At 37.0% G+C, this 288,358-nt stretch overlaps 8 protein-coding genes, 2 long non-coding RNA genes and 2 other non-coding genes across 22 annotated transcripts; 6 read left to right on the top strand and 6 right to left on the bottom strand.

Moving 5' to 3' along the window:
* Positions 1 to 4,106: 4,106 nt before the first annotated feature.
* Positions 4,107 to 6,224, bottom strand: sox14 (SRY-box transcription factor 14). Its single transcript, XM_052559459.1, has one exon. The coding sequence runs from the start codon at positions 5,835 to 5,837 to the stop codon at positions 5,121 to 5,123; it is 717 nt and encodes a 238-aa protein (XP_052415419.1). The 5' UTR covers positions 5,838 to 6,224; the 3' UTR covers positions 4,107 to 5,120.
* Positions 6,225 to 123,816: 117,592 nt separating this feature from the next.
* Positions 123,817 to 127,185, bottom strand: LOC127959457 (uncharacterized). Its single transcript, XR_008154267.1, has 3 exons — positions 127,118 to 127,185; positions 124,267 to 124,336; positions 123,817 to 123,951 (listed from the first exon to the last, which is right to left on the bottom strand). It is a non-coding gene; the product is annotated as an uncharacterized LOC127959457 (long non-coding RNA).
* Positions 127,186 to 161,012: 33,827 nt separating this feature from the next.
* On the bottom strand, positions 161,013 to 161,084 carry trnap-ugg (transfer RNA proline (anticodon UGG)). Its single transcript has one exon. It is a non-coding gene; the product is annotated as a tRNA-Pro (tRNA).
* A 197-nt stretch (positions 161,085 to 161,281) lies between these two features.
* Positions 161,282 to 161,355, top strand: trnai-aau (transfer RNA isoleucine (anticodon AAU)). The gene has a single exon. It is a non-coding gene; the product is annotated as a tRNA-Ile (tRNA).
* Positions 161,356 to 162,351: 996 nt separating this feature from the next.
* On the bottom strand, positions 162,352 to 182,679 carry hdlbpa (high density lipoprotein binding protein a). 2 transcript variants are annotated; one of them, XM_052559152.1, is made up of 28 exons: positions 182,567 to 182,679; positions 181,299 to 181,370; positions 179,662 to 179,776; positions 179,406 to 179,569; positions 179,039 to 179,254; positions 178,679 to 178,885; positions 178,330 to 178,545; positions 177,991 to 178,197; positions 177,702 to 177,809; positions 176,948 to 177,052; positions 176,755 to 176,833; positions 176,524 to 176,663; positions 176,104 to 176,208; positions 175,897 to 176,010; positions 173,619 to 173,705; positions 173,392 to 173,523; positions 172,227 to 172,445; positions 171,782 to 172,003; positions 171,417 to 171,635; positions 171,169 to 171,307; positions 165,140 to 165,288; positions 164,945 to 165,049; positions 164,646 to 164,780; positions 164,398 to 164,541; positions 164,135 to 164,314; positions 163,886 to 164,002; positions 163,658 to 163,798; positions 162,352 to 163,530 (listed from the first exon to the last, which is right to left on the bottom strand). In XM_052559152.1, exons 3-28 carry the CDS (start codon positions 179,735 to 179,737, stop codon positions 163,438 to 163,440), a joined length of 3,819 nt encoding a protein of 1,272 aa, XP_052415112.1. In that variant the 5' UTR covers positions 179,738 to 179,776; positions 181,299 to 181,370; positions 182,567 to 182,679; the 3' UTR covers positions 162,352 to 163,437. The 2 variants fall into 2 exon arrangements, with proteins under 2 accessions (XP_052415112.1, XP_052415113.1); XM_052559153.1 differs by lacking the exon at positions 182,567 to 182,679 and adding an exon at positions 182,054 to 182,151.
* Positions 182,680 to 188,458: 5,779 nt separating this feature from the next.
* Positions 188,459 to 191,733, top strand: LOC127959360 (uncharacterized). Its single transcript, XR_008154248.1, has 3 exons — positions 188,459 to 188,600; positions 191,082 to 191,449; positions 191,609 to 191,733. It is a non-coding gene; the product is annotated as an uncharacterized LOC127959360 (long non-coding RNA).
* A 470-nt stretch (positions 191,734 to 192,203) lies between these two features.
* Positions 192,204 to 198,271, top strand: LOC127960154 (rho guanine nucleotide exchange factor 5). The gene is made up of 11 exons (XM_052559742.1): positions 192,204 to 192,931; positions 193,076 to 193,236; positions 194,016 to 194,168; positions 194,284 to 194,413; positions 194,512 to 194,586; positions 194,688 to 194,777; positions 194,895 to 195,046; positions 196,536 to 196,709; positions 196,831 to 196,904; positions 197,479 to 197,583; positions 197,688 to 198,271. Exons 1-11 carry the CDS (start codon positions 192,263 to 192,265, stop codon positions 197,879 to 197,881), a joined length of 1,977 nt encoding a protein of 658 aa, XP_052415702.1. The 5' UTR covers positions 192,204 to 192,262; the 3' UTR covers positions 197,882 to 198,271.
* Positions 198,272 to 199,421: 1,150 nt separating this feature from the next.
* Positions 199,422 to 252,615, top strand: farp2 (FERM, RhoGEF and pleckstrin domain protein 2). 5 transcript variants are annotated; one of them, XM_052558530.1, is made up of 28 exons: positions 199,432 to 199,531; positions 201,475 to 201,732; positions 221,803 to 221,907; positions 224,597 to 224,639; positions 224,729 to 224,807; positions 224,892 to 224,989; positions 226,349 to 226,463; positions 229,064 to 229,211; positions 229,397 to 229,492; positions 229,927 to 230,090; positions 230,938 to 231,006; positions 231,127 to 231,184; positions 231,291 to 231,504; positions 238,776 to 238,912; positions 241,080 to 241,169; positions 241,323 to 241,456; positions 241,802 to 241,883; positions 241,977 to 242,214; positions 242,302 to 242,432; positions 243,035 to 243,103; positions 243,183 to 243,272; positions 244,966 to 244,986; positions 245,222 to 245,304; positions 246,203 to 246,321; positions 246,499 to 246,662; positions 248,516 to 248,623; positions 248,710 to 248,861; positions 250,412 to 252,615. In XM_052558530.1, exons 2-28 carry the CDS (start codon positions 201,529 to 201,531, stop codon positions 250,503 to 250,505), a joined length of 3,105 nt encoding a protein of 1,034 aa, XP_052414490.1. In that variant the 5' UTR covers positions 199,432 to 199,531; positions 201,475 to 201,528; the 3' UTR covers positions 250,506 to 252,615. The 5 variants fall into 5 exon arrangements, with proteins under 5 accessions (XP_052414488.1, XP_052414490.1, XP_052414489.1 ...); XM_052558529.1 differs by lacking the exon at positions 246,499 to 246,662 and adding an exon at positions 247,821 to 247,960 and having other exon boundaries at positions 238,776 to 238,957; XM_052558527.1 differs by having other exon boundaries at positions 238,776 to 238,957.
* A 1,098-nt stretch (positions 252,616 to 253,713) lies between these two features.
* On the bottom strand, positions 253,714 to 261,431 carry stk25a (serine/threonine kinase 25a). Of its 5 annotated transcripts, none has more exons than XM_052558534.1 (12): positions 261,109 to 261,430; positions 259,148 to 259,378; positions 258,059 to 258,115; positions 257,806 to 257,914; positions 257,564 to 257,721; positions 257,195 to 257,380; positions 256,121 to 256,266; positions 255,926 to 256,034; positions 254,616 to 254,687; positions 254,386 to 254,522; positions 254,275 to 254,301; positions 253,714 to 254,182 (listed from the first exon to the last, which is right to left on the bottom strand). In XM_052558534.1, the coding sequence occupies exons 1-12, from the start codon at positions 261,136 to 261,138 to the stop codon at positions 254,143 to 254,145; spliced, it is 1,302 nt and encodes a 433-aa protein (XP_052414494.1). In that variant the 5' UTR covers positions 261,139 to 261,430; the 3' UTR covers positions 253,714 to 254,142. The 5 variants fall into 5 exon arrangements, with proteins under 5 accessions (XP_052414494.1, XP_052414492.1, XP_052414496.1 ...); XM_052558532.1 differs by lacking the exon at positions 261,109 to 261,430 and adding an exon at positions 259,514 to 259,677; XM_052558536.1 differs by lacking the exon at positions 254,275 to 254,301 and having other exon boundaries at positions 253,714 to 254,206; positions 261,109 to 261,431.
* Positions 261,432 to 265,716: 4,285 nt separating this feature from the next.
* boka (BCL2 family apoptosis regulator BOK a) lies at positions 265,717 to 273,606 on the top strand. Its single transcript, XM_052559178.1, has 5 exons — positions 265,717 to 265,986; positions 266,099 to 266,435; positions 267,931 to 268,059; positions 270,292 to 270,455; positions 272,610 to 273,606. Exons 2-5 carry the CDS (start codon positions 266,213 to 266,215, stop codon positions 272,733 to 272,735), a joined length of 642 nt encoding a protein of 213 aa, XP_052415138.1. The 5' UTR covers positions 265,717 to 265,986; positions 266,099 to 266,212; the 3' UTR covers positions 272,736 to 273,606.
* Positions 273,607 to 275,312: 1,706 nt separating this feature from the next.
* Positions 275,313 to 284,614, top strand: atg4b (autophagy related 4B, cysteine peptidase). 2 transcript variants are annotated; one of them, XM_052559177.1, is made up of 13 exons: positions 275,313 to 275,418; positions 276,541 to 276,642; positions 276,723 to 276,794; positions 276,909 to 277,007; positions 277,083 to 277,184; positions 277,290 to 277,362; positions 277,557 to 277,636; positions 278,621 to 278,820; positions 278,985 to 279,063; positions 283,204 to 283,349; positions 283,619 to 283,675; positions 283,771 to 283,861; positions 283,964 to 284,614. In XM_052559177.1, the coding sequence occupies exons 1-13, from the start codon at positions 275,409 to 275,411 to the stop codon at positions 284,035 to 284,037; spliced, it is 1,185 nt and encodes a 394-aa protein (XP_052415137.1). In that variant the 5' UTR covers positions 275,313 to 275,408; the 3' UTR covers positions 284,038 to 284,614. The 2 variants fall into 2 exon arrangements, with proteins under 2 accessions (XP_052415137.1, XP_052415136.1); XM_052559176.1 differs by lacking the exon at positions 275,313 to 275,418 and adding an exon at positions 275,426 to 275,574.
* Positions 284,563 to 286,475, bottom strand: dtymk (deoxythymidylate kinase (thymidylate kinase)). The gene is made up of 5 exons (XM_052559179.1): positions 286,161 to 286,475; positions 285,545 to 285,653; positions 285,334 to 285,424; positions 284,879 to 285,076; positions 284,563 to 284,789 (listed from the first exon to the last, which is right to left on the bottom strand). Exons 1-5 carry the CDS (start codon positions 286,288 to 286,290, stop codon positions 284,679 to 284,681), a joined length of 639 nt encoding a protein of 212 aa, XP_052415139.1. The 5' UTR covers positions 286,291 to 286,475; the 3' UTR covers positions 284,563 to 284,678.
* Positions 286,476 to 288,358: the final 1,883 nt, after the last annotated feature.

Genomic DNA, 288,358 nt, shown 5'->3' with positions numbered 1-288,358 from the left:
CGGTCTATACATTATGTTTTGTAAAGCCTATGGTTTTTATGGACCCCGCACTGCAAATGTTTCAAAGTATTATTGTTATAGCAGTATCATTGTTTCCGTTAGAGATTGTTCTAATCTCTTCTTATTTTGAAGTTTCAGATTTCTACTAAAAAGGTGCCATGAACTTATAATAAACTGGGCAGCAATTTTAAATTTACATTTGAATTGGTTTACTATCGTTGTTGCTGTTTTTATTGTATTATTATTATTATTATTATTATTATTATTATTATTATTATTATTAGGTAATTATGTGTTACTTGTAACGAGACACTGTCACTGCAGTTGTTACCGGACCAGATGTGTTAGAAATGCTCTACAGGTAATCGCAGCAAAGCATCATGAAAGCATCACTTGAAGTCTATAGACTAATCCAATAAAAATTAAGCATCTGGTTCTTAATAGACTGCATTTTCACTTTTCTCCGGCCTTGACAGTCACTCCAGCGTTGTATGACCCATGCTGACGACGTGACCGTTATAGCAAACTTTCCGTTACAGAGGAAAATTATTATTTCATAATACTGCCATATTTGTTCTAGTAACTATAGCGTACGCAACGTTTTATAGCCACATACAGAGAGACCAACGCACATTTGATGCTGTGATATTTTAAATTGTTAATGGATCTATGCGTTATAGCATGATTTGCTGTTTCATATAGATTTGAGCGTTGCGTATACATTAAGCTGTGTGTTTGTGTGTGTGTGTGTGTGTGTGTGTGTGTGTGTGTGTGTAAGAGAGAGAAAGAGAGGAGAGAGAGCGATGTATCCTACACCTCTCTTTGAATCAGTCGGAGGGGTAAAGTCTCAGTGTAGGCTATATCACATTCCCGACTGGACCCGCACATTAAACCACCGAGGCATGATTCCTTTTCTCTTCCATATTTCCTTATCAGCTCCTTCACCGTTTCATTTCTTTCACATGAGAATTCAGGGACCTCCAAATTCAAGGCCGGCGCTTCAAACAACAGCACTGCGGTTTACTTTTCTTCTGTCCAAATGCTATCCCAGATCCAATTTTAGATAGACGAGGCTTCAGCAATGATGCTTTTAGGAGTTTGCGAGAGAGAGAGACAATAGTTAAAATTTTAAAATGAGATCAGCGTTACACCAAACCCAATATACTGCAGTATTAAAATGTAATATTGTATGTCTCACTAAATTTGAATTGAGATAAGCATGTGTCTCACTTCTGTAACACAGCAATTATAAAACAACAATCATAAAATATATTGTCATTATGATATGTGTTATTTATTCGAAAATATATTTTTATCAAAAATAAATGCTTTATGAATTTTCATAATAAACACATCTCAGGGAATGGTTTCACGATATAAAATAAATAAATTAATAAAAATAAAAATGGATCGTTTTTGTTGTCTCCCTCAGCGCGCAGAGCTGATTTTAGTTTTCAATGAAATAGGCCTAGAAAATGAGCGTGGAGAGATTCAGCACAAGATATTTCGAAGCTACATATTAAACTGAATACTGCGCCCATGATTTCAGGGTGACTTTAGGAGACAATAATGCAAATGACCCATGGCATTCAATTAAAAGTGTCATGTCCCCTCACTTTTGTTTCATGTGGTTTATATTTTCCACTAAAGTGTTTGAGAAAGAAAGCGCCTTGTGTCCCCCTCCTCATTGAATTTTATCACTAAATGAAGCATATAAATGATCTGAAAGCACAGCCTGTCGCATTAAATTAAATAAAATAAAGAACAATTATCCTCTCTTTTTCTCTGATCTCCTGCTGAAAGGAGTCTTGGCGAGATAAGGCAGATTGAATTCGGGCTCTCCGTTGAGCTCAAATAAAAACGTCTCGGAGAAGAGCTACAGATTTAGGGCTCTATAATTTCAAATCATAATTTTACCTCTCTTATTTTTACCCCCAGTTGGGTTTTGTTTGCTAAGTTTTATTTCCACAGAATGCTTGAGAAAATAGTTCAAAATGGCTGCAGTGATCACAGTTGATTAATAGCTATGAAGGGCTCATAAATTAACATCTAATTACACCCACATGCTATGAACTAATCATAAAGCCCTGGTTTGTCGTTCATATTCAGGTCTTGTGGTTGATCATCTTGTTCAGTTTGTCATTTTGTTTAGCATGTTATGTTGCCTGGTTCAATCTGGCAATATATTAAATGATTTTAGACACATCAGTGCTGACCTACGATGGGCTGAATTGTCATTCTCAGTAAAAAAGAAAAAAAAAAAAGAAAAGAAAAGTAAGATGTGAAAGGTTTTAATTTAATTTCAGATCTTGTTGTTTTAATAATCTAAAATAACACGTTTCCCGTATTTCTTTTAGAAGTGTTCCTTAAAGTTCCCTAATTATCATCGTCCAATTTCAAAGTTGAATCTGCATGCTTTAGGGGGCTGATGTAAAACTTGCTATTCGGTTCAATGGAGTATCACCCTAATTTACAGCGGCAGATAAGAGCACAGTCTGTCATAAAAATCTGAGCCCCCTCCCTCCCTTATATTGAATTGCACCTTGGGCAATAGTGCAGAATCGTGAATCTTAACTTCTTCCAGCATATGTTCCTGGCAGATAAGTAAACAATCTGGATGTGAAATGAAAATTTTAATTAATACAGTAATGCTATTACACCTCGGTGTGCAAATCCCATTCCCCATCCCTGCGACAATAGACAAAAGTACAGGCCAATTCCAATCCTCTGTTTGCAGCCCAAACCCAATTGTTCTGCGAGCTTGTTTCCTTTGAGTGAATCCCATTCACACAGTTTCACCAACACTTTTTTTTTTTTTTTTGTAATACAAGAGGAGAACTTGTTCCAACTGTGTTGAATTACAGTAGTAAATGAATCTAGACAAATTGGGATAGAAATATAGACAAGCAGTTATTCTGAACGAGTTGCAGCATGTTTGCTGGTCACATCAGAAGTCAAATCATTTAACAGAAAATAGCAATTAAGCTGAAGTAACAGCACACCGGCATTTAAAAACATTGCACATATTAGGCTAAATGCAACATTGAATTCTACTATAATAATTGTTGTTGTTGCTGCTGTTATTATTATTATCTAGAGAGTATTAAAAAATAAAAGATGTATAGGGTAGACATTAATTTTGCGAAAGTAGATGAGAATGTACGGGCTAGTAAAATCCATAAGCAATGTAATAAATCACATTTTCGATATAGACTTACTGAAGAAGAAGATTTTAATTCATTGGTTTGGAGAAACTTGTAGCAGCGTTTTTCTGTCCGTGGTGTTGGAATGATCTAAGCGGTGGAACAGGTGGAACGAGCAGAGTCCCTGAAGGGTGAGACGTCTCATACACAAGCAAGCACACATTCAAAGAGTGTGATCGCCTTATTTCAGAGACATGACACACACCTGAACGCAGAAAGTTTTACACCCTGAACACAGCAACACGCGCGTATTTACAGAAAAAAATACCACTTGACAATATACGAAAGAAAGAAAGAAAGAAAGAAAGAAAGAAAGAAAGAAAGAAAGAAAGAAAGAAAGAAAGAGGTCAACGAGCCGAATGGAAAATTAAGATGGTAATGAAAACTGGCAGTCTCTACAACTGCAGTCTTCTCCAATGTGTCACAGCGCGTCTGTAGGCGAAAATCAGCACAGATTTTGAAGCACCTGACGCTTTGTTCAATTGTTTTTATTGTAAATTGTTTTGTAATAGTAAATGACATGGTTCACACTCGTACCTCCCCTCCTTCATTGAAATTTCCATCCTATTGTGGGTCTCGGGGTAAATCACAATTCATGTTCGCCCTCAGTTTCCCTAAGCGTCCCTGTACAGTAATTGTTTTGCCATTTAATTTGGACCGGCGGTCCCTATAGAGCAGTCGGGAACGCCACGCGCTGACAGAGTTCATCTCAAATCTATGCCGAAAAGCCAGATGGTTATTAGACAGCGGTCGCCGAAACGTTTGACTATTTAAGCAGCGCTGATTGAGAAGAAATTTTTTTTAGAGATCTACTCGGTTGTAAGATCAATTTCAGTTTTTATGTTTAGCAGTTAAGGCCTGTGCTGTTCTCTCGGCCCGACACAACTCATTATATTTGAATGCACAAATAAAACTATACAGCTGGGAGAGTAAACATTATAAAACGCATGTTTGGGATCACCGTACTTACTACTGACATGCTTGTTACCTTTTGGCACGACTGTATAAGAGCATTGCAAAAAGAAGATTCATAAATAGTTTAAACAGGCAATGCAACAAGGATTATGATTTTTTAAGACAGATTGTCTTTATTCAAAATGTCTTTGCTCGACAAATGAACAAAGAATCGAGGTATCACCCTTTTAGATACATTTTCCTTTCCGTTACATGACAGGATTTAAGTTACCATCGCAGATTAAAAATACAACATGAACTGCTTCGCTTCAGACTTTATGTTCTTTCTGAAATCAAATGAACGAGTGACTATCACTGAACCACAGAAGAAAAAAAAAAAAAGAAATGTCCAAATAAAAAAATATATATATTGAAGGACCAGAGTTTTTTTTCTTTTTCATTTGATATTTTAAATAGGCCGTCTACTTTTAGGTGCCGGTTTGTCTCAATATCATTATAAACAACAGAATAACCCGTAAAATCTATTAAACGCTGAATTTCGCACTTTGAAATCCCTGAAGTCTTATCATTTCAGAATTTCAGAGTGCCAAAAAGAATGGTAAATACAACAGGCTGTACAAGAAACATGGATCCTAACCGTTAGCTGTGCAAATCAAAGTCATTCAAATAATAATAATATGATGATAATAACAGTTATATTAAGTGTTCAAACTAAAGTAGCATTATTATAGCATCAAATTGTACATAATAAATAAAATTAAAGGCATCCAAATCCGGTAGCCATAATAATAAACGTTTGAACATTTACATTTCTTACAGTTCTGGGCACCTGCCTTACATCTATTCCAAGATCCAAGCTGGGATCGAAGGAACCTCTCGTAGATGGTGAAAAGTTCATGTCCACACGGCCTCAGTATAAATGTCTTGATCATTCCTCTCTTCTTATGTACATGCATTGCTGTATTCAAGTTTTCAACGAGGAGACTGTTTTTAGTGATGGAGTCACATAGCAGTGGCATGTGCTGATGAGTACGGGTCAATCCCACTCTTGGTCATACCTGGGAACAGTATGTAGGCAACAGGCGGCTGTAAACTCGATGCCGACCATGCGGTGCAGTTACACGGCACCACGTACCCAGGGTTTGTGGGCGACGGGTGGGTGTGGGTGTGCTGGCTGGGGCAACCCAGGCTCCCGAATGCGCCGTTCTGGTATCCCAGAGATGATGCGTAAGGTAAAGTGCTGGTGGCCAACGTGTGGGGCATCTCTGTCATCTTCTGGATAGCGCTGGAGCTGAACTGGCTCGGGTCGAAGAAGGAGTAAGGGGCTGATGTGGGCGGCAGGAACGCACGGGCTTTTTCCGAGGAACCTAAGAGCGAGTCCGTGGCTGAGACCGGAAGTCCTTTCAGGTGATCCGTGTCGCCCAGGTAGGGCAGAGGAAACACGTACCTGTCCTTCTTGAGGAGGTTCTTGGGCTTGCGCCTGGGTCTGTATTTGTAGTCTGGGTGTTCTTTCATGTGTTGAGCCCTCAGTCTCTTGGCCTCGTCGATGTACGGCCGCTTCTCGGATTCAGACAGCAGCTTCCATTCGGCGCCAAGTCTTTTGCTTATTTCTGAATTGTGCATTTTGGGATTCTCTTGAGCCATTTTCCTCCTCTGGCCTCTTGACCAGACCATGAAGGCGTTCATGGGTCTCTTGATGTGATCTACCGGCTTTGACATTTTTACGGTTCCCTGTTAAAATAACAACAAAAAAAGTTCTTCTACCGACCGAGAGAAAATTGTATTCACCTGCTCAGCAGACAGACACGGATCATGCCACTTCTAGAGAGCCGGAGAAATTGGAAAACGGCATCAATGGGGAAAAAATCCACTAATTCTTCCGTGTTTGTGGTAAAGTTGAAAGATTTCTCTTCTTCAGAAACGACACTATTCGGCTGAGAGAAGAACAGCCACGCGCGCCACAAAATCCAGCGCGGCAAGCGAAGTTTCCGCGATCTGTTTGTGCGCTTTTTTTCTCGGAGGATTCTCGCCCCGTGAAGCACCTGGCTGGGAAATGAGGAGAAGCGCGTGAATGAGAGCCAAAAGCGGTGAAGTTCAAAGGCTGGGCTGGTTCGCTCTGCACGCGATCTGACATAATCGCAGGGCGTTCACGCGCCAACCTGAGCGCCCAATCAGCTCTGAGAAAGCCACATAATACCTACCAAAATATGTATATTACAACACAAACAAAGATCGGGGAGGAAAAGGAGGTGACTCTCTTCCCTCCCCAAATCCATTTAGTTGAAGGTCTACAAACACAGACCTTCAACCTTTTTGTAATAAAACCTGACATCTACCAGCGTCAATCCTTCAGAGACGACAGATGCCTGAAGAATAGACAAATTCTGATTTTAAACATCGCTGTCCTTAAACGAACACGGTTCTACGTGTCCATTTAAAAGTTTAGCTTTATTTAAGCTACTTAAGGTATTTTGAAAATGTATCTTCTTTTTGTTTTTATTACTTATGAATCCTTTTACAACCGATTTTTTTTTTATTTTTATTTTTTTATTATGAGCGCATATGGCAAGTTTAATCATTAAAAAAAAAAAACTAAATGCACGGATGCTGCAGTGTCTAAACGAGATAAATAATGAAAAGACAAACGGTATAAAAGAGCCCGGATATAAGCGGTCTGTCTGAGGCAGTGGCCCCCAGGCCAATATTTCCTAAAATGAGAACAATTGTCCAAAGCTCTCCTGGGACAGGCTGGGTTGGGGCTTGCACCTGTTTTGCTGCTGTAATCTCACATGTGTCGAACATGCCCATGGACCCTTTCTGAATGGTAACATACCCACGCAAATTTGGCATTGTCAAAACAATGCCAGTTGCTCATAGAATCATTACATGCCACAAATAATGAAACGCAAATGAAAACCTTGCGCTGGGTGATGTGTTTTGTGTTCATGTTAATATTTTGATATTTGCACGAGGTCTGGCTTTGGCAGACATTATTTATTAAATGATTCAGATTTCATGTAATTGCTTTAAATATTAGATTCATGGTCACAGTAAAGTTGCTTAATTCCTTTCAGTAGAGAATATTTTACATTGGAAACTGCGGTTAATTATCCCTGTCTTTCTCATGATCTCTGTCTCCTTTTTTCTTTTCTATATGACAGATACACTTCCGAATTCATTTATAATGGTCAAAATCCACCCCAGATGTGTAAACAGAAGTATTAGGCTACTAATTCAAGGTAATGTTTTGTGTTGAGGTTCGCACACCAAAACCTTTAACATGCAAATTTGAGTGTTTAAAAAAGATCAGGGTCTTAATGAGCCTGAGGCAAGGAGCTTGATATATGAGAGGCACGGGTGTAATTATTAAGTGAAATGTATAAGATATGTGATATCTCGTGGAGAGGCCTTCAAGCGTGACATGAAGAGGGATCTGTCTGTAATTTAGCACACGAACATATATTGTTTCTATCGTATTACACGATACAGCGTTATTTCAAAACATGCAGGTATTAATCTAAATGTTGAGAGATAAATGTCGTATGTAGCCTACGCACTCCAATAAGCATTATTTTCTTTCTTTTTACTAATGTATCGGTGTATCTGCTATTGTTGTGTGTTTGGGATTTTTTTTTCACCCCAAAAAATAGAATTTCTGTCAAACTTATTCATTTATTCTGACCAGTGAGGGGTATTTTTAAATATTATATATATATATATATATATATATATATATATATATATATATATATATATATATATATATATATATATATATATATATATATATATATATAATTGTTATTATTTCTTATTCGCACAGTCTTGCTCTTCCAAGGTCACATTATAGCTGAATATTAGCATACGTTTTTATTTGTAAATGTGTGATCACACGTTTAATTAGATTTTTAGTCTTGTAGATTGTAGGTAATTTTTTTTTAGCCTTAAAAATTATTTCAAAATTGTTTAATATTTCTGCTACTCTTGTTGTAACTTTATTTTAAATAATATATGCATATTTAAAGCAAACTTAGCTGGACTTTAATTATCTATGCCATATCTTCTGACAAAAAATATAAACAGTCGTTGTCTTTTAATATAATTTAGTGTTCATAAACCATAAACTTATATATAACTTTTTTTTTCAATTAAAAATAAATCCTCAATGAGGCGCTGATGGTAAATGCATCCGGAGAGCATGAAGTGTGTTTCTTAGTGATGCCGGCTCGATATCCATCAAGCTTTACCGTTCCACCGCCTCTCAGCCTCCCTCTCCATTTCAGAGCACAGCCGAGAGCAGTGCAGCTTGAAATCCGGAGAACAGCAGCCTGATAGAAACAGAAATTACAACGGGAATTAACAAATTATTGGGGCACACAGCATTTGACATAGAGATGATGTACTCAAAGCCAAATGAAGTGAGATTTGTGTATTCAAGCATGCTGAGGCGCGCGCGTCATTAAATGGGAGCTCGTCAGAATGGAGGAGATATTCCGCGCGCATACTATGGAGTGTTTGCGCCTCTTTCATGCGCTTACCGAGGAGTTTAGCATTCCACCAACGCATGCAAAGGTGTTATGTATATTCGTTTTTTTTATGTTTGAGATATTGAGATATTGGATCTCAGTGTATGCAAAGTACGTGAACAAACTCAGGTTTGAAGTGTTTTTTTTTTTTTTTTTGTACTTTTGTTCACTGAAATCACTTGGCTTTTCAAGCTTCTTTAACTACCTTTGCGACAGTAGTAATATTTCGATGTATATATATAAAAATTCCATTATAGTCTAAAGTTGAGATGAAAAGTATTTTTTGGTATGATCGACCTACATAATACCACCTCATGTATTTTACTTCTTCCTCGTCTTCTTCTTCTTCTTTTTCTTCTTCTTCTTCTTCTTCTTCTTCTTCTTCTTCTTCTTCTTCTTCTTCTTCTTTTTTGTGAATATTACCTCTGTTGAAAAGTCGTAATGTAAACCTCTTGGAAGACAACAGAAATACCGCATCATTAACTTTATTTGACTAAATTACGTGTAAATCTATAAAGTAATTTATGATATATATATATATATATATATATATATATATATATATATATATATATATATATATATATATATATATATATATATATATATATATATATATATAATACTTATTTATCTATTTATTTTTTACATTATTACTATATTGTTATCAGCCGATTTTATTTTTAAAAACCTAAGATAACCAGTCTTCTATTTTTCTAACTGCACATGAAACGTTTGACTATCTTGACACTGAAATGATGGCACGTATTTTAGTGGCTGTGACCCATCAAGCGTCTTGAAAAATGGATGAATGGATATTTCAGTGGTATTGAATGAAAAGAGGTCAACTCAATAACAACAATTTCATGAAATACAGCAAAACAATTCGGTTTCATCTCAGTTGCTTTGAGTGTCTCTGGTTTTCTCAGAATCTGCGGTAACACTGTGTAAATCCCACGTGTTCCGACCCTCATGTTTCACACGGGGTTCATGAGATGGATACGGTGGTACAGTAGCTGTCCATGGTCCTGATGCGCTAAGTGGCTTTTTCCACTGCTAACTCGCGGTCCCACTCAGGACTTCTCACAAACCCGTGTTGACATTTCAATGCTTTTTATTCTTTTTACATCCCATTTGCTGCTGTGATTCTGCTCGCATGATGCTGCAATAGATGTTTTCCCTCTGAGAATTTGGAAGCGTGCTCTGCCAAAAAACCTCTGTGACTATGTTACATGTTGTTTTGTAAGCCAATATTCACCCCTTAGGAATTATCTTGGTAAGTTAAGTTCTGTGCGTATTGAATCGCAGATTCAACAGCGGAATTGGGAGTGTGTTTACAACGAAAATGCTCTCATATATACAAAGCACATGAAGAGCATTTCAAATGTCTGACCTAGTGGGAATGCAGACATTTTTCAAGAGCAGACTTGAGTCCCCTTTTTTGCCTGGGCGTCACCTCATATGCAGCTGAGAAATTTAATTCCAAAGAAGTCTTAAAGAAGACTGTATATGATAAAACTACTTTAAAGGTTTACCAACAGGTTTAAAGGTTAGGTTACTACAGTATTTACTACCATAGCTCAAAAAAAAAGCTCTCTCTCTCTCTCTCTATATATATATATATATATATATATGCATTTTATTATTAATGACAAAGATTGCCTACTCTAATTGACTGCTAAATAGCAGCAGTGAAGAGACAATGAAATAACCCCCATTTAAAATGAACTTTACATTGGCAAATTATATACATAAAGACCACTGGTACTTACTAAAAATGAACTGAATTATAATGTTCCCTCCCCTAAGGGCTGCTATGTCAGCCAATTATATAGACAGACTGTAATGGAAGTTAAAAGTTATTTTGGCATGTTTTGAGTCAACACTGAGCAAACCCCTGATGACCTCCAGCAACTGTTCACTCCGGCTGCCAGTCTGAAAGGTAAAATTCAGAAAATTCTATCCATTATGAGACAGTGGGTTGAAAAGTGGAGTATTGCCTCAACCACATCCCCCCATTCCATCTCCCTCCCCCAGCCTGCTTCCTCCTCACAGACTGACATTATTTCGCATATTCAAATTGCTAGTGTTTGTTCTGGCCGTGGCTCTTGGCTCCCATTTCTCTCCAGTGTGGAAATTGATTTTAGTCAGCTGTCACAGCCAGCATTTTTCTGGAACCTCTGCAAAATATATATTTACAAAAAAAATCTGTTTGGTTTGGAGAAATTTCATTAGCCCACGCTACATCCTGGGCCCCTTTTTGGAGCGGCCATAGGAGTGATGAGCATAATGCTATTTTGGGAAAATGGTGAAAGACAAGCCATCGATGCCTCAAGATTGGGCCACATGTCTGGGAAAGTGTCCAGTCATATCCAGGCCCAGTCCATCTTCGGCTGTTTACATATCTGTTTCCTCTTCTTCATTCTTTCCCCATATCAATCTGTACTTATCAATAGCTGGGACCAAGCCCTAATCAAAACCGAAATGAGCATCGGGCAGAAACGTATGACCAACGGGAGACGTATAAAATTGACAATTATCATGGTCAAATATTTTACAATATAATATTTTATGAAGGAGCCCAATAAGGGCCCCTTAGAGAATCATATGCCTTGTGCAAAGGGCAGAGTTAATGAAAAAGGAAAGACAGAGCCAATGATTGAATGAAATAAAACAGAATGGAAATTAAAAGAGGTTCAAGGCATTGGTTGATAATGAAAGGAGGAGGGTAATGCTTCAGAGACACAGAAGCAAGCATCGCACAATCATACAATACAATTAGGATTAAAGGGGCCAGGCACAGATAACAGGAGATAGGGATGAATTATCACCCAAAAAGAGAAATGGGGCCTCTTCTCTGACCTTCATTAAGAGGAAGAAAGGCTCGCTCATGGCTGGGATGACTTGCGGCACACTTTCAGCTTCATGATTGGTAATTGTGACTGGAAGAGTTCCTGCTAGATCGGCCTCTTGAGGAAGGATATGGAAAATAAAGAGGGAGATAAATATATAAAAATACATAAAAACACAATCCAAAACCAGGGACACCGGTGTCACCACTTTAATCAGCATAATTTGTATTTGTCCTCATTAAGCCATATTTGCATTGATAATTAAAGGGATAGATCAGCCAAAAATGAATTTATTAACCCTCATAACCCATAAACTCTATAAATAATATATAATATAAAATATATTTAATATATAAAAATAATAAATAAAATACTTATTGATTTCGGTGCATCAAGCAAGCTTCGGTGTTTATCATATTTTATGAGCTCTATGCAAGTTGACCGATGTTTATTTATCTATAAAAACCTGCAATAAATCTGTTCCTCATATAAAGCAATCATGTTTCTTCAAAAGACTTGGGCTGAATTGCCCAATTTATTTGAACTACTGTATTTACAACGTAAAAGTATGGATTCTTTAATGCATGAAGATGTTTTCATGCATTCTTTAATGCATGAAAATGTTGGTTGCATAGACTTTCAAAGGACAGACAAAAATGAAGAGAGAACATGACAACTATTTTCATTTGTGTTCCAAAGAGAACTAAAGGTCTACTGGGATTTCAAAAATGTGTATTGTGGCTACGCTCTCCATTAAAGTGGCAGTGAAGGAGATCAAGGGCATTTTGGAAAAATTACATGAACTGAATGTAAAACAAGCTGCAAAACCAGTAACACTGGTGTAAAATGCATTTCAGTTCCACTGTTTAATGAACACTGAATGCAACACTGAAGGAATGAATAACCCTAATGCTAACAAACTCAGATGACCTATAATTTCTATGATCCTTTCAATACAAATCAGCTTCACGCAAACCCTATAGCATTCTGCTTTTATTTTAAAGGTTGACACTGGTAGTGACATGCACGATTTAAAGGAAGAAAACAATACAATAATGCATCTCGCAACCATGCTCAGAACCAAGGTACACACAGAGAGAGAGAGAGAGAGAGAGAGAGAGAGGGAAAGCAAAGTAAAAAGAAAGCCAAAAGGGCAATGATAAAAGAGAGTCAATTAAAAGATCTGAATGCCTTTGAATGCAGAAAAATTGATTTAGATGAAACTGGAATAATAAACATTGGTACTGGGTGTTGATTGATTCTTTTTATTGGGAGGGGGATCTGTTATTGCATTGTGAGATATCAGTTCTCCGTTTCCTTTACACTTTGTGGTTCTCAATGGAGCAGCAGTTCAAAAGACAATTCTATTAGAGCTGCTCTGAAGCGCTTTTCTGATCGTCCGCTTTTGAATCAGTTTAAAGTGCTCATGTGTGTTTGTTGGAGATGAAAAAATGTGCTTTCTTCTAAAAGCCTGTTTATTAACTTTTTCAGTGCATTAATAAGAGGCAGCCAGATTGTTGTTCTAAGAGTAGTTACAGTCATGGTTTTACCACATCCACATCTTGAAAATATACAGTATATTGTTGACCAACAATTTAGCAAGCCCATATAGATGCAGTTTCTAGCAAGATGCACTTTTTGAACATTCTTTTGCACTCAACTTTGCGAGATGTGTTTATTTGACAACAAACAAAAGTTCTAAGTGCCGCAAGTTATTCCAGGTGTGAATGCAGCTCAGGGATTCTGCATCCTCTGAATGTTCAAATCTATTTGAAATCACTACGCGCCTCTCGTCCTCTCTTCTTCACTTTTGAATATAATAGCTATAGTATGCTCTCAAACAAAAGGGCTTTATCACAGACTCCTAATGTCACCCCCACAGCCCCTCTCTCATGGCCACCAACTCCTTCCTCTCTATTCTCATTCATTTATTCCACTGTATGTGGAAATAGGCTGGCCAACAATTAATTTCAGAGTGAATTCAGGCAGGATCTATTACCCCCTCACTGCCTCCATTGCTCTAATGGAAATCTATTTCACTTCTCTTTTGTGTCCAATATAATTTAATGCCCATTTTATTAATGGCCTGAAATAATTATGGAAGCCTTTTGTGATTTTTGAGTATGTTTCATTTAATTGTGCAATAAATGTCTAATCAGGCCTCCCATCTGAAGCCATTATGGCATTAAAATTAACAATTACGCCATGAATGTCTTGGTGAATGCGTCAGGGTCTATAGAAATCGCTGTTGATAACAAGACACACATACATCATTCATGAGAGTTTTTTTTTTTTTCACCCGCTTAGGAAAGTGAGAGATATGGGTATGGGTGGGAGAGAAAAAGAAAGAGAGAAAAGTGGAAGAAGAAAAGGAAGAGAAGAAAGAGGCACAGGCTCTTTATTCCTTTCAAAAGAGGGGATGGCCAAAAGATAGGGCATTCTAAAAGTGTCACCCACTCAAGTTCTTTTCTTCACTGGTCTCTCTCCCTTTAATCTCCCTTTAATTTGCCTCACTCTTTATTTTTTCGAGTGACAGATTTCACTGGGAATGGAAATATATTAACCGTTAACTTGAGCGATAAAATATCTATCAACTCTTTGTGCCTCCTGCCCAGTCTGCGGTTCTGAGCCGTGCGGCACCCGTTTTGCCTGTGTGGGTGACCAAAGGCAATTAAGAAGACATTGGCCCTCTTTCTGTGACTCTATCCCTTTCTGTCCCACAGTCGCTCTCTCTCAACTCAAATGGGGCAGCTACTCAACGCACCAGCAAGAATTGTTTTCTTAGTTGCCAAGTATTCAAATTTCACGGTTTGGAGGAACTCCATCCTGCAGTAAAAAGCCTTGTCAGTTTCTCCTCGTCACTTCCCAGCTAATATTCTACAATTGGTTTTGGTGAATCTACTTTAATGGCGGCCGGGTTTGTTTCCCGCTCCTGCAGCGATCTGCATGTGGCCTCAAAAGACTGTAGATTGTTTTGAAGTGACTGGTGTCTGCCAATCTGGGCAGTGATGGATGCCACTGGATGCTGAAAGAAGTGTTTGGCCTCTGCATATTCAAACTACTTGCTTATACTGGAAGCCTTACACTCTGAGGGACTTATTGACTGTGCACAACTTGATTAATTTAACAGATGATTAAAAAAATAAACAAGTGAGAACTTGAATGTAAAAAAAATAAATGCATTTACAAATGAAAATGAAAGGGTGACAAAGATTTTGATCTTCTTGTATCGCGGAGAATCCTGACATCTGTTGAGGTGACTGGCATACAAAATAAGCATTGTTAACTTTACATATTATTCTTATTATTTTATATATCAGCTATGAGATTGGTTCGCCTTTGAACTTCGCTGAGCTGAGAGGAAACGCTGTTCCTCACAACCCGCGCAGATTTCATCAATCTAACACTGAATGATATCTATCAGGCCATTACGGTTTGCTTTCTTTAAACTTATCCTCTCAAATTTAATAATCCATTTAACTGATGTGCAAATTAACCTTGGCATTCACACAAAACCACTTTTATAAGTCACACCCCGCACCTTTTCTCCCTTTTTTCATCTCTTCTTCCAGCCAATTTAATTCCAGGCTCCAGATTTCATGGTCAATTTTATTTTGCTCACTCTCAAGGAGTCCGTCATCAATTCTTCACAACTTTTCATGTCCCCCTTTCTCTCCAGATTCGCTGCGAAATTGCCTATTCAGGCCGCTAAATAAGTGTGACCGCTGTAAATTTGCTGCGACGCCCCGCACTTTTGAATATGCATTTGGAGTGCTGACCTCCAGCGGTAATTAGTTTTAGTCTTTGTTTATCCTTTACACAAATCACACGGCCTCCTTTCTTACATCCCTTCATGTGCATCCTTCCTTCTCCTGTCGCTCCTCACAGAACTCAATCTAAACACAGAGAGAAATCCTTGGGTGAGTCTCAAAGAAATCACAAGAGATTGGCCTCTGCCATCAGATCATGCCAAGCAGTGTATAAGCCGTACAGTGAAGACATATAGACTTCAAAATCTATATGAATGAACACATCCCAATGAAAGTGTATAGAATGCAAAGAAAACACCCAATGCTTAGAAAAAGACTACAATGCTCAATGCAGTGACCCTCATCTTTACATAGGAGGAGACCTCTACAGAGACTCAAGCTAACTTAAAGGGTTAGTTCACCCAAAAAGGAAAATTATGTCATTTATTTATCACCCTCATGTCGTTACAAACCTGTTAGACCTCCGTTCATCTTCGGAACACAGTTTAAGATATTTTTGATTTAGTCCGAGAGCCTTCTGTCCCTCCATTGAAACTGTGTGTATGGTATACTGTCCATGTCCAGAAAGGTAATAAAGACATCTTCAAAGTAGTCTATGTTACATCAGATGGTCCATTAGAATTTTTTGAAGCATCGAAAATACATTTTGGTCCAAAAAAAGCAAAAACTACGACTTTATTCAGCATTGTCTTCTCTTCCAGGTCTGTTGTGAGCACGTTCACTGCAGTTTGTGATATCCGGTTCACGAACGAATCACTCGATGTAACCGGATCTTTTTGAACCAGTTCACCAAATCGAACTGAATCGTTTGAATCTCCAATAAGCATTAATCCACAAATGACTTAAGCTGTTAACATTTTTAATGTGGCTGCCACTCCCTCTGAGTTCAAACAAACCAATATCCCGGAATTACTCATTTACTCAAACAGTACACTGACTGAACTGCTGTGAAGAGAGAACTGAAGATGAACACCGAGCCGAGTCAGATAACGAACAAAAGATTGACTCGTTCTCAGGTCAAGAACCGTTATTGTCAGACGCGTCCGATTCGTGAACCGAGGAGCAGATGATACTGCGCATGTGTGATTCAGCGTGAAGCAGACTGACACACAGAGCATCTGAACCGAACTGATTCTTTTAGTTATAGATTCTGAACTGATTCTGTGCTAATGTTATGAGCGCGGGTAAACCGAAGGCTTGACAATCATCGCCAATGACGTCATTATGTCGAGCGCAAAAGAACCGGTGAACCGTTTTCTTCAACCGGTTTATTGAATCGAACTGTTCGAAAGAACTGGTTTGCGCAAAAGAACCCAACATCCCATGACTACTGGTGATCCGAAAACTGATGCAACCGGTTCTTGACTCAAGAACGAGTCAATCTTTTGTTCGTTATCTGGCTCGGCTAGGTGTTCATCTTCAGTTCTCATTGAAGAGAAGACAATGCTGAATAAAATCTTAGTTTTTGCTATTTTTGGACCAAAATGTATTTTCGATGCTTCAACAAATTCTAACTGACCCTCTGATGTCACATGAACTACTTTGAAGATGTTTTTATTACCTTTCGGGACATGGACAGTATACCGTACATACATTTTTTTTTTAATGGAGGGACAGAAAGCTCTCGGACTAAATCTAAAATATCTTAAACTGTGTTCCGAAGATGAATAGAGGTCTTACGGGTTTGGAACGACATGAGGGTGAGTCATTAATTACATAATTTTCCTTGAAAAGGAAAACTTTCCCTTTAAAGACAGAGGGTAGATGTCCAAGGATGTTCAACCCTGCTCCTGCAACTCCAGTTAATCAAACACACCTTAACTAATAAAGGTGTTCAGGATTGCTTGGAAATGTGTGCACTTTGCTTTAGGGCTTCATCCAACATTCTCGAGTATCTATATCCTATAGTGTTTATTGATAAAGCCAGTCAGTGGGTTATTGTATAGTTGAGCTATACAGTAATCTACCCAGGTATACACTACATGTGTAACTGGATATTTGAAGGACTGAATACACGTCAGTTCTGTCTTTTAGAGCATGCTCACAATACTGATGCAACTTGTGGTCCGGTTAACAATTATATTGTGCATGCTGGATAAAGGCTGAGCTAAAATCACTGATCTGCAGTTATACTTAAAGTCAAACTAAAGGTTTAGATCGGCCAACATTGCCATAGAGTGCCTTTCAAAAATGCTGGTTTTAAATTCCCATTCGCTTTATGTCATGTCATAAATAGAAGACACTCAAGTACTATAGAAACATAGTAGCTGAGCTCATGCACATTTATTTATTTATTTTATTATTATTATTATTATTTTTTATAATTATGGGCCATTATTCAAAGCATAAACCATAAGATATTTCAACCCTGTCATGGATATATATTACTATTAAATACATATTAGCTGAGTTAGTACGTTTTTATTGCAAAATTAAGATGCTAAATTTTCTGAAATTTTCTGAAAGTTTTGATTTCCCTTTCCTAAACATGATTATTTGTTTGCTTTCAAATTATAAATACATGCACATTTTTATGGAAACCATGAGTTTTTAAAAGAAACTCTCTTTTTTTTTTTTTTTTTTTGGAGAATAATATTTGAACGCAGTTTTTTGATTGCATGTTATTGCCTCCACACCTAGCTATTGAACACACTGGATTATATAGACACGATTTAATTATTATTTAAAATATTATTGTCGAATATCAAGATGACAGGGTGGACCAGCACATGACGGGGGGAACACATGATGCAGTACACACAAAACATTTATTCAACTTTGAAAAAAATAATATAATAATAATAAATAACAAAATTACATCCTCAGTCACACTGATATGTATTCATTTTATTTTCTTAGCAATATTAATTATGAATGCTATGTCCTGACAGGGGGGACATTTTGAGCTTCAGTTAGCATATTAGCTTACAACAAACTGTGACTAGATATATTTTTAATCCGGTTGTTGAAAATAATTTGGTGTATCTACTTATTTTGATAATATTGTATTCTATTCTCTTCTAGCATATTTTATGCCGACAGGGTGGACATGTTAAGCTTTGGCAAAGCAAGTAAGCAAACTCAGACACAGAAAATTTGTCAAGTGAAAAATCACCAACTGACTCACTTCAGCCTTTGAAATTCTCACCAAGAAGACAAAAAATCTGTTGAACTGATGTCACTAAAGTAGATGGCCTTTTCTTAAAGGGGCGGATTCCCCAATATGACAGGGTGGACAACAATTCAAGGGACATGGACAAACTATAAAAATGTAAAAAATAAAAAATAATAATAATACTAAAAAAAATTTTAATCTCTTATGTTACAAAACATTAATAGGAGAACAACAACAACAAATATGTTTATATAAATATATGACAATATACTATCATTCAAATTTAATGAAGAGTGCATGGGACATAGCAAAATAACATGCATCCTCTTACTCAAAAATAAACTGTATCAAAAGAGCCAAATAATGCTTTTGTTATGATAAAAATTTTTAAGATATTGTAATAAAAACTTAGCCTTATATAGCACATCTTTTCATAGTCTTTTTTATGTTAAGTTATCATAGCTAATGAGTTATTTATTTAAAGGATGCCAAAAGGTAGCCTACAGAGATATTGACCAGATGACATTTTAAAAAGTCTATTTAGATTTTATTATTTAGTCTCAAGCTACACTAAAAGCCTAGATCACTCTGCCAACAGGTAAAACATACTGATCCCGCAAAACCTGGCAATACCTGTCTTTGTAAAAGGTGTAAAAATAGCCCATTTGCATTTGAATTCTCACTCACTATAGTATTTTTGTGAAAACAAATTGTTATAAAATAATTTCATTATTTGACGTTCAATCAAAAAAATTTTTTCGTCATTTCAATTATTTGTTTAAAAAAACGTTTTATTTATTTATTGATTTTGCACATTCTTTTATCTTCGTAAAATAAAATTAATTTAATACTTAAATGTAAAGTTTCTTTTGAATCAAAAGATTGTGATGATGCATCCAAATGTCAGGAGAAAGATTTTTACTTGTAACTTTTTTTCTTTTATTCAGCAAGGATGCATTGAATTGTAAGGACAGTTATAAGATAATTATAGTTTTAATATATTTTTCTATTTTTAATAAACACTTTTTTCTGTTAAGATAGGATTGGAGTAATGACTGTTGAAAATTCAGCTTTAAAATTAACAAGAATAAATTAAAGTTTAAAGTATGGAAATACAAAGCACTTATTATTATTTCACAATATTACTGATTTAAAGTATTTTTGATCAAATGCCCTGGTCAGCATTAGAGATTTGTTTCCAAAAAAGAAATCCTACTGACTTTTGAATGGTAGCATACATTGAAGGTGAACAAGTAAATATATATATTTTTTAAATAAACCATTTGGATATTCTTAAATGACTTTATTATAATGAAAAGGGAAGCTTTTGTCTGTGAATAAAACCAATGAATCCAAAATGGGTTATTTTGGCATCTTTATGCATTCATGTAGGGTGTTTGAAGTCATGTACCTCTAACATTTTGAATGTAATATTACCAGTTATTTATAATTAACTGTTTAATACAGAAGCCCTAGAGCACAACATCATGTCCTGTTGCCACAGTCTGTGCAGTTCAGCAATAACTCTTAAGTCAAGTTTAACTCTGGGCTAAAATAACCAACAACTCATCATCTCCACTACAATCCCCTCCCCTCTTGCTTTCTATAGCATGAAGATCATAGAACACAAAAGACAACAGTATGTGTTTCCTTTTAGGTAAGAAGAAGAAGAAGGGATCCCCTGGCTCTGGGATTACCCTATTATAAGGAAGAGATGTTCTTCCAAACACATCCGCACACACATACTTGCTCTATGGGCCATTTGCTTTCAAACATTTCTTGTCAGCAGGGCTTACCAAAATCTACATAATCCCCTCTCCCATCACAATTAAAGATATCAGTGAACAATGAAATTGTTTCCTCTCTGGCCTGCTTCATCTTCCTTCTGAGGGGTTATGAGTACATGGCAGTTCTCCATTTAGAGGAAGGTGTCTTGCAACAGGATAAGGTGAGAATGGGCAACACTACGGCCAACACAACAAACCTCCTGCCTGAACACGGAGACGTGTACTTCGGGTGATCAGAGGTCGGGTATTGTGCTATACAGAGAATCCAGCACTCGAATAATTCTTCCAACTGTCTGGTAATGATAATTTGCCTGTCACCGCTGTAGTTTAAGCTTCATCTTATCAGTTAGGCTGTCAGATTAGTGATTTGTATCGTGGTGTAGCTCACACCGAGTTCCTGAACAGAGGTCAGATGAATTTAAGGGGAAATGACAAACCATTCCTGCCCGGTAACCTCAGTGATTAGCAGACTGTGAAGTCAAACGACACTGACTGATGACTTGTGACCTTGATAAGGCAAGGGGCGCTAAACCCCACAGGTCTCCTATAAGCTTGCATTTTCTCCAGTTTGGAGCGAACGCTGGCTTAACATATAATTAATGCCTAATAAAGCCCTGATTGTTTGTCAACACTCTTTTTTTTCTCCCCCCTCTTGTTTTCCTGACCTAGTAATCTGCAGTCAGCCTGCAGGCAGTGTGTACTGTGATATCATCTTAAGCTACTTGTTCTAATACCCCGGTCTGGCCGGGCCAATGCTAAATGCTTTCTCATTTACACATACTGATAAATGTGCAGGGTTTAATCTACTGCCAGTTAGGCCTGGTTGAGGACTGTCCACCCCTGGAGTTAGTACTAGTGTCTCACGTTGTATTAGGTGTCTTTAAGTACTATGTACTATGTACTAAGTACTATGGTCAAAATAAATAAATAAATAAATAAATAAATGATTAGAAAAATGTTACTTATTGTGGTCATGTTGTATTGCAACATAAAAGTATTTTCAAGTTTAGGGCCAGGTTCTGTGGTATGGTTGGATTTAAGGGTGTAATTAGAGATGTAATTACAGAAATTAATTATTCATGTAATTACAGGTATGCAGGTATTTTTGGTAAGACTCTATTTTAAAGGGTCCTTGTTAAACATTACATGTACATACAATTATAATAACAATAAATTATGCATAATTATATGCAAAGAAAACCCTAAACCAAACCTTAATCCTAACCATACAGTAAGTACATGTCGTTAATTAACATAACCCAGTACTTAAATGTATAATTACAACACAACAAACTTATTTTAACAACCTTAAAATAAAGTGTACAATTTCTATACATTATGTGAAAACATGTAAGTAAAGAAGTGGGTGGCATTTTATTTTACAGTATGTGCATATACATGTACTTACCTAGAAAGTGCTACGTAATAAGTAACGGTTAAGGTTAGGTTTAGAAGCAGGTTCAGAATTAGTACCTAGTTATTACCCAGTTATTGTAATTTATATAATAATTACATAGTATGTACATGCAGAACAGAACTTTAAAATAAAGTGCTACCAAGTGCATAGTTCAACAAATTATCACATTTCAATGTTAGTCGGAATGGCAATGCTAATCCTAATTCAGGCATTTCATCTATATATATATATATATATATATATATATATATATATATATATATATATATATATATATATATATATATATATATATATATATATATATATATATATATATATTTAGGATAAGTTAATCAATGCTGTTTTGAGGTTAACTTATCTAATTTTGTCTCTATAGAAAAAAGTGACCTGTGGCAATCTTATAGTTGTTACTAGTGTTGTCATTATTAAAAATAATAATATTTATCGTAATTCATTAGGTTATTATTCGAAAATAGGAAGACTTTAATGTATATGTCAGACATTTCTGCTATTGAGATCATTCAAATTTCTGCAATGACATTAAAATATGGGCATGGCACACAGTGTGTGTGTATATACAGCATACAACTTCCAGATTAATCTATTTTAGTGGAATGCTGCTTTGTCTTTCCTTTTTTTTATTCAGTCATTCAACTAAGCTGACAAAACTTCATTTTAAATAGAATAGTTGATTTAGTATTTTACTGTGGGTCCAGTACTGCTGTCCTTGTTAGTCACCTTTCAAACATTCAGCATATGAAGAAGTGGCGTAAAGTATTTCACTGGACAATAAATGCTCTTATTGTGAATGACAGCACAAGGCCTGTCATTAAAGAGTTTATAGAAGCCTATTGAACTGTAAGAAAGCTATTTGTGTGGTGTTGTACGCAGTCAAAATCATATGCAACTGGAACAGGATAATGAACACAACTCAAGGGGCTGTGTATAGTCCAAGAGAGAGAGAGAGAGAGAGAGAGAGAGAGAGAGACAACAAAAGTCAAGACTGAAATCATTAATTACTAAGAGACAGGAAAAATAATAAATCAAGTGAATCGCTTACACAAGCTCATTAAAGCTAATGCTATCCACTCCATTTTCCTTTTAGCTCGAGAAAGACAAAGGAGGGACGATATCCCATTAAATGCTGTTTTCTCATGCTATTCATATGAACTAGTACAAGCATGTCAGTGTTTCCTGGATTAAAGTGCGATAGCACTCCAACAGACTCTCTTTGAAGGCTTGAGAAAGCACATTTGGAGAAATGAGGGTGTGAAATAGCGAGGGAAATGGCTGAAGCAATAGCAATTGTCAGAGAGAGAAGAGAGTGTCTCTAGGTTTATAATGGGCCGTCTAGAGTGTGTTTGGATGTGCGAGGATGATTTAGAAGGCAAATGGTGTGTCTGCTTGTTGTGTGGTAGTGATGGGCTCCCCATAACCCCAGAATGCAGATAGAAACCACCAGGGGTAGTTGCGGGGAGCAAGCGTTGTGATTTATGGCTAGCACTGGGCTGATAAGAAGACTGCCTTCATTTAAACCTTATCGCTCACACTAAAGAAAGGCCACAATTTGCCACGTTCTGTAAAGCCCCAGATGCAACTAATCTCTTCAACCTTGCAGACAATCTGCCTTGGTAAAAACTATAGATCATTCACATGTCTAAATGATCTGGGACGTCCCTCTGCACAAAACCTGCACCACCGGGGAAGAGGAGAAGAAACAAACTCGAACACACACACACATATGCACAGGAAACTGAAAAATGAGCACAAACACAAGTGTACAGCATGATTAAAACCGAAGATATCCAAACTATTGCTAAATGATGTAGCTAAGCAGCAGTTTTATCATGGTAATGAATCATGCGCTTTGCTGTCATATGGGCTAGTTAATCATAGAAAGACATTGGTAAATCAAGCAATTGGTGAGCTAATTACAGATTTTTGTTCGCATCCATTTTCTTTATACTACTTATATTTAACTTATTCTGCAAAATTAACGACTGGTGTGATGACTGCCACAAATTAAACATTTTCAATTAATTTGGAATAAATTAAATTTTAAAATGCACATTAAAATTAAGATGTTATTAATTATATTAAATTGCAATGATATTTCACAATATTACTGTTTTTTAACAAATAAATGATTTAAAAGTTTTCAAACCAACTAACAGGCTTTCAAATGTATGCTTTGCAATAGTACTTTTCTATTGTATATATCTAATTCTTCGATCTTTTATCCAACCAACAAGTGCAAAATAAAACAGATAAACATGAAAACCACAGAATACAAGACAAACAAGTTTGGCACAATGCAAATAATCTTATCTATGATATTAAATATATATATATATATATATATAGGCCACTTGTGTGACTCATAATCAATACTAATCACGAATGTAATTACATGTTGATGCTTAGCAGCTCAATTGATTTTTCCTTTTCTTTTTTTTTCCTGTTTATATTCAGTCCATATCTGTTTCTTTTTAAGTTGGAACAACAACAGCCTAATGCATAAAAATGCACAAATGTCACCGCAGAGCTCATATGACCTATAGAGATACAGTACATTGAGTGGTCAATAGTATACAATTTTCACACTTCACATTTTTAAATTGTTATTAAAGATCTCCTAAAACCCATGAGTCTTTATCCCATCTCCGAAGAACAAAATATCCATTTGATTGCTCAGGACAACTCACAACCAGGTTTTACTTTTAAAACACAGTAACAAGGTTTGAAGGACTCTAGTCTAGGACAAAGTCGCCAGTACTGCAAACTCTCAGCTTCACTGTTAATGCAGTATTTAGTCCCATACCAATGCACATTAAGATGCTAAAATCTTGTATAAGGCCCATGTATAGACTGGATAAGGACCATGTCTGGTCAGGTTGACTGCTGGTCAGTATCAGAATACAGAAATTAGATGGAAGCAAAAACAAAACATTCATTTGCTCCCACTCAAAATACTCATAGCAAAAATACAATCGGTGACACTTTATTTTAAGGTCCAATTCTTGCGATTTACAAACCATTAACTACAACTTTTTGCCTCAATTAACTCCTAATTTCTTGCTTATTAATAGTTAATTATGTAGTTGTTAAATTTAGGTATTGGGTATAGGATTAGGAATGTAGAAAATGGTCATGCAGAATATGTGATTAATAAAGTCAAGTGAAGTCACGTCACCTTTATTTATATAGCGCTTTAAACTAAATACATTGCGTCAAAGCAAATGAACAACATTAATTAGGAAACTAATTATGTCAATTATGTGTCAATTATGCAAAATGACAGTTAAAGGCAGTTCATCATTGAATTCAGTGATGTCTTCTCTGTTCAGTTTAAATAGTGAACATTAATTTGCAATCAAGTCAACGATATCGCTGTAGATGAAGTGTCACCAACTAAGCAAGTCAGAGGCGACGGCGGCATGGAACCAAAACTCCATCGGTGACAGAATGGAGAAAAAAAAAACTTGTGAGAAACCAGGCTCAGTTGGGGGGGCAGTTCTCCTCTGACCAGATGAATTCAGCAGTTCAATTCCAGGCTGCAGCAAAGTCAGATTGTGCAGAAGAATCATCTGTTTCCTGTGGTTTTGTCCTGGTGGTCGTCTGAGACAGGGTCTTTACAGGGGATCTGTATCTGGGGCTCCAGTTGTCCTGTTCTCCGCTGTCTTTCAGGGCTGTAGAGGTCCTTTCTAGGTGCTGATCCACCATCTGGTCTGGATACGTACTGGATCCGGGTGGCTGCAGTGATCCTCTGATCTGGATACAGACTGGATCTGGTGGCTACAGTGACCTCGGAATAAGAGAGAAACAGACTAATATTAGCGTAGATGCCATTCTTCTAATGTTGTAGCAAGTACATCGGGTGTTATGGGAAGTGTTCCCGGTTATGGTTTACCTAATTAATGAAGCTTAAAAGTCCTTTAACAGATTTAGATATTAGAAGCATATTAGTATGGGTAAGCCAGGTTAAAGAGATGGCTCTTTAATCTAGATTTAAACTGCAAGAGTGTGTCTGCCTCCCAAACAATGTTAGGTAGGTTATTCCAGAGTTTAGGCGCCAAATAGGAAAAGGATCTGCCGCCCGAAGTTGATTTTGATATTCTAGGTATTATCAAATTGCCTGAGTTTTGAGAACGCAGCGGACGTGGAGGATTATAATTTAACAGGAGCTCTTTCAAATACTGAGATGCTAAACCATTCAGGGCTTTATAAGTAATAAAAAAGCAAAATTTTAAAATCTATACGATACTTGATAGGGAGCCAGTCCAGTGTTGACAGGACCGGGCTAATATGGTCATACTTCCTGGTTCTAGTAAGAACTCTTGCTGCTGCATTTTGGACTAGCTGTAGTTTGTTTACTAAGCGTGCAGAACAACCACCCAATAAAGCATTACAATAATATATCCTTGAGGTCATAAATGCATTGAGAGTATAGGCCCTAATTTAGATATATTTTTGAGTTGAAAAAATTACTGAGTACTGAGCCTTGAGGTACTCCATGCTGCAGTTGCGATCGATATGATGCAGAACCTGATTTTACCAAGTGAGACATGTTCCTGGGACAACATCGTTGTTGACCCTGGAACAACATTGTGATTAACCAATCAGATTTTTAGAACCAGTTTATAGATTTTGTGAAGTTTACGCTTAAAATCAGTGTTTGGTGCTTGTACATCAGTGTCATTCATCTATCATTTCCTCTGATTTTAGGGATTACTCATGGTGAAGGTTAGGTTTAGGTGTAGGGATATGGTTAAGAATATATTTTTGGAGTAAAATGTTGTTCCAGGGTCAACAAAATATGTTGACCTAGGAACACATCGAACTTGGCAAAATCAGGACGTGCTCAATATGATACCTCTTCATTCACTGCTACAAATTGATGGCGGTCATATAAGTATGATTTAAACCATGCTAATGCACTTCCATTAGTGCCAACAAAGTGTTCAAGTCTATGCAAAAGAATGTTGTGGTCAGTAGTGTCAAATGCAGCACTAAGATCCAATAGAACTAATAGAGAGATACAACCATGATCAGACGATAAGAGCAGGTCATTTGTAACTCTAAGGAGAGCAGTCTTAGTACTATGATACGGTCTAAATTCTGACTGGAAATCCTCACAGATACCATTTTTCTCTAAGAAGAAATTAAATTGTGAGGATACTACCTTTTCTAGTATCTTGGACAGAAAAGGAAGATTCGAGATAGGTCTATAATTAAATAGTTCTTTGGGGTCAAGTTGTTGTTTTTTGATGAGAGGCTAAATAACAGTCAGTTTGAAGGTTTTGGGGACATATCCTAATGACCAGGGTGCGATTTGTGAAAAATTTGTGGGGGGGGGGGGGGGGGGTTTGAAACATTTTAATTCATAAAAATAAATCATGAGAACAAGAACTTCATCACTGCATTTGCAAGAATTGTAAAATCTGGTTTCTTATTAACTCATGCACAATGAAAAAACACGCAATAATTAAATCAGTGAAATGATAGAAAAGACAGATATATTATTTGTGTTAGTCAGTTCGCCTCATTTGCATGAACTAGACGTGCCCGCGCTGCGCTAAATACCTAAATACACGCTGCAGGACCTTTACATTGACTTAACATTGAAGTCACTCGCGGCAGATGCTCAAGAATGAGCGAGTAATCAAAAAACATTTGCTTTAGCCTCAATTGAGTGAAACACTGTGTGTGTAACTTATGGCCATTCTCATTGGTGTGACTGGGACACTGACTATGCTTGTCATCATAGAAACAGATAATCAGATTGTGATGTTTATTCCCGCTTGAGTAATATGCTTAATATGCTGCCTTCCTTTTTTTCGACCATGTTTTCGACACACAGCTCCACTGCAGTGTTGCCAACTTCTTTCAGTGGAAAGTAGCTAAACCCTGCCTGAAAAGTCACTAAATGTCGCTAGATGACGTCATGTGCTAATTAGCATATTTATGAGTAAGTGCATCGTATTGTATTGCCTACCTATGCTCACATACTGCATTTTAATTCAGCCAAATTCTCAAAAAAAAAGTTTTATTACTATATTTCAATGTTTCTGTTGTCAGATAACAGGATGAATATTATAATGACTGAAACGCTATCCATTAAGACTACATAACCACCTCTCAAACATTAATCTGCACTATAATCCTATTCACGACATTGTCTAATGAAATTAAATACACATACGATAAAGTCAGTGGTTGTGCTGAGACTGATGTCGGCTATACTTGCTTGTAAAATAGAGTTAGAAGCAACAGAATTTTTTTTTTAACTGAAAGTGCTGCTCCTCTCTGCGCTCGATGAACACCCCAGATGCAGAGAGAGAGGCTTGCGCTGGGAAAGAGAGACCTCGAGCTCGTGCGGCAGCAGAGTCCCAGAGACTAAATAATGATTGTCCAAAAAGTTTTTTGTCCAATACATTTTTCCCTAGTCGCTTTTTGGAAAAAAGTCGCTAAATCTAGCGACAACTTGCCAAGTTGGCAACTCCAACCGTCTCGCAAGTGTTGATAGACTATTACTCGGTGAGGTGTAACCAATCAGATAGCACCGTGGGCAGGACAATGAGCAAGTTTGCGGAGTGGTGAATACAGAGAGGCTGCCAAAGCCAGCCAAAGCAGCGCATTTAAAAAAAATTGACTTTAATCAAACCACAGATCCGTGATAAGGTATATGACACGTTTCGCCAATAGTGTAGTAGCACTGATCACTTTGAGGGGGGGGGGGGGGGGGGGTTATTTTATCCCCACCGGAGATAAAAATAATTAAGCAGAGGCAGACATACATTGACCAGAAAGGGGGAAATCCCATGCACCAACCACAATTTTTGTAAGATTGGTTACTTTCCTGCCAAGCAATACGAAATACCTCTAGTTTTGTTTTCCTCCAGCTGTGCTCCATTTTTCAGGCTGCTCTCTTTAGGGTGCGAGTGTGCTCATTATACCATGGTGTCAGACTGGTTTCCTTTTCCTTCCTAAACCACAAATAAATTAATAAACAGCCAATATGTTAATAATAGACATGCTAATAAGCAAGTAGTTAACAGTGTGAATTGGTCCCTATACTAAATTGTTTCCATGCATTTATTTGGCCACACTGCGGTTTTGCATCAGAGTTTGTCTTTCCAGTTTTAATTCTGCAAGCTACTAATATAATCATTATAAAACCTTGCAAACTTTGTCAAATTCAGTGATTAGGTCTCAGAAGATCATAATTGTATGAATATTATAAATCCACTACCTTTAAAAGAGAACTTTGTATCTCTGTAGACTTACAGAGAACACCCTGATTCTCAATAGTTGTGTAGAAGTATCATCTGACTGCTTGTGATTTCCATTTTTTGTGTACCAAATGCATACAATGGTGAGTGAACAGGTAGTGCTCGCTGTCATATCATTCCATTCCATTAGCTTGTTTGCATACTTTATACATCAGTATTTAAGTGACACATCACTTCAGAGTATAACTATTTAGTATCACATTGATGTCATAATGATGAGCATGATTAAGAAGATCTAGTTTAAAAAATCTTGTTTATATTTTAAATCATACTCATAAACACAACCATAAAGCAACTCACACTTAGGTTTTTTATGAATGGAAATTTGTCTGAACACTCAGTCCTCAAAAGATGATTATAGCCACTTCATTGTTCAAAAAGGAAGAAAAATCCACATGTAATGTTTATATAGTGGATATTCTAGTCATGTGGGGTCCATGTCTTAACAAGTCTAATTAGTCTATGATAGGCAGCAGTGTATTTTCCCTTTCTTAAGTATTCATGGAAGCCAGTGATCTGACAAATGGAATTTTTCAGCTCCGCAGAACCTTGAATCGCACACACATACACACACCTTCCTCTTGCTGATAATCCTGTTTATGTCTGCCTTATGGAGTCCAAGTGCAAGACACCACAGTAACTAAAGACTTTCCAACACACATATTTGCACACACAAAGACAGAAAACACAAGACATATTTTACATTTGTGGGGCATTCTAGAGTCATGGATCTAAACTGGTGGGTCAAGTTCCAAATGTGGATCACAGTATATTCAGAGGGAAAAAAAACAAGGAGAAAAATAAATGAATAAATAAATTAAATAAAGCTATATAAAAATAAGATACAACTACATAATCATGTCTTCCATAGTGTACCAACATCTACACTTCCCATATATCTTCTTGTTTATGTCAAAGATTAAGCTGTACTCTATTTTTGCCAAATTTATCTGTCAGTAGCCACACTAAGCTACATTAAATGCAGATTCACTTGCAGCCGTCAAAATTTAAAAACTATATATCACATCTTGCTGTTGTTTATACCAAGGGGCTGCAATGGGATGCCATGGAAGGTCTGCAAAATCTTAGAGAGAATAATCACAAAATATTTTTTTACTTAAAAATATATTTTAAATCCCCTAAATTTGATAAAAATGACCATTTAATTAGACTTGTTTTGAACAGTATGAAAAAACAATATGCATAGATAGATAGTTGTTGTTTTTTTACGTTTCTACACAAACAGTTTTGAGATGACATTCGGTCATCACTCGACGTCCAATGTTGTGAAGTAAAGCCAGCTGAGGACCACAGCTCTAAAGGACACACAGATGCTTACAACAAGTTATTGTACAGCAGGAACCCTGATTCTCTCTCACACAGGGATTCATGTTTTGTAGTGGGGTCATGGTTGGGCTGAGGTGTCTGCGGGTCATCTCGTCTGAATCTCTCAGCCTTGGCTCCTACAAAAGGCCTCTCTACCTGGCAATTCATCAGGTGCTGGAAGTGTAACGACGCGGCCACTTCCATAAAAAGAAGGTCAGCTCAATAAAGGCACAGCCTATGGTGAAGCAAAGACAATTCGACATCATTCAACATTGCCCCCTGCCCATTATACTCCATCTTTGTGACTATGCTCCCTTGATCCACGCTCGAATCCCTTCTGTATGTAGACAGCCACTCTGGGAGCAACACGCAACCAGCATTGGACGCTGTTCCTTCGGGAGAACCCAGGCCCCCTGCTCTTGCCTGCGAGGGGTGAGGCAGTTCCTTCTATCAGTCTCAGGGGGGCAGAACCTTAGAGGAGGCTTTCCATATTCACTTGAACTAGACACTTCCTCTTCCTTTCACATGTTTTCTCTCTATCAATTTCTCCTTTTTCATTGCATTTTTCTCTCTCGTTCTCTTTCTTTCTTTCTTTCCCACTCTCTCTCTCTTCTGTCACCCCCTGCCTCAGAGGCTGACAGACAGACAGACTGATGTTATCAGCCGAGCATCTCCAGCTCTGGGGCCCCAATCATTCTCCACAAACAGCCCAGCGCTCCCACCCATGCTCCCCGAGCCCGCCTCTGCCTCTCTCTCCTCTGATAAGGCCCAATATCAGTGACAGAACATATTTTATGTATGAAATGCATCCCACAACAAGCAGTCAAGCATTAGGTTTGTTTAAATAGATGATGTTTATCAGGTATTCTCTTTTTAACAGATAGTTTGACATTGTTCTCTCTCTCTCACTCACTTTCTCTTCCTTGCTTACCATCTTAATATACTGTTTAGTCGTTGGGTTTTTGGAGGGGCTCCAGGGGTAGATACTCCAGTACTCCATTATTTTAATTGTGGGTCAGGGATTAGCAGTCTTGCTGTTTGCATCACTGAATCAGACTTTAAAACCATCTCAGTCAGGAAAGCCTCCATTTTTTCTCTATTTACAAATCTATTTTTCTGAGCACACCCGTCACAAGATTACGTGCCTCGGATTTTCGCTCGTCAAGCAGATGACACTTTTTTTCCCCCTCTGCAGGTTGTTGATCGCATCAGATATTGGATGACTTCCCATTTAGGACTGAGGCAATGGTTGTCAGTCTGTGGCCAACATTTCTGTGACGAATAAAATAAGATCTTAGAAATGCCATAAGACCGTCTGACATAATAGTTTGTGTGCGGATGAAATTCAAATTCCTTCTTTCACTTGAACAGTTGACGGTGCAAGGACCAGATTACTTGAAAAAGTGAAACACTTTCAATTCTAAGCACGTTGATTTACTAGTTTATTTAATTTGTCTTTCGACAAATGTATAATAATGTACATAAATGCTTCACAGAATATTTTTGTCTTTTCCCCCTGGAAAATCAAAAAAAGAATAATAATAAATAAATAAAATCTGTAGGTGTTCCATTGCATTGTTCTTCTTCCTTTTCCATCAGATAGACAAGTGCAAAAAGGTCACGCTTCATACTGCTAGCTTTGTTAGCATGTTTAGCGCTGTCCCTTTGAGCCATACAGATTTTCAGTGTGTACATCACATGGGACCAGGCTCCCAAAATACTCTGGGGGGTAGATCACAAACCCATATGAACCCAACGCATACAAAAAGCATACACACTGGTCATTACCATAACAAGCCAGTGTGTTTCTGCAGATACACTTGTTTGGGTTAGATGGGGGGTACAGAGAGGCGACGGGTCCCCAGCTTTATTTCAATAACAACAGACAGACACAAGGGCCACCTCGTCAGGCTTTAAATCACATAGCAGCGTCCTGATCTACTGATAAGAAGCAGATGCTAGTGAGAAGCCAACGGCATGGATGCCCAGTGCTCTTCATTTTGTTCGCATTCGTTTTCGAAAGAAGACACTTGCAACTCCACAAACTGCATTATAGACTAACTACTTTATTGCTGAAAAAAGCTTGTATTTATAGGGGGAAAGAATGTGGGAAAGGGAGAATAAGAGGAAAAAGAAAGCTCTAGTAATTAAGAGTGTCTGTAAACTCAACATATTGCATTACAACATCTAATGTTTCTTATATCAGTGAAACCCATTAAAAAAAAATACTCCTTTACTACGATGAGTATGCTTACATTTTTTGATGAGCACAGTGTTAGTGTGACACAACTTTCCTGTAAACAACCTAAGAATAAACATTCATCTTATTTAAAGAATAACATTTCTTAAAAAGACTCATTTCAATATCAACAACAACAAAAAGACTGTCTGTAAACATATATATATATATATATATATATATATATATATATATATATATATATATATATATATATATATATATATAAATAATGATTAATGTGTCAAGACATAAGGAAGATGTTACTTTTGGGTTACACCACATAACATTTTTAGAATATTTCAACTTTTCTTGAAAATTTGTAAAACCATATGACACCCAAATGAACACAAAAATTAATTTTAATATTTTAATAATATGTTATTTAGTACTGACTATTAAAAGCAGAAGACACATTTTAAAAAATCTAAGCCACACTGCTACACATGTTGGGCAATTCAGCAGTCAAGCGCTGCGATCAGCACTCCATCCCATGAGATCCCCCTGAGAGGTACAAATTACACAAATACACAAAGCAAACACACTCATCTTTAGTTTACACAGGTAATCCAGTGTTTCCAGCAAATCAGTATTTAAACTGGCAGGTCAAACAGTGCTCATCTCTTTGAGACTAAATACACACACATATATAGTTGTTTAAATGGCCTTGATTACATATGCTAAACGTGGCTTAGCCCCGGTGGCTGGGCTCCTTCAACAGGAGAGGCTGTTGTGAGTTTACTGGAGAAGTTGTAAATATGCGCTAACACTTTTAGCGGTAATCCCTCCACACAAAGCCTGGCAGAGATTAGGAGCCGGTCGCCTGACAGAGAGAGAATCCTCCACCACAATCACATTTTAGCCTCTGCTGAGAGCTGGAGAGGGCATACAGCCCACGCCACTGATATCGCCAATCGTGTGAGGACGAGAGCGAAGAAAAGCAACAATCCCAAAACCGCTTAGAAGAAAAAAGGAAGGAAAAAAAAATAAGCCATTGCCATCAAACTGTTTGTGTACTGGCTGCCATCTTTCAACAGAGCACAATCGGTCACATTCGCACCCCCCCGACTGCTTTCTTTTACAGTAATGCCTCGTTTTGATGAGGGAAGCAACTGTTTTGCCCAATTAAAACACTGCTACTGGTAGAGCACACTGCGCTGTGACCTTTTGAACCGAATGTCGACCTCATCCCTGAAATGCAATGCTATATGATCAAGCTGCTTGACGCCAGGCCCAGATGACAATTTTGAGGGGACTTGAGCAAGAGCAAGAAGCATACACAGCCCTGGAGCCCTCCGCATGAATAAAGCAAAGCCGTTTCATTTGAAAAATCTTCTGCTCTGCACTTGGCTGAACCTACAATAAAAGTTGATAATTGAGAAGCAAGAGGGAAGGATCACTATAACTGTGAAAAAAAGAAGGGGGTGGAATAGAGGCCCTGGCTTATGTTTAATACAGTTTAACTGATATTTAATATTTTGTGCTTTCTCTCTCTTTCTCTCCCTTTGTCCACATTAAAATACTTCAAAAAGAATTCTAATGAAGTGGAAATTAAAGGGAGCGTAGATTGGGGTTGGAAAGAGAGGCTCCTAATCCCGCTATCTCATAATAATTCAAAGTCTCTTTTATTTTCTGAATAAAAAAGCGGAATTAATCTGGCACTGTGAAGCTGTCCTCTCTTCTCACTGTTTAAATAAATCCCCGCTCGTACATTAAACGCAAGGAGGCCGGCGCTGGCGTGTAGCCAAGCTCTGTGTCAATTCCCTCCTGCCTCTTTTTCATTCTCTCCCAACCCTTTTTATTCCCTTTCTTTAGCTTTTTGCCAGAGAGAGACCTGGGAGAGGAGCTGTGCCACCGGAGAGTCCCTATCTCAAGAACCTGCTCTGCACACAGCCCTATCGCAGCCGGCTAAGACCACTTAGTAACGGCTGGCGGAAGGCACCCGTAGGAAACTTTGTGGAGATATTAGGACACTGGGAAGCCTAATGATATATTACAAAGGCATTGTAAGAGAAAAAGAGATGGCCAATAATAGCCTGACTGAAAGTGGCTACACCAGCTGTTTGAAAAGGAGAGGAGGAACTTCAGGAAACTCCACTCATTATGTGTCGTCATGGGCTGGAAATTAATTCTTCGGTTTTTGAGGCAGGTTAATAGACAGTTTGAAGATAATGGTACAAACTCGACTTTTGCTACTTTTCATCTTCAGAAAAGACCTGAAAATAAAAGTACAGAAATATTGTTGGCTACTAGGTAGTAGTATCGTGCCATAGATGGGAACATGGTCATATTTAAGTTTACACAAGTTCACTTTTGTGATGGGAGGTGAACATGACATCCCTGTTTCTTAGCACTGAGATGTTGCTGCATCCTTGGTTAGGCCTGTCTATGCTGTGACGTGGCCTTGAAGAATCCAGAATATCAGAGATTCCTCTGTCTGATCCAGGATCACCAGCAGCATTCCCAGATCTTCCCTTTGTGATGAGAGATTTACAAAATTATTTACTTTTCCTTATTTTACATACTCATTGGCTCTGAATTTGTAGTCTTGAGCCACGTTAAGACAGTCTCCTTGGAGGAAGCTGCTTTGGCACAAACGAAAGCAGAGAAATATGTATCCGCTCCTCTGCTGAGACTTCTCTTGCCGGATAAAGAATGTAGGAAATGGGATCTTCCTGAAATTAAATTTTACAAACAAATCAGAGTCAATATTTAATCAAATCCCAAGATCTAGTGCTTTTTTTTCACCACATTATATATTGTGGCTCTATGAGATAAATGTGGAAGAAAAATCTTCTCCTTATTCATTTCTCTATTTTTTGGAGGAAATAAGCATCTTGATCTGTTGAACCAGACTGAAATGAGATTGACATGGCAGGCAGGAGGTTAGGTCTGTTTAAACCCCACCACTCTCTCTTTTCATCAGCTTGTATTGCTCCTCACAGAAATATCTACTTTGTGCCTTATCAAATGAAAAAAAAAATCATACAGAGAGAGGGGGATAGAAGGAGGAATAGACAGGGCCTACAGGGAAAGTACAAAGGTGTGTCTGAAGACCCCCAAAGGCAAAATAAAGTCATTTTCTGTGAAGGTGTGCTATTTTTATTTATATCTTTCCCTCGCTCTGTTTCATCATACATACTGTTTGGAGGGCTATCATTATGCCAGACAGAGAGCTGGGGTGAAAACCATTTGCATTACTACCCTGACTGTCTGACTCCAGGCACTTTGCCATGATACTTTATTCCAAACCATTCAGCCAACCATTATCACTTTGCCCCCACTCTGTTGTACCTCCCTAACACACACACACACACACACACACATAGACAAACACACGTATGCATCCAGCCTTATCGGAAGCATCTCCTGCAACACTGGCACAGAGGTACAGAAGGGACAAGTCTGTGATGAGTGGAGGGAGGTGCAGGGGGGTCCAGGGTGGGGGGAAGGGGGGGTCCCATGCGTGTAATTGTCCTGGTGAGCACTCAATACCATCTTAAAGCAAACAGGCAATCTCCAAAGCTGTGCAGACAGGGAGGGAAAGACCCTGAGGCTGTGGGGACCCTAATAGGAACTCCTTTCTGCAAGAGATAAATGGGTAAAGTTCCTTTTATTTATCCTGGCCGGCTGTTTGGGACTGGGGCTATTAAAGCACAGCAATGCTATTTATCCCTCCAAAAAGGATTGGTCCCACACAGGGCTGAGGGCAAGAAAGCAGAGGAGAGGGGCGAGAAGGAACGGCGGCCAGTAGAAATTGGCAAAATTGCGAGGTCAAACTGTTTATCTTTTTTTATTCCCATGTCTCTTCTTTTCTCTCACACTCTTCTTGAACCGTCCTCTCCATCGGCATTCTCCTCCCTTGCTGTCCATTTACCCGTTGTGGACCATCTCTTGACTCTTTTCAGCATCTTTTCTTTCCATTGGGGGAACTTTCGAGATGCTGACGTGTGTGATTATGTAGCACCTGGCATAAATGCAGCGGATCTCGCAGAGGAAGAGTTGTCCACTCTGTATTTGTCATTGTTGGATAAAGGTGAGCTGATGGCGAGTTTCACAGGCAGATAAAGCACCCACAGCCGCGTACGTTAATCTCCCAATGCTCACCTAACAATAGATCATCCCCGGCCAGCTTCCCCTCGCTTAGCATATCTCCTGCTCTTGTCTTATCCTCTGTGTAAGGGTGCTTCCTAAAGCATGCCATGTCAGCTTATCTGAAGAGCATGCTGCTCCCTGAAAAGAGACCCTGTAAGCACTCCTCACCCCAATCATTAAAACAACACACGGGGAAATGTCAGTGCCCAACTCAACCAGACTTTCAACACATTGCTCAGACAGACTAGAACAATTCAAGTGCAATTGCAGGGGACGTGGGAGCCAAAGGTCTCTTGTTAAATGCAGGGCTCTGTCTGTCTCTCCGTTGGAGAAGGGAGTGAAGCCCTGCTTTCAGATAAGGCCAGACAGAAGTTGTGGTTGGAGGGCGATTGGAGTGTTTATACTCTCTTGTGCATACCTGTGGTCGCTGAATGTCCTGATGTAAAGAACAGAGGCTGCACGCGCATTGCTGCATCCCGCCGCAGAGATAACACTGTTACCTTGTGCTAGAGAAACATTTTCCTGCATTAACGGTCCAACTGTGGCCAGCAGTGTTTGGAATTGAACAAATGGTTCCCTTTCAATTCACAGAAATCGAATTTAGGTAGTCACACCTCTCAGGAAGTTGACTTTGAACTGGAATATAAAGGACATTTCTGAACTAAAATTCAAACATATGTATCTACTCCAAAATGCCTATAGTTTTTTAAAACTCAAAACGTTCAAAATACAATTCTGCTTCTGAGTATAAGATTCTGATGAATCTTATACTCAGAACTGGGCTTACGTAACAAGAAACAGCTCAAACTAATTGTGTGTTTGTCTAAAAACATTGCATTAACATGGACGACTTGCTTATCTTTCACCGTTCAGTTGCAGCGTGAGCAGGAACTCTAGTGTCTATCTTTGAATCCCTCACCGGTGGCAGAGGTGAAGGAGGATTGGTCTAGTAGAGTAGCCATGATGAATGACTGTACTGATCTGATGCCATCTATTTCTGTGTTACCATCCAAGTGGGAATGGCCATATCAAAGAAAGCCTGTTCTTTCTCATCCCCTGTGGAGGAATTTCTTCTGTACTCTGGCATGATAATGAGCTGGGCCTCCTTCAGGCCTCAAACACCTGATTGAGTTGAGCCCTGGTAGTGCCAAACATACTCAGGGAATTACATACTAGGGGATGTCGTCCAATTGGGCCAGACTCTCCTTCAGTAGGAGGCATTTCCTTGGCTTGCCTACTTTGGCAGGGGATGGCGATGCCTCTTTGCTCGCACAGTCTCGCAGCAAGAACCCTGGCTGGCCCCGCGTTGGACGACTCACAGTAGACAACGAGTGGATGGCGGCTGGGGGAAGGGAGTGCAGTAGTTGAGTTCACAAAAGAACACAACATGGAACCGTTTCAGCAAGTCTGCTCAGAGGTTAGCGGTAAATGGCCCAGATTTTGTCATGTTTTTGTACAGATGCTCCTACCACACAGTATTCTAGTCTCTGCCACCTTTCCTCCTTCCTCTGCTATGATCCCATTTGTAGATGAAGGAGAAAGAGACAGAGAAAGACACAATGCAAGCTCCAACTTCCCTTTGCCAAGCAAGTCTTTAACTCCTCAGAAACAAAGACACAACATGGCAGTGATTACCTAAAGCGAGGAATATAGTGATAATTAAAGCCTAATTGAAAATACAGAGAGGATCACTTAATTAAGTAGATTTTCTATTAACCCTTAATCACTAAACTATAGGCTATACAAAGACAATTTAGACCTCAGTTTATCTTTCATTTTATTCTGTATATAACTGTTACATTCATGTCCCTTTGTCAAATTTACAATACAATATTTTATCAAAGCAATACTGCAAACCAAATCATTATTTATTCACCTTTATGACAAAATTCAAGTGACCCAATTTTTCAAGCTCCATAAAGCACTGGTTTACCATATTCAAAGTCTTCTGAAACCATATATGAATAGCTTTGATCAGCCCCGTCATATTAATTACTATAAAAATTGATATTAAATGGCTTCAAAAAACTTAAGTAAACTTATTATATGAACAACTTTTATGGAAGATTTGTGTGAAGGACTATTTTTGGTCTGTGAAAGTGATATAACCAGCTATCTTTCATTATCACCGATTATAAAAATTCAGGTTAAAGCATCATTTTGCCATTTGACTCTAAGCTATTTGAGTAACAGAGGGACTGAAGAAATAACGGAGATAAAGAGAGTGAAGAAAAACCAAGAGCAGTATAGAAAAGGCCAAGTAAGAGTCAGGGTCGATAAAACAGCACGAGGATAATAGAAGTTTCCTGGGGCAATTGTAGAGAGAGAAAGGGAATATATGCACATGTAAATGAGAGAAAAAAGAAAAGCAGGTCACACTGCCATCCGTCCATCCGTTTCATATAGAGCAGGTAGAGCTGCCAGAGAGAGCAGGCAGATCGGTAATTTCTGTTCGCCCAAGCATTCACTTGAATACCAATTCAGAGTGAGGGGATAAAGAAATCTCTCTGTCTCTCTAGGTCACAGTGAGAGTTTCCGCTTTATTGCAGATAATGAGATAAAAAAGCAGGGGAAATGGCAAAGTATCAAGCTTGGAGAAATTAACTCTCACACCTCTTCCTTAATTAATACATCTTAATATGCCTGCTGCCCCAGTTGGTCTCCAAACATTATTTTGCTTTTCCTCCACTGGTTTGGAACAGTTTACAGGACGTCCTCTATGGGCTGGTCAGGGGACCGCATTTGTGCTGAATGTACAGAGGCCCTTTTGTGTTAACATTAAATTATAAATCAACACTACTTTTGTGCAGAAGTAAAGTTTCAAAATGAGTCAACAACATTCAGTCAACATCAGTAAACATCATCTGTCATTTGACACAAGTTGCATGAAGTTCATGGTCTTATTTCTTTTTTGCATCTATTTCTTCATTGTCAATTAACCAGTTTTTATATATTTTTTTTAATATAGCCTGTTCATACAGAATTCACTCACATGACAGCATAGATAAATATACTTGACAGTTTTTTTTTTCTCCAATGTTTTTGATGGATATAATAACAGTGATATTATAAAATAGTCTTAAAATTTAAAGTATTTGTTTTCTATTTTAATATATATATATATATATTTAAAAAGCTGATTTTTGATTTTGAATTAGAAGTCTTGTGTAATACATTATATCTGCCCTTACTTTTACTTTGACCAATTCTTGCTTAAAAAATTATAATAATCTAATGTAATTTATATAAAATAAAATAAAAATCTGAGACCAAGCTTTTGAATAGCAGTGTAAAGTAATTTATGAATAAATAAATCAAATTTATATATACATTTTATATACATTAATTTTATTACATTGCAAACAAATTATAAAGTTATTTTATTTAAAGCTATAATTATGTAAATAATATAATATAATTCATGAATTGTGAGTTTTTTGTCATGGTACAAACTTTCCTTTGACTGCCATTTATCATTTACAAAATTAAATGATATTTTTAATCCTCCAAAACTACTTTATCTTAAACTTAACCCTGACAAAAACCTTTCTACATCCGTAGATTTTTATACAGACTATTTTTTTTTTTTTTTTTTTGGTATAAAATCCATTTTCCTCATGGGGAGCATTCATTAGTCTTCGCAATGTATGTGATTACAGGTTTTAGTATCCTTGTGGGGACACTTGGTCCAGGCAAAACCTAACCCACACACACACGCACACTGAGCCCGTTGTGTTTAAGTATTAGGAGAAGGTGTTTTTTGAGCTGTTTTGCTGTGTGATGCGTGTTCGGTGTGGGCTGAAAGGTTGGGCAGTCCTTCCCTGTTGCCCCAGGACCTGTCCAAATTGTAATCCTATTCCAGTGTTTATCAAAGAGAGGAAGAGAGCAGGGAGAGAGAAGCATTGAGCTGACGGCTTGATTGTGATGTTTCTGTCTGATAGCTCAGCTAACCTTATCCATCAATTCCACCTCAGCCTCCCAGCCTCAGTCAACCCCCACCGACACAAACACACACACACACACACACACACACATCTGCCCGACCATCAGTCCCTACTACTGACCCTCTCTTACCAGAATGAAACACAGTCCCACACACTCACAGTTTAGACAAACCAGATATTTCAGATCCACTACTGACAAGTTAATGGCTATTAGCAAAGAATAGAAATGACACATTCTCTCAGATATCAAAATATGTTACTCCATTTTGAAATTATTCACACAGACACACACACACACACACATATTTCCTTTGACCTCAAGTTTTAAAAGTTTGTGTTAATAAGGCAAGACAGACAGATACAGATCAAACAAAAAAGTCCTGCCATTATATTGCTAATTGTTGAAAGAGATAATAAAATGAAGAGTTATACACTTACATAAATATATTTTATTTATTCTTTTATTATTTTTTTATGCACACTGTAAGGCTTATGTTTTAGAGTTCTCTCATTTTTTTTTTATTATTCTGGGTTCAACAATTTGTGATATAATGTTGATTTTCTCAAATAATATACATACTGTACATACACACTTAAAAAAAAATACTAAATAAATAATAATAATAATTACATTTGAGGTTACAGTGAAACACTTACAATGGAAGCAAATCGGGTCATTTTCGAGGATTTAAAAGCAGAAATGTTAATGTATTTTATAAAAGAACTTCCATTAATTGTTATTACTGTTATCCTTATTACTAAAAATGTGTACTATTTGAGCTGTAAAGTTTGTTCACATCATTTTTAAGGTCATTTTAGGGTTTTAGACATTATGTTGTTAGTAACACTTTAGTATAGGGACCGATTCTCACTATTGACTACTTGCTTATTAGCATACCTATTATTAACATATTGGCTGTGTTTTAGTATTTTTAAATCACATATTCTGCATGACCATTTTCTACATCCCTTATCCTACCCGATACCTAAAATTAACAACAATCTTACTTACTATTAATGAGCATCAAATTAGCAGTTTATAGAGACAAAAGTTGTAGTTAATGGTTTGTTAATAGCGAGAACTGGACCTTAAAATAAAGTGTGAGCATGTTGTCAAAGAAGACGTACCCTACATTTTTTATTTTTTATATTAATGGCACAAATGCTGTTGCTCGAGCTTAACTTGTATGGAATGCAGGATAAGTTCAAAAACACCAAGATAAGTACTTGGCTTTTTAACATACAAACATTTATAACACCATGTTTGCTTTCTTCTTTCTCCTAAAATACTTCGATGAATCAACCTAAACTACCACTGACAACTGCTGCTCCACTGACATGCACAGCTTAAGCTAAATTTATGGAAGTTAACTAAACTGACTCTTGGCCATTAATATCTCCTAATTATAATGTCGTGAAAAATTAGACTGCTGCACACACATTAAAGAAATAATGAACAGGGTTCTTAAATGAAGTACTGCGCCCATGCGATAACATAGACATCATACATTCAAAGGAGCATTATTTGTAGATTTTATTTATATAGGGAGTCACAGTGCAAGTGGCATTAATCAGAAAGTACTGAGGCCATAAAGGTAATCATAGAAATTCGACGTCCCCTAAAAGAATCGTCCTCTGAGACCTGTACGCACACACTTATATGCCGTCAGTCAGATATATGTGCACAGAGGAGATAAATACCTCCTGACACAGTGGCCCGGGGCAGCGTTTAGCACGCGGAGAGGAGAGATGAAGATGACTCTGACAAAGCCACTGACTGTGAGCCAAAAAAGCCCTATTCCTGGAAAAGCTGAACCCGTTTCAGTGTCTCATACACCTCGAGGTCCTCATGTCACTTCACTACTGTCACAGACACCCTGATCCTGTCTAAAACACAGCACTACCTGCGCATTCACACTCCAAACCTGATATTTGTAGAACAATAGAGTTTAATGCCTTGATCTCTCTGTCTATTACGGTCTAATCTGACATTCAGACATGTGTGCTGCTATTTTTCTTTTTTTTTCTTTTTTTCGCACCACACTGATCAAGCAAGTGAAATAGAGCATGGAGCAGAGCATAGAAGCTTCTTGAATGTTTAACACTGAGGCCTGTTTATCTTTTTCATTGTTGTAAGCGGTTTAATTAAGCAAGTCGTTTCTTTTTTTTATTAACCGAGTATGACTAATATGAGTCCAGGAAGATATGCAGCACTTCTGATGTGATTTGTTGCTTTTGTGTTAGGACACAATGGCAGCCCGGGCCCAGCGGCCCTTTAGATGCTCAAAGAAAAGAGGGAGGTGAGATGGAAAGAGTGCTTGAAAGTATATAGTATATATAAATACATTTTAACTTTTTACATTATCCTTTCATAGTGCTTTATAAATTTTATCATTTTTTACAATGGTTGTTATTACATGGTAAATAACAGTACTTTGAATAGTACAGCATCTCTAGCAGTGCTATTAGGTTAACATTTTATAATAGCTGGTTAAGGCATTAGAACTGAGCTAACTCTTAAAAACTGTTTTTACAGCATTTCTGTTAATGATCATTTATAAATACTCTACTGTCTGTTGTTTATTAATCATTCTTTTGTTTTTAAAAAGGATGTTTTAAATTGTTCAAAAGTGACAGCAAAGACTTTTACATTTTACTTTTAAAAATTGTTTTCAAAGAAATGTTGTTCTTTTGAACTTTGTTCATCAAAAAATCCTGGTGAAAAAAAAAATAGTTTCCACAAAAATATTAAGCAGCACAATTTTTTAAAACTGATAATAGTAAGAAATATTACCTGAGCACCAAAGTATGATCAGTAATGGTGAATGAAAAATTCAGTTTGGCCATCACAAGAATAAAAAAAATTAAAAACATGAAAACAGAACAAAGTTATTTAAAATTAGAATGGTATTTCACAATATTACTAATTAAAATATAATTGCAGTCTTTGTAAGCACAATAGACTTTATTATTAAAAATATATTAACTTTTTAACAGTTTAGTAGTTTTAGTTCAAGAATTAAACTTTGCTGTAAAGTGTTACAGTTTAATTTCACAGGTGGTAGAATCACACCTTTTAAAAATAACATGGATTTGCAGTAATAAAGCAATTTTACTGCAATGATTCAGCAAACAAGTCATGCATACCGTATGTTCAGCAGACTGTTTAGAAATTAGACCTGAAATGTCCTTTCAGTGAATCATTTGGCAAAATTGTCTGAATCAATTAATGATTCAGTCTCATTCAGACAACTGATTCACTGAATGAATAGTTTGGATCATTTTTTCACTCAGTAAAACAGTACAGTACACTGAATACAGGAATACTTTACTACCCAGGGAACAAAAAAGCGAACATTTAAATGCATTCCATCTTTAGTCAATAATATGAAAAATGGTATTAATTCCAAACATTAAATGAGCAGCTCATAAATAGATTTACCAAACAAAAAAATTAATCGAGAAAACTAACAGCACATAAAAACAGTACCTTTAACTCTAAACCTTCACCTTTATATGCTAATGATATGTGCAAGAAAGAAAGAAAGAAAGAAAAAGAAAGAACGCAAACCTAGAGAAGGAAAACTGTCCTCTAAAAAAATATTAGCAGAGGGAGGGATGGATGGCAGAGAAAGATGAGAGAGCAAGACGAGAAGAAGGGAAGAGAGAAAGAGGAATTGGCCCTTTGAGGACTTTAAAGAGAAAGCCACCATGAGGAGAAGGGAAAGAAAATGTTTACTCAGGGAATTAGTTCAGGATCATTGTGTGCGCGCGAGGGCATTAGTTCCCTGGCTTGATTTCAGGGCCCAAGTGGCTCAAGCAGAGCTCCCTCTAGGCCAGGCCTAATTACCACAGGACTAGGGCCATTAAAATGCTTAACTAACCTCGTTTCTCCAAAACGCACAGATTAGCAGCAGCCTCCAGCAAAGTGGCGGGGATAACCCTGCTGCCTAATACCCCCTTTGATTTATTTTTGAAAAAGAGAGGGGCGAGGGAGCGAAGTGTTAACCGTAGAGAACTGGCACTGCGTACGCACTCAAACTTTAGGTGCAATGAAAAGATTCAAACTTCTGTGTCCACACACTGAGGAGGATTTAGGGTTGAAACCACAGCTATTCACAATGCCACCATACACACAAACCTGAGTTAAAACAAAAACTAGAGCTCCTGATCGGTTCAAAATTGTAATCAAATTAACTACATGATATACTTATTAATTATTTAAAATAATTAAATTTAATGGCACATATAGCAATGTTTACTATTAATAAATACCCCCAAATAAACATAATTCAAAGGCATTACATAATTACGACAGATGACCAAAAGACCAAAAAAGTGACTTCAGATGTCAGAAATTAATATTTCTGTTGAGCAAGAATTAATTAAATTGATTTAAAAAATGATAAGATTTTAAGAAACAAGTTTTGAACCTTCTATTTATCAAAACATTTAAATAATAATTACTTGAAAAAAAAAAATCTGATTATGTAACTCGCGTTACCCCCATACTGTTAATGATCTGAAATGAGGTGTCATTTTCTTTAAATAAAACACACAACTGTTACTTTTAAGGGAGGAAGGGCAAAATCCAAAGTCTGGTCATAATTACTAACACTCTCATCAACTGGTTAAGATAAAATGGTGCACATTCAGGCTTTTTTTTTAACAGATATTTCACAAACCAAGTTTTGTGATCTTGTCAATATTTATTACTGGACAGATGCTTGTGAAAACTGATGACGATGATGATGTCAAGGTAACATGTTGGTAAACAGTGTCCCTGTGACACCCGCACACCGCAGTTTCCATTGTCACATCTTTTCGGAAAATATGTTTTCCCTCTGGATTCGTTCATTATCATGTTTCATAAATGACTCAGATGTTTGCATTTTGACGATCATTGTTGTTCCTTGTCGTTTGTCATGTGTGACGGGAGACAAAAGATGAATATTTTAGAATCAATTTGCATAATTCAATAAATAGACATACTTAAACTAGGATGCAAAATAATGTTGTGTGCAGCACAATGTTTATGTAAATGATTGGTGTCAAGATGCCTGTAGACTATGCAAGTGTCGATCATGCTTTGGCAATCCTTAAAATGCATTTGCTGTGCTACCCACTTTTTTGTTCACAGGACTGAAAGGAAGAGAATATGGCACCTTAGAGCAATACTGTCAGCTTTGTCCAACACACTAAGAGTGGGATTTGCTTTATTTTGACAATTGTGTGTGATTACTGCAGCCAAATATGACAGTAACTGTATTTTGTTCATCATGATAATACCCTTATTGTCAGTCATCACTTTATTTTATGCATGTTTTTTCCTGCATCTCACCATTTGATTTAATCCTCTCTGTGCCTACAATGATAAAAAGGATTAGTTCATCCAAAAATGACAATTTTGTCATCATTTACTCACCCTCATGTCTTTCCAAACCTGTCTGACTTTTTCTGAAACATTAAAAGAGAAGTTCTGAATTACGCTGCAATCATGTTGGATAGAAACTGATTGACGTTCAAGCTTCCGAAATGTCGCCAATGCGTCATAAAAGTATAAAATATACAAAAGCTCATATCTTCAATATTCCAGAGTCTTCACAATAATTCTTCACTCTTAATCTTCTCCTTCAATGAGCTGTTAACTGTTGCGACTGGACCAATGAGTCAGTAAGTTGGACTAGTGATCTGATTTGTAAACAAATCATTCAGACCCGTTGTATAAACTGAATCAACCAATTCTTTGAAAAGACAGACCTGAAAAGAATAATTCATCCTCATATCAGACATCGCTACTTCTCACATGAACACATGGGCAGATGTCAAGATTATCAATGAATAACTTACACTCTAAGAAAATACTTACACTCAATGTACAATGTTTTTTATATATATATAGTTTTAAATAAAGATTATCAGTGAAATATTTGATTTAATGTGTTATACAGTACGCCTTTTCTTTGAAACTACTTTTAATTATTATTTATTTATTTTACAGAGAACAGTGCTAATGAAGAGGTTTTTTTCTTAGTGTTTACCCATATTTTTAATTATGCTTTGCATTGTATTGTGTTTTAGGATTGTACAAAAAAAATGTCTGTACACTTAAAGGAAAATGTTTGGTAATTATCTTAGATATTTTAGTAGATACGGGCCTGTTCCTAACACTATAAAGCTCAGAAGACTTGAAATACAGTGCACAAGTCATATCTACTACTTGTGTGATGCTTTAGTGGTGCTATTTTGACATTTTGGAGCTTTTCATTTCCAGTTTTCATTCATTATTTTAGAAGTTGTATGAGTTTGGAAAGACATGACGAGGAAACAATGCTTTGTGAACTGTCCCTTTAACTCAGTTTGGTAAGCGAACACTGAGATGAACAGTCACCTTTATATTATCCTGTTTGAAAAGCATTATCTGCTGGATGATATCCAACAAGCCTTTCTATTTCCAAAAATGCAGTTTAATAATACGGTATACGTTTGAGCAAAAGAGAGTGCACGGCTAATCAGAAGGGAATAAGCATTGATAATTATTTAACTTCTACCGAACAACATAATCCCTTTAAGGGTGTGTTTTCCTTAGAAAAGGCAGAAAAAGGGAACGCAACAAAAATAAATAAATATATAGAAGCGTAGAAATGCAGGCCTGACTGGAGTGTGCGGTGTCATGGGAGGTGTAGTGTGGAGAGAAGATAGTGCCTAAGCTAGCTAATAGCATCTTTGTTTCCAGTCAATGCAGTGCTGTGTTCTCCAGGGCATTGCGAGACGTCTTTGGCAAAGCCAGTATTCCACAGTTTTTCTCTTGGTTTATTTATCGTTCAATCAAGCTCCAGCGGTCACAGCCGAGTGGTCAGCAGCTGCCAGACGAGAAGCCATTTCCCCGAGGACATGTATCTAAGTCACACTTACCTGAGGACGGCAGATTCCTAGACAAAGGAACTTCGACACAAACCCTTTCAAGCGGAATTTGTTCCACGTCTTAAGTCTTTGAAAAGGAATCTGGATGTCTTGGATTTTCCTCATGCTGCCGCACGAACAAACAAACAGCGAGCGTCGTGGTAGGACACCGAGAGAAGTTATTGTCACTTATTTATGTCCGCCGAGGATTTATTATTGTTACCCGGAATTTCATTCTGGCTCTCTTTTGACAAAAATAAATGACTCAGAGACCTTGAAAGTTGAATTCAAAACAGGAGCTTGTCTTGCAGTCAAGACTTTAAAATAAAACAATCGCTTGACTGTTGCTGCTGCGGTGACATAAAGGAAAGAAGTCTGGAACTGATATTTATTCCTCTGCCCTTGGAGATGGAATCCGCAATGCCAATTCATCGGCATGTCTGCGTCGCAGACGGACACACAGGCCGCCAAAGTCCTTTTTCATTAGAACACCTCAGATCGTTTATCTTGACACTGGAAAAAAATAACATGACAAACGTTTCGGTTAATCTGTTGCTCTAGAGCAACAATTAACTTGTAGTTCCCTGTAAAAAAAGCAGACAGTGTGAAAGGACACATCATAGGAACATTGAATAATGGCTTTAGGCCCGGCTTTTGGGCCTATCGGCATTTGAGTAATGAAAAGGCTGAAAAGGAAGAAAATGTTTAGTACTCCAAGATACTTTTATTGCGAGAGAAAAGGCATCATATACTTTTACAGCATGTCTTAAGTGCTTATCTATCAGGCGGCTGAAACCCTATTCTGGATGTGCCTAAAACTAACATGAGCCCAGTCTTGCCTTTAATTTCCTGTTAAACTCAATCAGATTACCTTTGTGGAACTGTGAAGCGGACTGCTCCTCCTCTATTGAATTATGCTATTAGCACAGCTGGGCTCTTAAAACAGATAAGCACTGCTAGGCTTGTTCAGGAAGAGTTTTTTTTTTTTTTTTTTTTTCTCCTGCAACCACATGGTCTTCGTCAAAGCCCTACATCAGGCTGAGCTTACAACCTGTACGGCCCAATGAGTTTGTGGTTATCACAAGGTGCTCAGCCAACACGAGTCAGGTTCTAAGCTGAAGTATTTTGAAAGTATGCAAAATGAAAGTTTAGCAAAAGTTAATTGCATACTTGAGTATTTACCTATTAATATTTTGGTAATAACTCTTTATTGTGATTGTCTTCCAGACATTCTACTGACTATAAGTAACTTTGCCAGTAGATGTCAACTTATTCTAACTCTAATAGGCAATTTAAAGTAAACTTACACTTAAAGCGCCAATGCCAGCATTTAAAGTTAGGGGTCCCATTAGGTAACCTTAACTATGTACTTACATTTAAATTAATCATTTGATACAGTGCATCATTGTGTACAAACATGTTTTTACATTGTAAAAAATTAATGCATGTGATTGAATCTGTAATTAATTTCTGTAATTACATTTACAGTTACACTGTTAACCCGTGCTTAAACCTACCCACACTACAAAACTTATCCCTAACCTTACCCATATCCCACCTCAATAGCAGCAGAAGTGTTTGCAATACAATAGAAACGCATTAAGTACACTGTTATTTGTTGATGTAAGTATATAGTAGTTAAGGCCACCCAAGTGGGACCAAGTTAAGTTTATTTATTCAGTGCATGTGCTTCAGTTGCATTTTGTGGACATACTGTAACTGTGCTTTAAAGTAAGAAGAATTCTGATTGGCTAATCTAAAAGTAATTCCAACAATATTGTTCCTCTGTGAAGTTGTTGTTATAGCTGTGGTGTGGAGTCTACTACTCTTTTAGAGTGAGAGCAGTTTTTTTTTTTTTCATCTTATTTAATGTATTTTTCAGTGTTGCACAGTTTAATATGAAAATTAATACGATTTGGTTACTTTATAACATAATAAATGTTAATATAATTTATAACATCAAAACTGCCATTATGATCCATGATGATGTCATTGTAAGGTAACATCTCATATTTTTATATAAACTGTCATTATAAACCAGATCAGAAAATTGCAGCTGTGAGTAAAGTAAACTGAACTGAATAAAAACACTCAACACTCAGCTGCTGTATTTTATCTGTGTGCAAATTTCCCTTCGTACTGGATATACATATATGCTCCATATGATTTGGAATCTCACTTAAGGCGGCAAAATATTTCAAAGCATTTCTTTAGAGAGAATTATTTGTTTATTTAATGGATTATAAAGATTACAGACTATTTAGATGATGGGAAATCAAACCAAATGTCATATTCATGTCATCAAACAAATAAATAGCCAGAGACAAGCACATATGTGCAATTTCATCTCAGCATTGACTGCAGCGCCACACACATGAAGGAAAGTAAAAGATAGCAGCCTGAGCACTGTCACGAGTTCTCACTTTACAGCGGATTTCCATTTTCAGACGTTTTCTGGGATACAGGTGGACCACGTTCAGAGAAATCCTCGTCTGTCTTCGTCTACTTAATATTCTGACCATGAAAGTGTTTAACCCCCCAAAAGATATCAGATAACTTTTTCTTCCTCTCCACAGATGATATTAAGTGCCTGCCATTATCTCAGTAGGTCTGTATCATATTAGAATCTGCAATCGGGTCAGAAAGTATACAGGGCTCTTGTCTCGCCCACTGCTGCAGAATTACTTTCTGCCACACAATGCCGGCTGAATGGGTGGAAGCTTTGTCATTTAAACTGCATAAAGAGGCCAGAAATTGATTTTTATTGTAGATCTTCATATCTAATAAAGCTCAGAGGATCTCTTTTCTTCAGTGTCTGAATGGCCACTGAATGCTTTCAATCTACTTCTGTGTTTCATGCATAAAAGTGGAGGCCTGGACGAATTAGAGAGGGAGGGGGGCCGCAATGCCAATGAAAAAAGAACCCCCCACCTCCGGCTGCTTTCTTTCTCCGAGGGAGGCAGATATGGGGAGGCGGGAGAAGGGGAAGAAGATGGGGGTAATTGAAAAAGGAACTGATTTTTCCCTCTTCTTTTTCAGAAGAATATGTTCTTTTCAATGAGGAAAAAACAGAACCAGAACTGGATTTTGCTCAATTAAAAGAGGGCCCATGGAGAAGTCCAGCATGAATGTGAAAAGAATAAAAAAGATTCTTCATATTTTTCATTTCAGTCAAAGGCAGCTCACCTGGTTCACTGCCCAGGTTTTCGGAAGAAAGTGCATCTCGAAACCCTGAGGCGGCTTCAATGAGCCATTTAGAATTTTATTTTCCTTCAACATTTCTGCCTGTGCGATCATCCTTTGCGGCTAAACGCTTTACCTTGCTTACAGAGCTCCTTGCAGAATTTTACTCATTTCCCCTCATTGCGCGTAATCCTAAACATGTAAACAAAATTTGTTTTCATGCGACTGAATATGATTAATTATCTCGGAGTAATCCAGCTCCACTCGCAAAGACTTTTCAGAGGAGATTACAATTTCCAAACTGACAACCATGATAGTTGGGAGCGCTCTGTACATCTTAGATTAAAGGTCACAGAGAGAGAGCGAGCACAACTCAGGAAACATTAAGTTAGGTTAGGGCAGATGCAATCGTAGCCACTTCACACACTAAAGGAAGCCTCGAACGAGAAAAAGAAAATGAACATGGATATCTACATATTTGCCACCAAAACATATGGCTGTGCCTAATGCCATTTAACACTTGGGGCTGGGCTTAATCAAACTTCTGCAATTAAAAACACAAATTAGATGCAAACAGCTGAAAGTTGGGTTATGATACACTGAGGGATGGCAGACTTAGATAGAGGGAAAGCTGTACACTCCCCAGTAATCCTGACAAAGACATCTCAATACACGCTCTGCGTATCAACATCAACGCATACAGACACACACCCTTGCTTGGCATTTATATCATAACATCCATTATGAATAAAAATGATGAAATATTGACAAAAGCATATGCATTATGGGGATAGTCTTATTTCCATGCCTCAATTAAAAGCAAATGTAATGCATTTCAGGGTCCTAAAATCAAATATGTAAAAAATAAATCTATAACTACTGACTGAGCTGTATCAACATCAATGTGAGGTAAAAAATTAATAATAATAATAATAATAATAATAATAATAATAATTAAGTAATGACTACTTGCTGAAACCTTCCTTTGCACAGTGAGCTGTGAGTAATATATAGTGTAATAGTGTAAAGGTGATAGTACTGACCATAATAACATTAGCACAGCCTGCTCATCCAGTGATGATCGTCTCACTCAGTCACAACACAAAGTTGTTTTCCATATAGGACATGTACTGTATGTGTATGTGAGATCCTATCAACAGCACATAATAACACCAGCCTCTAATATATATATATATATATATATATATATATATATATATATATGTGTGTGTGTGTGTGTGTGTGTGTGTGTGTGCGTGTGTATGTATGTATGTATGTATGTATGTAGGAGCTGCTGTTCTGACGAAGAACCCTGAATGCACATACATGCATCGCAGTACTCTCATGAATGCACGTCGAAGACCGACACAGAAGAGAAGAAATTATGGAATATTCTTTTTACTCTCTCTCTTTGTGCGCAAAAAGTATTCTCATTGCTTCATAAATGAAGGCTGGACTACCGTTGTCACTTGGAATATTTTGTCTCCAAACTACCTTCCTTTCAGGGCTGTGATCGTGGTAGTTTCATTGGAGGGTCAGAAAGCTTTTGGATTCCATAAAAATATCTTAATTTGTGTTCCGAAGATGAACAATGTGTCTTGCAGGTTTGGAACAAATGTATGTAATATAATGTGCTGTAATAACAAAGTTACGCAAAAACATAGTAATCACACAGAAAACACAAACATCAAAATGATTTAATAGGAATTTTAATCAGGCCCTGAAGAGAGTATCCATTAAATGTTCTATCATTTTTTTTGTAGTAAAAATAATAATTATTTATAATAATGACAAATATCTAAAGATTATTTTGAAAAAAAAAATTTTGTGAACATATGTCACATTTGATTAAAAACCGGACACGATTTTTAAGATTTAACTAAATACTTTAAGATTTTGAATGGTAAAAATGGGATTGATTGCAATGATGAGTAGACAGAATAATGGTAAAAATTTGAGCTCATGGTGACAAATGAAAGTTTAACTGGGAGACCCCCAAATGGGACAATAAGGGACTATTCAGACCCATCCCAATAAGTGTGCCACAAATTCATCAAATCAGATTCCAATGGAATGAGGATGCAGGATAATAGTAGGAAAATGTACAACTTCGCTCACAGAAAGATACAAATTGCTTTCATGCACCAACCTTGGATGTTGTAAATTATAAATATAAGGTACTATAAAGCCAGAAATTTCATAGGAAACATTTCATATCCAATGTGTCAGTTGACCATCTAAAATAAAGAGTTAGCAACATAAGATTTATGCATTGGTGCACCAGCCTCAAGTTAGATGCTCACGGTTACAGCCAGCATTTATGTGTCACATTCAAATATGAGATGTCACAAAGTTCATTTTTCTTTCTCCACTTGCCGAGCGCTGAAGGACAATAGCGTCTGCTGAAACCTCGGCTCTATAAGAGCCATGTAAATCACACCGTTCACAACACAGCTGCAGCTGGCCCAGGCCAAGGTGAGCCTGCGTAGACACCGTGGGCCCGACACAGGTCTCCCCCTCCACGTTACCGAGGAGAGAGGGGGAGAAGAGGGAGGTGGAGGAAGGGAGGAGGCTTTGAGAGGATTCTTTATGCAGCTCTGTGTATTTCTTTCATGTTGTCCAGCCGGTAACTGAGTTGGCTTGCCGGAGGTGATGGCTAATTCACACCCTCAGATCAGGAGCATGAAATGAGAGAGGAGAGCAGAGGGGGAAAGCCCTGGGGTTAATGATAGCTCTCCCTGCGCATATATCCAACACCATTTCATATAAATCTGCCCAAATGGTTTCATTTGAGATGATCCCTGGCATCTCCCGAGCGCACACACATGCACATAATCTCATATGACATAGCATATGCACTCTCACAGCCATCTACTGTACACTAAACACACGACGAAGGACGATAAGTTAATAAATAAGGAATTTAATGATAAACTATCTATCTAAATTTGATTCCGATAATTGTATGTTATTATGATTAACCACACATTCGTTTGGCTACGATGGAGATATTCTGAAGCCACACGATCAACAAAACGAACAAACGGTTACACTGTATTACATTGCTAGCTCAAAAAAAAAGAACACAACATTAACTTCACAAATCTTTGACTTCTCAGTTGAACAAGCTTGCGGATAAAGAATTCCTGCCCGCTTTCTCCACCAAAAACCCCTCTTTAAAGTTATTTCAAATTTTCCAGCAAGGCTTTGAGAAATCTGTTTGTTTGAGGGCAGCATTAGATGTGACCAGCGTTTTATTGTGACATAAAACCGCATTTCTTCCTCGGCAGATTAAAAATAAAATCGGTTAATAAGAAAAGCTGTCAGCGGTAGAAAACGGCTGACATAATCCGTTTATCCTCCAAGCAATAAAGATATTGGTCCTTGGGAGTCTATCTTCCCTCTTATGTTATTTCGCCCAAAACATTATCTTCTATGCATTCAGATGGATTAAGAAGTCATATGGTAGATAGAAGGAAAATGACAGATACAATAAAATATAATATCCTTTCAGTTCTCCTCACATCCTCTCACAGAAGGCTACACGTATGTGCACACACATAGGCGAAAAAGGGAAGGAGAGATAGAGAACGAAGGAGAGAAGAGTAAACAGAGATGGAGCACGAGCCGAAGAAAAGAGCAGCCGGGGCAGGCAACAGTGTTTTGAAATGCTGATATGATGAGAAAGCGATTGGACTGGCTTCTAGAGAGGTCACAGCATCCCTCTCCTGTTACTCTCCTCCATACCTGCTTTTAAATGGTCACAATTCTACTTCCTGCAGGCCTGCCAGCTCCCTGGCTAGTGTAAAACCAATGTCGCCAATGTCGCTATATACAAGGATGACAATAAAGCTTACTGTGTGATGCTTTGCACAACACTGTTATACAGCAGATATCTGTTGTGCAGGAAATGTCATTGTGTCTACATTTGAATTGAAATACAGAAAACAAAAAAACAAATTAGTAAAAAAAAAAAATAATTGAATGCTCAGGTAGTTAGCATGTCCCCTGCTGGAAGATGTCGCAATTACACCTCCTAAACACATTTATCTCTCCACTGACTGGCAATCAAAAATAGTGTAACCTTTATTTTTTTCATTTTTTTCTGGCGAAGAACATGTTAATTTCTATTGTTTTGACAAAAGATATATAAAACTCTTTTGCCTTAATTATTTTGGCTATTGTCCCACTAAGCGAAACATAAACGTTTTAAATAAGAAATAAACAAAGAATAACAATTAAATAACAAATAAGAAAGAAAGAAATAAAGGCTGGGCTAGTTATCGTGGCCCAGTTAGCCCCTGCTGGTAGATGTCATAATTACACCTTCTGAACACAAAAAAGCATCTTCCTCCATTCACTGGCTTTTCAAATTAATGCAAACATCTTATTATCTTTATGTGATATTATTATTAATATTGTTGTTGTTGTTATGCTATCAAAATATTTATTTCTAATTTATTCTGATGAACTCTTTTGTTCCACTAAGAGCAAAAGTAAATGCGCTATATATATATATATATATATATATATAGTGTGTGTTTGTGTGTGTGTCAAACGATTAATCGCGATTAACTGCATCTGAAAACAAAAGTTTTAGTTAACATAACACATCTGTGTGTGCTGTGTATATTTATTTTGTATATATAAATACAAACACATGCATATATGTTTAAGAAAAATAGGCTTATATATTAAATATATTTATATATAATCTAAATTATATGAATATAAATATAGGTATATATATATATATATATATATATATATACATATATATATATATATATATATATATATATATATATGTAAATACACGTAAATATTTTCAGAATATATACTGTATGTGTGTTTCTTTATATATAGCCTACATAAAAAAATATACAAGGTATACACATAAACATACATAGTACATATATATTTTGGCCTTGATTAATTATTTGACTGCACTAATATATATATATATATATATATATATATATATATATATATATATATATATATATATATATATAGTGCTCTCAAAATATGCTCTCATAAAACATAAAATATATATTTTGTGTTTTATTTTAGTAATCATTTATTTTATAATTAGTTCTACTTTTAGTTAATTTTAAAAACCTGGCTCAAAAATGAGTGGTTACATCTTAGACATTATACTTTACATCTTAGATATTGCAGATTTCACCAGCCAAGCAACCTCCATTAAAATGAACAGAAATGCTAATGGATAGCTCTCTCCAGGAATTAGAAAAGCTCCTGGGTCAAAACAAACAAATTAATTAATTTATATTAATGCACGAGTACACATTATCTCCCACCCCTGACAATGATAAATACGCTGATTTTTATCCTGTAGAGCACTTTGGTATCTCCGTGGCTCCACTTGAATCTGATGAGCATTTAATATGTTTGCTTAATGGCGATAATAGTCCATTTCTCAAAGAGGTCTTGTCCACTCTGGTTTCTGAGGGTCTGGATAGATTGAGGATGGGGGTGAGTGGAGTCTGAGCGCAGTGTCTGTCTGTGAACTGAGTCTGTTATGTTTAATCAGGCCGGTTTGGCTGGTAATGAATTTTGATTACGCCTGTTAACGGCAGCAGAGTGTAGAGTCGGGAGATGGGGGGAGGTCAGGAAAGAGAGGGGGTGAAATATTAATATCTTCTAAAATGATGCATGAATCCCTTGTGTGTAATTTCCTTCACTCGCCTTGTCCGCTATTAAACAGTTAGCACTTCATCATTAGAGAGGGAACTTTTTGCTTTTCCATTCATCTCTCTGTAATGGCCACTCGTTGATTAATGCAGATCTTGATTCATTAGTTTATCATCACTGTGGTTTTAAGTGATCATTGCATATCCATCATGTGGCAGCAAGAAGTGTGTGCGAGCAGAGCGGCGCGCTTAGACAGCATAGGCTCTCCACAGGGCCTGCCGCACCGACCCGTGAATTTAAGGGAGTGTTTTTGCAGAGGGTGGGGAGGAGTAATAACTCACGTTGTCTCCAGCCTGTCCCCCTGCACTCAATGAGAGGCGATTGTCTCCTCGTGTCTGCACACACCCACCTATTAAAATGCCATCACTTTCATTTATAAAAAGCAAAAAGAGCTGAAAATGCACAAAACATTATTTGATTAAGAGTGGTTGCCTGCGGAGGATCTTATTAAATGCTAAAGAGCTCACAGAGAGTAAATGGATATAAAGTCCAAGTAGCCAGGGACATTTTTGGAGATTCATTTAAAAGGCCACAGTGTAAAAGGTCACTTTGTGGACTGGACAGGTGTGTAAAAATATACAGACTGATAAAGCTATTATTGGCAACGCTAACAAGGGGAAAGGAAAAGGAGAGAAAACCTCTTCAAAATATAATACATTAAACCTATTAAATTGTTGTAAATACTCACGGCAGAGGGAAATGTACAGTATTAGTGTATTCAAAGTCAGCACACTATGTGGAGCTCTTCGTGATATAAAATTCCCTTTGTGTTTATTAAATATTTGTTGATCACGCTTTCAGCTACAAAGTCCCCATAGTGCAGTCCTTGTAGATTTGGAACTGTATTTTCCTTAAACTGTGAACAAACAAATCATATTTTGTTATTTTTAGTGCTGTCAAACGATTAATTGGCATCAAATGCATCCGAAATAAACGTTTTGGTTTACATAATATATGTATGTGTACAATGTATATTTATTATGTACATACAGTATATATTTTGAAAATGTTTACATGTATATAAATGTATATATTCATATTCTTATATTTTATATTATATACAGTATACATATATTTCATATATAAACATAACAGATTTTTCTTAAATATATACATGCATGTGTTTGTATTTATATATACAAAATAAATATACACAGCACACACGCACATACACGTAAAATAAAATTTTAGTTTGGATGTGATTAATCACGATTAATCATTTGAGCGTGCTGGTTATTTTCTGTGTTTAAATTACAATACTTATTAAAACAAGTCACATTTTTTAAATATTGGTTAAAAATAATCATGAAATACATTAACAATAAAATATTTATAATAAGCTTTACAATTATTTACAAATATTGTTTATAATAATCATCATCATCACAAACCACAAAAATAATAGTACTTACCTTTTCAGAGTCCAGATCTTTGTGAACTGTACAAATAATAGTGGCACATGTAAAACTTCATTTTTAGAGTGTTTGATACAACAAACACACACACACAAACACACACACAACAAGTCACGATAATTAAAGTTAAAATATATTAAGATTAAACAGAAAGTGACAATGTCGCAGTGGGTCCATTTATATTCAGGCTTTTTTGAGAGGACCACTTGTTAACATTATGGTGTTGAAAGAACAATCAACCAATCACAGCGACATGCAGGCACCACCTCCTCTCAAGTTAGTTTTAGCCTGTATCTTGTTGTTAACACCGCTCATGTTCACACTACACTTCAGGATCTCAATGACAGTTCAGTCACTTCAATCAGTTCAAGGGAGGCGACTGAGACAAGGCCTTCCTCTAAAACCTTATCCAATCTGCTGTCGCTGCTGGGACATTGTTACCTTCCAACAAGTGATTTTCTGTATTATTTTGATTTATTTGTGCACAGTCAAATATTTTCTAAAACTTGAGAATTCAGAAGAGAATCCTGCAGAATGACACACATTTCCCCCACTAAATCAACTGACAATGTATGGGAGGAAAAAAAAAAGCACTTCTTATATTTTCACAGGCAAAATTAGAGCTTGTTCAGGCTGGATACTTTTGATCTATTTTAAATACAGACAGAGTAAACATATTTAAGAAGTAGTTTACATTTCATACTAATATGACTAAGTTGAACTAAGTATCTTGACTAATCAGTCACTCAGCCTTGCATAAAAGACACTGAGTGATGACTTTAACAAGATCAGTGAATTCAACTGTGGGTTCATGATTTAAAAAAAAAAAATTAATTTCTCTGATGTAGAACAAAGGAGGAACTTCCACTAAATTCAAAAGAGAAAAGATCAACCTCCAACCGTAGACCCACTTAAATTAATTGGCTGATGATGTCTGCAAAGAATTAGTTCAGAGTTTCATAATTGTCCATTACTTTTTCAAGCCAGATTGAACTCATGACTCCGAAGAGAGACTGTGAGAAATCTGAAGGTGCCCCTAGCGTCTAAAACCCAGCATGAAAAAAAGAAAAAACAGAGATCTATAAATTCACACCGTAATCACACTTAACATCAGACCTCAGGTCTTTTGTCTTGCCCAAAGCTGTACAGTTCTCTGCTTTGAGCACTTTTTCTTCTTCCTATCAGTCCCCGACTCTTCTATCAACTACTCACCTCGGTAAATGTAAGTAACGAGTCTCAGGAACACAAAGTTCATTCAAATAGCTTGAAAAAAATTTTAACATTGAAGCGTCAAGTTACTTTTTCCAATCATGAGAACTTTTTATAAACTGCATTTTAAATCAATCAAACAATCAATCAACAAACAAACACACAAACAAATCCCTTTTGGTTATTGTTATTTTTATTTTGTGTATGCATGTACAAAAATATGCTTTTTATTATTATTATTATTATTATTATTATTATTATTATCTCTGTTATATTGTGCTTTTGTTTTATGTTTGTTTGCTTGTTTACTTATTTATTCATTTTCCCTTTCTCTGAGGATTTTATTCAATTATTCAATAAATCAATCAACCAATCAGTAAAACTGATTCTCGGAGATGTTTTCTACAGTATTTTTTTAATATGATTTTAGTTCGTCCGGGGTCAAAATGAAAATATCCTGATTTATACCCATTATCATGTATGAAAAGTGTATGGCTAACAAAAGCAAACAAAAAGTGTATGAAAAGCCTCAGAGGCTATGTATTTATGCGTGAATTGAATGTCTAGTTAAATGTTAACTTTGAAATTACTATTATTATTTTAGGGTCTCGGGAATCCCACACACCAAAACAGTAAGGGTAAATGACTTTAAATTAATGCCAAAACAGGTTTTGTTAACCTCCAAACCTAGACCATCTTGACTTCCACATTTATCTTGTCTTTGTCCTGTTTACTTAACAGCACAGCTTGTAAAAGGCTGTGGGCACCGAGGTGCGTCTTGTGGAGGCGGCCTGCGGAACAGAAGTTGACACACAAGTGATGGCAACACAAAGCGGCCATGACACCCGGGCTAACGTGTGGAAAGTCAGGTATGTCTCAACATCCTCCTCCACTGGCTGAGTGGCGGTTCCACACCAGAAAACGTGCAGCCGACTGGGGCTTAATGGAAAAATTCAAATAGCGTCCATCTTTTTGCGTACGCAGCCACAACAGTGTCACCTCAGTCCCGGTATTACAGACAGGATCCGATAACAGAGCCCTGGACAAAAAAAAAAAAAAAAATCCTCTGATGTGGATTTGCAGTGACCTGAAGTGCAGGGCGTATCAGCCAAAGCTCAAGCGGACATGAACTTACGGCTCCAGCAAACCTAATGAGCGCTCAGTCCCACTTAACACCAAGTGTGACCAGATAGACTCCCCTAATATTCTCACTGCGAGTCTGGTGTCCGTCCCATAGTACTGCCATTTCATTTTCGTAATCCTAGCTATTAATATGATATGTAAGGGGGATGGTTGCAAGGCTACAAGTGTAAAAGAGCGCAGTCAGGGATCTTCGGTCAAATAAGTTCGCTGGGTTATGATAATGAAGGATGGACTCATATTTTCCTCGTATGGCTGACAAAACCCTCCATTTCGTACACGGCCGTTTTCCCCCCATTAAAAACCAATACAATTCAGAAATTGTTGCGAGATTATATGTCATATATTTAGGTTTACAGAACACTAAAGCAGCATAAATTGGATATCAATGATGCAAGGCAGTTCATTTTTCTCAGTATCATTACCTCTAAAGATTATCGAGCTCAAAAGTCTTTTGAACGGCTTCTTTTTAAACCAATGTAACGTGCATAAAATGGTGCCAGAGCTGTCACCCACTGTCTGTTGGATGTCTTTACAAACAAATGTATTCTAAAGATATGATGAAAGATCAAGCTCTAAACCTCAAAAAGAATCTAATTTCATCTGTTCTTTTCATTTGAAAAATCTGCGATTCATTTCGCCGCTTGACAGAGGAAAAGATAAAACGTTGCCCACCCTCTCTTCACGGCCGTTCCATAGAAAAACCCCCCAAACAGAAGGAGGACCCCTTTCAGTCACTCTCTTGCTTTCTTTTTCTCTCCCTCCATCTATCCCCTCTTCTTCAGCTCTCCTCTAATGCACCCTAATCCCAGCTGAAGACAGACGTACGCGCTGTGTATGTGTGTGTGAGTGAGAGACTGAGTGTGTGTAAGAAATATCTCTTTGCTTTTTCTGCCTCAGTTCATTATTTTTCTTTCTTGTCACTTAGTGTGATAGGTTGGACAGAGGCGCACAGATGAGCGCTGAAGACACAGTCACAGGGCCTTAATCTAGTCTTTAATGCGTGACTTCAGAGATGTCATTTATCTTGTGACTGCAGCAGGCGTCCACAAAACTTTATCTCTAATAATATATTGATGGATTAAAGGGGTCAGGCTGGAGACCAGGCAAGAAAAATTGCTTATTGACATCAAAATACAGTGCCCCCAAAACCTGATAAACATAGGGACAGGAGAGTGGAAGTCAGAAAGAGGGGAGTGACAGAGAGAGAGAGATGAGAGCGGGGAGGCATTGTGACTGTTTGTGACCGCTGATTTTCCTCCATCACAGGAGCCTCCGGTGGTCTAGGCCCTCGGCTTGATAAAAACACCCGCGGTTCAGTCCTCTCGAAGTGCAGCCGTTACGCGCGGCATACCGACATGCCACCGTTCGCCAGAGGAAATGCTGCGGAGTTTCTGCAGGACTCCACCGTATCTATCAGAGGTTGCTTGTCCTCGAACGCATTTGTCGCCGCGCACCTTATTAAACCCCCTTAAGTAGAGGCTGGAGTACTTGTGTAGGGGCCACAGCCAGAGCAGGGGAGCTTCAACAAACATCAAATACACACTACCTACTATACGTGCAAAGCAAAATAGCATGCAAAGGGATGAACCAAGAACATTTACAAATTATTCTTAGATGTATGGGTAAATGTAGTGGCTCCCAGGGGTCCGATTTACTGGCTTCTTAAAAATACAAAGTACAATTTAATGTGTGTCTTTGGCCCTGAGAGCCTAAGATCATAATAGTCCAAGTTAATGTTTAACAATTCATTCAGTCATTCATAAATTGATAAATAAATACTTTAGGTTTTCTTTTAAGGATTTAAAGATCAGGACAAATGTATCTCCTTGCTATTTTTGACTTTATTCCCACCATTAAAAAATAAATGAATAAAATTAAATACTTTTTGTTCTCAATGTGTATTCAAGACATTCTATTTATTTATTTGTGTATTCATGGATCGATGGAAAAAAGAACCCCCCAAAAAACCTGGATGTGTGGCTCTTTTTGTGTCTAATGGTCAAAAACTTTCTTAAAATATCTGATAATTTAACCTTTTTATCACAAGGCTGTGAAATTTCACTTGGTGCGTACATATAAGAATAATTATATTTATGAATTAATATTTAAAGTACATTTAAAATATATATATATATTATTAATAATTGGTATGCACAATATGTGTGTTTGTCATTGACGGCTAAACTTTGATGGTTAAAACACTACATTTCCTATTACGTCAAAACTTTTCTTGAAAATAGTATGAAAGTTTTTCAAACCTACAGTACATGAAACCAACATGAATGCAAAATGCATTTCTGAAAATTTGGCACATGTATATTAAACTGGATTTTTAAAAGACTTTTCTTTACCGTGGACACTCATACAATGCTTGCATCATGAAGGCAAAGATGGGGGAAGTGTAAAAATGAAGAACATATACAATCTTGAAGAGAAGCATTTAACATCAACTGGAAAAATATTTCAGAAAATGCTTTTGAAGTGTGTTTTTAAGCTTTACTTGAAGAGGGAGGTAATAATAAATTCTGTATTCCTGTATTTAGAAACTCCTGATACAAGTATTCTTGCACATAATCCTCTCTTGTGCAGCCGACCAACAGCAAAGGGCCATTTAACAAAGCCTCACTTTTGGTGCACTTTTCGGAAAGTAGTTATTACCGAGATATACCTTTTCTCCAGATAGATTTTGATAAATCTGTGCTTAGGGTATCTAAGAAATGCATGAGGGTCTTCAGCTGTCTCGCACCTCGCCGGCTCCCCGCGTGAAAAATGTGTTTGAAGAGTGTGTCGAGCGGCCCCAATCCCAAACGGTGTCAAACCCGTCCCTTCGTGCTCTCTCTCTCGCACACTCTCTGAAAGTCCACTAAAATTAATACACTTTTACCATTACAAGATAAAGCTGGGGACATATTACAGCAGGCATATCTGCAAGCCTTGTAATACCACAGAGTCAGCATTCAAAAAAAGACATTTGCAACCAGGCGTTTCTCACGACAACGACGGCAAAAGATTTAAAGGCTGCCAAATTAGGTGCGGCTTGCCGAGCGAAAGGTGCCTGGTAAGCAGGCCCACGCTTACTTAAAATGACAGAGTTGTTTACGAGGGGGGCGCCTCCGTCTCACGCTACTGCCACGCGAGAGGAACAGTTTACGATGCGCTCACAGGGTTATTTAGACTCAAACAGTGTGCATAATGTTAGCTAACAATCAAACGCCGTTTCTCACACCGCTCTTCAACAGATGCCGCTTCCACGTGGCTGCTCATTTATATATTTATTTATTTCACTTTATGCGTCATTTTAGCTCCTCTTAAAAAACCTTCCTTTTCGCAGAAGATTAAACTCGTAGGGCACGTATGGTCACGAAACGGACTCAGACTAAATGTTTGACGGTTTTCTCTAAGAGGAAGAACACATATGCGTTTCCAATAACCTTTTCTTGGGTTATTGCAGCACTTTTTTATGACCCGGGACAACTACCAATGGAGCCATTAAAAATTTAATCCTGCTGCTGCACGTACATAAAACATTCCGGCTATTATACTACAGCAGTCAGCGGACAGCATGAAAGTCGAAGGGGGAAAAAAATGGCGAAAAAGAGGAGAAATTAGAGAAAGAGGCGATTCTTTATCCTTTACACAACGAGATTGAAAGAACAAATCCACTGGCCATTTCTCATCCGTCAATCTCGTAGTTTCAAAATCTTCGACAACACAACACAAAAACATCCCCAATGCTTTGACCAACTGCAATATGGTGTTAAAAATGTGATAAATTTACAATCAGTTTTATAATATTCCACAGCTGTGAATTATCATCAGGTGGTGATTCACAACCTAAAAGCACCGTGTATTTTGTCCCCATTAAGTTTCTGGCATATCAAATGCTTATTTAGTGTTTACACGGTATCACTTGATTGAAACAGAACAACGGCGTGTCACTTGAAGGACAACGGCTGCTGAACCCTGAGGTTAACAGGGTTACGACCATCTAAAATCAGACCCTCTGAACATCTAGTCATGGCGATAAATCAGCCATTGAAAAGAGCAGATCACGATTGTTGATGGGTGACAAATTCAAGCGACGACACTGTCTCCTCCAGTCTTTCAAAATAAGGCCTGCAACCAAACCCCCCACCCTCCTCCTCCCATTTTGATGGGCAGTTTATCTGGTGGAGAGTAAATGGAACCAAATCGGAAGAATAATACTCATGGACATTCACTGGGGACCAATAAAAAAAAAACAGAGCAATTTCCTCAATAAATATTTCGCTCTGTGTTGTTGGTGGACCTAAACATCGAGCGTTCAGGCCACTGGGGTTGACGCACTGTAATCTAGCTTTGGGCGTGGGGTCTATTAATGCCATTTCCATATTCAGCGCCCTCTGTACACTCCCGGCCCCCCTCACCCCCTTCAGAGGAAAGAAAGGGCTACTCCGAGGCTCGGAAATACCCCTGGGTCCCCTAGCTGGCGCTCTGTAATACTAGCATGGCTCATTATTTAGTATGTCACCGCTATTTTACATGTTAAAGCACCTCTGTTGCAATCTAATTTATTGCAGGAATATCAAACGGGCTGGACTGGAATGGGGTCACCCACGTTTTTATGACACAGGAAATAAATATATATACAGTCAGTCAAGTCAAGGTGAAAACTTGATGTCTGCTTTTTTCAAAGAGGGGGGCCTTAAAACTAAAAAAAAAAAAAAAAAAAAAAAAAACATGAAACCCTACAACAGAAAAGAAATTAGAACAGCTTGTTTTCATAGGAAGATACTTTTTGTGCTATGATCGGTTGTTTCCACAAAAGCAAATTCAGGTTACTTTTCTTCCCTTACTCTCCCACATTTATTTATTAATTTTTTTCGGATGAAATAGGGCAGCAACTCTGAGAAGGCTGTTCTTGCTTTGATGAGATTCGGCAGTAATTATATTTTTCTGACAATAACAATAGGAACAACAACAGCGGCAGGGCTAATCCGTCAGTGAGAAGGCCCACTTCTGCATCCTGCTGACAATGATTAGCTCTAATCTAGACTGCTGCTCTGTTCACAAGAGAAATGCACTTCTGAACACAACTGCATCTGTTTTGTATGCTTTTCTTTTTCTTTTATGCACTCATTTTTGTATACTGTCCCTTTTTATGCATTCAGGATGAACCAATATTTGATTAAATCAGCTGAAAAGATACATTTGATGGTGCTCAGTTGCAAATGGTCCACAGTATTTTTGAGTGCATTACTGGAACTGATCATACAGACATTGCCCTTGATTGCCCTGAATGAACAGAAGCAATACCAGCATGAAATTAAAGACTGCTAAACACAAAAACATAAAGAAACTAAATTGGGATGTTGGTTTGAATTCAGGTAGAATTATGTCCCATTTCTTTTGTCTTTTCTTTTTGAAGAAAAATGGTAATTTAGTAGTTGCCATAAAAATTAAAATAACAACTGGCTTTTAAACCTTTATTTCCATCTTTTAACCTAAACTCAATCTATAATGGGTCGATCTTGACTAATTTTAGCAAATACAATAGATCTCAAAGAGCTGGTTATCATTGCCTTGTACAGTATTCTACATCCAAAATAAATCAGAGTTTGTCATCTATCTGCTCCTCAAGCTACAAAATCACCAGAAATCCTCACTGCACTATCATAAGGACAGAGAGAGGGGGTGAAAGGTCACGCATCAGGCCTCCGATGGTAAATGGATTGTCGAGCACCTTGAATGTGGCTGAAGAAAAGCAACGTTTTGTGCCTCAAACATCCTGCTTACAGCAGCAAGGTCTGATCTTGGCATTACGTGTAAATACATCAGTCACTCCGGACCCCCTCTTTACACAGAAAGACAGATGCACACACACCTCAACACCCCCCACCCCCCACCCTGGGTTCTGTACCCTCCTCCCGCTTCCTCTACAGAAGTAAATTATCAAAACTGTGTTTGAAAGTGAATGAAGGGTGACTTGCTCTACCCCCTCTCTCTCTCTCTCTCTCTCTCTCTCTCTCTCTCTCTCTCTCTCTCTCTCTCTCTCTCTCCCCCCTTTTCCTCTTTGACATCTCAGTTTTTTTTTCCTTACTTGCCACCGTTTCTGGGCTAGGTGATAACTGCCGGTAATAGGATTAACATTGATTTCTTTTTGCAAGAACAGAGATGTGCCGGTTCCAGCTATTTATTGAACTGCCGGCTTTGAACTATCAAAACTGACTGGTGGAAAAGACCTAATGCAGCATTTTGAAGAGAAGAAAAGCCTCTGTGCATTTCTTTCTCTCTTTTTGTTATTCTTCCTTTCTGTCTCTCTCTCCCTCTCTCTTTTGTGTCACCAGGGGATAAAAGAGAACATACTGGTGCCACTGTTCTAAGCCCTGTTAATGACTTTATTCATTTCCATTGTTTTCTCCACCATCCCGTCATACAGTCCGGAGACATCCTAGTATGGTCCAGATTGGATTTAAGATTGTTGGTGTCTTCTTTACCTTGAAATGTGAGATTCATAAACACCTCGTCCTTAAAAGAATATTCTGGGGTCAATCCACAGCACTTGTGGCATAATTTTTACAAATTAATATCAAATTGTGTCTCCTCTTTATTAAAAAAGGGTAAAATCTGGGTTATAAAGAGGTGCTTAATAATGGAGGTGAATGAGCAAGCTTCAGTTTCACAAATACTCTCCTATGATGTAAACAATGTAAACAAGTTAACAATTTTACTGTATTGTGGGGGGCAAATTGTCAAGGTATATTTTACAGCTGTGTTTTCATGAAAAAGTAGCAACTAAAACCCTAAGATAACCATTAAAATGACAAGAACCGCATTGCAGCTCAAATAACTCTGGGGTTTAATATAAAAATGCATGCAAGCATTTTTCTAAATTTACAAATGTAATATTTCTTCTTTTAAAGTGCCTCACTGTAACCTAGATTTTTCTTTTCTTTACAAACAAATGAATGAATTAATCAAGCAATAGATAAATATATGCATACATAAAGGATGAGTCAAAATGATGCAACAAATGAATCTATTGAGGGCAGAATATTCCTTAAATCTGCTTTTGCATTTTGTTTTTCTGTCTTATGCATTTCAAAACACACAGTATTGAGAAAACTATTACAGGCACATGTATGTACACATTTAAAAACATTAATCATTGTGATGTATAGCTGTGTGACAAATGCTTGTTTAAATTCAGTCTACTTATCAGATAGTGACAGCATTTATTGTTAAGGCTGTTATATCTGTTCATATTCCATTCTTCAAGAGGTGAATAAAAATAAACAAGGTATGATAAGAGATCATGACATCATATGAATAAGGACAAGCTATAACATACCAGATCATTTTGGGATGACATGTAATAAGTTTTTTTTTCTTTTTTCTATGAGTTCTCCTTTTTTTGTGCATGTGCATGAGTTCAGTAGCAAGCTCCTTTTTCTATAAAGTCCTCCTGCTAATTGCTCTTGAGTGAGAGTATTGATCATTGATACTAATCAATTCGACACACTAATTACAGTTAAAGCCTGCTAATTGCTAGCCATTTTGAAACATTCACCACCCCTTAACAGGACTGTGACATATTGGGTCATTCATTAAGTTTGACATCATAATACAGATGCCAGCATCTGCTTAGCACTCACAGAATTTAATGGAGGGAAAATACATTAAACTATCTTGGAGCAGTGTAGTGTTAGATCAAGAACAGTGTGAAACACTTCTGTTGTATTTTAACATAAAACACATAAATATGAATTAAAAAATCATGTTGAACTTTTTCTGAAAACTTCCAATAATTTTGATTATCAGACCCTGTCTCTTTAATATATTAAAATTGTATGTTACATCTCTTAGTGTATTCAAAGAAAGTGTGCTAAATATATATATATATATATATATATATATATATATATATATATATATATATATATATATATATATATATATATATATATATATATATATATATATATAAAACAGTTTTACGCATGTACTTTTATAAATAGGAAATTGATTTAAATGCTATAACATTTAATAAGTCTGATATGCAGAATCAAACGTTTTTGTCTTTCCAACACTACACTGCACCAATGATAATGATAGTTTGATGTATTTTCCCTGCATTAAATTCTGTGAGTAATAAAAAATAAAAAATAATACATACAGTAAAAGTATTGCTCAGTCTAGGTTAATATAATACAATTCTACATGCACTAATAAATTAAAACATTGATATTAATATATTATGATAAATAATTATAACTTATATAAATGATAACAAGTTAGTTGCTATATAAGGTGTGTATCCTCGCATGTACTTTCAATTGCACCGCTATTAGATAGATAGATAGATAGATAGATAGATAGATAGATAGATAGATAGATAGATAGATAGATAGATAGATAGATAGATAGATAGATAGATAGATAGATAGATAGATAGATAGATAGATAGACAGATAGATAGCCAAGACGGGCTGCCATTGGTAACTTCACAAAAAATGATGCCCCTGTCCTGTCCACTGGTCTACTTAGTGTATCCACAGTCAGCCCATCTGAAGAGACATAACTGTCACTTAGAATGAACCCTTTAGGCAAACATATAAACCCCAATCAACTGGAATGTCTCCATAAGGACTCAAAATCAATTACGGTGAAAGAGACAAAGAGAGAGAGAGAGAAAGAGAGAGAGAGAGAAACCAATCCCCCCCTGCCTCCCCCTTCAGCAATCAACGGCAAAGCACAGCCAAAGCACATAAGAAAAAAATGCAATCATTAGCAACTGGTGGTGCTAGCTGCTGCAAATGGGCACGCGGGAGAAGATTTATGCCCACTCTGGACTGGAAGTGATTTATTTATTCCTGCTTGGCCGTGCAGATCATTAACCTCCGCAGTGTCTCAAGGGAACGGCACCTGTGGTCGCTGCACCATTGCTCAGACAAAAGAGCGCACACACAGACGCGTGGGCTGCACACGCCTCTCCCTGGCCCCCGAGTGTGGGGGTCATGACCACTGGTGTGTTTCTAATGTGCTTGAGGAAAGGTCATGGAGGAGGGTTCAGGTCAGTGAGCTTGACTTGTTGCATTATTTGAGAACCGGGACACGGGTTGCGCGTCTGGTGGGTGGGAACGATCGGTAGGCCTAAAGATAATTATCACAAGAGTGGACCGTGTGGCCTGTATTTCATATAATGGTCGATGAGTTAGGTCATGCTGGTTTACTGGTCAATTGCTTAAAAGTAATTAAAGGATTAAGCATTTTCATAGTAATCATTCTCGTAAAAAAAGAGATGATGATGCCGTTAACTTTCAGTTAACGAAAAGTTACTGCCGACTTTATTTCAGTGTAGTGATTTATTTCCAGCTGAAACGGAATACTGAATAGAGGGCATGGTTTTATGTTTGCGCTCCTCCTCTATGTCGCTCACTCATAGCAATCTAACGGTTGGAGGGGTGTGTTTAAGGATGTTCTGCCCAAGCCGTCAAACTGACATCGTCAGAAAAGGAATCCCATTCCAGAGCGGAAGTGAATGTTCAGATTTTGATTAAAGATTACGAAGACAAACATTTTTTTTTTTTCAGCAGATTAACTTGCACAGATTAATTGTTTACGTCAAGACTCGCAAAGATCGCTAGTAAAGTAAATAAAGTGCTGACTTCAAATGCTAGATAGGCCTAATTCAATTTATGAAAATAAAGCTAAAGACAAAAATAAGTGGTAAAGTGAATTTAGGCATCATCACATCATTATAATGTACATTATGATAAATTCAGTGTGATAGCTAGTAAAAATGTCATTTAACAGTTTTTCTAAATTATTAGTATTCTTACATGTAAACTGGTGATTGTTAAATGGCATCACAAGTAATGTAAAATAATTATAAAAATGGTAAATGAGCATGCACAATTAAGTAATAAAAAAAAAATCTAATATTGTAGGTACAACTCTGTAAAATTGTCCAATACTATAAATGACACATTGTGCATCTCTAGTTCACCCATCGTTCAAGTCTGTTATCATTTAATAACCCTTATATCTTTATAAATCTGTATGATCTTATTTCTACCATGGAACCAAAAAAAAAGTGGGTGATTTTTTTTTTTTGAGAATATCCAGATTTTTTTTTTTTTTTTTAAGAATATTCTGATTTTTTTTTTTTTTTTTTTTTTTTATATATATTGAAATGGAATTAATCATTTAAAAAAAATGATAAAAAATATAATAATCCTGAATGTGCACTATATTACAAATCTTTAAATGTTATGACATTTTTATGATACTTCTATGGTCCTTTTTCATAGTCATTATAAACAATTTCTTTTTTCGATTTTTTAAGGAATAGTTCACACATCTGTTCCTTCCCCTATTTTCGTTCCAAACCGATTTGACATCCATTCTTCAGTGGAACATAAAATAAGATATTCTGAGAAATGTGCCATATAATTAAGTCGTTAAAACAGCATTCTTCCAAATATCGTTTGTGCAGAATCAAGTCAGTCATAATGCATTTGGAGCGACATGAGGTGGGAGTAAATAACAGAATTTTCATTTTTGGGTAAACTATCTCTTTAATTAAAGAAATAAATACATGCAGGTTTGGAACAGCGTGAAGGTCAGCAAATAATGAAAGAAAACTCATTTACAGGTGAACCGTCATTTGAACATTTGGAACTGATGAATATCGGATGAATCTTCAAGGCTGGGGTCACTTTTCAACATCTCAAAGTTAGCGGTCGCTCGACGGCATAGAAAAACACCGAAAAATTAAATGTTCGCTTCAAGGAAATGAAAGAAACCTCACATAAGTGCCACTGCCTCCTCGGAAAACAGGCCCGTTTGCACATGAAGGCTCATTTATCATTACAGCCCCTTAGAGACACAGATACCGTGTCAGAAATATTACAAAAAGGTATTTGTGAGTGTGATTCTGCAAGCTTGTGCATGAATGTATGTGTGCATCTGTGTAAAATTTCGATATGGGCCTTAATAAGATAAGTGAGCCACACAGACCCCAGTCTGCTGTGCATTTCTGTTAACAGTTGTCAACAACGATTATCACACACTTAGATTATCCCATTTAAGGGGAGCAGCTATGACATTCCTAGCTTCATGATACGTTAGTCATACACCATTATAACAAAACCCTCTTCGCGGTTCAAACATAAAACAGAAATGTAGCCGCTTTGATAAATGTGGGGGTCTGACGTTTATGCCAGTCAGAAGCCTCACAGCAATCTCCCAGCTGAATTACATCAGCCATCATTACAGACAAACCCACTGCAGCAGGAGCGAGCACAGAGCACACTTCCATTCTCACACTGTTTACAATCTCTTTAATCTTTGCTCCTTTTCAGTGTTTGTCAATGAAATTGAAAAGCAAAAAAAAAAAAAGTTAATTTGTACCCTTTTGTAAATAAATGAGATTTCAACTGTCCTGGTCTTTAGTGTTAGTATGAAACGCCTTACACTTCTTTTCCTCTGTTTGTCAGGATTTTTGACCCATATGCAAACTTTTATTTGGCTGTAATCACTGTTGCAATCTGATGCATACAAATTGTTACCATTTATTCTAAAACTAAAATAATGAGACAAGATGACTGTTCAATAATGTTTTATTTATTTTTGTTTATTGTATTCATTTAAATCAAATTAATAAAAATTAGAGCAAAAGGCGTTTTTTTATAAATAACTGAAGTTCTTTTGAACTTTCTATGCACCAAAGCATCACAAACGTATCACAGTTTCCACAAAAATTTTAAGCAACACAACTGTTTTCAACATTGATAATAATAAGTAATGTTGCTTGAGCACCAAATCATGTGATCATATGTCATAAGGGTCAATGTTTTGAAGTTATTGAGATCTGAATAAATAAGCTTTTCACTGATGTATGGTTTGTACAATATTTGGCTGATATACAACTATTTAAAAATCTGGAATCTGAGGGTGCAAAAAAATCTTAATATTGATAAAATTGCCTTTAAAGCTGTCCAAATGAAGCTCTTAGAAATACAAATGAGTCATCAAAAATGGTGTTTTGATATATTTTACGGTAATAAATTGACTTAATATATTTATGGAACATTACTTTATCTTAAATGTCCTAATGATTTTTGACATGATTTTTTCAATAATTTTGACCCATACAATGTATTTTTGTCTATTACTACAAACATATCCAAGCTACTTATGACTGGTTTTGTGCTCCAGGGTCTCATATTAAGATTTTTTTTACACATTTTAAATTGTAATATTTTATAATATTTTTTTTTTCCACTTTAATATTCTTAATTTTATACTGTTTATATATGCATTTGTTATATTAACAGTAAAAATATATTAAAACAGTATCAATCCTAAAATACATTCTGTAAAATGTCTGTATTAATATGGATTTTTACTAAGAACTAAGATTTAGAGCATCAGGGTGGCCCAGACCTCTAAAAAAATCTCTAGAAATTAAACGGCAGATTTAATTTAAATGAAACCATCTCGATGCATCATATTTAAGAATAGTCTGCTAATGATCCGTACAAAGGTATTCATTTCAGTCCAATTAGAAATATTAAGTTCCCAAAAGGAGTCTTACCTGGCAAGAGGAATCAGACAGATAAAGCAAAAGTTTATGTTAATCAGAAATTAATCAGGATTTGAACTTTATGAGGGTGAAGCTGCGGCCCTTGTGTCTTTAAAATCTGTGCAACAGAACATTTACAGCAGCGCATACATCTGCTTTCAGAGCATCTGCTGTTACCAGTGCACCTGAAGTAATACAAGGCCAGAATAATTACAAAGTGATTTTATTTCAGTTTAATTCACTTTTTTTTTCTATCATAAAAATATATACACCTAAATAGGTTTGTGTTTAGAGAAAGAAAGGCAGGAGGTGAGAGGTTTGTCACTCAGTGTCTGGTGATGATTCTGTTCCAACCTTATCAAACCAGCCCTTGAGAGGCCTACAAATCAGCATTTTACTGGTGGTAATAAACTCAAGCATCTGACTGAAGCTGCAGCGTTCTCAAATTTATAGGGAATTTAAATAGGGGAATAATTTCCTCCTTCAGCAGGTTAAATGATAAGGACTCAAAGTAATTTAATTAGGATATAGGTTTAAATATTTATGTCCTAGATAAACATAAATGCTAAATAAATGAATACATTCATCCATTTAAATGTAAAAATTATTTAAACACATATTTCTGACCGAGTCACAGTTGAAGTCATTGTAAAATCATTATAAACACACGGCACATTTTTTTTGTGCACATCATGTTGCCGCTGCAAATAGCATAGTTAAGATGTTTATATATTACAAATCAATAAAAGTTTCACAAAAGTTCCAGCACTACAGCAATTTTAGTTTTTATATATATATATATATATATATATATATATATATATATATATAAAATGCTGAGATTCTTAAATTATATGACAAAATTACCAAAATTACCATTACCACAACCGCATACACCAACAACAACAACAACAAAAATATCGTTATCAAAGGCACAGAAAGTCTGCATAATACATGAAATGGCTAAATTTATGCAGTGGACACAACAGATGCCCAATTTAATACATCAAGTTTGGAAAAATCTGCCGGATAAAAGAGGAGGGTAGAGTAATTATTTTGGCAGGGGTGAGGAAAACAATGTGGCGTGGCAGCGAGCTAGAAAGTGAATGATTGAGGGGGGAGGGGGAGAGAGGAGCAACCAAGGGGTAAACAAAACAAACCTCGGCGAGGGCAGCGGAGGAAGGAGCGGGGAGGTCTGGGGGGTCACGCGATGTGTTTGGGGGGCTGCAGAGTGTGCCAGGAGCGTGGCAATGTGGCGCAGGCAGGCTGCTGCCAAGCGGAAGGCAGGCTGATTTATCAGGAGGGCCGCACCAGACACCGCCTCACACTCCCCAGTGCCCCCTGCCTTTATGGAAGGCCTCCCTGACGGCTCTGATAGCACAATCAGGGCCATGGCAGAGCCCAGGCAATTTCTCCTTCACTGTTTGATAACCCTGCATGCCCGTGCTGAAAGCCAATGGCTATGGCAGCCTCACCAACACAACAACAACAACTCAATTGTAATGAATGACTGTGTATTCTGGAGCAGAGGGGAAAAATAAGGTTATGCCCGGGCACAATGCTACACAGAAGTTAAACTGGTATAACTAGCTCAAATTCTCTACCTTTTCCTATAGATTCAGAGATTCCTGTTGAAGGCCAAGATCCTTGAAGTGACGGATTTTTGTTCTACCTATTTATTTAACTAAACAACCGTTAGGCACAATTTTTCCCCTTTTTTAATATCAGGTTGATACAACAGCAGATATAATGAAGACAAATTTCTTGTGGTAGCTGTAATCTTGGTGAAGAAAAAGACACAGAGAGAGAGAGATGCAAGAAAGAAACACAATGCACTACTAAATTACTTTTATTCAGCAAGGACACATTTAATTGATTAAAAAAATGACAATAAGGACATTTATACAAAAATGCATTTATGACAACATATGATTTTATTTTGCACTTTCTATTGAAGGAATCCTGAAAAAGCTTCACTGTTTCCACAAAAATATCACACAGCACAAAGTTTTCAATTTCCTATGACAAGAGAAAGAAGAGGAAGAACTTGAAAGCTGATGAAGATATGGTTCTTGAGCAACAAATCAACATTGAATGATTTCTAAAGTTTAACTGAATGAATGTGATACAGAAGACTGGAATAATGGCTGGTGAAAAACATATTTAAATAGAAAGGAGTAACTAGAAATTGTCAATATTACTTCACAATATTACTGTCTTTACGGATTACTTTTGATCACATAAATGCAGCCTTGGTGAAAACAAGAGACTTTGTAACATTGAGAAAGAAAGAAAGAAAGAAAGAAAGAAAGAAAGAAAGAAAGAAAGAAAGAAAGAAAGAAAGAAAGAAAGAAAGAAAGAAAGTAGACAGACAAGAGAAGAGAAAACAAAATCAAGGTCATTACATCAGCTTTTTTGGAAAATACATTTTGATATAGTTCATCTTTGAAATGAAACCATGGAAAAGATAATAAGTCATTTTAGTTTGTCATCAACTGTAGTCCACCACTTTTCCCAAAAGAGACAGGATGTTCTAGCAAACACGCAAAGTCATTAAAACAGAATTGCCAAGAAAATGTTCTGGCCGAATGAGAGGGCATCTTGACATTTTTTTGCATCTTGTTTCAGAACTGGTATTTAATCAAACATGAATGAATCACATGATTTTCAACAAAAACAAGCCGTCAACAGATATAAAACTGGAACTTGTGATCTAGTCAACACAGGAAACAAAGTTTACCACGGCTGACCTACACTTCTGCCAATTCATAGTTAGACCAGAAAACTTTCCCGGGTAGTTCTGGTTCCTGTAGTTTAGGGTCAATATTTGTCATTTGTGATCTGTTTTCAGGTTCGACAGAATAGCGCAGTGATTATGATAGGATCTTCCAACCACAAACTGGGAGGGAAGATGGCTCTCTGTCTCCACCGGGCTCCCCGCTTTGCAGGAATTGGATTTTTACTAGGCTGCGGCAGCTCTTATCGTCCTATCAGGCTCTCCTATTGTGCAGCCAGGCTCTGGAAGAAAAGCCTCCCAGACGCTCTGACTTTGCGTCTTATTTTTCATTTATTTTACCCTTTAAGACCCTGGGCCTCTTGTGGTTCTTAATATTTACCCCCACCAAGAGAGGGAAGGTTTTGTGGGTTTGTCTGCTTTTTGTCCAGCAGATCAAAAAGGTGTGGGTCAGGCTGGGTCCTGCACCGCACACACTGAGCCTCATGGCAGACATGAGAGAGCTAGTGAGCGCAAGCTGAATTCGTAACTCGCAGAAACCTGGAAAGAAATCTAGGCATGAACGCCGGGCCGTGCACCGTATTCCATATGCTCGAGGGACCTTTTTCCCCTTTCTCATTACTAACTCAATTGTGCAGACTGAATAGAAATAGGCATACTGATCGGTCCACTCACTTTGCATATGTGCTTGATATGTGACATTCTGAAAAAAAAACAATTATAAATAGACAGATAGCAATATAGAGAACAAACACCTGTCATTTATGGTTAGTATAGTATGACATTGAATATGCTACATACAGCATACCCTGTTAAATTAATTCTCTATTTTTACTTCCAGGGGTTGTGTTTTGTTCTTTCAAGTATCGAATTACAATGAAAAGGAAAATTGATAGCTTAAATTGCATAGTAATGATCAAAACCGTTCATAAGGGCTGTGCAAAGATTATGACAAAATGTGCAAATGTTCAGGATTTAAAAGGGAATTTAGAGAATAAAGAAAAATAGTAAATGAATGAGAATTTATTGCCACGCATTTCAGTTATTTACAAATAATATTTTTATTTAGGAAAATGCACACATTCACTCTAATCATAGTTCTAATATTGCCAAAAGGGCTCTGTTAAGGTTTCTTGTCTCCTCACATTCAAACAAAAGACATGAACCAGAGTTTTTTTTTTATTATTATAATTATTACAAAAAAACACAGACTTAAGAAAACTGTGCTACAAATTTTTAAATAGGCATTATATTCCAGAAGGAAGTAAAATTAAAGCAGCAAACATAACGGAGCAGCTGAACACCAACAAGCCTCTGAAAACATAAACAGGATAACTTTATCTTTACTGAGCTGCAATTTTATACAGTCTTATAGACAATATCCAGACAAACTTCATTCTTTACATGATCGAGGGGCATAAAAAATGACATGGTGGCATCCTTACTGACTCAATTCCATTACTATCTGCTCTTTGCCTGTTACTGAAATAATCACTAATATTTCATTTATTTGGAAATTTAAATACCCAATCTGTAATGTAATTTGTCACCTTTTTCATCACTACTTTCCTACATTTTTGCTTTAGGGCATTTAACTACCTCTTGCCATCCTTTTTTTTTTTTTTTCTTTGCATAGTGCACAGATTATTTTGTAGGCCCATATGCCTGCCATACTCTAAATATTATGTAAAATAAATCTAAAGGGATTATATAAAGGGGTGGAAATATTTGTGTAATGCCGCCCAGATGTTCACACAAAGAGAGAAGCCATGGTTTCAGTAAACACAGTTAGTGTTGAAGCAGCTATGTCAGGGTGATGCTGTGTGTTTCTTGGTGAAAGCAAAAGTACTTTGGCCTTTCAAAAGTAGATGCATTTAGGAATCTTTAAGATTACTTACAACAGAACAGCAACACATTTTATGGCCCATTTCGTGAACTTATGAGAGGAGGTAATTCTGACTTTGCTATGACAATCTGGCGCTTCTGAATCAGCTACTTGTAAGCATGTTTTGTAATTATTTTAAGTATTTGCTATTGAATGTTCAAATGTGGAGTTTTGCGCTTCGTGTATGTGTGTGTGTGTGAGAGAGAGAGAGCGAGAGAGACCGTCACATCACAGAATCAGCAGTCTTAACCTTCCGGGCTTGTGTACTGCAAACACATACGAGTTTCATCACTGTGTGTGTCACGCCACTCTGTTCCCCTTTCGGGATTGAACTGATGGTAAAACTAAGGACATTATTAACTGTCTTTACTTTTATTTTGAAAGATGAAGCTTGCGATTATGCAAAGGGGTGTTACATTTCCAATAACTGCTTGCGGTGATTGGCCAGTTACAAGTTTATGGGTCCAAATACACCAAATAATGATCTTTAAAAAAAAAAAAGAATCAAATAACCCCTTTAATTCCAGCTGTTGTTTTACATAAAATCATATATATCAGCTTTATATTGACCATCAGCCATACTTATCTCAACCACGAATAAAGCAACTCACAACCAGGTTAACCATAAAGTTCTAACTGCTCCACACTGATTAAAGTCAGACACAGTTCCTGAACAGTTCTTTTATATGCTTCTATCAAGAAAACAACATTAGAATAATGCGGCCAAATTCATTTAGACTCCCGTCAGATTTCAATTAACTCAGCAGGGGAATCAGATCTTTCTCTGAAAATGGTATCAACGGATTTTTCTTTTTTGCAGACTTGTGCAGAACTGAGAGCCTGAACAGTTCTGCAAATCCTATCTTGCTGTCATACTGCCTTCAAAGACTTGCACTATTCTGTTAAATGTAAAAGCGATCACCAAAATGTCAGGAGAGACTGTCCTGCCGATGTACATCAACTGTGAACAGCAGGCCTCATCCCAATCCTGACCTTCAGGGCAGCAAGGTCACAATACAAAAGAGTTTTTGGGGTTGGAGAGCCTGAACCTCAGCTTGTGTCTTATCAGGAGGACCTTCAGACCTGCTGATGCCTTCGAATCCTTACAGCCCTTTCTGTTTAGTTCTCAGCAGAACCTGAGCTCTTTACTCCTGCATTCTACATTCTACAATATCCTGCCTTAAGGAGCATATCTTGTAAAAATATAGTGGTTAATTTCCCAAATCATAGAACACCAGGTATATCTCTAACAGTGATATATTGAAACAATGATGTATGAAAGGCAAACTGCATTGTGATTACATAACTTAACAGTTTAGCAGACTAAACACATAGCAGAGAGCAACCCTACAGTACCTTTACAATTTTGTATGATATACAAATATGTACATTTATAACTATATTTACAAATGGAGCACAGAGTCTATTGCCTTGATTTTTTTATAATGCATATACTATATAATAATATTATTATATCGATCCAACTATCCATTTTTAATCAACAATATGGGACAATATACATTCCTTAAATAATTGTATCATTTATATATAATATAATGTGTAATTAAAATGCTATTTGCTTTTCCAGTTCAAGTAAACATGGAGTTTATCCTACGTCATTCAAAGTAATGAACTGCAAGCTCAGATTAAATGAAGGACTTATATCAGCTTTTTTTTCAGATCTCAGAAAGAAGCAAGGTTCTCCGCTGAAGCATCTGTTTTATTTGTGCACCAGTGGATTGATTGGTGTGCTTTTCCCTGACAGATCAGTGTGCAACTGAGTTAATTAAACAGAAATATGTCCAAAAGCCATTACAGACATTAAACATGACATTAGCATAATAACTAAAACTGCAGCTCAACTTTGTTTCAGTCTTGACCAGCTTTACTTCATAAGTGCAGTATTTTTCCCACCTTAAAAAACACAAGTGAATCAAAATTAATCTTACATTTTGTAGATATATTTTAACTGCTGTACATTTTAAACCGATAAACCTTTTATTGTAAGTGGAGTGGGTCCCTCATGGGGACCGCTGAACGCAGACTGCGTATGCCGCTTGCATTCAGCGGATATTCTCCAGAATGGTGCTACGGCGATGCGGAGAGACACAGAGGATATGGATTGTTCAGTAAAGACATTATTTTTATTTATTTTTTCACGTACAAAAAGTATTTTCATGAATTTATAACATTACGGTTGAAACACTGATGGCAGATGGAGTATTCTGACAATGTCTTTCATATTTTTCTGGAATCTGGACGGTGTAACTTACTTGGCAGTGAATGTGACAGTCACAAGGCTCCCTGTTTTCATCCAAAATATATTAAATTGTGTTCCGAAGATGAACTGAACTTTTACGGGATTGGAACGACATGGGGATAAGTGATTAATTAAATGCTTGGGTCGAGTATCCCTTCAATAATTTAAATTAACAATTTAACACTAGAATTGGGTATCGTTTGAATTGTATCGATTCTGATTCCGATTCTGCTTATCGATTCTTAGCAATTCCTAGTTTCGATCCCAATAAAGTAAAAAATCCAATATAAAAAAAAGTCAAACATTCAGATGTCAAACATGTATTCTGTCTTTTTACAAAGCATTCTGTTGCAGCTGAAAAACATGAGCAAAAATCAGCAGCCCACAAAACACTGCAAGAGGAATTTTGCCTGTGCTTTAAAAAAAATACCATAGCAAAAACAACTAGATTAATAAAAATGTCAAATATTAAAGTGTTAAAGACAAGTAAACAGTCAGTAATACGATAGGAACAAACAACTCAATTAGCAATATCATAAATAAATACACTAAACTTTCAGGTATAGAAACTGTCAATAAAAGTTTAAAAACACTGCATAGTTTTCTTTTTATAAATAAAATAAAGATTAATCAATTAAAGTTATTAAATATATTCAGTCAAGATCAGTGAATGATTTTCTTTAGTTCTTTGATTAACATTTATGACAGGCAGCTTGTTTATTTCCTGTTATCTCTAAGCAAAAATACTGTACATGTGTGTTATCTGTTTACATTCACGTAAGACAAAAACGGCTGTGTTTATGATGATATACTGATGTAGTTTTCTGTATATTGGTCGACAAACATGAAAGAAGTCAGTTTCGTCTCGGAACAACCTTTTCTACAGTGGAAATACACAGAAGGTTCCCTGCGAGAACGGGAACCCGCAGTGTGACCACCGACCAGGGGGGCAGGGTTTCATATTTTATTGAAGCGTGCCCGGGCGCCGCCATTGATTAGCGGAACCCCACCTGCTGTCATCATTCCATTGACTCCCATTCATTTTGGCGTCACTTTGACAGCGAATAACTTTACATCTGAGGTGTTTAAAGACTCCATTTGTCCATTAATTATTTGTAAAGAAACAAGAAAATGTATAAAAGGCCCCATTACCTTGTATCTTGCCTTATGGCCCCGTAGAAGCAGTTTTTGTAAAAATAGGCGATAACGATTGCGTCACAACCTGCGACTCTCTGTCGCACAGTCGAGAAATTACCATGATTCAGATTTCAGATTCACTTGTCTCCGTTGAATCCAATGGTGTCGCTGTGTCCATTTCTTTTACTGTCTAAGCCACCGACTGCAGCTCTCGGTGCACGCGCTTGCGCTTCATGTGCGCTGCACACAAACAGGGTGCAAATTCTTTCCATTCCTGCACTTAACAGTTTTTAATCTAAATGAAATGCGAACGCAGGAATTGTTAAGCAGAATCTAAATGTATGCGTCTTATCGAATACCCGGTTCTTGGAAATTTGGAACCGGTTCTAAAATGGAACCGCTTTTCGATACCCAACCCTATTTAACACAATTCCAAAAATGAAGAGAAACAACCCCAAATGCAAGAGATGAATTATTTATTTTTCCCTAGCCTTTCTATTCATAGCAGGTGAGCATAGGTAAGAGTGAAGAGACTACTCAAGATCTTCCTGTGCTCCCCTTCTCTCTGTTTTGCTTTGAATCATTAGTAAAGCAAAGGAGTCGTGAATCACTCCTTACTTCAGCCCTGCCCTCTCTCTCTCCCTCTCTCTCTCTGTCTTTCTGTCTCTCTCCCTCCTCCTCCTCCTCAGCGGTGCTAAACGGCTTGACAGAAGGGTGCCCAGACCGTTGGCAGTAGCGATCGACTGGAAGGGGGAAGCTGCCAGGAGTCCTTGATGGATAGGCTCATTTTCCAGCCGGCAGCAAGTCTCGGCGAAGCATCCGTGTCATTTGTAATGTCAGCCAACAAAATGTAATCAAACATTCCAGCGGTTTAATCACAGAGGGCTGCTCGAGAGATGATTGTAGTGTCAATATAATGCTATTTCATTATCTGTTTGTATTTTATATTGACAGTGTCAGATAAACAGTGTGGAAAATTAAGATTAAAAATATGGTAATTTCATTTCAATCACCCAGGCTACAGTTGCAGGCCCATTATGCGATTGATTACTTCTGAATTAAATTTGGGGCTGAATGTAAAGTTTAATCTTCTTTCTTCTCTGCAATTCAGCTCCCCAAAGGCCTCTTAGTAAGTAAGTACCCATTTCATTTGATCTTTAATGAAAAGTAATGGCCTAAATGAATTGTATAAATCAGCCCACGTGTATACCTAGCTGACATTAGTTTTTTTTTTTTTTTTTCTACAGCCATTTATTCTTCATTGTGCTTACACATACCACTGCCCTCCAGAACAGTAACCACACAACATTCTTTTCCTTTTCCTTTGATTCTTTCAAATCAAGGACTTTCCAAAAAAAAAAAAAAAAAAGTCTTTCAAAAAATCTTGCAATGCTGTGTAATCAAGCACTGAAGTGGGAGCCACTTTTTTGCCTCCAATGCTGATCTCTTCCCCTCACACCACACACACACACGCACTCAGCAAAGTTTTTACTAACTGGATAAGGAAAGTGGCATTTATATTATATAAACTTAAAAAAAAAGAAGCTTGGATTGATGTACTCTGCAAGGTGCTTAGCAGTCAAATTAAATGGAGTGTTTTATAGCCTGGAGTGCCATTTGGAGAAGACGTATGCAGGCTCTAAACCATGAGCTCAGTGATAGACGTTTTAATTACATGGCAAATTTTTGATATTTTTCAGCCTCTCTAAAAATGCAGCTACTGTCGCGGGCCCCGCATTTGCCGAGCGTCCAATTTTTTTCCACCGCTTCTTTTCTCAAAAGTGACACGGCCGTTAACGAGGACTGCGCAAAAAGGAAGGCGAAGAAAAAAGGGCCTCCTCTTTGTGAGACCCATTCACAGTGATTTGTCCTCCTTTGTAGTCCTAATTATGTGCCAAAGTAGGATAACAGAAGTTCTCAACTCGACCATTATGCCAGCACAAAAAAGGAGACGCATACAAGAAGCTGATCACTTTGGAATTAGCAAACATGATACTATGCGAGGAAAAAAAAAATCATTAATACCGACAGGGATTAGAGGTTCTGATTAAAGGGTAGCTTTTACCGTATGCAAATTAGTGATAGGCATTTATCAGTGCCTGGCCAAGCTGTCTTAGCAGCAAAGCCACATATGTTTTTTAGCTGATTAAAAAACTGCTTGAAGTTGCAGGCCTTTTTTTTAATGGAGGAGTGCAACGGCAAGAGAGGCAGACAAACCGAGTAAAGGAGTATGTGGCAATCAACTCGTTTCCTTTTGGCCAAATTCCCGTGATTGTTCAAAGCGTTTGCCGTAATTCCCTCTTTTATTAAGAACGTTCTTTTGTACATAATTAAAACATTTCTCAAGTGACTACGTGTGCGCGTGTTTGCGCGCCCCTCCCCCCCCCCCGCCAAAGCACCTCCGTAAGCGTGCGCTCGTATCTTTTTCTCCTGAAACAACCGGCACGGCTGGAGCCCTTATTTGCCTCTTGTCTGAACTGCAAAACAAGCCGAAAGTAATGAATAGAGGGGCAGGACGAAGGGGGAGAGTTTATCGCCTGACCGCCATTGTCTGAGGGCCTCCCATTTACTTCACTCACCTTCCTATGGAGGTGACCCGCTTTGTGTTAACAAAGAAAAGCTGGATGAAACTGAGCTCTCTTTGCCTCTCGCCTACCACTGATAATACCTTCGTTACCCGGCGCCCCCCTCTTCTCCTTGAGGGAGTGCTTTAATTTATGCTTTTTCATCTCTCAGGGGCTCGGGAGTGTTAACCTGCTCTCGGCACAAACCGGCTCACATGAGAGGAAACTGCTGTGTCAAGCTTCTCGGCGCACCGCGGCCATGCTTAAACAAATAAAGCGTTCCCCGCAGAACGCAAAATTCAATTAAGATATAATTACAAACACAAGCCGCTGACCATATGCCATAAATCACCTTCGCGTTCACAATGCTTTATCGGTTTTAATATCATCGCTGTCTGAGCTTCGAACAATTATGTAATAATGAAGTCACCATTTCTGTTTCAAAAATTTAACTCTAGCGTTCTCCCTTCTGTGCCCCCATGTCAAAGCATCGGGATTCTATTAAGGATAAAGTTAATAAATCAATTGGCTCGAGCAAAATCTCTATAAATGAATAGGTATATGAATATATGAACAAATAAACAGTAAACAAAACCCCTTTTTGTTTGAATTTTGTTAGGGGTGAACTTTTTTTGTCTTATCTCTTTCAATTTAATTTAATTTAATTAATTCAAGCATACATAAAAAATACAATGACACGTTTTCTATAATGAACATGGTTTCAATATCTGTATTAATATTCATTTGAATATTTTTGGGGAGGGATATAAAGACTATAAACACTCATTAAAACAATGACATTTTTGAAAATAACATTTTTAGTAGTTTGGAATAACCTTTTAACATTATTTCTTATATTTATAAACCTTTAAACCATTATAAATATACAGTATGTATATACATATATTATTATAAATGTAAACCGTTCTTGGAAATATCAGATTTTCTTTAACTATTTGAAACCGCAGAGGAATACAGACAGACAGTATATTACAAATAAATTGTCACACGTTTTAAAATATATAGTAAAATATATATATATATATATATATATATATATATATATATATATATATATATATATATATATATATATATATATATATAAATAAAAGAAAGAAATTCTAATGGACACTCATCATTCACCCTTATACCTCAGCAAACATCCGATTAAATATAAAAGTCAAAAGCTAATCTTCAATGAGCAGAATATTATCACTCTAAATGCAGGTTTATTTAGCATGTTAATGTAAAACAGGTTTAGGAAATGTGCTGCAATTTAATTATACTTCAATGTGCAGACAATATTTTTCCCCCCAAATACAAGCTCAATAGAGCCCACATAGGGACTCACACACACTCCTGCTCCACTCCAGATGAAAACTGCACATAAAGAAAAGGTTCACAATTTTACATCATGGAATTAAAATAGCATTTTCTACCCCAGCTGAATAGTTTGACTTCTAAGCAGGTGTGGGACTAGATTAAGAAATGGAAGATATTTGCTTCAGATGAAATGAGTGGTGGGATAGAGCACTGGAGAAATTCAGTTAGGATGTGAGGTGAACCAAATAAGAGGTTATTTAAAATGGTCGAGCAGTGTCCAAAAGGATGATAAGATTTCAAATAAACAGAGAAATAAAGCTAGTATTTGCACAAGCAAGATAAACATGTGACTTCTTTTCCCTCCCCGCTTTTGCTATAGCATGGAAATTCAAGAGAGTAAGAGGAAGGGAGGGAATCTACAGCCTTAAAGCCTTTTTAAATTCCAATTTGTGCTTAGGCTGCTGTTTTCCAGCATAAATATGTGTGTACGAGGAACAGAGATAGGTCCTCTGCATGGACCCACAGAAAAGTAGGGTTATAATAGAGAGGTGGCAGTCAGACCCCCTCTGACATCCTCTATCTGGCAGAACTTGCTGATCAACTCGTTTTATAATACACAGTATATATATATATATATATATATATATATATATATATATATATATATATATATATATATATATATATATATATATATATATTCGTCTTTTAAGCAGCATAGATCCATAAATTAAGCCGAATAAACATCGCCTGCTTGAAAAGACTGGCATGAAGCAATGATCAATGTTCTTAAATCTGTAAAATATAAAGTAATAAAAAAAAAAAAAAAGAAAAAAAAAAAACAGGTACCGCATTTGTTTTCTTCAGCAGTAATCAGAAGAAATGTTTAAAAGTAACATCCTAATAATATTTTACTAAACATGTTGGGTCACTTCATACTTAACATTTAACCCAAAGATCATAAATCTGCAAAGAACGTGTTGACCTGACCTGGCACAGAGATTAAATTTGTATATATTGAACCTTTCATTTCATAAAAATATTAATTAAAACTTTAAATTTGATTAAAATCTGAAACAAGTCAGGGCGCAATAAATGAACGACCCACTCCTGAAGCTCAAGGTAGAATAGGCAACGATGAGTGAGAAATTTGGAAGGAGTTTGAAAAGGAAGACACTGGAGCATCAGTTTGACTTCTTCAGATATCAGTGGGTCTAAATGGCGCAAGCACACAAACTCTCAATGCCAAGGCCACATCGCATTCTCCCACTGCCACCAAATTCATAATCATTCAGACCAAAAACAGGTTCAAGCCTAAAGAAAATGTAAGTCTGCCTGGCTGCCAGCCTATTCAGCTCCCAGTTTCATAAACTAAATAAATGACATGGAAATTTGTGGAAATTAATGTTCATAGAGAATTGTCCTATTGATTTTCTAGGTATGGATCAAGGACCTCTATGATTACTGCTCTAAAAAAGTAATTGACTTTGTGATTGAGGGAGCTTAATGTGTTGTGTGCCATACAGGTGCATAATTCACATGATTCGTCAATGTACCGCGACAGTCTGAAAGTGCTTTCTATCCCAACTACGACATCACTGAACTTTTTAAAAACACAAATAAACACATTTTAATAAGATCACAGAGTGAGAAATGAAGTTGCAACTAAACAGACACAAATACGCAATCCAGGATCATTAGGGAGGCGGGGGGAATATGTCTGCAGAATGAGATCTCTTCTTACAAGTTTAACACTTTCAAAGTGAAACATCAAGCAAGTGTGTCCGTTCTGGTAATGTTTTACTATGTTGGTTGCTGTATGTTTTGCGGCAGTTCAGAAATTTAATGTCAAGATTTATTAGTTTACAAATCATGCACTATAGTAAAATATATTCAAATCATGACATACTATTGTGCATGGAATCACATGTAAATAAGTCTTTATTAATTGATAACCTTTCCCTTATCTTAATTTGTGTGAAGGAATAAAAATAAATTAAATTTTGAAACAGTATGAATTGGTACTTTTTTTATTTTTTTGTTTTTTTGCAAAAGTGTACACTAAAAATATAAAGGCACTTTATTGCAGTGTAGTCATAATCTATTTCATATCTTTCTTTCCTACCTTCCTTTATTTCTGTGTCCCATGTTAAAGTGCCACAAGGCCAGTTTAAATGTCTGTTACAATACTGTTAACACTGCAACCCAATTTATTAACATGCTAAATATTTTCAAAGATTTTCAATCACTTATTAATCATTTACCCACAAATGAAACCCTGACAAAATCCTACCATATTGCCTCGACATAAGAACATAATATATCTTTTGTTCCCACTTTATATTAAGTGGCCTTAATTACCATTTACTTACATTTAAATTAATAATTCAAATCAATGCACTTATTATGTACATAGATGTTTTTACAATGTACTTACATTTTAAAAACACCTGCATGTAATTACATCTGTAATTAATTTAGGTCTTTACGATCATAATTACACTGTTGTCCATTCCTTACACCTTAACCCACACTGAAACCTATCCATACCACCAACGCGGTCCCTAGCTCTACCCGTATCCCACCTCGATAGCACCAAAAGTGTTCTATTGTGCATCTATACATCTCATGCAAACAGTTAATTAAAGATCCTAACAATACGGTGTACATTTTGAAGAAGAGTTGACAAAGAAACTGCACAATCAACCTACAAAAAAAGATTTAGGGCTGCTGTATAGGGTTAACGGCGAGAAAATGAAATGATAAAGGCACACATATACTATAGACCAAATAAGGAGGTTTGCCGGTTACCTTGAACAGTCTAGAGGAAGAAGGCCTAAATAGCAAGGGCACCGAATGACACTGAAAGGGACCGTTCCATTCTTTCTCTCCCAAGGACAACTAATTAGCAGACAACAGCTGAGTCCATTTCAAATGTTAATTTTTTTCCTTTAAATGCTCTATAGCCATGTTGTATACTTCCGTACACAATTGCGGTTTTCATAGGAGAGCTTTTGTTTGTCAAGTCCCTTTTTATTTGCATGCATGTGGGCATTTTTGTGAGTCAATGTACTAGATGAAAATCTCTTTATGACACAATAGTCAAGTGGAGAGACGGTAATATGAAAAACATTCACGACTAACCCACTAGAAGGCTGAGAGCATAATAGCCTTGCCCACAATAGCACACTTTGTGATTTTAGGTCTGAAAAAGCAGCACAGATTGCTTCTGCTAGCTTAATATTCAAGCAATGCCACTATTCATTTTAAAAGGGAAGAAAAAAATCATCCTTTTCTATAAGATTTTGGCCATGCGTGGGGAAGAACAACAGCCTAAATCTGTTCAGTGAGGAAGCTGATGTCTAAAACATAATGGATATGGAAACTAAGATGAACTGCAAATGACTAATTATGTCCAAAATGCTGCAAAATAGTGATTATCAAAAGATAAAACCATTTAATACAGATACAGCTTTTACGATTTACCTGATAAAATCAGACCTGTTTGTAACAGAGTTACTAGATCTTTCTGGTGCACCCATGAGCAAAGCAAACGGACGGTGAGCTTCTGCTCCACTGTAAGCCTTCCATAAGATAACCTCTGGGTCAATGTGAAATGGTCACAGTGTGTGCAAGAGTGGAAAGATAGATTTGACAGGGACAAACGCTCTAGTATTACTCCGACTTGAGCCGTCTTGCGTTTAAGCCGCTGTGCTGGAAAATGGGCCCAGAGGCTCTGAAATTCTAAGATCCACCTCAATTGCTGGTCGTTCTGAACAGAATACCTCAACACAGATCATTAGCAGTGCACACAACATATTATTGAACGGCAAAGACCCAGAACTGTCCCAGTGGTGTCACAGGTGTATTTGTCCCCATTGGAAGAGATCTTCAGTCAATAATTTAGACCAATATAACATTAGGCCATTAGACAACCAAATTATGACATTTCTGTCGATGCCACTCATTTCAAATGTCCAGTGTACTGCTCAATGAAATGTGTGAATAATAACGCTGTCAATCAGTGTAACAAGTAAGTGTCTATGATGAACAAAAGGCAATTTTATGAAAATGTATTTAAATCCAGTTCAAACCATTAAACTGATGTGCTAAAGTGTTTTTATTGGTGCTGGTTACAATCATTTGAGAACATTTTTTATGACTGTAACCATCAAAGCAAAAGATAAGACTTTCTTTAAACCAAATACATACTTTGAATAAATATTTAATTCTATATAAAAAGTAAATGCATTGTATTTACATACAATCTAGTTGTATATTTATTTTATTTTCCCCAATTGTCTTTGTTTTGTTTTGTTTGTTTTGTTTATTAATGCCAAAGTTAATAATAATGATAGTAATAATAATAACAATATATTGAAAGATTGAACCATTTATAACCATCTTCAAGTTTTTTTTTTTAACCAGAAAAAAATACATTTATATAAATAATATAAATAATATAAATAATGCATCTTCTCAAATGCTCTTCTATAATGAGCATATTAATTCAATGAAATGTTTTAAAATAATTAAATAAATGCTCATTATAAAAGAGGTGTTTGCAAGTCATTGTGTATGAATTTAAAATGAATGTATTGTCAAATGTCATGTCACTGACTCTATAGTACTTTAATATTTAAATGAGTATTTCATTTTCTTTCTAATTAGCTTCTTTAGTGTTTCACAGGAGAAAGTCAGTCATACATGTGTGGAATGACATTTAGTTAAGTAATGTTTTATTTTTTGTTTTTCTTGTAAATAAATAATAAATTAATTAATAATAAATTACAAGCAGCAATTTACATAAAAGGACCAATTCTCAACACTAACTAGCTGCTTATTAGCATACATAATACTGTTTACTAGTATTTATAAAGCACATATTAGTGCCTTATTTAGCATGAGTCATGACCATATTTAAGATCCCTTTAATCCATAGCTAAACTTAACAACTATTTTATTAACTATTAATGAGAAGCAAATTAGGAGGTTTATTGAGGAAAACTCTTATTTAATAGGGAATATGTGTTCCCTTTTCAAAGGTATTATCAATAATCTTAAACAACTAAACAGCATTTGCTGACACAGTTCCCCTTCTCAGCTCAGCAGGTGCATCTGTGGTTTTATTTGTTTGTTTTTTAGTAATCATCGTCATAATGTCTTTATGGGGCGAGCCAGACTGGAAAGAAAACACAAAAGCTCCACATGTCCACCCCGCCGGAGGTGTTTGACGAGCACAGCAATAAAGCTCAGTAAGTGAATCATGTCCCACTGGGCCCATTAACAAACCCACAAGACGGTTGTTTTCACTCAAATGTAATTAAGGCCACAAACGACACTCTGAGGTACTTTTTTCACAGTATTCAATGGAATATGTCCTTAAACCATCCACACACATTATTAGACACACAGACACCTGACAGAAACAACTTTTTGCCAAGCTGCCACCATTTGTCCGTTGTCCTCAGGGAGACCGAAAAATCAATAGCTGCACCATTTACAAAGAGCATGGCTATATGACCTGTCCACCCCTTGTCTTCATCACCGCTACCATTGCTTAGTCTACAGATGCTGTTTGACTCCTACTTATGCTGTGCACATGCTCGGCCCCCTTCAAAACCACTCAAGTCATCAGTGGCATGCTCCTCCTGTCAAGGCTTAAGCCTCATATCCACAGTTCTACCAAGGTCAAAACTGAATCTGAGACAAAGCGCCCTTTATAAATCGTTCTTTTCTGCCTTTTTCTCTTTCTATTTGTTCGACTCGCTACTGCTGAAAAGAAAGAGGAGTAATTGGAGGGCCTTCATAGCAGAAAATGGCATTAGAGTTAATGACCCTGAGCATCCCATGGGGACACTTCATATTAAGGCCATGTATGTGCCAACAGCACTCACTGCATACTCTGACTTATTATTCATACAATGGCTCACGGGTGAGGAAGAACAAATACAGCGCTCTAAAAGAAAGCTCTATCCGTGTATTTTGTGTTGAATGACTTCTAAATGCACGACAATATACTTTTAAACCGATTGACTTTAACAGAAAACCGACTCGTGTTCGATGCCTTTCGAACAGAAAAGTTAACGAAAGGGGCAAACAAATAATTATCAGTGGCCTGACATCTACACCTCGTCCTTTTTTAAAGCAGATGAAATAAAATGTCCTTTATGTGAAGTGAATGAGTCAGTTCATCCTCTTCAGGCCTAAAGCGTATCAAAAGGGTATTTGTATGCGGCGGCAGCGCTTGGTCCTCACTATGGTTGGAAAAGCCATGACGCGGCTTCATATTTACCACTGGGACCCTCGCAGAGGTGACAGAGGGGCAAGGCCACATCCCACCTGACCAGCTGCCAAACAGATTAAAGTGGGCTGAAAACGTGTAGATTGCCACAAGAAAAAATAATAACGCTGACATGGCCTTCCCTTTATGGCAGCAACAAAACATTCCCCGGAGACCAATCTCTTTATCATTCCTGAAAGAATGACAAATAAAACACTTCCAAAGGCAAGGAATTCTCACATTTATAGGGCTGAGGTGGCCTGGACAAAGCTGTATTATCACTAAGGCCACCAAGGTCTTGGTCAGATGTGGCGTGGGTTTTCATTAGCCATTGTGACAGATAAATTTCATCTCTGCCCCTTTCAATCAGACTGCAAAAAGAATGGAGGAGCTGACAGTGGCATATACACACACACACACACACATGATGTTCTGTTCAATAAGATTTACATAAAGATCTAATCAGCAAGACCACTGTCAAGTTGTGTTAAAAGCAGCTTATAACAGTTCAACACATTGGTTGTCCTTTTTTACTTTATTTTTACACAATGTTACTATGGATATTGAATCTTTTAAACTTTTAAGATATTTCAGTAATGCTGAGGCTGCTAGATAGAACACTAAACAATATGTTTATATATATATATATATATATATATATATATATATATATATATATATATATATATATATATATATATATATATATACACTAATAAATAAATAATAATAGTTGCTATTATTTGTATATAATTATGATATAAACATGTTCAAGTATTTTAGAATAATGACTATGTTATTGAAGGAAGTCTGTTATGCTCAATAAATTTGCATTAATTTAAATACAGTAAAACAGTAATATTGTGAAATATTATTGTTCAAAGACTTTTCACGTGTCTGGGACTATTGTGTCACATGATCCTTAAAAATCACTCTAATATGCTGATTTGGTGATAAAAAAAACTGTTCTGACTATCATCAGTGCATCAGATGCTATGTCTTTCTTTCATTCTTTCTTTTATCTTTTTTATTTATTTTTTTATTTTTTTTATTTTTTTTGGGAAAATCATGACACACAACTATTCAAATGTTTAGTGGTACATATCCACAAAAATCAAATTGTTTTCAACATTGATAGTAATAGCATCCATTATAAATTATTGGTGCTCAGTACCTAGTGTCCTTTTGTGCACACACAGCAGTGAATAGAGAACACACACACACACACACACACACACACACACACACACACACACACACACACTGTAAACACACACCCAGAGCAGTGGGCGGTCATTTGCTGCAGCACTTTTGGTACTAGATTTATAATTTAAATATAATAAAAAATATATATATATTCTATGCAATTTCTGTAAAGGTCCTGTAGAGGGAGCTCTACCAGTCCTCCTTTCACACATCACACATCCAAGTATTTGATCTGAAATAGATTCAAGGTTGAAAGAACTGCGATCATGAACCAAGTATGTGATTGGTCATTCAAGGGATCTTCAATTCAAATACCATCTGGTAAAGGTTCCAACAAGAACACTTTCACAGCTTTTCAACAAATGTGACATTTACACAAGGCAACCAACTTTGGCTTGAGATGTGAGGGAGAGATAAACCTGCCGTTAAAGTGCCTGGTACCAGTATCATTGATAATCATTTTTATACATCTTTTGTGATGTTTTAATCCATTTATACCACATCATTCTTTGTATTGTTGTGTTTGTTCCGCACAAAGAATAATGCTCAGATACCACCTTTAAAAGCATGCACTGTTGAAGTAAAGCAGACTAAAGCACACTACAAGAAATAGATGAAATAGTTCTGTTAAAAAGAAACTGTTTTCTACTTCTCTCTAGCGCTGTATTACAGGACATCTCAACAGCTTCGCTATACCAGCATAAAGCACTACAGAAATGAATATTCATTGTGTTATTGTCTAGTATGCGTTTTTGAGACAATATCACGTCTGATATATACAGAGCTGATTTCTTTTAAGACAAATCTTAACATTTGTTTACATGAGCTTTTGTTTTAGCCATCCTTTTGTTTCGTTCTGACAAAGAGAACTGGAAATCTCGCCTCGAAATCCAAACCAGAAGAACTCACATGCTTAAAGATTAAGTTGGACGTTATAATGAGGCGGGCGATGTTAATTGTTCAGGGGATCTTTTCGCTTGTTTTTTTCCCCCCCTCTAATTCCAGACAAATATCTGACAGTAGCTTTGCATGGCAAACCTGTTTAATGAATGACTAATCCCACCGAGGCGCATTATGGCAAAACTGTCACACATCGCATTGTGGCAATTTTAAGTTGATTTTACATTATCATCCTCTGGTAATGCTCAAATATTTGGATTTTCTTTAATGCAGGGGCTTTTTGTGGGAAGGAAACAGCAGTGTCGAGGCAGGGCTGGAATGGCTTCTTTATTGGGCTGACAGCTTCAAGGCTCTACTATTCCCATCAAGACCTCAAACAAAAGGTTGAGCTGAGCTTCTTTAAGCGCATTCATGTCATGTTCACACCATTTTCAGCCAGTGTAAACCACAAGTAATATCATGGTATTGTGCGCATGTTGTAAATCACACAGAACAATGGACGTCGAGGAACAATCACACAGTATGGCACCATCATCCATGTCGAATAGACACCAAGATCTAGAAACACTGAACCAAACTCTCCATGAATGTAATGTTCTGCTCTTAATTATTGTTCTATTTATATGTCTTCTTTTTTTTTTTTTTTTTTTTTTTTTGCTTGGGATTTGAATGGAGTACTTTTTTGTCTGGCTTCTCTGAATGAGGCTTCATTCAGGCCCTGATGAATGGGATTCTGATGTCTCCACCAAGGGATAGTTCACGCCAAAATGAAAATTCTGTCATCATTTACTCCCCCTCTTGATGTTCCAAACCTGCATGCATTTCTTTCTTCTATTTTAAATTGACATTTTGAAAAACGTTATGGTCCATGCAACATTGGACCCCACTGACTCATTATATGGACCAAATAAATAATAATAATTCAGCATCTCATTGTGTTTCACAAAAGACTGAGATTTAACCTCACCAGAAAGACCATGCTGATGAATAACAGAAGTTATGCTGCTGTGTTCAGAACCCCTAGCAATACCAGCAGTAATTAAGTTTAACCAGCATTAAACCTTATTATACAGCAGTGGTTCTTAACTAATGGGTTGGAACCCAAATATGGTTCAAATGCCATACATCCAACCAAACTCCACAATATTTTACTATAAATTCACTAACTTCACTAAGATGAGTGTAGACGTTCACCTGAAAAAAAGAATATTGTAAATTAAAATGTGTGTATTGTTGGGCAAATATAGTTATTGGTAATATCAGTACATTTTGATGTTTAATATGTTTTATTTTTATTGATATTGGGCTTCAAGTTTTTATAAAGCACAAATATGTATTCCACACACACATATATGTAAATGGTCTCACATTATATATGTATATGTATAAAAACAGGTTGCAACATACAATCATCAATAAATGGTCTTGGTGTACTGTGGAAGGTGTTATAAGTTGCATAAGCTGTATATAACTCTTTTACTTTAAAAGTAACAATTATGAACCCCATCAATTATGAACCCCTTAAAAATCTATCCGTGCAATCTATGGAATGCATTTCTACAATTCCTAATCATACAAAAACTAAGCTAAAGCAGCTTATACTGCCCAAGCAAGCTTTTTACACTGAAAGCATCTGTTCTGTCCGAGCTCACACATTCCCGCTGTGATATTACAACTCGGGGGTTGAAACATCCATTCCCGCTGTCTGCACTTCTGAGGAAATTTTGCTAAATCCCTTTACACACCATTTGAGGTCATTATTTTTTGTACTGCTTTAAGGGAAATGGTGACACTTACCTTTTTGCCCTCTTTAGTTATTCAGCGAACAAAAATGTTCAAATCATTCTCCATTTTGAAAGGAAATTTCATAGCATTACGGTATAATTAGGTTGGGGGAAAAAAATTAACAATGCACTGAACTGAACACATTTAAGCAGTGTTATTACAAACACATTTAAACAGTTTAATATTGCACCCATTCTTGTCACAATGAGTATTTAAAAGCAGCTTTGAACCCCTTAGTTAATACAAGCGTGGATGAGAAAGGATTGGAGTGAGCCAACTGGCAGCACAGGGACTAAGCAATTTTTGAATATTACTGACCCAGCATTTGGAAATACCTTACACAAGACGGCAAAAAAATGAATGCTTTTTAGTCCAGAAATCCTTTCACCTCCTTACATTCAACTGATCAGATTAAGAGGGAGGTTTAAGAAGATTTGGACAAAAAAAAAAAAAAAAAACTTCAGTGCAATGGAAGGGAGGAGTGGAAAAGGTGGAGGGGGGAGAACAGTTTGCGATTCAGTAGCCCCAGGCAATTCATCATAGAAATTGAGTTTCTAATGCAGCATCTTGTGAATCCCTTTTGCTCTGTCAACGTTTTAATACATTACATTGAGAAATTGTAAATCATGTTATAAAAAGGCCACCGAAAGCTGGCACTAACTGCCCCCCTTAACTAACTCTTTCATTTCTTATTTCCTTCTCTCTTTCTTGCTCTTTACATCTCACACTCGCACACATACCAGCGCTCTCCATAAAGAGTTGGATCTGTCGAAAAAAAAAAAAAAAAACCTGCTGCAGGCCTGTTCCTTACAAGAGAAAAGGGAATCTAAATCTCATCACGCCTGTTAAGTTGTGATTTGAAGAGAGTAGAGAGTTGAGGGCCTTGACACATTCTGTACACCGAGTTTGTTTCTTTCCTTCTCTTTTCACTCTTCACCATCCCTCTCACTACCGTCTGTCACAAAAAGGGACAAAGGCAAACAAAAGGAGGTGGATATACTGTAGTGGACTCAAGTCACCACTCAAGGAGAGCTGGTGAACATGAGGCACTCCAGTACTAATTCTTCTGTCGTGTAAGATCATGGAAATCGAAGTGTCTGAGGACTAAACCTCCTCTTCGCCTGCAGTCCAAACAATGATCCTGTGCTATCACTGCAATTTAGTTCAAGACAGCAGCAGTGAATCTGAAATATGGCTTGTCTATCCGGAGACTGCTGCAATATGTGGTTATACAGTGTTTGAATTGAACTTATGAGTCAAGGCTGCTGATTCGTTCAACTTATGATTATGCATACACTAAATAAGAATTATAAGAGTGTCCACGATAAAGAAAATGAAACATCTTTTTAAAGATCTAGATTAAAACATATATGCCAAGTTCTTAGACATATAGTATTTGTATAGTTGTAATACATTTTACAATTTGAACTAACCTTGACTTGTCTATTAATAAATGTATAATAATGTCACACATTATATTATACATCTTTTGTGTGTGTGTACAAAGGCAATGTGTCCACATAAGCCACACACACACGTTTTACATAATATGTGTGTGTGTGTGTGTGTGTGTGTGTGTGTGTGTGAGAGAGAGAGAGAGAGAGTGTGTGTCTGTGTGTTTGTGTTTATTATATAAAATGTGTGTATTATACATATACACACACACACACATAGGCTACACGCACACATATACACACACACACACACACATACTTGTATATAATGTTTAATATAATGTGTGAACTAACTATTCATTTATTAATAGATAAGTCAAGGTTAGATATATGCCTTGCGAAATGTCTTTACAAATTATAAATATAAATACAAACACACACACACACAGAGTAAACAGTACAATAAACTTTTATACTATTAATTGTACATAAACTAAATTGCCTAAGTAAAATAAAAATATATATATATCTTTTTTTTGCAATTATAACCTTTAGCAGGGACTCCATGGCTGCATTTGTAGTCACAAATCTGTTATTAATATGCATAAGTGTTATAATCTTGTCTTGAATGGGCAGCCATGTGTGAGGGGGAGATTTAGGGAATCCGACATAAGTTTTTAGACAAGAAAATGGTCACCCTCCTAATCACATTTGAAATTACGCATTTCATATCATTCAGTGGAGCATGTATCTGTCACTGAATATTACATATCTTAACATCCCACCATTAAGAAACCACTCCAGCTGACTGCATTGCTTACTGTACTAATAATCTTTGTTAATCTTTTTCTTAATTGACGCAGTTCATCTCCCCCAGATATCAGAGATGATTCCACACACCCAAGAAGGTGTGCGGCTGCTACATGTGTGAGCACTGGCATTAGCATGCTAATAGAAGCCTCAGCGCATGTGTGTATATGTTCATATATGTGCTTGTTTATTTGCATTAGACATGTATGGGAGTAATCGAAGTTCTCACTGTGACCAGCTGAAGACTCTTGCTGCCTCTCAGGAATCATTAGCTGGCTGACTGTTCAGGTGCAGCGAGCTCTGTCACACAGCTAAACTTTATTTAATGCTTCAGGAGGCTGTTTCACTATGGGTCTCATGTGTAACGAAAAAGTAATCTCAAGGTGACGAGAGGAGAGCCGCAAAAGACGCACCGCTCCTTCATCTTCATCCCGCCAACCTCCCTGGAGCTCCTGCCTGTGTGAAGGCGATACTTCTGAGAGGCTCACTGGACAGATGGGTTATGACGTTATGACCATCCCAGACCTGAATACTGCCGAGCCTTTTAGGACTCTAAATAAATCACTGAAAATAAATAAATAGAAATATAATCTCGTTTTTGAAGAAGGATTTTTTTTTTCAAACACTAAGAACTAAAATTACATAAGATATTAAAGGGTTATTTCACCCAAAAAATGCTAATTCATCGTTTATTCCACAAATTCTAAATTTGTCTTAATTTATTTCAGGTGTTCACAAAAGGAGATTTTTTGAAGAATGTTGGTAACCAAAGAGTTGATGGCAGCCATAGACTTCCATGGTATGGAAGTAACTCACTACTTTAAATAATGACAAAATTTTCATTTTTACCCTCATGTCATAATTAATAGTGTGAAAGACGAAAGAAGAGAAGATATTTTGCTGAAAGTTTGGATTTGTTTGCTATAAAAAGGATTCAACACTACAACCCACACAAAATATTCTTCAAAATATCTTCTTTTAGTGTGTTCCACTTTTTTTTCAGACATAATTACTTATGTTTTAGGTTTTCCACACACACACACACACACACACACACACACACACACACACACATATATAAATATATATGTATATATATATATATATATATATATATATATATATATATATATATATATATATATATATACACATACACACACACACACACACACACACACGCATATATTAAAAACTGCTTCACTGTAGCTGATTAGTGTGACTTTTAAGGACAATTTGCTTTATTCATTTATTTTTGTGTTATCATTATAAGTGCCACAAAGGTCAAATAGTTTAATACCATTCCAATAAAGTAAAACAATAATAATAATTATTATTATTAATTTGAAACATAACATTTCCAGCCTAAAATGACCAATGATGACCAGAGGGTTAACAATTTTATTTAACCCAGAACGTTTCTTTAAAGGCAGTGGAATCTTTGTTCATTATTAAATTAAAAGCAATATTCCACTCTTTACACACAGCTAGACATGTATTAGTTGTAACACCAAAAATATTCTCTATTCATAGTCATTGATGAAACTAGAATTTAATCACATCAAAAGACAAAGTACACTGACCAATTAAACTGCTTTTAAAATGCTTAGGATCAGGATAATGAGCCATGGCCTACATGTCATGGAAATCTCATCTCCACAAGTTTCCTTCTTGCTGTTATCCGAAGGGAGTGTTTCTTGTAGGACAGGTAAGTGGAACTGGGTCACTGAGCTTTGCTTCCAATTTGCCATAGCGTTCACAAAGTGTGAATCATACAAGGATTTAATCTCACTTAAGTCCACTTAAACCCCTCTCTGCCGCAGAATGGCTCACTTGAACTGTCACAGGTAGGCCCATTTTATTGTACCATCTCTCCTGCTCTCCTTACACCAACAGAGCCACTATTACAAGAGTGTTTATGAACCAGTGGATTGGCCTGACATCTCCTACAAATCCATCCAAACTCTATTCGACAGGATTAGGGTATTAAGCGACCATATAAAGCCATTAATACACCTCTGTCTGCCAGGGACGTGGTACTGTTCGTACAGGACGAAGGAGAGGGAAGGGCACCTGCTCCCATGTTGCACCAGTTCGGCCTGATATCAACTGTGTCATCTTTGTGGGTGAAGAACAAAGGACAAAAAAATCAGGTCGAATGCAATCCTACCAGCTGTGTCCCTCTGAACACGTGGCTTGACACCACTGAGCATCCATTTATGTTATTAAGTGCTGTTCATGTTGGTAATCTAGCACACAACTTCTCAAAAGCTTCTACTAATAAAAACATATCTTGTCCCATACTGCAGACTGGGTTATCATAGTAATCATCTCCACCTGTTCCATTCCCGTCGCAAAACCAGATGTTTGTGATTTTGTTTGGGTACTAGCTGTGGTCAACATTGAATCCTTGTATATGGGATCATCAAAATATCTGCTACCAATGCAAAAGCATGATGTAAAAAAACAAAAACAAAGAAGAAGTTAATAATTTTTTTAATTCATGCTGGGTAAAAATACTGATCTTCATTCTCTGGAATTTCCCAATTTCCACCCAAATTGAATGTGCAGTCTGATTTGAATGTTAGGAACGAGAAGTATTACATAAACTCTGCGGTGGATATTAATATCCAAAGTATAGTGAAAACACTATTAATTAGCACAGTAACAGGATCGGCAGTTTAAGACATTAACTTGTAAGCACAAAACACAAGATACTTCTCTTTTCAATATAAATAAGGCTTTATTAGATAAATCTATATATATGAACTAAGCTAACACATAAGCACATTCACTCACACATTCACACAATTTGCAGGAAGATAGAAAGTTAGGGAAGAATGAGTTCAAGAGAATGAAAATGTGAAATCCCAAGTTTACAGTGATCCGTGAAATTGCATAGACATGAACAGCCATCAATCCCTTAATTAACCCTCGCATTGAGTTCCTCAATGAGGTTAAAATTATATTAGATAGCTACACCAGTTTAGATCAGAGTCTGGAGGCATGTGTAAAGGGGGTTCCCTTTGTTATAAAGAAGGGGGATTCCCGAGGTTGCTGATTGGCTGGAGGTTCAGTAGTCGTTAAAGTGACGTCTTATGAAGCCTGTGGTTGGCCGTTGTCTGAAGATGCAGAGTTGTGGGCCAGTTTAGTTTTAGGTGGGCACTCGTGGTCGGAATCGGAGGCACAGCGTTACAAAACTTAACTCAGATCACAAAACTCTCAACGGAAAAGAAAACAAACTAAAGTAAAAGAACAGAAGTAAAGTTTGATGAGACTATGTGGTGTTTCTTCTCATCATGCCTAAGTAGCATAAAAGTGATGACTAAAAGCAAAAGCTAAAAAGCAAAAGCTAAAAGCTAAATTTTATGATGTCCTGAGTATTTAAACTAGCCTTCTGGCCACACCTCAAATGTTGTCTTGACCAATTAGATATTGTCTTTGCTCAGGGTGTTATCAATCACCTGGTCCGAATTTTCCCTCTCTTGCAGGGTATAATTTTGGACATTTGACAAATAACTGATGGTCAGAAACGTTTCAAGCAAGAAGATTCAAACACACACATACTTAACATGAACATGTAAAAAGACATACATAATATGTGATTAGAAACATGATAGTCAAATGTGTGGGTTACAAATATGATAGGGAGTTAAGCAATGGACTGGTATTCATTTATACGTCTTTCTAATTTCATTTTGGTGCATCTACGTCTGTAATAATGTCTTGTGCCATTCTTTGACATAAGGACGTTATGTGGAGACCACAGGTTAAAAGGTCCCCTTAGGAATTTCAGTCTGGTTATTTTCTTCTTGGTGGGGGAAACATGACTTTGGCTCATGTTTCAACCATGCTCCCGATCAAATATTTAATTTGACTGGTTCGGGTCTGATACACTACACATATCAAGATGCTGATTAGACAGCATGATTATTGCACAGGTGTGCCTTAGGCTGGCCACAATAAAAGGCTACTCTAAAATGTGCAGTTATATTGTATTGGGTCAAAAAAACAGTCAGTATCTGGTGTAACCACCATTTGCTTCACGCAGTGCAACATCTCATTCTCATAGAGTTGATCAGGTTGTTGATTGTTGCCGGTGGAATGATGGTCCACTCCTTTTCAATGGCTGTGCAAAGTTGCTTGATATTGGTTATTTGCTTCACCATTTTGATGTATGGAGTGTAGCATTTTAAAGCAGTTTAACATAAAACCGCAATATAAAAACTTGAAAAAAAAACAGTGGTATGAATATTTGGTTAACTGTGCCAGTTCTGCTACAAATAGGTGCATGACATACCTGTACCAGAACATAATGCAGTAAGCAAACCCAGAAGTATACACTTTCATTGGAATTACAGACTTTTCAAACAGAGTATTAAGTTCAACCACAATTATTTCTTTGTAACGGAGGAGGATGGATCATAATATTCAAATCCGTCTTTAACCTTTCATAGCAGGAGGATTAGAGAGGAAAGTATCCATTCTGAACTATTTCCTAGCCCCCCATTGCTCGCCAGCAATAATAACGATCATTATCTCCATTGTGTGAAAAACGGATTATTATATCAGTGTATAAACCCAGGAACACCCCTACCATTATAAAGTTATTTCATTCTCCTCAGGACTGCTGTCTGAGAATGGCAGGGGTCCCTGGCAGTCACCGAGGCCATCATGGGTGAGTGCGCTCCTGATCCGCCATTGTCTGAGCAGCACAGTCTCTATTCCACAAGTTCAATATACTTAAGCTGCACACTCTCTCACTCTTGATCTTAAATATTTGATCTGAGGAAAATGAAATCCAACAGTGCAGAAACGTATTCCTCGTTCACATTAAGAGGGCCACGTCCCTGGAGCGAGCCACAGCACACCACGGTGGAAGAAAAAGAAACTTAACCAGCACGTACGGTTTGGGATTTTAGTGGAAAAGAACAGAGTTCATTACTCTGCTAAAGATGTTGATGAATCGTAATCAGAGCATGTATGTAAAAGTATTTTAATAAAAGAAAAGAGAAGGAAGGGAAGAACGAATGAAATCAAAGAAAGATGGCCTGGCTTTGACAAAAAGGGTTGACTGAGGTGATTCTTCACTGAACACACTTCACTGGTGATTCACGTTGCATACTGACATTTATTATATAAATGAGGAAAGTATAAAACCCATCAACTCTATTAAGGGCAAGTGCAAGCACTCGAGTGCTTCGTCTCACAAAACTGACTTCGAACTTTTGTTCAGTAAACTTCAGTTGTCTCGACCTTGTAAGGAAGGAACACTTATTTAAATTATAGCAATAGACCATGAAAAAAAGTAAAGCAAGATTTATAGGAAAATTGCTTGAGAGTCTAAAGCTGCAAATGGCAATGGTGTTTGTTTTTCTCTTATTTTTGTTTTTCAACAGTTTAAGAAATAGCGCAGCTCTCAAAATTCATCTTGAACATAAACTAGAGCACGTTTTATTTGATTTGATTACTTTTGCCTTCAACTCTTTCATGTTTAATATTTCATAGAAAGGTCACACTTCTGTGCTCACCACCAGTGTCGGGTAGTGACTAGTAACTTTGTTACTGTAATAATATTACTTTTTGCAGAAACTAGTAGTGTAAATAATAAGATTTCAGTAATAATATTACGGTTACCATCCATAAAACAGCTAAGTTCCATTTGATGCCTCATCCCTGCTGATTAAAATTCCAACAATCAAAAAATTAATCGATTTATTTTCATAAAACTCGCACATGCACTTCCCAAGCTTGGAATATGGAAAAGCTTACATTCAGCAGATAGAAATACTGCATTATATTTATTTTGTCAGAAAAAAAAAGTTGCTTGAAAGTTTTGTAAGTTGTGGCTTTACTTTACTTTGGCATTACATCCCACCCACATCTCTATGATCAGCATGTGGTGCATTCTATTACTGTAATGAAAAATATTTTTGGAAAATTTAAGTTTCTTACAAAGATTTGATCAAATACCTAATGAAATAATCGTATATGGGTAACAGAGAAAGTCCAGTTAGCTTCAAGCTACCCATGACAATTAATGAGTTTAATACAACACTTCTACTTGGATGTCAATCACTAGAATTTTATGTGGAAGATATACAGTTAAAACGTCTGTAGTGAGTGAAGAAAAGTAATAAGTAAAATAATAATATTACTTTTGAGTAAAGAGTAATGAGTAATATATGACATTCTTTCAGTAACTAGCCCAACACAGCTCACCACACCCCTCGGTTTTCATACTAGCGTGGTTATTTTTCTTAAACATTTGCACTTCTTTAATTAAATCGTATCTCAATTCAGTCCATCTCAGTCTTATTGGTAGCAAGGTCATAAAACTATTAAGAGAAAGTCGTCGGTAAAACTGTCGTGAGCAAGAGGTGGTTCAAGAGGTTAATTAAGTGCCGACTGCGGTTTCTTGGAATTCTTCCACCTGAGACAACCTGGAGGGAGAGCGGCATTCCTGCACAAGGATGTGCATGCTCAGTTAAACACAACCACACAAGTACTTTTTTTACATTTACATATTTTTACATATATTTTACATATATGCTTGCACACAAATAAGACTAAATTGCATATACAACTGCATATTAAACAGCATTTTCCATTTAGTCCAAGATTCCAGAGAACCAGCTCCTGAGTCATAAGGTGAAACAAGTTGTCACTCCCACAGCCGGTTATCAGACCTCTGACAAATGGCTCGTGATGAGGACATCAGATGTTTGTCTCTGATGGTTGCATTTTTGTCTTGTGAAAATTATAACACGTTGTTTTCCTGTTCAGCCAAGTTGTTTTGATCTTTACTCGTGTCCCTCATCGACTCCAGCACTTCGAGTTGAGGCATCGGTTCACATGAAGATTAGATTAAGAGATGGGAATGTGTATTGTGGCTACATTCAGAGACCCCAAAAGCAGTGTTTCTCAGATTAGACAATACAGAGATTGTGTTGTAGACAATGCTACTGCTGTCAGATTTGTTGTGTTTTATTTTTGTTTGTTTTTTTCTTTTCTTTTGAATATGGGATTTCAGTAGAGTAGGTATGACTGACATCTGCTATCACCTTAAAGACCTAAAGTGGTATAAAAAATTTAATAAAATAAAAAAGTAAACATTAACCAAAAAAAAAAAAAAAAAAAAACTAATTGCTGCAGCAAAGGAATCAGATTCAGTATAAGGAATATTTAAATTCTTCATTCATGAAGAATAAAATTTAAATATTATCTGCAGGAAAACGGGCAGAAAAATGAGCTGGACTTACCAAATGTTTGGTTCCAAATTTGTATAAATTTTGTTGGTAGTAAAAAAATGTGGGGTATAATTTCACAGTTTACTTTATTTTGCTATCCTCTCTTACATGAATTAACTATACTGTCCTGCATCAACTATCAAAAAAATATCAAAAAGTGGTATATGATTATTTTTTATTTTTTTATTATATATATATATATATATATATATATATATATATATATATATATATATATATATATATATATATATAGACCACAAACCAACATGAGACACTTAAAAAAAAAAAAAAGTACACTTATTACACATCAAATATCTTGGGATTCCAGGGTTAAATGTGCAGAGAAGGAAATTCTCACTTAAAACAGGAGAGTGAGAAAATCACAACAATTTTAGTTATGGGACAAACTGTCCCTTTAACACGTTTCTTGCTAAATGCAGGACAAAATGTGATTTGAAGAGTGACGCTTTCGGGTATAATGGCTTACGTGTTTGTTTCTGCTTTCTACCCTCGCTGTTACCTTTGATACCAAAGATGTAGCACAACAAATACTACCGAAATGACTAGAAGCCTTTCAAAGCAGAGATCCCTTGAAAAGGCCCTGTTTAAGGTAGCTGGGGAAAGTTGAAGAGAGCAAACAAAGCCTTTGGCTGCATGGCCTGATAAACAGTAAAGAAGTATCCAGGGTAATGCATTATTTGCTCAGGGAATTAATCAATTTCCACACATGCCCTGGCCCTTGCAATTATGCTGCACAAAAATGCTATCCATCACTTTCAAAAGCCAAAGGGACAAATAGTGGTCAGAGCTGTAAGGGAGTGCTGTTTGAATGCAGGGACGCAAAAATTTCACTTATTGCTGCTCTGGCATTACCTATGCAGATCTTTATCATTGGCCAGTGCCTCTATTGTGACTATTTTGCTGGCCTACAATGGTTTTCTGTACACCCAAGCTACTGGGAGATTGGCTAAAATTATACACCCTTCATGCTTGGCTAGGTGGCAGTTTAGAAACAAGCTGCCTGTGGAAGCCTGGAGAAGATTGCTGATAATAGAAGCCTCACATCTTGTTGACCTTTCGTCTGCTTTTTCCTTCTCCTTCCTCTTTTTTTCTTCTCCTCCCCATACTGTTCTTCAATTGCTTTGACACTGGAAAAAGGACAGAGTGCTTGGGAGGAGACATAAATCCTGTGCTCCCAAAACTCTCTGATGCTAATATAAAAAGTTACATGTATCATCACTATAAACATGCAAATTAAATAAGCAAAAAAGTGATACCCATGTCCTACATTATATTGTTTCTAGGAAATATTAAAAATAACCCTCTTTTACTTTTTGGATTTGATTCATGAAGAACAATATAAATGGCCGTTTGTCATATTTAAATACATGATCAAGTGACATCGTCTGTGAATTTGTGGAACAAATGTTTAAAACAGTATCCTATTTTACATACTTCATCCAAGTAGTGCAAATAATCTGTTCACAGTGATGAATTGAACTAGACCTTGTGTACGTTGAGAACCTGGATGATGTTGAGGGATAGTTCCCCCAAAAATGAATATTTGCTGTTCATTTACTCACCCTCAAGCCATCCAAGATGTAGACGACCTTTTCTTTATTAAAACCTTACGTCAATGGCTTCACCTAGAGTCAAAAAAAAAAATTATCTTATGAGGCAGCACAATACCTGTGGCTACTGACGATATATTCAAATATAATCTTAAATGTAAATGTTAAAAATTAAATAATTTTTCAAATGTTGTGATTTTCTAAATTAACCTACAGAGAAACAGTGAAAACAAATGTCATATTCATAATATATATGTATAATATATAATTAATATAGTCTCATTTATATAGACACAATCCAATTTTAATACCAGGCATTGAACTTCCCTAAAGTGGAAAACAAAATATTTAACAACAAAAACTGTTCCATGTAAGACAGTACCACCGTATAAACATCACACACTACATGCTATGTACTCAGTCATCTAGTGTATAGTGTGAGACACTGTGTGTGACAGAATCAACTTGAAAGCCAAGGCCTACAATGAAAAAGAAAAACTCGGTTTCCGTGGCAACAAGCCAGCAGCTGACAGATTCTGCTATGATACTAACAAATGATATTTTACCTTTCCCACGGAGTCCTTTTCTTTGCAAACACCTAATGCAGGCCAAAGGGGCATAGATACAGCACAGGAAGTATGCCAAACAGAGTCAAGGTCATGGCTCTGTGAGGTCAACATCTCACTCGGGCTTTGACCTTGTCATCTTTCCTCTGGCTTCCGCTCCGTGGCAGCAGGGTAAAACTGGCCAGTGGGCTGTACAGTCAGCGTATTAAACACTAAGACAGCCCCACTGCTCCTTTCCTGTGTTACCAGCATATATCACCAGCAGGGCAAAGACAGAAACACAGTTTATCATTTAATAAGCTAGCCTGAGGAGACTACACACACTTTACCTATAGGAACATGAACAATCAGATGGAGTCCAAAGTCCAAACTAGCATGGAAACCTAAAGATAAGCAAGCAATGTAAACAGATTACAAGCGGGTTGCATTGAAAGGGCGAGGGGCTTAGTTTCAACTACTTCTAATACAGGATAGACGGATATATAAAATAAATCAGATTAGTTAATAATAAGTGGTCCCACTTATTAATTAGGTGGCCTTGACTACTATCCACTTACATTTAAGGGGTCATATGATGTTGCTAAAAAGAACATTATTTTGTGTATTTGGTGTAATTAAATGTGTTTGGTTTAAGGTTCAAAAAACACTTTTTCCACATACTGTACATTTCAATTTCAATTTCAACGTTTTCCACATAATTTACATTACTGTTTCTCCTCTGTGCCCTGCCTTTCAGAAACGTGTCGTTGTTTATTTACAGAGTTCATTGGTTTGAAAAGTGAGGTGTGCTCTGATTGGCCAGTAATCCAGTGCACTTTGATTGGCCGAATACCTCAAGCGCGTGATGGAAATGTTATGCCCCTCACCATACTGTTATGGCATGTCCCAGTCAGAACACCGGCATGACAGGACAAAAACAATAAAACCCACAAATGAGGCAGTTGTTGCACCCAGTGGGGACATACTGTAATTATGGATTAGAATGACTAATACTGTGTTTTTATGCTTTGCGTTGCATATCGCGCCACGTAAACATAATATCATGTCTGCTTTGGTAATCAACATACAACAAGTGCTACTCTACACTGCTCAAAACTCACGTACTAGGAATCATCAGTGGTAAATCCTTTAAATATGTAAGTGTACTTAAAGACTGTGAGTAAAAAGCACCAGACTATCCTTGCAAAGAGTGAGGAATGGCCGGTGGATTCGACGAAGGAGCGGCCAGCGGGCTTGCGGCAACCACATGTGATAACCATGGGCTGGACTCCACATCATCCACAGTGAAAGCCTATCTGGCGATCCACAGTGCGAAGTTGAAGTATTTCCTCAGTGACCAGAAAGGATCAGTTCTAGGCATGACGAAGTGGATATAATGCACTTCATTGGAGAATGAAAGGTACACTTTATTTCTTTGCATGAACATTTGGACGGCATTATGCAAATTTTCCCACAAAGTGACATAGATGTGAGGGCCTGTTAAAACGAGGCATTTTAGGGGGGGGCGTGGACATGTTTTAACTTTTATAAAGAATATCTCTTTGGATTTTAGACTTCTTTGCAACTTTACAGATCTAATTTATGCAACATGAGCTTGTAACACTCCAAAAAGAAAGAAAAATTTAAATCGCATCATAGGACCCCTTTAAAAATAAGTATGATGCACTTATTGTGTTCATATTGTATTGCAAAACACTGTGGGTGCTATTGAGATGGGATAAGGGTAAGGTTAGGGACAGGTTTGGTGGTATGGGTATGTTTAAGGGTGGGTTAGGGTGTAAAGGAAGGGTCAATAGTGTAATTAGCAATGTAATTACAGAAATTAAGTACATATGTAATTACACGCAGGTGTTATTTTAAATGTACTGTAAGTACTATGTAAAATATGTATGTACACATTGAGTGTCACACACCTGGACTCATTTAATGTGTTTTTGCCCGTGACCCAGTTTCTGTCTTTCCGTGTTTGATTAGTTCCCATGTGTGTCCATTATCTTCCTCATGTGTTCCATGTCCCTGTTAATTTAATGATTCCATCCACCTGTGTTTCCCCAATTATCTGTTGTTCATAAGCCGTGTCCCTTCAGTTCTGTTTTGTCGGGTCTCCTCACTTGTGCTCACTTGTGCACTTGCTACTTACGTGTGTCTACCTCTGTGCTCCATGTTGGATATCCCCTGTGTTGTTTATATTAAAAACCTTATTCCGTTTATCCTCGACTCCGTATTCCTTCAGGCAGCGTAAAACCGTGACAGAAGACCCAACCTAAAGAAGAAAATAGAAAACTGCGTGTTTTTTTTCCTCCGTTTTGTTTTTGTGTTTTCAAAGTCTTTTTGTTTCGTAGTGTTCTATGGATCCCCTCTATCGTCCCGAATTCCTCATCCTCCTGCTGAAGCAGGAAGGACGTTCTCTCGAGGACCATACCAGACAGTTTCTCCTATTAGCTAATGCCACCAGCTACCCGGACGACGCGCTCTGCACCTTCTACAACACCAGCCTGAATTCCAAATGCAGAGCGTTGTCGTCCGAAGATGGTCCTCGAGAGGATTTCGCCGCATTCGTGGAGTGGACTCTGGCGAGAAATGGCTCATCTTTCACCATCTGCCCCATAGAGGATCTCGCCAGTCCCACTCCCGACCCAGAGACCAGCCAGCCACCATCACGCCGCACGGAGCCAGAGCCCACCGCAGCCGCAGAGCCCGAGCCATCCACTGACAGGGAGCCGGATCTCGAGAGCGCGACTGACCAGGTGTGTGAGCCGGCAACACCGTGCATCGTGGGAGTCCTCGTGGAGATCGAGGGCGTGGAGGAAAGCCCTGCCCACACTCCTGCGACTGAGGGTGAGCTGTATGCAGTCTCTGAAGATCATATGGAGCAAGTTCTGGATCTGATGGACTGGTCTATGGAGGTAATCCCTAATTTTCCTGTTTCCCCGCTGGTTCCGTCCAGCCCTGATTCCCCTGTATACCCTCTCAGTCTCCCACTCCTACCTCCTCCAGTCATTTCCTCTGCTCCATTTCCGCTGGTTCCGCCCAGCCCTGAGTTTTCTGTTTCTCCGCTGGTTGCGCCCAGCCCTGAGTTTTCTGTTTCTCCGCTGGTTACGCCCAGCCCTGAGTTTTCTGTTTCTCCGCTGGTTACGCCCAGCCCTGAGTTTTCTGTTTCTCCGCTGGTTACGCCCAGCCCTGAGTTTTCTGTTTCTCCGCTGGTTACGCCCAGCCCTGAGTTTTCTGTTTCTCCGCTGGTTACGCCCAGCCCTGAGTTTTCTGTTTCTCCGCTGGTTACGCCCAGCCCTGAGTTTTCTGTTTCTCCGCTGGTTCCGCCCAGCCCTGAGTTTCCTGTATCTCCGCTGGCTCCGCCCAGCTCTGAATCTTCTGTTTCTCCGCTGGTTCCGCCCAGCCCTGAGTTTTCTGTTTCTCCGCTGGTTCCGCCCAGCTCTGAATCTTCTGTGTCTCCGCTGGTTCCGCCCAGCTCTGAATTTTCTGTGTCTCCGCTGGTTCCGCCCAGCTCTGAATCTTCTGTGTCTCCGCTGGTTCCGCCCAGCTCTGAATCTTCTGTGTCTCCGCTGGTTCCACCCAGCTCTGAATCTTCTGTGTCTCCGCTGGTTCCGCCCAGCTCTGAATTTTCTGTGTCTCCGCTGGTTCCGCCCAGCCATGATTTTTCTATTTCACCGCTGGTTCCGCCCAGCCCTGAATCTTCTGTGTCTCCTGTATTCCCTCCCAGCCTCCCTCTCCCGCCTCCTCCCAAACCTGCTGGTCCCTCTACTCCTCTTTCGCTGGTTCCGTCCAGTCCTGATCCTCCTGTCCTTCCTCCCATCCTTCTCCTCTCTCCTCCTCCTAGACCAGCCAGTTCCTCGTCATCCCTGCTGGTGCCAGTCAGTCCCGCAGCTCACCCTCAGTCCGCGCCATCGGGGCGCGGTGGTTCGCCGCTGGACTGCCAGTCTCCAGCTCCGCCTTGGCGTGTTAAGGCCCTGTCTCCGCCTCCAGCCTCCGAGCCCTGGACTCCTCCTCGGTCCTTCGACCCAGCGGCTCCGCCTTGGCTCTTAGCTCCCTCGTCTCCACCGTGGCCTGTCATCCCACCTGCTCCACCGGGCTCCCTCGTCCCTCCGGCTCCACCTTGGTCAGTCGTCGACCATCCGCCGCCTCGGGACTCCACTCCTCTGGTTCCACCTCGTCACTCCATCCCTCCGGCTCTGTCAGGCTCCTCCTTCCCTCCAGTTCCACCTCCATCCTCGGTCACTCCGGCTCCACAGCGGTCTGCCAGGACCCCGCCTCTGCCTTGGTCGCCTGAGCCTTCAGCTCCACCTAGGCCCTCCGGATCCTCGACGTCACCCTGGCTCTGCGGCCGTGCTGCTCCATCTTGGGCTCCTCACCCACCGGTGCAGTCTCCGCCTGTCGGCCCCCTGGTGTCGTCGACCCTTCCTTCACCATGGCTCCTCCCGCCGTCGACCCCACCTTGGATCTCCGTCCTGGCTGGTCTCTGGTGGACCATCTGGCTCCTCCTGCTCCTGTCTCCTCCCTGGCTCCTTCCTCCGTCGTCTCCTCCCTGGCTCCTCCTTCTGTGGTCCCTGTCTGCTGGCCCCCTCCTGGAAGTCCGTCCTCCACCGGAACCTCCTCCCAAGTTCCCACCTACGCCTCCCCCTGTTGTTTCTACGGTGCGAGGACGCACCTACCGGGAGGGGGGAGTACTGTCACACACCTGGACTCATTTAATGTGTTTTTGCCCGTGACCCAGTTTCTGTCTTTCCGTGTTTGATTAGTTCCCAGGTGTGTCCATTATCTTCCTCATGTGTTCCATGTCCCTGTTAATTTAATGATTCCATCCACCTGTGTTTCCCCAATTATCTGTTGTTCATAAGCCATGTCCCTTCAGTTCTGTTTTGTCGGGTCTCCTCACTTGTGCTCACTTGTGCTCACTTGTGCTCACTTGTGCACTTGCTACTTACGTGTGTCTACCTCTGTGCTCCATGTTGGATATCCCCTGTGTTGTTTATATTAAAAACCTTATTCCGTTTATCCTCGACTCCGTATTCCTTCAGGCAGCGTAAAACCGTGACATTGAGTGCACTGTATCAAATGATTAGCTTAAATATTAAGTAAACTACATAGAAGTTAAGGCCACCTAACAAAGTGGGACCTAACTTTTATTATTTGTCACGAATGAATGAATGAATGAATGAATGAATGAATGAATGAATGAATTAATTAATTAATTAATTAATTAATTAATTAATTAATTAATTAATAGTTTTTGTTTATATAATGTGTGTGTGTGCTATGTATATTTATTATGCATATAGACACACACATACAGTATATAATTTGAATTTTTTTATATGTACATATTTATATTCATATAATTTATTATTTATAAATTATTTATTCAATGACATTTAATATATAAACATAAAATGTTTCTTATATATAAATTCACACGCATGCATGTATATATGTACATAATAAATATACACAGTACATACACATTATGTACACAAAAACAAATTATTCTGAATGTGAGTATTCGCAAATAATCGTTGCCCAGCACTAAAATAAATAAATGTGTTTATTCTTATCCAGAAAAAAATAAACAAATAAATAAATGCCAGTTAACCTTTATGGTTTTCTAAATAAAATAAAAAATAAAATATTCCTAAATGGAATCTTAAGGAACCCTTGAATTACTTAAAGAGTGTAGTTTCTTTCCTATGTTGATATATTTTCAATTGAAACAGTTGATTTAGGCCAGATATACAAGACCTCAAATTACATTGTAAAAACAATACTACATATGAACGTTGGGGGGTAAAACCTTGCAAAACTGAATTTAAAAAACAGGGGAAAAGGGTAAAGCATCAGATGAGGTGGAACATGTTTCAGCCCTGTCTAAGAATGGTAAAAAGAAGACTTGTAAAGACTAAAAATGATGGAGGAGATAGACAGCCCTCATGTGGGGCCAGCGGTTGCAGTGGATATGTATATCTCCTGATAAGACTTTCAGTTCAGAAACTGTGTTTACTGAGCCTTTTAGATACACATCAGCCACAGAGAAACAGCTCCGGCCTTCATTATTCTGTGTGAATCTTCCCTCATTTACCCAGGATGCCATCAGCTTTATTTCACCTCCAAATACCCTCATCCACACATTGCACAGCTGTGTTTGGATGACAAACCAGACAAAGTTGCTGTTGATGTGGAAAATGGATGGTAACAAATGTCTGCCTTTGTTGGGTCTGGAGCAAGACCTCCCAGAGCAGAGAAAGCAACAAAATTAAACATGTAACTTCCAAACATAGATGCAGCTGCATTTTGTGAACCAGGTTACTTTCAAGTAACACTGTGCTAATGCACAGTATTTTAAAATAAATAAAATTTTACCTAAACATGAATATCATAAATAAAAATAAATGTATATATAAAATAAAACAAAACAATTCCTTATAAATTTCTAATCAAATCAGTTTTGCCGTAGTAATTTATTTATTTTTTCTTTGAAGAAATATTATAAATAGAAAATAAACTAAAATATCATCGTGATTTTAAGTATGATGGAGTGTTTGTTGAAGGTAGCATTATTTTCACTAATTTTATGCTTAACAAATGTAAATTTGGACATTGGTGGTCCAAGGCTTTACACACAGTGCTTGAAAGGAAACCATAGAACAGAAAACAGCAACAATGTATGAAGGTGTCTTCCCTCGTGTGAAGAAAAAACAGCAAGGAAACACATACCGGTTTTCTTCTCTTGACACTGAAATGCACAGACATACACAAGGCATACCAATACGGATTAGAGAAAAGAAGAGATTAGAGCTCATCAAAGCTGACTGGAAAGGCTCAGACATTTAGGGTAGACTTACGGCAACAAGACACATTTCATTTAGCTCTATTATTTGTTCTCTGATCAGTTTTCTGTTTCAGGCAACATGGGTGAAAGCACCACACTTCAAAAGGCAATTACTGCGCTAGGAACAAATGTGTAGCTGCTAACTTAGACACATTTGCAATATCCAGCTATAGCTTTGTAAATAATGCTATTAATCCAAAAGCCCCCATTGCTTCTAGCAATTCCTTTGATTATTTGGTTAATATTTGGTGACACATTTTTCATATAATGTACAGACAATTTAGGCAAAACCGTGACGCTTAAGCAACTTGGTTTAAATTCTCTATTAAAGTGGGGGATGTATTGGTTAGGGTTGTGGCCTAGTGTTAGCAGATCAATGTTATGATGCTCTTTGTAGTTTTTTGTCTGGATCTACGGTACATAAAAATACATTATGTAAAGCAACTTGAACCACCTCTATTATTAACACAGTGATGTTTTTCAGATGTCTAATTTTGAGGGTGTAAAGTAAAAAAATATCTGGGTGGTGATAAAATATAACATTTCCTGAATAATGTATTTCCTATATGATATCACTTTGTATATAACAATAATAATATACTCTAAAAAAGGTTTTAGGCAGGGGCGGAGCGGGGGGGTGGCTAATGGGGCTTAAGCCCCGAATGTTTTGTCAAAAGCCCCGAATCTTTTAGCTTTTTTAAAATAACTTCAACTTTGTTTCATTTCCTCTCAGTCTCTCAGACTGGAGCGGCAAAAAAAAAAGAGAAAGAAACAAAAGCTCTATTACTGTGCGTTGTGGCGGACGGTAAAGCATCACGCATCACTTCGCTTGTTTGCCAACTGCTGATAAAAACTAACGAAGAAGAATATAAATCATCTTCTTCGTCGTTGTCATTAGGGGCTGGTGGGCTTTTTATTTCACCGCCGTCGTAGCGAGCTCACTGACTAACCGCCTGAAATTAACATTATGGACATAACAATTTTTTTTAAAAGGAACTCGTAACAGCAAACCTCACCGGCCAGAGAGAGATTCAAAAGCAATATATCCCAATGTATCAAATGCTAAGTTATTTCAGGGCATGTTTTACAACTGTTCTCGGCACATTAGTGGGATAAGAAGATAGATTAATTGAGAAATATAGCTACTGGGTGAATATTTTTTTTTTCTGAGTAACCATCATTTTCCCAGATAGTGTATAGATTTTTAGGCATTCTGTTATCTCAAACAGCCTGAAAAATAGTGCATTTAGCTGACATAAATGGGGGAAAAAAATCTCCCCTGCGGAGCCCCGAATGTTTACATCTTCTGGCTCCGCCCCTGGTTTTAGGTCAGCCAGTTGGGTCTTTTTATTGGGTTATTGTTAATATTTTTACCCAGGTGCTGGACAGTTTTTTTCTGCTCTTAAAAAATTCAGCATATGTTCTGTCCAATATTTACCCAGCACTGGGTTGCCAAATAATCAAAAAAAAATTTAGTTTTTAACCCAGCATGTTTTAAAGTAATAGTAGAGATAGTATTAATAACTTGAAAAATACGTTAATCAAAATAAACTCTTACAAATTATTTACTTATGATTGATTGATAAACGTCAAATTTTTACTTAAATTAAATTTACACTTTATTTAAAAAAAAAAAAAAACTCTTGACAGTTTTCCAAAACATAAAAGAACTTGACATATGTATTTTAAAGTTTTTATTTTATTATTACTATCATTATTCGTGACTGAGCTGCATCACACAATGAGCTGTGATGCTTATGCAAGCGGCATAGATTCAGGTCTATTTTCTTTCTCTGTCAATACTTTTCTTAGAATAAAAAGTAAAAAGGCCAAGAATAAAATGCAGGGTGACTTATTAAGCTTTTTTACCTTAGGAAAAATAAAAATTAAATGCATACAGCTTTTTGTGCAGATTACATTTTTGTTTTATATCTAGTCAAGGACATCCAGGTCTGTGTCCTTTAATCATCCATAATTGTTGTAATATTCTCTCTCTCTCTCTCTCTCTCTCTCTCTCTCTCTCTCTCTCTCTCATAATTACAATACCTGTTCAAATAATATTTTGTTTAACTAATTTTGCAAAGACCAATTATGTCAAGAGAAGCGTACCAGTTTCAACTGCTCGAATAGCAGGTCTGAAAACGCCCATGTCATCAAACTCTCATTTTCAGTAGTTATTACATCTGAAGTTTTAACATCCCAATAATTCCAACTTGGCTCCACTGAGAACAACCTTGAAAGTCCCAGTAGGATCCAATATAAACAGGACATTTTCTATTGGCCTGTGCACTGCTCAAAAGCCCAGGGCACGAGTCAAGTTAGTCAAGTATTTGCACTATTCACTGAAATGTTCCATTTCAAATTGAAGTCATTCTCACAGTGAATAGCCCATTTTAGAGTCTCAAAGAAATATAAAAGAACGGGATCGGGGTTAACTTCAAGCAAAACCACACTTCACCTACAAACCACACATCTAGCATGGCATTCAGCTTTGGAGTCCATTCTTTTGGGCAAAATCCACGTTGATCTTTGCGGCATTGTGCTCTATGGGTGTACTGTGTGTTTGACCCCATGTAAGGACTCACTGCAGTTCTGCATGTAATGAGAGTGTGTTGGAGATGAGTAGGAACAGGGCAAAACGGTAAGGCTAACGCTCTCTCTGTGAGGCGCCTGCAGACAGCAGAGCTCCCCCACAGGGCTAATTACAGAGCTACTGATTTCCCACTGTGAGGACATGGCCTTTCGGACCTCCATAAAAGTAGCAAAGCAGTAATCAAAACTGCTGGATCTCTCTCTCTCTGGCTCCATCAGAAGTTGAATAAACAGCACACATCTGTGCACACAAGTGTAACAGACACACACGAGATACGGTTGGTTTTGACTGGTAACAAAGTGACTGTAGCGAAGACCAGGGGTGATTGTTGCACAGGCTTGCTTGATCCACAAAAAAAAAGACACATGAAAAACCTGAATGAAAATGTAGATTCACTCTCTGACATCGGATGTCACCTTTAAAAAAACAGTTATATGGTTATTCCAGGGGCGAAAAAAAGCACTATGTAGCCTTAGGTTTCTGTCATCTGTTTGTTACTGAGAGGAAAGGAAGGAACTTTTTAAGGATTTTTGTATACACAATAGAGTTTAGCAAAAAACACCATATAGAGAGACAAGAGAGGCACTGTCTCTTAGCAAAATCTTTTCTGTTTGTCAGCTTTGTTCGCAGTGCAATTATTATCATTCTTCGAAATATCTTATTTTGGGTACCACAGAAGAACCAGAGTCATAGATGTGAGAGTGAGTAAATCATGAAAGTTTTCATTTTGGACTGAACTAGTCCTTTAAGGCCTTCGGTGTTATTTAGGGCAGATACAATTATCTTTCAGTTGCTTGTAAAGCTGTATGTTTTAAGCCTGTGTAAGTCACTAGAAGGTATAAACGTGCTCATGTGTTTTCATTTTAAATGTAAAAATGCTACAGCAAAATAAATAAAATATGTGCAAGCAATGATTTATTAGGGAACTTACTTTTGATTTACCTTGAAATACAGTCAGACCAAAATGTATTCAGGCACCTTTAACATTTCTCACATTATCAGTTTGTTTGCTATAGTTCAGAAAATGGTATGACAAGAACTCAAGAGTTAAACTGTGCCAGAACAAATTCATATTGATAATGTCAGATAACTTTGATGGGAAGCTATGTAATGAATTAGGCTAAATAGCTGTCAGCTATTAAATTTTAGTTCACAATTAGATAATACCAATATAAGTCAACCAATTACCTAGCAATTGCTTCATTTTGTTCAGTCTGTGATGCAAAAAGGTATTCTTGTAGCTTGGTTAAGTTACGGTTGAACCACGGATATCACATGGATTATTGTAACGATGTCCTTGTTACGTTTCTGAGCCTTGATGGTGTAAGGATCCTCGCGGTCTATGAGAGGATCAGAGAGCTCTCAGATTTCATCAAAAATATCTTAATATGTGTTCTGAAGATGAACGGGTCTTATGGGTTTGGAACGACATGACTATGACTAATTAATGACAGAATTTTAATTTTAGGGTAAACTATCCCTTTAAGCAAAACGTGGTCCGGTCAAAGTGACTGAAAATGTTTTGGTCCTAAATGTTTATTGGTAGCCAACTGTATGAAGAATTTTGGGTATAATATTTCACGGTTTACTTTATTTTGCTATCCTTAATTACATAAATGAACTATAGTGTCCTGCACCCACTATAAAAAAATAAAAACAATAATAATAATTAATTATGGCTTATTAATAATGTTTGGTTTGAATGTAAATTAAAAAAAAAAAATCATATGTGTCTGTTTTTTGTTCCACCACCATGGTGGTGGTGTATGTAGAAACACTGTGCTTGGTTTGCCCCTGTTTTTTAGCTGTAATTGGTGTAAAAGCTAGTTTTGTTTAACTTTAAAGGGACAGGTCGCCCAAAAATGAAAATTCGGTACTCAACCTCATGTTGTTCCAGTCCAGGCTTTTTCTTCTTTATAACATAATAGAGACATTTTTGAGAAATGTCTCATTATATTTGTCCATACATTAGAAAAAAAAAAGTCAAGAACTGTTACCAACATTCTTCAAAATATATTTTTTTGTGTTCCACAAACCACAAGTGGGTAAATAATATTCATTTTTGGATGTATCCCCTTAAGTCATCATGTAACCTATTGCACTTTTATTACTGCTGTATAGTAATGATTATCAGAATAAGGAAGATTTCTGATTTAATAATTCAGATGAGATGATCTATTCAAACTGTCAGTTAATGTAATGTGCATTTATACCATAATGCCTAACATTGTCACCATACTTCAAATCACAGTTGACCATTTTTAATTATAAATTAGATTTTTTGTGTGCAAGTTAGATATTTAAGAGGTACAGTCTAACACATTTTGCCTGTTCTTCAAAGCTATGAAAATGCTTACTGTATGATGCAAGTTTAATGTTGCTTTTTCCCAGTCTTACAAAGACCTCAATTAGTGCTCCAAATGGACGAGTTCTAACAAACTTCTTGTATTCAACATCAATCTGGACATTAGCAAACTTGATATAGCTACATCGTTAAGAGTAATTCACGGTGTATTCAGCTACTACACTATTCACTGTACTATTGCAACTATTGAATGAGCAAAACAAAAACTTGTTTGAATAGAATAAAATTGAATAGGACAGAGTTTGTTTGCCTTTTATCACCAAACAGCTCGCATTCCACTAAATGGCCTTTCAGCACATCTAGGAATCGTCTCATCCTCATGAGGTCACTAAGGAAACTCCCGCCAGTGTGCCAGATCCAGTCGGAGCGTTGGCTATTGACATATTTCCTTCAAGAACACAGGACCAGGGCAAAGTAAACATCGGCCTGCAAGGCATGCGCTCGCACTGATGCTCAGATGGGCTGATTTCTCATATCAGATTTCCCCAACATATTTCTGTGGCTGCCTAGACTAAGCAGGAGTCCACGTTAGAAACAGATAACGAGTGTCTTTCACACAGCACCGACACGTAGCGGAGCGCTTATCTCTGCACCTCCTCACATGCCAGTGCAACCAGGACAGGGAGGAGATTGTTACATTTGGTGATTTGTTTTTACTTCTCAAAGCAGATAAAAATGCGCATAACTCTATGGAATCCGGCTAAAACACGTGTCCAACTCTGAATGTGCAGAACACAAGAAAATAAAAACTTAAAGGGCCAGTACATACACACACACACACACACATATATATATATATATATATATATATAATATAATACACATAATATTTTATAAATCTTTTTTTTTTTTATGGACCACACTAGGGGGGAAAAGGTGTAGGATTTACTTAAGAGTAAAGCTAGTCATTTTCAAAAAGGAAGAATCACAAGAAAATGGCAAATATTAAAATATTTTATTTTTTTTGCAAAACAAATTAACCTTTGTTTTATTTACTATCCCTTTAAATTAGTTTTTTTTTACTAAATATATATATAAAAAAATATATACTGATATATATACTGATATATATATATATATATATATATATATATATATATATATATATATATATATATATATATATATATATATATAATTCTTGCCCCTGAAATAGAAAGCAGGAAATACCTAGCATTTATTTTTATTTTATTTTTTATTTAAAACAGTAGAAAAAAATATTAGAAACCCCTTCAAATGAACAAAAGGATACAATTCTTCCACATCATTTACAACCATTACCGACAGAGCTCATGTAGACCTCTGTGCTTGATCTGCAGAGACATCTGCTTTGCCCCCAAAGACCCGACATCCCGTCATCCGCAGTGACTGAACCTCCCTTTCATTCCCTCATCCGTAATGGCAGCAATTAAAATATAAGGTAAACTTTTCAGCAGCTTTTCATGGTACTGAAAGGCATTGTGTTGCAAATGGGGAGTAATGTATTCATCCCTAGGTAAACATCCCTGCCATGTCCCTTCTGCAGAACAGAGGAGAACAAAATGAAAGTGATAATTTCTCCCCCTCTGAGAATTCGCCTCTTTAATTCTGACAGTAAACTCGTGGCTGTTACGGGGTGTTAAGTAGGATTTAAAACTTGTCAGACAAGACATGTTTGAAATTGCTTTAAATAAGAGTACTGTGTTGCTGTCAACCAGAGGCTTAGAGGAACATACTCTCACAATTGAGGCACTCATCTAAGCTCAAAGAACCATGCCCCTGCTCTGCTTCTTCTCTTTCCTGCCTGCGTCCTGCCTCCTAACTCTGTGATCCAGCCCCTCCTGGTGGTGACATGTGCAGTGACACAGCCGTATTACCCACTAACCAGTCTGATGGCCACCCACAACACCTCAAATCTGGCTGATCGTGGAGGCCTATGGAGAAAATCTGTTGCGTCGAATAGAAAATGTTCATATTCTAAACACTGCCTGCGTGTTCAAAGCAAATAAAAAAGGCACAAGACACATGGGCTAGGAGATCTGAAATAAAAATAATGATGCTGGAATTAAGATTTATTCATCTCATATTCATGCATTTTAGATGAATTCTATACACTGACACAAAAAAAAAAAAAATGAAAGAAAAAAAATAAAACTGTGGAGATAAAACATGACTAAGCGTGTGTCCTTGATTCAGATGTGTTATTTTACCAACATAACCTTCATATTAAGTCATTCCAGTGCTAAAAAGAAAATGCGGAAATCATATCAGCAAACAAAACTGATATGTATGCCAAAGGACTGGATGTTGTAAAATCAGCGATCAGGGCCTGACACTGGAGCATTAATTAATGAGCGCATTACTGTAGCAATTAGCCCATCGTAATTAGAAATGAGGGCACATCCAAATATTTCTGTGTCTTTGTATTAAGAATGACTGGTAAACAATATCTGACATTTTTAGATAATTAAGCTGGGTAAAAAGAGGTCTGGAGTCATCAGGGCAAACACACACAGTTTAGTCGTGAGTGAGTCTTCTCATTACAGTGATTCTCGATGTGAAATGCTGCTACTATGAAAAAAGGTTACACAGATTAATAATGCATAACAGTGTCCATGATTAAGGAAAGGAAACAATCTTTGTGCTCTTTGTATATCAAGCTGGTTTCGTATGCTTTTGAGAAACTTTCAAACCATTTTCAACTAATGTTAATTGAATGACTCTAAAAACTCTCAAGTATACAGAAGCAATACTTTCCTTACAACTTGAATACAAGCAAGTATGCGTTTTAATCATTTGAAGGAAAGAAAATGTTTGAAATATTTTTCCCAAGGTAATCTTTTTTTTTTTTTTTTTCACAAATATCATTAATGAATAATTCAAAATACTGGGGGAGTTGCACCACATGACAGCCTGAAATAAACCTGACTTTAAAGGGACAGGTCGCCCAAAAATGAAAATTCGGTACTCAACCTCATGTTGTTCCAGTCCAGGCTTTTTCTTCTTTATAACATAATAGAGACATTTTTGAGAAATGTCTCATTATATTTGTCCATACATTAGAAAAAAAAAAGTCAAGAACTGTTACCAACATTCTTCAAAATATATTTTTTTGTGTTCCACAAACCACAAGTGGGTAAATAATATTCATTTTTGGATGTATCCCCTTAAGTCATCATGTAACCTTCTATTGCACTTTTATTACTGCTGTATAGTAATGATTATCAGAATAAGGAAGATTTCTGATTTAATAATTCAGATGAGATGATCTATTCAAACTGTCAGTTAATGTAATGTGCATTTATACCATAATGCCTAACATTGTCACCATACTTCAAATCACAGTTGACCATTTTTAATTATAAATTAGATTTTTTGTGTGCAAGTTAGATATTTAAGAGGTACAGTCTAACACATTTTGCCTGTTCTTCAAAGCTATGAAAATGCTTACTGTATGATGCAAGTTTAATGTTGCTTTTTCCCAGTCTTACAAAGACCTCAATTAGTGCTCCAAATGGACGAGTTCTAACAAACTTCTTGTATTCAACATCAATCTGGACATTAGCAAACTTGATATAGCTACATCGTTAAGAGTAATTCACGGTGTATTCAGCTACTACACTATTCACTGTACTATTGCAACTATTGATATATTAGTGTCCATGATTAAGGAAAGGAAACAATCTTTGTGCTCTTTGTATATCAAGCTGGTTTCGTATGCTTTTGAGAAACTTTCAAACCATTTTCAACTAATGTTAATTGAATGACTCTAAAAACTCTCAAGTATACAGAAGCAATACTTTCCTTACAACTTGAATACAAGCAAGTATGCGTTTTAATCATTTGAAGGAAAGAAAATGTTTGAAATATTTTTCCCAAGGTAATCTTTTTTTTTTTTTTTTTCACAAATATCATTAATGAATAATTCAAAATACTGGGGGAGTTGCACCACATGACAGCCTGAAATAAACCTGACTTTAAAGGGACAGGTCGCCCAAAAATGAAAATTCGGTACTCAACCTCATGTTGTTCCAGTCCAGGCTTTTTCTTCTTTATAACATAATAGAGACATTTTTGAGAAATGTCTCATTATATTTGTCCATACATTAGAAAAAAAAAAGTCAAGAACTGTTACCAACATTCTTCAAAATATATTTTTTTGTGTTCCACAAACCACAAGTGGGTAAATAATATTCATTTTTGGATGTATCCCCTTAAGTCATCATGTAACCTTCTATTGCACTTTTATTACTGCTGTATAGTAATGATTATCAGAATAAGGAAGATTTCTGATTTAATAATTCAGATGAGATGATCTATTCAAACTGTCAGTTAATGTAATGTGCATTTATACCATAATGCCTAACATTGTCACCATACTTCAAATCACAGTTGACCATTTTTAATTATAAATTAGATTTTTTGTGTGCAAGTTAGATATTTAAGAGGTACAGTCTAACACATTTTGCCTGTTCTTCAAAGCTATGAAAATGCTTACTGTATGATGCAAGTTTAATGTTGCTTTTTCCCAGTCTTACAAAGACCTCAATTAGTGCTCCAAATGGACGAGTTCTAACAAACTTCTTGTATTCAACATCAATCTGGACATTAGCAAACTTGATATAGCTACATCGTTAAGAGTAATTCACGGTGTATTCAGCTACTACACTATTCACTGTACTATTGCAACTATTGATATATTAGTGTCCATGATTAAGGAAAGGAAACAATCTTTGTGCTCTTTGTATATCAAGCTGGTTTCGTATGCTTTTGAGAAACTTTCAAACCATTTTCAACTAATGTTAATTGAATGACTCTAAAAACTCTCAAGTATACAGAAGCAATACTTTCCTTACAACTTGAATACAAGCAAGTATGCGTTTTAATCATTTGAAGGAAAGAAAATGTTTGAAATATTTTTCCCAAGGTAATCTTTTTTTTTTTTTTTTTCACAAATATCATTAATGAATAATTCAAAATACTGGGGGAGTTGCACCACATGACAGCCTGAAATAAACCTGATGAGAAAAACTGTATGATATTTTATGAGAATTACTGACATTGACACACAGTCATAAGGGTCTGCCGGGGTCTTCGATTATATAACTTCCTTTTTCCCTGCATGTTCTTCTGTTGGTTGCACCACATGAAAATGTAAAATGTTAGTGTTAAAAGCTAAATTGTAAAAAAAAAAAAAAAAAAAACTAAGAAATAAGAAAGTTCCCATCTGCCTCCGTCTGCGTTGCTTTGTCAATTCTCTGTCCAGTCCCAAAAATGCCAAATGCATATTTAAAAAAAAATTAATTACTACAACTTCTCAAAAATGTCACTCTTTTAATCAGGCTTTTTTTCTATTATGAAAATTAAACTTGATTATTAAAATAACTTGTGTGTTTGTGATTGTATTTCTAATGATTTCACTTGACAAATCACTTGAAATAACATAGCTTTGCAAACTCTGCATTTGTCTTTTTGTGACATAGCTTGCCATCTTACAAATGTTTTATCTTGCTTAAAATACAGAATACAAGAAGCCAAACACTTTAGGAGTATATCGGAGAGGGAGGAAAAATCCTAGTAGTCACATCAGTCATCATTCACTGTCCGAGGCACTCAATGGGCAACCGAGCACATTTACTGCTGGTTCTTCAGCATGTTGCCAGGTTTCTGGGAAGTAAAAAAAGGGGGAAAAATGGCAGACAAAACACGGGTAAGCACAGAGCTGGAGTACGACGTTAAGAACTAACCCTCTGAAGCACCTTGTCCACGATCTGGCAACCACTCTCGGCGTGGCGAGTCTTTATCGTACAAAGGGATTAGATCACCCAGTCTAAAAGCCTCCAAGTTATTAGCACCTTCTTATACAAAGTATAACAGCAATCCTAAAGACATTGATTGCAGGGAACAGTTCAAATATGATTTCCTTATAGCTATTAATATGTATGCCTTAAATAGAAGCACACCACTAAGCAGCTTATGATATTATGAAAAGAATGTTCCCTCAGGGACATAATATGCCAACAGTGACAGTAAGGAGAGATTCGTATTTACCCAGATTGGCTGTACTTACGTCAAGCATTCTCCGAGCTTGTGGGAGGAAACACGGGGCAGTGGCAACAGCTCGGTTTCGATAAGCACTTACCGTGAATAAAAGACAAGCATGAAAGTGAGGTTTAGCCTCTTTAAAGATTCCTCACCAAATGTAGAGGCAGATAGGGCAGGTGCCTTTGGTTCCGGACGTGATTAGCCGTCTGTGGCTCACTGTTCCTGCAGAAACGAGACATTGCAGAGACATTGTCCAAGCTTGTCCAGGTGGGGGACCTGTCATCCCAAACCAGGGCTTAACAGAGCGCCGCTTCGAGCGAGAGATTAGGACCCATGAATTTAGATTCTTTCCTTTTTTTTCCCCCCAATGCGTGCTTAATCCAAAGAACTGTGTTTTTTTTTATTTTTCCTCGTTCCTTTTCTCTCGGTTGCTCTCTCTGACATTCTAGACTCACTTCATGCCATTCTGTTTTAATAATTTCTATGCTTTATTTTTATCTCCCAGTGTTATTCAGATTTTCTTTTTTTTCCTTTTTTTTTCAGATGAGCCGGGTTTGATTTGTTCTTCATTATGCAAAGGATAAAAAGAGAGGATTTCGCTGGGGTTTTTCTTGGGATTGATTGGCACGGCTGCGGTCTTGCCGGATAAATACACAACAGTAGTTCAGCCGATGCTAGAATGAGCAAGATACTATTGCTGAGCCACACAAATTTCCCAGACACATTCTGAACCTCTATAACAACACTCCAGTCACTAAACTATAGCATCTCTACACGGTTGATGTTACCGTTGAAAACGACTAAAGCACTACAACAAATTACTCCACTATTGAGGCTGTTGGCCTCGAGTATGAACTCTGACTACAACGCACTCATATTTTTAAAAGCACAACTTCAGTCTCACACCTCTAGTATAGTTCAACAATATATTTTTCCAAATGCATTCCCCACACAATGGATCAAGGACTTTTTAACACCAAGGACCTCTATTATGACGATTTATGTGCATTGCAAATTTCTAAAAAACGGTTTGGGAAAAATACCAAAACTACATATGCTATTATAAATACAATTCAGTTAGGCTTTTATATTGTGATTGTAGTAAACAAAATTGCAAAAATATTATCTAGGAAATTTGAAATTTTGAAATTAACACTTAATATCTTAAGCACAATATGAGAGTTTGTAAAACTTGAATAGTTTTCCATAATATTTTTGGCAATCCCCTTGCAGCTTAAAAGCTCCTGCATTATATGTAGAACACTATATTGTTTTGCTTTAGTGCTTTAAACCAGCATTGTACCCAAATGGACATTGAATGGAGAAACTATTAAAGCAGTGTATTAAATGTGGTCAGGTATAACTGCAATGCTCTTGAAGCCATTTAAACACCTTCTATTGTGGATTTATCAAATTACACCAGCCAGCCGCCCCCATGGACAAAAATGTGAAAGTGCACAGAAGGAAAAAAAAAAGTTTCATCAAGATATCTGAAATACACTTATTTTCTCTCTCTCTCTCCTTTCTCTTCCTTCTCCTCCTCATCTTACTAGAACATGTGCAAAGAAGCCTTTTACAATCAGTCATCATAAGAACAGAAATTAATGGAATGCTTTGTCGATTTCTCATCTACCAAAAACAGAGAATGTCAAAAAACAGAATTGAGATGTAGATTGCATGATTCTGAAGTCTCAGAAGAAAGGTGCGTTTAGATGAACTTGAAGAGCCTGGCAAAAGCACATAGGATTTTTTTTTTCTTCCTGCTCTTCCTGGCTCTTAAATATCAAACTGAACGGAAATACCAAATGACAAAAAGAGAAAAAAAAAAAGTACTTTACAAATGACGTCTGTAGAAGAAAACTGATGTCCACATCTGTTATGCATTTTGCCATGGCTGATGTTTCTGTAATAACTTAGTCCTTAGACCTGCCAACTGAAAGATGCACAGCTATGTTTACACACATACATAAATAGGACATATTTGGTCACAATCTCTACGAATCTTTTGAAAAGAAGATTGTGGACATCTTCAAGTTCGCTCACGATAAAAAATTGTCAGTTCACCCACCCATAATTTCAAGTCAAAGCTAAAGTTTAAAAGCTTTGAAAGTAGTAAGCTAAATACTTATTTTGTTACTCACACATCAAAACTTTAAACATTAAATACAATTGTTAAGTTCAAGCAAGCATGATGTGACTATAAATAATACATCAAATTATATAAACAGTAATACGGTTCCATAAAGGCATGCTCTAACAGGCTATAAATGCAACACACTACGTTTGATCAATTTTACTGAAACATGAATATCTTAACATAAGCTTATATTCAAAAGATTCTTTATCATAGTTATATGTCATGTTATACGCATTAATATGCATGATAGGAAACACTGGCAGTTTTGTGTATTCCCTTGAGGTCATTTCAGTGCCACCCCTTCAAATAGCTGGTTTGTTGATCCATATGATCTTGTTTTCTGACAGGTACCATCATCAAATGACATTCAGCGATTCGCATATCAGGTTCAACACATGTGGTAATACACCATCAGTAATAGAGAAGAGAGCTTCTCCCCGCTCCCTTAACACTTAACTCCATTCAACCCCTGTTTATCAACTTAATTATCCTTCTATCTGCAAGTGGAATAAACACGGCCGCCTCATTCTCGGAGTTATCCCTAAGTAAAAGATGAAAGCAAAGGGTGAAAGGTGTGCAGGCGGGAGAACGAGGGATGGAGAAGGAGTCAAAGTGTTTCATTTATAACCAGAAAGAGGCCCTCAGAGAGCATTTATCCATAATGGGGAAATAATGAAGAAAGATTAAAGCCCTCTGGGACATTTCCGTTTTTTTTCTCTAAAATGATCATAATGTACCCCCGTTCGTCACAATGGACACAGAGGGATCTTTAGACACCATTATACAGCCAAAAATGAGCCCTGGCAGAAGCTTGAGTCACTGTGTCAGTTAAATGCAGGCTGGAGCAACACAGGTGAAAGGCTTACCTGCGAATTAAGAGCAGCAGCTTTTGTCTCCCTTGTTTGGTGGTAGAAAACATCAGAATGGAGTCTTTTTCCTGAGTGATTCGAGATGAGTTTGGAGGTTCAATTGAACCTATCATTACGCCAGTGATTAGTTTAATGCCAGCAGGTGTGCTCAATGAGGACCCAAATAATGATCTTTAGAGTGCTCTCTACAGCTTAACCCCTGACGAAACTATTTCTGTTCTAAAGAAGCAGGGTCTGCTCAGAGTTTGAAGAGCAAAGGAGAACAACCAAAGAGTGAAAAAAGCATTATGCATCAAACCGATAGCATCATATCAGAGGAAACGATATAAAAGGTCTAGAGATATTATACAATAGGCTACGGGTGTTTTTTCTATGTGATTTTTATTCAGACTAATGGATTAACTTCATTTTTTTGTAATATGAAGATCACATTACATTTGAAAATGGAATCATTTAATATTTACTTAAATTTATTTTTTCTTTACTCATACATATACTTTTTTTTTACTCTTGTGTCAGTACTAGACTCTCAAACTATGAATATCCAACATAAAATTAGGAGTTACTGTACTATGATAACTTAAAATGTGAAAAACAATATATTTTCATATTAAACATTACTTTCAGACGCAAAGAATAGTTCTATTGAATATACTGATGGACACTGTTAGTGAAAAAATGTAAGTGTTTTAGAAGATTTTATATTCCAAATGTGCCCATAGCTCAGGGTTGTCCTATCCTGATCCGGGAGGGCTCATGTCCTGATGAGTTTAGCTCCAACCTTATATAACACACCAGCCCAGAAGTGTCTAGTAATCCTGAAGACCTTGATTAGCTTGTTCAGGTGCATTTAATTAGGATTGGAGCTAAACTCTGCAGGATAGTGGCCCATCAGGTTCGTGACTGGACACCCCTGCCATAGCTAAAGAAAGACATTGGCATCCAAAATCACATAATTCCCTAGGCAAAAAATTGTATGTGACAAAATGTGTCCAAATTCACAGTAGTCATAAAAGAGTAGGCAAAGGGTACCCAGATGACCCACCTAAGGACAGCCCTGAGAGAGGCATAAAAAAAGTGCAGTGTTGGAAGTAGTCACAAGCAGGATTGGCCACCACTGGTTTAAAATACTTAATACCCCAACAAACACCAACAGGGTGAAAACACTGATCCACAAGCAAATAGCCGTTGGAATTTATGTATTGTAATTCATCACACCTTAAAAAGAAGCATTCCTTTATCTGCTATAGTTCTGCACAAAATGGACCTCCACAAGTGCACTGTGGAGCCAAAAAAGTAGATTAATCAAGGGTTAAATAAAAAGTGCATATCAGTACCTTGGAGTAGTATTATGTACCCTCGTGGTAGACTGCAGATCAGTCAAACCCAATGAAAAGTATCATTTTCAAAATGGTGGAGACTAAAGTGGTGTTTCATTGGAGATTTTGGGGTAGAGGTGAGAAGTTGGATCTTTTCAACAGCTTGTATAATTCAATCATTTGAACAGTTACGCATTTTTCTTGTGTTAACATGCACAAGCCATCATGTTGCCAAAAGGTCATGAAGAAGAATGAACCGTCGATCAGTTATCGGGTGTCTAAAAGTGTAGAAAATCCTGATTGCAGTGTTACTCCCAGGGCATCTCGAACTGTGAACAACCCAAGTCAAAGAATTTATGCCAGAAGGTCAAACCAAAAGAAACTGGACCGCAAAAGGGTGAATATCAACATGCTATGCTTACAAAAAATAATGAATATCCATTGATATGCTTGAATTCTGAAGAACGGTCATAAATGAACAGACATTAAAAATATATATTTCACCTTAATTATGAAAAAGCACAAGAGCAAAAATGAAAACGCGCCCATCGCAGCCTTAACCTACGGTGGAGCCGACAGTTTCCTCTGACACTTCGAGCATGAAAACACGCTTTACAATTGGCAGCTTGCTCGGGTATAGTTTGAATAACCCTGGAAACAGAAAATAACTCTATTGTGTGACTGTAATGAAATTTTGGCCAATCTAATTTGACTTGTTGCATAAAATTTCTTGGGCAAAACTTTTCTCTTCTAAAACTGCCTCTTATCAATTCATTTGTATGTGAAAAAAAGATGAAGGGGAAAAAATGGGAACAGATTGAAACTGGCATAGAATATGCTCCCATTGTGCTGCTCCAAATGAACGTGTGTCCTTCAAGAAAGAATAGCGCTTTGCTTCTCATACCAAAGTCTTGATGCTTTCCCTTGAATAAATCATTCACATCTATTGAATCCTTTTCGTTTCACAACACAGGCTGTCCTTTCAAGATGGAGAGAAAGGAGTCTGAATTACTTGGAGCTGGAGAGTTACCTTGCATAGAGAGGAATTAAGGACCAGTAGCCAATATTGTGGATCAACTATGCCCAGAAAAAAGGGGGCATTCTTGTGTTACCTGGCTGGGGAATTAAGTCACAATAGACTTCAAACAAGGGATGGCGCACAATTCACGGATTGATTTTTACTTCAGGGACCTCCAGTTTTTTCAAAACACACAATATCTGCCGAAGATGGACATAAAGCCATGAATGGCATGAATGGGTGATGTATTACCCTTGCGGCCTGTGTCAAGGGAATATAGGTACCTTCAGACCTCGCTGGGTGACCTCAATCTCTCATTCACCTTATTAGAATGGCCAGGTGGTGAGAGCAGCTTTGTGACTCGTCACATATTGTTTGCTCTGCTGTTTTGTAGCTCTCTGTCCATTCTGCTGATACCTCTTTACCTTACATTCTGAACTCAGACTTGGGTAAAACTGAACAAAAATCACTCTAAGAAATAACGTAAAAGATCCAACCCACACAAACCCTCATAGAACCCTATACTTGCAGTTCATTGACTGGATATTTTCAGGTCATTTCTTTCAATCGCATCTTCTAGCCACACAAATATCACACAAAGTACATTGAAAACAGGAACTTGTTATATTGAACACAGTAACCATTCCAGGAAACGGATATTTTATAATTTTAATAATTATAATTATTAATTTCTGAAAACTGGTGGAGGAGCTCTTGTTCTGCCCAAGGGGTCAAGGTTTGGCTGGTTAGCATGGTCCAGTTAGCCCCTCCCCTGCTGGAAGATGATGCAATTACATCATTTGGGCCGTAATTACACTTTTTATTTTTTCTATCGGCAGGCATTTTTTTCCGATTGAAGAAATAGATAAAAAAAAGTAATCGTTTATTGAACTTTTAACAATGCTTGAACTGTGAGTCTGTCAAGCGTTGTCATAACATCCTGTGGCTCCAGACTGTTTTCCAGGTGGCTACTTGCGAAGGTCAGCTGTCTAAGATGGATATGCTAACATTCTCCAGGTAGTTCAGACCTCCTTGATCCTGCCATTGCACGATCTATGACGCTAAATGTAGCATACTGTTCTTTTCATGCTTTTAAGTGCCCTTTAAAAGGAAATGTGACTGGTAAAACAATGAAATACAATTCATGTTGTCTATTTTGGTGGTCCGAATACATGGCTACTTATGAATGGGTGAAGAAGTTATAATATGCACACATCCAAAACTTTAGGCAGGTGTTCAATCAAATGAAACACTTCACGGTCAATAAACAAAAAATCTCGAAAGCTGTATTTTTAATAAACATATATTTGAGAGCAGTAATGGCAGTGTGCCGATTCTAATAAATTGTCGTTTCATGCAAAAGGGCTAAAACATGTAACAGAGGCTAAGGTTTACTTTCTGTAAAACTGGTTGTTAAATCTATTCTACACTATCTTACATTATGCAAATTGAACAGCTCATTATATTTCAGGAAAAGGAATCCAACAGTCAATCTTGAACAAAAGTTCGAAGTCGCTTCCTGTACTGTGGGGTTGTCCAACATCTACTGGAATGCCACTCTCTCGTGAACAGGCATATTACAGTTAGTGGAAGCTAGAAATGCATCAATGCATCGATTCCCTTCATAAGGCATGAGGAGCACTGTTTTATGATGGATGTATGCACTGTTATTGAACTTTAAGGGGCCATCAGATGCCCATTTTCCACATAATGATTCTTTAGGTTCTTAATGAAAAGTCTATACCATCCTTTGATTAAAACTTAATGGTAATGTAAAACAACATCCTTATGATTTTTGTGGTGGATTTTTATCATCATAGGGTGGTTGTGTACACACACTGCCAAGACACATTTCAGTTCAGTGAGTTTTGCATCCGATGAACCCTTTAATATTTAACGCTGATTGTATTTGTCTGAAAGATTGGATGGCTTGAGAGTGAATAAATAATTGGGTAATTAAAATTTTTGGATGAACATTTCTTGTATTGTCACACATCACAAGTGAACGTTTTGATTGTATGGACAATTTCAATAGACATTTTGGGATTGGAATGATATGTGGTTGAGTAAATGATGACAGAATTTATACAAAAAACTTTTTGTAAAGCTAACCCATTTATACTTTTTAAAATGTCTTCGTTACATTCATTATATTGCAATGCCTGTCTCCAACACACATGACAGGAGCTCTAGATGCTGCCTTTAAATGAAAAGACACAGGATTTGCAGCCTCCTTAAGACTTGGTCAAGGCCACACACAAAAAGAGGGAGGGAAGAAACCTCAAATCATCACACAACCCACCTGAGTGACACGCGCTTGGGCTTGGTTCTTCCTTCTGAGGCCCTGATAACACAGCTTTCTTATCGCCTTCAAGAGAGGAGATTTGGCCCCTGTCCAAGAGAACCAACGAAGCAAGAAAACCACTGTCTAGACACTTAAGGAGAAGTAAAGGAAAAAAATGCTCTGTTTGACAGGAAATACTGAAGGGGCTTTTCACTGAAGTCAGGCGAGTTGAAGGGCTGTAGTCCAGACAATGTCATTGTGCTGGACCGTCTCACCAAATCCCCTTTTCTCCCACCATTTCACAACCGTTTACCATGGATCTCAGAGCCGGACTATGGGGAATCACCTCTTATATGTGCTATCTCTGAGCAAGAGAGTGAACACAGGTGTGGCTGCTTTTAGGTTTACAGTTATCATTAACAAAAATGATGGGGAAGAGACATGACATTGGGCAGTATACTTCCCAGGGAGGTCATTACCGACAGTAAGAAATTTGTATAAACTTTCTATGTTCATATGTAGCCTGATTGATGAATTACTGAATTAGTTACAACTGATTTAAAATGTAAAATTCTGTTTATAGCAAATAAACATTTTTTTTTAATTATTAAAAGGTGTATGTGATTTCAATTGATGTTAAGCTAAGTGACGTGACATTCAGCCAAGTATGGTGACCCACACTCAGAATTCATGCATTCATGCATTTGCATTTAACCCATCCACAGTGAACACACACCTGAAGCAGTGGGCAGCCATTTATACTGCAGCGACCCAGGGAGCAGTTGGGGGTTCAGTGCTTTGCTCAAGGGCACCTCAGTCATGGTATTGCCAGCCCAAGAATCAAACCCACAACCCTTGGGTTAGGAGTCAAACTCTCTAACCACTAGGCCACGACATCCCAGGTAGCAACGATTTTTAAATGTATATTATATTTTATTTATTAAAATGTAACCATGCAGTCCATACTTAACAGTTATTATTATTATTATTTTTATTTATTTTTTGCAATTAGAAGCCTGTTTTTGCTTCATCTTAATAAAATAATTCAGATTTTCTCTCTTGCAGTTGCAAATGTATGTCTTACTATGTGAATTTGTTTCCTTTGCTTTACCTACCTATTAACTTTGTTTTTTTCCCCATTGTACATAATATTCAAAGGCCCCTTGATTTTTCAGTGGTTCGTGATTAACTGGAAAGAATTTGCTTTTTTAATGCTTATTCTGTAATCTTGATGCCCCCATGGAAGTTTGCTTTGGCCCCCTAGTGAGAACAACATTGATATAAAAATATGAATCCAATTGAAAAACTATTTGAGTGCCCTTCATCCAGAAATATCTGGAAGGAAAAGGTACAATGCAAAGACAACAGTGTGTTTACAGTCTCATCACATGCTTTGGCTCTGAATGGCACCCCTGTGTCACAGCTCAGTGAAGCGAGTCGTGCCAGCACCAAAGCGCTTGCAATAAAAAAACATTACTCACTGTCTAACAACACACTCACACACAGATAAGAAAAAAAAACAATCATCTCAAATGCACTGACCTCTTACCACACAACATACACATACAAAAACAACAACATATGAATCCATCATTAACGAGACAGAACTTGCCAAAATATGTTAAGGGCAATAAATCTGACAATAAAGACAAATGTCACATGTTTAATAAAGCGAAGTGAATTATCCAACCCAGTCTGATGAGAAAACTTCACTATTTTCTGTAAACTGTATTCAAATACTGTAAGAATGTTTGAATGTATCTAGTATGAATGTAATCTGGACACACTACATTTGTCATGTTATCAATGTTATCAGACCTACCAGCATCATTTATGTTGCTTCACTGCTACTTTACCAATTCTGTCCCGTGGCCTCGTGATAGTAAAGTGCAGACTTCTGAATCTCAATAGATATAGGTCATATGGAAACATTTTGCCTAGCTACTACTCTACGAATATAGCGAATTTGGGCTGTATTTGATTGGGATACAGTCATGTTTTTTTTTTTTTTTTTAGGTAAAAAAAGCATGAAGTTCCATCCCTAAAGCAGATCGTACAAAAACATGCAAGTGATATCTTTCAAACTAGAATTACACTAAAATGTAAAATTTTTACAAATTCTGAATATGGGGTGTGTTGGTGTATCCACATATTCAGGATTGGAACCAAATGTAAAATAACATCACTCCAAAAAAATTATCAGTTGACCGCTAATCTGAAAAAACTGATTCCAAAAATATTTCAAAAACACTGGAGTAGAGCCGTTACCTCTGGCATGATTTCGATTGAAATATCACTGTCAAGTTTTGCTTCTGAAAGGTTGAACCCAGGAGGACTTTGATGAAAAGCACCCGGAATATCAATTAAAAAGCGGAAGGAAAGAACAGAGCGCACGAGGAAGAAAAGAACAGAGCTGAGGCATCGGCTTCACTGATTGGTTGTACACATCCTTCTGCCCCCTTTGACCACAGGTTAAGTCATGGGAAGCGTGGGTGGCAACAGCAAGCAGAAGTAATTATTGTTCGGGGCCTTTTAATTTCAGTGGCATTTAAAATGATTAATCCTTTTCTAGAGCTCAGTCAGAGTACTTCATATTTTCATACTGGCCCCCGAGGAGTCACTCATTCCTGAATAGGTCGTCTCTCTCTCTCTTGATTGCTCTCTGTACATTCAGACATTGGAGACATAACAGCGGTGTTTGTTATTGACTGTGCGGATCATGCTTTACCCGAGTGGTCGGAAACCATCCACTAATGGTCGCCGTCTTCACCGATGTTGGCCATTCAAAGCAATTCAATAATTAGGACAGTGCATTCTACTACACAAAACCCATTTACTGAAATAGATTAGAATGTGGAGTTTATCTGGTATAAATAGGACTGTGTAAATGAGATCAGGTATGTTTGACGTGGATCAATTCACTCGCAGGATGCACTGTTGTTTGTAAAATCAATGGCTTGTCATCATTTTCCAAAAAATGTGCAGTCAGCTGTCATTAGGCTCTGCTCTGAAAGAGGAACCTGCTAACCCCAAATAAATGGTTTTCTGACCTGCAATATATTGTTGCAATAAAAAGATGTATGCTACGTAAATAACCTTTTTTCTTCACTATTGCTTCATGTGTCAAACTTTAATGAAATGCATTAAGATTTTGAAGCATGCAAACTGTTATCAAATTCTTTCTGTAATGAGCAGACAAAAGATGAAAAAGAAAAGATAGAGAAACCTGTAAGACCTTTGTTCATCTTCAAAGAAGAAATAGTTGAATAAATTAGTTGTTTTTGTTTTCTTTGTATACAGTAAGTATTCTAGCAGCTTCATAAAATTAAGGTTGAACCACTGATGTCACATGGACTATTTTAATGATGCCCTTGCTATTGCTGGGCCTTGAATGTGGTGGTTGTGTTGCTATCTATGCAGGGTCAGAAAGCTCTAAGAGTTCATCAGAAAATCTTAATTTGTGTTCCAAAGATGAGTGAAGGTCTTACAAGTTTGGAAAGACATTAAGGTGAGTAATTAATCACTGAATTTCCATTTTTGGGTGAACTATCCCTTTAAATTACATTTTCTGTATGTTTCCCTCATAATTTTTTGCCCATATTTATTTTATTTAAATTGGTACTGATGTTTAGTAAAAGAAGAAAAAATGAAGGCGGGTTTTCTTTTGAGTATTCTATATATCAAAGAAATAGCCTATGTATTTTTCACAAATTTAAATATCAACGAACGGCTGGTTCCATGTGTGACAACTTACCCCACATAGTGTTCAATGAGCTGTATCTTTTTCCGTAGCTTTTTTTGTCGTCAAGTCTTTAGGTTATCCATCTACATACTTTCAAAAACACATTCCCTTGATATATTCACCGTAGATTTAAAATGAAAATGACACTAGCTCCCATCTCTCTATATCGACGAAGTATGGGTGCCATCTAGTGGACATTAAGCAACAACACCAAACACATGCTCTGCCTTTCAATTACACATTCACTGAATAATTCAAATTAATAATTCATGTTTAACAGTAAGAACCCAGCAATAATAAATAACTACATGTTCTAGAAAAGCTTAATTTTTGTAAAACAAAAACAAAAAACAATCAATCAGTGTAAAAATACCACATTTAATTTTTCAGCTGAATGTGGAATCAAAAAACCTATGTATGTGCATGTGTACTGGTATATGGTTTATGAGGACACAAATGTGTATAATGACCTCTTAAAATAAAATAAATAATAAAATAATAAAATTAAACATTTTTAACAGTGTTTTATGAAATTCAAAAATTGCCAGTAGGACTCTGTAAAGGGTAGGTTTAGGTTTACGGCTGGTGTAGGGGGCGATAGAAAATACAGTTTGAACTGTATAAACCGATTTTGCTTATGTAGAGTCCCCATAAACCACAAATGCAAGTAAAAAAACAACAATCTTCTGTAAGAGTTAAGTTTAAGATTTTAAGAAGGTTTAAGAAAAAAAAATATATATATATAAATTTTTTATGTATATATTAGAGGGGTTAATATATTAGAGGGGTTAAACTCAGAGAAAACAAAAACAGCGAGGGGCTGAGGAAGCTTTCAGTCTAGCCCAGCTGTAGTGGCGGGCAGAAGACGCTGGTTATAAATTGACAAATCCCAGCAGACATGTGGAGGAAGTCTGGCTCTCCCATGATCTCTCCAGTGTGGCAAATCAAAACCAAATTTCCTCCTGGGCAGCAGTAGACACGGACGAGCAGATACCTGCGGCCACCTAGGCCTCACTCCAAAGCCTTGGCCAAGACAATTTCCCTCAAATCACCTCTCTATCTTAATCTGACAGCCCTCCTCGATTAGGAGGTGTGAAAATTACTTCTCTACCCACCAGCTGTCGTTCTGAAATTATCTTAATTGTACCATGATTATGCCTCTAAGCTCCTATGAGAGCAACCGTTGCATCCGTTAAAAAGTACTAGCAAAGATGGGAAGACCTTCAAAGTGTAAGTGAACACCTTAGAAGTGCTGCAATCCACACACTTATACAAACACAGAGACAGGCGCTATACACTAACAGGTGCCTAACTATCTGACAAAACAAGGGCTAGCATATATTCACCCACGTATTTCACTTAGTATCAAAACATAAACAATGATAAGCCTTGTATGTCCCTATAAGCTCATTTACCAAATTCAACAAGCTTGAAATCAGAAGAGAATCTCAGACACAACTACACAAACTTGCAATTTGCAGTTGCACTGTATATAGGACCTAGGCTTACTGATATAGGCTAATGCTTTTTTTTTTTTTTTTATCATATTATTGTTATTATTCGAAATATTTCCAAACGTGTTAACTATCAGGAAATCTCGATTCTCAAACATGTGTAAGTAAATGCATTTTGTAACAGTTTGTTATTTGATCTATAATGGGATGGGCAAAGTAGTGTAATCTATTAACTACACATAAAAACCCGACCTTTTAAGTATCAGATATGGGTGTCATGCCGTAAAATATTTTTAATATGACTGTCTTTGTATTTAATGTGAATTTAATAACAATAGGCCTATTGTAAGTTACTATATAACATTTTCATTTTACAAAGAGCAAAGAACATTTTCAGTCTGGCCTGAGTTCAAGCACTCTCAAAAACTCCCATTTAAATTTCCACTGTGAAATTAATATTTTACTTGCATTCTTACGCACATCAGCACAGTAAGCGAGCAAGTGAACAGAACACCATGTTTCAGCGTTGACTCATCTGAACGTCTTTGATTGGCCATTGCATTCATAAGCTCAACAGAATCGTATGTGGTTGGTTATAATGACGTGTCTGTTTCTGGCTCAGCTCCAGGCAAAGCTGGACAAAAATGAACAAAGGGCCTCATTCATGAAACACTAGCAGAACGGGTTTTTTTTTTTTTGTGTATATCGTTCATAAAGGCGTTCTGACATAAACTTTCGAATTCCTTAATTTTTATTTTATTTTCAAAATGTTAGTTGAGTTTGATATTAATTTACACCTGCTCACTACCACGTGCAAATTGTTCTTTTTGGCAGACTGATGACACTGAATTTTGATGCAATGCCAAAATAATTTCCCTCTTTTTGAATTTTATTTGTTAATTGTAATTAATGTATTATTATTATTATTATTATTATATATTTTTTTAATGTATTTCTAATTTATTAAATTAATTATTTATTTTTTTGCAGCTGGGTTGATCATTGTAACAGGTAGCGCTCATCACTATTTACCTAGGTGGCCGCAGGGGCGGAACAAATAACTAACTTTAAACATCCTAGTGAAAATTGCTGGTTAGCCTACTGCTTTATTATATTTTTAAAAATCCTAATATAATACACCGTTAGTATTCCATGCCATAGCAACTAAAACGGCTCAGCTGGAAAAACCAGAGACAAAAGTCAAAGGGAAAAACGCTGTGCCACCAAAGCGTTCTCAAGCGCCACCAGCCGGTCGTTTAAGAAGGTCGCCTGACATTTTTTTCAGGTGGCTAAACTCTTTGGTGGTTACACATTATGTATGGCGTATAGCCAGTCTATGCATATAGCTTATTATTTTTTGCATTTATGTAATATACTGGAGCCAAACCTGAGAAGGTAGACAATAATTTTCCACTCCGTACCTTGACATGCAATTAGCATAGTAATTAGGCGGGATTATGCTAATCAGTGGTGGACAGTAGTGGACTAATCAGTAGTTTTACTTTGTTACTGTACTTACGTACATTTTTTAAGTATCTGTACTTTACTGGAGTAGTTTTATTTTGAATAACTTTTACTTCAATACATTCCGAAGCATAAGATCATACTTTTTACTTCACTACATTTCATTTACATCCCGTGGTAGCTAGGATTTACACAAGCTCCAGTCCGGATCCAGAATGCCTGAGAAGAGATAATGCTGACCCTCAGAGGACCTCAGATGATGCTAACCTTGAATCAACAAACAGAACTAACAAATATTGCAAACAAGTGTGACTGCATCATATAATAATTATTAATTATTAATAATATTAATAATGTTCATCGTCTTGCTGACTACGTCTTGTATTAATTTTTCTTAAAATCCTGTCAAACGTACACAAACTGACAGTCAGTAAGCTACTACTAAATATTGTAGAAACCTAATTTTCTGTAAAGTTGCTTTGTAACGAGTTGTAATGTAAAAAGCGCTATACAAATTAACTTGAATTGAATTGAATTTTCAGAGCGTGTGCGATTTATGCTGCTAAAAGTAAGTTACTAATGTTGAATTTTAAGATTAATTATTGTAACTGAAAATCATATTTAGGTCAAAACGGTCAGTTGTTTGTGAACTAAATCTACTGTAAAGTATTTAAGCCCACTGAAATGCTTGAATGCAGACAACATCAGTGTCTGTATGTTTTAGGTATTAAATAAAATAACTCATGCACGTTCATATTCCCCGCTGCCTTAACGTTAACAGTTTTATTACAATGCTACGCATTTAGGCCTATGTGACGTCTGTTTAATTAAAGCTGTGGTAGGTAACTTTTGACGCTCTAGCGGTTAATAAACAGAACTGCTTGCGTCTTGTGGAAGAACATCATAGCCGGAACTACTTCTCTCTGTTTATGTCTATGAAGAATCACAAAGGTACTGGGCAGAGATGTATAAAGTACTAGAGACCCAGACTTGAGTAAAAGTACAAGTGCTCTATCAAAAAAGTGACTTGAGTAGAAGTAGAAGTGCTCTTTAACCACCACACTTAAGTAGAAGTACTAAAGTATTCAACATTTTTTGTACTTAAGTATTGCAAGTAGTCTATTTTAAAATTTACTACTCAAGTACTTAAAGTAAAAGTACAAGTATTGTACAAGTATGTTATGTAGTTATTAAAGAATGTAGTCAAAAGTTTGAACATATTGTTTTTACTATTTCAAATGATTGACCTAAAGGACAATCACAATTCCTTTGACTGTAACTTTTTGTAAACAAAAAAGGTTACAGGGTTAGTTCGCCCAATTTGCAAAATTATGTCATTAATAACTTACCCTCATGTCGTACCAAACCCGTAAAAAGACCTCCGTTTATTTTTGGAACACGGTTTAAGATATTTTAGATTTAGCCTGAGAGCTCTCAGTCCCTCCATTGAAGCTGTGTACGGTCTAATGTACATGTCCAGAAAGGTAAGAAAAACATCATCAAAGTAGTGTGACAGTCAGAATTTTTTGAAGCATCGAAAATACATTTTGGTCCAAAAATAGCAAAAACTACGACTTTATTCAGCATTGTCTTCTCTACCGTTTCTGTTGTAAGACAGTTCAAAACAAAGCAGTTTGTGATATCCGGTTCACGAACGAATCATTCGATGTAACTGGATCTTTTTGAAACAGTTCACAAAATCGAACTGAATCGTTTTAAACAGTTCGTGGCGTCTCCAATACGAATTAATCCACAAATGACTTAAGCTGTTAACTTTTTTAATGTGGCTTACACTCCCTCTGAGTTCAAACAAACCAATATCCCGGAGTAATTAATTTACTCAAACAGTACACTGACTGAAATGCTGTGAAGAGAGAACTGAAGATGAACACTGAGCCGAGCCAGATAACGAACAACAGACTGACTCGTTCACGAGTCAAGAACAGTTTCTGTCAGACGCGTCCGATTCGTGAACCAAGGAGCTGATGATACTGCACATGTGTGATTCAGCGTGAAGCAAACCGACACGAGCGTCTGAACCGAACTGATTCTTTTGGTGATTGATTCTGAACTGATTCTGTGCTAATTTTATGAGACCAGGTAAACCGAAGGCTTGCAGTCAACGCCAATGACGCCATTACGTCGAGCGCAAAAGAACCGGTGAACTGTTTTCTTCAACTGTTTTATTGAATCGAACTGTCAGAAAGAACTACTGGTGATCCGAAAACCGATGCAACCGGTTCTTGACTCGTGAACGAGTCATTATCTGGCTCGGCTCGCTGTTCATCTCTCTCTTCACAGCAGTTCAGTCAGCACGCGCAGTCTTCTTAATCGCTTGATTCGCTCAATGATGTGCCAGCTTCATCAAACCTGCCATCTACAGTTCAGGCAGTGGTTTGTAATGGAATGATTCGTAACATTTTTATAATTGTAACGAGTAACAATGCAGCACATAAAAAAAATATCGGAGTAAAAGTATTAAACTCAGCAAAAATATGTACTGAAGTAAAAGTGGAAGTAGGAGAAAAAAATAATACTCTAGTAAAGTACAGATACCGCCTTTTAGCACTTAAGTACAGTAGTGAAGTAGTTCTACTTCGTTACTATACATCTTTGGTACTGGGTTACTCCGCCGCGGTGCCCCCGAAGCAATCTAAAATAGTCCGAATATAAACACTTATTATAGGTGCACCCTAGTGATTCAGGACAAGCTAAAAACACGGTTTGGAAAATGGATTCATGGTGTACTCGCTTATTATATAAATTTTTCTACATTTTGAACACAAACAAAGTTACGGACCGCAGCTCTGATTGGTTGTTTCTTAACGGGAGCGATGTATTTCTGCAAATGGCAATAGGACCACTGGGAGGAGCAAGATGAGCTTGATTTTTTCACAGATTATCTGGCTCATATTCTACTGTCAGGACATAATGACAGGTTTAACAAATATGTAAAAAAATATATTTTTACAAAAGTGACCTACTGCAGCTTTAAACAGTATAATTTTTAATTCTGTTTGGATTAACTAGCCGAGTATACAGATATTAATGTTTATTTATGCATTTAGCAGATGCTTTTTATCCAAAGCAACTTACAGTGCATTCAAACTATCAAATTTACATATCATGTGTTCCCCAGGAATCGAACCCACAACCTTGCGCTTGCTAGCACAGTGCTCTACCAGTTGAGCTACAGGAACGCTATTTATTCACAACCATACTGAAAATAAGTAAATATTGTTGGCTGATGCTAACTGTCTAGCTTACAAGCTTGCTGGTGCTGAGTTGAGGCAGTTTTTAGATATAAAGTCCAAATATTTTTATTCAACCACCTAGATAGATTCCATCTGAGGAAAAAAGAAAGGATGAGTGGGAAGAGATGCCCTCCGGGGACATTTGGCCAGAGCTCTGTCAAACGTTAGTTCGGTATCTCAAAATGGTAATCGCCTCGGACGTGACCAATCCTGGAAGCACCAATTACACCAGACAGACCAGACCAATCATGACAGTGATGAGGGAGTCCCGCCTCCCCAATACATACCACTGCATAACGGTCCCAACCTCATTCTCGTTCTCTTCCGCGTGAAGATCTTTTGGAAGCTATCCTCAGCAGATCCTCTATAGTGGCCGCTAAACTGTTTTAGGTACGTCACTGAACGCGGCTTCTTTTTGGATGGGAAAATAATCTCTGTTAAAGTGAATATTTTCTTTCAGCTGTTTTTTATTTTATTTAGCATTGGGGACCAGCACATCAAGGCGGGTTCTCATTTTCTTATTGAGCGGTAACAGCTTTTTCTCTAAATATTCCCTCACGTTAAGTGGTGTACGGATCGTTACTATCCCAGAGCATTCACGGGAAAAATCTGTGGTAAGACCCATTATCGAGAGGCACGTTGGGGTGATCTCGTTAATCTCGTGGTGTTCGCATCTCTGTTATGGCGACTGTGAACCCATCCAGCAGCACAGCGAAAGGGAAGGATCCCTCTCGTCCATGCGCATGTGGGTCGATGAACACGTCTAAAGACTCTCACACACTGTGCATAGCGTGTTTGGGAGTTAGACATGCACAGGTCACGCTCATTAATCCTGAGTGCTGCCCACACTGCTCTCAGTTCCCGTTAAGGGTTTTGGAACGCAAATCTTTCTTCCAGGCCTGGCAGTGCAATCGGTGAGTCCCCTCCCCCATGTCAGGGGAACTGGACCTTATTGAAAAGTGTAGAAGAGCGGCTGCAAAACTCTCTATCGACTGGCCAGTCAGCAAGAGGGCCAGGGTACAGAGAGGGATTTATATGATGGGAAGAGGCTGCCTTCGCAGGCTTCCCCAGTCAAGCAGCTGCTACCAGCCATCCCAGCATGTGTCACAGAGATACGGCGCTACTGGGACAAATCCTTCTCACATAGGGTTCCTGGTAAAGGTTTTTCTCAGCTAGATGTTCATTATATGGAAGAGTTGGGGATGTTCAACCCACCTCCAGTCGAATTGTCGGTGGCAAGTCACCTCCACCCCAATCGACGGGCAGCCCTCTCCTCCTCCTCTCCTTCTCTGCCAGGAAGGACAGAGAGGTCGTCTGCTACTATATTTCAAAAAATTTACCGCTCCTCTGCCCTGGCTGTCAGAGCCTTAATTGCCACCTCACTGTTCACAGCATACCAAGCTGAGCTCATGGAGGAGATGGGGAGGCAGATTGATGCTGGGTCACCCGATAAACTTTGTGGGAAGAGATCTGTGTCATTGCAGATCTCAACCTATGTTCATCAAGGGGAGTGGTCCAGAGCTGCAGCATGGGCCTGGCCATGGCGGGTGAAAGAGCTCTGTGGTTGGGCCTGACGGCCTTATCAGAAAGAGAGAAGGCAGATTTCCTTGATGCCCCAGTGGAGCCTTTTTGGGACTGCAGTGACAAATATGTGTCAGCAGTGCGACTTGCGCAAGAAGGATGGGGAAGTTTTTGAAACATGCCTTCCCAGGAATCTAACTGCTCGGCCACCCCAACCCTTACGTCCAGGGTTTGCCTCTCCTCACCCGATCCGGCAAAACGCTAGGTGCACAGCTTTCTCCTTTCCAAAGCGCTCGGGCAGAAGCGCTCCTGAGGCATCTGCCGTTGATAAGCAACAATGACGAGTTCTCTCCATGAAGACGCGGAAATTTCAGCAAAGGATAAATGGATTTGCAGCACAAAAAATCACTTTCAGTAGCTCTGCTCCTAAATTTATTTCAAAATGACAATCCATATACAGCTATGATCAGCTGTTCCTTCATTTTGGCTGAGCTTTCAATGTTGTTACGGGAAAGGATGAAGCTGAAAGTTTAGTTCTTGTCACATGACCTGTGGTGCGCTTGCGGCACTCTGAAAAGTTGAGATGTTTTTAACTCGATGCGGTGCGGACGCGCCTGGAAAAAAACGAGAAAAAAAAATAATAATACAAGACGTAGTCAGCCAGACGATGAACATTATTGATATTATTAATTAATAATTATGATATGATGCAGTCACACTTGTACACAGTCACACAGTTGCCATGGCTATAAGAACGATGATTTGTGGTGTTATTGATAAAACCATGGGTAATTTTCGTAAGGGAACCTGAAAAAATAAAAAGAATGTAAAAAAAACTTTAACAGGAATGTGCTTGAAAGTGATAAACGGGCCTCGTTTTTACCTAAATGATTTATAATTTATTTTAATATATATAAAAAATGTATAAGGTTTGCATTGTAGCTGACACCTGAATGAACACATTACAATTGTTTTATGACAATTGTAGCATAATTAAAAGTAGCATAATTTACATATGATTTACAGTTTATTTTAATAAATATTAAACATTATATTCAATTGTGCATTATAGCTGAGACCTAGATCAACAATTACAGTTGTTTTTATGACTGTAAGTCATTCTCCTGAAATGCTACTGACGTTAGAAAAGTGTATACCAATATCACATGTAACTTTAGAGACGATCCCTAAATTTGAGACTCTCGAACGTCCAATGTCAAGCCAACTTTATGTCCTTTTCTTCTTTCTCTTTTCGGCACCAGAAGGATACATCCTTTTTGTGACATGGCTTATCATTTATTACAGTGCGCCGGCGCGAATTATCAATGCACGCCAGGTGTCTATGCGCAATTGCGCATGACTCAAACGCTAGCAGCCACAGCAGCAGTTGTCGGTAAATAAGAATTTTCTTGTCTTTAATTATTAATTTATTCGTTCATTATTCATTCATTCATTCATTTATATTACTTGTTTAAGTTATTTAATTGTAAATAACTAGTTTAGTTCGCTTAGTTCGCTTATGCCTCGGGCCGGCCCTGTTGTTGAATCAAGGTTAGCATCATCTGAGGTCCTCTGAGGGTCAGCATCATCTCTTCTCAGGTGTTCTGGATCCAGACTGGAGCTTGTGTAAATCCTAGTTACCACGGGATGTAGGCCTAAATCATACCAAAACATAGAAACAAAATAGAGACATCATTAGCATAGCTGCTGATCCAACAAAGTAAAATTAGTTTAACCCAAGCTAATGAATAAGAATGCACATTTGATCAGATGCAACACACAATTTAAGAGATAGCTACATTATTCGAATGCTTGGCGAAAGAGATGCGTTTTTAATCTAGATTTTCTAGATTCAGCGATGATTATAGAGAGTCCAGCTGAGACGAGTGGGAACAGTTCTTGCTGGAGCCATGGATCCCATTCAGTGGTGAAACGAAAACACGAAGCGCTTCACAAAACTTATTCGCTTAGCACACCGTCTGTGTCGTTATACGTCTGTGTCGTCAGAGCGCATTTTCTCCGCGGCCGGCCTTATTGATAACAGCCTAAGGAGCCGACTTTCCCCCGATCATGTTTACATGCCTGTGTTTCTTATCAAGATCATGTAAAACAATAGAAAAAAAGCAAAAAAGATCTGCTGACAGTTTAAAAGTTTCAAAGTTAAGTGTAGGCTTCTGTCATGATTCTGCCTTCGTGTCCTGATTTTCCTCTAATCTTGAGGCAGGATCATGACAGGCCCGTGTTTTGTGTACAAGCACATGGCTTTGTCTTTGGGCCATGTGCTTGTGTTGTCTCGTTTCCTTGCCCCGCCCCCCTTGTTATCCTAGTCTTGGTCATTATTGCTTAACCTGTGTCACCTGTTTTGTTATGATTAGTCTCCCTATTTCTATCCCCTTGTGTTCACTGTCCTGTGTGGTTCATTGTTATATTGTTACACTTTGTTACCCATTGGAGATACATTGTCTAGCCTATGACTGTTTATATTTCCCCCTCGTGGGTTTTGTTTTCCCCTTTTTTGTCTACAATATATCCTGTGTATTGTGCATCCTGTCTGCGATTGAGTTCATCCCTACCCTCCACATGACAGACTGAACCGCCGAACTAAGAACTCAGCAGACAGGAAGCCATCCGAACTTCAGCGACAACTGGAGTTCCGACAACAAAGCTGGTTGTCATCCCCCACTGACAAGAGGAGGGTCTGCCCTCCACTATCGTCCCAGGGTGAGTGGATCCTGAGAGACTATGCCCGGCTATGGGAGAGTTTCTCCCAGGAGGAGCCGCAGGTTTCCCCATCGAGGTCCCCACCTTCTGCCCAGCTGCCAGTGATCCCAGAGGGTCGTCTCCTGGCCGTTGCGACACAAGGGGATCAGGCACATCCCTCCCCGAATCCTGAGGCACCTCCCACACCCATCAGTCTCCCCAAGAAGCGACGGAGACGGTTTTCGTGGGAATCTGCCTCGGAATCAGCCGCGGTGAGCGCTGGCGTCCCCGAGCCAGCAGCAGTGAGCGCTGTGTATTCCCTTACGAAAAATAACCATGGTTTTATTATAGTAAAACTGTAGTAACCCATGGTTTTTTGGCGTATTGACTGCCATTTGTAAAACCACAGATTTACTACAAATACCATGGTAAAACTATGGTAATATAGCAAAACCATGGTTAATTTGTGGTTACCATGGTTTAACTACAGTAACCATGGTTTTTTGGTTTTATTTGTAGTAAAACCATGGTTAGTTTTCGTAAGGGTTGTGCATCCTGTCTGCAATTTGAGTTCATCCCCACCCTCCACATGACAGCTACTACAATAGCCTAATTGCTGCAGGCTGCTTTACGTTTTTTTTCTTTGTTCACATTTTATCTATTATTATTATTATTATTTATTTTATTTTTTTTGCTTTTAATCTGTACTTTTGTTTGTTTGCACGCACTGTTAAAGGTTTTCAGCTACAAAACGCTGTGTAATGTTCAAGCTCATTGTATGTAAGCTTGTTCAAAATGAGCAGTAAATGTTGCTGAAAAATAACGTTTGTCTCATTAAACTTAATTTAAATAAACGAATATTCGTATATTCGTTAGCTCAAATATTCGAATGTGATGTATTCGCGGAAAACGCCCATCCCTAATCATCCGAAATCAGAGCTGCAACCCCATGCCCCGCCGCTGGATGGCGTCGCCGCGCCTTCAGTGAGCGAGAGCTACAGCGGTCCGCTCTCTGCTCACGCAGAGTTGGCGCACATGCGCAGTACACCCTTGGGTATTATCCACGATAGAACGGGGTTATCGTCTGCAGTTTGCTGTAAAACCTCCACTTTTCAACGGTGTGTTAATGTCAACAGCAGAAAGGGAGTCGGGTCGGATGTTAGAGGATGAAATATCTTCTCTATTGAGCAAGAGAGTAATTCGGGTGGTGCCACTGTCTGAGGAACGTTTTATTACAGATGCACCCACTTTATTTCATGTCACATTCTCCTAGGATGCTGCGAGGGTGAGTAGAAGTTAGACACATTTTCATTCTCGAGTGAACTAACCCTTAAAGTACACCAAAAAAAACCGTCAGAACCTGCTCAAAAATCCCTTTATAAATCCCAATCAGGGGACGATAGTGCGTACGTCAGGCTTGGGAGGGTTACTTTAAAAATTTATTCCGTTACAAGTACTAATTACTTCATAAAAAAAGTATTCAGTAACGTAATCCAAGTACCGCAATATGAAAGTAATGTAACTGATTACTTTTAGATTACTTCTGGATTACTTTAAGGTCAAATATTATTTTTTTTTAAAACAACATTTATTAATTAAGAATTTCACAGCCCTGAATTAATGTGTAAAGGACTATACAGACATCTAGTGCATGGTATTGGTATTACAGATTATTTTGTTTAATTTTCAAGAAAATATAATAAGAAATAATTTTAAGACATAGGAAATGTTTCTTCAACAGGAAAATAGAGAATAAAAATTCATTTTTATTCCAAGCAAATATAGTAAGAACTGAATTTTTAGACAATGAACATGTTTCTTCATCAGGAAAATAGAGAATAAAATTATTATTTTTTTCAATGAAAATATAATAAGAATAATTTTTAGACAATGGAAAATGTTTCTTCAAAAGGAAAATATAGAATGCAATTTTTTTTTTTCTCTCTTTGCAAATATAAAACTAATTTTAAAAAGTGTAGGATTCAAAATTACTGCAAAGTTTAATCCTGTTAAAAATTGCAGTTAGTCTTTGGCAGCATTTGGCATAGGTAATGAAGACAGATTGTGCATTCTACATCACCTGTAGGAGAAAAAAAAATCAATCCACCCCCTCAGTTTATAAACCGTACTCACGAATTCAAAAACTGTTCACTCGGTTTAACAAATCGTACCCACGGATTAACAAACCGTGCCCACAAATTCCCAATATATGCGCTCAGATTTGTAAACTGACACGCATTTGTGGCTCCGCCCCCACCGGCAGATTCATTTCTGTTTATTAAACATTATTTTTCATAGTATCAATGAGTCCACGATCAGCATTCCCAAAATAGTCTTCTTTTTAGCGTTTATTTTACATTAATCACCAATAGGATAAGACACCTGTGTGTTATGGCCAAAAAAATAAACACTAAAAAGAAGAAGAAAATAAGCGTAAAAAGCTATACAAAACAAATTAATATGCCGGTTATGTTTTCATTCCTTTTCTCTCTAACTGAATGAAATGTTATTTTTGGCCTAATTATTTAACAATAACATTAACAGTGAAACATTCCAGACAGCAGAACACTCCGATCCGAATCCGTGTTACAGTCACATCCGTTTCAGGGCTGTAACACGGATCCAGCCCAGGTGCGGTTTCAGTGGGCGGGAACCACAGTAGCCGAGTGGATCTGGGCCGTGTCCGTGGAAACGAGTGCGCGTTTTTTGTTTTTTTCTGGAGCAGGAAAAGTCATTAATCAAGCTGCGCTTAATATAGTGTTATTATGCCAAAATATTGATTTATTTAGTTTTAAATGAAACCATTGTAATCCTGAAAGTATTCCCCCTTTTTTCACAATGTAACTATAATCTGATTACTAAAGTTTTTGACGTAACTGTAACGGATTACAGTTAACTGGATTTTTGTATCCTGATTACGTAACGCCGTTACATGTATTCCGTTACGTCCCAACCCTGGCGTACGTGCATCTCCACCCCAACTTCTCCCTGAAATCACCATCTAGGAAGCTTACTAGGGGTGGCACAGTTCAACTTTTTCACGGTTCAGTTTGTTTCATGGTTTTAGCGTCACAATTTCGTTACAGTTCTGTATGTGCTATGTTTATGGAAAAACTATTAAAAAGAAAAAAAGAATATTCTGTCTAACTAGAAGCAACAGCACAAATAAATACAAAAGATTGAAGATACAAACAATAAACAGTGATTTTCCGTTTTTTTTTTTTTTTTTTTTTTTTTTTTTTTTTTTTTAGGTAGGTCTAGCATAAGTTTTTAGGTACAAAAATTTAATAAAGTAATCAAATGTAAAACAGCATTGCATGTTGGACTGTATAAATTAAAGAGTATTCTTTATTAAATTACAAAAGCTTTTTAATAGAGAGCAGTGAGTGATTTATTTGGCTGCATTTTAGGGCTGAAACGATTCCTTGAGTAATTCCATTACAAAAAATGATCGAGGCACATTCCTCTGCCTCTAAGTCTCTTTTAATTTATTTTAAATCTCACGTCAGGTTCTTTCGCAATTATTTTTTAATGTAACACAACGCGTTTACTTCACCCACAAAGCAGAAGGAGACACAAGCTGCATCCGAAATCGCATACTGCAAGGAGTCAGCATTGTTTTGATTTGAGGGCGCGGGCAAACATAAAGAGATCGTCGTGGCGTGTGTCTATTGCATGATAGAGCTGGCGTACCACAACTAGGGCCCAGGTGACAAGGAAGTCGACCGGAAGTTGAAGTCGGCCGGGTGCCGCCATCTTGTAGCAGAACTTCACTTGTGTTAGCATTCCCATTGACTCCCATTCAGTTTGGCGTCACTTTGACAGCGAATAACTTTACATCTGAGGCTTTTAAAGACTCCGTTTGTCCATTATTTATTTCTAAAGATACACGACAATGTATAAAGGGCTCCATTACCTTCTATGTTACATTAAGGCCCCGTAGAAACAGTTTTTGTAAAAATAGGCTAACGATTGCGTCATAACCACGCGACTCTCTCTTGCATTACCGTACAGACAGGAGGAGAAGCTCGCAGGCAATTAACTTAATATGGCGTACTGGCATTACATTTTAAAATACTATACAAAATAATTAATCAGAGTACTTACTCCTGCTCACTCACGCCAAAGAACTCCCCGCTCAAGATCACCGTCTCTGCAAGATTAATGATGGCAGTTTGCATGCACAACTACTAAAAGATTTACATCTGTCAGACAGGTTGCTGACGTCATCCAGCTTAGTTTGAGACTGCGCGTCAGAAATGGAAGTGCTTCACATGTTTCAATTGAGTTCCAATGGGGTCGCTGTGTCCATTTCTTGTACTGTCTATGCTAGGGTCCTATGATTTCGGCGATGCAGAAAACGTGGAGGGAATCGCGGAATCCAGTCATAAAAATGGATTTTACAGTTTAACGCGGAATTGCACGGAATTTGCCAAATTTTGAATGAATTAATCAAAAATCACTTACATCAATTCACGATATGTTCAAAATCAAAGAACATATGCATGTTCTGTGTGTCTCTGTTAATGAATGGAGCAGAAGCAGGTCTTTATTCTTTAAACACACTGAAGCACGCGTGACGCTCGCGGTAATTTCAGTGTCTGCTGTCTCACTAAATAAAGACGTGAACACATGAACAACATCTCCAGATCTGCACTGAGTCTTTTCATGAGCATTTGACCGTTTGATTTGAGTAAAACTAGCGTCACATCACATACACAGAACTGTAAGGTATGTCAATCCGTCAAAATAAAAGTCCGGTTAAAGAGTATTGTTCAGCATAATGTACATAGCCTACTACAAAAAAAAAAAAAAAAAAACATTATTTTTTTAAGTTTTAATCTCACAACATTTCTTCCATGTTTTAATTTTAATAGTAAATCCCCTTTGTTTACCAAAAAGTTGAGTTAATTTTCAGTAATTACAAGATAAATTAAATTAATGTTTAATGTGCATCTCAGAAAATCCTTTATTTAAAACCCCAACCGAATGGCACTTAAATGCACTTAATTCATCTGTCAACTTTATTGTCATTGTTCACAGTACAAGTACAGACAGAGAAACAATGGGTAATAATTAAATGTTTATTTTTGATGTATGCATAGCATTCTATGCATTTAAAAAATAAAAAATAAAAAAATTCAAAAAAACTAAGCTAAAACAAAACTTAGTTGTCCATTTTAAGAGACCCAGGAGTCTTATTTTTTCTTGCATAATTAATATTACACTTTAATTTAGCAAAAACACATTTTATCCGATTACTCGATTAATCGATGGAATTTTTGGTAGAATACTCGATTACTAAAATATTCGATAGCTACAGCCCTACTGCATTTACCCTGCAGGTCTTGATGCCTCTGACTATATCCAATTTTTTTGGAAGACCCGCTTACATCATCTTTTAAAAGTGACCCGTATCTGATTTTTGCATTTACACTAAACACTGCTGAAACTACCAAACGTAGATGTTTGGACCTGGAAAAGGAAGTAAAACAGCACGAAATACAATGGATGCAGATCCAAATAAAATTATACAGTGTTTTGCTTTCCACAATATTTTGAAAAGTCGACAAAAAAATCAGCAAAATGTTGGTCTCTTACGACAGAGAAAAAGAGTTGACGTCACTTTTTTTAATGACGTACAACTCGCATTTACTGGGGAATATCTGATTTGTCTGCTTACATGGCACACGCAAATGCATGTATCCGATTCATATCCGATTTATTTCCACATATGAATGAGGCCTGAATCCGATCTGAGAAAATTGGACTCCATGTGTTTTTTTTCCTGCTTACATGTTCACCGGTCATATCCGATCTGTACCACATGAGAGGGAAAAAAAATCGGATCTGGGTCACTTGAACCATCAGTGTAAATGGGGCCTTTGTTGTTGCTGTTCGATTAATATAATGACTATCACGTTAAGAGAATGCACTGATCCAGTCCACTGATACAGTAGGCCTATGTTCAGCCGGCTATGTCTGCTGTAGGATACTTACCAAAGACGAGCATTTTGATATAATTTTTGTCTTTTGAATTTGTCCATTTAAAGGGGGGGTGAAATGCTCGTTTTCACTCAATATCCTGTTAATCTTGAGTACCTATAGAGTAGTACTGCATCCTTCATAACTCCAAAAAGTCTTTAGTTTTATTATATTCATAAGAGAAAGATAGTCTGTACCGATTTTTCCCGGAAAAACACGAGCCGCTGGAGGGTGGCGTGTGGGCGGAGCTAAAGAATCACGAGTCATCCAAAACAAACCATGGCTTACAGTCAGATTGAGCCATTTATTTATGATCCAGAATCAGATCCCGAGGCTGAAACTGAACGAGAGCAGCAGCAGCAACGACTCGCTCCAAGCGGGGCTCGAACCCGGGTCTCCGGCATGGGAGGGGATGCACTAACAAGGAGGCAGAGATATTTTAAGCAGTTTTACTCACCGCCTGTGGTTCCAACACACGATCGTGACCCTTTTTCGTTGGGATTGCATCATCCTTAAGAAATAAACGATACACAAATCCGTCGTCAAACTAGGCCTTGTTTGTAAAACAAGCATCTTCGAAATGCAGGGAACAAACAAAAACACTTGCACAACTCCGTTGATGCTCTGTAAAAAATAAACTCCATCCACTGGTCCCTTAATGCTGTTTTTTTTTTGGTAATCTGTGCAGGGTTGTCTTGCCCTTGCAACCAAAAACACACTTCTTTTGTGACTTTTCGCGACGCTCTCGCTCTGATCAGTGAATCGCTCTGATCAGTGAAATGTCTGTGCTGCTCAGCCTCGCTGTATGGGAGCGCGCGCTCTTCCGGCAAAAGTGCCCTCAGGCACTTAATATTTGCGCGCATTTAATTAGGGATGTGCAACAGTGATCGAGTACTCGACAGCGATGATCGATCACGTAAATGATGATCGAAATTATTATTAAATAATAATGATCTCTGATTGGTTAGCTTCCCACTTGATGCCTCAAAAGACGTAAGAAGACATAATAATGGCCTCAAAGTCACGTAGTGATGGCTGGCTTCCCTTTGAGAAGAACGATGAAACAACAGTTCAGGGTAAGCTGTGCAGCGCCAAGCTTTCACACAAATCTACAACAAATAGCTACAATGCGCCATCATCTAAAATTTATACATAAAATATCTGGCGATAACAGACGAGCATTGAATCACTTGCCGTAAGACTTAAATGCAACGCAGACAGAACCGAGAAGACGACAAAGCTATTCGCTGAAATGGTGGTGAAAGATTTGCTACCCATTAGTTTCAGTTTATGCTAAAATCGCTGCATATCATCGATTCGTTTCATGCTCATATAAGCAATGCCCCATAATGATATTGCTCTTAAATGTTTTATTTTTCTATTATTATTGATATTTTATTACTGATGTTAATAATGCAGCCGAGCTTTTTTTCCGTCATATTTGTGGGCATAATTCAATTCCTATGGCTTCGAAAACACGCAGGTTTATGGAAAATAAAACTTAATTACAACTATTACACTTAATAACGTAGATGAAAATATAGCACAAATCTGCCATACATTTATAATGAGAACTTTATAGGAATCTATAGTAAAATCTGTCCTTGCCCATCTTTCAGCGCGCTGTCATGAAAACGCATCAGCTGGAGCTCTCTCTCTCTCTCGCTCTCTCTCTCTCTCTCTCTCTCTCTCTCTCTCTCTCTCTCTCTCTCTCTCTCTCTCTCTCTCTCTCTCTCTCTCTAACGCATAACTTAGCATCTTATTGTGCTGATACAAGTTGTAATGTTATGTCTGATACGTTTCTCAGTTATCTTATTTATCATAGGATGTGTCATAGAATTAGCTTCCGTTTATTGGTATAGGCTACTCTTCACCTCAGGCAGATATTTTTTGCTTCTTTATTAATAACATTGCTTCATCATAATCATTATCTAACCTGTCCTAATCATTTGTTCATGTTTTCATAGACAGATTTCCATGTCAGATTTTTATTTTTTTTCATTTTCATAACAATCTTCAGATTTTTTCATTATGTACATTATGACCATGAAAAATGCAAGTTGCCACACGGACCATGAAACGTGTGCTAAAGGATACAGCCATCCCATCGATAATGAAGACAGGACAAATTGGATCACCTGTTGCTGCGGTAAGTGTTCCGTTATGTTTTGAGATGACTAACATTAGCCATACTGTAACAGTGCCATGTTAATGTAATATAACCTTAGTAGTGACACTATTACGTGAATAGTGGCTCCGTGTATCCCCTTTATTGTTATTATTGTGTTGTCATGAACACACTGCTCGTATCATTATAACAAAATCACTTACTTGGTGTACAGCTGACCATTAGGTTCACTCGGCATGGGGCGTTTCTTCCAGTTGATCTTGTCACAATGGGAAAAAAACTTGCGGGTGTAGGGCAGAGAAATCTTCTGTGGTAGTGACGCAAATATTTTGATTGTCATCAAGCCTTGACATTGATGGCAATACCCGGTCCCATTCATTACAACAAAGGCACTCGGTTTCTGTCGGCATAGTTTGGCAGGCATGTTCCACATTTACAGCACCAGTCTGTGTTCATTCTGATTCTCCCTTCGACATCTTTTCTTACAGCTTCCAAAGTTTGTAACTCCTCGTCTGTGTATTCTGGCTCAAAACTATATGGTTCTGGATCTTGGTTTGATACACAGTAAAATTCCTCTGAGTCTGACAATTCCTCAAAGTCAGCCATGATCACGAGTCACATCTAGCTAGTTATTTGTTTTGTTTACGGAACCATCAACAAGGTGTCTCGTGTGCTGCGCTAATCACTCCGCCCAAGTAGCCACTCCGCCCAAGTAACGTTAGCTGTCCTCCTACGCCTAGTGAGAATATAGTTCCCAGTATTTATACGATTAAAAATGGTCTCTGTCTCATATAGCCTTGTTATTTGTACACGCTGTGACTATACAGATCACAACATGTAAATGGGAAAATGTTTGCATTATTTTGTCACTTATTGGGATTACTATGCTAACAGTATCCATTTACATCCAGTCTTTGTGCTAAGCCAGGCTAGCGGTGGGTGCGTCAAATAACACTTACAGAACGCACACAAATGAAAAAGTTATGTTGGTCTTCTCTAACTCTGGGGGATACTGTGAATAAGCTAAAGTCCCAAAAAGTCGGAGTGTTCCTTTAATGAGAGTGGAATATTTAATGTAAATGTTTTTATTGATTTGAAAACGGAGTATATAATTATTCCTACTTACATTTCTCACCCCAACCCACTTCGCACATCTTGGCCATATAATTATGGAGTCAATTTAACGCCGTATATATACGCTAAAATTACGTTTTGCAAACGAAAATTAAAGTATTGAGGAAAATAAATTTGCTTTTTGCAAACAAAAATTATGAATTGCAAAACATAAATGAAACGGTGCGAAAGCAATGATTTTGCAATACATATTTTCCATGGTCATATCTATTAATTTATTTGCAACGCCATTGGCTAGCGGACCCCCATCTGTTGTTAGCATTCCATTGACTCCAATTCATTTTGGCGTCACTTTGACCGCGAAAAACTTTACATCTGAGGCATTTAAAGATTCCATTTGTCCATTAATTATTTCTAAAGAAACACCAAAATGTATAAAAGGCTCCATTACCTTGTATCTTACGTTATGGTCCCGTAGAAGCAGTTTTTGTAAAAAATAGGCTAACAATTGCATCCAGCGACTCTCTGTCGCACAGTAGAGAAATTACCGTATGGACAGGAGGAGTAGCTCGCAGACAATCTTTTACTGTAACATTAAATGTAAAATAGCATTAACATTTATGTTTTCATTTTATTAACTTTATTAACAAATGTATGTGTATTAGCAGTGTTTGCTCAAGTTAAAGAAGTTGTTAACATAAAAATCTGCTGTTTATTTCTCTCAATGTGCACACTTTTATAGCATTAAAAAGTGTATTGTTTCATTTGGTTAACTGCAAGTGTTTGTTTAAAATCTCTTGGGAGGACGCCAGCGCACAGAAGCGTTCTTTGTTTACCTTAGTTCAGAAGAAAACGCAGCCCTGAAGAGTTTTGTAAAAAAAAATTGCCTATAAAACCCCGACATGCCAATAAAGTTTTGATTACTTTAGAGTATTTTGCAAAACGTATTTTTTTTTGCGTATATATACGACATTAAATTGACTCCATATATAATCGCCATTGGCTAGTACATTTTTTTTTTGTACAGTTTTGTTCAAAATAATAGCAGTACAATGTGACTAACCAGAATAATCAAGGTTTTTAGTATATTTTTTATTGCTACGTGGCAAACAAGTTACCAGTAGGTTCAGTAGATTGTCAGAAAACAAACAAGACCCAGCATTCATGATATGCACGCTCTTAAGGCTGTGCAATTGGGCAATTAGTTGAAAGGGGTGTGTTCAAAAAAATAGCAGTGTCTACCTTTGACTGTACAAACTCAAAACTATTTTGTACAAACATTTTTTTTTCTGGGATTTAGCAATCCTGTGAATCACTAAACTAATATTTAGTTGTACGACCACAGTTTTTTAAAACTGCTTGACATCTGTGTGGCATGGAGTCAACCAACTTGTGGCACCTCTCAGCTGTTATTCCACTCCATGATTCTTTAACAACATTCCACAATTCATTCACATTTCTTGGTTTTGCTTCAGAAACAGCATTTTTGATATCACCCCACAAGTTCTCAATTGGATTAAGGTCTGGAGATTGGGCTGGCCACTCCATAACATTAATTTTGTTGGTTTGGAACCAAGACTTTGCCCGTTTACTAGTGTGTTTTGGGTCATTGTCTTGTAGAAACAACCATTTCAAGGGCATGTCCTCTTCAGCATAGGGCAACATGACCTCTTCAAGTATTTTAACATATGCAAACTGATCCATGATCCCTGGTATGCGATAAATAGGCCCAACACCATAGTAGGAGGAACATGCCCATATCATGATGCTTGCACCTCCATGCTTCACTGTCTTCACTGTGTACTGTGGCTTGAATTCAGAGTTTGGGGGTCGTCTCACAAACTGCCTGTGGCCCTTGGACCCAAAAAGAACAATTTTACTCTCATCAGTCCACAAAATGTTCCTCCATTTCTCTTTAGGCCAGTTGATGTGTTCTTTGGCAAATTGTAACCTCTTCTGCACATGCCTTTTTTTTAACAGAGGGACTTTGCGGGGGATTCTTGAAAATAGATTAGCTTCACACAGACGTCTTCTAACTGTCACAGTACTTACAGGTAACTCCAGACTGTCTTTGATCATCCTGGAGGTGATCATTGGCTGAGCCTTTGCCATTCTGGTTATTCTTCTATCCATTTTGATGGTTGTCTTCCGTTTTCTTCCACGTCTCTCTGGTTTTGCTCTCCATTTTAAGGCATTGGAGATCATTTTAGCTGAACAGCCTATCATTTTTTGCACCTCTTTATAGGTTTTCCCCTCTCTAATCAACTTTTTAATCAAAGTACGCTGTTCTTCTTAACAATGTCTTGAACGACCCATTTTCCTCAGCTTTCAAATGCATGTTCAACAAGTGTTGGCTTCATCCTTAAATAGGGGCCACCTGATTCACACCTGTTTCTTCACAAAATTGATGACCTCAGTGATTGAATGCCACACTGCTATTTTTTTGAACACACCCCTTTCAACTAATTCAACTAATTGCCCAATTGCACAGCCTTAAGAGCGTGCATATCATGAATGCTGGGTCTCATTTGTTTTCTGAGAATCTACTGAACCTACTGGTAACTTGTTTGCCACGTAGCAATAAAAAAATATACGAAAAACCTTGATTATTCTGGTTAGTCACATTGTACTGCTATTATTTTGAACAATACTGTATATACAGGGCTCCAAACTGCGACTAAAACGGTCGCATTTGCGACCATAAATATTAAAATGCGACTGAAGTTTTTGCTGAGGTCGCCACTGGCGACTAGGCTTATGTATTTACATATTATCTCTTAAAAAATTGCATGTAATGACTTTTTCCCTTTTTTTTTGCATGACATCGTTTGTTATGTTCGCGCATTGAGAGAACGCGCATCGAAGTTTTAGTGGGAAAAAGAATTTTGAACAGTCCTCATCTGCCACACAGCAGTGCTGACACAGTTCTCGTTTATAATCATAAGGCTTCTTCTTAACAAGATCTTAGTCCATGCTGTATTCTGTTAATGCATGAACTTAATTATATGAAGTGCACTTGCCGTCCAGCAATCGCTTTGTTACTTTTTAATTTACAAAGTATCAGCTTTAAAATTATTCCAAATTCATAACAAAATTCAAACACTAAATACAGTTTTGGTGTTCTTTAAGGGGCCATTCAGATATAGCAACTAAAAACGCGTGGAAAACGCTAGGCGTGCCGCTTTCTCCTTTTCAATGCGCTCGGGCAGAAGCGCTCCTGATGCGTCTGCCTTTGCTAAGCAACCATGACGTGCTCTTCTCCATGAAGACGCGTAAATTTCAGCAAAGGATAAATGGATTTGCAGCACTACAAATCGCTTAACAGCTCTGTTACTAAATTTATTTAAAAATGTCTATCAATATACAGCTATGACCAGCTGTTCATTCATCTTGGCTGAGCTTTAAACTTTGGTACTGGAAAGGATGAAGCTGATTGGTTGGTTCTTGTCACATGACCTGCGGTGCGCGCTTGCGGAATTCTGAAAAGTTGAGATGTTTTTAACTCGATGCGATCGTGAGTAGTGCCTTAGTTCAAGCCGCACGTGAACCTATCATACCTTGCTCTTTACTACTAGAGTACATAATGAACATGAATTAACATCAAAAGGTTGGCTATTTTATAAGAGATTATACAGTACAACACTTCCAAACTGTGGAAACGTGTAAAGCTTGTTAAAATTGCTACGTAATATTAACCTCAGTAACCTTTCGGTGTCCATCATCAGTCAGCTAGAAAAATAACTATAGAGGTTGGGATCGTTGCGTCACGTCACAATGCGGCTTGTGGGAATCGCGGTACAGAAGTAGATGTACTGTATAGTAGGCATTAGGTAACGGTGGTTATTTGGTCATTAATTTTGATTATTTTTTGGAAAATGGTTCAGTATTGCTGTATTGTGAACTGCTGTAATCGGTTTCATGATCGACAGGGCAAACGCCTCGTGAATCATATTAGTTTTCAACATTTTCCTACTTGGAAAAAAAACACAAGGTGTCTGAAATCACCAAGAGGCGTCAGATGGCTTGGGTCACCGCTGTACGGAGGGAAACCATCACCTCCGATAATATTATAATACATAGTTATGGTGAGACATGTTGTGTATTGTCTCTGATCGCTTTTTGATATTTTTGTGCTGACTGTATTTAACAAATTTGAAAAAAATAATAAAAAAAACTGGAACGAACTTCAAAATAGGAAGTTAAGCGTCTTGTTTTGGTGAATGGTGGGTTGTGTCTGAGGTGAATGTTCGTCGATATTATACCGCATTACAGAACTACTGGAAGAAAACAGTGGATTTTTGCAAGTATGATAGGTGAGTAATTACTCCTGAAGTGTAACAAACCCGCATAGACAAGCTTCATAGCTCGCAGAATCTGATAAGTGTGTGTGTATGTGTGTCACCACTATTTCCTTAGTGAGAATGATTGTTTTCTCCACGTTTAATTTGCAGATCCATTTGTGATCTGCAGGTGAGCCTCCAGTGACTTTAAATTTTTTAATTGATCGGAGGTGTAAGCGCTCACTCCACAGACCCGGTAGGAGAAATTATCAGGGAAACTGAGGATTGGGAAACTTTCATGTGTTCATAGGGATCGATTCCGCCTACAACCTCTTTTTTTTAAGTAGCTTTGTTTGGCTTCATTATTAAGTTTGTCCGTATAGGTATAGGTAACTTTTTTTGTTGTCACGTTCAATAACTTTTTCTGGAGACCGGCTATTATCTTATTACAAACCTGCTTTGCGATGCCTCTAAAATGGCCGCCGTTACCCACAATGCACCATTCCATAACGTCTACGCCCGAGCTCTAAAGAGGAGCATTTTGCTATATTTATGAGCTATTGAATTTTTATATTTTTACTTAACCCTGTTGTCTATATGATTCAACTCCTCCTATAAAATGTAATTTTACTATTTATGAAAAACAGACTGAAAGTGTGAAAGACATGCACTCCTAAAAATAAAGGAGCTTAAAAGGTTCTTCACAGAACAATTTTGGTTCCTCAAAGAACCGTTCAGTCAAAGGCTCTTTGAAGAACAATCTCTTTCTGACCTTTTCATAATCTGTTATTGTCTTCAAATGTTAAAGGTTCTTTATGAAACCATTTAGACAGGAAAAAAAGGTTCTTCTATGGTATAATGAAGCACCTTTATTTTTAAGAGAGTATGACAACATTTACAGGATGCATTGAGGAGGACCCCAAACTATACTAAGGGGCCAAGTGATGCTTATGGTCCATGATATTGGTACAGATTTTGTGTAATAAACAACGCATGACTGTATATTTCAAGTTGGAAAAAACATTTAGCTCCCACTTTAAGTGAACCTTCGTTCCCAGGTCATCTACAAGATGGATTAAAATGCTGATAAAGTCAACAAAAGATGAGACATAAACACATCAGTATGATTGAAAAGTTAAAATGTAAAATAAATAATTTAAATAAAACACATAAAACATGTTAATTCTGTGGCACCTAAAAAAATCATTTGGCGCCTAAGTTTTTTCTTATAGGAGCCAATGGCTCCTAAGTCGATTTTTTTGTTTGGAGCCCTGATATATGATTCCAGTTATCTTATCTTTGTAAAATGGCACAGCTTCTTAAATTTTATGCAACCCGGATTTTTGCAGATAACAGATTGTTCCAACATTCAACTATCAGTGTCGATTAATCTGCAAACTGATACATTGGTCGACCTCTACACACTGGCAAGTAAAATCTATGAATTTAGATAAAGATAGACATCATGTTGTAGCCCAGAGTAAAATTTAGTCGCATATGCAAGTGATTTACTTGCATTACCTTTTTCTCTGAATTTTTTTGTGTAATCCAGTGAAACATTCCCATTCTTCAACATTGTCTTTTATTTCTTGAAGAGTAATCTTAAAATAAACATTAAATTAAATGTTGAATTTAACTTTGGTTTTTTCCTAAACACATCGAAAAACATGGGCTCGTCCGGGATTTGAACCCGGGACCTCTCGCACCCAAAGCGAGAATCATACCCCTAGACCAACGAGCCACGTCTTCGGATCTACCATTTTGTATATTTGACATCTACTAAGCGTGTGCAAGGTCGGTTTTTTAATGTCATGTTTTAATAAAACCCCCGCGAACAGGATAATAGGCTTAAATACTGTAAATTCACATTTATTTCATACAGGGACACGGGGCGTGAGGTAGCCTATGTATAGTATTGATGGTACATTACAATGGCGTGGCCGGTTAGCTCAGTTGGTTAGAGCGTGGTGCTAATAACGCCAAGGTCGCGGGTTCGATCCCCGTACTGGCCAAATTCGATTTTTGCATTTATTTCTGCCACATATTCAACCCTTTATTTAGTGTAACAGATTAAAAGTTCGATAAATATATTCAACACATATTAATATAATATATTAATGTCCGCCCTGATGACTGAGGGTATAAAAACTCCTTCACACACTGTACTTATTTTAACTACTCCACCCATTTCAATCCGTTATCTACCCCCAAACTAACAATTTTGCACATTTTTTTCTGTCTGCACTGTTATGACCAGTTTAGTTCTTTGCAATCAATTTGTAGCTATGCATAACTGAGTACCGTATTTTCCAGACTAAAAGTCACAATTTTTTCATAGTTAGGCTGGTCCTGCAACTTAAAGTCAGGTGCGACTTATCAAAATTAATTTGACATGAACCAGGAGAAATGAACCAAGAGAAAACATTACCGTCTACAGCCGCCAGAGGGCACTCTATGCTGCCCGAGATGCTGCTCAGTGCTCCTGTAGCCTACACGGAGCAGGATAGAGCGCCCTCTCGCGGCTGTAGACGGTAATGTTTTCTCTTGGTTCTTGGTTCTAAATAAATGCGACTTATAGAAGTCTTTTTCCTCGTCATCCCATATTTTTGGACTGATGGGTCTTATACTCAGGTGCGACTTATAGTCCGAAAAATACGATATATATTTCTTAGCTGTAGTGCATTTTACCTTCTTTGCAAATAAATACACAACTTCAATCTTTTTCTTATGACACAATATAATCTCTGCCCTGGTTTAACAGGCCATCAATAACTTCATTGTCCCGCTCAGGAGCTATAGTCAGTTGAAATACTTTAATTTAAGAAACATTCTTGTCCATTTCCTTCACCTACATGTAAGTGAAAATAACTGCAGTTTCCAGAAACATCCTATCAGCATTCACCTCAAAGTTAAAGAGGGGCTTCTATGGGAGCAATTCTAACTCGTCCCATACACACATCATACACTATTATTGTGAATGTGTAAGAAATCAGTCTCTTCAAAACAAGTCCAGATACATTTTCAATTTTTATTTTGCTTTTTGGACAGTTTATTTTCCAGTGTTATCCATAATCATTTCCTTTGTAATTTTTGCATAATTCTTATAAGGCTTTTGAGAGGGCCATTGCTATGTTTCAGACCAACCTGCATAGCAACTGGAAGACAAAAAAAGGGGCTGGACACTGACCCATTAGCAAGAATGAGTAACATGACATTACTTGACATTTCATTGGCACAAAATGGTCTTTTTTTTTTTTCATCCTTCCAAATATCATAATCTTTAATAAACATGATTTCTGAATATCAAAAACAAAATGAAAAAGGATAAGCAGTTTAGTGTACGTTTTAGAGACTTTGGTAACCTTGGGACTCCTACTTGACGAGAGACTACATCCCTGGAACTTCCAAAGCAAATGGCAGTTTGAAAATACTTCTGTAGTAAAGAGTCCCTCTTTAAGATGGAAAGCTGTGAAGGCTGCATGGAATCACTTCCCAGAGTTAGGGAATTAGGAATGGGGAAAGACGAGACAAGTGAGATGTATGCAACAAAACAGCTACCCTAGGGAACTAGACCGAAGCACAGCTGACTACCCATTTCCTATGAATGAATCTGACTTCAACCCGAAGCAATAGCTTTCAGAGGTATACAGTATATTTTTCCCTAAACCCCATTGCAAAGGCAACTATGAGACAGAGCAGCTTAATAAACCCAAGAAATAACCTTTGTAATGAAATAATGTGTTTTTGTTTTTAAATGGAGTCATATCAAAAACTAAACCTGGATTGTTGCAGACCTGAAGCATGGCCAGGACTACTTTTGTTTTCCTTCAATTTGTGATTCTCTCTGAAAAAGCAAACATGTTGAACCACTTCATACCAATTCAGGGGAACCTTGAAAAAGGGTCAGTGTACCTTTATAAGGGCCACTGAGAGAATCATCAAGACTCTTACAAGTAGAAGTAATCTAAGCAGAGGAGATGTGCTGATATAATAGGGGTCAGGGTAAGTGGTGCGTCCACATCCAAATGGGTCAAAATGAGGGATTATAGTAAGGGGGAACCGGGGGTTGCCACAACTACTGAAGGACACGCATTTCAAAAACGTTTGGGTCCCCATGGAGATGATCTCGCATTAGTCACAGGTGCACCAAAACTGGGGAATTCCTCAGAACTGCTCATATCAGGGGCCTAAAACCAGAAAACACAAGCAACAACAGGTTTTATTAGATTATTAGAATTACGCATAACTCATGATTGATTGTCATTTGCCAGCACTGTATATGGCACTGATCATACAGTTCAGTTATTAGTTTACCTTTTCATTGCCAGTGGCCCAAGGAGCCTCCCGCACAACAAAGCCCTTGGATGGGCCTCGTGGTTCTTCCATGCTGGAGGCAGTGGAACCAGAAGGTTTCATATAGGCCATTTTGGCTTCATTTTCAACCACATCAGCCAGCTGAGGGGAAAGATGAAAAGTGACCTTTTTGTCAGTTTAATAATAATAAAACAATTTATTTTCTTCCAAAGTAATGCATGTTTTTACATATTCCTCCTCCAGGTTTAGAAGGTGATCAATGGCTTCATCAACATGTTCTGGACGGCCAGTCACAGTCACCAAATTGGGATCTGCAGCTCCACTCTGAGGGAATCGAACATCAACCTGAAAAAAAAAGGTAAAATAAATTACAGGAAGTTATTCAAATGTTATGTTTCTTTTTATTTATTTTTAACAAGTCATCAAATATTTTGTATGAAATGAGTGATTGAAGATGTGACACCTTTCCAATCTCACCTTAAACTCATCCATGATTTTGCGAATTCCCTTGCCACGTGCCCCTATGATGCGAGCATGGACTTTGCTGTCCAGGGTGATGTCCTCAGAGATCATTTCCTCCAGTTCACCCACTATAGCCTGAATAGCATCACGTGCTGCCACCGCATTCTGTTCATAGCCAGTAATGGTAATCTGATCCTAGAAGACCAAATCAATAAGAGAGGGTGTGTGTGTGGGCATTTCCAAAAAAGGCACTTTTTTTTTAGGCTCCAGCCTGTTACCTGGTTCTCATCATTTTTCTCTGGAAACTGAATGTTGACCTCATGCTCATTGCGGATTTGGGTGATAATGGCACCCTTGCGTCCAATGATCTTGGGGTGATACTTGGGATCCACAGTGATGGTCAGCTTGAAGCTCCTGAGAGCCTGCGGACAAAATTACACATTTATAATATATAATAATTCACATGTGTGATTAGCAAGTGGAAATTTGCACAATGTTTAATTTGCTATTCGGGGTTCAAACTGACCCGATCCTCCTGTTCAGCCTGTAGCTCTTTGACACGCTCAAGAAGACCCTCTTTAGCGCGGTCAAGGTGGGAGGCCAGGCCAGTAATCGAGATAATGTCAGACTGTAACTCATGAGCAGGCACTTGAATATTAACCTGGGAGGAAAATATATTTATTTAGGAAAATAGCAAGAAAATACTGTTCAAATTTTTAGTTCTAGTTATAAATACAATGCATATCTCTAGCCATATATGTGAATTGACTCCTGATGCAGGAACGGATTTAGAATTCCACTGATATCAGCTGTGAAGAGACTAACCTCAAACTCATCCATCATCTTGCGGATTCCACTTCCTTTCTGTCCAATGATGTAGCGATGAAGCTCAAAAGGCACTTCCACCGCAATGGTTACAGGAACCAAAGCCTAAAAGGAAAAATTTGTTATAGCATTTGACTTAAAGAACATACAAACAAGAACTACTGCATAGAAGGACATTTCACTAGAGAGTCACACCTTTAGTGCTTCAACAGCAGCTTCACATCTCTCTTTGCGGCCAGAAAGCACAATGACGTCACACTTCTTTGGGACTAAAGGATCAGCAGGCTCCTTCACTTCTCCGTTGGCCTCTCCATTCTCCTGAACTGGTGCATCAGCTGATGGAGCTGAGGAAAACAAAGTTTGCAGATTTATGTAATAGACAGAGATATAGAGATAGAAAGGGGCCTAAAAAAAAAAAAATGTTAGATTAATGCCTCTGCAAAACACATTAAATATAAATGTTCAAAGGGCACTGCAGGACCCCTTACAGGGGAGAGGATTTTCCAAGGAGCCCCTCATAATAACAGTTTAAGGCTAAAGTTTAATGTGGGTAGGAGGAATGAACATATGAATGCTTTATTGGTGCAAATGGTCCCCATTGAACATGTACTTTTTAATACTACAGCATAATTAAATTAACCATTTACCATTAAATAAACCATAACCATTGACCAAATTCGCAACAGGTCAAAAAAAAAAAAAAAACCTTGCATCGGAGTGCAATTCACATTTTACTATTGATTTCAGAAATAATTTTAAAAGGAATACTCCACTTTTTTGGCAAATAGGCTTATTTTCCAACTCCCCTTGAGTTAAACAGTTGAGTTTTACTGTTTTTGAATCCATTCAGCTGGTCTCTGGGTCTGGTGGTAGCACTTTTAGCTTAGCTTAGATCATTGAACCGGATTAGACCGTTAGCATCTTGCTAAAAAATAACCAAAGAGTTTCAATATTTTTCCCATTTAAAATGTGACTTTTCTGTAGTTTACATCGTGTACAAAGAGCGACGGAAAATGAAAAGTTGCGAAACGTACACACACATGGTACAGCAGCAAAGTTCCTTGATTACTACATTGAAATGAGTATGGTTCCTAGCCATGTCGGCCTATTTTCAGTCAGTCTAAGTATACGATATTAGAGAGGAAGGAAGGGGAGGAAAAAATTTATTTAATTTACCAATCATTACAACCGATCCCGTGGGTGCTTGGGAAAAAACACAAGATAGTCTTCACTAATTTTAACCAATAAGAAATGGATTGCAGCTTTTACAACTTTATTCTTGTATTTATAGTTCATTTGAGACAGTTTTTTGGCATTATTTTATGGCAAATAAGGAGAGTACATTATTGCAATACAAGAGGACGGCAGCACAAAATCTCTCTGCTTACAGCGGGCTTGGTCTCAATTTTTTATTTATATATATATATATATATATATATAGTGATCATGGGCGTGCGCTCCCTCCAATATTACATGCAACTCAAACTCTATCCTATGTATGTGCAAATAAGTGCTTTTTGTAAACTGGTATTTAAATTTTATTTAGAGAAGTGCAACCCTAATAGAAAGTATAGCCCACTCTAGAAAAAAAATTATGTATAACGAATTACTGAGTAATGAGAACGTTTAAATCAGTTAAGCATTCGTCGCAGGTGTATGACAACTTAGCCCAGTTATCATTTACTTGTAACACCAGCAGAAACATAAATCGTCGCCTATGGCTATGTCCATAACTAAACTTACTAAAGACTGAAGCTTAACCACATAGTGGGCTCACAAACCTCTCATTTGGCATGAATCGTTTCCATGAATGAATCATTACACATTCTAACAATTGGTTGTCAAACTATTAGGCTACTTATGTAAAGAAGGCTTTGTACTTCTCTCATGTCCGAATATGTACTAACAGAATCTTTCATATATGCAAAAAAGTTTTGGGAAAAACACCAAGGTATGCTCACGCTGACCGGCAAATCCTAAATATTATACAACAGACAAGTTAAATTGAGACCCCAAATACCTTTTGTAGGTTTAGTTGTCTCATTTAGTTTGCTGATGAGGCTGTGCTGTCAAGTTGCAATGCTAAACTGATATGTTGAGTGCGTGCATGAGCCACAAGCGTGAATACTTTGGATTCCTTTTTTCAGTAGAAAAATGTGATATCCTTTGGATAAGAGCAAGACATAATTCAAAACGGTCCATTTTTATTTGTGTATCTTCAAAATGACAGTGAACCATTGTTCTTTTGTAAAATAAAGAAAACAAAATGTGCTTGCAGTCTTGGTCTATGTGAACCGCTTCCTAAAATGAAGAAAAACTCTGATACCATCTACTTGTCAAACAGACATGAGAAATATATTAAACTATATAAACCTTGAAGTGCCTGCTTTTCAGTTTAAGCTTTGCTTATTTGACATTAATGCATTATACAGTATTGTTCAAAATAATAGCAGTACAATGTGACTAACCAGAATAATCAAGGTTTTTAGTATATTTTTTATTGCTACGTGGCAAACAAGTTACCAGTAGGTTCAGTAGATTGTCAGAAAACAAACAAGACCCAGCATTCATGATATGCACGCTCTTAAGGCTGTGCAATTGGGCAATTAGTTGAAAGGGGTGTGTTCAAAAAAATAGCAGTGTCTACCTTTGACTGTACAAACTCAAAACTATTTTGTACAAACATTTTTTTTTTCTGGGATTTAGCAATCCTGTGAATCACTAAACTAATATTTAGTTGTATGACCACAGTTTTTTAAAACTGCTTGACATCTGTGTGGCATGGAGTCAACCAACTTGTGGCACCTCTCAGCTGTTATTCCACTCCATGATTCTTTAACAACATTCCACAATTCATTCACATTTCTTGGTTTTGCTTCAGAAACAGCATTTTTGATATCACCCCACAAGTTCTCAATTGGATTAAGGTCTGGAGATTGGGCTGGCCACTCCATAACATTAATTTTGTTGGTTTGGAACCAAGACTTTGCCCGTTTACTAGTGTGTTTTGGGTCATTGTCTTGTTGAAACAACCATTTCAAGGGCATGTCCTCTTCAGCATAGGGCAACATGACCTCTTCAAGTATTTTAACATATGCAAACTGATCCATGATCCCTGGTATGCGATAAATAGGCCCAACACCATAGTAGGAGAAACATGCCCATATCATGATGCTTGCACCTCCATGCTTCACTGTCTTCACTGTGTACTGTGGCTTGAATTCAGAGTTTGGGGGTCGTCTCGCAAACTGCCTGTGGCCCTTGGACCCAAAAAGAACAATTTTACTCTCATCAGTCCACAAAATGTCCCTCCATTTCTCTTTAGGCCAGTTGATGTGTTCTTTGGCAAATTGTAACCTCTTCTGCACATGCCTTTTTTTTAACAGAGGGACTTTGCGGGGGATTCTTGAAAATAGATTAGCTTCACACAGACGTCTTCTAACTGTCACAGTACTTACAGGTAACTCCAGACTGTCTTTGATCATCCTGGAGGTGATCATTGGCTGAGCCTTTGCCATTCTGGTTATTCTTCTATCCATTTTGATGGTTGTCTTCCGTTTTCTTCCACGTCTCTCTGGTTTTGCTCTCCATTTTAAGGCATTGGAGATCATTTTAGCTGAACAGCCTATCATTTTTTGCACCTCTTTATAGGTTTTCCCCTCTCTAATCAACTTTTTAATCAAAGTACGCTGTTCTTCTGAACAATGTCTTGAACGACCCATTTTCCTCAGCTTTCAAATGCATGTTCAACAAGTGTTGGCTTCATCCTTAAATAGGGGCCACCTGATTCACACCTGTTTCTTCACAAAATTGATGACCTCAATGATTGAATGCCACACTGCTATTTTTTTGAACACATCCCTTTCAACTAATTCAACTAATTGCCCAATTGCACAGCCTTAAGAGCGTGCATATCATGAATGCTGGGTCTCATTTGTTTTCTGAGAATCTACTGAACCTACTGGTAACTTGTTTGCCACGTTGCAATAAAATAATATACGAAAAACCTTGATTATTCTGGTTAGTCACATTGTACTGCTATTATTTTGAACAATACTGTATAAGTCACTTTGGAATATAAATCATAGCACGTTTCAGAAGATTAAAAACTTGAGTTGCAGACCGGAAAATAAGGTATAATTCAATTACATTTTATTTGTATATCACTTAGGGGTGTCCATGGTTAACCGATTAACCGATTAACCGTTAAAAATTGCGTAACCGAGTGAAACATTTTGCTCGGTTAAGTGACGTCAATGGCGTGCATTGAATTTAGTTGTAATACATTTTTGCACCACCAGAGACCGCCAGAGCGCTCCCAGACATTTGTAATGTCCACAAGAAGAAGTCATTTTTCTAATATGAAGCGGGCAAAAAAAAGTACAGCGTTGGAGCACTTTAAAATTGACAGTGACGGGGCAAAATGCAAGTATCGCAATACAGTGCTTAGATATACTTCAAGTACAACCTCGTTGTTGTAATCTCAACAGCCAACACCCGGGCATCATTAGGCCGGTCAGGACACACTGGATGCGTGGCGATGGGCGAAAGCATCTCAGCTGCGTGGCGTGTCTGTTTTTAATTCGGCTCCCATGTTAACAGGTTAGAGCTTGCCGACTGCCTGCGTGAGACGCGCGGCTCAGGCGCGGCTCGACGCGTGCATGCTAGAAATAGAACCGACGCCTTGTTGGAAGCGTTTCCAGGCAAAATATAATAGGAAAATATGTTTGTCATTTTGTACAGAAATACATATTAATTCATGACATTTTGATATTTGAAAGTCAATAGGTTGACATAAATTCAGATATAAATGTAATTAAAATATTTTTTTTATCGATTTTCAAATATTGTACCTGTCAAACATAGTCATAAGCCCTATTCGTACGGGACTAGTTTTACAGGGGGTCGTTAGAGAAATCTCCGTTTCACAGACGTACTTAGTGATTTTAATCCCGTCCGAATCTGCCACGTCTGAGTTTTTCTCACACAACCTCTGTGATAATTCCAGAGCAAATTTACTACCGTTTTTCAGCAAACTCAGTGATCCTCTGAGAAAGCTAATCCCGTCCGAATGCGAATGTCTGTGATTGCCGGTGATATTTTATTTCACAACGCGGTTCCTTGTGTGTTTTGGCCAACGTGAATTACCGTAGATGCTCTTACTGCGCGGATGTTTGATAGATTTGCTTAGCGGCAAATAAATAATAATAATAAAAAATACAAATAATAAAATCAAAAGCAAGATCGCGTAAACAGTTAATACCGGCTATTGTAATATCAGCATCAGGTAAGATTACTCACGTTTATTTATGTACTCAGTTACATTAAAAAAAAAAAAAAAAAAAGGAAAACAAGTTAAACTAAAAAGAACCACACATTAACAAGGTTTGCTATACTAGCCATCTAGTATTTATTGTGTAATAATACTAATGGCAATCATTTTGAATGAATGCAATGCACGCATACACAGCGCGTGATCTCTGTGACGCCCAGATGCACAAATCAGACCCTCCCACCTCTGTAATAAACACGGAGATACTAGTCCCGTCCGAATTGGTACATGAAAATCACAGACGTCAGGTGGTAAGAATCGAAACTCAAACGTAGTTTAGAAAACTAGTCCCGTCCGAATAGTGCTATAGCCTTAGCGAGGCGGCCGCGGAGCCTGCTTGTTACCTTCGCCTAAACACGGAAAGTTACATAACTATTACTAGAGTCTGTTCCTTTATAAGATAGCCAAAGGTCGGTGTATATTTGCTTTATACATTTTAGGCTTATTCTCAAATTCAGATTGTGTTAGTGGGCGAGATTATTAGGCAGTTTTAATAGGACAATTTGACCAGAGAGATTAAATTTTGTCGGACATTTCTTTTTTTTTTTTTCGGCCAATGTCCGGAAATTACCGGACAACGGAAACCCTGGCGCACACTATGGTTAACCGAGTATTAACCGCTAAGGGCCTCGGTTAACGGTTAATGAAAAACTTGAAAACGTGCAGCCCTAATATCACTTTTTACGATACAGATCATTGCAAAGCTACTTTCCAGAAAACTAGGTTTCAACAATATTTAGTAGTAGCTTATCCGCAGTGTAGCAAATGATTTTGCAGACCCCCTGGCTTTATGTCAAGGGAAAGTTGTGGTTTCCATTTTAAAGATAGATCAAGAGACATTTGATTTCTATGATATGACCTTCTAATTATTGATATTCACTGTGGTATTTACCTTGCTGGTCATCTCGGTCTGGAAACTTGATCTGCACATTGTGGTCTTTAGTGATCTGCTGTATGCGAGAGCCTTTAGGCCCCATTATGGAGCGGTGGAACTTCTGAGGGATCACACACTCCATGGTCACTTGAGCATCCTGCAAATTAAGAGGAACGTGTGGTCTGTTACATCTTTAAAATAGAATAAATGCAGCAGTCTGAGATTGGGATCGCATTGATGCATTGCAGATGGTTACATCTACCTACCAAATCCTCAATCATCTCCAGCATGCGTTTCTTTGCTGCCTCCACACAATCTTTGGCTCCCTTTAGGGTGACCTTATCGCTCTGTGTGGCAGTTCGGGGGAAACTGACTATAACACCACCATACTCGTCAGCAATGTCCCTCAGGACTTGGCCACGACGTGCCACGAAGAACCGATGGTGCTTGGGATCGACAATCATGAAATCTTCTACTATGTTATCCTGATATCAGAAAAATGAATTAAGAATCATTAAGGGGCAAATAGGATCCAAAAAGTAGGGCAAATCCATTTAGAAGATTCAAATTTTTCTGAGGATCAGTGTTGAGGTTGAAAACAAATAAATAAAAAATGACCATGGGGACTTACCAAGCTCTTAATAAGTGCCTCCAGTTCCTTCTGTGCTTCTGCTACAGCTTCCTCTGTACCAATGACTGTGATCAGTTCCTGATCCTTATCATCAGCAGTGGGGAAGATGATCCTGGCGCCTGTGCTGTCCCGCACCTTGCGGATATTTCCACCTCCTTTTCCAATAAGGAACTTGTGATATTCAGGTTTGGCACGAAGCTCAACTGTGTGGCTTTTAATTTGCTAATAAAAAAAAAAATAATAATAAATAAAAAAAAATAAAAAAAAAATCACAAACAACTTGTCACAAATTCGTAGCTCTAAAGTAGACTTTTTTTTTTTGGCGCAATATTGACTGGCCATGTGTTTAAAGCAATTTGGAAACTTGTACGAACAAATCCTGAGCCCAGATGAAATGCCAAGCACAACATCAGTTCTTGAAGGAAACCAATCCCTTCAGACGTACCTTTTCTTCTGCCAGGGACAGCAGTTGTTTCTTGGCTTTCTCTACCTCATCCGCTGTGCCTCTGATTGTCACTGCATCGATTCCAGAGCCCTCAGTTGGGAAATGGATGTGCACGCCACCACACTCCTCCATGATGGAACGCACAAAACGCCCCTTGGAGCCAATTAGGGAGTTGTGCAGTTTTGAGGGGATGCACACCTCAACCTCTGTAATATTTGCCTGCAAAAAAAAAAAAAATAGAATAAATACATTCCCTTCCATCCACATGCACTACAACTAGGGGTTGTAGAGACACCTATCCCACGAGACAAGACAGGGTTCACAAGAACGAGACTTTTTTTTGTAAGAAATCCTCGATATATAGGGAAAAATTGTCTTATTCAACAGAAAAACACAAAATGCAAAAAAAATGCGTTTTGAGTCAACTTTATCAAATTAAACTTCTATTTTAATGGATTAAAAGCAGCAATAACCAACATGTGAATTAGAGCTGCAAGATTCTGTATAAATTGAGATTATATCTAAATTGGAGATTCTCTCATGAATAAAAGAAAAAAAAAACAATTTAACGATATTGCGTTACAATACATACACGTGTTAATATACTTTGTTTTGATTGTATAGTATGGGTATAAACATTTATTCTCTCTACAATAGCAGTTTTATCCCAGTACTTCTGTTATCTTAATGTCTGTAACAGAAATGATGTGTGGGTGAAAAGACCATTTGTGTTGCTCTTTCTGGATCAGCTGCAGCATGAATGATTCATTAACATGGACCGCGACATATCGGAATCATTGTCATTCAGGGTTTTTGAATTGAGATCCCCATCTTTAAACGATTAATCTTGCAGCTCTAATGTAAACACAGCAAATTGTTTTGCAAGAATAGTCATGTACTCGTGAGACCAGTAGGATCTCATGAGACATCAGATCTCACGAGATCTTGCGCCACGAGATCTCATCACGTCCCTACCTACCACTACAAGGTTTTTGAAATAAGCCTCCAATGCTGATTGCATTTGTTTCCCATTGTAATATTTATTTTTAAAAATCCCTGTGATTTCTCCAGTCTTCAGTGTCACATGATCCTTCAGAAATCAAAGTTTTGTATGGTAGTGTGCTTCTTAACGGTTTCAAAAATACAACATATCAAAAAACCTCACCAGTTCTTTCTGAATGGCAAGGACCCTGTTTTTTGCGGCCTCGCAGTTTGCCTTCTTTCCTGTGATGACAATCATTTCAGAGTTGCTGTTTTCTGCAGGCAGATCAATCTTAGTGTTAGTCTCTTCCCGGATCTGAAAAAAAAAAAAAAAAAAAGAAAAATAGTGCCAGTAAGTAAACAGACTGAAAATGGATGAATGTGCAAGTCGTCTAAAAAGTAACTTCTTACCTTCTTTATATTTGCTCCTCCTTTGCCAATTATATTTTTGTGGAATTGCTTGAAAATGGGGACTGAGACAGAAAAGCTGTTCTCAACCTGGAAAAGAACAAAAATAAGATGGTTTAGGAAACGCTAAGATTGACGTGGTCGTATTACAGACTGTTAAGACCAAAAAATACTTCTACACACAGCCTGTCACACTAATTCTAATTAAAAGCATGCATGTACACCAGCTGTTGGCTTATGCACAATAAAGTTTCACCCTTGTCCAGTGAATCTCCAGAAGTTGTGTGTGTATACTATAAAAGTATGTTTGCTTAAAAAATAAAAAAAAATTAAATGGGATGCACAGAGTACCGTTTACCATGTGTACTGATGTTGAAATTCATATTTCAATTCATATCATGCGCATTGGCTATTGAATGAGTTTATTAAAGAAAAAAGAAAAAAAAGAAAAAAGATACTAAGAGTTGTAAGGCCGGTTTGCACCTAACAATAGTTTTAATCTAATTCTATGAGAATAGGGAAGTACGTCACAACAATAAGCACAAAGAAAAACTAAATGGAATAACTTTCAGAATATATTTTTCCAGCTAATTAAAAATTCTGTTTATCTTCTCAAACTATAGGCTGACATCCACTACCAGTCAAAAGTTTTTGAACCGTAAGATTTTTTTAAAGAATTCTCTTCTGCTCACTAAGCCTGCATTTATTTAATCCAAAATACAGCAAAAACTTAACATTTGGATTTTTTTTTAATCTTTATAATTAAATATTTTCAAGTGTGATTTATCCCCTTGATTTCCAAGCTGAATTATTATCATCATTACTCCAGACGCACTCGTCAAATTAATCCATGACTTTTCCTAATTTTTTATTTTTATTTTTACAAAGTGGTAAAATATCTTTCCAACGATATATAGTTTGTCATGCTTCGATTAGCCATCCCACAGAATAAAATTACTATTATTTATTTCATGTTTTGATTGGTAATTATAGATTAAAACAATTGTGCTTTAGCCAAGATAAAGAATATGAAAAGTGCTCGGAGTTGCTGCAGAAAAAATAAAATAAAAATAAAATAAAAAAAACAATTGGAACAAACAAAAGCAACAACAAAAACAAGTTGCTGGAGACGTGCTTATTATTGAAAATGCAAACTGATTCTCTGCCAGCAGGAGGCGCTTTTAGAGTGATAAAACTAGCGGTTTCCCCAGTAACAGCTGTAAATTAAAGCAGATCCACTCATAAATGCTTCTTTATCAGATATATTGAAAGGCAAAGAAACTTTTCTGAAGACAGTCTCCTTCAGAGATACATTCATATAAAACACCCGCGACGTGTTATGATTTTTAAACATGCAGTGCTCATGTTTGCGCAACGAAATCAAAAACCATAAACAAATCAATGTATGGGAAACACTGGTAATGTTTATCAAAATTTCGGAAAGGCGTTTAAAAATCATTTCACCATTACTGAGAAAAAAAAATATATAGCGATACATGTTGATAATGAATTATTGTCCACCCCTAAGCCTATCGTATATTAAATAGATTATAATAGATAGAATTATAATAGATAAGGTCCATAGACTGTATAAAAACATGGATGTAGTGTCCGTGATGTCACCCATAGGTTCTGAAGAGAGTTTTTGAAACCAAAAGAGGGCAGAGCGGGCCGTCACCATCTTGGCAGCATGTCACCACGCGTCACTCTAGGGTAATCAAAAATGGGCAAAAAGGCAGGAGCTGGTTGCTGAAGCCACACCTACCTACCGCGACGGTGGTGACAGCAGCAGCAATCCACCTGTCACTTTAGTGGCCACGCCCTTAATTATGCAGAACTTTAAGGCTTAATAGAATTAAAATGATGAATTAAAAAAAAAAAAAAAAAAAAAATATGATTCAACCCCCTCACAGTTCTCAGGAAGGGTAAAATTAGCTATATAGACCAAAATAATTTTTTGCACCAGGCTGTAAACGGGTTTTTTTTCTGCTGCAAAGTTGGTGCATTGTAACATGGGGAGTCTATGGGACTGACTCCCTATTGCAGCGAGCCTCAAGCGGCCAGTCGATGAATTACAGTTTTAGTCACTTCTGTATGGGCTTCACGGGAAAGAGCAGGAGGTTGCCGCTCCATAAGGTAATTGCATTGTGGGAAAAAACAAGAATGAAAAATCCCATTGCTAAAATTAGTGTTTCTGTTATACTGATTCCCAACCTCAGCAATTACGGAGTTGAATGAGACTCTGCGATAGAAAATTCTGGAAATAAGAAAGTGTGTGTACCATTTCAGCCACCATTTTCTGCATAAACTTTGTGCACTTTTCCACCTCAGTGCGAGGCCCACGCAGTTGTACAATGTCACTTTTCTGCGTTGGGTCAGGGAAGTTGATCATGACCTGAAAGCAAGGAGAAAAAAAAAAGTTTCCTTCATAAGACACAAAAATGTGACCTTGAAAAAAAAATATGCCATGCCATCTTAAAACATTTACCTCAGGGAACTTATCCCGAATTTCCTTAACTTTCTCCCCTTTCTGTCCGATGATGGCTCGATGAAAACGCTGTTCAATGATCATGTCCTTTGTACGCTCATTCTCCTGTTGAAAACATCACAGTCTTAGAGACTTTCAGTCAAGTGTTGCCAGGCAACTCCAGCAAATAACCCAGAGGACTTTATACTCTGAGGCTGTAGAGCCTACGGATGTTTTTTTTCACCAACTACACACACAACTGAATCCAGTTTCAGCATTACGCAAATAAATTCACAGTAGACAGTAACCTAAAGTAAATCATCTAAGACAAACGCAAACGATACAAGCACACAACTGGTATACACTAACCTTAAAAACCACTGTGGAGAGAATATGGTAAACGGAGCCTGCTTTATTCAATTACAAATCTATCTAACTTGCCATGCGTGACGCGAGCTCGAGCAGCTCCTTCTTGGCCTCCTGCACGCCCTGGGGGTCACCCTCGATACGGATCAGGTTGCTCTTCTCGTGGTCAGGTGGAATGCGGACTGACACTTTGTGCAGCTCCTTTATGCGGTTAACTAGATGCAGAGGGGAAAAAATGGGTTTATGAAGGATACATGAATGTGTTCACATAATATCTGCTATAAACCTCAATACAGCTATACTCACTGTTTGCGCCGCCTTTCCCAATTAAGTGGCGGTGGAACTTGGGGTCCACACTAATCTCTGTGTAGTCCATTCGGCTAATCTTTTATAAATAATACATGAAAATCAACCAAATTGTTCACGCTGAGGCCAATATATACCTAAACATAATGCAAGTGAAAGTGTTTGCCACGAAATAGAAAAGTTAAAGTCTTACCAGATCCGTAACAATGGCCTCAATCTGACCCTGTACTATCTGTACATCTTTGGTGGGACCCTCCAGCGTGATCTTTTCCTCTCCCTCAGTGAACTCAATGTGCACCTGTTGATAAACACCATAGTCTTACTGACCTGATAATTCAAATGGTTCAAAATTAAGACATCAAAATTTACTTAACCTCGTTTGGTTCCAAACCTATAAAACTACCATTCATCTTTCGAACACGAATGAAGCGATTTTAATCAAACCTGAGGAATTTCAGTCCATCCATTCACAGACCATTCCACCAAAACGTTGATGCTTCAAGAAGTTCAATGTATCTGCATTAATGAATCTTCATATGCAAATAACAGGCTAAATTTATTCAGTTTGTCATATCGGTTCAGAAGTGTCAATTAAATGATGCATATGAAAATAGTTCCGCAAACAAGACTTTGTTTTGTCAGGTTTGAAACCGCATGAGGGTGTATACAATAAAATACAATATCATCTGGCTATGTATTATTTTAATACAAAAAGAACTAATGTGTTTGCGACTCTTGGGTGTTTCTTCTTGGCTAGATTCCAGTGTCATTCTAAACTACCTGTGCAGGTTGACAACTACTGTGACCTTTGTACTGTCACTCTGACATTTTACTCTGGTCAAAAACCTCTAATCATTAGCTACACCTACACATTTCCCCTCATTGAGCAAGACAATGGAGAATTCTGGCTTAGCACTCCTGACTTGATTAGTGGAAAGTTGACTCGCCTTGGGCATTTGTTGTGTGACCTTTGCCAGATTCTGTCCTTTCTTGCCAATGATGAAACGATGAAGCCAAGAGGGAGCGGTGACTGAGGACACAGTGTAGCTGTTGGCCTGTAAGGGAAAAAAGAAAAAGGGTCAAAGGTTACACAGTCCAATTGATAGCATTTCTGCAGTAATATTGTCAAAACATTTCCTAAATAAAAGATAAAAGTGAAGTGCGCAAAAAAGAGCTTGAGGGAAGGAATTTTTGTACTTATACACGCAGAGGGGGAAGGAAAACGAGCTTGTTTACCTTGGCATACACTTCAGTGAGTGCCTGGCCCAGCCGGTCTGGCTCCCCACGCAGGATTACTGTCTCTGAGCTGCTGTCGAGGGGTGGGATCTCGACCGAGACGCCAGTCCTATCCAGGATCTCTTGCAGGGTGTTACCCTTAGGCCCAATCACATACTTGTGCTGAGATTTCTTCACCTCCACTGCAATAGTGGTAGCATTCTTCTTCTGAAATGAGCAAAAGGCCACATTTCAAATCATTACTTCTTTCACATAGAAATTCAGCTTTGTGTTTCAGAAGCATACTGTGGATTTTGGCAAAGTCAACAATAGTCCATTCATTATTCTGTCATTGCCCACCTTCTCCTCATAAATCTTCTTGATCTTAGCTATGGCCAGGGCCACCTGCTCTTTCTCCCCAGTGATGACGATCTCCGTTTTGTTCACACTTGGTGGGGGGACATTAATGCGGGCTCCTGTCTCCTGCATCAATTCCCCCACCAGCTTGTTATAAGCTCCAGTGATGAAGGGATGATACACCTTTTCAATGTTCATTCTCTCCACAGCACGCTTATCCTGCAATGATTTAATGAAACCATCATTTACAATGTTGTTTATTAATTAATGACTAAATAAATAATTAGCACTATCCCACATCATCGGATTTGGAACTGTGTGATAAGCAAAAAAAATAAAACACATTTCAGACCTGCTCAGCAGAGATGAGCAGGATCTCGTGCTTGGCCTTCTCCAAGCCTTCCTTGGTTCCAGAGATCTTGATGAAGTTACTGGGGTCTTCGGGTCTAGGGATCTGGATCTTGGTGGCAGTCTTCAGTTCAAGCTCCTGCAGCTTCTCCCCACTCTTGCCAATGACAAAGCGATGATGTTCTTTGGGGATGGCCACAGTAGCTGAAGCCTGTAGTCAAGTAAATACAGAAGTTACAAATATTATTATTTTGGCTTACACAGACCAGCTGATAATCATTATCAGGCTCTCTTCATGACAAATAGCGATAAAACATTGAAATTAAAACCCTATACCTTTTTATTACAGAATATTTCATATTACCTGAGTCTGCAGTCGGGACACAATCTCTTTGCGGGCTTTCATGACTGCGTCATGCTTCCCAGAGACCATTATGGAGAGGCCTTGGTCTTTAGCCATGGAGAGTTCCAGGTGGGCTCCAGTCTTGTGCATAATGTCAAGACAGACTTTAGCCTGGTCTCCTTCTCCAAACTGGTTGATGTCCTTGTACTTGCGCTCTTCCAGAGGCACATGGAAAACCTGTATTTATCAAAGTGGAAACCAATCAAACTCTTGAATCAATATTCCCTGATATGGTTGTGGGGATAGACTATAGTATGGTGTATGGGTATAAAAATTGAGCATATAGCCCAAGGAATGATAGTGACTGTAACAAGCTCAATGATTGTACCTGGGTGATTACTGAGGACTTGAGCGGTCTGATCTTGGTCGTCCAGGCATTTCCAGTCTCCTGGACCCCCTCTGGCAAAGCCTTTTCAGGCAGAGGGGGAAAGGCATCCTTGTAGGTGGGAAGGCTATCCTCATCTTCGGCACCACTAGGGCCTGCCACAGCAGCTAACAGGAAGAGAAAGATCCAAAATATAGCATTAACTTTGCCAGAGAATGGTTACTGGTCAAAGTCAGAAATGGCTAAAATGGCCACACACCTTTGGCCTTCTCCGGCTGAAGGCCACTGCGATGCTCATTAAAGCTTTCTTGCGTAAGTACAGCGACTGAGCTCATGGTCGAAATCCCACGTTTACACGGAGTCCGAGTGTGCCACTAAGAGAAAAAGATAACATGTAATTACTGCATAAAGGAACAGTGTTAAGCGTATCTATGAAATTATGACAGAGATAAAACAAAATGCACACTGGCAGTTAAAACAGAACCATTATTAACTTGGGTGGAGCTGAAATCTTTTCAAAAAACAAAAAAACAAAGTGACAAAAGCTATTCACCACATCTATTTTCTGTGATCCTGATCTTACTGGAAGCAAATACATGCAGGTTTAAATTTATTTTTTTATCAAATTAGACTTCTCTCTGCTGACGTTTGCCGGACTACTCCAAACACTTAGTCCACTTAAACTCAACCCATTTATTCAAAACTGCCACCATCCAACCAAGAACCAATTGACCAAAGTCCCAGTCCTATTTTTATTTTGTTTATTTTACAATAACCCATTTAATTTAGACCGATGCATGTCAAAAGAGAGAACTTTCCTATGTTACTACTTCGGTAACATCACGACTTTAAAGAAAGGGGAGAAAACTAAAATATTTTGGAAAATAATTTCACAAAACGGTGCGATTTGTTCTAATCAATATAAGAGAACACTATCAGTAATTTTAAATGCAACTGATCCATTTTGTGGAAGGTCAAAGTTGCCCATCTGTTACCTTGTCCAAGGGCTAATTCTAAGCCACCGAGTTAGTTGAACGAGCTCTTAAGCTAAGAGGCTTTCCCCACTAACCCTTATTTGCTGTACCCCTAGTATGAAGAGCAGCGAAAAGAATGTTTCTCCTTTGTAAATAAGAGTTCCACATTTAATTGAAAACATGCATGGCACACCTCAGTGAAATATCTACTTGGCAGATTGCTCCCCCTACACCCAGTACAAGACTCTGAGGAAGAGAAAAGATTATAAACGCTGAGACGACTGTTACATCCATGAGGCCTTGAGCCCTGAAAGACCACTCATTCGCTGTAGAAATTTCCATGTCAAAGACTTAACACAGCTCTTCAAGAATAATACATAGGTAGAAAAGGTGGTGTGCAAAACTATACAGTAAAATGGAAGACTATTATCTATAGAAGATGTAACCCTTGGGGTAACTAACTATCACTCGTGTATTTGGTCATACAACATTCCTTCCAGTTCACGCTGACAATCTGGCCCCTCAACCCCCACAAATGCAAACTCAAAACCTCACAGTACAAGGCTGTTTTACTGTGCTTCTCTGCATGCCCCTGTCAGGGCCTCTTCCTCTACAGGCCTCCTAAAGACTTGGACCCAGAGGCTAAAACCTCAGACACATACATAAGGCTCAAGGCACAAACACCCCAAAGGAATTGATCCACAAGCCAAACACTAAAAGTCCTTCAAATGCTCAAATGACTAGTTTTATGTAACGCTTAAATCATATGATCACTCATAAGATGTGATTTGATCTTAAAGATCAGGCTGAACAACTTGTGACCCATTGGTATAAACAAGACAAACAAGGATCTGGTTCAAAGCAAACATTTGGTATGTCAGCAAATAAATCTAGTAGAAACAAAGACGGTGGTCAATCTTACCAGCTAAATGGTCAGTTACCAGATAATCCGTCCTGTAAAGCTGCCCGTGCGTGTCAGCCTGCCAGCTTTTGCCTAAAAACAAATAGAAAATGGAAAAGGAAATTTAGTCAATGATGCAAAACCACTTTAGGTTGCCAGAACTTAGTTACACGTGGCATGGTTTGTATTTGCATTTCTTAAGACACGACATAATTCTTCTTTAAATACATGCAAATGTGATTCATTAAATAAAACTGGAAATAGGAACTGAAGAACTGGTGCTGTCACTTACTTGTTAGTTTTCCTTTACCGGTTTCAAAATATTTAAATCAACACTCTTGAAAATATACATTCGCAAATGAATTTATATAAAGACTGTGAAAGATTCAAAACTAAACTACAACAACAACAAAAACTAATAGTTTCTTTAAGTGTTGAAATGGCCCAGCGGCTCTCCGAATTGCTAACGTGGCCATTCCTGCGTATGTCAGATTTAAATATGGCGGATTTACGTTACATTCGCTCTTAGAATGACAAAATACAGCTGGCGAAACAGTTTAATATAAACATAAAATAATAGTTTTGTGTGTGTAAAAACGAGTTTCGTGTGTAAAATGTTCACCCTGTTGTATACATGCGCGCTACGTCAACTCATGACACGCCATGCTAACGGCTAACAGAGTAGGAAAGACGAATTCCTCGTTTAACACTTCATAATTTCGCAATTATTTACATCTAAAATATATATATTACGAGAGGGGTTGATTGGTACATACTTAATCGAACTAATAACTTGTGTTGTTGGAAAACACGACAGTGTTTTTGTTTTTTCTTTGCGGCGATGAAAAACTTGTCCTGGCTATACACCAACTCCAGTAAACTTTGAGCTGCGCGTGCGCCATAGTGACACGTACACCAGTTAGCGCGAGCGCTAACACACACTTGATTAGAAAACTTTACTCGTATTGATCCTTTATAAGCCTAATGTCCCGAGAATGACAACATCTCACAAGTGCACACTGAAAACACGGCCTCGGTTGATAGGCCAATGTTAATGTCTAGTCAAGATCAGCATTAAGCGGCTGTCCACACAAAGTCCACGTAGGCATTAGAGCAAAGGGTGAAACAGTGGGGAGAAATTGACATGGAGTCGAGCCAGAGCACATTTTCATGGCAAAAACATTCAGAACGACGTGCGATTGTGTGCGTATCAGAAGTCAAGAAGAACAATGCAGACTTTCGGATGTATAATGTATATAGATTGATTTACAGAATGAATTGTTACTTACTTGTGTTTGTGTTCCCGTCTGCCCTGTGTGGTGCAGAAGCTCGTAGTGAAACTCCACTGGCGAAAGGGAGGAGCAGCGGTCTGTAAGTTATATAGCTCAAGCCTCCTCCAATCACATTCCCTCACGTCACATCGCCCTTACAGATCATACATGTCTTTCTAAATAGGAAAGGCAGTAACATGTAGTGGTGGAGGGGATTTGGATTCATCTCAGTGAGAGAATTTTGAATCTTTTCACCAGAAATCTTTTGAATCTTTCCACCAGTTTCCGCGTTCGTTCTTTCCGCAGGTTGCATCAGCAGCAGCAGTAGGTGGCCATAAGATTATAATGCATTGTTTATAATGAATCAGTCAATGAATTATTCCTCAATAAACAACGAGGGGAGTCAAAATAACTCATACTGTACTAAAACCTTGATCAAAAGTATTTTAATAAAACGTGCAAATATACCAAAAGCGTTTATATACTAAAGTAACTCAAATGGATTGGTTTTTGGATTCAATTGTGTAAATCAAATCTTTTAAAGCGGGAGGAAAAAACATCATTTGCCACATAATATACATTATTGTTGATCCATATGAACCCTTTAAATTCACAAGTTATTAAATTATTCATTAATAAACATCACCAGTTATTTATTGTTTAAACAGTAACCAAGGTGAAAACAACTCATACTGTAATTTACATTAGTCAACATTTGAAGTGGATCAAAACCTTTTATCAAAGTTGTCTTAAAACTTTTTGGATTCACTTCATATGTTGACTACTATATTTAGATGATCAAATATATTAACGTCTTAAAGGGTTAGTTTGTCCAAAAATAAAAATTAGGCCATAAGTTACTCACCCTCAAGGCAGGTGTATATGATTTTCTTCTTTCAGACGAATCCAGTCGGAGTAATATTAAAAATTGACTTTGATCTTCCAAGATGTTTACTGGCACTCAGCGGGTGTTGCAGTGCTTCAGTCCAAAAGAAGTGAAATAAAAAGCACCCATCCATTAAAAAAAAAGTGTGTCAATTAGCTCCGAGGGGTGAACAAAGGCCTCCTGTAAGCCAATGAATCAGCTCCGGTTGGATGACGTACCCTTATTATTAGTTATTCACAAAAAAATAACAATTCTGTCAACCTTTACTCACTCTCAAGTTGTTACAAATCCATATCTGAGTGTGTTTCTTCTGCTGAACATAAAAGATATTCTGAAGAATGTTGGTAGCCAAATGGTTGCTGGTCCTCGTTATTAATTTACTTTTTTGTTTGTTTTGTTTTGTTTTTTTGTTAAAAATAAAATGTTTTTGAGTCATTTTAGTAACTTACATTTTTCTAACTCAAACTGCTCACCATAAGATTCATTCATATAGGGATTCTCATAGCATGATTAAACAAAAATGTAGCACAGCTTTAAAAATAATGGAGGGGCATCGCTATGGTTTCTGGGGCTTTTGTAGTTTTCATTGCTTTGAGCCCCCATGAGTAGAGGTTGGTGTCCTTGTCCTTCTAGGTAAACTTCACTCTGGCCCTGGTGTATATGCACAAACAAACACACACACTTTTGTAAAACACAGGTAGTGCAGAGGTAGTCTGAATAACCTAAAGAAAGTGAAAAAAAAAAAAGTGATGTGACACACAGCCAAGTATTGTTACTCAGAATTCGTGCTGTGCATCATCCAAAGTGCAGACACACTGCAGTGAACACACACCCGGAGCAGTGGGCAGCCATTTATGCTGCGACGCCCAGGGAGCAGTTGGGGGTTCAGTCCCTTGCCCAAGGGCAGCTCAGTCATGGTATTGAGGGTGGAAAGAGTCCTGTACATTCACTCCCCCCACCTACAATTGCTGCTGGCCCAAGATTCAGACTCACAGCTTTTGGATTACGATTCCAAATCTCGAACCATTAGGCCACTACTTCCCTCATAAAGCTATGTAATATGGTCATAAATAATCAAATATTTGTCTCATGGCCATTACATTACATCCGTCGGTTTAAAAGACAACAGACTGTCTTGTAGCTAATTACATTACTTCGTATTTAAAATATTGATATCTCAGAGTGATAAAAAAAAAAATTTGTTTTAAATAATTGTGGCATTTATTTGCTGCTTGTTGTATAGTTCTTTAGGAAAACTTGAATCTATGTCAGTAGTTTGGTGTGATTGTCATTATTTTGGTCACATGTTTATTCTGATAGACCGCACGGAAAGACAAAGCTAAATGCTAACAAAGCTAAATACTAATGCCTTCTGAGAATAGACAAATAACAGGATCACCCCAGAGCTGGTGTTTATAATTTTCAGAAATGGCCCTTTTTTTACGTTTTCTTTTCATTCATCCTTTGTAAATAATTGTAAAGAATTATAGTGCCTATGGAGTTTCATTTTAAATTTTTGATTTTAAGGATTTATTTTTTTAATGTGAAATCTGGGTCCTGAAACAAGACCACTGAATAGACAGTATTCAAATGGAAGCGCAAAAAGGTTGCAAAAGCCTGTACTATTACATTATGTAACAATGTGGATCAAACAAAGTTATTTATTTTCATAGTTTTTCCTGAACAATTTAAGCACTGCTTGAGCACACTACGTCCACTCTCTCTGCCCCATGTCATTTTCCCAATCTCAGAAGAGTAGGTGACATGGTGACTGCAACCTATCATTTGCTCTTTTGAGGTTTTGTGTGAAATACTACTTTGAAATAATAATTTTCAGTGTAGTTGATATGATTTGAAAAACTTCAGTTCAGTCATTAAAAGATAGAAAGGGAAAATTTCTCAAACCTGATTGGTCAGTCCCTCTTCAATACTTTATTACTATGCTGTTTATTGGAGAGTGATTGTGTCTTCGGCCATATCCTTTTTAAGTATTTGAAGTTCATATTTTTATTGCAGATTTACAATGTGAAGATCAACTAGTTGCAGTATTGCAAAGTTACATCCACAAGATGGGGGCAGAGTCCTCTCATTCAACTACTGTGACTTTTTAGTCGGAAATGGAAGATGTGGACCTATTTTCCAAGTGTATCAAAAGCCCAACATCTGTCAGTTCATTTTAGTAACTCAATTTTTTTTACTCAAACTGCTCGTCAATATATTCATTCAAATAGTGGTTCTCATAGCATGGTTAAATAAAAATGTAGCACAGCTTTGAAAAATAATGTAATGGAGGGGCATCGCTACAGTTTGTGGGGCCTTTGTAGTTTTCATTGCCCCATGAGTAGAGATTGGTGTCCATGTCCTTCTGGGTAGAGTTCACTGTGGCCCTCAAGGGTGATCTTTGGTGTATACGCACACACAAACACACACACTTATGTACAGCAAAAACACCAGTAGCGCAGAGGTAATCATCAATAATGTTTGACTATCTAAAGAAAGTGATGTTACACACAGCCAAGGATGGTGACTCAGAATTCTGCTTTTAACCCATCCAAAGTGCACACACATAGCATTGAACACACACCTGGAGCAGTGGGCAGCCGGGGAACAGTTGGAGATAACTATAAAGATAACGATAAAGATCTGAAAATCGGTCTCAATTTTAAAGAATAGCAGAGCCCACACCACAGCTATAATGATAAAAGCACAGAAAAACGATATCGTTGGAATCACTTTCATGATAAAAAACTCTGACACGCTATCAGAATCAATCCTGCGACAACGGGCTTGAGATTTTAAAGCGGCAGACGAGTGTGTGTTGAGAATAAACAGCCGATATCGTTTGTTGGTGTGGATATCGTTAGCTTTATAGTAATTTTTATCATCCTTGGTGTGAACGGACCTTCCGACCAAAGGCGTAAAAACTTAATTCAAAAGGAAAGCTATGAATTTTTGATTACATCACGAGCAAATTAATATTTTGTATTCAATTAATAATTCAATAAATTTTGCATAATGCATATATATTTGTAAACTTAGTTCTTACAAATCAATCATCCCACTACTGCAAAACTTTATGTAAACCTAATATATATACTGAGTAAAAACTGAATTGACAGTTAGGTATCTAACTGTTAATTATTAAATCAAAGGTTTGGGCCTTCATATACTGCTCTGGGGTATTGCTAAGAAAATAATCAAGAAAATGATGTATGAGTAGCATGTACAGTGCCTACAGAATGTCTTCATACCCCCTCTTTTTTCACATTTTGTTGTGTGGCTGTATGATGTTAAACTGCTTTAAATTACTTTAATAAACCAAAAACTGGATTTATCACAACTTTGCAAATTTAGTAGAAAGTAAACACTGAAAAAAATTTCATTGCACAAATCTTCATACCCTTAACTCAATACTTGGTTGAAACAATTTGGTAACAATTACAGCCTCAGGTTTTTTTGGGGGGTATCTGCAATATTTTTTATTTTTTGCCATTCTTCTCTTAAGGTCATCTCAAGCTCTGTCAGGTTGGCTGGGGACCATTGTTGGACAGCCATTTATAAGTTTCTCCAAATATGTCTGATTGGTTTCAATCCCATCTCTGGCTAGGCCACTAGAGGATGTTCATAGAGTCGTCCCTAAGCCACTGCTGCATTGTCTTGGTTGTGTGTGTAGGGTGTTTATCATGTTGGAAGGTAAACTTTCAGCTGAGTCTGAGGTTCTGGACCATGATTTCATTAAGGATATCTCCATATAAGATCATGGAACTCAACCAGAGTGACCATGAGTGTCTTGGGCACTGCTCTAACCAAGACCCTTCTCCTTTGATTTCTCAGTTTGGCCAGGAGGCTAGATTGTGTCTTGTTTCAAACTTCATCCATTAAGGATTGTGGAGGCCAAATGCTCCTTTGCACCTTCAACATATCAAGCAGCCGTTGATCCTAGTTTCATACATTTGCATTAATGAATATACATATTCCACTTTTGCATTTATCTGTCATCTATCTGTCGTCTAGAAATTTCTTCTGTGCTAGAATGTATTTCTGACCAAAACAGATTCAAGACTGGACAAGTCCAGAAGACATGTACATGATCAGTCAATAATGTCCCACACTCCCTCCAGCAGGAGCCCTGATTTGTCATTCCTTTTGGTTTTGCTTTCACTTTGGGCTTGATAAAGGAACAAATTGTATTTTTCCAACAAAAATCCCTTAGAGCCCTGGAATGACTAGACACACAATTGCGCAAATTATAAATTTTTTTTTTTTTCTTTGATATACTGTGTAGAATTTTAATATCTTTGATGCAGTTATATAAACCAGATAAATAAATAAAAATTCACAAGTATTTGTATTATACACTTTAATAAACATATTTATCATAGGGGGATAATAATTTGTTACTCTTCTGATTTTCGTATCATAATAGTGTCTAATTTCTACAAATCTATAAAAATCCTGTTTCTCCAGGCCAAATTTGATCATTCAATTCAGAAAATCATGATTTTCCCCCTTTGATCTAATAGAACAGTAAGAAGTTACTCCTTTTCGTTTCTAGCTTTGAAAACTTTTATCAATCTGAGCTGGGTAGAACTGAAAATCATAACCAATCCAACTTAATATTCTCCTCTGATGCTCTAGTTTGTAAACCACAGTTCTAAACCACGTTTTGTCCACTGAGTTATATATTCAGATATTTCCTTAAATATATTATTATCACCTAAAAGTGACTGAATTGGAATTTGGCTTTGCAAGATTTCCAACTCTTTTTTAAATGGAGGTATGTATAAAAATAACAGAATGACATTCCAACCGAGCCAAAATCTCCTGTCTTTTTGACTATATATTGTTCTGATAGTGTGACTAGTTTTATGTCATGATTTTTATAACAAAATTTGTATTTTGTTTTAATAACCCAAGTAGAAGTTACACTAAGGATGCATTATGAGTGGATTCCAGACATCTTACCTGATTGCGTGTTGAGACGGATCTTCTTTTCTCCCTCCCCTCTCTCTACATTTGAAGTCGAGACTGAATTCAAGAGTTAAAAGGGATAGAGGCATTCCCACTGTTAGAAGAATCAGTTAGTGTTGGCTGAGGGTATCAAGTTTGCAAAGCATCAGGAGCTGGACAACATTTCAGAATTAAAAGCAGTGAATACAGACCGAGGTAAGTGGGAGTTTTTGTTTACTTAATATTAGTTTTAATAATTATTTTAATATAATATGGGAATAAAGGTTTATGTCTTATTGTAATACAGTACAATATCAAGTGTGTTTACAGAAACACTGATACAAAATTGAAATTTTGAGGTATAAGAGAAACATTAGTGTGAAAGTAATGGTTGTAAAATGTTTACATAAATACATACACAGTAAACACATAATGGTTTTTGCTTGTATAAAGTCATTTTAAATGTTCACACAAACCATCAAATATGTTTGTGTTGCATCGTCTGTCCCTTCATTCTCATATCCACATATCCAAAATGCATCTTTCTTATCGTCCATCTGTTGTGTCTTGAAGTTGTTGAAAACGAAATTTGACAAGGATTTCTATGGGTATTGGGCACACTGTTTTCTCACGATCATTTAATTGCAGGGGAAAGTGGACTGAGGTCAGCTACCTTTTATATTCAGTTGTCCAGAGATCAATAATTAATGACTACATGTCTATTCACTGATATACTGTTATGTAATTTACATCAAACTACTGAAGTACTAAAATTAGTTTTGTGCCTTTATAATACACTGACAAGCACCAACAACACAGGTGGTAATGAGAAAGCCACATGTGGAATAAAAGTTTATCAAAAGTAACTTTTCTACAAACTGAGGTAAATTATATATAGAGACTAGGTTTAGTCATGCACAGAAATAAAAGAGTAAAAGTTATAAAATATAAATTATATGATGACTTGTTCTTACACAGAAGTGAGGAACACAAAAACTCATTTTACACAAAAACTGTAAAGTAATGTATACTGTACAAACACCTATATGAAATTTCTTGTTAGATTTATCATGGTTTTTCACTGTATATAGTAAGGAAAGTTAGTTTAAAAACTAATTAAAACAATACTTTTGTTATTGCAGTGCATGTTTACTTTAATTAAATAAAAAACATAAAAAATATGCAGTTCTTAATTGAGGCAGTGGCTGAACTTTACCTACAAGTTCCTCTTGCCCTTCCTACCTATATATAAAAAATTGCTTTATTACTGGGCATGTTGCTTTTCCCTACTATTTTAGCCATTGTGACATTTATGAGAAGTGGGAAATTTCCACATTCCATTATAAAGGTTGACTTAGTTAGCAGAAAGCCTTAGGAAACATTTTCCCGCTCAACTCAATTTAGTAGGAATTTCTTAGATGATACAGTATAGCAGAGTTGACAGCAAGCGGAGACATGTGTGACCGGATCTCATGAGATGGGAAAAGTGGGAAATCCCAACAACAGCTCTTTTCACTACATGATCCAGCTGTGCCCACAAAAAGGAAATAACTGGTGGGCTTGTGTGTGTGTGTGTGTTTGTGGTGGGTTGTAGGTAAAATGTTCCCACTTGTCAGCCATTAAGAACTTAAAGAAAACATATTATCAGTGCACAGAATGTTTTTGAGAATCTGTATTTATGTATTAGCACATATTTTAACTCTCAGTGAACTATATAGACAACTCAAGTGTCAACAAATTACCTTTCTCTCTTTTCTCTCTTTTCTGGGCCAATATGTTGAGTCATCACTTTTCAGAGAGCACAAACAAAAAGCCAAGTTTGTCTGAGCTCTTGTGTGCAGTCAGATCAGATCACTCTCTCTCTCTCGCTCTGTCTGGACCTTTACACATGAGATAGTCCTCCCAAAACATACCCTCATGTTGTTCCAAACCTGGCTGAACTTCTTTTTCTCTGTAGAAAACAGAAGAAGATATTTTAAATCATGATGGGTAACCAAACCGTTTTAGTTCCTATCGACTTTCCTATCCTATCATTGTCTGTGTTATTATTTATTTAATTTTTTATGTACATTGAAAGTCAATGGGAACCAAAACAGAAGAAAGTCAGACATGTTTGAAATGGCATAACCAGTTAATGGAATAAAGTTTCAGAAGTAGAAGTACACTTTGGCATACAAAAAAAATAAAATAAAATAAATAAAAAACACCTTATATGGAAATCAAATACTTAAAACATATACTTATGCAAACTGAATGTGCAGAAAATAAACTGCGTTTAACTTGCAATTTAAGTAAAATGCATTATAGTGTAAATTTATGTCACATCTTTATGTATTTGCACAATTACTTCTAAAATCAAAAGATCTTTCATATCCATTACTTGGACAAATTTGGTCACCCTTTATTTTAAGGTCCAATTCTAGCCATTTCATAACAAAGCATTAACCATGACATTTGCCTCAATAAACTCCTATTTCATAACCACTTATTAATGGTTAGTGAAGTAGTTGTTAAGTTTAGGTATTGGGTACTAATAAACAGCCAATATGTTAATAATAAGCATACTTATAAGCAAGTAATAGTAAGAACTAGTCCCTATAATAAAGTGTTGCCAGAAATTTTCATAATCATCTGACAGAATCTACACTGACAATTAATAAGTAGCATTGTGCTCCTTCCATCTGCTCTTCCTTACAGGCATCCGAAGGCCATGCCAGGGCCAGATGGATACAGAGAACTATATCCTTGCCAAAACCTTCCTGCGTCTAAAATTTGCTGTCCTCCCAAACCTCCGCTTAAGGGTGAGAAATGGCACAGAGCAACAGACTTTATTTTGAGGAGAGATGTCCAAGAGAAGGACCAACAACGCCAGGCCACCCAGCGCTCCACAGTGGCACAAAACTCACGCCAAGTAATTGCCTCTCATGGTCTGGTCGCTCCCCCAAAGATAAAACCAATCCCAAAACCTCGTCATCTGAAGATGCAGATCCATGTTGAGCAATCACAGCCTGTCCATAATATCATTATGAATTATGTCCCACCTACATCAGACCAAGCTTGTTCAGGTACAACATACAGAATGTCTAATTCCAATTTATTAACATAAACTCCTAGACGATGACTGAGCAAAACCAGTCCTGCATGGACAACATCCTAGTGTCATGACAGCACATGTGAGTAAATCTGTGAACCACTGGCAGACATTCACCAATCTGTTTCCACAGATGGAAAGAATAATGACACTCATTTGGAAAACCGGCACAGTCGTCCAAAAACTACCTCACATAAATCAAAACGGGTCCCTCCGAGCGTACCTGTACCTGCCAGACCTCTTCCCAAAGAGCCAGAGAAAATGATCTCCATGATGGGTGAGTGTTCATTTCCCTTAATGATTTGAATTTATTTCTCATTGCTTGGCGACTTCCAGGCATCTCTCAAGCCAAAAATTCACCAACTATCATATAGTCAACCATTTTTACCATTCAGGTTTTGGGTCTAACATCCCAAGGCCCTTAGTACCACCTAAAAAGGTTATGGAGAGAAGTGTCTACTAAATGCATAAATGTAAGAGTTGGCAGAACAGCTAAGTTTTTTAATTATTGTTACATATAAATCACTATGGCATTTAGGACTCCAAACAAGAAGGTATATGCGTATAAAGCACTTTCAGGTTTCTTATTGTTTGAGAACCAATGTGTCAGCAGTCTGAATGGAGGTTTTATCCATTTTTGTTGGGAAAGCACCAACGAATGATATTGATGAGGGAGTTTATATGGACGTAGACACAACACCAGTCCAGTCTGAATGCTCCAGCTCACCAGTGCTGCCCCACAGACAATCAGGTACTCTAATTCCACCATCATTATCACTTTATCACAATGTATTTCATTGTTAAATCTTACCTTGCAATGATTCTCTTGTCCTCTCCAGCTTCTGAGGTTTGTCCCAATGGCAAACCTCTTTTATCTCCGTCAAAACCAATTCCTGTTTTCAGTGGCCACGATAAAACCAAAATTGAGCACAATGAAGTTGGATTGCACAGCGAGCTTGTCAGAGAAAGTTTGGTTTCTGAGCTACACAAAAAATTCTCAGGAGCAATTAAAGAGAGAGACTGTAGCACCAAAAAGCCTAAAGTATTTAAGGCTAAAGGAGATCACTCGCCCAAAATGCTTAGTAACTCTCAGTTAGAAATGTGCTCACTGTGCTTTCACCCCAAAAGACTGACTGATGGAGAAAGATTACATGAAAATGTAATGGAGAGAGATGGAGAGAGTCCAGAGGACGTTCTTTCTGTGAGAACATACCAAGAAACAGTTGAGGAGGATCTCACGAAGAACGTATTTGAAACTTCTCAGAGGTCTCCAACAATGCTGCCTCTTCCTGGTTTGGTGGACAAACTGATCAAAAGCCCTTCTAAGAGAGACTGCAACTACATGTGTGCTGATACTAAGACAAAGTTGGTGGAGAACTTGTGGCAAGAGCGAAACATCGTAAGAGACAGTGGAATACTACATCGACTCAGTAAGGAACAGCTAAAGCTTCAAGAGGTACCCTAAAGTGTATTAAAATTGGTAATACCTCCTGTTTTTTATGATGTCTACTTAATATTTATATTCTCTGGTGCTCTCCACACTTTCTCCCAACATTCTTTGCCTTTGCCTGTAATTCTCATCCTTTCAACCCTTTACCAGCATCTGTATGAGGTTGTTACATCAGAGCAGTCCTATCTTCAGAGCTTGACGGTGGCTGTGGAGCATTTTCAAGAATCTTCAGAGCTGAAAGACACTTTGGCACCGAGAGACAGAAAGTCATTGTTTTCTAGCATTGCAAAGATCAGAGAGATCAGTCAAAGGTACGGACCAGACATTGTGTATACAATATAAAGTCTGTTCAGCAAGACTGCAGAATAAATGTCTGAGGAGAAAACATTTCGATCTGATTGCTTCCTGTGATCATTGTCATGTTCTGAAGTTTATAATGTTGGGCCTGTATATACTGATATTACTTCTTATGTGCACTACCATTTAAACTACATTTGGGTTTATTTTTGAATAATTTTATTCAGAAATAATGTGATAAATTGATCATCATATAGAGAGCAAAGGCTTTCACACTTTTACAAAAAAGTTATTTCAAATAAATGCTTCAAAAAAATAACAATCCTAAAAATGTAGCATCATTTCCACAATAATATTTAGTAGCACAATGGATTTTGACATTGATAATAATATGAAATATTTCTTGAACTCCAAATCGGATTGGAATTACTTCTGAAAGATTGTGTGACATGGAACACTGGATTAATGGCTGCTGAAAATTTAAATTGAATTAAACTATTTTTTACTATTTTGAGCACTTTCTTGTTACTTTTCTAATGGAACATTTTCATATATCAATTTGATGAACTTCATAGTGACTTCATACATTCATGAAAAAAATGACCTTTAAATCAAAAATAATTGTTAAAGTGGCTCTGAAAAGTTAGTTGCGGAAAAAAAACTTTAGGATCGTTCATTTGCATATGCCACTTTTTAAGCTATATGTTGTATAATGCAATTAAATTCAGGCATTTTTCATTGTGACTTAAGTGTCCAAATACTTACTTATATCTTATGCAAACTCTTTTCTCAGCTTCATGGATGCGATGCTGTTGGAGCTGGCCTCAAGTGTGTTCTGCTACGTAATCTGTGATGTTGTACACCAATATGCTCTTGGACCCTTTGATGCTTATATAAATTACATCCGTAATATGCCCTACCAGGAGCAGACATTGCACAACCTTGGGTAAAAAAAAATTTGTTATTGATGTTTATTTATGCAAATTGGTTGGATGTTTATGATTAAAGTGTCTGCTGTCGAAAATGTAATATATTTAGAATCTATGTTGTACTGTAATCAGAAAAGAGAGTCCTCAGATTGTGGAGATCTTGCATAAACTACAGGAACACCCTCGATGCAACCGCCTTCCCCTCAAATCTTTCCTTTCACTGCCATTTCAGCGAATCACACGGCTTAAAATCTTAATGGAGGTGAGCGATGAGAAGCACCAGCATAATAAGCATGAGAATGCTTCATTGTTTTTAAATGTTACATCACTGAATATGTCAAACATTTCGATGCAATGCAGAATATCCAGAAGAAGGCCATTCCAGGGTCAGACTGTGAGGCCTCAGCATTGAGAGCTCTGTCGGAGATCTCCAGGGTATGAATGCCAAGCTGCTAAACATTTTCTCAAAGACTGCTATTGTATAAAAATCAGTTTGCTGCATTATGTTGTATGCTTTGTGCCGTCTTCATCTACAGCTTCTAGAAGCTTGCAACTGGCAGGTGGGCAGAATGAAACAGATGGAAGAAATAGTGCAGATTGCTAACAAGATTAAGTTTGCATGCAAGGTACTGTAGTCGCAGGTGGCCGCTGGGAAACTGTTTGCACATCCATTTTGTAATGTGTAATTCATTTATTCTTTTCATCGATGTCTGTCTGTTTTTGGATCTTTCTGTCTCTCTCAGGCCCTGCCTCTTGTGTCTTCCTCCCGCTGGCTTGTGAAGCAGGGAGATCTGGTGCAAATCTCTTTGAAGGAAAACATGTTTGGCCAGAGAAAAGTGTGTCCTGTACTTCTGTTCCTCTTTAATGATCTGCTGCTGGTGGCCACCAGGAAAGGGTAGGAGAGGCTAATCAATGAGTTTATCAAATGAGCCGATTTAAATGCTTACTTACTGAGAAGTTTCTTTGGTTTTCATTAGGTTTTAGTTTCTAGGAAGATGGATTTTTCCTTATATATCTTTTATCTTATGGATGTCTCCGTAATTTAAAGTGACAGATTCAACTATTTATCTAGCTGGTTTGCACTGATATTAAAATGGGACTGAATATTGTTGTATACAATATATGTTATGGTCAGTAACAAACAAATTGACAATATTTAAATTCTGAGCAGTTTTATCCAAATAATTGTATTTATTTTTTTGTATAATTTTAAATGCCACAAATTTATTTAAGTGTCAAACTACATCATTGCACAGTGCGAAAATATTTATTTTGAGATTTGCTAAAGATGAATGTCTTTTAAAAAGTGATTTTAATGAGCATTAGATGACAGAAAAGGTAATCTAAATGTTAAAATAGATGATAAAAGTGTAAATATATCCAATATTCACAGATACCAATAAATGTACATAGAAACCTCTAACAATAACCAATGACCAATATGGTGCTGATATACTGTGTACAAGAATTGCTAAAATCCTATTTTAAAGATAGCATTTATGGATAAATAGATTGTCAATCTAAGATTGAAATACAGTACACTATACCATTCAAAAATGTGGGGTGGGTAAATTATTTTTATGCTTTCCTCTCTTAAATCTCTACATTGATGGAAAAATACAGTAAAAACAATAATATTGTGAAATAAAAATATTAATCTTCTTTTCTTAATATTTTAAAATATAATGTATAACGGTGATGAATTTTCAGCAGTCATGTTTTCAGCATCACATGATACTTTAGAAATCATTCTCATATGCTGATTTGGTGCTCAATAAATATTTTTTTTATTATATTCAATGTTGAAAACATTTGTCCTGCTTTTTTGGAAACTCCTATAATTTCTTAAGGATTCTGTGATTAATAGAAAGTTCAGAAGAACAGCATTTATTTGAAACTGAAATCACTCTAACGTTATTAATGTTTTACTGTCACTCTCGATTCATTTAATTGCTGAATAAAACTGTAATTTTTTTCTTTTTTTTTTTTATCTTACTGACCCAAACTTTTAAACACTATAGATGCAGCAGATTATCATTTGTGACCCTGGAGCACAAAACCAGTCATAAGTAGCAGAGGTATATTTGTAGCAGTAGCCAACAATACATTGTAAGGGTCAAAATGATCAAATTTTCTTTTATGCCAGAAATCATTAGGATATTAACCTATTTAATCCCAAATTGGGTTTAATTGCAAATTGAATCCCAAATTAATATAAAATCAATAATATTTTTTTTTATTTGTTTTTGAAAAGTGTATGAATAACTGTATTTTGTGTATAAAAAAATTAAAATGTACCCTTTTGACTGGCTTTGTGGCCCAGGGTCCCATTTTTGTCTGTGTACCTACCCATCCTAAGGTGTTCATGTCTTTTGTGAATGCAGGTTGGATCGTTTTGTAGTTCATGACTACGTGCACCGCTCTCTGATAGAAGTGACCGAGGGCAAAGATCTGGAGGAGGAGCTGGAGGGATGTGAGCTGAACCGGATATTTAGGCTCGTCCTTTTGCATAATCACCGGAGCGTCACCTCTCAGCTTCTACTGCAAACAAGTTCAGAGTTCGTACCAACAATGCAAAGAACCATAACAGTCAAGCATGGCCTTTATGGCAAGATGAAAGCAAACCATTACAAATCCTAAAATCTTTCCCTTAATAAACACATCTTCTGGTTTTCTTAGAGCTGAGAAGGACTTGTGGGTGGAGCTCCTGGGTGGGCGGAGAGATGGAGAGGATACGGTGTATGAAGAGTGGGGTAAGAATGAATCACTAAATGCATTACTTGTTTTCATGTGTGTTTGTATGAGTCATTTCAACAGAAACCAAAAAATATATAATAGTACATATATCATAACGACACCATCTTGAATTTGAATGGTTATCCTTCATTATTAGCCTATATAATATTATAATAATCATTGTATTTGTATTATTATCTATTACATACATGGCTAACAATGATTTGGGGTCAGTTAGGTTACCTCTAAATATCACATAACAAAACACATATTTATATGAATATATGTCTGATCTTGTGTTTTGCTTATAACTGTTATTTATTGACAGTACGTACAAAATAATTTAACTTTGGGAGTTCTGTAAATAATTTGTAATAGTATGCAATAAACAACAGCTTGTGCAGCTACACATTGTCCACCAGGGGGCAAAATTGTCAATGGCTTCAAGATTGTGTTTCCAAAAATAGGAAACATCTGTTCTTCATCAGAGAAAACAATTCACTGTGTTGATGCTCTTTAGAATTATAATTATAAAGTAAAAAAAAAAAAAAACGATGTACACATTTTAATCAAATAGGCATTGTGTCTAAGACTGTCCTCAGGTGCAATGTGTAGAGGTGTACAGTGGACAACAACAAGGAGAGCTTAGTCTACAGCTGGGAGATATGATCAACGTCATGCAGAAGACTTCAGATGGTACTGTTGCAACATAACCCTGCCATTCTGAATTCAGTAAGTCTAAAATCAGTGAATGCTTTTTGAATCGGCCTGCTAATTCTCTCGTTTCTGGTCTTTTGTAGGGTTCCTGGAAGGCCGCAGGGTACAGGACGGACAGCGGGGCTGGTTCTCCACTGCATGTGTTGTAGAGATCACCAATGAACATGTGCAGAGACGTCATCTTCGTCAGCGGTATCATGTCCTACAGACAGCCACACGCCTGCTGAAACAACGCAGTGGGAGCCTTGACCTTCCAACCACAAAATGCTTTAAATGAGAGACTGTCTACATTGCAATTTGCATTTTTTCACTTACTGACTTAAAATAAATTAGTAAATAATTATATGTACAATCTATGTATAATTTAACTGAACTACTGCCAGGTGGTCGTTTGGTCTTGGTTTATATATATATTTTATGTGTCTGGTTTTACAGAACAACTTCAAACATCTCTGCATGTGATTTAAGAAACACTGAAACGACTTTCTATGGTTTGCAACAAATAATGTGGTCAGTAATTATTTTTGCTCCATCTTGCAAACATGGAGTTGCTTTTTTAATTTTATTTTGATATAAATTAATTTTTATTTTTATGTAGCCTAATGTACTGTACAGGACATGCATATTTCCTTCTGTTATATTCCTTTCTGTTTAAATAAATTTTGTAATATAATCCATATACCTCTATTCCATTTTTGTCCGTTTTTGGTCATTTGACACCTCAACTTTCCACACTTATTTGCTTATATCTTCACTGTTTTGAATGACACCTTACATGTGAAGTTTGAAGCTTCCCTTATTTTGCATGTGAACAAACAATATTTCATTATTTGGTTTTCCTGTAATTTTCCTGGAAATACGATATAGAGCACAGACACAACTAGAGTTTTTTTTTTTGTCCCTATAACTAGCAATAACTCTGTAACTAGACAGTATTTTAGGCAGTACTTTGTAAATTGCTCAAAGACGAAAAAGGGTTTTGAAAAAAGTAACAAAGTGACGTGGCATACAGCCAAGTATGGTGACCCATTCTCAGAATTTGTGCTATGCATTTAACCCATCCAAAATGCACACACACACACAACAGTGATCAGCCATTTATGCTGCGGCATCCCGAGGAGCAGTTGGGGGTTTGGTGCCTTGCTCAAGGGCACCTCAGACGTGGTATTTGACTCAAACCCACAACCCTTAGGGTTAGGAGTCAAACTCTATAACCGCTAAGCCACGACTTCCCCAATCATAAAAACTATAAGTTTACTATACTGCTTTAAATTGTTGTTGTTTTCCGAGAAAAAAATTATAAATATTATAATTTATTTCCCTGATTTACAGAAGAGACCCACTAAAATTGCCCATTGGTCAGTAAGATTTTTTTTACTCATTTAAAACAATAATATGTAATATGCTGCTTTATTCTTTTATATATTTTATTATTTACACATCAGAATGCGCATGTTGTTTGAATTTTTACACTGAATGACAATGTAACACTGTTTCAACCAAATTTTTACATTTTATCTACCAAAAATGTATTTGAAAACTTAAAAGTAGACACTTTACTTACATTTAATATGCTTTCTATGGACATAAAATCACTTTTGTTAACGTCTTTGAACCATATTATATTATATTATATTATATTATATTATATTATATTATATTATATTATATTATATTATATTATATTATATTATATTATATTATATTATCAAACTGCATGGCATTTCGAAACCAATCAAATTAATCCGCAGGCATAACTTTCAGCCAATAGCTGCTGTGCATTTTCAGTGCGAGTCTGAACCAATAGAAAGCAGAATCTGTCTGAAGTCGTCCAATCAGAGCGGAGCCTTAGCCGCAGTTCGCCTACATCGACGATCGGACGTGTAACTCATTTAGAGTTGAAGAAATACCAGGCGAAAAAGAAAAGGTATGATATCGATTTATCTAAAAATATAGATTAAAAGCAAATTCAGATCAATTATGTCGGCAGTAGCGTATTTAAACGCGTCTCAGTGAAGCACACGATAGGGTTTTATGCTCTATTCGCATGTTTGTGTGGTTTCACTAAACTTTGTCAGTCTTTGTTTCGTCTCTGTAATGACAAACAGCAAAATGTGTGCTTTTATTTTTCATCGCAACTGAGGATCTTTTTTGTCGTTGTTAGTGAAATACGACGAGTAAAATAAGTTTGTCGTGAGCGGTTAAGCTATTACAGAGATTTTATTTATTTATTTTTTATCTTGGTTCCACGCAGCTTTATCTCATTATATTACACAACTCCACAGTTTATGTCGGCTTTTCATTTAATTGTTTTCAAAATTGTTGCATTATCAAGTGCAGCCTGCAATGAGGAATTTCTTTTCATTACTAAAACAAAAGAGATTAAAGGTCGCTGATCATTAGCTGATTCAGTTGAAGGAATTGCTCAAACTCCGGGATAAAGTATTCCTTCTCAAATATAAACTCTATTCCTATGAGGGGGAATAGGTCAGTTTTGGAACACAGATTGTAATTGAGCCTGTGCTTTGAAAGGATTCCAGTCAAATTACTTAAACCAACCTGTTGCTTTAAAGAGCCAAGAACCATGCTGAATGATGTTGGCTTTAATGAATGTTATTCTCAGTTGTCCCTGTTGCTTTAGAGATCAAGAGAGTTAAAGTGGAGCCTGTTTGAGTTTGGTCATGTTGCATTGATGCCTCTAGTGTTGCCAGTGTTATTCAGACCTCATGTAAAGTCTGCTAAATTTGGCAATACATTATTATTTTGCAATAGCTAATGTGAGCTTGTGTCTTGTGGTCATGTCACTGCTATTGTGCTGGCCAATAATGACAGGAACTTTGAAGTGTCATGTGAAGGAAAGGGAGTCGGATCACACTATTTGTAACAGTGTAAATGTCATCAGATGTTTTTAAAAGTATAGAGCAGCTGTGAATGTTTGACTTGAAACCTTGACAATTAGTCAATCAAGTTTGACAATACAATAAATGCAGCAATTCTGACTGACTAATGCATGTCCTCTAAAGTTGACATTAAATGTAAAAATTCTTCTTATAATTTTTTTTAAATGCATCTCATAGATTTTATTGCAAATGATTCATCCATGCATGGCTCATAAAAAAAAAAATAGAGCTAGAAAACAAAACCCCTATCAACATAAGGAAAAAATATCTGTCGATACATGGATACAATGTCCAAATTATCTGTTTGTTGAACACTTACTTCGATCATTGTTTTGGCTGATATTTCAATGATATTTTAACTTTTCATGAAATTTATTATAGATTTTTCCAGTGAAATTAAACATAGGCCAAAACAGGGATGAGCTCGACCGATTGTAAACAAAATGTGCAAAGTCTTTTGAATTTTTTTTTGAATTTTGAATGGCTGGTTTAAATCTTAAACTGTGTGCTCTCTCTCTCTCTCTCTCTCTCTCTCTCTCTCTCTCTCTCTCTCTCTCTCTCTCTCTCTCTATATATATATATATATATATATATATATATATATATATATATATAATTTGCTGGAGGAGTATGTTCACTTTCGGATATTTATGATTTAGGTTGTTATGGTTATTAGTGTTCAGGAATAAAATATCAGTTTGCCTTATATGTGTATCATAACATTAAAACAATGAATATGGTACCAATCATAAATTATATTGATTAAACTTATTTTTCTTTCTTAAAAAAAAAAAAAAAATCCTATTTTAGATTTCTAACTGCTGTCTCTGCAGATCCGGTTTCATCTTTTTCCCTGTCTTTGAATCTTGGATTAGTTCTTTCAGATGTTACCATAATATCAATTCCTGTAGAACTGGCTTGGGATTTAATTTCATTGTGTGATTTCTTTGATTTGTTCTGTTGTCTCCAGGCAGGGGTGTGTATATGTGTGTGAGAGAAGGGGTAGGCTGCATTGGGAGCAGCTATGGGTGAGATCGAGGGCACCTACCGCTCCTTGCAGACCCCTGCAGGGACACGGCTCGGAGCTCAGAACAACACCGGCATCAGCACCCTGGAGCCCGGGCAGACCCTCAGCTCAGTTGTGGGAGCAGGAGGGAAAGGCCACGGAAGGGGCCTGCAGATCCGCGTCCAGGGCCTGGATGATGCTCAGGAGTTTTATGATCTTGAGGTGAGTGAGTCCCTTGACATCAGCTCAGTCTTTTTGTCTCTGTTCATCTCCATATATGTTTGTGAGTTTTTATGTAGTTGTGATGAATGTCACTAATATAATATAAAGTGTCTTTTAATGAGCTTTTTTATTTGGCCCATGGTAAACTCTAATTTTGGGATCGGTAAGATTTTTTTTTTTTTTTTTTTTTTTTTTTTACTGTGTTACACTAAAATACATTAAAAACATTGAAATGATGTGTGAAATATCTTTAAAACGTAACTTATTCTTGTGGTGACAAAACAGAATTATCAGCAGCCATTGCTCCAGTGTCCCACATATTTCCAAAAATGTTTGAACGTTCGTGTATTTCATAAAGGTCATGTCTTAGACTAGTTTAATGATTCTTCTAAAGTATTCGAGGTGGGAAGTTTGATTCATTTTCAATAATTTTCAAACTGTCTTTTTTAGTGGTTGTCCATTCAGTGATTGTTCAGTGAATCATTTTCATTTCAAAAATGTTTTAAGTCTCCATGTGGCGTTTTTCTTTTTTTATATTGCTTGTTTATTTTTATATTGGTGCACTGAATAAAAAATTTGCATAATAATATAACTGTTATGAATTAGAATAACTTGTATTCATTTATCAAAATAAAAAGTGTAGAAAAACATGGCTTGATTTATATTTTTTAACTGTATTTTCGTTGTAGTTTACTTTTTTTTATTATTAAACCCAATTAAACCTTTTATATTTACTTTGCTACAACCTGTCTTGTTGAACTGTTGAAATGATTCATATCACATATTGTTACACCGTGAACTTTCTTCCGTGGTTGTCTGGTTAATTGTTTGCCTGGATGTTTTGTTTGTTTGATTCCGCTGCACAAATATTGTACATTTGCTATTGTGTTTGCAAAGCTACCCAAAGTTTATTTAAAAATAAGCACACACACACTGTAGCCGGAACACTGTGTTTGGTTTTGTCCATTTGGGGCTGTGCTGGAGAACATAAACGTCCATCTCTCTGGAGACCTCTGGCAGTCTTGTGTTGCGTGTTGGGTTGTGGTGGGTGACAGCTGCCACATGGCTTTAGCACTTAAATCCTGCATCTATAAGTCTGTTTTACACCCTTGGCCTGAAATCACTTTCTATGTGCTAGCCTGGCTGTATTTACACATCTGATCTGATGTATGCATTTCTGCATTGATGTTCTGTTTTTATCACTGTGGGTGAAAATAAAAAAGGGTAAGATATTCGGTGAGGATGCATTGCTTAAGTTTCCTACAATATCATTTTAGCATTTGAATACAAAATGACATGGACACGTCAAGATTTAAGATTTTGTGTGTTTGTGCAGTTTTGAGGTTAGAAGTGTGGCTTTTAAAGGGCTTTTATTGTTGCCAGCTGCTTAATGAGGAATATGGAAAAACGCCAACACCTGAATCCGTCTTAAAGGAATAGACCTCAGGCCGTCCAAGATGTACATGAGTAGGTTTCTTCATCTGTACCGATTTGGAGGAATTTAAAACCTGACTTTCTCACCAGTGGATCCTCTGCAGTGAATGGGTGCCATAGAATGAGATTCCAAACTGTTGAATAAAAACAAATAATCCATAACACCACTCCAGTCCATCCATATTGTAAAGGAAAAGTTGTGTGTTTGTAAAAGGTAAATCCTTCATTAAGAAGTTTTATCAGCTGTTTGGCCTCTCATTCTGACGGCACCCATTCACTGCAGAGGATCCATTGGTGGTCAAGTGATGTAAAGCTGGATTACTCCAAATTTAGGGAAATTATTCAGAAAAATTCAGGAAACGTTTATTTGTGGGGTGAACTATTCCTTTAACATCTCTTTTTGGATTGATATGGAAGATTATCTATAAGACCGTGTTTTGGTAGAGGATGAGAACTTCCCATGATTAGATCAGATAACAATGCACTTTGAATTCCCCTGTTACAAACACAAGATAGTGGTAAATGGTCATTATCCAGCTTTATTAGGCTACAGGACTCTGGAATGCGGTGGCACCAGCAAACATGCTGTACTGAAGCAGAGACACCCTGCTGGAAGTAAATGAATCTTCATACGTCTAGATAATAGAAGAACAATGGGGTTAAATCTGGTTCAAAGATTTATTACTCTTTCTAGTGTTCCTCTGGAGTGTATTGGGACATGTTTTCCATTACACTTAATTTAGCACTGGTAAGTGTGTTTGAAATGTGGTATTGATTGGTCTGTTGTCAGATGGTGTGGATGTTTTATTAGGCAGATTGTGTAATGATTCACAAGGCAACATGGTTTCCTGATCTGTTTCATGATGCACAAACTGACGCTAATGCAGGCTGGTGTTGCTCATGAAAGGGGTTTGTTTATTCTCAGCAGGAGTGTGTGTGTGTGTGTCTGTCTGTGTGTGTGCACGTGCACTTGTGTACTCGCTGCATTGTGGGTCTGATGTCATGTTGCCACATCTGTTTCCAAGATGGGACTGTGTTCTCGAATGCACACCCAGGTACACAAGTGTGAGAGCTGTGGGAAAATATACCAAATTGACTCTCAGGACTAAACTGCCTGACCAAAGAAATAAAGACAGATGTGCTGAACTACTGTTCATGTTAGTGTAAAAACACACAAAAGTATGCATTGACTGGTGACAGTTGTTTTAATTTAGAGAGCTTTGATTTAGTTTTATAAATGTACAAGTTTAAAACCCTGGGTTTGTTTTTTGTTCAAATGCAGACACTTTTTTTTTTTTCATAATCAACAAGATGGTGCATTTTCTGAACAACTGACCAGTCTGAAATTTTTACATGAATTGTCAAAACCTGTCTATCTGAATGTCTTTTCATTAATTCAATAATAATAATAATAATAATAATATATAATATTAATTATTTTAAATTAAATGTTGCATCCTATTCCTCTCTCTTTTCTCAAATTATTTCCAGTCACACTGTCATATCAAATAAAGCTAGAAATGTGCAAATAAATAAGTAAAGGTTGAGAGCAAAAGACAAAATTTAAGAATGTAAAAAGAGGAAAAATAAAATACTAAGGGAAAAAAATCAATACATTGCCTTACAAACCAAGAGTAAAAAATGAAAGCAAAAAAAGTAAAATACTAAAATAGTTATTATCTGTAATTATACAATGTCAAAATTTGCTTAAATAAGATGTCTTCATCATTCGAGTGCCGAAGTCGTCATCGGATTGGTTAAATTCTACAGGATTTCCACGAGACATATCGCGTTCTTTAACACTCCGCCTAGGAACAAAGATACTGTGGCGCCAAACCCCTTCACGAAAGAAGAAAGCCAACTTGTTTACAACTGTGAAGAGGGTTGCTTATCAGGATTAACTAAACGCTAGGCTTTCAAAAATATGTCAAATATTTAAAGTTCGCGTCATAGAATCTTTAAAATACATCCTAGAGTTTTACACACCGGTCTGTTATTGCGACTACATTTCTAGTATCTGGAACGTGATGATTAACGAAACGAACTGTGATTAGTTGTTTGGCATGTCGGTCAAACGGCCTCATGGGCAGTAAAAGCTGCCATATATTCTATTGTATGAATGTATTAAATGTTCAAAACTTTAAAGTAGGGCTGCAACAAACAGTTATTTTGCTAATCGATTAATCTAACTATTATCAGAACGATCTAATCATTGATTATTTAGCTGATTGATCAGTAGACATTTATTGATTATTCAACTTTTGCAATTAGTTAAAATGTTGTTATATATATTCTAACGAATAAATGAAGGTTATCACTTCAGCTTTTGAAAGTCATATTATGTAATTTGTTATACAATTTATACAAGTTAATATATTTGGCACACAAAATTAGAATTAATTACCTAAAATATATTTTTGAGTCATATGGATAAGAAACAAAATAAAGGTTAAGTGATGAGCCGTTTTATTTTTTGGATAAACTAGTATACACAACATAATCTCTCTTAAAATACTTCAGGGTTATGATAATCTGAAGTCATGGCCTAATAGTTAGAGAGAATGACTCCTAACCCTAAGGTTGTGGGTTCGATTCTCGTGGCTCCAGGTGTGTGTTCACAGTTTGTGTGTGTTTACTGCTGTGTGTGTGCACTTTGGATGGGTTTAATGCAGAGCACGAATTCTGAGTATGGGTCACCATACTTGGCTGAATGTCACGTCACTAATCAGAACAGTCCTGAGCTAGATCAAGCTTTGATTTCTGCAGACCAAACTATAACTTTAATGAAATATTTTTTTCCCACTAATAAAAAGATTCTATCATTTGCTAGCTCCACACTGGAGAGAGGCTTCATAACAGAACATCAAGTTGTAATTCTAAATGAAAGCGACACTGACTGGTTTTTCATGTTTAATAATACTATAAAGCTGCTTGATTTAAGGCCATCTACTGCATAAAGTACTAAATAAACTTAAACAATCTTGCTGATTGACTGTTGGTATACAAGTATTCAGCCATACTGATAATTGAAATGTATTTTATTTATTATTTTATATATATATATATATATATATATATATATATATATGTATTTTGTTACAGACCTAAGTTGGCATAAAGGAGGGAGGTCTTACAGCTGTTTGATTTTTAGGAATTGGCAGGCCCACACAGTCTGTAATGATTTGCCTTGAGGGAATGAATGCTTATGCACGTGCATATTGGGCACCAGTCTGTTTGTTTTGCCTCTAACCTTATTCCCAGTTCACCCGGAAACCCACTGACCTGCTCTCTTCGTCTGTGAGCCGCTCCTCAGCCTCGCCAACTTGTAATTTGTGCTGCCGTCTATACGCTGAAGGCCTGCAGCGATCCCAGCCTCAGCATTTATTTATGGACATGGGTTTGTTCTCTGCTCCACAGCGTCTGCCAGAGTAATAATTTTCTCCGACTTTGAAATCAGGGAAAATGTATTTATGGACTTTTAAGCCGTGGCTGGATTATGTGTATATCTTTAACTTTCGTTTTGGGATCTTTAGTCAAATTGTGAATATTTGGACTTTGTTTGTCTGGACTGATAGCATAGCTGATCTGGTCATGATAAGAGCAGGTGTAAATGAAGTGTGTTTAAGACAGATCACCATCCGATCACTCGAACCATTTAAGGAGGTAGTTTAAGGCGCACTGTATTTGTGTGTATTGTCTCATCAGTGTGGACACCGCTCTCTCCTATTGGAGTCTTTGATCTTGTGAAGGGTTTGTTATACAGTCAGACGCAAGCATGTGGCAATGTGGTGATGTGCCATCAGTCTCTATTTTTGACATGTTGCTGAATTACTCCAGACACTTCATTTTCCCTGTTTGTCTGAACTACACTATTTTAGTTTTAATAATGTACAACTATCAGTCATATTACATATCTTCAACTGCAACATCAAACACAGATTGTGATGTTTCTTGTTTTGGTAGTAACTCATTTAAATAAATTTAGCTTCAAATCATTTTTGTTCCCACCTGTTCAAAGGTTTGATGTTGGGACGATATTTTATACATTTTTGAGAGTCTCAATGTTCACATTTATTTGATCAAAAATGTATGATGTTTTCGATACGATGGTCAAAACATTGTAAAATCTGAAATATGAACAGTTTTCTACTTTAATATATTTTAAAATGAAATGTATTCCTTAAAGCTGTTGTGCTGCTTGCATTTTTAGGGATTTTTTTATTATTATTTAATTAATAGAAGTCTTTTTTGAGATTATAACTGTGCACACTCTCACCTTTAAACAGTTGCATCCTTGCTGAAGTCTTATCCCAAATTGTAGTGTATGTGTTTGTAGTAATACTACAATTGTTATAGTGTAAATTTTAATGAAATGTGTTTCTGTTTGAAAAGTAAGTATGATACATGCTGTGTCTGAAATTGCATACCTAGCATGTAGAGTATGTATTGTATGCAAATAAGAACTGTTTATGTGTAAATACATTCTTGGACAGACTACATCTGCCATCCCAGCATTGTCCTTTGACCTGCGTGTTCTTTGACCTATGACACACATCTAACGGCAGCACAAATAATTTACCTGCATGTTGTTAAAAATGGAACCATTTTCTTGTTGATACCAATAATGTTTGGCTAGAAATGAACCACCTAGTTTACATCATTTTTTTTTTTTAATCTGATTGGCTCCCATTGCATAATGGGATAGTTATGTGTCTGATATCAAGTGTACAGCTAATTGGTCTGTTTGGCACATTTTCTGAGATGATTTTGCAGTCTTGACATTTCCAGTAAAACAGGCTCTGAACACTCTGAGACTGTCAGACGTCTGGCTCTCTAGGTTTTCTGCACTAGGCCAATAGGAAGTGATGAGGAAGCTGCTACAACAGCCTATACTTCCTGTCCCATCCACACCCTTGGAACGACACAGGCCTCAATCACTCAAGCTGTCAGTCAAAGTCAATGACAGGCTTGAATTCACATTTGAGTTCATGTAAAATTGTTCTACATAGTGATATATAAGACTTTTATTATATTTTGAATTAGTTTTTATATTATATATATATATATATATATATATATATATATATATATATATATATATATATATATATATATATATATATATATATATATATATTTATTTAGTATATTTAGTATATATTTATATATCCGGAATAAAATAAGCGAGGGTTTTTTTTTTTTTTTTTTTTTTTTTCAAGCAATGCAAATGATTTTCGTATTGTTTTAGTTAACCTTGGTTTTACACGAGTCAGATCTGTTCAATACATTTCTGTTGGAGTGCATGCAAAACTACAACACTGACCTAAATTTGTAGTCATAACAATGCCTCTGCCAGCTGTGATGGAGGGGGCTCATCTTAGACCTTTGGTATTTATAATTTAGTTCACCATATGCTGTCTAAGCTCTTGAAACAAAGAGAGAACATGCGCACACGCACATTTGCATGGAATCTGACCAGCGCACGCTGCACGCCATTCAAGACCTACTGTGACCTTCTGAGGAATCTACTGGAGCGCAGGGGCTCTCCAGGGGGAACAGCAGAAATAGATGCTGTTAAACAGAGACTGCAGAGACCTCTCACACAAACCAGGGCCTGAGTGTGCTGCATTTTGGGAGATCCCCTGCTTTTAGTCCTGAAGAGAGGCAGGAGAGGATGTGTGTGGTAACATGTCACACTGGTTCTCTTTCTGAGCGGAGTCTGTGCCAGGACCAGGACCCTTGCCAAATACTCTCCAATGAGGGTCTGTTACCAGCTGCTTGTGGAGAGAGAGAAGAGAAGAGAGTGTCCACTTTATCTGCTCAACGACTCTATGCAACAGATATAAATACACCTCAGACGGGTGATAATGTCCTCTTTGTCTGGACAAATACTTTTTATCCAAGTCTACAAATTTATCGGCAGGCTGCGAGTTTTAGTCATGATACATCAAAATGTTACACTTAGAGTTGCAACAGTGACTTCTGGGTCATTGTTGTGGCACTCTTTTGTATAAACCGAAAACAAAAACTGACATCATGAAGAGGACACATGATGACTGTGTCATGGTCAGTTACTTAATTCCTCATCATGTGACCTTTTTATGACATCATTCAGATAGTTCAGATTGCAAAATGTGACTGCCCATGAATGTAATTTTTTTTTTTACCATAAAGTGTCATTTTCGTTTTTTATAGTTTTTTGGAGTCATTTAAATTTAGTTTAAGATCATGGCACACTTCAAACTAGATTTTAAAAAGGATTTCACCGTTTTCTTTATTATGCAGACTCTTATTTGTCATTGACCCATTTGCTTTGTGTATTTGCAAAACTTGTGATAAACATTACTTCAGGAATCATAAAATCTGTTCTGACTTTACACACTTGTTATTAAATCTTGGGCTTGTTCTCCATTGATGTGCAAGTAAAAATAGACAATAATTGCTGAATTGAATGTTGAAAAACAGTCTGTCTTTCCAAAGATGAATCACAGAATGTCCAGTGGCCAGAAACAGTCTTTGAACCTGCACAGACCTGGAAACAGTCACATTAAAGGACATGTCCTTTACATAAATTACATTAACGGCACAACAGAATGGAAAACATGCCTTCCAAGAATGCTGGCTCCATGTGGCAACTTTAATTCTTACTGGCAAAGTTCTTCCCTTATAATGTGTGTTTTTCTTCTTAATAAACACAATGTTTTTTGTGGAAGGCTGCGCACAGACCCAAAGTAGACATTCCTTCTTTATGTAGACGTACCCAGATTCTTTCCTTTAATGCTGGAGCCATTTTTGAATGGGCTTTCAGAATCAAAACAACTGCATCTGACAGCGAGGGAGCCACAGTGACACCAGGTAAATGGAGGCTCTACAAAAAAGAGGTTTGAATGGGATTGGTCAGCAGGCTCGGGGCTCCGCCCACACCTCACAGCACAAGGAAGCTCAATAACACTGGGCCTTTTTATTCAGCTCGTAACAACAGCAGAGGGAAAAGAAAAGCACTGACGTTCACTGCGTCTAAGGCAGACCTGAAGAGCGATGAAAGTGTGTGTGTGTTTTTAATGAATATATATGAATGAGTTTTATTTGTGTGAGGCACAGATGAGGCTTTGTGGAGGGGTCAGTGCAGCGAGGAGGCTGCTTCGATCCCTGGGGAATGCGGGACAGTGACGGGGGCTGGCTGATGGGAATTCGGAGGAGGGAGTGTAGCAGGAGCAGCAAACAAGCTCATAAATAGTTTGGTTGACAGGCTAAAGAAGGGTGGGTGGGTGGGAGAAATGGGGTGGGAGGGAGTAGACTTGAGTATTGGGTGGATTGTGTTGGTGTAGCATGGTAGTACTGTGGTTGAATAAACAGTAGTACTCCAGTAGTCCAGAATTTAGACAAGCCTTAAAACTTTAAAGACCTATAGATGACTTAAGATTGAGTAAAAAAAAAAAAAAAAAAAGTGTATATGTGTGTGTCAGACAGTTTTAAAAAGAGAGTCTTTAGTAATAAAGGCAAACATAATTTTTGCATTTGTTTGGATTGGAATTAACTGTGATTCAGTTGTTTGTTGCTGTGATGTAAATAATTTGCTGTTTAAACAATACATTTCACTAGATAAATAACCTGTCTCCCTTTTTACTTTCATATTTTAGTTAGTATTATTATTGGTTAACTGGTATAGATTTTATTTTTATTTTTTGAAGTACACTGATGGCTTATAATAGCCCCTTTTACATAGCCCTACCAGTAAATTCAAAGTGTGGAAACTTAGAATTTTACACACTCTCTGGAAAACATGATTAAACATGACAAAAACGGCATACAACGTTAGGATGTGCACAACGACTACCGGTAATTTGACTGCCGTTTAAACTGAAGTTTTGTATCCGACTTGTTGACTAGTCTAAAAGCAAGAAGCCCCCAAAGGATGGTAAGAATAAAAATAAATTTGTGCGTGTATATAATAGCATATATTTGAAATACTTAATCTGTGAATCGCACTGTCAAATTCCTTAATGAATTCAGCTCAAACTAGGTCACATGTATGCCGTTGCCTATGCTTGCTTCGCGTTATCAACTCATTTTAGGCAGTCGTTAAAGAAGAGGAAGAGCACAAACTCAACGTCAGCCAATGCTTATTTATAAAAATCAGCTGGGGAAATGCAGAACAATTGAAAATCAATCAATAGTCTGGGTGATTTCTTCATCTTCATATAAAGTTAGCCAACATATTAAAACACAATTAAAATACAATAGGAAATTTCATCAAGGAATAGCATTAGAATGGCTTTTAAAAACATACTTCATCATGTAGGCTGTATCATCCAAAACGTAAAAACGTACTGTTCCTGCAGTAAAAAAAAATAAAAATAACTTGCTCTGTGGGAAATGAAGTTGCAGGGACACGGAGATAACGAAAATCAAGCTAACAGAATTTCGTAAAGCACCTGGACATCCTGCACCACCACCGAAGTGGGTCTTCATTAGAAGAATAGACCGCGTGAACAGGATCACAGTGAAAGACATGATTGACATTAGCTGGCTTTGGCTAGTCTCTAAGCTAACGCCAACATGCCTGCATTTAATATGATAACGCATCACTCCAGTACAGTTATTGTAAGATAATTTGACATTACAGAATTTAGACACAACTTTTCAGTTTCCGTATAATTCTAAATAATCCCACACCTTGCTCGTCTTTCATGTGATCACGTTTGAGCTCGCCACAACTGACACAAAGAAAACTCATGCGAGGTCCAAGGAAGAAAAAAATAGTTCATGCCCCGATACACTTTTAAAAATAATGTAGTATTTTTCAAATATTTTATTTTCACTTGATGTTTTAAATGTAACAATGGTAATTTAATGGTAAAATAAAATTGTCATGCTGAATGATAATTGTTTTGGGGGGTTTTTTCTGTCGTGTAATTGACTATTAGGAGCTGTACCGTTTAGTCGACTAGACCCACACATCCCTAATGCAAAGTAACATAGCACTTTTATGTCAGTTTTTTTTTCTACTCATTTTGTTGAAATTTGGACTTGTATTCATGTGCAATTTCATGGTTCATGGTACTTTAAAATATACACCGTGTATGCTCCTGAAATAAAAGTTCAAAAAGATGTAATGCATTGTTTTTGTTAATATGGATCCTCACCATATACAGTCTCTTTAAGGGTATGATCAAGTATTTTCCATTGTCTTTTAATAAGCAAACAAAAATCACAATTAATTGTAGTAACAAATCACAATAGTTATATAAATGCAATACTAAATTATCACAATATATATTGAATTGGCACACAAGTATCGGGATAGTATTGAATGGGCCGATCAGCACATCTTCAGACATAACATGAAAGTAATTATAAGCAACAATACTAAAATACTACAGTATTTTTAAACATATGCATTTGTATTTGTGCGCCTCAAATTTTCACTTGTATTTCTACCAGTTATTTGAAATTGCTATTATGGAAATATAGAAATGTGATAACCTAATATATTTTAATTCCAGTCTTAAAGGGACTGTAAGTAGGAATTACTCCCATCTAGTGGTGAAATTGTATTTTGCATTCAAACTAATTTTGCTCTCCAGCGCCTCGCTTTTTCAAATGTGCGTTGCATCTACGGTAGGCGATATGTACCAAAAAGCTTTGACAGGATGTCTTCTAATAGCACTTCGTCGAGTTTTCCTTCAGGTGAACAGGTGTGTTATTTCAAACAAACTGCAACATGACAACTAACAAACGAATGTTACAGTATGAATTACTGACTGTGGAAAACATGAAATATTGTAATTAGTAGTTATGTCTTCTTTATTCGTTATATTTTCTGAATTATGTGCATCGTTAGATGTCATCATCAAACACTGACTTACCTGTCGAGAAGAAAAGGCCACTTCAGTGTCTCTTTTGAAATCTTTATCCAGCATTAGCTCTTTCCACCTAGAAAAAGCTTCCCCGACATTAACTCTTGTTTTCTGTAATCTACGGTCACATTTCCTTTTACGTTCTATTTTTGACTGTTTTGGCGACGATGTTTTCTTCTCCTGTGGCGCGGCATATGTATGGTCCATAATAAGAATGCAATCCAGACTTTTAAACTTGCCGGTGCAGTTTCAAGCGCCTCTCACTGCTCTGCACCTGCGTTTCTGGCTCTGACCGAAAACGCGTTGTGGAAACGCGTTGGCTTAGTACTTTTTGTCCCTCTCTGCTATTATAGTTTTGCAAGATGGCGGAACTACATGGAAGCCTCCGTCGACCTACCCGTCCCATGTATATAAAGATAATAAATTCTTCATTTACGAGGATTAGTTTAAACATTGGCATAGGTATTTGTACACCATTGAGGGCATATTTATGAATAAAAATATTGATTTTAGATAATAAAATACCTAAAAAGTTACTTATTGTCCCTTTAAATCAACAGTGACGAAACTGCTTTCAAATAGTCAGGCACAGGTCGAGCGATGTATCCTATCAGTACAGTCAGTAATAGAAAGCCTTACACACACTCTCATTTGGCCTGCTTAACGTCCACCATACGATGCAATTAGTGGAACAAATTAGTGGCTTTGACAGAGCTGGCTATGAGGAAAATCCTAGAGGCCAGCGTCTCTTGATTGCTTCAAGCCCCCGCTGTCCCCTTCTCAGATGACAACTTTTGCCATCTCTCACTCTGATATAATTTGAGGGTGTTGAAGAGTGACAGATTGGGCTTTTCATTGGTTTGGCCCTGTTGGCGGCCATCACTGGCTTTGATAGTAATAGATTCAGACTAAATTATATATTAGGTTAAATAAAATAGAAGTATAAATTATATTATTGTAATATATGTGTTTCATTTAAACAATGACTGTAATTATACAATGCAGTAGAGATGGTAGGACAACTTTGTACTCAGTGTCTTTCTCTTTATTATTGTATTTTATATTTAACCCGAAAACAATCTATTGAAACCTCTCTAAGTGTTATTTGAGCTTGACACTTCATTTTTATTCCATCCTTTTTTAGTCATTGTTGTCATCTGCTATTTTCTCATACAAGCTTTTTCTCACAAGTCTGTTTTGGGGTGCTTTTAAATGCTGGTTGACTGATATATCAGCCGATATTTTTCAAATATCCACATTGGCAGATAAGGTTTTCTGTTTGGCTGATGTGGTCAACTTTTATTTTGACATGGCTGAGAAAGGCAGCACCTGACACAGAGCTCACATTCTCCCTCTAAATAAAAGTTTTTAAAGGTATATAAAGTATTAAAACAACTGATTTTATCTGAATAGTAATAGAAAGGCAAACATACTTTCTCGTTTACCATCAGCCTTCAGCAAAGATGCATTTGTCATTTAAACTGACCTTTGACTTAGACTTTGAATGCCTAATAAACATTTAATTTCACAAACCTTGCAGACTTAGTTGGATCCAGCTGTGAGCTCTTATAAAGTGTGTGTTCGTATCCTGCATGATCACGTGTTCTCTGCATGACATTTGGTCCATGCAAATTGAATGCTGGCAGGAGGAAAGTTCAGCTTCACTGGAGACACGAGATTGACGAACTTTAAGCTCAAGATTTCAAACTATGCTGTGCTTTATCAGTTTGCCCACTGTCATGTTTGTCATTTTCACCGTGCGCACTCTAAAAAGGTTAGTTAACCCAAAAATTAAAGGGGGGGTGAAATGCTCGTTTTCACTCAATATCCTGTTAATCTTGAGTACCTATAGAGTAGTACTGCATCCTTCATAACTCCAAAAAGTCTTTATTTTTATTATATTTATAAGAGAAAGATAGTCTGTACCGATTTTTCCTGGAAAAACACGAGCGCCTAGAGGCGTGACGTGTGGGCGGAGCTAAAGAATCACGAGCGCGAGTAGGCTTTTGAGTTGAGAGCATGTGGAAGCTGTGACACAGATCCAGAGGCTGAAATTTAACAAGAGCAGCATCAGCAAAGGCGGTATGCTATGTGGTATGTACTGAAACTGTATATATTTGCTTAGGGGTTTTGGAAAATGACTAAGTTCCACTTTATGTCGTCTTTTTTTTTTTTTTTTTTCTTTTAAGCTGTAGATGTGGAAAGTGCAGTTTGATGACAACATCGCATGTTGTTTACTTGATGTGCTTATGCGCTGATAGCTAAGTTAACAACACAGAGATATTTGAAGCAGTTTTACTCACCGCATGTGGTTCCAACACACAATCGTGACCCTTTTCCGTTGGGATTGTATCATCCTTAAGAAATAAACGATGTGCAATCCGAAATGCAGGGAACAAACAAAAACACTTGCACAACTCCGTTGATGCTCTGTAAAAATAAACTGCATCCACTGGTCCCTTAATGCTGTTTCTCTTTTGGTAATCTGTGCAGGGTTGTCTTGCCCTGGCAACCAAAAACACACTTCTTTTGTGACTTTTCGCGACGCTCTTGCTCTGATCAGGCTGTGCTCAGCCTCTCTCAGTGCTCTGCTCTACGGGAGCGCGCACTCTTCCGGCAGAAGAGCGCGCACTTAGGACCCATATAAGGAAATTCCGCTCCATCTAACGTCACACAGAGCCATACTCGAAAAAAACTTTCCGAAACTTGTGACAAACCGGAAGAGGTTTTTTTGGAACAAAAATACTCCTTCAAACGTACAACTTGATTTTTGAAACTTTGTCCATGTTTAGCATGGGAATCCAACTCTTTAACAGTGTAAAAAACTCAGTATGCATGAAATAGCATTTCACCCCCCCTTTAACATGATTTCATTAATGACTCACCCTCATGTCGACTCACCAATGATATCGTTGGAATCACTTTCAGAACGATTTTTTTTTCTGATGAACGATAAAAACATTGCCAACCAATCAGAATCAATCCTGGGGTGAACTAACCCTTTAACAGTGCTTACAGTGAAAATGGCATGAACATGAAAGTGGGCAAATTGATACATTTTTGTATAAACTAACCCTTTAAGATATTGGCATCAGCATTGGCTGTCAAAAAAACTTTATCGGTCAAAATTATTCAAGAATTCTTTGAAACGCTGTTGCCTGGTCACTTGTCATGTGCCATGAGAGATGCTAGAAGTGAAATGGATTTCTTTGGATTAAACTCTCACCCTTCATTCCAAAATGATCTTGTTTTTTTTCCATTTAAATGAATTGTATCTCTTGCTTTTAAACAAGGCGGCTCTGCTTTCAGTTGACTTTAAAGCCTGAAGTATATTTGGCTTATCCACATTCCAGTCCAGCTTTTGGACAAACAAAGAAAGGTCCAATAAGTAGTGCTAACATTATTGTGCAATTGAAAATTTCTTTAAAAGAAAAACAACCGAGACAAATGCTTTGATTGGTCACTATTCATCCCATCACATGTAAGAATGATGTCTAGGCGGTTTTGCAATGTCACAAGAATTTATTCCTGAAAATAAGAGCCGGGCTTAGCGATGGGCCAGTCATTTTGGCCTATAGCAAAGAATGTGGTAAAAAGAGAGCATTTGATAGAGTGACTCCTGGGAACTTGTTTACACATGAAACTTTGTATTAAATGTGACTAAATCACATTAGACCTACAACTAGATAATGTGTTGCTCTGTGCTGTGCTTGTTGAGAGAGACTGAGCTCCAAACCCCATGTTTACAGTTCATGTTGAATCTCCACTCTGGGAGTTTGGTTCGCAAGGCAGGATTTAGTGAGGTGTTTAACAATCTGGGTGACCCTGCACACTGGAGCAGTTGGTCAGTAATGCCAGGTGCACTTAAACCCTTCTCTGATCCTTATTAACTCCCATTTTAACTGCTGACAAACTCTTTACTGTATGTCCAACTGTATGCCGAGAGGTGATGGTCACACATCGCTAGTGGAAATCAGTCGGATTGATGCATACAATAAGAAACCAGACTTATAATGAAATGGCCTGGTTCTGTTTATTTTAAAGGTCAGATTCCTGAAGCATTGAGTGATGGAGAGTGTTAATCTGTGCTCTTAAATAAATCCAGAGTCAAGAACCTGAGAGTAGGGTCAGCTGCAATTACGTTTCTTGTTTGCTTTGCAGGTGATGAAAAGTTCGGAAATGTAGCCGTCTGCAGCACATTTCCTGAGCACTTTTCCTCTTACTTCAAGCTAAATATTGAACTTAATGGTTCATCTAATATGTACAGTCATGTGTTGGCCGTTACATTCATAAAATCATTTGGCTGAGGCTGCCTTTGATTTGTGTGAATTGAATTGATTCACATGAACAACATTCCACAATATTTAAGTTCACAAAACCTGCTTTATTTTAAGATGGATATTAGCAGTGCTGGGAAGGTTACTTGGGAAATGTAATAAAATGTAGTAAGAAGTGTAACTATTTCAATGACTTCATTAAAGTAATTTAACTGATTACATTTGATCACTTTTTGATTTACTTTTCTAAATTTCTGTTAATTATTTTGAAACATTTAAAGCCAGCAGGGTTAACCTTACAGTAGTGCTCAACACTCATTACTATCAGACTTTTTAGAAACATTCATCACTTAAATTAAGATTTAAAATATTCTAAAGAACAGACACCACAAATTTGGACTTTAGCAACTTTTTTTTTTTTTTTGCTTTGAGATTGCTCTGAGGTTAAATACAGATTTAAAATCATAACACAAAATAGTTTAATTTCAATATATCAAATGGGAAATAAAACAGTTGTCGAATATGCATGTGTCCTACTCTGTGTCCTAAACTCCTGAAACATTGTTGTCTCAAATTTTAGAGCAGTCAATGCAATTTATGAAAGAAGTCCATTAAATCTGTTTTTGCGTGATAATATTCTGATGTAACCCCTTTTGTAATCGGTAGCCTTTTCAATAGTAACTGTAATTTAATTACACATTGTTTCTCAGTGACTATAACAAATTACACTTACTTTTATTTAGTATTTAAATTACCTAATTCTGTTGGATGGTACATGTAAGGTACTCCCCAAATGAAAGATCCACCCTGTATATAGTTAATATTGTTTATTTTTTGCCCTTGTGATCTTTAATCAAAATAATAAAATAATCAAAATGTCAACTCTATTATCTGGTGAAAATGGCAGACTAGACTGGTGATTTTTGTGATCGTATCGTCCACAATCCACTACAAGCTTGCATTGATTTTTGAGTATTTAAAAACAACAATCAATTCATCCACATCCCTGCCATAGGGTTCCTTTTTTTTATCGATTAAATTCGGATATATGTCCGGTTTCTGTTGCCACTTAAGTTTAATTGTGTCCATAATCAAGTCAGATGTTGAATCATTGAGTTCATTTAGTTAATGATTTGATTCAAATCACTGAACTTGTTATTCTTTTGAACAGATATGGTTTATTTTGCTGAGGGCCTGTGGCGCTGAAGATTCAGCAACCATGACATAGGAAACACTGTAATCCATTCTTGTAGCTGCAATGCATTTACTTAGTTAATGATTTACTATGTTTTTCATTGTTGTTACAATCACTTGTTGTTAAGGTGTGGCTAGAATCATTACACCTGGCTAGAGTGTGAGAAAGAAATGCCTCCTCCTGAGATCTCAACATGCCCAAACACAGACAGCACTCAAACGCATGATCATAAAGATTCTGTTCACAGACAGACTAAATGAAAAAGCTTTACACACTACTGTTAGTTTGGATTCAGCAGTCGCCAATATAGTCTGACAAGCTGGCTTGGTGAGTACCAGAAGGATTCCCCAGACTGTGAACATCTGCTGCTCAGTAATCCCAGCCACTGTTGACCCATAAACCTGCCCAGCTGACACTTCAACGGTAACAGGGAAACTCCTACATGCTGGATAGCGTCTATGTGCTTGGAGGGTTCAGCAGGCACTGCTCTCTGTATGGAAAATATGATTCGGCTGCTATTTCCTTGTTGCAGTCAATGCCACAGAGTTGATCCCATGGCTTAGTTTTGTTATGCTGTATTTCTAATGGGCTTTTAGTTTAGGGTGCTTGGGAAAGCTGTAGAAAAAAAAAAAAACTTAATCCAATTAATGCTGAAGTACGTGAACTGAGAGTCTGTAGAAAACTTACTCCCAAGCATAAAACACACCTCACACGTGAGAACATTAAAAGTTCCTGACCTTTTTTTTTTTTTTTTGAGCAAACCATGTACTTTTTTCAGGATTTGTTGTTAAATAAAAAGTTCAAAAGAACAGCATTTATTTGAAATATATTTTTTTATATATAACAATAGCCATACTTACATGGACACTTAATGTTTCAATTGAAATTTTTTGAAATGGGCACTTTTTGTTGCGATTGGAATAATTCCGAACACAGTGTTCACATGAATGCTAAATAAAGTGATCGGGTTAATGTGCACATTTATATGTCACAAGCTTCAAAACAGATTTAATCTTTTTTAATCTTTTTTATTAATTTTTTACTTTTTTATTAATATTTCAATCCAATAATAATTCAGTGCCAAGGTAGAAGAAATCATACTTTGCCAGAGATGTTCTTGGGGAATTAAGAATATACAGCACAACCAGTGTAGCCTGATTTCTAAAATGAATGACATTTATCGGCCAGTTCTTTTAAAGGATAGCTTAAAAAGGTGAATAACCGGTTTTGAAGTATTATGCAATGCCCTGTATAATTTAAAGCATTAGAGGACAATTTATAAATGTCATTATAACTGAAATATCCCCAAATGAAATAAAAAATGTATTCCATATCTGAATCAAGTTGAGGGCTTATGAATCCAAATCAAATCTGGTCATCTGTATGGATGATAATGATAATGTATTTCGTATCTGCATGAATGGTGTACTCACAATAGGCACGACATAAACAAAACTCAAGTACATATTTAGGGAGGGGTTCTAACAGACAAATCACAGCGCTTGCGATCCACGTAGAATTGACCCACTGTTCGATTTTTGGAGAGGTGCACGTCAGGTTACGGCGTAGGCTATGGTTTAGAATGTGCGCCTATGCGTAGGCTACAGCGTGGGTTCGACGCAGAAGTATAAATCAGCCTTTATAAATGAAAGGCAATTCGTTCATTCACAGCTGCTCTGTTGAGCATTATGAGTTCTTTATGAATTTCTGTATGAGTGGTCTGTCTCCTCCTCTTTGTACTGATTGTGTTGGACATGTTGATGCGGGTTTTGGCAGAGCTTATAAAGCAAGCCATTTGAAAGGTGCTTACCTGCCCTGTTTGGCACGGAGAGTACATTCTTCACTTGAAAAACTGTATTAAAGGCAGAAAGAATCTGTCAAGTTTAGAACGTACCAAAGAAATGGAGGGCAACAATCTAGTCAGCCCTATTCAACTCAGGCTCTTTTTATGGTCTTTAAAAATACATTTCACATTACAAACAGCTGTCTGCTGTATAATTTTCCCAGGAAGTCACAGGCTCGAATGGCAAAACCTAAACACAGTGTGTTCTGGGTACATAGTAATTAGTCCTTCATTTTGTAATGACAAACCCCCCGAGTCCGTTTTTTTTTTTTCAGGGAAAACCATTTTCTTTTTAAGCAGGTTTAACTGCCTGTTTGCCCTGAAATGTCCTCGGATGTTCTCCTAGCCTTTCACAGTTATATGTTTACAACAGACAAGCCAGCTGATCTCAGAGATTGACTGTGTTGTGGCCTTGTGTCTGGTTTTGGCCCGGCTGCATGCTGTGGAGAATTACTCCGATAGCCCACAGATATTTCCTGCTGACACCCATTAGCCTCAAAAATCAAGAGACTTCATAGCAGACACAGCTGCTTTTCCACAGAAATATGTAAATATTTTGCCCCTCAAAACCACATAATCTTCAAAAAGAAAGAAAAAAAACTTGAAATACGAAGAAATGTAGACCACATTGTGTAAAATAAACTTAAATTTTTAACTTGGAATAGGTTTGAGTTTCACTCAATTATTTGATTGAATTGCAGTTATAATCAATATTAAAGGTATACTTCACCCAAAAGGAAAATCCAGTCATCATTTACTCACCCTTAAGCTGTTTCAACCCTGTTTGTCTTTTGTTGAACACAAAAGATATTTTGGAAAGAAAGAAAGAAAGAAAGAAAGAAAGAAAGAAAGAAAGAAAGAAAGAAAGAAAGAAAGAAAGAAAGAAAGAAAAAGTTAATGGCCCCATTTGCTTTCATTAGTGAACTGAAAAAAGAAACTCATAAAGGTTTGGAATTACCTGTGGGTGAGTAAATGATTTTCATTTTTGGAAGAATTATCCCTTTAAGAATCAGATATTAAGAGAGTGTTGGGGCACTGATCATATGTAGATCACTGGTTAGGGGGTTGTTTTATGCAGTTCATGTATCCTTTCTGAAATGTATTACTAATCCATAAAATTCTCACATTCATCACAACAATAATAATCAATATTATATTACCATAATAATCTAATTGTTGGATTTATAAAAAAAAAGATATTCGAATACATTGCATGATATTCGATATCCATTCGAATTAGATTTTTCTCAAAAGTGACAGCCCTAAATGCTATGTAGTATAATAAATTAAAAGACACTTGTGCTTTGGTTCATTTTTATTTTATATAAGAAGGTGTTTTTTTGATAATTTTTTGATAATTAACCAAATTGTCACGATTGTGTTAAAAATAAAATAAAAATAGGCATTTTTTCAAATGTCATAATTGAATGTCTTGTCTTGTTTTTCTTCTCTCTGTTGTAGTCAAAAGCGGATGGGCAAACTCTTCACAATGAAGTGTTCAGACGGATCAATCTCATTGAGAGCGATTACTTTGGTCTGGAGTTTCAGAACCTGCAGATGAACTGGGTAAGTGGCCACTTGACAAACGGTCCCCCTGCTCACACAAAGACAGGATTGTGAACGGCCCGCTCCTCTGAAAACCCTGCTAAGCTTTTAAAAGATGAGGAGGTGTATTATGTTGTTTGTGCTGCTTCTCTCTGGGCCCCAGAGGTTTGCTGTTCCCTTTAAACCTGCCTGATACAGGCACACAAACTTAAAGAATACATCATTATATTTTAAAACATACCTACAAATAAATGTGTTTAAAAGATACATTTATGCAGAATTACTATAGTAATTAGTTTACACAGAAATTAGAGACTTTACAGTTGATTAAAGACAAGATTTGAAATATTTAAAGGATTATTTGACTCAGGCTAAAGTAGAAGCAAAACGTTTCTTAAAGGTGTAGTTTTTTTTAATCTTAAAATACTTACCCTTGCTTAATAGTCAGAGAAAATAAGTAATCCATCAGTAAATTGATTGTAGCACTGACTCTCACTGAATATTGTGAGTTATAAGTGGAAATCTCCTTTTGTTTGACCAGTGAAAGGAAGGTTGAGGAAACCTGTGTGAAAACAGTCAAGTTTATTTTTATTTATTTTGGTGTCACAGGGGCAGAGATTACGCAATTCAATTTTGAGTCAGTTACATACATAGTCAGTATAATCTTAATTTTCCTTAATTATGTGCTTTGCATAACCTGTGAGCTATTTTAATAAGATAAACCTTTTTAAAAAAAAATAATAATAAATAGGCTTAAAAGGTTAGTTCACCCAAGAATGAAAATTTCTCCATTTTCTACTCACCCTCGAAGCATCCTAGGTGTATGTGATAAACACTTTGTTTTTCTCACTTTTTCTGAATGTGGTGAACCGGAAGCCGTTCCGGCGGATGTAGTAGTTCATCAGCGCTGCGTGGTTAGTGACGAGCGCAGAGAGAGAACAAAACAAATTAGTCCAGTCACGAATTAGAAGCACAAAACGAGGATTTGTAAAGAAAAACGACTGAGGATTTCGAAATAAGCCAAGAGGAGACTGGATTTCCTTTGTTAAAGTAAGGAAACTTTGTTTGCTTTGCTTCCACATTTTCCAGAGGCGTGTACGCTACGCATAAGTCTTCCATCTTCCACCTGCATGTCTTCCGGTTCCCAACGGTCATCAGAAGTGAGAAAAAAAAGTGTTTATTACGTTTGAAATCTTGGTATTTATCTCACAAAAACACATGGATTCACTACAGGGGTCTTTATTCACCCCCCGGAGCTGTGTGAGGAACGTTTTATTACAGATGCACGCACTTTATTTCACGTCTTCTGAACAGTTGAAAACAAACACCTGCTTACCCCCATTGAAGGGCTTGGAAGAGCAAGAACAATTTTTTTATATAACTTTGATTGGATTATTCTGAAAGAGGAAAGTCACATACACCTAGGATGCCTCGAGGGTGAGTAGAAGACGGAGGACTTTTCATTCTTTGGTGAACTAACCCTTTAAAGTAAAGAGAGTTAAAAAATGAAAAATTGTCTTTTGTTGTTCCAAACCTGTATTTCTTCCTTAAGTAGAACACAAAAGAAATTATAACCAAACATTTTCGCTTCCCATTGACTTCTATTGCATGGACAAAAATACAAAGGAAATCAAAGGTAACTGAAACAGTTTGGTAACCAACATTCTTCAAAATATCTTCTTTTGTGTCCAGCAGAAATAGGAAATAAAGGTTTGGAATAACATGAAAACGAGCAGATGAGGACAACAATTTCATTTTTGGGTGGATTATCCCTGTCCCCTCAGTGTTTTGTAATGTTTTGTTTACAGGCTTGTTGTTGTTTACTTGGTTTTCTTTTTGTTTTGGATTTGAGTTTTGGTTCGTTTTTTTGGTTTGGCTTTTGTTTTATTATTGAATTGGGTCGGTTTCTTTTTTTAGTATTTTTTTATTTTTATTTTTGTTTATTATAACTGGGAAAAATACTGAGGCTGCTGACAAAGGGCTGTTGTGCTGTATAAACCCACTAGCATGGCATTTCAATTATCGCTATAATGCATCTTTTTCATCTGGGTCTCTTTATCATTGGTGAAATTAATAAGAAAAGTAATTTTGAGAGAAGTACTGGAGACAGTCTGTTGGCCATCTGTTTTTGAGTGGGTCAAGCCAGCTTTTTTCTTTTTTGGAGAGAGTTGAATCAGGTGTGGGATGAGTGTGTGTGTGTGTGTGTGGGGGTGGGGGGGGGGGGGGGGGGGGTTGTTGTGATGATTCTGTAGAAGATGAGAGGTCAGTGGAGTAAAAGGATCTGGAGGTGGAGTGAGAAAAGGTACATTCTTGCCACAATCAGCTCCAGATGTGCTTGGAGGAGCAGGGCGTCTACGAACTCTGCAGACACATACAGTTAAAACAGATCATCACATTTATGCAAGACCCCAAAACAGGCAAGCACAGAGGTTTCCATTAATAATGTGCATACCCCGGAGCATTCGAATAATAGCTGATAATAGCTTTCCAGAAATTCCTGAAATATGTTTTTGGTGTGGTCAGCATCTCAAGATCTTATCTGTGGCCGCTGTGATTGAGATGTTCTTCAGATTTAGTGCGTTCTTGAAAGACCAGAAACAGATGTAGTTTGAAAGAGTGAGAGATTATTTGTATGATTTATTGCTTAGACTTTATAAGGTGGTTAAAAGCAGAAATGCCAGTCTTACTCGGCACTGTTTTGTTTCAACAGGTTTGGCTGGAGCCCACCAAGCTCATAGTGAAACAAGTGAGACGTAAGTACACTTAATGTTTTGTGTCGTGTTTAGAGCGCAGAGGATCTTGGGGTCTTTGAAACTCGTGTGTTTATGCTTACTATTCACAGGGCCGATGAACACACTCTTTCGGCTTTCAGTGAAGTTCTTTCCTCCAGATCCTGGTCAGCTTCAGGAGGAGTTCACTAGGTAGGATGTTCGGAATTATCCTCCATGTTTTATATACTGATAAGCTGAATTATGGTCGTAGCCAACTATGTACTTTTCCTCCAGGTACTTGTTTTCTCTGCAAATCAAGAGGGATCTAATAGAAGGCCGACTGAACTGTACAGAAAACACTGCTGCCCTGCTGGCCTCTCATTTGGTGCAATGTAAGTATAACACGAGTCAGTTTGTGTACCTGAAGTCCTGACTCCTGTCCGCCATAATGTTTTAAATCTATTGTTACTCTGATTCTGTTGTCTCTGCTTTGTAATGTTTTTGATAATTGACGTGATTATTTTTCCTGCCTGTATTAATAGATTCAAAAATGCATTAAGGAGGTCATGAATTGCCTTTTTTATTTGTATTTTTTTACTGTTCTCTGTCAGAGATATATTCTGTATATTCCAAAAAATGCATTTTACTTAGAAAACATAATTTTAAAAAAACTTATCATGGATTTATACTTTTTGTTCTACAGTAAACTTTAACAACTTAAAATGTTATATAAAAAAAAAAATAAAAAAATTAAAGTGATACTTCACCCCAAAATGAAAATTTTGTTATTAATCACTTAGCCCCATGTTGGTTCAAAACCGTAAAAGTTTAGTTGGTCTTCGGAACACAATTTAAGATATTTTGGATGAAAATTCCACATCAGCATAGCAACATTTTGGCGAATCTGAGCTGTACGCAGGTAGCGTACACTCTTCTAATTCAGCCGCACCCCAGGATGCACTGTTTTCTTTCAAATCAAAGCATAAATGTACCGTATTTTTCGGACTATAAGTCGCACCTGAGTACAAGTCGCATCAGTCCAAAAATACGTCATGATGAGGAAAAAAACATATATATAAGTCGCACTGGACTATAAGTCGCATTTATTTAGAACCAAGAATCAAGAGAAAACATTACCGTCTAAAGCCACGAGAGGGCGCTCTATGTTTTCAGTGTAGACTACAGGAGCACTGAGCAGCATAGAGCGCCCTCTCACAGCTGTAGACGGTAATGTTTTCTCTTGGTTCATTCCTCTTGGTTCATGTCAAATTAATTTTGATAAATAAGTCGCACCTGACTATAAGTCGCAGGACCAGCCAAACTATGAAAAATAGTGCGACTTATAGTCCGGAAAATACGGAACCTAGAAAATTGTCATTGTGGTGCGGCTGACAAAGATTTGCAAAAATGGTGGTGTGCTGATGTGGAGTGACACAGAGGAGACATCTTGTTGAATAAAGTTGTTATTTTTGTTTTATTCATTTATTTGTACAAAAAGTATTGCCGTCACTTTATAACATTACAGTTGAACCACTGATGGCAGATGAACTATTCTGATGATGTCTGAAGACAAACAAAACTTTTACGGTTTTGGAGCGACATGGGGGTATTTTGGGGTGGAGTATCCCTTTAATACCATATGAAACCACCATAAACAGTCAGTTTCTAAGAACTTGGTGTTTTTCCTTTTCTTTTTCTTGGACACTCTTATTTGTTGTTGACCCTTTTACTTTTCTCTTTCCCCCACACAGCTGAGATCGGTGACTACGATGACATAGCAGACCGAGAGTTTCTGAAGATTAATAAACTGCTGCCATATCAGGAACGTGTGCAAGAAAAGATCATGGAGATCCACCGCAGACACATGCAAGTCATTTATTGTTTTGGTCAGATGGTCTAGGCTTCTGCAATGTTCTCTTTAATTTATCTCAGCCTGTCAGGCATTGCATTTGTACATTTCACTGCGCTGGCCACCGGGAATCAGTACAGGGAATTTATGGCACAAAAGTAGGTTTTATCTTTTTCATGTCCAGTTTATTTGGAAGCATTTGTGTGGTATGAGAGGCCTTTTTTCCAAGCTGAACATCTAACTGAACTTTAAATACAGACTCCCCTGGTAATCTTGAATGACAGTCTGTTTCCATTTGGTGCTGAGTTTATTTGGTGAGCAGAGATCTGATCGTGTGTAAGTGATTGTTTTGTGTGGCAGTTTATAGGATTTAGAGGCAGTTAAAGGTGGACTGCAGTTTCTCTCTCTGCTTGAACTTTGGAAACATGTTGTTTTAAGAGCTTGCAGACATTATTAGACATAATATGATAATATGGGACAGATGATCCTTCAAGCTGTGAATGGATCATCCTTTCAGATAAATAAATAAATGATGTAACCTTAAATGTTTTAGCAGGATCGTCATTATTAGTGATGAATTTTTTGCTCATGCTATTCCCTTTATTAAACGTTAGATGTAACTTGTTCCACACTGTTTGTGGCACATAGATAAATGATACTTTAAAACTTGTGCTATGACATTGGAAAGCAGTGTCAGAGATTTAGAATAGAATTTTTGGCTTGCAGTTTACATTGAACTGTGCCATATCTAGGATATATAATATTGCTGGATTCACAAAACGATGTCAGTTTTTGTAAAATCTCAAGTCTTGTGTTTTTGGCTCTTTGTAACGGTGTGTTTAATCGGAGGCTTTGGCTGTGAGAGAAGTATTGCTGTGGGCCATGTCAGCGGCTATGTGAGGCTGTGATTGTAATCCAGTGGCTCAAGGCTCTTTATTAGCCATACGGCCACAAGGGAAGGGGAGGGGCTTAAGCAGATTGAACAGCTTAAAGGATGAGCAAAATTCGAGTGCGCTGATGATCTGGCACTGCTCTAACATTTGCCAACATTAGCCAGAACGCTGCTCAACATTACTGGAATATGTTTGCCCAGCCCCCACACTTTAAGTAGAAACTACTTAAAATGATTAGAACCTATATCCTATATAAATAATGTATTGTGAAAACTTAAACTGAATAGAATAAAATATGTAAGGTAGTGAGGGACTCTTTATGCACTACCGTTATAAAAAAAAAAAAAAAAAAAAAAATATATATATATATATATATATATATATATATATATATATATATATATATATATATATATATATATATATATATATATATATATATATATATATATATAATTTTTTTTTTTTTTAATAAGTTCAGACTTTTATTCAGCAAGGATGCATCAAATGTGATTTGTATTTATTTATTTATTTATTTTTATAAAACAAAAATATATTTTATATAAATAAAAATATTAAAATATATTACTGTGCAAAAGTCTCAGGCCACTAGTATTTTCACCAACCAAAAATGGTTTTAAGTCAGTTCTTTTTATCTTTTGCTGTAGTGTGTCAGTAGTAAATATCAGTTTATATTTCAAACATTATTTTTGCCATTAATTGTAATAATTTAGTGAGAGTTTTGTTTGCACAAGGCGTCTGACAACAGCCAGTGCTCCACACAGAGATCTGAACTCACCATCATCATCAGTCTGTCTGGAATGACATGAAGAAACAGAACAAACTGAGACAGACTCAGACTCAGAATAACTGTGGCAGTGTCTCCAAAACACTTCAAGAATCCTGCAAAGCTACAGTACTGTTAAAAGTTTAAGGCACTTGTGTAAAAATGCTGTAAAGTGAGGATGCCTTCAAAAATAATGCCATAAATGAATTGTATTAATTAACTTCTATTAACTTAACTAAATTAAATCAACATTAAGTGTGACCACACTATGCTTTAAAAAAAAAATTGTCCTAGGTGCACTTTCGCTTTGTTTTTCAGGTAGCTTTGCAGGTAGATCTCTTGAATCATGGAGATGTCGATATAGTCTGTGTCAGTTTGTTCTGTTTCTTTGTCATTCCAGACAGACTGATGATGTTGAGATCAGATCTCTACTGACACACTACAGCAAAACATAGAAATAACTGACTTAAAACTATTTTTTGTAGGTGAAAATACTAGGGGCCTAAGAATTTTGCACATTAATGTATATTGGTTTCAACAAATCTATTAAGCAATCACTTGTTTTCAGCATTGCTAACAATAAGAAAAGGATCATGTGACAAAATTCAGCTTTTTTTCAGACTTGCTTCATCATAAAGTCTTACTGACCCCAACCCTTTGTAATATAATATAATATGAAATATAATGGTTTGGAGAATTGATAAATGCATGGGAAACATGTTTTAATGATGTTATCATAAAGTGAGTGTAGAGAAGATGTTTGTCTTTTAAATTGTGGGATTATGTAAAAGTTTAAAACCTGCTATAAAATGTTATTCTAGGCTACAAAATATGGTTTACCACTCCCCATTTTCCTTTGAATTCTTTTTGCTTTAGTACTGTGTTTCACTTTGTTAAATATTTTCTACGTTATTTGTCTTTGCTTCCTCTTCTGTAGTGGGCAGACCCCAGCAGAAACAGATTTCCAGGTTCTGGAGATCGCTCGTAAACTGGAGATGTACGGGGTGCGCTTTCATCCCGCCGCTGACCGAGAAGGCACCAAGATCAACCTGGCTGTCGCACACATGGGCCTGCAGGTGTTTCAGGTACATGCTCTACTTTATCTCACTGAATAGAATTGATTTTCATAGTGTTCTTTATTTTAGTCAAATTATTAGTGAATTTTAACACATTATTATTGCACCAGATTCATATAAAAACCAAATGATGTGTGATCACACATTTATATAGGTTTGTTTTTTAATGTGTCTTTTTTCTTTCTTTTTTTCAGGGCCATACCAAAATTAACACCTTCAACTGGTCTAAAATTCGAAAGCTGAGTTTCAAGAGGAAACGATTTTTAATTAAATTGCACCCAGAAGTTCATGTGGGTATCAAGTTTATATAATAATATTAAATAACAATATATAATATATTTACAAATATGTAGATGTAGACACACTGCCTAAATTCAAAGGGGACAGAATGTAGTCTAATATGACAAGAAAGACCATTACATAATACATAAGTCCAACACAATAGACAATTTGGGAGAAATACAATGCTGTGAAATCAGTCTGCGGACCCAAGTGTAGAAGTAAAATGTCCAAGCTCAGGAGCTTGGTTGGATGAGGCCATCCGTCTCTTACCCCGTGTAAACATTTTAAATGTATTCAGGCTGACGTTTGTTATTCTGTCGGGATCAGTTGCATGAAGCGCCACGAATCAAAACCATATGCTTCCTCTCGTTGCCTTTCATCTGAGATGGAAGTTCTTAAGTTCAGTCTTTTCTCAGTGACCGATCAACCTCTCGTTTCACAGGGTCCTCATCAGGATACGCTGGAGTTTCTAATGGGCAGTCGAGATCAGTGTAAGATCTTCTGGAAGAACTGTGTGGAGCATCACTCGTTTTTCCGTCTGTTAGATCAGCCTCAGCCCAAAACCAAAGCCGTCTTCTTCAGCAGAGGATCCTCCTTCAGATACAGGTGTGATTATATTGATGTGGGAGACATGTTTAAATCTGTTTTTCTGTTGTGGTCATGGTAGTGTTTCCTGTTCTGCTTCTTCGTGCTGGTTCTTAGTATTTCTAAGAACTGTCCTTGTCTTTCCAGACTGTCCTTGTGTGTTCCAAGCAAAAACAAACACAGCGCAATCACTGTAACAGACTTACTAGTTAAATCAGTCAGAGGAAACCTTAATCTTCACAAATCTTTCAGTAATGTTCGTCACAAAATCATTTTTTTCGGTAACAAAGTTTCATAATTACTATCAGTGCAATTACAGTAACGTACGATTGGGTAATATCTGTAAAAAATATATTTTAAACTTTCTATTATCCTTGGGGGGGAGGGGGTGGGGGTTATCATGGTTTCCACAAATATGCTGTATTAGGAGCACAACTGTTCAAGATTAATAATAATAAGAAGAAATGTTCTTAAATGCAACTTTTTTTTCCACAGGACTAAATCATATTTTTAATTAATATTATATTCAAATAGAAAAGTTATTTTAAGTTTTCACATTTCTGACTTGGTGAGCATAAAAATGTATATGTGTATGAAATGTGAATCCAGAATTGGTTCTACAAATGGCATTAATGACTGACGACGGAATAAGACCGCAAACTATAGGAACAAATAATGGGGCATAAATAAATGCATGCAGATCAACAAATATAAACCTCAGAAATGTACTGAACAGAAACATTTAAACGTCTCACCAACCCCATACTCTTTAAAATTAGTGTATATCCCAGATTTTTTAAAAGAATATTGTGATTACAAATTGTAGCTTTTACTTGGTTTGTTAAAAAGCATTGTGTATCTGTGACAGTGGGAGGACGCAGAAGCAGCTTGTTGAGTACGTGAGGGACAGCGGGATGAGAAGAACTCCTTACCAGAGGTAAATATTTCTTTCAAAGTTTCACCTCAAATCAGTTTTATACTGTATACTGGACCATCTTTGTTAAACCTGTTGTGGTGGTGCTTGTTTGTCTTTGCACTGATTATGCTGTGTTTACAGGAGGAACAGTAAGATTCGCATGTCGACACGTTCCTTGGCTTCTGGTGTGCCAAAACAGGTGAGTAGAGTCTTAGATCAGGGACACAGCCAAACTTTCGACTGTCAATACCAACAACTGACTTTCTGTTTTCATCCTCTCTCTTTACCTTACCCATCTGTTTCAGAATCTGTGTTTTAACGACAGTCTAAGGTCTCCAGTACCTCCTTCCTCTGTCACCGCCTCCTTCCACTCCCTGCATGCCCCCAGCTCACCCATGCGGATGGAGACCCCGAACCAGCCTGTGCATCTCCAGCAGACACAGCAGCCCGCCAGAGCCCCCAGCCCAATGCAGCAGGACTCCATCAAGACTAACTCCCAGTCCACCTACGCCTTCCCAGGTGCCACTCATAGCCAGGCAGCAGGAGACTGCGGCCCCTCGTTTGTGTGTGTAGAGAGTAGTTCCCCTGGTGTACGGCCCTCCCAAAATGGCAATGAGGATAGCGAGCGAGTAGGGGTGAGTGCGGCCAAAACGGGCTGCCTCACACCTGAAGCGTTTGAGGCAGAGTTAATGCGCGTTCGACAAATGTCGTACCAGATCCCGGTATCCTGCACGCAGCTGCATGTTAGCGAAGAGTACATCGATGACGATCCGGCTGAAATTTCGTTTTACGCTGGCGGTGCGGAGGCCTACTGTTACGGGTTTGACGAAGAGATTCCTGAGAGGTTTGAATATGGTGATGGAGTCTCCGTTCAGCCCGCTACATACGCTCTCGGCATCGAGGACCTCAAAGGCAATGCTGACGCGTTCCCTGAAAGTGCATTCGGCCGATCCGAGACCAGTTCTCTGGTCAACAACCGCTCCGAGTGTAGCTCGCTGGATAACCTTCCACTAGGTTCTGTTGGCGACTCGCTCTCGCTCGGTTTCGGAGGTCCCGACTCCTCATCCTCCCTACGTCTGCCTGGTTCTGAGAACCTATCCGAGGCGAGCTCGATGGTTAACTTCCCTGCATATTCCGTGCGTTCCGAAGACAGCTCGGCCATGCAGTTCAATGATCTGGTGGAGCAGCTGGAGCAGCTCAGCTATCCGCCCACAACCACAGAGGGCTCGGCTGACGGCAGCTCCGATTCCGACTCCGACTGGGGGTCTGATGGAGGTCTGCCTCCAGATCAGAACCTCTTCTTTAGCAATCCACTTGTGAGCGGGACGGATTTAGACAGCTTCCTGCTGGAATGCCAAAATCTCAGGGCTCTAGGCATTGGGGAGCCCCCACCAGGCACCACCCATTTTAAAATGTAGCACGACCCCATTAAACGGCAGCAGTTATTGGTTTTTAATGCAGAACATAACCATGCACTTAATTGTCCACTTTATCTTGATCGAATCAGTACTTATAATCTTGACACCTCCTGTTAGCGCTTTAATCTACCACTTTTTTTCTCACGTCCCCTTTCCAGTGTACTTCCTCTCTCTCTCTCTCTCTCTGGTGTTAATTCATTCTCTTTTTTTATTGTTTTTGAATGATGTGCTGTCAGTTCTTTTAGGACAGAAAGCATTTTTAAGCGTTTTTTAAGATTCATTTTCATTTTTCAGTTTATATATAGTTAAATCCCTCTTTATCCATTAACATTTAATCTTAGTTGTCTTGATGGCTGCAAACTAAAGTTGCGCTGTGACCTTTAAAAAAAAAAAGTGGCCATGTTAGGGCTGTATGACATGCAGGAGAAATGTGATAATGGCTGCATGCATTACCTATAAGATTATATTAATAATAATAATAATAATAATAATATTTTACTAGATTTAAATCCAGAAAATTATTAAACATCCAGTACGCCAGGCTCGTGGAAAACATCCCTCAGACTTTTCGGAGTGAATAGCAAGTATTATTCTGAAATATCACGCTATAAAAATAAAAAAGTGTAGTAAAATAAAATCCAACATTTAAAAGCAATCTAATGGAAATCTAATAAAATTTGCTGAATTTTATTTTTTAAAAATCGGTATATATTTTCATTCCTTTTACTGTAAATGTTTTGACCTCATTGAGTCCTAAAGCGAGTTCAACATTGATATTTCAAAGCAAATATTTATTCAACGGCTGAACTGAATTGTCTGAAGAGGAAAACTAATTTAATGAATAAGGAGAAAATATACTGTACATTATAAAGATAAACTTTACATGCATCTATGAAGGTACTTTTGTATCAGGATAACTGCACGAGTCTATTCCAGTAATGAACCACTCTACTCAGGGCTGGGATTTAATTAGCAGTGGACCCGACAGCCATTGCTGCTAAGAGCAAATTTGAGCAGTTATTGTTTTTGTTGTTTTAGAGTTAGGCGCTCCACTCTGCCCCCTGCTGTTTACCTGTCAGACATGCATTGCGTCTCAGCTATTCTGATTGGTCTACATGACTGCATTTAAATTCACAGCTACAGACACAGATTGGTCATTGTTGCATGTATGCATAACAAAAACACTTTTTTTGGTATCAAATTTGAGCCATTTGCGAATTAGTATTTTGACCTTTTTTTAACTTTGTTTGGATATGTGCATGTTGCTTTCCAGTGTAGATATACATTTTCTTATTATAAATTATTTTTTATTGCAGACTATTGAAGTCATTATCCCATGGTCTGCACATAAATAAACACTAAACATAGACACTCAAGTTCAAAAGATTGGGGTCAGTAAGATTTATTTGAATGCTTTTTGTCTATTGTGTCTATGAGGCAGAATTTATTTGATCAAAGATACAGTAAAATTGTGGCATTATTATAATGTAAAATAATTATTTCTATTTTAATATACATTTATTATATATCTTATATAATTTAGTGCTTGAAACATTTTTTATTGTCAAAATTGTGAACAGTTGTGCTACTTGCGTAATTCGTTAATTTTGAATGATCAAAGCTGATAAGAACAGCATTTGAAATAGAAGTCTTTTGTAACATGCATGTCTTCACCATCACTTTTCATCAAGGTTAATGTGCCTGTGTAAAATAAAGGTATTCATTTCTATAAAAAAAACTCACGGACCCCAGAATTTTGAACAGTAGCGTAGCTTTTTACTTTCCATTTGAAGAATGTAAGTGGTTCAACTCGAGTATTGTAATGTGCTGTCAATACAACAGCTAAGAAATTGAATGTAGTCTAGAGCTTGAATCCTAACCTCATGCTCGTAGGAACATTTGGACCTGACAGTCAGTGGACCCCGATAACGGTTTGAAAAAGTCAAATGTTTCCATCATTAACAGTACATCAAGTTTTGGCACATTTCTATGAATGTAGTGTACATTTCTCACCTTAAGTTTAGGAGCTATTTGCTTGTGCCTTGTATTTGATTTATATAAATTGGTGGACTTTCTGCCATTTATCAAATAGCTTTTTGGAAATGATTCAGGTAACATAATTTGTTGAAGTATTGTCTTTTCTGTGTCACTTTTGTGTATCCACTGTGTTCTTGCAGTGGTCTATTCTACAAGTACTGCAGGTTTGCTTTCAAAACACTTCTTTTGTCTGTCCTTATTACCTTTGGGTGTCTCTTTTCAAGGATGAACTTGATCTTTAATTGCCGTTAATGCCTCACTTAATGCATTATATAAGCGACACTCCTAATGATGCAAACTATTATACAGAGCCTTAATAGGTAACACCAGCTCCGTGCAGTTGTGTTTTTGTATGACATCCAGACCTCATAAATACCTTGGGTTTCTGTTCTGGGGTCTGGAGTGAATAACTCTGTCTGTGTGCCATGAGTACATTGAGTTCTGTGAGCTCAAGATGAGAGTTTGTGTCATTTCCTCTTCCTTTCTTGAAATCCCATTTAATATCCTGCCATATCACTCTGCTTTACTTCACTGTGTGACTCAGGCTCTTCTGTCCTTTGCCTTTCTTTCAGTCCCATTTAATGATTAAAATTGATTACATTTGCTTTCTCCACCCAGTATCTCCTGTCAAAGTGGTGAATATAATGGTAACTAAACATAACTAAAGTCAATTGTTCCATTTGCAACTAAGGTGAACTATTTTGTAGTAAACAACAACCATTTTAGTATTAATACCCATAAGAATCCATTCTCATTGTCATTTTGAGAGCAAGCGAAAGATGGCCCATTTAATCTTCATTTGCATCCTATGGTTTTAAACTACTGGAGCCTCTCTCTACTCCCACAAGCGAGGGCAGGCCTGGGCTGCTCTTAAACTCTGGGCAAGGCACCATTTGGCCATCCAACGGTGCTTACTTCACATCAGGAGCCATGGACATGACTTTGACTTTCTCCTTGTATTGACCGTTATTATTATTATTAAGTGTTGCCAAATCTACTTTATAACGTCACCAGTGAAGTACAAATTAACCATTTTTTAAAAAACTAAATAATACTTTAATTCAGAAACTGTTTTTACTTTAACTCAGCTTCACAAAGCCTGCACTAATGGAAACCCATAATGTTCCTGGTCTAGTCATCTTCTCTCATATCAATCATAGTAAACTATTTGCTTTTTGAGAGCTGTTGTGGTTTAGATTGCACTGTCCATTTGACACACAAAGCAGCTTTATTTTTTTTTAAGAAACCAATTTTTATTTAGCTCAAATATGTCTTATTTCTGTCAAACACGTCAGTATCTCAGATTGTGAATGTGTGCCAGTTACAGGACTGTTTTTGAGTGTGGACTAATATATAATCACAGTGTGCTCTATCAGTGTTTATTAATATCACACTGTTGTCCCTGAAGAGTTTTTCTGTATTACGGATCATGATTATTCTAATGTATAGCTATGAACCATTTTTAGCACTCGCCCAACACATCCTAGTAGTTTAGGTATATTTCAAAATACACAATACACTCTCTTTAAATAGTAGATACACTCCATAGTAAGTATTGAAGGTCACCATTTATTTTTGCTCCCGGATTATTATTATTATTTTTTTTTTTAAGCTAGTGATGTGTTCTGGTTGGTTGACATGCACACTTTAAATATTGGCACAAAAATGTTTTGTTTTTTTAATTTTTTTTTTCTCAATGTGGCTGTTTAAGTGTTTCTTATAAGAAATGTTATGGTAGGGAAAAACATTCATTGGCATCTCAAAGTAATATTACTTTTTTGGTATTTGTAACAATCTACATTGCGCACACACACATATGTTTTTTGCATAGGTTTTTTTTTTTTTTTTTAGGCTTTTAATGTAAATGTTCAAATTATTTCAAATATAAATGCTATCAATTCACAAATTTAAGTAACAATGAATCGAAAAACTGCAAAAGAAACAACATTTAAGTATGTTTTTAATACAATAAAAAGAGGTATTCCTAGTGGGATCTGATGACAAAAGAGAACCTGACCAGATTTGCCTTTCTTTACCTTCCTTGTGCTTTTCTTTGTGCTTCCTCAGTATAACATTCTTCATTTTTAATTCTGAAATTAAGAGCTAAATAAATACAAGGTCCTTAATGTACTAGTGTGAAAATGGTGTACTTGTGTGTGTGCATTACATATTTTCCCTTTAAAAAAAAACAAAAAAAAACACTTTTGGGTGACTGGGATTTCAGGCTTTTTTTGGACCCTTTTAAAAATTATTTAAGTGCAGCAAATGACGTTAAAAACAGAAACTACATTATCCCCTGTAATAACCTGTGTCCATACCTTACCTACTGCAACTATAATATGGTGTTCATTAAAACCTAATACAGTTTTCTTAAAACTACTGGAATTCTTTTTTTATGAGGATGTGACCTTAATGGGTTTTTCAGGATTTGTGGTTTGCAGTGTTATTTTGATTAGTTCTATATTTAAGGAGCTGTTCTCAATGGCATGGATCAGTGCCAGTGTCAACAACATCTTGAGCCACCTATTTATCATCTTTTTTCTGAGTTTGTGGTTGAACTAAAATACTAGAGGAAACATGAGGCGATGGGCAGGAAAGTGGGAGCAATGCTAAAACTAGTTGTAGAGAATTTGTCATTTTGAATCCTTTACCTATAGGTACAAATGTTACAAATAAGGGAATGCTCAGTAAATCAAGGATCAATTCACTTTTGTGTAATGTGCTGGTCTTTTGTTGCTAATTCAAGTAACTTTATCCATTTTAGCTTGTAAAATCTTAAGTGAACATGGTTGCAAATACCGTTCTAGCCATCAGGAAATAAGCTGAATTTGTAAACAGTGCTAATGCTGAGCCCTTATCAGATGTCCATTTGCCCACTATGTTGATTCCTTTTTGGCTCATCAGTGTTCAGTGTAGGAATTCAGTACAAATGTAATCAATGTTATTTTAGTGTTAATTATTATACTATAAAAGCATTAATATTTTGAATTTATATTGTTTTAGAAATGTTTCATTTTATTTGTAAGTTTCATTTGTTCTTTCATTTTTTTATTTTAGTAATTTTATTACGTAAACATTTCAGTCAGTTGCCGAGGCAACTTTCTTTTTTACTTTATTTTAATAGCTGAAAAATATTTTAGCACGTTTAGTTTTAGTTAAAAATAAAAACACTGGTCTTCATTATCTGTGCTTAACCGATAAGTTAAGTATCTTAAAGTCATACCTTTTTAAATAAAGTGAAATAAATCCTGTGCTTTGTATCTAATCATTATATTTGTTTTAACAGATCATTTCTTACCAATTGTTGATACTATTTGTGAATAATTCAGAATGCATGTTGTGTATTAACAAAACGTTTCTGTTAAACAGTGTTGATACACATGTATCATCTATAGTTTATAACTCTAATGAACAACCAATAGATTCGTTACCAACTGTGAAAGTAAACCCAATCTAGCATGAGTCTGTCTGTTGTTTTAGAGTTTCAGACACACTCCTTATGCTACATTCCACAGCCTCGTTCTAGTGTGTGTTTGTTCAGGCTGGCTGCCAAACCCCGGCTCCGGACCCCTTCTCTCCCTCCCCTCTTCTCTTATGTCATCCCTGCTGGGACACTCCAGTTAAACTGTAAACCACTGCCGGCTCACCAGCCCAGCAGTATCGCTGATAATCCTCTGCAGGAATTATTTCCGGGTCGTAAAGCCACCTTTTTCTATCTACAGTTCCTTGTTTATGCCCAGCCTCTACATTCTTGTTTTCCCTCGTGAGCTGAAACCATTTCCACCTTCTTGTATTTATCCCTTTTTATATACAGTAGGTGTGGTTTAAACGTTCATTGCTTTTCAGGTCATAGCATGTGGTAAAATAGTTTTTTATTGTCTGCTTTGTCAGAATTGCTGTTGCAGAATTGGTTTTGACTTTTTTTTTTTGCCATGTTATTACATGCATTTTAAATCACCATTTAAAACCACAGAATCATCTGATTTAATAAAAAAAAATAAAGACATACTTATTGCATTAACCGTTTCTAAATGCATAAATGAGTGGTTTCTATTGCATAAGTGCAAGGTGCATTTAATGCGAAGTGATTACTATTTAAACATTTTATTAGCAGTAGTAGTTTTTTTAGTATTTAAATTACAATATTTTTTAATTATTTAATTTTAATAAGCTCCTAAACATTTGATTTACTATTATATTTTTTTCATAAAAATTATATATATATAATAAAATTTGATAAACATCTAAACTATTTACATTTATAATATTATTATTATTGTTGTTGTTGTTGTTTCAACAGTATTAATGTTCTTCCTTTGTTGTTTTATCTCCTAGACTCTGCCACTGACAGCCCACTGCCCTCTCCCTTCAACATCGAGGGTCCTCTGTGCCTGTCGCCCTCTTTCCAGATGTCCACTCTCAGTCTTCCCGGCCAGGCGCCTTCACCCCTGCAGAGCCCCATCTTGAATGAGGTGGGAACTACCAGACTAGAGGAAGACGAAGAGGGCAGGAGGAAGGTACACTGATCGCATGCCAACCTGCCCAGGCAGAAAAAGAGTTCAAAATGTTTTCTGTTGAAGCCCAGCTCAGGGCATCCTCGGATTTGATTAAGTTTGAAGAAATGAGAGCGAATCATTTGGCTTGCGTGGTCTTTGATGGGATTTGCTAGATTGTAGGTTACGACGATGACCCTTTGATTTTAGGGTTGATTAAGAAGCTTTATAACTTTTTGCTAACCTTGGTGTGCACAGCCAACCTAAAATAACCCCCTGGCCCCCACCTCAACTTTTATAGACTTATCAGACATTGACATTTTAAATATGTAATAGCATTTAGAAAAATTACATGAAATATTTCCAAGTTAATTGAAGTTAGGTTAAAAAGAGTTTTAGGTTCTACCTTACATTATATGTTTTATGTTAAACTTGTAAGTGAAATTTTTACATTAGTTTCAATGTTAACCTGTGGATTTTATGTCTCACTTTAATTTCTAGCCACTATGTTCTGTGTTATAAGTTAAAGGTTCTAGATCAGTGGTTCCCAACCTTTTTCAACTCACGGCCCACACAACCAAACACATGTTTGTGCGGCCCACTTCAAAAAAATTAACTGACCCTGCTATTGTTGGGTTAATAACTTAGTACTCAGAAGCTAGATTTTAAACTATATTTATTGAATAAACTAGGGCTGTGGACAAAAAAAAAAAAAAAAAACTATCACGATTTTTTTGATCAATTTTGCAATTCATAAATGCATTCAGGATTAATTTGAAACATATTTCCAAAAGAAAACCAATCAGAGCTTTATCAAAAAGTTGTAACATCTCTAGAACAGACATAAGTCAAAATTATCACTATAGTGAAGATGTAAAAAAATGTATAGACTTGTGGCGCAAAAAAACAAAAAAATTCCTGTATACAGGGACTTTTTTTTATTTTTTGCCATGCATTGTTCATAGAGCTATAGAGCTCATTAATTGTAGCGGTGCCTCAGGTGTTTGCAGTGTGTATACAGTATGTGTATGCGGTCAGCAGTGAGAGCGCATAAATATAACGCGAAAGCACATTAAAATAATGCACGAGTGCGAATCTCTCTGTTCGCAGCAGATTTCCTTTGCTCTGTCACAAAACCAGTCGTGCTTGCTCAGATACACACTGCTTTGCGAGGAGAGAGTGTGCACACTTAAAATGTGTCTCCTCTCACTTAAACTGCATCCTGTTCACTAACAAATTCACTCTATGCTCATGTGTTAGACATGAATTATTTTCGCACGTTTTTATTTCTAGCCTTTTACCGCAGTGAGAACGCTCTGATCCGTCATCATTGGCTCAGAAAAAAGGCGCATCACAGACAGTGTGTGAACCTGGAGTTAGGCATATGCCCAGTCTCTGTTCTCGCGCTAGGCGCAATGCATTCTGATGGGATCGGATACGGGAGGTCAGGGCCGCGGAAAATTGTGTTATAAAGCGATTTAGAAATCGCGCACGCTCAAATCGTGATTTTAGGACGTTTTCTTTTAATCGCACAGCCCTAGAATGGACTGGAAATGAACAGAAAATAATTGGCTGCCCACCTGCAATACCAGTGGGCCGCGGACCACAGGTTGAAAACCACTGTTCTAGATTAACCTATTAAGTTCAATTTTAGGTTTGGTGTGAGTTTGACAGTGTGTTCTTGGCTAACTTCTACATGCATTTTTATATTAACCTCTATGTTTGAAGTTTTACATGAATTCCTAAGAGAAATTCTGCACTTTTAACTTCTAATTTCTGAACCATGCTGACAGTTAACTTGCATAAATTCTAGGTTGTGTATTCAAGGTTGTCTTCTACATTAGTTTTTCTATTCATTTCTGGGTTTTGCATGAAGTTCTAAGTAACTGAAAGTAATACTAAATACTGAAAAGCTGAATTTTATAGATAAATTCTTGGTTCTAGGTCTACATATAAGTTCTAAGTTGGTTATTAATTTCAAAGTTAAGTTCTTGTTTCTGTGTTCTGCATTAACTCTTCATGTTCTACATTCCATATTAATTTCATAGAACATAAAATAGATCAATTAACTTGCCAAATTAAATAGTGTTTCGAGAGCTTAAATCCGCTTATCTTTGAGTGGTTTTAAGTGTGCTTTTATTTCCAGAGATATCCCACCGACAAAGCCTACTTCATTGCTAAAGAGATTCTGACAACAGAGCGGACGTACCTGAAGGATCTGGAGGTCATCACAGTGGTGAGCAGAGCTGTTAGTGTGGGAGGCTTGTCTGTGCAATGTTTCCTGTGTGGTGTCACTTAGCTGTGTGGATGATCTTTTGAGGTTAAATTTAGACAGTCTTTTTGGCTTTGAACTGTGTCTCATCACATTGTTGTGTGCGTGTGTCCTCAGTGGTTCCGCAGTGCAGTGATTAAAGAAAACGCGATGCCTGAGGGTCTCATGACCCTCCTGTTCTCCAACATTGACCCCATCTATGAGTTCCACAGAGGCTTTCTCAAAGAGATTGACCAAAGGCTGGCTCTCTGGTACCAGCTCTTATTTATCAAATCCTAACTTGTTTTGCATATGAGAGTGTTAAATAATTGTAATTTTTATATTTATATATATATAAAGCCTGCTCCATTATATTGATACACAAATTTCGAAGGCCTGTAAATTATCAACATCAACAAAAAAATTGTTGTATGCAATCTACTATATGCCTTCTATTGTATGATTGATAATTAATACTAGTTTTTTAGCAACACAAATTTGGTCTCTGTTTATTTCAAGGTCCAATTCTTGCTGTTCTCGCTCGGTTTTTGCCTCAAAGGATTTATTACGGAAATCCTGTTTTGTCTCAGCCGTTGATCATTTTCACATGTTCACAGGGAGGGTCGCTCTAACGCTCACGTAAAAGGAGATTACCAACGAATTGGAGATGTTATGCTGCACAACATGTGTGCTCTGAAGGTGAGGTTATAGTTCAGTTCTACAAGCGAGAACGACTTGAATTTTAATTTGATTATTGGTGCAAGTATTCAGATCATCCATCATTCATCTCAGGAGTTCACAGGCTATCTGCAGAAGCATGATGAGGTGTTAACAGAGCTTGAGAAAGCCACAAAGCGTGTGAAGAAGCTGGAGACGGTGTATAAGGAGTTTGAGCTGCAGAAGGTGTGCTACCTGCCCCTCAACACTTTCCTGCTGAAGCCCATCCAGAGACTCATGCACTACAAACTCATCCTGGAGCGTCTGTGTAAGCATTACGCCCCCCAGCACAGAGACTACGATGACTGCAAAGGTAAGCATGCTACCAGCTAAATATCAGTTGATTTATTTTCTTCTTTATCTGAGCGTGATAATGAACATACACGTTGCATTTTTGCAGAGGCTCTGAAAGAAGTTGCAGAGATTGCTGCTCAGCTGCAGAGCAGTCTGATTCGACTGGAGAACTTCCAGAAGCTGACAGAACTTCAGAGGGATCTGATTGGCATTGAGAACCTCACGGCTCCGGGAAGAGTGAGTTGTTACCTTGTACATTTGTATTTTTATTTTGGTTCCTCAAAGTGGGTGGATGAACTGGCATCCAAAATATCTCCTTCCAGTTATGAGACAGTTATACTCTGGTCATGGTATTTTGCCAAGTAGTATAAAATCTAACTCTGCATTGCTAGATTTACACATTTTATGTGGCAGAAATCTGTAAGATAAAAGATTAATCTGAGATAGACAAATTATCGAGAAACGTATTTAAAAGAGGGTTATAATACCCAAAATAACAGCAATATTCTTCACTGGAAAAGTTATTTAACCTCTGTACAAACACTCATTGTCATGGGATTCTTCGTCTCATTTCTCTGCCTAAAGATTTGTGGTACGCCGCTGGCAGGATGATAGTAATGTAGTGGTTAGAGCTTGGAAGGAACACAATAGACGTCATTGATTCAGCCTTGCATATGAGCGTCTTACAAAATGAAGAGTTCCAGAAAAACAAGGAAATTGGATTTGCAGTTTGCTGCTATAATTAATTAAAGTCATTAAGTGTTGTGGGATAAACATGTTAAAGTACAATTAATTTTGTCTGCTATCCAGTTCATTTTTTCGCCCTGCTTCTTCTCCAGGAATTTATCAGGGAAGGTTGCCTCTACAAGCTCACCAAAAAGGGTCTGCAGCAAAGGATGTTTTTTCTCGTAAGACTGAACTTTTATTCTTATTTGGCGGTTTTGATTTGAACTTCTCTCTGTGTTAACCAAAACCTTCTCCATGCAGTTTTCAGACATGCTGCTGTACACAAGCAAAGGGGTGACTGCAACCAATCAGTTCAAAGTTCACGGGCAGCTTCCTCTGCATGGGATGATTGTGAGTATCACCAGGAATTATTTTAGAGGGGGAATACTAGCAAACTGCATACTGAATGAAGTACACCGTGTACCGCTGTGGCGTGCGAAACAGTAAGTGTTATGAAGTGATGCGCATTTCAAAACAGCAGTGTGCTGAACATTGTCACATGATTTGTAAAACCTTTGAAAAAAAAAAGTTAAAAATATTACTCCAAAAACCAAACAGTTTAGGACAAAACCAGAACAGATGCTATAGAGAGCCCTCTGTTGCTTTACATCGATCACATAGCTATTGGAGAAATAGTGTTGTATATTTTATTTAGTCTAATGTAACGATATACAAACTTCATAATCACGGGAAGGAGGAGGCGGGAACCGGCAGACATTCAAAATGAAACTTTAATAATAAAATATACACAAAACAGCGCGACAGCCCCTCGCGGACGACCTAAAAACAAACAAAAAATAAAGCCCAGGCCTGGTCCTCTCTCATCCTTCCCACGGCTCTCGGCCCGGCCCCACTCGTCACATCTAACTTTGAAACAATAAAATCTATGCACTACCTTAAACCCGATCCGCCTATGTCTAGCATTTATTGAACAATATTGGATCCTGAGAAAACATTAATTCCATGTTTCATCTGACAGGTCTATAGCATATTTGTTGTGCCTGGCTTCTTTTAAGTGGCTTTTGTTCACAGGCATCAGAAAAGAATACACAAAACATTAATGTGTAGAGGTTGGGTTTGACGTCACAATTTGTTAGCGACTGACTTTCAGTTAGGTCTGGGAGTCGATGCCAAAAGGAATTGATTCTTTGATTCTGTGGTTCTGGGAATCAGATGTCGGCTCCAAATATAAATCAAAATATCTTGGCATTTTCCTGATATACTATCGTTATGCCTGAAAACACATACTGAGTATTTGATGAAGAGCTTCACTGTTAAATAATTGTTTTACATAAGAATGTGTGTGTGGCCTTATGGGATAGTAAAGTATGAGGAATATTGGATAGTAAAGTATCAGGCATATTAAAAGGCCTTTTTGATAAATGACTCTGTCCAAACATTCTGCTAAGATTTGTCCATCTTTAAACATGAGAATCAGGTTTTCTCTGTAGCATGCTGTTTTTAAGGTGAAGTTAGAATTAATGTGGTTTGCTGGAGAGCTCTCAGATGAAAGTACACAGGCAGGCAGGGATAAATGACGTTTACACTGGCATTTACCTCCAAACGTCTGCACTGTCTCGCATCTTAGCTTTGTTTTCATAAAGCAGTGATCTTTCAGGCCTTATTTGTAGTGTCTGCCGTTAACGACAATTGAAATGTACACGCTGTCCTGGCCAACAATTCATACAAGATGAATGTTTAAAGATACACTTACAAGAGCTGGTAAGGACTGTCATGTGCGGAGAAGGAGAAGAGTAGTCTGGGTTGTTTTCAGCTTAAAAAAGACAGACAGTACTGAGAAATCACAGACATAAACATAAACGAAAAATAAAAAAAAGCTATTTTAAATTGTAATGATATTTCACAATGTTACTGTATTTACTGTGTTTGTGATCAAATAAATGCAGGCTTGGTGAACAACATTAGAGGTTTCATTCAGAAACATTGAAACGTTTTTGAACAGTAGTCTGTATTACCAAATGAGAAACGCATTATAACGTACATACTGTTCATGGACTTGTCTATGCTTCGCTCCTGTTTGCAGCTCATTGTGCTGGACGCTCCGGTGAGTATGAAGAAAATCCCCAAATCCTCCACTCCCAAACAACACCTCGAAAGTCAGCCTTTGCATTTCCCTCTCAGCTCCTTCTGTTGTCCCTCCCCAGCATCGATAGAAACGAAGATTGCTAGTAGACCGGATGTTAACGAGTAGATTATTGACACTTTGGGATGAGATCAGTCACATTATCCCGAGTCGTACAGATAAGTTTAACTCTGGACTGTGTTTAAATGTTTTGCAGGTGGAGGAGAGTGAGAATGAGTGGTCTGTTCCTCACTGTTTCACCATATATTCTGCTCAGAGGACCATTGTTGTGGCAGCTAGGTAAAGTGCATATGAAAGAAAGTGTTTTCACACCGTGTTTAAGTAGGACTGGGAATCACGATGAATTTTAGGTTTGATTTGCTTGAGAAATTTGGGTTTTAATGTTAAAAAAATAAAGAACAGTTGGTTACAATTTATTTCGAGGTGTTCTTGTTACAATGTAATTCTACATTTAAGTACTGAATAATATCAATTAACCACGTATTTACTATATGCTTTGGGTAAGAATTAGGGATTGGTTTAGGGTTATTTGCATGTATTTATGCATAATTTATTGTTATTATATTAGTATGTACATGTAACGTGTAACTGGTATTAAGCAACACAGCCAATAATAGCAAGAAATGTTACTTGATTACCAAATCAGCATATCAGAATAATTTCTAAAGTAAAGACACTGAACACTGGAGTAATGACTGCTTAAAAATCTTTTTTATATATATTTTTTTACAAATAAATGTAACCTGGGTGAGCATAAGAAACTTTTTTTATTAACAGTAGTATTTTATTATTATTTTTATATTCAAATAAACATTTATTTTAAAGGGATAGTTCACCTAAAAAGAACAGTTCTGTGATCATTTACTGTCATCATTCCAATTTTGTTCTTCTGCTGAACACAAAAGATGTTTTGAAGAATGTGAATAACCAAACACTTGCTGCTCCTCATTGACATATACAAACTATTTTGCCCACACTATGGAAGTCAGTAAGCGCTATTAACTATTACCAGCAATCTTCAAAATATCTTCTATGTTCAGCAGAACAGAGAACAGAAGGAAAAGGACTTGAGGGTGAGTAAATGATGACCGAATTTTCATTTTTGGGTGAACTGTGCCTTTAATATTTATCTTTGCTGTTCATCATCATTCAGTAAGAGCCTCTTTCTCCTCCACAGCTCCAAGGTAGAGATGAACAAATGGATTGAAGATCTGAACATGGCTATTGACATGTCAAAGAAATGTCAGGAGAAATCAGATCTTCTGTTGGACCCAAGCCTGTGTGATCGCTCCAACAGTAAGTATCTCAAGCCTGCTTGCAATGTATTCATCCACTGTGCAGGAAGTGATGTATTCTTGTCCCTTAGTCTCCTTATCACTGATCCTCAAGTAGATGTAAACCCCATCCCTTCCAATTGCTCCTCCTCTCTTTCCCCTGTCCTCCTTTCTTCCTCTCGCTCCGCACAATCATAAGGATCATCGGATGAAGTGTCTCTGGAGCAGGAGTCTGAGGATGACATGAACTCTTCCCGCTGCTCTCTGGACAAGCAGAGCCACCACAGGGCCAACACCACCATGCATGTGTGCTGGCACCGCAACACCAGCGTCTCTATGTCTGACCACAGCCTAGCCGTGGAGGTAGCATTTACACACACACACACACATTCATGGAGACTGATTGTGTAGGTCTTTACTACAGCTGTAGTGTACAAATGAAGGAACCTGACTGTAGTGTTTGGGTCTTATTTCACCACAGAATCAAAAGAAACAAATATTTTGGATAAAAATAAGATTTCTTTCTTTCTTTCTTTTGGTCAAATATTCAGTACTTGCATTTATTATTATTATTACCATGAGTGTGTCAATACTGTAATGAAAAAATATAATCCTTTGCAATCATATTTTTGTATGTTTTTCTGCTAATTCAGTACAACAGATATTCTACAATAAATTTAGACACATTTCCTTTTTAAATAATCTGTTTAATAAGTTCATTTATTTTTTTAAGTGTATCATCTACTTACAACTTATTGTATAAGTACAAAAATACTTATTGTATTATTCTTATTATTAATTATCAATTATTTTCACATCAGCTATAAACATTTTCACTGTAATGTACTGTAATGCAAAAAGAAAACCATTCTCAAGCTCTCCAACCCAGTTTTTTAATCATAAAATTTGGTGTGAACAATATTTTTACTGTTTAATAATGTGTTTAAATACCAGTTCAAACCATTATATTATTTAAATTTTGGGGTGAAAATAGTCTTTTGTGAGATTCACCCAGTTTGAGCTTTACAGACATGAATACACACACACACACACACACACGTCTCTGAGGCTGGCTGTTGAGGTCTGGACTGCAACCGTAGCTTGTGAATGAGGGGCGAAGACTCTTGGATCTTTTTCTGTTGCTGTCTTCTTTTTCTTCACCCTCATATTTTCCAGTTACACCACATCCAGTAGCTTCTCCACCCTTCCCCTTCCATGTCTTTATGTCTGTAACATATTTTCCTCTCTGTGTGTCCATCAGTAACTGCCTTTTGGAATGAAATTGAATGAATTAATAAACATTTTCATGGATGCTTCATTTCTTCCAACATTTCTTATACAGATTTGAAGAATTTTCTATCTGTTTTTTTTTTCCTTTCTTATGGATTGTAAGCTAACTTTCTAACACTCTGTGTCCTCTGTTCTTCTTCTCTTTTGCTTCTTGTTGTCCTTTTTGTCTTGATCACTTTCTCTGCATCACACGATCTGTCCTCCTTGCTGTGTTTGCCTGCCTGCTCTCAGTGTTCAGTTCTCCAGCCGTGTCTCCAGAGCTCCCCCCTCGGTACCTGCTCGGTCAGGGCCAGAGACCCAACACGATCACTCATGTGTGCTGGTACAGAAACCAGAACCTTTCTCTCAGTGATTATCTGCGCATGAACCAGGTACCAACGAGGTTTTGAAGCCCTTCACTTGAATATGAAAATGTCACAAATCATTAAAATACAGTGATCCTTAATTATCTAAATTCATCTCTGTCTATCTGTCTATCTATCTATCTATCTATCTATCTATCTATCTATCTATCTATCTATCTATCTATCTATCTATCTATCTATCTATCTATCTATCTATCTATCTATCTATCTATCTATCTATCTATCTATCTATCTATCTTGTGGTTTATGTAGGGCTATATATTACAAAACCTAGGCCTGATTGATGATACATCCTACATCTACAAAACTGACTCGTGAGAATTGTGTAGAACGAAGAGTTCAAGCTCTTCCAGCGAATTTGAGACTTTTCTCTTGTGATTTCTCTTTTTGCTCATTTGGAAAAGTGGTCCTCTCTTCTTCAGCTTATTCTTTCTGTGTTTTGTGCAGCTGTACTTTTCATTAAACTCTAATGCAGCACCAGTGGACTCTTGTGAATGAGGGCTTCTTGCAGCTGTGTTGCAGCAGTTGAATTTTAAAACGTCCTGTCGTCCTCCGTTACAGAACCAGCTGTCTGGTTACCTCCTGAGGAAGTTCAAGAACAGCAACGGCTGGCAGAAACTCTGGGTCGTCTTCACCAACTTCTGCCTGTTCTTCTATAAGACACACCAGGTAATAACAGCTGTTTGATATATTGTGAAAGATGAAAGTTCCTGAAGAAGGTCTAAAGGTCTGGATAATTCTTGTTTTTGTTGCAGGATGACTTCCCCCTGGCCAGTCTGCCATTGCTAGGTTACACAGTCAGCACCCCAGGGGAATCAGATAGCATTCATAAGGAGTACGTCTTCAAGCTGCAGTTCAAGTCCCATGTTTACTTCTTCAGGGCAGAGAGCGAGTATACATTTGAAAGGTATGGTACAAAAAAAAAAAAATATATATATATATACACACTTTTTTTCATAGTTTGGCTGGTCCTGCAACTTATAGTCAGGTGCGACTTATTTATCAAAATTAAATTGACATGAACCAAGAGAAATGAACTAAGACAAATGAACCAAGAGAAACCATTACCGTCAGAGGGCGCTCTATTACCGCCAAAGGGCGCTGTATGCTGCTCAGTGCTCCTGTAGTCTACACTGAAAACATAGAGCGCCCTCTCGCGGCTGTAGACGGTAATGTTTTCTCTTGATTCTTGGCTCTAAATAAATGCAACTTATAGTCCAGTGTGACTTATATATGTTTTTTTACTCATGACATATTTTTGGACTGATACTACTTATACTCAGGTGCGACTTATAGTCCGAAAAATATGGTGTGTGTATATATATATATATATATATATATATATATATATATATATATATATATATATATATATATATATATATATATATATATATATATATATATATACTGAATTTATTTTAAAATTGTTTTGGTTATTCTAGGTTTCATATTAATTATGTCATAATGTGATTGTCAGCTGATTTCAGTGTATCATTTTAATGATTTGGTAATTAATCAAATTAATGTCAAGTGCTGTCCTAAAGTTTGGAATCTGTAAGATTTTATTAAATGCTTTTGAAAGAAGTCTCTTATGCTCTTAGGCTGCAATCATTTGATGAAAGTACAGTTAAATTTCTGATACTGTAAAATTTTAATACAATTTAAAATAACTTTTTGAATTAATTCCAAGTGATCAGCAGACATTGCTGATCACAGTCTTCATTGTCACATGATCCTTCAGAAATCATTATAATATGCTGATTTGGTGTTTAAGACACATTTTTAATGGTTTTTATCAGTGTTGAAGACAGTTGTATGGAAAACATGATACGTTTATTTTTTTCAGGGTTCTTTGATGAATAGAAAGTTAAACTGCTGATAGCCTCGTGGGCAGCAGGTCAACATATAGCATCATTGCACTTCGGGTATCCCGAGTTCGAATCCCAGCTCGTGGATATCTCTCAATCCCACTCCTCTCTCTCTCTCTCTCTCTCCAATACTTTGTATTGGTATAGGACAGTGTAGAGGTGACTGGACGTGAAGTGGGAGAGAGGGTTGTGGGATAGGGAAATGTCCTCAAGCCGGGATTCCAGCTCAGGATGCCTGTAACATAACAGCGCTATATGCTGGTGCACTGCCCACAAGGCTGTCAGCACTGACAAAATTATAAATGTCATTTGATCAATCCGGTGCATCCTTTCTAAAGCATTAATTACTTCCAAAAAAACACTTAGTGACCCCAAATGTTTGAACAATACTGCATGTCATCATTATTTGCAAATAATTGCTCATTCTTGCTAATAAAAACATACAAATAAAATATCTTAATTACAATTGAATACATAGTAGTTTTGAAGTTTTTTATTATTATTAATGCTAAATGAACATGCTTAGTTATTTTTTTTTCTATAAAGTGGCTATTTGGTATGCTAAAACATGCTGGGATGTCTGCAGATGGATGGAGGTGATCAAAAGTGCAGCGAGCTCCGCGGGACGCATGAGTCTGCTCGTACCCAAAGGTCCAGCAGAGATAAACGGGGGAAGCTGAGTGTGTCAGACGGATCTCCTGGAGCTGAGGGCTGGGCCCACTGTCTGCCAGGCCCAAACACACCATCATCATTTTATCATTTCTGATTTGTGGCTCTGAGAAGCTTCATCATAATAACTTGAGTCTCGACCCTGGACTGGTAGCTCTCTGCTTGCTGGGAGTTTGAGCTGCTTATTGAAACCTCAGCCTGAAGAAGTCGGTCGGACAGTATTGCGCTCTGTAATTCTCTTCTCTAAATCTTTTCTTCTTGTTTTCTTGCTAATGAAACAAAAAGTGGGCGTCTTGGTTTTCTAGAACCACATTAGACTAAAAGAATTCTTCTAAAACCACATTAGACTGAATTAAGTTATGTTTGTGTTTATCTGGCTAAGGTTACACTTACTGCTGTATTTAGGATTTAAGGTCTTCGCTAAGATGAATCCATCATGAGGATGATATTTAATGACTCGTTACTCCAGTTTATTCAGTAGAAATCTAGTCCCAGGACTACAGAATTGCTTTCTATTATTTGTCTTGGGACAACATGACTGAATACTACTGAATGGAGTGCTGACAAACAGAGGGTTTGTATTAAGTCCAGCTGGTGCAGATGTGCAAGTGAGATGAAGGACTAGCGCTGATTTAGAAACAATAAACCATTCTAAGTTCCAAGATCGAGCACCTTGGCACTTTTAAAGGGCTGATGGTGAGATGCTGGTACAGGAAGGAATCGGAGAGGAATAGAAATGTTATTTTGACGATGAGGCAGCTGAATTTGTTTGTACATTGTGTGCTGTCCTCTTCCAGCGTAGGTTAAAGCATGTCTTGAAGGTCATTATTAAGCGACCTACTGTTTAGGGGATTTTTGATCTCACCGCATTGATTTTCTTTAAATCTGAAAACTAATCAGATATTTATTTTAAAGTGAAGACTGACCAAAAAATATTCACTAACCAAACTAAGTGTAATGTTTTAAATGATGTATTCACAAATGTCACTAGTTTAGATTTGTGCGCCACTTGACAGAAAATAAGCTCAAGTCTAAACTCACCCCTTTATGGGGATAGAGGGTCATCCAGTGCAATACAGCCCTTCTTTTTTTCAGTTTCTGCCCCCTACACACAGGGAAGAGGAAATGGTTCTGGTGAAGTTTTGTCAAAAAACAACAACGATGCAAGATCGTTCGGCCGCTAAATCCTAAAATTTAAACTGGGATCAACAGCCTAAAACTGACGGTTCCCTTTAATTATAATGTATATGATTTTTTTTTTTTTTTTAAAGCATATTAATAATTAATTTACAAGTTCTTTCCCTATGATCTATTGATAAGCTAAAAAATATTCCTTTTCTTTTTTACTACCAATATTTTTTGCAAGGCATATCTATATATACTGTATATGTATATGTGTCTGTTACAGTCTAATTTTGATGGAAGTCCAGTTGAGTTATTTGTTGTTTTAGTAGCATGATGAAGTCCCACAGCATGTGTGACAGTGTTATGTTTACTGATCGGCTTCACTTTATGAAGACAGATATGTAGACATCTGATTTGGGAGATTTATTTTGCCTCTTGGATTATTAGTTCTATTTATAAGGCTTTTTGGCTTTGTCCGTTCAACATGCTGTACAGGGTCCAACCAAAGACCTGAAGAAGTCTTGCAGAAGCCTGAAAAGGTTGGCCAGGTGTTAAGCAGTGTTGCTTTGTGCACTCATAACAATATACTGTAAGCAGCTGTCATCTCCACATGAGCTCTGCTAGTCTGATGCGTTTCGAATCCCTCTTAATTCATTAATGCACTGTGTGGGCTCATGGTCTCCACCCTTTTTTGTACATTTTATGCAAGGACTGGAATCGTTTTCTGTATCTGGCAATAAGAGGGTTGGATGAACGGTTGTTTTCCATCCCAGATTGCTAAGCACGAGAAAAGGGAGTTTACTCAAAGCCCTCAGTTTCCGGTCTTATTTTGAGAGGCACTAAACTGAGTTTTGATGAAATCGCTTCTCTCCAGCTTTTACTATTTATTTTGTGTAGCATGTTGCTGAGGCGTTGCTCCTGTACACACCGCATGTAGTAAGTTTCATGTTATGACTTTGAAGGGATATCAAATAAAACTGAACTGTGTAAACATTTCATTCTCTTCTTTTTGTCCTATTTAAAGGGTTAGTTCACATAAAAGTAAAAATCGTTAGCAGTATCCCACCCTGTATGAGTTTGTTCATCGTTAAAACACAAATTAAGATATTTTAATGAAAACTGAGATTTCTGTCCCTCCACTGAAAAATCACTACACAAAATAAAAGTTAATAAAAACTTTGTAAAGGTAATCTATATGAATTGAGTTTAATTCAAGTCCTGTCTAAATTAACAACAATTGATTGTATAATGTAAACTAATATGTAAGATTTAATTCAGGCTTTTATTCACATGTGACCCTGGACCACAAAACCTGTCTCAAGTTGCTGGGGTATATTTTTTAGCAATAGCAAAAAAAAAAACAAAAAAAAATACTGTACTGTATACTGTATTTGTACATTTCTTCCCGTAAATATATCAAAACTTAATTTTTGATTAGTACCCGTATTTTCCGGACTATAAGTCACACTTTTTTTCATAGTTTGGCTGGTACTGTGACTTATAGTCAGGTGCGACTTAATTATTAAAATTAATTTGACATGAACCGAGAGAAATGAACCAAGAGAAATTAACTAAGAGAAAACATTACCGTCTCCAGCCGCGAGAGGGCGCTCTAGGCTGCTCAGAGCTCCTGTAGTCTACACTGAAGACATAAGAGCGCCCTCTGGCGGCTGTAGACGGTAATGTTTTCTCTTGGTGCTTGGTTTTAAATAAATGCGACTTATAGGTGCGACTTATTGTCCGAAAATATGGTAATATGCATTGGTAAGAGCTTCATTTGGACAAATTCAACTGCAATTTTCTCAATATTTATATTTCAAATAGTATCTCGGTCAAATACTGTCCTATCCTAACAAACCATACATCAATGGAAATATTAATTATTCAGCTTTCAGATGATATAAATCTCAGTTTTGAGAAATTGACCCTTATGGCCTGTTTTGTGGTCCAGGGTCAAATATAAAGCGTTGATCAACGTTCATACATGGAGAACATCAAATATAGTAAACAACTGAAGTGTATGTGCACTGATCAATATTTATATGTGAATAAAGTTAAATCTGTTTATATTACAACACAAACAATAAAAAAAGGTTTACTTTTACAATTCTTTAATGATTTTTTAATGAAGGTACAGAATTCTCTCAGATTTGTGTTTGAAGCTGAATGAAAGTCTTCTGGTTTTGGAATGACATGGGGGCGGGAAAATGATGAGAAAATTGTCATTTTCTGGCAATCCCTTTAAGCCTTTTCCTACATTTTACCTTTTTTTTTTTTTTTTTTTTTTACACTAGTTTATTTACATTTCAATGTACTTAATGACATTTAATGGAATACACACAAACCTGGTTTGTCATTTCATATTTTACATTTCATTTAGACATTTCAAAATTCTATAAAGTAAACTGTAAAAACATCTCCTAATACAGGCTAGAATGGAATGACTGATTGGTGTTCGGCTGAAGGAGCAGGATGTGGGCATGTCTTTCCATCGGACAGAGCTGACCAGCAGTCAGACGGACCTCATCGTTTTGAAGGCATGCTGTTTCCGTTGAGTGTAAACCTGCAGGGTTGAGACAAAGGAAGTCTCAGAGTTCACTCATGCGGAAGATTTAGTACTGCATGCAAGTGCCACAGCGCAGCACAGTATCTTACAGTATTGAATCAGCATGACCTGAAAACCTGGCATAATCAGAAAATGACAAAATTCAATTAGATACTGTGTGTACAGACACACAGGTAATACTGTATATTAAATGTGTTTACCTGCACACTCTCTCTGTAATGTTATTGAGTAAACGGTCAGAGATTCCAGGGCTGGACTCCTCGGCGAGGCTGAAAGCATTTTCCAGTTCCTCCAGGGCACATACAGCGCTCCTGCTAACACGCCGCTTCTCCTTCAGCTGCATACAGAACATAATCCACGTGTTCAGACTTGACGTTAAAGCAGGAGGCCTAAGCTCACTTCCATAAATGTAAGTTTTTGAATTCTTTACCTCTCTGAAGATGGGTGTGATGACTGTTTTTAGAGATGGTGACTTTGGCTGCCTCTTCATACCATCTGATGTCTGTTATATATATAAAAAAAAAAGAATAATTTCAGCTGTATCTTTTTTTTTTTTTTACATTTCTTTTTAAAATGTACATTTAAATGTGTGTGTCTAATTTTTTTTTGCAAGTTTGCAATTTGATAAAACTGACAATTCATCTGTAGTATAACATAAATACAAATCAGAAAAGAAACTGATCTTATTAAATATAACATTTGTATTACAGGTGATCTGTGCTGCCTTTGATACTATTGACATTCTCTTGGGTAGGCTCAATTATGATGGGATTAATGGAACTGTATTGCTATTTTTAAAATCATACTTATCTGACAGTTATCAATTTGTAGCAGTAAACGAAGAAATATCATATGGATCACAAGTTTGGTATGGTGTACCGCAAGGCTCAGTGCTAGGGCTAAATATTTTAATTGACTATAGTGTCACATCAGTTGTGTTGACTATAGGGTCGCATCAATTTTCTCTATGGGGAACTGATTTTCAACAATAACTTATACTAGCCTATATATATATATATATATATATATATATATATATATATATATATATATATATAGGTAGGCATGCATGCATGTTTTTTAAATTATTTTAATTCAGTTGTCATTTGTGATACTTCATGGGATTTTAGCATTTTTTCCCTCATTAAAACTGTTCAGTATAGTCTTGTACCTCGGTTTGTTTTGTCCAATTTTCTAATATTGTCTGCTTCAAATGAAAGTTTATAATGTTATGATTTTTTTTCTTGTAGCTGGCTGGCTTGGTTCATAGCTTGTAAGTCTCAAATACTTTTTTTAATCACTATTGGAAAACTGTTCTTGAACAAAGACGGCTGAAAAAACCTACAGGCACTGTTGCGATTTATAACACCAGTATTGAGCAGGTCATGTGATCACACAATATGGCTCAACTATATATACAAGACTGTACATGATTTAGAACTAGTAAAATATTTAAAATTAAATCTATTACACTTACTCTTTTTGCATAAAATGTTTACTTTGACAGCATTTTTTAAGGAGGCACTGAAATATGTAATACAGTATAAAATCAGATTAAACATTGACAGATCTGTCCCATTTATCAAAGCCAGCTCTGATGCAACTTTAATTTACATCAACTAAAATTCAGTGTAGACATATGCTGCCTCTGTGGCACTACAAAGTCTGTTTAACCACCCTTTATGCCCTCTATATAGTACAGATTTTGTGTTGACTTTGCTGATTTTAGATCATGTTTACCTTATTGTCTAAATGACTGAAACCTCTTTGTAACTTGTTCATGGAAGTGGGCCGCACAGTGGGGAAAGTCCACACAGGACACTGGTCCCTGTCATCTCCCTCCCCATCCCTGAGTGAAAACACACACAGAGTAAACATGCTGAATCTTCACAGGTTTGCTGATCGCTCATCTAGGAATGGAAAGCACACACATACATGTCAGAGTCATCAGAGCTTGATTCGTCCCCGTGGCCCTCTGATTTCCAGCGGCGGTATCGATCAATGAGCTCTGCCAGGTATGAGGTTTTCTTGGTGTAACGGGTGATGAACTTGTGTTTCAGAAGCTCTTTGGCTGTCGGTCTCTGGTGGATGCAAACAGCATATCATAAAAATTAAAAGCCTCATGTTTTAAAGTTTAATTAGCCTAATCTAAAAGCTAATGACATCACTGGCAGAGTTTTAATAGAATTACAGGTATGACAGTTCTATTCTATGAATATTTAAAATATCTATATGATACTTTACATGGCATTAACTGATGAAATATACCTTTATATATACAGTACAGACCAAAAGTTTGGAAACATTACTATTTTTAATGTTTTTAAAAGAAAGGCTCTTCAAGCCTGCATTTATTTGATCAAAAATACAGAAAAAAACAGTAATATTGTGAAATATTATTACAACTTAAAAGAATAGTTTTCTATTTGAATATACTTTAAATACATATATTTATTATGAGTGTTGGAAACAGTTCTGCTGTCTAATATATTTGATGAATAAAAGGTTAAAAAGAAATGCATTTATTCAAAATAAAAAAAATTCTAATAATATATATTCTAATAATATATTTTCTTTACTTTCACTTTTTATAAATTTAACACATCCTTGCTGAATAAAAGTATTGCTTTCATTTAAAAAAAGAAAACAAATTACTGACTCCAAATTACTGACCGGTAGTGTATATTGTTATTACAAAATATTTATATTTTAAAAACATAGCTTTTTTTTACTTTTTATTCATCAAAGTATCCTAAAAAAGTATCACATGTTCTGAAAAAATATTAAGCAGCAGAACGGTTTCAAACTTTGATAATGAATCATCATATTAGAATAATTTCTAAAGGATCATGTGATAATGATCCTAAAAATTCAGCTTTGCATCGCAGAAATAAATGATAATTTAAAGTATAATAAATTTAAAAACAATTATTTTAAATTGTAATAATATATCACAATTCTTTTCTTTTTTTAATAAAGTAAAAAAAAAAAAAAAAAAGAGGTACTAACAAATCGTGGATCTTTATTGAGACAAGTTTCAACAAAGTCCTTAAAGGCTTTGCTGTAGGACCCTTCCAGCGTGGGTGGGTTATTTTTAGGGATGAGGAACAAGACTCTCATGGGGTGAAGTTCGGAGTTGGGTGGCTCTCCTTTAGCCAGCTCGATGGCTGTGATACCCAATGACCAGATGTCAGCCTAAGACACCGGGAAGAAAAAAGGGCAAAAAATGGGGGTCAGTGCTTGTGCCATCTGTCTGTCTCTGAATATTTAATTGAGCTTATTTTCCTCACACAACAGCAGCAGTCTTGACTAGTGAACAGATGTTGATGTGGAGAACTTGAACATGATACCTGTTAGCTAAATGACAAGTACTTGTACCTTGAAGTCATATGCAGACTGTTTGATAACCTCTGGTGCCATCCAAAATGGAGTTCCTACAAATGTGTTTCTCTTAATCTGTGTGTCTGTTAACTGGCCAGCCACTCCAAAGTCCGCCAGCTTGACTTCTCCATGTTCGGAGAGTAACACATTGGCCGCTGTAGAAAAAAGCAGTGTTATTAATGTAGGGACACTTCACAGAACTAAAAGGAACTAAACCGAGGTAAGTTTTGCAGACTAACCTTTGATATCTCTATGAATCTTCCTCTCGGAGTGGAGGTAGTCGAGTCCTTTCAGTATTTCTCGGATAATGGTGGCGATGTATGCTTCTTCCAAAGGTCCCGGCCTTAGCTGTGCTCAAACACATTGGAGAATGTTTAATACAGTGACATTTCCTGTGCCCTTGACATTTCCCAGAGTTTTTCCCTGAAGTAATTTTCCGAAGTTATTCCTCACTTTAAAGAACCCAGAAATATAATGAAAAGACCAACTCACCAGGTCCAGAGCCGATCCACCTCCCAAATATTCCATGATTATCCATAGCTTAGAGCCCTGAAAAACACAAGAAACCACATAAAATAAAGTTCTACAATAAATTCAACTGATTTTTTTTAACTATTAATACAACTTCTGAATTTTTGTATTATTTATATACTTTTATAGTATTTGTTACAATTTTGAATGAGCTTTTGTTTTCAGTTCTCATTTGAATATAAAATTAGTTTTGTGCGTTAAGTTTTTATGATCAAAACTTGATAACACTTTACTTAAAGCCTTTATGCGTTATAAAAGTAGTTTTAATGCATTAATTCTGCCTTGTAATGTGTTGCATGATATCATGACTAAATGGAACCCCAGTTAGAATTCACTGCAAAACTTCTAATCTATTCATTTTCACATCTTTAGAAAGTTTAATGCACTAAAACATGACAAACAAATCTAAATATAATTGTAAATATTTATATAATGCATTACAATATAATTTATGAATACCTTTATAATGCATTATACATGAAGGCTTTGAGTGTTAGTGTTTTTTTTTTCTATATAATTTTCATATATCCATTTTAATAGCTTTAATACTTTAATGTAAACTTATTCCACTTATAGTTTTTTTTCTTAGTTGTCAAGCTTTTCATTAAAAAAAATTATATATATATATATATATATAAATATAGTTTTATTTATTGGTTTCAGTTAACCATAGCAGCTATGGTCACTGTCTACTATTTCTGTATGGGAAAAAACGGCTGAAAGTTTGAAAAATTCTTCATTTTGTGTTTCATAGAACAAAGTCAGTGACCCTTTATAATAAAGTACCATGAACCAACAATGAACATGAATGTTAATTCATTCTTATTCCTAAAACATGTCAAATTGATATGACTGCTACAAAACGTATTTATGTAGAAAAAAAAATTGTCCCTCTTAAAGTATTGCTTATTTAGTTAATGATACATAGCACATAATCTAAACTCATGTCATTGTAAAGTGTTACCAGGAAGTCATGTGTTTTCATTCAAGTAAACTATTCCTTGCAAACTACAGAATTATCATGTAATCTAATGAGAGCTCTGCACAAACCGTCAGATAGGAGCCGTAGTATTTGGTGACATAAGGGCTGTCACACTGGCTGAGGACCGTGATCTCCTGCTGGATGTCTTCAATCTCATCCTCTGCTTCCTCCAAGTCAATAATCTTAATGGCCACCACCTCTTTTGTGCGGTTGTTTATGCCCTTGTACACCTCTCCAAAAGAGCCTTTACCAATTCGTTCCAATTTAGTGAAGTATTCCTCAGGATTCAATCGTGAATTCTAAAGAAAAACAAAAAAGATTTGAAAATTCTTACCAGCTATTTATGACCAGATCCAACACAGTATTTTCTTTACACGCGTAATGAACTTTATACGTTGTCCTATTATTCAAGCAACAAATTCAGGAAGATCTACCCAATCATCACTCCACTGAAGGTCCGGAGAAGATGAGAATCTGTAAAGTGAATTGTTAGAAATCCCATGTAGTTTTTTAAGCAGTTTTTTCATTTTTCTGCCGTGTATCCACTAGCAGAGCATCCACTTCCTTGCTCTGTTTTATCAAAACAACAACACGCTCTTTTGACGACAAGACTCAAAGTTCAGGAGATAAGACCTCCTCCTAGGTATCAGCTGGACATCGGATTTCCGCATTAATCACACTTTTATTACACTTTTCTAAAGCACTGGGCAATCAAAACAAACCTTTACTATTCTTGGTAGTACCACCCATTGGAGGCTCCATAAAATGAGATCAGCAAGGTCTTTTTAACAATTCTCAGAAAGCCGAGTTAATTATTCTGCCGGCTACACCTGTGTGATCGGTGGGTGTGCTACTCTGATGTTCAACCCTCATCAAAACATGATGCACTACAATTATCACACTGACCTACCAAACGTGCGCATGGCCAACATAACATAAACAGATGAAGTCCATCATATCCTGGTCCGCTACAGAATAACAACACCATCTCATATTTAATATTACGGCTTTACACTAGGTTTTTCTCTATTTTGACGATGTCAAAAAAATGTGATGTGAAGAGACTCGATACGATATCACAGTTGAAATCAGAGATGGCATAATCCAAATTAATGTTAATTGACGATCAACATTTCCTTGGAATTTGCCATTTTTGCAACCCTGTTACTAACAGAATATTTTGCAAAGCTCTAGCAATAAATGTTTAAGAAATGTCCAAAATAAGACATTAGAAAAGATTTGTGTGAGTGGGTAAAAGGGTTGCAAATTCTAGCCTGAATTGTGACGTTTCTCAGTAGGACCAGCTATAAAGCTATAAAGTTGCCTTCTTTAGGGGATAGCCTACTGTCTGTTTCAAAATCAGAATTGTACACTGGAGCTGTAGTTTGAATAGGCTACTTTTCATAAATCATAAATCATAGCGGCCATCATATCAGCTTTCAACCATTACGGTGTCAGTTATAATACTGCCAAAAATTTCTATTTTGGTGCACCCCGAGTTGTGATCTATTCTAAACACTATTAAAGAAAGAGAAGTGTTTTCTTAATTTACCATTTTATTTCTTCGTCCTAAGAGGAACATCATGTAAACTGCCTACACTTTAGTTCACATTATTTAAATGTCACACTTTACATAATTGTACAATATATTTACATAAACTACACTGTAAAAACACATTTTCCAAGCTGTAAAACAAAGATTATCGGAGTGTGTTTTACAAGAAAATACTGTGATATTTCACGTTTAATGTGTAACTCGCCTTTTCTTTGTAATTGTTTGTACAATTTACAAGCAATTTCGGGGTAAAAGTTATGTAAATCCCACAACATTTATTTTTTTCAGTGTAACTACGTGTACTCATTATATTACAGCCTATATTTAGTATAATTCATAATTACAAAAGCTTACTATAGTACAAAGACACTGTAGCTAATGTTAAGTTCAGTCATCCTCCAACAAGGACAGTAAGTAACTCTTATGTGTCAGAATGAAAGGCATGCATGAGTCATCTTCATCTCTCTGGATTACCTGGTTCCTAATGTTCTGAAGGTGTGCCATGTCCAGATTTTATCTACCTCCAGTTCGAGGGTTCTTCTCTGATTTTTCCTCTTTCTCTCTTCTTGGTCAGTCACCCACTAAAGGAACAGCTTGTTCCCAATCCACGCTTCTCTAAATCATTCCAGTGCATCAGGCTGACAAGCTCTATTGTTTAAAATGATTTTAATATGTAATCCTGTCCATACATCAAGAGCAGACACGCAGTTTTTGATATGGATGTTTACGGTTTATGCTCAGCACAGTAGACTCCCTCCCTCAGGCTAATGAAACCCCGCTACTCTAAAAGAGAGGAATTGTGTTAAGCGCGTGCGTTGCCCAAAGACTGCTGGGAACCGTAGTTTTTCACTCACCACCCCGTCGAGCTGGGGAATATGACGCAGGGGCGTTTTCCCCGAGGAGGCGAGGGAGGCATCTGCTATACTCAAAATTGGATGAGAAAATAAACGATATTTCCAAAATAAACCACTCAGATATGATATTAAAAGGTACGAAACTTGGTGACTTTACGGCCATTGGTATGTGAACACAAAAAAATTGATTGAGGGCGTGACTCGAAAAAGCTAAATGCTCGTAAAAAAAAAGACTCTCTCATGGTCTTCGGTCAAAAATGACTGACCATATGAAATGAATGGGAAATGGCAAAAAATATATAAAAAAAAAAATAATTATATATATACTGACATTTTTTGTGTCTGCAAAAGAATGCCTTAATATACATTTAAGCCACAACCTAATAAAAGTAAACAATTATGTATAAAAACAACTAGGTATTTCAAAATCCTGACAACTTTTCAAATTTAATTTTTTATGTGTTGAGTGAAAAAAAAGGATTTACTCTGTATATGAATTTTCATATAAACGGGAATAAATAATAATAACTATATTATAAAATAATAATAACTATAGGACATGTAAGAGCCAGTATGTCTGTAAATTTCGAAATAAGGTGCATTAAAAGTGAATTCATCTTTGATTTAATATGAATATTTTAATTAAAAACGTGTCTCCACCACTGATCTATATTGTGATGGCATTTGAGTTATTTTCAGCTTCCTGTTATTGTGTATAGATAGATTTCTTGTGCAATATATGTGCAAAGTGCAGGTCACTTTCACTCTGGGGTTTATGTTACAGTGTTTTTAAGTCCTTAAAAAAAAAAAAAAAAAAAAAAAAAAACATTTCATGCAACTAGTCTATTTTTTCCCCTCTCTATAGAAATTTTGCCATGAGTAAAATGTAACCTTACTATAAGGGATATAATGGCATAAGATCAATGAGTGTTTTTTTCTTCTCTCTCTCTCTGTTTTCAGTTAATTTTATGTTCAGTCAGAACATTACCTGCTTGAACTGGCAGGTTTCTATACAAAAATGATGATCCCTCGGTCTGTATGAATTGTGTTAGTAGTGGTAACAAACAGTTGGTTAGATATTCTGTCAAATATTCTTTTCTATTTAAGGACAGTTTGCATTCCAATATGTCATGTGTAGTGTCAGTTTATGTCGTCTTAAACATTTTTCTTTTTGTTTTAGATTTTGTATAATAGCTTCATATCACATTTCACACTTGTTTTTCTTTTAATGTTCATAATAAACCGCTACTTTGACAAAATGCCTTTGTAGGCTAGACATCACATCCATAGACCTTTAAATCAGAATTTCAATTTACATGTCCTTCATGCTTTGTTTTGCCTTAATAAAGTTTCTTGTTGGAATCAAGGTCATTTAAATGGTTTTCTAAGGGCACCTTTTCTAATATGAAGCCTTATGTGGTCCTTGTGGTTATATATTTATTTCTAAATCATTATTTTAGTATAATTTTTCTTTCAAAACTGGTAAAGGCCAAATTTCTGCTTTAATCCTTGTAATGTCAAACACTGGCATTTTCACCTCACATCAAGATTATATTGATAAAATCTTTTTTTTTTTTTATGATTCTATGTCTGTTTTCCTGTTAATGTATTTTCAGTTTATTTTCTGTTTAACGATGTCTCATATTTGCAGATCACAGTCGGTTAAGGATGTTCTTTTAAAAATAGTGTACTAAGGAAATGATTTTGTTGTTATTGTGTAGCTTCCTTCTTCTACCTGTAGGGAGCAGTGTTGTGTTAAAATATGGTCCAAAGCCAGGAGAAATGTATTTATTTACATTTATTTCAGGCTTCAAAGTAATAGTTGATTTGTAAACTGAAAAGTTTTTATTTTTATCTCTGATCCTGTATCTCTATTTTGATTATAAAAATCCAGATATGGAGAAGGAGTGAAACCGATGAGAAGTCATGTGATGGGCATGCAGAGGCATGTAGAGTTTCTGCAGAAAACTTAAGCATTATTCCTCAGAGGTGTGGTGTTACAACTTACTGAAGATCACTAGTTTCTAAGTTGTCTCATTATTCCCTGGAAATGAATGAAACGTAAACTATATCAGCAGTAGCCAACACACTGGGCTCCATCTGTCTGTATTCAGTTGTGTTTTAACAAGACAAACGGTCTCAAGCTATTTTTAATAGGCCATAGTGTCAGATATTATATTTTAGTTTTTAAATTAGGATACAGAGGAAGCCTCAAATGTGGTCAGAAAAAAGGAACTGTATCATTGTGTGCCACTGAGATACACTTCAGCTTTCAACTGTTCCTGTGTTGAACAGAACTGCCTGGTTGATCTTGATGTACTTTTTGTTCTTTTCTGTCTCTGTATTTAAGGAAGTTCACTGTATTGTGCTTGAATAAGCCTTTTTATTATACTCCATCACTGAATCAGTTATTCAGCATTGGAAACTTGATATGTTTTGCATGTTCCTGCTTACGAGGATTTACCCGACATGTCAAAACAAATCATGGTTTCATTTGTTTCTTTGGGAAAGCCGTTGTTTCGGATAAGTGGGTGGCTTTAATGAATTCTAACTGACACGCTTCGAGCAAAAGCAGTCAAGACTTGCAAAACAACTCTATCAAAGATGGTGGGTGGAACTGGAGGAACGTGACCCTTTTTTGTTCAAAAACTACTGAATGCACATAAAAACACCTTTTACTAACAGTTTATACACAAAACTTTCCTTGTTACAAGAGAATAGTTCTGTAATCAGTTAACCGGCTCCATAGATAGATAGATAGATAGATAGATAGATAGATAGATTGATAGAACTTTCATTCGTTATAATTAACAACATGAAATGAAAAAAGTTTAGGAATGCCTGCATTATTTGCATTTAAATAAGACATAACATTAGCCTAATATGTGCATTTTAACATGTTTGAACAACAAAAAGCCTTTTAAAGATTGGACATTTTTAGTGATGATTCAAATCAGTAGTTGATGCAATGTTGAAACACTTCTTAAACCTCAATGAGTTTTGTAAATCCAGTGGTCAAATGCTGTCTAGCCACTTAATGACTGGCCTTTTTGTGAATGTTCACAAAACTGGAAGACTTTGACTGCATTGGCCTGTATAAGGACTTTTTTTTAGAAAGGAAAATTTAAAAGATAACAAAAGAGGAATTGGGTAGAATCAATAAATTATGAATTTGTTGTTGCTATTAAATAATATTAAATCAGATCAATAAAAAAGTTACTGTAGTCCAGGCCCAGACATCTTTCACTATTGTAAGATAATGCTGTTAAATAGAGAAAGAGAGAGAGAGAGAGAGAGATAAAACAAGGGGCACATTTAAAAATAAATAAAAAAATACTTTTAGTGTATTCTTAAACTTGGACATCATTATTAAAGTAAAAATTGTAGTAGCAGAAACAGCCCACACTCTCAAAGTTTTCTTTCATTAAAATATGCATTGTCATTTATAGGCTGGTTGCAATAAAATTTCAGTAAAAAAATGTAAGTGCCTGTCTAAAATATGCTTTATTGACTGACCTTTCATAGACATTCCATTATGCTTTCAGATTTCTTGTTATTTGTATGTAATTTCACAGTATTTTCACTTCCTAAATTACTGCTTGTGCGATCACATTCTAATGGTAGGGTACAATTTGCTCAGACCGGTGACATTTTTGTTTGACATTTAAAATTATTTTGTAAATAACTGTACATAAATAGGTTAGGCAAAACATTTGCATTAAAAAAAACTATTCTTAGAAATTTTTAACAGCATTCAGGCATGCATTATGGTACAGTAAATATTTTGAGTGTCCTTTGTTCGGTTGCTTTAGTTCCTTTAAAAAAAATGTTTATAAAAAATTGTCCCTTATTTTCCATTACTGAAGATACATCAAAACAAAAGCTCTAGAAAATACAATGAATTACAAAGCGGTAGAGAACAGTGCACTATTGCAGATTTATATACTTAACAACTACTTTTAATTACAGGATTTTAATAGTCAGTTATAAACTAAAGTTGGTCGGTCTAAGATATACTCCAGGGCTGAAAATGAGTCCCACTCTGGCCCTGCTGTAGTCTAATTACAAGTAGGCTATTTTAACTTTTTGGAATCTGATAATCCAGATTATATGTAATCAGTTACCAAACTCGATAGATAGATAGATAGATAGATAGATAGATAGATAGATAGATAGATAGATAGATAGATAGATAGATAGATAGATGTTTGTTTTCTACGTTTGTTCTTTGATTATTCAAATCTTCTTAATACTAGCTCTAGAAGGGCGGACTATCAAAGCCATAACAGAGTTTATCTCCGCCTTAACGGAGAGCTTTTCCATAGAAGGAGACTTCATGTGTGCAGCCCATCCAGACAGAATAAAGACAGACAGCACTGCTTCCTGACAGCAGTTTCAGCTCGCAGCCTGCACCTTACAAATCTACAGAGAGAGTCATTAAACATGTCGATATTCGAGACTTTCTGAGGATTTAAATGACTTTCGTGCAACAGCAAAGGTATCTGATCACTGATTCTCCGCTGTTTAATCGGGTTCACGTTCATTCCAACAGAAGGTGAGAGCGAGTCTTTTCTAGTAAAAACACGCGAGTTTTCTTTTTCTTTATGCAGATCGTTTAAAGCGCCATCAGACTTTGGAAACAGAATAGGGTGGAGAAGAAACACTTCCATACACGGCGATAAAGGTGGAAGTTGTCATCTGACTGTAACTGATCTCCTCCACTCATGAAGGGCATGGAGATGTTGCGCCGCTCCTCTGTGTTTGCGGCTGAAGTCATGGAGGCGTTTGATCGCTCTCCCACGGACAAGGAGCTCGTGTCTCAGTCTAAAGTCTTGTGCAGGGACTACATTCACTCCAGACTCCATCAGGCTGGGATCGGATGGTCTAAACCAGAGCATGGATCCGGAGGAACACTGGCTGAGGTGTCTTCAGTTCTTCTGTGGTTGGGTAAGACATCTGATGGTTTCACATGTGTACATTTATGGTTAATAATTGGGGATTGCAATGGTTATATATATATATATATATATATATATATATATATATATATATATATATATATATATATATATATATATATATATAGTAGCAGGAAAATACAAGATCAGACATACTGTATACTTATCTACTGTATCTGTCTGAATTGTGGGTTGATATACTGAGGTTATATTATGGATCTGTTTTAAGAACTTCAGAACTTCCTGTCAATTTTCATTCTTTCTGTGAGCTGTGCTTGCCTGGTTCATCATACCAAAATAAATGCAAAAATGAGGCATCCGTGAATGTCCTGTGACCTTTCAGAAGTGAAAATAAACACATGTATCTCAGCTTCCTCAAAGCCAAACCATATGATTGCGTAAAGTTTTACAACACTCTTGCAAGGTTCGGCTGTGTCTCACCCACTCTAAAGTACTTTGCCTTTTGTACCATGTTGAGCTATATCTTCCATATTACTTCCTTTCTTTCTTCTTTTCATGCTGTTGAACGTTCTGAACCCTTTCACAAGAATGGATTTAATGACTATTAATGATGTTTAAACCCACATCATCTGTTGATCAGACACACTACAAGTTGGCTAAACAGATACCACGTGACGGTCATCTGAGTGACTTTCATCTGTAAGAACTCGTTTTCTCCTAAACGGGAAAATTTTACAAAAATGTTTAATTTGAGACCACTGTGTAACTGGGGGGAGCTGCTTTTTATGGACAAAGCATGCAAACATACAGATCATTATCACAAGAGTGATTGAGGGTTTCCCACCCACATTTAACCAGGTTAACCCTGTGTTGTCCTGAAAGACACGCAGCTCCTGCATAGACACCTCACCCGCCTGAATCACTGACATAAAGACCAATGATTCAGCCAAAAATGAAAACTTAGGCATATTTACACCCTCAGGTCATTTGAGATGTAGATGAGTTTGTTTCTGTTCATTGGAACAGATTTTAACATATTACATCACTTGGTTTAAAATTAAGATGCATAAATGATTTGTTTCTTAAAAAAACTAACAGTTTTTTACTTCAAAAGATGTTAATTGATGGAATTGATGGTCGTGTGGATTACTTTTGGATTGTGATGTTTTTATCAGCTGTTTGTACTCTAATTCTGACGGCACCCATTCACTCCATTGTAGAGCAAGTAATGTAATTTTCTGCAAATCTTCATTTTGGATGAACTTTTCCTTTAACAGACAATTTCATCATCAAGACATTGCAATATAATGGCAGAAATATAATTTTTGTTTTAAATGAAAGAATGATGAAAAGATACAAACAATGCTAATAATTATGCAGTAATTATGCACTGTCATTGTGTCAAGCTTCTCTGAATTAGTGGTTTTATTCAATACGGCTCTTGACAGGTTCTTTCTGTGATGAGAAAACCGATCTTTTGAGCCAAGGGAAAATAAAAACACATTTATCTCTCTGTCTCCTAGGTGATGAGCTGGAGTACCTGCGACCCAATGTGTACCGCAACGTAGCAAGACAGCTCAACATCACAATTGCATCTGAGAGTATAGTCTCTGATGCCTTTTTGGCCGTTGCTGCAGAAATCTTCTCTACAGGTTGGTCAATGCTTTGCCCTGAATTGAAGCATCACGTTGAAATTCGCACTATGCCGTTTCTGTGAACATAAAGCCCGCTTACTTTGATTTGATTGGTTATCTCAAATATGTTCTGACATTGTCGAGCGGTGACGAGCGTCTCCTTGACAAACAGCTGAGGCAGCTCAGTTTAATCCTGCTGCTGTGCAATATCCTCTGCAGCAAGAAGGATGATTTAATGCTATTAGGCAATTATTTCAAAAAGTACACCTCAGAAAAATACCGAGGTCCGGAACTCATAGCTGAGCTGAACTATCTATCCCTTTTAGTGACTTAAACACTTCTTTGAGAGAGGATAACAATGAATCCATTCTGACATTATATATACAGAGAAACGGTGCTGCACTCGACCAGAGGATTCTCTCGGCACCATAAAATATGGATTTTCTTGAAAGTAAACAGTGTCTGTGCACCATGGAAGTTCTCATTCCCTTTGCTGCACACTGTACATCGCTTATATTTAGTACAAGCCCTTGGGATTCTGTTTCGTTCATAACTTCAAACCCTTATTTGCCCTCCCAGATTTAGAGTTCAGTCAATCGTGGTCTGTTTTTCAACCTGAGCAGCTCTTAAGATGTGCTGCAACATGTTCACCTCAGGTGTCCAGGAAAACATTCTTTGTTAAAAATTAAAGCATAATTGCTCATGTCAGTCAAGGCAGCAGCCTAGGCTACAATAAAGATTCCTTGCTGGACCCGGTGACACCCTTGTACCTCCTGTCTGCACACATACCTGTCCTAAAGCAGTGCAGCTAAGTGAGCATTTTTCATATGACTCTGCACTTTTTCATAAATCCGTGTAGGCTAGTTATTTTGTATTTATTTATTATAGAAATAAATATTATGTTTTCACACTATGCACACTATTATATATTGTGTATATATATTTAATATATTTTACATATTAAAAATTCTATATAAAATATATATGTATATTCACTTTCGCTCTTTAAATGAGTTAATTCAGTGATAATTTCTGTTTAGGTTTACTGTGACTATTTCTAAGATCATTTAAAATAAATAATGGTGCAGTTTTATGCATAAAAAGATGTTTTGCATAGCATTTTGAAAAGAAATCCAAATGATTCCTTTTTTTACTTGGTGGCTTAGCAATGTAAGAAATTGTGTTTTCTAATGCATTGGTGCACTAAAACTTAATCTACTTAAATTTAATAGCTGATTCTGTCAAGAGGATGCTATTAAACCTTTAAAGCATTTTACAAAATTATTTACATTCATTTAATAAATGTCTTCATTTGATTTGAAACAGTTTGCTGTAAAGTATCAAATATTCCCTCTGAATTGTATAACTTGACGTCCCTGACGAGAGACACAGGGAGGGAATGTTTCTTTTTATCTTGAACTACAAACCAACTTTTATCTCTCATATGCCTCAGTATGGTTTCCTTTTGCCTTTGTGTTTCCTGTCTTTGCTAGTCTCAGATTAGGTTCCTGGGTTGATGTTTATGTCTGGCCATTTGATGTTCCCAGACGGGAGTTTGCAGCTTTATTACTTTTTGTTTCATTCCAAGTTTAAAAGTTAGACTAGTGTATCCAGGAGTCCATTTATCACATTAACTCTAATAAATCATAATGCCCACTTGTTAATCAAAACATGATAGCACAGGAAGCATTTTCATTCAATTCAGACCCATGACTCTAATGCATTTATGATGGAGGGAAAGCAAAGCATTTGTACCTTTTCAACTGCTATTGAAGTCATTACGCTATTAAATACACTCAAAATAATATAGCCACATTGAATCACATATACTGTATGTTGAGATTGCCGTCACAAGTCAAACATGAATTTGTTCTGCTAAAAAAATTTTTATGTTTCTTGTGTCTTTCTGGCAGACACACCAGCAGATGGCCTGCCTGGCAGTTATATAACAATAATAATGTTCTGTAAGAAATAGGGAGGGATTATCAGGAATTTTCATGACTCACCTTGTTATGATTTTCATACACCGTTCCACCAGCACACACACATTTTCTACAGTATATACTGTCAGTGGAAATCAATGATTTGATTATGCTTGATATGCATTAGTTATATTAGTACACTTTACCTCTTTGCCTGTGTCCAACAAAACAGGCAACATGAGAGATTTAACAGTACATGATCTTGCAATGCAGCATTTTAAATGTGTTCTGAATGAATGTCAGTTGGATTACATCTGTCTCTCCACAGGTGTAACATGGGGGAAGATCGTGTCTCTGTATGCTGTGGCTGGAGCTCTGGCTGTGGACTGTGTTCGGCTTGGGCATCCAGCGATGGTGCACACCATTGTCGACTGCATGGGCGAGTTTGTTCGCAAAAGCCTTGTGTCATGGTTAAAGAGGAGAGGAGGCTGGGTAAGCAATAAATCCATTAATTCAGTACAATTCATTAACAAAAAAAGTATGCTTTTATCATGCTCCTGGCTCAAACATACATGATACTTGATTCTGATTGGTCAGTTAGAGCAATTAGCAGTCAATTTCCGTCATGTGGCTTATGTTTATCAGACTCATTTGTGTAACTACATTTGAGGCCCGTAACATGAGGCTGACCAAATAATGAGAGAATCTGCATTTTTGGGTGACACCTTTTTTTTTTTTTACACGGCAAAGTTTAACTGAAAGTACCATTGTGCCGTGTATTTATAGATCTGAGCTAAGGCCCAGAAAGAACACAGACTTCTGCCTTTCCAGCTTTCTCCTGTATTTAGACAGAACGTGCAGTGTTCACACGGTTTATGGGTGGGAATCTGATCATTCTCTCAGAGAGACAGCACAGTTCAGCTATTGAATGAGGAACTGTGCTGGTATGTGTGGCTGTCTGCGATGTCTGTGCTCATTAGACGTCATTAGTCTCTGTTCAGGCAGATTCAACATGGCACTGCACCAGAGTCATCACAAGCTGTATACAATATACCCATATACAGCAAACTTTCTACACCTGCTTTGTGACTTTGTAGATTATAGCTTTTTGAGATCAATCAATCAATAGTTTTGGGGCATATGAAAACATTTCTGTGGTAAACAAATTTCACAATATTATTGCTTTGTTTTTACTGTATATTTTAGTCTTCTCTTAAAAACAGATTTTTACAGAATTTGTATAAAAATTCTTAATGTAATTAATGATGTTGAAAAATGAGTAATAGAAGAAATAATTCTTAGAAGTATGTCAAAGTTAATCAGAACACATCTAGGTATGATTATCTAGGTCCACAAGTTTGATGTTCTGTCACTTAGAAGTGAGAACACAAAGAACACATTCAGAACCTATAAAGGATCACCTTTCAAATGATTGGTGGAGGCAGAGCATGAAAGAAAAAAAAAGTTGTAATGGATGCTTCAGGCGAAATCATTCTCAACATTTTTCAAGGTGTTTTCCTGTTGGGAGTGTCCTGATCTTGCAACTGGTTTTAGTCCAGTATGGGCAGGGCACACCCACCCACAGACTGAACTCAACCTGAAAACAGGATTTATCATCAGGAGCACTAAACGAAAGTCTGTGGAGTATAAAGCCAGACTGGTAGATGGTATTTGTTGTTGATGTGAGTATGTGGGTAGTCGTGTCTACGTGCCATTCTGCGTGTTTTGTTCTGTGGGATTGCCCTGGGAGCTAAATAAAGGGCTTATTCACACACACAAACAGATACACAAAAACACCACCAAGTCCATTTTGTTTTTTTAATTGCAGTTCCCAATTAAGCGATGTTCCCATCTCGCATTGCCTTCAGTAAAGTTGCCTCTTGATTTGCATTTCTTTTTCACATCTTAAATTATAGCCATGCTTTAAAAATTATCATCATTGTGCAACTAGCTTCTGTTTGGCCACATCTTTTTTTTTTTTTTTTTACTTTAACAAAGATGCAAAAAATTGATCGAAAGTGACATTAAAGACATGTAAAACATCACAAAAATGTATATTTCTTATGAACTGAAAAAAGAAGGATTGTTTTCTCAAAATGATTAAGCAGCAAAACAGTTTTCAACATTAATAATCATACAAAATGTTTTCTTCAGCATTATATCAGCATATTTTTAAATGACCATAAGACACTGATAAATGAAATAAAAGCTGCTGAAAAAAAAATCAGCGTTTTCATTTCAGAAATAAATAGAATTTTATTTTTTATCTAATAAATGCAGCCTTGGTAAGCTTAATACTATATTATTTCTTTTTGTGCTTCTTAAAAAACTGAAAATGTTTGCCAAATCCATTCAATTCCAAACAAACTGAACTTTAATCATCTGAATGTGTAGCTAATTTGGAACTTTTATAACATTTGGCAAACCTGGTAATGCTGCATGCTGAAATGTATGATGTTAAGACTACTGAATGTTGGCTTTGGCCTAAAAGATACACACTTCAGTGCAAACTGCAGGTCCTTTTTCCTTTTGTTGTTGCAAGATTAATTTAGAAAAAAAAAAGAAATTGCATAGTTTTTTTTTTTTTTTCAGCACAATTGAGTATGTTGATTATGATATTTCAATATTTTCTATGTTCTCTTACAGGCGGACATCACAAAGTGTGTAGTCAATACAGATCCCAGTTTTCAGTCTCATTGGCTGGTGGCAGCTGCCTGTGCCTGCGGTCACTATCTCAAGGCTGTGGTCTTCTACCTGCTGAGAGAAAAATAAAGAGCAGCACAATCAAGTGATGGACAGCTGGACTCTTCCAAAACTGGCAGAAGGGGTTTTTAGTCACTGCTTAAGCCTTTCACTGCTCTTGATGTGTTTACACTTGCACAAAGTTTGCACTTTTCCTTTAAAGGATAGTCTTCAAGATGAACCGTTATCTTATGTGTTAAACCTGGCCTCTTGCACTCTAGGCATTCCTTGCTGTTACCAATTTCATTGAACCTAATGTTGATATGCAAAATACCATGGCCGGCGGGACACAGCTGAGAGAAAGCTATTGTGACCTTTGTATTTGTGTGTGAAATACAGTGTTCATGTACTTGGCCTAGACCAACGTTGACTAATCAGAAAGTTTCTCTGAATATTATGACATTTTTCACTGTCTGGAGTTCATGAGAAAACAGGTCCGTGTGAAATGGAGATCAATATCAGGATTATATTCTTGTATTTCCCAAGGAAAAACAACAAACTACTGTATGCAAATGACTGTCGGAGAGAGAAAACAAATAGATTTTGGTCAACTAATAATGAAAAATGGATCTAGCATTTCAGTTCATGCCATACAGGTCGGAACCTGTCAGTTAGTTTTTTTTTTCTTTTATAGTGTTGTCTGTCTCTTCTATGTATTTTCTATTTTTTTTCCTTGTTTAATATTTTCCCCAGATCTTATATTTAGCGTTGTTAGTACCACGTTAAATAACTGTAAGATATCATGGAGCCATCAGTATAACTTAAAACTTGGTGTTTTGTCATTTTGTTTCATTTTTTTTTCTTGTATAGTTCAGTTTATAAAAATTATTATTATGTTGAAAACTACACCTTGTTGTGTATGCTACACTGAATGTATGCTAAATAAAAATATATAATTATATACTTTTTTTTTTTTTTCAAAAAATGTATTTACTCTGCTTTACTCCAGGTTGGAAAACCCATTAACATAGTAATAAAGCCTCCATGCTGATAACTCTACACAACATTAGTGTAAGACATTAGTGTAATTGGTGGAAAACGAGTGGGAGGATGCAGTTCAGATCAGATAGCATAGTTAGAGATATTGTTACTATGGTGATCACTCTTATCATGTGGTTTAATTTACCCTGAACCAAGCAAAGAAACTCGGACTTTGAGAACAACAGAAATGAGTGGCCTTTAAACAAAGCATTGTATTGCGAAAGAGTGTGATAATCTGCGTTCATTAAGATAAATGTTAGAACAAATATTTCCGAATATGATCCAGCATATTTTCTGATATGGCTAAGTAACTGTCAACTTAATTATCTATTTATAATTTAACTTTCTGCGTGATTATTTCCATTTGCGATAACTCATTGACATCTAGTGGTTGTAAATGGAACTACAGGTGCCTACTGTTTTAAACTAAAGTTGAGAAAGGCGAGAATAGGAATTAAAATTAAGCGATTGATTACTTGAAATTATTCTTGATTTATAAAAAAAAATCTATCACGTGATATGTTTTTATTAGAATGAATATGTAATGTATTTAATCCACCTTTTTAATTATAAATGTTTATCATGTTATTTTACTGTCTGTGTGTGTGTGTGTGTGTGTATATATATATATATATATATATATATATATATATATATATATATATATATATATATATATATATAAATTTCAATGAACATAAAATTCAGCGAGCCATCAAATATTTTAAGTAAAAAAATACAAACCTAAAGGAGGGCGTAATAGACACTACTTCAGCTTTATTTTACTTCAGCTAAACTTCCCAAGAAGAATTATTACCTTCAATGTGTTATTAAGTAGTACAATCCAAAAAGAGGATCACAAATTCGTCTATTACTTTGTAGAATGTATCAAAACAAAAGTCATCATTGATACCTGCTTCCAAAATTCTAAAGAATAATTGCAATTATAGAATAAATGTCTGACAGTTTCAGATTGAGATTTACCAAAATAATCATTAAGATGAGAGATCTATTTTTTAAACTTATATGACAATAACAAAATTGTAACTTGCTGACCATATTTTATCAATAGAAGGTATAGGAAAACAGCAGTTTCCATTGCACAAGTGCTTTGGGATAATGTAACTTATGTTAAACACACACACACAAGGAGGGATGTCACATAATTTATGCTTTACTTGCAGTCAAATGATACATACTATTGAGTTAAATAATCAAATACAAAAAAAGATAGATCGACTAAATGTGATGAATTTGGGCTGATGAAAGGATAAATAAAAATTATATTACAAACAGTTGAACTAAAGAAGAGCACGGACTGGTGTTTTAAAATTGCAGGCTTTAGTAGCTGACTATTATACTTTTTATGCAACAAAATGTCAGAAATAAGTTAGCAAATTTAAGACAGAGCATACACTATTAAAGATGCTCACGCAGTTCCTAACAGATGATGGTAAATATCTTGGACACGTAACATTTTTAATCAGAAGTACATTTACGTAGTAGCACTATCTTGTAGCTTGTTTACATCCACTTCCCAGAGAACAACATATCCCGCCTTTGGAGAAATTCTATTGGCTAAAAAGACCATCAAATTCATTGAATTGATCCGATTGGTTACCACAGTAATGACGCATGGTGACCAAGGCGGAAGTGCTTTCCTATTCGTCAGTGTAGTGTGGGGAACACTCAACAAACAAGATAGGCTGAATCACTGTCGGGATGGATGCAGGTAAGAAAACCGCAGGAAAACAATTCCTTTACATTTTGGTCATCTGTCCGGATGTCATGAAATTGATAAAAAGCAGAATTCGTCTATCGTCAACCAAGTACGCGCCTGTTATCGGAGAGGCTGCCTCTACAGTTTGGGGATTTGTCGTTAAATATGGTACATAGATGTCCCAGCTGCTCTCAACTGGACAGTTAAACAGAACAGTCTGCTGTCAGATGAGGGATGGACACAGAAATGACTTCTAGATATCACTGCACCAAAATGTTACTGGCTCCGGTCGAAACTGTTAGTCTGTATCGGCTTTGCTTCGAGACTAGTCAGCTGAGTGTCTCGAGCAGTGTGTGGACATCACAGCACAGGAGCGTCCCAGGACACGAATGCGACCGTGCAGATGTAAACGCTGTCCATGTCGTCTGTTATCAATTTCTGCGTAACGTTACTCTAATAATCTGGTTGTCAATAACTCCAACCCTTTGGTCTATGACATCCATTAGAGCGAACGATTTTGTAGTCGTATTAAAAAAGTGAAATGTTCCACATACACAGCAGTATAAATGCAGTAAAATTGCTAGCACTTTAAAATAAAGTTATATATATATTTTTTTTAATGGATTAGGTTTCAGCAATCAATTATAAATTACTTTTAAACCATGTTAAGCGTAATTTATAAATATAATTTATTTATATTTGTTCATATTAAAGGATTATCTTATAAATCTTGAAATATTTTCTACTCTAAACCAAAGTAACCAAGATTATCTTGGATAAATGAATGCTTTATTTTTTGTATGTCTAATTGCATTGGACAGATGTGCATCTCTCTCAAAATACATTGTTGGGAAAAAATTTAAGAATGATTATAAGTAAAAAAAAATTTAAAAAAAAAAATAAACATAAAAAATAGATAATGACAGATAGATGGCTAAGCCTACTAAAAAAAAAATGTTCAAAACTTTTTTTTTTACCTCGACCTAAAGCACTTTTTAATGATTTTTCTGATGGTCTGTTACTTTTTTTTCTGTCACTAAAACAAATTCCATGTGTAAATACCTGTCAATAAAGCTGATTCTGAATCTGTAAGGTATTGAACTTTCAGTTGGTCTTTGGCTTTTCTTTCAACAGCTACACTCACATACGACTCATTGCGCTATGGCGAGATCGAAGATTTCCCAGAGACCTCTGATCCTGTCTGGATTTTGGGAAAGCAGTTCAGCGCTCTAACAGGTAAGGAAATTGCCCGGAGACATCCAAGGTTTTATGCTGTTTTGTTTGTCTCTTGTTTCATGAAGTTCCTTGTGTCCCAGAGAAGGATGAGATTCTGGCGGACGTCGCCTCCCGTTTGTGGTTCACGTACAGAAAGAACTTCCAGCCAATTGGTGAGAGTCAGACTCCTCAATCTTGATCTCACTGTCCAAGGACTGCATTTAATTATTCATCTGGATCGTCCGTTTAGTTTTACAGATGGTTTGTTAATGGATGTGATGTTACAGGTGGCACTGGGCCCACTTCAGACACCGGCTGGGGCTGCATGCTTCGATGTGGACAGATGATTCTTGGGCAGGCCTTGATCTGCAGGCACTTGGGTAGAGGTAAGACAAACCTGTGGTACGAGGTTGGTGATTATGGTGTCTGCTGTTGTCTGAGATGGTCACCTTTTTTATTAGACTGGACATGGAGTCCAGGTCAGCGGCAGAGGGCAGAATATATCAGCATCCTCAATGCCTTCATTGACAAGAAGGACAGCTATTATTCCATCCATCAAATAGGTACAGATCATCATCAGCCTGCTTCCTGCGTATTATAGAAGTAGTGTTAAAGTTACTTTTTGATGGGTAAGTTACTGCATTGCCATTGCTTGTTGTTTTCCTCAGCTCAAATGGGTGTTGGTGAGGGCAAGTCTATAGGCCAGTGGTATGGTCCAAACACAGTGGCACAGGTACTCAAGTAAGTTGGCCAAATCTAATTAAATACTTATTATTTTATATATATCATAAAAAAAATACCATTCTCCTTTGCATTTTGTGATTTTTAGTACATAATATAACCGTAAAATGTTATTAAAGCTCAGTAATCCTCAAATAAATGACTTTTGCTTTACTGTCTTTGCATAAAATCAACTAGACTTTGTGCCCATCTAGGAAACTGGCAGTTTTTGACTCCTGGAGCCGACTGGCAGTTCATGTAGCCATGGACAATACTGTGGTCATAGAGGAAATCAGTGAGTTTTCTTTCATATCGCCTCAGATTCCATTCCTTAGATGGAATCCGCAGACATTTGCGTTTGCTTTTTCTACACTAATCTAGAGGGGAATTTGTAGAATTCTGGGAATGGATTTGAGCTGACAGACTATATATTACTCTTAATAGCCAGCATATTTAAAAGTATAGTTCTCTCAAAACATGAATGCTGTCATTATGCACACACCCTCATGTCGTTCCAAACCTGTATGACTTTTTTTGTATCGTGGAACATAACAGAAAATATTTTGCTAAATGTTTCGTCTAAATTGTCTTTAAAAGGGAAGTAAATTCAGCATTCCTCAAAATAGCATGTTTTGTTTACTGCAGCAGTGAAAAAGTTCATTTTAAAATGTTAATTAATCTGCAAGTAATATTTATCCCCTTTCTTTAGTACTTGGTTGAAACACATTCAGAGATCTCACAGCTCCCAGCCTTAGGTCTTTTTTTTTATTTTTTTATTTGGCACAATGTAATGGAACATGAATAGCGCATTCCTCCTTGCAAAACCACTAAAAGTGAAGCAGTTTCTCCTTTCAGAGCTGTGCGATGATATTGAGGTCAAGACTCTGACTAAGACACTCAAGGGCATCAATCTCTTCATTTTAAGCCACTTCAGTGTTACTCTGGCAGCGTGCGATGGGTTGTTGTCCTACTAAAATGTCCTCAGTTTATAGTTTCTGGCAAAAGGGAGTAGGTTTTGATCCAATGCAGCATTCATCAATGTTAAGGAGATTTCCAGTGCCTGTGGCTTAAAAGCACATCAAATTGCATAGTCGAGTGAGTTTGAGGTCGAAAATTTCATTTGAGTTTAATGATAGCACAAAGTCTTTTACGTCTTTGTAGCATCTTCTAATGACTTTAACTTTAGCTCAACAATTTTACTCGTTGAATAGTTGTTGTTTTTTTCTTTCAGTGTTGTTAGAGTAAATGACTTAATGTTTTTTTTCTTGGCTGTCTGTAGAGAAGTTGTGTATGCCGTGGCTAGACTTTGACAGGGGTGCATGTGCGGCTTCTGAAGAGCCTCGGGAAATGAACGGTGATCTAGAAGGGGCTTGCGCTCTTGCAGAAGAGGAGACGGCTCTGTGGAAACCCCTTGTTCTGCTGATTCCACTGAGACTGGGCCTCAGTGACATAAACGAAGCCTATTTTGAACCACTCAAGGTAAATCTACAACATTATCTGTCATACAAATAGATAAAATGCAGAACTGTTAAGATCAGACAGTAAGTGTGAGTAAGATACAAATTCTTCATCTATTATTGCTTTAACGATCACCTATTCAAGTTTGCTGATTGTTGGAGTTTAATCTTCTCTCTTATCCCCAGCAATGCTTCATGATGCCTCAGTCTTTGGGAGTAATTGGTGGGAAGCCGAACAGCGCTCACTACTTCATTGGCTTTGTCGGTAAGCAGAGTTTTTCAAGCCAAACCTATAAAAAGTCAGTTCCAATACCAAAGTAAGTAAATGAGTAAACTCTTTGCATATCTTTGTTATTGGCATAACAAAAGAATGCATGCCCCATCAATGTCTATGGTATTTTGTTGCAAATATTTCTAGTTAAGTTGTAGAAGCTAGTTGAATTACATAGATGCCAACATTAACAGGTAGTGTGAAATGCCCTTATTCTTAAAACCACAAAAAAAAAAAAAAAAAAATTGCATGATGAAAGACTGTGCATCTCAGACTACATTCATTTAAACATTGTTTGTCAATCACAATGTGCTTTATGCACTGAATATTTTTTTTTTCATATAATATTATTGGGTCATTTCGCCCCAATCGATTTTCGATTTTTGAATAATTAAATTCTGAAGAAATATAAAAATATATGGTGATGAAAACCAGTATATTAAATGTCATGTTAATGTTGAAACAAGAATTATAGCTTGTTTTCCTCTATCAATAATTATATACAAATGTATGCTATGCATGTAAACATTTGTAAATAAATTTGTAAATGTAATAAGTATCAGCTGTATACAAAGTGACTTTGTACAAAGTGTCAATGGTTTTCAAACACTGAAAATGGGTGAAATTTAACAAATTGGTCACTGAGTCACATTGAGCTCCCCATATCTCTGGCAAAGAACACAAAAGAAAGGTTTATTAAGAACCATATTAGAAATTAGAGATATTTTTAATACTACTTGAGTTACAAGCATGCAAACTTTGGAAAAAGAATGTTTATGGTACTCAGACAGGTACGTTATACGCAGTTGGTTTGATAGAGGAAAACAAGATACATTTCCAGATTCAACATTATTTGTTCTTCAGACCTTCCTTTTTAAAAGAAAAAAACTGAAAATGTGTAACGAACAATTTACTCTTGGAGCCATGTTGAGAATGCATTATTTCTGGAAATGAATTATATATTGCCTTCAAATTTAGATGCCGAAAGGAACGTTTTTTTTGAAAGGGCAAAAAGATATCTTTAATACTTTTTTGAGTTACAGGCCTACAAACTTTGGAGAAAAAAACTTGAAAAGTGTTCTTTCCCCATTTTTGAATAGTTACCATTGGCACATAATGTAACAAAGAATGCTAAAGTCAACAGATTTTAATAACAGACGTACCAATCTCTGTGTAAAAATAACATTATTATTGTCATCTTTCCGAAGTCATTTTTAAACCTCTGTAATTTGTCTCTGAATCTCAGGTGACATAATTTTACAAAATAGTGGTTTACTCTGTAAATGTTCATGCATGACATTTAATATTTTGGCTTTCATCACAATACAGGTTTATCTTTCTACAGAAAAAAAATATATATATTAGCAAAATCAAAAATTTGAGCCGGGTACCTCTGGTTGAGTTGACACGGAATGACACATTTGTCTCTTGAGTGCTAAAAATGCAATGATATGGTCAAGGCACATTATCTTGCTCTCAGTAGTCATTTAATAAGATTTTATATATTTAAATCAGTTTCTTTTTAACAACTTCTGCTGTTATTTTTTAACAACTTCTGAAGCTACAAAGAAGTGTGGTTGCTCTCCTCAAATTATGTCAGTAAACCAAGATTTGCCACACCTGGTTTTAGTATTACACTTTCTTATTGTTATAACATGTGAAGCATATTAATAGATCAAGTAGTATCTTCTGCTAAGAGGCATTGGGGATAACTGATAGTAAATCAAATGTTGAAACATTCAAGTTATGTTAAGGAGATAATTAAAACTGAGTAATTTTAAGCCTCTGGTAAATGGGATCCTGTGTAATCTTATTTTACATTTCACTCTGTTCATACTTTACCCAGAGTTAACGATAAATCGTGTTATTCATAATCTGACATATCCCACTATGTACAAGCCCAATTCCAGAAATGTTGGGACGTTTTGTAAAATGTATTAAAATCAAGAATCTGTGATTTGTTAATTCTCTTTAATTTCTATTTAATTACAAAGATTTCCAGAGTTTTCACTGACAAACATAAATGTATTTTGTAAATATGAACACATTTTTATTTTGATGGCTGCAACACACAAAAAGTGGGGACAGAGGCAAAATAAAAGTGAAAAGATTATAGTAAATCCATGTCAAACTGTTTTGAAACCGTTCACAGGAAGCAGGTGAATTGGTAAAAGGTCAAGGTATCATGTTTGGGTGTAAAACATGAGGAGCATCTCAGTCTTTGCAAGCACAGCTGGATCATGAGAAAAGTGTCAAACAAGTCAAAAATCACATTTCGCTATGCAAAATTGCAAAGAATTTAGGTCTTTCACCACACATAAAACTGTGAAAAGATTAAGGGAATCCAGAAAAAAACTGTATGTGTAGGGGAAGGCAGGAAACTTCAGGTGAATGTGCTTGACCTTTGAGCCCTCAGATGGAATAAGAAACAGTCATGCCACAGTGTTCAATATAGCCACATGGGCTCAGGAGTACTTCAGAAAACCACTGTCATTTACCACAGTCTGCTGCTGCACCAAGAAATGCAACTTGAATATCTGTTACTCAAGGAAAAAGCTACACATCAATTCTATGTAGTGATGCTGCCGGGTTCTCTGGGCCAGAGCTCATCTCAGATAGTTAGAAAGACTGTGCTCAGATGAGTCCACATTTTGAAACTTGTTTCTGGAAAAGATGAATTTTGAGTTCTCAGTCCCAAATACCAAAGGGACCATTCAGACTTTCATTAGCGACAGAAGCAAAAGCAAACGACTGTCAAGGTATGGAGGTGCAGCAGAGCAAAGAGAATAGGTGACTGGAATACATTATGTGCGAAGGTACCTTTGACATGGAGGCATGTATTGGAACTGTACAGAGAAGTATACTGCCATCAAAATGATGTCTTTCATGGAGAAGTCCATGGTTATTATATCAAGACAATGGCAGCTCTCATTCTGCATGTGCTACAACAGCGTGGTTTCATAGACACAGAGTGAATGTGCTAGACTGGCCAGCAGATCTGTCTCCTATTGAAAATGTATGACCAGTCATGAAAAGAAGAACAATTTTGCTTGCAAAACTTCTAACAATTAGTGTCCTCCATTCCCAAACAATGAAACATTGTAAATAAAAGGAGAATTGATGTGACAATGTTAAACGTCCCTCTGTCCCTGCTTTTTTGGTGTGTGTTGTAGCCATCAAAATCAAAATGGGTCTTTATTTAAAAAATAAAACTAAGTTTGTCAGTGAAAACACTGGGGGAAATAATTTGTATTTTAGTCTGTATATGTATATGTGTATCCCTGTAACTCAAGAAATAGACTTAGGGGGAAAAGAACATTTTTTGCACTAAGACAAGTGTGTTCTATGCAGTTCTTGATAGAGAAAAACAAGCTACATTTCTACATGTATTTGTTCTTCAGCCTATGTTCTTTCAATACAAAAAGGATCAGCTGAATGTAAAGTGAATGCAAAATTCCCATGTCTCTGGAATCAAACAGCATAGGGCCTTAAAAATGAAGATTACAAATGAAAACAAATTTTATATATTAAGATATTTTTAATACTTTTTGAGTTACAGACATGCACACTTTGGAAAAATAATATTTATGGCACTAAGACAGGTATGATGTTGTGGCTCATATGTATGCAGAAATATAGAAAATTGTAAAGGGTGCACTAACTTACATAATGCAACAAAGATGGCTAAAGTCAACAGATTTTACTAATAGACTCTGTGTAAATATAATATAATGATGCTGTAATCTTCCTAAAGTCATTGTTACCAATTTAGCTCCAAATCTCGGGTGAAAATTGCCATTTTGACCATCGTCTACAAAATAGTGAATTACTCAATAAATATTCAATGACATTTTTTTTTTTGGCTTTCATCACTATAAATGTTTATCTTTCCTCAGAAAAAAAAACATTGACAAAATAAAATATTTGAGTCGAGGACCTCTGGTTGAGTTGACAGGGGTTTGACCCTATTATTAAAGCAATACAAACACATCTTTGTTTATCTGAACCTCTGCTGTTATACTGTGGTAGCTAGGTTTATCTGTGGTTTAGTACATATTAAATAAATATTAAATGCTGAATGGCAGTATATTGTGTTTCAAACTGCCTCATTGTATTTACTTATTGATGCACTAGGTCATGAGCTCATTTATCTAGACCCTCATACCACTCAGCCAGCTGTGGACCCCAATGAAGACGGTCAGTTCCCAGACGACTCCTACCACTGCCAGCACCCTCCCTGCCGAATGCACATCTGTGAGCTTGACCCCTCCATTGCTGCTGTAAGTACAGCTTAATGTGTCAAAAAATCCAGTCCAATCCAAAATGTATCATGGTATCCACAAAAAGATTAAGCAGGACAGCTATTATAATAGTAAGATATGTTTCAAGAGTATTAAATCATCAGTGGCTTAGTTTCCTGATCAGATGTGTAAAATGTGTGCTTAATTGTCTTGGAAAATTTTGGGGTTCAATACAGTTATTGATAAAAATGGCAAACAGTAATTTCCTTTGAGCTACAGTATCCTCTTTGCCAAATTTTGTTCAACAGGGCTTCTTCTGTCAAACAGAGGATGATTTTGATGACTGGTGTGCACAGATTCGTAAGGTACTTAAGCCATAAGTTACTTGTAAAGTTTTAGTAGCCTCTGTTGGTGTTTGTGCTTTTGGACCACTCTTTGTTTTTGTGTGTACCTTGTGCAGGTTTCCAACTGTAGAGGTCTCCCTATGTTTGAACTGGTAGAAAGTCAGCCATCTCATCTAATTACCGCAGATGTACTCAATCTCACTCCAGGTGATCTCTTATACCGTTTATTTATAAGTTCAGAAAAGTACGAGTTTGCAGAGAGTTACATTAATAAATACACAACACTATATTTCATTTTTCCTTTAACAGACTTTTCGGATTCAGACCGGCTCGAACGCTACTTTGATTCTGAGGATGAAGAATTTGAAATCCTGTCCTTGTGAAGAACGTTTGCATTTGCCAGACTTTCAGAATTCTGTGGTAGAGCCTCTTCAGAGGAAAGAGAAGAATACCATTGATGTCCAAAGCCAATGTGGCATAGTCACCTGCGTCAAACACACAGCTTTATTCTTAAACAGCTATGTGTCACCCTGAGTGAGCCGAGGTCAGGTGTCATGGTCACAGGCACTCAGGATCATCAGTATGTACGTACTTAATTGCATTTATGTGTATCCATATTGAGTCTTAACACTATAGATTAATTTTTAAGTGATATGGTGCCTTTTTACCCCCTTAACTTAAAACACAGGTTTGCCATAACACATTTTATGGTTTTGGTCTGGAGACCTGCTAATCAGATTTGATTTAGCATTTACTCTCAACCCATAAGAGTCGGTGAAATTTTGAACCTGTATGAAATTGTAAATGACAACTAAGGAAGGCTGGGCATTTGCAGGTTATGTAAGGATGTGCTTGTGTAATTATACAAGAATGATTTTGTCTTGATGTTTCAAATCTCTGTACACAAGTTTATTTTATGAATATTTATTTATTCAAATCATTAAAAATTAAAAACAATAATTATGTATTTTCTGTACTGTGACAGAAAAAAACAAAAACATTTAAAATGTTTTTAAAAACCCGTTCACCTCCACAGCTCACCAACTGGCTGATTCTGGGCTAAACTGATGATGTCTTCACTTAAAAGCTTAATATCTTTGTGCACCTCTTCAATGGTCCTTGCAGCATCAACTACCTAGAGATTGAAAGGTAGAGATTAAATTAATTTGAAGATTACATACTGTAGGTTTACTTTTATTAGGTCTATAAACTAAAATAAACCACCTTCCAGTTGACGGAGGAATCTTGCATGAGCTCCTCAAATCTTTGATGCACTGTCCGTTGGAAGGCGCTGGTTTCATAACGTTCAATTCCATATTCTCCACGGTTTGCTGCCGTATTGGGATTGAGCTGCAAAAACATCACCAGGTCTGGTTTTGGAAGTCCAATATCTGGATTCATGCACCACTCCAGAGTGAAGCCCTGAACACAAAGAAAACAACTAAATGAATGTCTTTACAGATTTTCTTTTTTTTTTTTTTGATGAATATTAAGTTCAAAATATATAAAGTGAACAATAATCTGACATTAATTTCACTCAATTCTTATTGACCCCCAACCCTTTTAAACAGTAATGTACATGACCATACTTTATAAATGTATACAATATGTTTTCCCTGTATTGGAGTTAAGCTGACAGTGACAGTCATTACACAGATTACACAGACAGTGACACTCACAGGCTTGGCACTAGTGAAGGCAACTCCAGAAAACGCATAGCGGTCAACCACTAGACTGATCCCTTGTTCCAACTTCTGTTTCATCAGGGGCCTGAAGTAGGAAAACAGATCCGCTTGTTGATCCACTTAATGAATGATAAATTCATGAGCCATTCCTGTTCATGCACTCTACTCGAGTAATGTCAACATAAACTCTGGAGAGATAACTTACACCATTTCCCATCGGTTTGCAGAGAACAGCAGGTGAACCGTATGATCCTCCAGATTACTCTTCTTCTCCAGGTATGAACTGATCAGCTGACCGATTTTAGTGGTTCTGTCTGTAAAAAAAACAAAACAAGGCTGTGTCTCAAATCCCAGTGAACTGCTAAATCACAGCCGCTTTTATTCAGACAAAGGAACAATTTCTTTCCCCAAGAAAGCTAACGTTACCTCATGAGCAGCTAAATGTTCCCCCACTTACGCAATACAAATGTGCAATATCCTTATATTTATTTGTTACCCCTACATCTTACTCAGTTCTATTCCATTATCATGTATAGCATAACTGTTTATACAATTATTTATTTGCATTTGTCTGTGTGTGGTTGTACCTGTGCACTGGAAGTTTGTCACTAAAACAAATTGTGTGCGCAATCAAACTTGGCAAGAAAGCTCTTTAATATCAAGGCAAAACGCCTCACTTATTTTGGTTTTTGAGAGACCGTTATAAAAACAACAGGATGCTTCAGTATCATTTGAATATTTCAGAATCACAGTCTGTCCAGGCAAGGCTTCACAAAATGTATTACTATAGTATAGCTATAGACAAGAGGAGGACATTTTACCTGGAAATCGCATGATTTCTGCCGCTCGTCCGCTCTGCTGCAGTGCATGGACGAGTTTTTGACATTGCGTGGTTTTCCCGGCTCTGTCTACTCCCTCAAGGACAATCAAAGCTCCTCTACTGCAAGACATGGCTCTTAAAACACAGTTTAAAAAGGCAGAACAACAGGGAGCAAATACTGGCAATAGCAAATCACTACTAGGCCGCGATGATCTCTTTACGCGGTACTTTTCTTCAAAAACACATACGTAACATCCTGCTATGGTGCAAGATACATCCACGCATCTAACTGCAAAACCCTTAGTTGTCTGCAGAGCAAAAGTGGGCGTTTATCACCATCTGGGTGTTTTCAAACTGCTGGGTGTTTCTGAATCATGCAATCTAAATGATCCCCCTTACCCAACCCCATCCCTAAACCTAACGTCACTATTACATCAACCAATCAGGTATCATGGTGTAAAAACACTTTGATCTGGTAACTCCCATTACTTTCCTGCAGAGACCATGGCAGAGACCTATACTTGGTGAGCGGAGCAAAAGTTATCTTACTAGGCATTGCGCCACGTAGTGGTTTGGATGGCAATGGAAATTGTATTTATATAACACTATTTACTATAACCAGAGTTGACCAATGTGCTTTAAAACATAATAAAACCAAGAAAAAAATAAATAAAATGTTAATCTACGTTGATGTCAAGTCAGCATTTTATTATAAGGATTTAACCAGATAATAGAGATGAGGTAGATAGACAAAATAAAGCTTGATTTTTTTTATATATATATATATATATATATATATATATATATATATATATATATATATATATATATATATATATATTACAAAAGACACACTATCATACATAAGTAACAAAAGATATAAAACAAATGTTAAAGCAAAGTAGGCACACATTTAACAATAATTATCAAAATTGATAAAAGAAAACTAAAATAAATCAAAACTTGAGAAACATGCAATTTATTTTGAGGTCCCTTTTGTCCATGCACTCATCGAGAAAACTGTCCATATTATACTGGATTTGGAAAACAAAAGGTTCTTTGGCCAGTTGCTGGTCATCAGCCATTTCGGCCTGTGAAAGCTGAAGAAGAGCTTTCTTCTGGTCTTCGTCTTTCAGTTGGAGGAACCTCAGCTCTCTAACCAAACCTCTTTTCTGCAGTGTGGAGATCTTTTGTTATCCTTGGCTCCTCAATGAGGTGAACAAACAAGTGTTGGAGATGCCTTTGATAATACTGTACATTCAATTTCACATTATACAAAAAAAAGTAATGAGCTTTTTTGTATTAAATACTGTTTATATATATATAGGTTTATATATATTATGTTTATATATATTAGGTCTGTCACACCTAGATTGCCTACACTTCATCATTTCATTGTTGTTGTTGTGTTTAGGGGATACGCGGAGAATCGCAAGTCATGTTTACATTAATCTACACCCCGCCTCCAGCAGCGCGGGGATACCGTTGTTCAGTCTTTTCAAACTTCTTTTTGCCCCCAAACCATGCTTGGCGTCAAGGGGGGATTTGGGGGGGGGGGGGGGGGGCTTAGCCACCCCTGCGATGATGCCCACTAAAAGCTAAGCAGGACTGAACCTGGTCAGTACCTGGATGGGAGAGCTCCTGGGAAAACTAGGTTGCTGCTGGTAGAGGTGCTGGTGAGGCCAGCAGGGGGTGCTCACCCTGTGGTCTGTGTGGACCCTAGCGCCCCAGTGTAGTGACGGGGACACTAGACGGTCAACAAGCACGTCCTTCTGAGGATACGTTAAACCGATGTCCTGACTCTCTGTGGTCATTAAAAATCCTGATGTCTTTCGAAAAGAGTAGAGGTGTGACCTGGGCATCCTGGCTATATTTGCCCATTGGCCTCTGACCATCATGGCCTCCTAACAATCCCCATATCTGCTGATTGGCTTCATCACTCTTTCTCCTCTCCACCAGTAAGCTGGTGTGTGGTGGCGGGCATTCTGTCGCAATATGACTGCCGTCACATCATCCAGGTGGATGCTACACACTGGTGGTGGATGAGGAGATACCCCACTGACAATGTGAAGTGCTTTTAGTGCCTATAAAGCGCTATATAAATGTAAGGAATTATTAGATAGATAGATAGATAGATAGATAGATAGATAGATAGATAGATAGATAGATATTTGTCCAGATTTAGCCAGTTTTCACAAA

Source organism: Carassius gibelio, chromosome B6, assembly GCF_023724105.1.
Source record: "Carassius gibelio isolate Cgi1373 ecotype wild population from Czech Republic chromosome B6, carGib1.2-hapl.c, whole genome shotgun sequence".
In the NCBI taxonomy this organism is placed as follows: Eukaryota; Metazoa; Chordata; class Actinopteri; order Cypriniformes; family Cyprinidae; genus Carassius; species Carassius gibelio.
The sequence above is the reverse complement of the archived record's forward strand: the minus strand, read 5'-3'. Positions and strand labels throughout refer to the sequence as shown.

Bases quoted from the DNA above. Each gene is read 5' to 3' on its own strand.
- farp2 (XM_052558527.1), top strand. From the start codon at position 201,529: ATGGGTGAGATCGAGGGCACCTACCGCTCCTTGCAGACCCCTGCAGGG. The intron at 224,640-224,728 runs GTAAGTACACTT...TACTATTCACAG, and splicing joins CATAGTGAAACAAGTGAGAC to GGCCGATGAACACACTCTTT. The intron at 243,104-243,182 runs GTAAGACTGAAC...TTCTCCATGCAG, and splicing joins AGCAAAGGATGTTTTTTCTC to TTTTCAGACATGCTGCTGTA.
- LOC127960154 (XM_052559742.1), top strand. From the start codon at position 192,263: ATGTATTTCATTGTTAAATCTTACCTTGCAATGATTCTCTTGTCCTCT. The intron at 194,414-194,511 runs GTGAGCGATGAG...GATGCAATGCAG, and splicing joins GGCTTAAAATCTTAATGGAG to AATATCCAGAAGAAGGCCAT. The intron at 196,710-196,830 runs GTTCGTACCAAC...TGGTTTTCTTAG, and splicing joins CTACTGCAAACAAGTTCAGA to AGCTGAGAAGGACTTGTGGG.
- boka (XM_052559178.1), top strand. From the start codon at position 266,213: ATGAAGGGCATGGAGATGTTGCGCCGCTCCTCTGTGTTTGCGGCTGAA. The intron at 266,436-267,930 runs GTAAGACATCTG...TCTGTCTCCTAG, and splicing joins TTCAGTTCTTCTGTGGTTGG to GTGATGAGCTGGAGTACCTG. The intron at 268,060-270,291 runs GTTGGTCAATGC...GTCTCTCCACAG, and splicing joins TGCAGAAATCTTCTCTACAG to GTGTAACATGGGGGAAGATC.
- dtymk (XM_052559179.1), bottom strand. From the start codon at position 286,290: ATGTCTTGCAGTAGAGGAGCTTTGATTGTCCTTGAGGGAGTAGACAGA. The intron at 285,425-285,544 runs GTAAGTTATCTC...TTCCTACTTCAG, and splicing joins GCAAACCGATGGGAAATGGT to GCCCCTGATGAAACAGAAGT. The intron at 285,077-285,333 runs GTGAGTGTCACT...CTTTGTGTTCAG, and splicing joins CCTTCACTAGTGCCAAGCCT to GGCTTCACTCTGGAGTGGTG.
- stk25a (XM_052558532.1), bottom strand. From the start codon at position 259,606: ATGAAAAAACTGCTTAAAAAACTACATGGGATTTCTAACAATTCACTT. The intron at 259,379-259,513 runs GTAGATCTTCCT...GTTTTTCTTTAG, and splicing joins TTCAGTGGAGTGATGATTGG to AATTCACGATTGAATCCTGA. The intron at 256,267-257,194 runs GTTAGTACCTCT...TGCATCCACCAG, and splicing joins TCAATAAAGATCCACGATTT to AGACCGACAGCCAAAGAGCT.
- atg4b (XM_052559176.1), top strand. From the start codon at position 275,475: ATGAAATTGATAAAAAGCAGAATTCGTCTATCGTCAACCAAGTACGCG. The intron at 275,575-276,540 runs GTACATAGATGT...TTCTTTCAACAG, and splicing joins GGGATTTGTCGTTAAATATG to CTACACTCACATACGACTCA. The intron at 277,363-277,556 runs GTAAGTTGGCCA...GTGCCCATCTAG, and splicing joins ACAGTGGCACAGGTACTCAA to GAAACTGGCAGTTTTTGACT.
- sox14 (XM_052559459.1), bottom strand. From the start codon at position 5,837: ATGTCAAAGCCGGTAGATCACATCAAGAGACCCATGAACGCCTTCATG.
- hdlbpa (XM_052559152.1), bottom strand. From the start codon at position 179,737: ATGAGCTCAGTCGCTGTACTTACGCAAGAAAGCTTTAATGAGCATCGC. The intron at 176,664-176,754 runs GTGAGTATAGCT...CTCTGCATCTAG, and splicing joins TGGGAAAGGCGGCGCAAACA to TTAACCGCATAAAGGAGCTG. The intron at 165,289-171,168 runs GTAAATACCACA...TGTTTTCCTCAG, and splicing joins AGACCGAGATGACCAGCAAG to CTCCATCAGCTGATGCACCA.